A 288,358-nucleotide genomic window follows, 5' to 3' on the forward strand; every position below is an offset into this window, starting at 1 on the left:
AGTCTATGGGTGACGTCACATACGTCATCCATATCTTTCTTTCTTTATTTCTTTCTAGCCAGCTAATCTATCTTTCTTTCTAACTAATCTATCTATCTATCTATCTATCTATCTATCTATCTATCTATCTATCTATCTATCTATCTATCTATCTATCTATCTATCTATCCATCCATCCATCCATCCATCCATCCATCCATCCATCCATCCATCCATCCATCCATCCATCCATCCATCCATCCATCCATCCATCCATCCATCCATCCATCCATCCATCCATCCATCCATCCATCCATCCATCCATCCATCCATCCATCCATCCATCCATCCATCCATCCATCCATCCATCCATCCATCCATCCATCCATCCATCCATCCATCCATCCATCCATCCATCCATCCATCCATCCATCCATCCATCCATCCATCCATCCATCCATCCATCCATCCATCCATCCATCCATCCATCCATCCATCCATCCATCCATCCATCCATCCATCCATCCATCCATCCATCCATCCATCCATCCATCCATCCATCCATCCATCCATCCATCCATCCATCCATCCATCCATCCATCCATCCATCCATCCATCCATCCATCCATCCATCCATCCATCCATCCATCCATCCATCCATCCATCCATCCATCCATCTATCTTTCTATCTTTCTTTCTTTCTAACTATTCTTTTTCTTTCATTCTTTCTAACTAATCTTTCTTTTATTGAAAGTAATCTTTATATCTAACTAATCTTTCTCTTCTTTTTCTTCCATTCTAACCATTGAAGCTCAAGTCTCTTTGGGATGCAGGGCGGTGAGTGTCGAGCTCAACACGCAGCACATGTTGCTCAGCAAAGCTGCTTTCTCAGACAGACTCAGAGAATTCATATATTGTGCTGAGAATACATGGGATATGGATGGTGTTTGGTTGCAGCAGCACCCTCTGAATACTGATGAAGAACGTGTGTCGTGGGTCTGATGCTCAACACCCCGGTCTGTCAGCTCGCCTAAAGGGGACAGTGAGTGTGTGTGTGTGTGTGTGTGTACGGTTGGTATCATGCATCTTAATGCAAACCAGGCGTGTCGTCCTGACAGTACAGAGCAGCATTCTTCATAGGGAGCTGACGGGAAGGAGACAAATACTGGAGCCCACCCGCTCCTGTTGCCCCTCTTTCTCATCAGCATCATTTATTTTCATGAGTGTAGGAACGGCTGCCTCCACACACACACATATTCACAAACCTTAAAGCCAGCTGCTGCAGGCAGATGCTTTCTTAGGCAACATCCCAACAAAAAAGACCTTGATTTGACTGATTTGAAATGAGCTTAAGTACATTTTCTAAACTCTTCGTACGTGGGTCTTACAACAGATCATCAGAAATGTTTACAACATTTCAGTATATTGTCAATCATCTTTGTACTTCACACAAAATCACAAAGTATCCCTTTTACTACAGGTTTCATCTGTATCAGAATATATCATTTGCATCTCTTCTCAATCACTTTAATATATCTGTTTATCATTTAATCCAACTGACTTGGTTAGTCAATTAATCATTTGGTACATCTATAGATTTCCATGCATTTCCAGATTCTATACAGATTTATTAAAAAAAAAAGATCCTACAGTTATGTTTCCGGTTATTTAATGGGTCCTATGGTTATAGTTTGCCCAGTGTGTTACTTTTACTTTTTTTTTTTGGGGGGGGGGGGGGGGGGGGTGAACGATACTGTACATTAAAATGCATCTTCATAACTTGGTTATTCCTAATGCATCATCATGTCTAACCAGTCTTGAGGATGCTAAACTGTCCTGACATTGTTTCCAGCGCTCTAAATGTAATTGTTACGGCTGTAAGAAGAGTCGTGCTCTGGGGATGGAGCAAAACGAAACTGTAATTAAGCGTCTGAATAGCATTTACTCACCCACGCTGAGTGGATTTAGATTCTTCTGTTCCATCAAGCAGAACTAGAAGTGATTGAAAAATTGATATTGGCAAACAAAATTTCTGCAATGTGACTTCTCTGGGAGAAATAGCTCTGAGCACGTGCCACACCATACAAAATTCTGAATCCTATATAGCTCATTAACCTATTCCACCTTGTATTGTGTTATTGTGCAAATCTATTCAGTGGTAGCGAGCGCTCTAAATTCATCCAGATGGCGCCAATGCAATTGATGCACGTTGATTATTCCCATAACTTGCTGGCCATGATTTGCAATATGCATGAATTCACATTTATGTTAATGCTGTCGTGCCCATAAACTCTGCGGTTATGTGTGAGTGCAGGATTTCATACAAAAGTTCAGCATATTTTACTGAGCGTTATCCCAGCATTCACTCTGACATGCCACGGTCAAGGTAGTATTACACAGGACTCAGCAGCTCATGGGGTATTCAAATTATTCTTAAGATACAGTATCTTAAGTGTTTTGCAAAATAAAGCCATGGGTTGGTATTTAAAGTCGTTTTTTTGATGAACTTTTAAGAGTTTTCAAGGAATTTTGGAGTTTCACTGTAAAAAAATATTGATGGTTTGACTTAAAAAAGTAAGTAACCTGGTTGCCTTAAAATTTTAAGTTGATTGAACTGGAAAAAGTGAGTTAATACAATGAAGGAGATTAATTTAATCATCAGAAACTCAAAATTATATGTTATCTGAACTGAATCAATTATTTAAGTTGATTTGACAAAAGAAAAAATGTTGTGATTACTACACTGTAAAAAAATATTGTTGGTTTAACTTAAAAAAGTAAGTAACCTGGGTTGCCTTAAAATTTTAAGTTGATTGAACTGGAAAAAGTGAGTTAATACAATGAAGTAGATTAATTTAATTAATTAATTAATTTTAAAGTTATCTAAACTAAATAAATTATTATAAAGTTGATTTGACAAAAGAAAATATGTTGTGATAACAAATCTTGAAAATATTTTTTACAGTGCAACCTTTGAGTTTCACAAAGATGTGAAGTTTTATTCGTCCGAATGTTTTAATAATTACTGTAATTTAAATATTACAACAATTCACCCTTAGATTGTGTAGAAAACGCTGTTTTTTTCTCCTGCAAATTCTCAAATTCTCTCCTATTTATAGGCAATATATGGGGGAACCACAACACATTGTTGGAGCCGACAGCATACGCCATGCAGACGGGCCTAATGACACCAGTCAGAGGAAATGCCTTCAGCAAGATGTGAATCTCTGAATTTCCATCCATGATGCTGCATAGATAAGTGTGCCACCCACCCATCCAAGTCTTCTTTGTTTAGCATCATTGAGAACTAAAGCTGGGGAATAAAGGCTCAGGCTGTATAATTAAATATGAATTGGGGGCCACACTGGATCTAAATTGATTAGGTGATTTTAGTCAATCACGAATCAGTGTTGATTGTAGAAGTAATTAAATTGTAATATTAATGGGATTTGCAGCAACCAATTTTTAGTTAAAGAGCATTTCAGGCATGACTTCAGACCGTCCTCAAAATATGCCTTATTAATTTGTGGTAATCGGCCAAATATCAGGCTAAAGTCAACCTTGAAATGATATTGTGCTTTGCGGCATTTAACACAAACATGCCTCTGGTGGCATTTTTCATTTTTCGAGAGCTGATGTGCAAGAACACGTATTTCTGTGAAGCGAAACTGAGATGCCAGACAACAAAATGTCAAAAGCTGTTTTCTTCTCCCTTTTAATCGCTAAATCGTTTTTAACTACTGTGTTTGTACCTGGATCAGTGCATAATGTTAAAGAGCAACAAAGAAGCCCTAAGCCATCAACAGAAGGAAAAAAGACAAGCTCTCAGCAGATCTGTTTAAAACCAGGAATACACACTGCCAGGGACATTATCTAGCCTGAACGAGACAAACTTGATGAGTGCCTACCTAAACAAAATTAAATGTACTTATGATACCCAGAAATAGGCTAATTTGAACGGAGGCGTATTGCATTCACTTGAAGAAAAAAAAATCTACTCTGTTTTTCTGAATTAACGAGTTAATTTTTCATGAGAAAAAGTTTTTGCTCTGTTTTTCTGAATTAATGAGTTAATTTTTTATGAGAAAAAAAGTTTTTGCTCTGTTTTTCTGAATTAATGAGTTAATTTTTTATAGTAATTTTTTAGTAGTTTTTTTTTCTTCAAGTGAATGCAATACGCCTCCGTACACATTTAAGTAGGGTGACCATATTTAATTACCATAAAACCAGGACACTCGAACAGATACTCAAAGTTTATTCAAAGATGCCTTATTAATTTCAAAACATTTAAAGTAGGCTATGCCTCCTCTCTATGGATAGAAAATTGCTAAATTACAAGACACTAATAGGCTTCTCAGAGGTTACTCAACATGTTTTATTCTGATAATGAATGCAATAAATAATGTCTTTCTCTATTAGAAAAATAAACATTTAATATTTTGCTGTAGAGCTGATCTTTCCCAGCAGAGGAACCTAAAAAGAGCAAGTTAATAGGGTTTGGCTAGCTTTGACCGTTAGCCCCTACTGGTAGATGCTGAAACTACACCCTTCTGAGCGAGAGCATCTTTCTTCATTGATTGGCATTTTAAATTCAAGAGTTTTATTGTCATGTGCACAATAAAAATACACAATGGTTTTGACCTTACACAAAAAATAGACAATATAGTATAAAATACAGACTAAATATGCAAATATATACAAAACAAAGTGCAAATGTGCATTGTGCAACAATCAAGGTAACAGACAGCGAATAAAACGGGGAGTTGGTGTTTCATGTGTTGTTCAGGAGTCTGATGGCTTATGGTCCTTGATTTCTCACTCCTGTGTCATCATCTCCCAGACGGCAGCAGTGTGAGGAGATCGTGTTATGGATATTGTCCTTAATGATGTTGTGGCCCCTTCTGTGGAATATATACTAAAGTGATGAGTGGGCTACTCCACACATGAACTGTGCAGTTTTTCTCACATGCTAAAAGTGTGTATTCTGACTAAATAACTGTTCCCATTCAGGGAACTTCGAGCTGCGTGTAAACGCCGTGGGAACGCCTCTGCGTGACGAGTCATGAAGCACGTATGAAATCTGTCCAATGGCGAGACGGAACGTCATAGGCGGGGTGACGTATCGACCAGGAAACTATAAAGCATCCCCGAAACACAAGCGCAACAGCTTCTGAGTCTTCACAAGCGCTCTATGTATGAATATTGTCTGTCTGTCTGATATTGTATATATATATATATTGGAAATATGGCGAGCAAACAACAGCAGAATTTCAGAAAGTGTGTTCATCCCTGCCCTCGCTTCATCACGGGTGGGGATACACACGATCTGTGTGTTGTTTGTTTGGGAGTGCAGCATGCTCAGTCGGCTCTCGAGGGGGCCGGCTGTGAGCACTGCGAGTGTCTGTCCATGAAGACACTTCGCTCCCGCCGGGCACTCTTCGAGGAGAGTGGTTCGGTGCGCGCTCCCCGCGGCTCGGGTCCCGCTGCTGCCGAGGCACAGCGAAGGCTTGCGTCGTGGGGTTCGCAGATGGATCTATCAGCGGGGATTGAGACGGGCCCCGCCCTTTCTCTGCCCTTACCTGGTAGATCCAGTGCCTCAGTTCTCGCTGCGGGGGTCCGCGTTGCGGTTTCTCCTGCCCGGGCTGAGGCGCCATCACTTCAATTATCCAGTTCTGAGGAGCTGGATGTTGAAAGTGTGGATGCAGAGTCTATGGACTCAGTGGAGATCGGGGACTCGCCATCCCAGTCTCCCGCGAATGTAGAGCTGATGGAGGTTTTGACTCGGGCTGTGGAAAAATTAACCATTGAATGGCCAGTTGAAAAACAAGAGTCAAGAGTAAAAAGTAAAATGGATGAGAGATTTTTAAAATCACACTCACTACCTCCACGCCGGTGTTTGCCCTTTTTTCCCGATCTACACACCGAGGTGTGTAGATCGTGGAACAAACCAGTGTCAGCTAGAATTTTGACACAACAGACCTCTATGTACGCTAATATTGCTGGGTCTAGGGGACACGGTTATGGGGCGATGCCGAGGATGGAGGAAGTTTTGGCGAGCCATCTTTCTCCTGAGACGGCATCGTCTTTTAAAACACCGGCGTTGCCCACCAAGCCACTCAGAAATACTTCGGTTTTGGTGGGCAAAGCTTATTCAGCGGCGGGACAGGCAGCATCTTGCTTGCATACGATGGCCATCCTCCAGGCGTATCAAGCAGATCTGCTGAAGGATATGAGCGAGGGGGAGGTCGTCAGCACTGACGTGATTAATGAGCTGCGTCAGGCGGCAGATATTTCTCTCCGTGCCACCAAGGAGACGGCCAGATCAGTCGGCCGCTCTATGGCAGCCCTGGTGGCCACGGAGAGGCATTTATGGCTAAATCTGGCTAATATGAAGGAGAAAGATAAAGCTTTTCTCCTGGATGCGCCGCTGTCGACCGAAGGTCTTTTTGGTGGTTCTGTGAACGCAGTGATTGAGAGATTCCAAGAGGGAAAAAAGCAGGCAGCGGCGCTCCAGAAATGTCTCCCCGTCCGTACTCATCCTTCGGGGGCTGCTGGGCGAGAGCAGCCCCGCCCGTCGGGTTCCTCAAGGCATAGGGCGCAGCAGAAGAAGAGCGTCGCGTCTCGGGCTCCTCCCCAGCAAAACTGGGCTGAGACGCGGCGTTCTCAGGCGAGGTCTTCCCGGGATAGAACCGATCTGAGGACGGTTATTGTCGCCAGGAAGGCTTCGTCGAAGAAGTCCTGACGCCACTGGTGTCAGGCTACTGAGGGTGGTCCCCACCGTGAGACAGAGGTGTTCGCCGCTGAATCCGGCGCCCGCTCTCTCTCGGTGCCCTCAGGGGTTCGTTCTGCCAACCCTGCCTGTAATGGGGGGTGCAGACGGTCCCAGCGAGCGATTTCCCGAGGGACGCTCGTTTGCTCCGAGGAGCGATACAGAACGGTCGTTGAACCCTGCCTGTGCGCGGTCACAGGGCGCTGTTTCTGTTTTAAAAACTACTCCAGAGGCCAGTCTCGAGAGGCTGGTACCCTTAGTAGAATTTCTGGTAGAATGGGGAAGTCTTCCAAATATATCTCGTTGGGTCCTGCAGACTATCGAACGCGGGTACGCGATCCAGTTCAGGTCGCGTCCACCTCGTTTTCGGGGGGTTTTGCCCACAGTGGTGACCCCCGAGCAGGCTCTGGTTATGGAACAAGAAGTGAAAGCTCTGCTAATGAAGGGGGCGATAGAACGAGTTCTTCCTCCCGACAGAGAGCTGGGGTATTACAGCCGGTACTTCATTGTTCCGAAGAAGGATGGGGGGCTGCGTCCGATTTTAGACCTGCGCCTCTTAAATCGGTCAGTAGGGAAGCTCAAGTTCAAAATGCTGACTCTCAAGCAGATCGTGTCACAGATCAGGTCCGAGGACTGGTTTGTCACGATAGACCTAAAAGACGCGTACTTCCATATCTCCATCCTTCCGCAACATCGGAAGTTCCTGAGGTTCGCTTTTGGGGGCGAAGCGTACCAATATCGGGTCCTTCCATTCGGCCTAGCGTTATCTCCTCGAACCTTCACGAAATGCATGGACGCGGCCTTGGCTCCGCTGCGTCTCCAGGGCATTCGCATTTTAAATTACATCGACGATTGGTTGATTCTGGCTCAATCAGAGCATCAGGCGATTCGGCATCGAGATGCCGTCCTCGCCCACATCAGAAGGTTGGGGTTGAGACTCAACGCCAAGAAGAGTGTGCTTTCGCCAGTTCAGCGGACCACTTTTCTAGGCGTGGTATGGGATTCGACGACGATGCAGGCACGTCTGTCGCCGGCTCGTATAGCCTCGATTATCTCGACTGTCACGCAAGTGAAGCTAGGCCAGTCACTCACTGTAAAGGAATTCCAGAGAATTCTGGGTCTGATGGCAGCAGCATCCAACGTGTTACCGTGCGGCCTGCTGTACATGAGACCACTACAGTGGTGGCTCAGGACCAAGGGGTTCTCCCCGAGGGGAAACCCGCTCCGCAAGATCAAGGTCACGCGACGTGGTCTCCGTGCCCTGGCTATGTGGAAAGAACCTTGGTTCCTGTCCCTGGGACCTGCGCTGGGAGCCCCGTGTCGCCGGGTTACGGTGACGACGGATGCCTCTCTCACGGGCTGGGGAGCGATCATGAGTGGTCGCTCGGCCCGCGGGCTGTGGCAAGACCATCATCTCCGATGGCATATAAATTGTCTAGAGATGATGGCGGTGTTTCAGGCTTTGAAACACTTTCTCCCAGACCTCAGAGATCATCATGTTCTTGTCCGGTCAGACAACATGTCTGTGGTCTCTTACATAAACCACCAGGGGGGTCTGCGCTCACGTCCATTGTACAAGCTGGCGCGCCAGATCCTGTTGTGGTCCCAGGGGAAACTTCGGTCGCTGAGAGCGATTTATATCCCAGGATACTTAAATCGGGGAGCGGACATCCTGTCGAGGCAGGGGCCGAGGCCCGGGGAGTGGAGACTTCACCCCGAGGTGGTGGAGCTCCTTTGGAGACACTTCGGTCGGGCCGAAGTGGACCTCTTTGCGTCCAGGGAGAACTCACACTGCCCGCTGTGGTTTTCCCTGAGTCCTCCAGCTCCATTGGGGCTGGATGCGTTGGTACAGGAGTGGCCGAGGGCACCCCTGTACGCTTTTCCCCCGATTGCTCTGCTCCCAGGGGTTCTGGAAAGGATTCGCCAGGAGGGGGCCAGTGTACTTCTGGTGGCCCCCCGTTGGCCAACCAGGGTATGGTTTGCGGACCTGATTTCCCTTCTCGAGGGTCCTCCTCTGGAGATTCCGGTCAGGAGGGACCTTCTGTCTCAAGCGGACGGGGGGATACTCCACCCCCGTCCGGAACTGTGGAGGTTGTGGGCTTGGCCTCTGAGGGGGCCCAGCTCATAGATTCAGGTCTCTCGACTGAGGTCGTGGAGACCATCCTCCAGTCCAGAGCCCCATCCACGAGGAAGTTGTATGCCTCGAGGTGGAAACTGTTCACCTCTTGGTGTGGAGAGCGACAGTTGGATCCAGTTAACTGCCCGTTGCCGGCAGTGCTGGAATTCCTTCAGGAACGCTTCTCCACAGGGTTATCGTACTCCACACTAAAGGTGTACGTGGCGGCCCTATCCGCTTACCATGTCCCTTTGAGTGGAGCTTCTCTTGGGAGACATCCCCTGGTAACCCGTTTCCTTCGTGGTATCCTGAGGCTGAGGCCGGTAGTGCGTACGAGGGTACCGACCTGGGATCTAGCGGTTGTGTTGGAGGGGCTCTGTTTAGCCCCTTTCGAGCCCATTGATGAGGTGCCTGAGAAGTTTCTTACTCTCAAAACCATCTTTCTCCTAGCCATCTCTTCCCTAAAGAGGATTGGAGATATTCAGGCGCTGTCGGTTTCCCCCTCGTGCTTGGAATTTGCTCCCGGTATGGCGAAGGCTTTCATCCTCCCTAGACCGGGGTATGTTCCGAAGGTTCCAACTACGGTTGTCAAACCTATAGTGCTACAGGCCTTCTGTCCTCCTCCGTTTCGGACACCAGACCAGGAGAAACTAAATCTGCTCTGCCCGGTGAGGGCCTTAGACGCATATGTCCACAGAGCTGCCCTGTGGAGGGAATCAGAACAATTATTTGTCTGCTTTGGGCCTCCTAATAGAGGTTCTGCGGCGTCTAAGCAGAGAATGAGTAAGTGGGTGGTCGAGGCCATTTCACTTGCTTATGAGTCCTCTGGTCAGCCTTCTCCCTTGGCTGTCCGGGCTTATTCAACCCGGAGTATGGCTGCCTCTAAGGCATTTTTATCAGGAGTTCCCTTGTGTGACATCTGTGAGGCGGCAGGATGGTCTTCACCTCACACATTTGTGAAGTTTTACCATCTGGACTTCAGCTCCACCCCTGGGGCTCAGATGCTTTCGTCAGAATGTGCACTCTGATATTCATACAACGGACACCTGCTCGCATGGCGGCGTTGGTATTAGCGTTCCCACGGCGTTTACACGCAGCTCGAAGTTCCCTGAATGGGAACGTCTCTGGTTACGTATGTAACCTTAGTTCCCTGAAGGGAACGAGACGCTGCGTGTCTATGCCATACTCCCAGCATGCCCGTGAGCGCTTGCTTCAGTCCTATCAGAAGCTGTTGCGCTTGTGTTTCGGGGATGCTTTATAGTTTCCTGGTCGATACGTCACCCCGCCTATGACGTTCCGTCTCGCCATTGGACAGATTTCATACGTGCTTCATGACTCGTCACGCAGAGGCGTTCCCACGGCGTTTACACGCAGCGTCTCGTTCCCTTCAGGGAACTAAGGTTACATACGTAACCAGAGACGTTTTCAAGCAACATAATTTTGATATAATTCAATATATTTCACCAGTTAAAGGAGAACTCCGACGCAAAATGAACCTTTGGTCTAATAAAACATCGATACCTCGTCAACCGTTCTCTGAGATTTGTTTTCATGATAATCAAATGTAAAGAGTTTTATCTCTAAAAACGGTTTAGCGTATAACGCTAGTACTAGGGGCATTTACTAAGTAAAAAGAAATCGCTAGTTTATACCACTAACAAGGCTCAAAATAGCCCCACACTAACACAGTAACATAATGAGGGTCCGTACATGCAAAACATTGAGAACTTTGTAAGTGTACAGACCGTTTAATAAGAAGATGACAGTTCACTTGGAAAACAGTCTCGACTAGTCAAACCTCGAACGTCGTGCTGAGTGATCTGCGTTCAGGGATCGACTTATCAAGACTATTTTCTAAGATGGCTCCTGAAGTGAACTGTCTTTATAAAGTATCTTCTTATTAAACGGTCAACGTTCTCAATGCTTCTGTGTAAGTGTGGGGCTATTTTGAGCATTAATCAGACAGCTGTAATGGCTATTTTCTGGCTGGAGTGATTTGAAGCAGGTGTGTTGGACATAAACCATATGGATCTCTTGATCTCCAGGAGGACAAGCATCAACACTTCTGGTTATGTTTTTATTCCAATAAAGGTTCTAGGTACGATCAAATACGTTTTACAGCCTGACAAGCTCATTTTTACAAATAACTTTATTCTTGTAGCTTTTCAGAAATCCTTCTCCTGAACTGCGAGGGTGCTCAATCACTGCAGTCGACGACCCATGCGGTGAAAATGGCTCTGAGAGCACAAGAAGAGGGTTATTTACTGCATTGAGAGGAGATCGGTGAAGAATTGACTTTTTCAATCCCACTCCTGCAGATTTTAACTTTGTGTACAACCACTCTTAAATTGGTTTATAAATATTTTCCTCTTGCCTGGTTTTACTCGGATAAAACTCTCAGATAGAAATCTTCAATGCCGCATTATGTTGCCATTTTATTTTGTGATTTAGTGATATTTTCACTTTTTTATGCTGCAGTTTTTCTTATGCTCTCTTTCAAAGAAAAAAAGACAAAGTTTGTTTTACAACGAACTTCAAATGCTAATCATTTTGTCTCATTTCTTTAACCTTAATTGTTTTTATTTTTAGATTTCATTTTGTTTTATTGCAACAAGAATTAAGAATTCACACTCAGACTAGGAAATGAGAAGTGAAATGTGTGTTTTCAAGCTTCGACTGATGTTTTTTGTTGGATCACCACAGAGAGGCGCCGTAGCCCTTCCTCTGCTCTGCTGTCGGGGTTCATCTCCGGAGTTGGAACTGGGGGTTTAATAGTTTGTGGTGACGTCAGCGGGCAGATCTGGGGTTTGAGCTGCGCGTCTCCGGATGAAACTCAGTGGCGCAGCGGCTGGATATTTACCACACTCGCCGACCGGCTGGACTAAACCACGCTACCATGAACATCTCTGCTGTTCTGCTGTTTCTCATCGCCAGGGTCTGTGCGGAAAGTCTAGAGGGGCCAACAGGTAAGACACGCGGGCTTCATCAGACACTTTGATTTCCGAATCTGTCCTGGGAATTACTGAACATTCAAAGCAGACACTTCTATATCTCCAGCAGGAAAGTTCCTGGCGTAAGCTGGCGTTAAATACAACAAGAGAAAGGAAAGAAATTAGAATTTTGTGGAGAAGTTTTTATTGGTTTTCATTTTGTTTCTTCAATACTGGTTTATATGGAGCTTATGGACATTATTCCTCATGATTCAGTTCTGGGAATCAAGTGAAGTCTATGATTTTGGCATACGTTTTTTGCTGTCTGAATGTGGTTAAATGGTGACTGAGACTGTCACCAGCCTATCTCTTTTTTGTTTTCTGTGGAGAAGAAAGAAGGAAGGCTTGGAACAACACGAGGATGAGAAAATGACAGAATATATATATATTAGTGAATTTAATAAAAACAAAACAAAGAAAACGTCAGAAATGTGAAATATGTGGTTTACTAAATAGGCTATCGTGGCATCAAGTCAATTGATATCCATCCACTAATTACTATTTCACAAATGTATTTATGCATTCATGAATTCATGGCTGATCTAGATTTCTAGTATTTTGGCTCAGACTCTGCAAGTACGAGAACATGAAGAGGTATGCCCTGAGGATCTGTTTCTGTCAGACTCCGGTATATTGCCTGAATATTTAATTTATTTTTTGTCTGCTTGTTTAAAGTCTCTTGCTCCTACTTTTATGACATCAAATATGATTGCTGTAGCTGTTCTGGCTTTGCTTGTCAGGTCGTGTAGGGGTTTGTAGAGGGATTCTTGAGCTCCTGGATCAGTTTCAACTCTGAACATAAACTGTTTGACCTTACCAGGTTTTTTACAGTAATACTGGCAACACTGTTGCCAGTAATTTACTGTAAAAATGCACTAAAACTCAAGTTAACTAAAAAATACAACTTATTAGTTTTAGTGCATTTTTACAACACTGTTGCCAGTAATTTACTGTAAAAATGCACTAAAACTCAAGTTAACTAAAAAATACAACTTATTAGTTTTAGTGCATTTTTTACAACACTGTTGCCAGTAATTTACTGTAAAAATGCACTAAAACTCAAGTTAACTAAAAATACAACTTATTAGTTTTAGTGCATTTTTACAACACTGTTGCCAGTAATTTACTGTAAAAATGCACTAAAACTCAAGTTAACTAAAAAATACAACTTATTAGTTTTAGTGCATTTTTACAACACTGTTGCCAGTAATTTACTGTAAAAAGGCACTAAAACTCAAGTTAACTAAAAAATACAACTTATTAGTTTTAGTGCATTTTTACAACACTGTTGCCAGTAATTTACTGTAAAAATGCACTAAAACTCAAGTTAACTAAAAAAATACAACTTATTAGTTTTAGTGCATTTTTACAGTAAATTACTGGCAACAGTGTCGGCAGTATTTTACTGTAAAAAAAACCTGGTAAGGTCTAACAGTGTATCAAATAAATGTGTGAGTTAAACTGCAAAAATCCACCCATCCATCCATCAAACGGCCATCCGCTTGTCCTTAGGGAACGCTAGAGTCGTGGGCCATAGTTAATGAATAAACTTAATGAATAAACTATATTTCATTGGAGTAATTTATCTTAGCAAGCCTCACAAATGACTATAAATGTAACCTTCTATACTGATTCAGTCATTGTAATTAATGTATTGATTTAGGAAAACAATAATGTTGGCACATTTTAGCTTACATGACATTTTTTTGCCTAAGATGCAGGGGTTTTTTTTGTCATTTACTAACAACATTATTCTGTTCTGTCTATTTGGTGGCATTTGTATTTTGTCAGAGTACCCGCTGAGCTGTTTTCTGAGGGTTTTCGGGGAGCTTACTGCATGTATTGCGTTAAAGTCGATTTTTCTGTGTCTTTGAAGCATCCTTCATACTGTCAGATTACAGCATCACACAGTGGGGTGTGTGTGGGAGGTAATGAGACCTGAGTGCAAGTTCACTTCACTGACACTCTGACAGCATGTGTGTGTGTGTGTGTGTGTGTGTGTGGCTGCAATTGGGGGCGAGAAAGGTTACAGAGGGTCTCTCTCTGCAGTAATCCGAATGAAAGTGAGTGGGCATTTCAGAAAATGTGTTCAAGGACACAGAAGGGTTGCACACTAGGCCCTTGCCAGGGTTTAAAGGAAAAGTTAATGCCAACAATACAAATCTGTATGTTGTTTTTCCCACTGTATTTTATTCATACAGTAGTCATTATGAATTTTAAAGCCGTACAGTTTAATTCTAATTTAATTATTCAATTATAGTTTCCCACTCTGTTTTAGCTCTGAAAGCTCATCCTTTATACAGCGTATTCAAAGACACATGCATTGGCATAATAAATTGTATAACTTACTTGACTGATGAGCTGTCATGGTTGTTAGAGCTTTGCAGTTGGTTAAATAAACAGATACTATAAGAGATACAAACAGAGATTTCATGCCATTTGTTAAGAAGATATCTGGGGTTTAAGTGGAATCAATATTCAGATACGCTTCTTCACATTTAGCTGGGATTGGAGAATGCATTTTAACATTAAAAAATGAGACAAGTCAGCTTGAACCTGCTAAATCCTTTTTAGCCACAACCATCTGATATAAGTTTTGCATGACACTGAGATGCCCCAGGAGAGAGAGAGAGAGAGAGAGAGAGAGAGAGATGGGCAGACACACTACAGAAGAATGAATTTTACTAGAGCAGTGTCCCGAACCCCCAGAAACCCACCAGAGTCAGCAGAAAAGAGCAAGAGGTGGTTGATATTATGAAGGAGGGCAGCAGAGGGCAATCACTAGGCTATTCATTCTCTCAAACGCTTTGAGTCAGTACAGCTGCCTCGCGTCTTACAGGCATTGAAGGCATCTCTCTCGCTGCACACAGTCTCAGTTTGTTGTTCAAATCCAGTCTTTAAAACGGACCGTGCTGAAATTGAATCTTTGTTCATAGTGTTTTCAATTTTGCTGTATCTACATCATATATCCACTATACCGTTCTAAAGTTTTGGGTCGGTCAGAGATATATTTTTTAAAGAAGGAAAACATCTGCAAGGAAACACTAAATTGTCCAAGAAATCCCAGTTAAGACATTTTTTAATGCTACAAAATATTTCTATTTAAAATAAATGGGTCAAAAATCCCGAGGAGAAAATCATGGTTTCATGTGTTATATTAATAAAATATTTTGTTGCAATATTTCACCATATCGCAGTTTTACTGTATTTTTGATCTAATAAAGGCAGCCTTGGTGAACTTATTTGAAAATGTTCTTTTACCAGTCCCACGTTTTTTAACAGTAGTGTGTGTGTGTGTGTATAGTTAAGACATTTTTTTAAAACTACAAAATATTTATATTTTGAGAAAATCTACCATGGTTTCATATAAAAATTAATATGTATTATATTAATAAAATATTTTGTTGCAATATTTCACAATGTCGCAGTTTTACTGTATTTTTTATCTAATAAAAGGCAGCCTTGGTGAACTTATTCGAAGATGTTCTTTATTGTGTGTGTATATATACATATGAAGAGTTCAGATGCAAAAGCCTCTAAATGCCATTTGAAATTTTCTTCTTTAATGATGATTTTTATCAAACTTGTATATTTAAGTTCAGTAATTTCACTTAAATAACAATTAATAGGTAATTATCATTGCCATTTAAGTGAAATTACTGAACTTAAATATACAAGCTTGATAAAAATGATTTAAATGGCATTTAGAGGCTTTTGCATCTGAACTCTTCATATATAGTTGATCTCACCTAAAGCCTCCATCACGCTGTGATTGGATAAGATTAGTTTGTGAGATAAATCCCGCCTCTTGTTTTGGGCTGGTGAATCAGCATGATGTGTCGATGCTGCTGTGTTTTGCATGTCTTGTCAGAAGACGTTACTCACGTTCGTTTTTTGCCGCCGTGCCGAATGCGCGCTGGCTGTGTGTCATCTTCCTGTCCTGCATCTGAACAGACAGCCCTGAGAGATCTCACACCATCACATCCCTGTGCTGCACTCACCTGCAAGGCATCATGGGATAGCATGCAGGGCCTGTCAGCGCTCACATCCAGGTGCTGCTGTCACTACAGTGTTGCTTTTGCTGCTCCCAGAAGCCATTACAGAACAGATGGTGTTTTGCCCACCCTGTCAGATCCGTCACACAGTGTTTAGGTGCCCACCCGCGTATACAGTACCATCCTCACAGCTCCATCACAACACAAGGGCAACTGTGTTTTATATAAAGGGAGCCTTTAATATTTGATTTTCTCTTAGCATGCAGATATTAAGAGTAGAGGCATCAGCAGATAATCAGACTGACTATAGTTCTCAAAATGGGACAATTAACACTTAGATGAAAACAGTCATGTAATTAGACTTTACCTCGTGTAACCACAGCCACGTTCAAGTACTCTGAGGACTCGGAGTGCACTATAGTTTTGGACGCCACTATAAATGTCTGACCCAACTACTGATTGGAGTCTTTAGCGTCTGGACAAAACATCCTCACATGATGCAAAATTATGATTTTTGTCAATTATTTTTTATCATTCAAGCTCTGTGATTTTCTGTATGGATTCAGATGGGACTTACATGTCTGTGTTTATTACAGAGTTGGGAATGTGTCTATGTGGGCGTTACAAAAGGTCATGTGCTGTGCTCTTTTAATTTATTATTTTTCACAATAAATAATTATAGTTTTATTTATTTATTTATTTATTTATTTTTATTTAGAAAAGGTGAGTTTGAATGAAAGGCTAACCAAGCTTTGTAAGCAAGTTCATAAAATCTATTCCAAATATGCACATATTATTTCTTAAATATTGTGCCTAATATGCTGCAAATCGGCTCCGGTATTGTTGGTTTAACTTAAAAAATTAAGTAACCTGGTTGCCTTAAAATTTTAAGTTGATTGAACTGGATAAAGTGAGTTAATACAATGAAGGAGATTAATTTAATCATCAGAAACTCAAAATTATATGTTATCTGAACTACATAAATTATTTAAGTTGATTTGACAAAAGAAAAAATGTTGTGATTACTACACTGTAAAAAAATATTGTTGGTTTAACTTAAAAAAGTAAGTAACCTGGTTGCCTTACAATTTTAAGTTGATTGAACTGGAAAAAGTGAGTTTAATTTAATCATCAGAAACTCAAAATAATAAGTTATCTCAACTAAATAAATTATTATAAAGTTGATTTGACAAAAGAAAATATGTTCTGATAACAAATCTTGAAAATATTTTTTTACAGTGTGTATATTATTGTTGGTCATTTAACATTTCTTTCATAATACAGTTGTCGGATACAGAAAGTTAAGCTATATATATATATATATGCTATATAAATGTCACTTTTTGACCGTTAAGACTGAAGCGTCATGTGCTTTGCTGCTGTAAACCGACAGTAATGGGAATGCCTGCCTTTTTTTGATTGGCCATCTCAACTGATCAGCTCAGATGAGAAAGCACCATTGTACAGATTATTTCAATTATTTCAATTATTTCCCCATGTTTTCCTCATGGGGACCAAAACTATTCCTATAGGGAGTACCTGACACACACACACACATACGATCTTGCTGGCAGATAAACTCCAGCTGCTACCGTGGCAACATGGAAAGTATGAGAGTTAGTGGTAGGACTCCTGAACTGCAAAAGAAATTGGCATCATTAGTGCCTCTTTACACACACACACACACACACACACACACACACACACACACACAGACGTTTGAAAAAAAACCCCATCTCATGTCCTTCAGAGATGGTTCTTCGTAGTTTGGCAAGCACCGCTTTACTGCACAGCTGTCCAAACAATTGTCTAACAAAACTAAAGGAGCAGTTCACACTAGAATATCAATTCTGCCATCATTTACTCTGTCGTGCCACACATGTATTGGAAAGATTATGCCATGATTGCCATAAAACTTGGCACAATGTCAAGTCACATTTATTTATATAGCACTTTTTACAATACAGATTGCATCAAAGCAGCTTCACAGTGATAACATGAAAATAATACAACACAGATCAATAATATTGTTGAATATTAAATGAGCAAGCCAACAGTGGCGGGGAACCCAAAGTCCATCAGGTGATTGGATGGAGAAAAAAACCTCAATCGGGGCCAGTTCTCCTCAGTGATTACAAAGTGGATGGAAACATTAAGAGTATTTCTCCATTTGCATCTGTTTGGAAGTCGAAGTAATCAGGCCGGTTTGGAGACCAGATGTTGAGGATCAGTGCCCATGTCTGCAGCTTGGCATGAAGTCAGAGGGGAAGGTGACTTTGTCAAGTGTGTAACACCGGGGGTAACAGCTGTCTCTTTATCCCAGTGGCGGCGGGCACTGAAGTGGGCACCGTCACCCACTGAAGAGAGCTCTTCAAGGGCATGTGGAGTCCAGGCCCAGGTGGAGTCGGCACACTGATTTCAAAGCAAAATCTCGTAGATTTCAACATGAGTTCAATTGAGCTGAGAGTACTGCAAATCATCATTAAATTAAATCAAATACTTAATGAATGAACACCCAAGAGACTGAGAATGTGTGGAATTTTGTGGATGATGTGGGCTTTCTGCAGATAGATTCCTCCATCATGCCTTTGTGAAGAGCTCGTGTGCTATCATATGAACTGCTCAGAGTATAGTCTAAAACAAGCATGCCTCTGACACTCTATAAAGACTTTGTCACAGACTCTCTCCATGACCTGTGACCCCCATGACCCCTCCTCTTCATGTTGTGTTGAGGACACTGTCAGTGCGTCACAGATGGTGTTATGACTGGAGACACTATGAGTGAAACTAGGACAGTGACAATATCAGATATGACCTCATTCATCAAACCACTTATAGCCGCATAAGCATAAATGTATAATTATAGTATTAATAATAATGTATACATTATATTAAAATACAGCAACTGCAATGATAACATTTAACACACACAAATGCTGATTAGTGTATTCACTCATCCATAAAAGATCCATCAGCTTGACGACAAGACCCATAATTCCACATTAATGCGAAATATGCGTCATTAATATACGCCTTCGTTATTGTTGCGACCCCTGGTGGCGAAACAATCCTGCATATTGTAGCTTTATCTGCTCGGGACGAACAAGAACGATCATCGCCTCAAAAAAGTGGATCATCCGGGTTTCGACACACAGTATTAAGTCGCGATTAATCGCGATTAATCGCATCCAAAATAAAAGTTTGTGTTTACATAATATATGTTTGTGTAGTGTGTATAAATACCCACACATGCATGTATATATTTAAGAAATATCTGCATGTATATATTTTATATATATTTATTAGGGCTGTCAAACGATTAATCACAATTAATCGCATCCAAAATAAAAGTTTGTGTTTACATAATATATGTGGGTGCACTGTGTATAATTATTTCTTTATATATAAAAACACACACATGCTTGTATAAATTTAAGAAATATTTTCATGTATATACTGAAAATAGATTTATTTATAATTTATATTATATATAAATATAAATATTTTATATATAAATAATTTTTTTTTTCTTAAATATACATGCATGTGTGTGTATTTATATATATATAAAATAATTATACACAGTGCACCCACATATATTATGTAAACACAAACTTTTATTTTGGATGTGATTAATCGCGATTAATCATTTGACAGCCCTAATATTTATTCACAATTAATATTATATATAAATGTAAATATTTGACATATTAATAACACATTTTTCTTAAATATATACAAGCATGTGTGCGTATTTATATATAGAAATTAATTATATACAGCACACACACATATATTATGTAAACACAAACTTATTTTGGATGCGATTAATCGCGATTAATCATTGCCCATCCCTAAGGATATGTTAACTTTTACACGGGTAATTTTTATAAATTCATAAGATGAATCCAAAGGGATTGTCTTATTCAAAGAAAAGGCTCGATTGATTTCAGATAAAACTGACGTCGCATCTTAAATGCTGAAGAGGAGCACATGTTTGATGTTCTTACTGGAAGCGCTCTGTCGTGAAGAAGCTTGTTGTGATGATAAATCCTGGTTTCTGTGTTCAAAAGAGTACAGGAGTAGGAGGAAAAGGCATTGGGAAGGTTGCGGCACATATCCTCCCACTTCGGATTCTTTCTGGCACTATTTTTAAACTCTGGAGGGCGTTAACAAGCGAGAAAACAAAGGTTTTGCTCCATAATAGCAACTTCCGTGAGGCTCTGTCAGGCCTGGTTACTGCAGAGAAGACGTGACTGTAGTGGGCCGAACCTAGAACGGACTCAGCCTTTTTTGTTCCGGATCCGTCTTCAGCATTCCCATCTGAAATAAGCCGTCTTCGTATTCCCTCCCACATCACGCGCTCTCTTATTGTTTTCATTCCCCAGACAACCCGTTATTACACGCTGAGGAGGAAAGTGGGTTATGTTTTGCAACCGAAATCTGCATTCTCTGGATCTCTCACTCTCTCCATTGTCCATTACTCCCTCATTCATATGTAGCGAGGAAAAAAGACAAAGCCACTTCTTAATTAAGGCCGCCGATCATTTGGAACAGAGATTTGGTTGTGGAAACAGATCCACATGGCGTCCAAGTCACACTAGGCAAATCTCTATTGTCAGCGCTGGATCCTGGGACAATGGAAGTTGTGGTCTGTCACTGATTAATTGGGAGCACAGATTAGGAGCATTTTTTTTTGTTTTCATTTGCCTAGCCTTCTCATTCCCATTCAATAGAGAGAGAGAGAGAGAGAGAGAGAGAGAGAGAGAGAGAGAGAGAGAGACGTGCTTAGATTGAAGCTTCTTAACCCGCCCTGACACCAATCTGCTTGTCTTTTCGTCTGTTAACCAAAGGATGTCAAGTAAAGCTCTGGAGTCCTGCATGTTTAATTAATAATCTGTTGGCGAGGGATTATAGAGTGACAGCGAGAGAGATAGAGACAGGGGAAGTGAGAAGAGATGCTATTGTGTCTGGATTCATGCAGTTAAACTCGAGGATTAGCGACAAGTTACTTACAGTGAAGAAGATTGAAAGAAAGATGGCCTCAGATTGTTGGGCAAATGGCAGTCCCGGGATTTTTTTTATTTTTTTTATTTAATTGTTCAATAATTATTAAATTATTGAACTATGAAAATGGTATGTCAATCCAATCGATCTGAATGTGTTCCAGTCCAATTTCGCTTGATCCAGTCCACAAGTTCATTTCCAGTTGAACCCTGGGGGGTCAAATCACAAAGGTACTATTGCAATATTGTACATTTATTCATATGTGTGTGTATTTCATTTTTAATTTGGTAACACCTTTAGGAATTCTTCTAAGCACAAGTAAGCTTGTTTAACTCAACATATGAGAAGATGCATTAGTAAAATCTAGTTAGTCTAATTAGTAAAACCATTTATTTTAATACTTGCTTCCCCATCAGGCATTCTACTGACTATATACTGGAAAAATGAATATGCTATATCTAAGCAATAAAATTGTGGCAACAAACGCAATATTATTAATTAAATTTTACAAATTAAAATTGAGTAATAATTAATCCAATTAATTAAAAGTAATGAGTAAAAGTTAACCAGTCAAATGATTGTAAAAAAAAAATGATTATGTTAAACATAACCAACACCATCAGATAATCTTTTCTATTTGTTCATCTGACTGTTATAACTCGGGTATATAAAGTGAATGACTTAAGAGCCCAACTAAAACAAACACTGATCAACTTAAAATTATGGTTTTGTCCTTCAGTGATTCTGCTTGTTAACATCAGGTGTCTTCAATATTGGCAATATAAAATAAAGAGTTTTTCATTCATCGTTGATGTCCATCTGTTATTCAGATATTTTAATTTTTTGTGTGTGAAAATTTTACTCATTTTAAATGGTTAACTTTTAAGGAATTGATAAATTATTACTCAGTTCTAATTTGTTAAATATAATTAATAATAGGGATGCACCGATATGAGAATTTTGGCCGATACGATAACCAATAATTCTTTATATTTGACCAATATATCTGCCGATAAACTTGAATCCAAATTTTTATCTAATTTTGAGTGCCTGATTACAAAAACAAAAGTCTCACAATTAAATCCACGTCCCCAGCACACAATTATAATGATGTTCTTATTATAATGTTGTATAGCCGATATGACAGATTTGTGGTGCATATGTTGTACCGAACCGTATTTTCATTTTTTTGAAGAGATTTCAATCATATTTCAAGAAATTCAAAAACATAAACAGTTCTCAACAAGTGTCTCAGCTGAAGGGAATAATACATTATTTATCGGCTTTAATATATCGGCCACATTTTCTCACCAGGCCGATAACGATAACATTAAAAACGAACATATATCGGCATCCCTAATTAATAATATTGCTTGTAATCTGTTGTCACAATTTTATTGCTTAGATATAGCGTATTCATTTACATAACTTTGCAACTACAACTCAACTTATGTCAAATTATTACATAACACCTAACCTAATAGTTGACATGTAGTTGCAGTTAATAGTTAGTAGACCATCGAGAGAAAGTGTAACCAACATTTTATAATCCAATTGAAATATGCTTAATGGCCATAAATAGACATCCTTAATTGCAGGTCTAGCAGAATTTGCAACAAACCTCTTCTAACTTTGTTTTGGCAGTACATTTTGGCGAAAACACACCGGTTTATACCTGATACCTCCAATGGTTATAAATGAGACATGTGACTCATAGGCGTAGCGTTATTTTCAAATGCAACCTACGCCACTGAGTCACCGCAATTGGCAAGTTCGATTCTTCAAATCTTTGGAAGATTTAGTTGAGGAAGTTAGTATTTCTTTAAGTAAACTTTGTATTCATCTTTGCTTTGCTTGTGTGTGAATTCTGTACTTCTCAATGGAAGGAATGGAGGTGTAGACACATTTTATATATTCTGTGATATAGTTTTATACAACAACACAGCTGCACCCTTATTTGAACGTCCTACCACTCTAGTTGTATTGTTTAACCCTTATGCTGCATTAGGGACATTTTTGGTCTTTTGCAGTTTAATTTCTTTGACCATTTCGGCTGTTTTAATGCAAATGGTATGAAATTTGGCAAAATTGTGACTTTTTGGATACATGTAAAAAATGTGATCCCATTTTGCAAAATATGTATAACACACACTGTGTAGATCAAATAGTAACACTCAGCACCATAAAGACCAAAAATGGCCCATTGAAACCCATTAAAACGTTGTTTAAATCTGAGGCTGTCAGTAATACATGAAACATGATTTTTGCACAAACATCCTTTCATTTTGAAGCAAAAGCATTATATTTGCATTTTATAGTGTATTCCACCAGATGACGTCACTACATATTTATTCCCTATGGGTGGAAATGCACCTTATTTTAGGCAATAGGCAATGTTTAATAGGTGGCCATTTTTGGTCTCTAACGCGCTAAGTGGGATTTTTTGCAAAGTGGGACTGTGATAATCCAAATCTAAAGTTTTCTCTTTGCATTTAGTTTATTGAAAATAATTGAATTTTTGTGTTTTTTCCTCTTATACAAATCGATTGTTTCGCAAACGAAACTGGTAATTAAAGGGTTAAAATCCTGAAATTGAATACATTTTTGGTAGTTATGATGAGGACTGATGCTGATTAAAATATTTAACTTGGTAAAAGTGGAAAATAATAATAATATATAATATTTTAGGCAATGTTTAATATGTGGCCATTTTTGGTCCTTAATGCACTCAACGGTGTTAAAAATCTAATGCAGCACAAGGGTTAATCATCTCCAAAAGTCAAATACATAACCCAACTGTGGCGTATCGCTTTATATGTACTTGAATTTATTGACAGGATAGCCCCTTGAGATGCAACATCTCATTTTCAAGGGGGTCCTAAAAACATAAGTAATATACAACACAGACAACATAAGACACAACAACATTACAAAACAAGACTACAACAACAACAAAACAAAAAAAAAAACAGCTCAACCTGCTTCTCACACTCTTGTGGGCTTCTACACCCAACATAGTTTCAGTAGTTAGTAGTTTCATTACAGAATCTCATCATCATAAATCTGCCAGAAATACAAATATGCCAGTCTCCTCTTCTGTTTTGCCTGTATAAGCTGGAAATTCATGATTCATGTCAGAGTGATTGCATTTACAAGATGAGCACACATGACTGGAATTAGTGTCTTAATTTGTAGTTGGTAACTCGCATTTTCTTTCTGAGTCGAGGGCGTATCAGTTGAAAAATCCCAGGAGTTGATGATGGACTAGAGAACAATAGTTCTTAAACCTCTATATCCCGACTGCTCTCAGATCAGAGCAAAAACCCAACGCCAATACAGTAGCAAGAACACACTGAGATCTTAGAATAAACCAACATGTTTGAGTCCCTGAGGCTGATGAGCAAGTCTCACATCTGTCAGAACAGATGCCTTCATCTTAACACACATTTTTATTTGAAGTTGATATTTTACATTGTGGCTCTTGTGTGTGAGACGTGATGAATGTGTGTGTGTGTGAAGAGCTTTTGCATTGTTTGATGACGCCATGTTTGAAATGCTCTTAAACTGCTTTGGAGTGTCGCTTTTGTCTGACGGGCCGTTCATTGATTCTGTCAGCAGCTTTTTCACTGCATATGATCTTCAAGCTGGAGCTATTATTTACCACACAAGCACAACTGTGTACGAACCCCAGGGAAATGGACAGATCGTTGCAGGCATGCTGTGTGTAAAGATAGGTGATGCTATTCTGACTATTTCCTGGGGTATTCACTGAGAATTTGTTGACTAACCGTCAGAACATATTTAAGTATATTCTGCACACTGAAAAAAATAATATGCTTATCTAATCAATAAAATTGTGGCAACATATTACAAGCAATATTATTAATTAAATTGTACAAATTAGAATTAATTAGATACTTGTTCAATTATTGCTTGTAATCTGTTGCCACAATTTTATTGATTAGATAAAGCATATTCATTTTTATATGTAAACAAGACACTTTGGTCTCAAATTTGACAGTTCTAATTCTAACTGAATTACTATAAATGATCATAAACAACATCTCTTGTTTTATGATGGATGCACCGGAGCGAAAACTAGGCAATAATCAGCAATGAGCCAACAATAATCAATTCCTGCTGTATCACTCAAGTTTATTTCTTTTTCAAGAATCTGTTTCAGTGTAACACAGTCTCATCCCAAAAAGTCATATAACTGACGTTTTGGGACGTATTTTGACCATACGTCAATATCCGCCTTTTTAGGGCCCCCTTAAATGTCGGTAGATGGCGATCCCGGGCCGTCATACAACTGACGCTTTACCTTTAACGTCAGTTAGGTGACGGGTTAGGTTTAGGTCTGGGGTAGAGTTAGGATCCCATAACCTCATCTACCGACGTTTAAGGGGGCCCTAAAAAGGCGAATATTGACGTATGGTCAAAAGACGTCCCAAAACGTCAGTTATATGACGTCTTGGGATGAGACCGGGTTGTGTCACAATAGGGGAAAAAGGACTTCCTTTTCATGTCGACTTTAATTTCTTTAATTTCGGAGAAGTGAGTTCGTAAATTGCCAGAAAGAACTCGTGGAGTTAATCTATCTCTGTTTCTTCTTCACACTCACACACACCATTTCCATTTTTGATTCCAGACCAATTTATTCTGGCACAGTGACATCCCGGGCACCGGTGCAGAGCGGCACTACATGATCCGAATGTGGGAAAGCAAAATGCCAGTGATTATAAAAAAAGACACTCATTATCAGAAACCACGGGAGTGAGACGCACAAAAGTTTGTGTAGTGGGAGGTCATGTGAAGGACACTCTTCATTAGTCCTCAGAATGGTCATTGATGCTGATATGTAAGTTGTGATGGATGGAGTGTGTGTGACAGTGGAGCGCTTGTCTTCAGAGCTCACTGCAGCTGTTGGACAGCCTCAATGGCAGCTTCATTCCCAAGGGAGACTGTGTGTGTGTGTGTGTGTGTGCTGAATGCACACTGACTCATGGGAGAAATGGCAGAAAACGGACCAAAAAGTCAAACACAAAGTTCAAAGGTGGAATAAGGAGTCAAAGAGAGATAAGGGGAAAAGAAAACCTTGACAAGACTCTCCAGGGAAATATACCAGGGCAGACGAGAGAATTATAAATAATAAACAAACCTGCAAACCCACAGTCAAACTGAAGCTCATGATAGCAGTCCTGAGTGAATTCTGTATCAAAACCATATCTGTATGGAAACGGAGAAGGCAGTTGTGGAAAGGCTGGGTGTTTTGGATGGCAAAACCTTATTAAATCTCAACACAGACTAGCAGTCTTCTCTCACATCTACTGCTAATGGGCTACAACGTTTGGTACATTTTTGTCTTTTTGTTTAGGTCTTGGTTAGTCTACTTTTAATGTAGAAGGCTCTGGCTCTCTGTAATACTGTCTCTATAACATCTTTACTCTGGTAGTTTTATTCCAATTCCCACAGCGAAGATAAGCGACATGATTTCATGGTGTTAAACTGATTTTAATGCCGTAATTTCCACACAGTTGGACATACTTCAAATTCATCCTCGGACAGCTGGCAATATTTTACATTTCTGGCATGTTTCACTAAATCTGCAATAATTGTGAATGTTTCAGTCTTCTTAGAGGTTAGTATTAACTCTTTCATTGCTCACAAGACATACTCGAATATTTTCTGAAGATGAGACGGGCTTGTAAAGACACGAGGGTGAATAAATGATGACAGATTTCATTATTTCATCTTTGTCTTACATTTGGTTCAAATTAGACATTAAACATCATTCTGAAGAAGGAAAACATACTCACTTGTCTGCTTTAACAGTCTCAGTTTAAGTTATTCTAACTCAAACTTTCAGGATTTTGTTGTTTGAAGCCAAATGGTGGTGAGATTGAAGTCTTCCAGCCATGGGGTATTTTGTTTATAGCTATTTGCGACTACAAAGCTAAATATAAATATATTTTAAAAATCACTGAGAGACGCCAACGCATCCCTGAGCAAGACACTTAACCCCTAGCTGCTCCAGAGGCGTGCGACCTCTGACATATAAGCTTTGGATAAAAGCGTCAGCTAAATTAAGAAATGTAAACTGTAATTCTGTAGGTACACTGTAAAAAAAAGATTTTTTGGTTAAGTAAATACTAGTGAAAAAACCCAATGTAATTTACTTGAAAAAGTTAGTTCAGGCAAGAATTTAAAAAATGTAAGTAAATTCCATATCAGTACTTATTTCAAGCGAGTATAAATGAAAGTGTAAATATCAACTCAATAAAAAACTTTTCTGATACTGGGGTTCCCATCATGCACTGGACCTTGAATAATTAATGAGGTTCATTTTTCACTGGTTTCCAGCTGTATTTACACTGTTTTATCATTGCTTTTTGTTTTCAGGATTAGTAATTTGCCATTTTGTGACATTTCGAGTAAATTTTTTGCTTTAAACGACACATTCAAACACAAAAACGATCCATCAAATGTTACCACCATTGTGTGTTGTCTACCAAGTATTGAGGTGTTTGCATTCACATAAGGCTTAAAGTCTGACATGATGTATATATAAATTACTTAGATGATCTACTATAAATGACTAATAAAATTCAAGATAATTGTTTTAGTGAAGTGTAATACAAAGGCAAAGGAAATCGGTATTAATCAATCTTTTACAAGCCGAGTTAAAATTACTTATTTTTTGTAAAGTTTACTTAATTCCATATTCCAAGTAAATTTAACTTAAAGATTTCTAATTAAAGCTACTGATAAATATGTTTAGGTTTTTACTTGGCAAATCTTTGTAAATTTACTAGCATTTTCTGAGTGAGATCGTTTAGCAAGGTTTTTTCAAGTAAATCTCACTCCAAATTTTTTACAGTGTACTCACACCATATCCCAGTTCACTCATGTATGTGTTTTCTTTTTTTCAAGCCCCATTGAATCGCTGTCTCTGAGTGAGTTGTGTGTGAAAGTGAGCATGTGTATTCAGTATGTTTGCTTATTGAAACAGTGCCCGTGTGTGCATACATGAGCACTGTGTTTGTTGCTCAAAATCAGTTTTTCCTGAAACACCAGAGGTCTGAATCTCAGTCCAGTCTGGCTTTCTCTCTTTGTTCAGTCAGTCAGGATGGAGAGTCCGTTGTGAAGGACGCGTGTGGCTCTGGAGACATCAGCAGATCTGATCCTGAATCCAGCAGCCCTGACAGCCGCGACACGGTGAACAAATATTCACTTTCTCGGTTCTGACAGGAGAATGTGCAGCGCCGCAGAACATCAGATGCGCTGATGAATAGCACAGTGACATCAGGGAGAAACAAAGCGTTGTGCTGAGTCAGAAGCGCACGGCTGTCAGCTGGAGACGCTGAACCGTCGCGATGAGGCGTGTCTGAGAGACGGGTTGGAAATCTGTCGATCTCCTCTTTTTGAAATTAAATGAGGATCAAGCAGATGGAGACACTAAGAAGAACGTAATCGTTTTCCAAGTCTGTTCAGTCTTTAGATGAAACTCCAAAGCACTTGCATATCCACAGACCTTGTAAAAATCCCTTTCGCTTTGACCTTTTCTTCCTTTTACCCATAATCCCTTTCTAATGAGTTCCTGTTTTCTGATGTTTGAAGCATGTCTTAAGGGATTCAGAAGTGGGCCCGTCGGCATATCTTGTACCCTATGCTTGACTGCCGCTGGTTTGCCCGGCTAGACTGATGGATGTGTCTTGAGTTTATGCTGCGAGGATTGCCTGAGAGGAGATTGCAACGCTTCTTTGTGGCAATTACATCATATACTTTAGTTTTTCACAAATTCCAGAAAACAGTTGTGCTTTTTCAGTGAAAAAAACCCCCCTCATAAATATGTAATGATTTATTGTTTTAAATATTGATATTTAGTATTAATATGAATACTGAGTTTTTGGTCACGTCACGTAAAGGTGAGTGTGAGAGTTATGAATCAGGTATGATATTACGAGACACCAGCCAACACTGAAAAAAATGTGAAAAAAATTCCCGCGTCCGACGCTTTTCACTGTGTACGGCGTCCGATGGGCCGTATTGCGTATTACGGAAGTGATCTCGACTGGAGGGTTGAGGTGAACAATGGGCATCTGATTAGATTAGCGATCCTGTGATCAATGGGGCGTTGATGATGTCACCGGCAGTCCAGTGGGACAAAGGGACTCCATCATGTCTGCTGTTCACTACAATATGTTGATTTAAATGATTTAATGGCATTCATGTAAACATGCATAAAATATTCAAATTCTAATTTGTTTTTTTTGTTTTTTTTGGGTGGCAAATCTGAGTCAAAAACTGTTCCGATATAATAAAGGAAAACGCCTGTTTTTTAACAAAAATATATTTCAAAACTTTATTATGATGTGTACCTCCACATTCATGTATGGTGTAAGGGGAATATATATATATTTTTGATGATTGCTACACCACATGACATTTTAATAGTCATTTAATTCAAAACCTTCCTCTAAATGTGTACATGGTGTAATGTTTTTCAAATCCGAATAATACCTATTAAAAATAATTTAACCACATTTAATTCTGCTTAAATACGGCACCAAACACACCATTGATGCGTGTTAAGAGAGACCTGACTGTGTGTTGGAAAAGATTAGCTCTGGGCTAATAGTCATTAGCAGTCCACTTCAGCCTCTGTAATCAACTCTAACCAGGGACTCATCAATACCGTGTTTACCAGAGTCCAAATACTACGAGAGAGAGAGAGAGAGAGAGACAGAGAGAGAGAGAGAGAGAGAGAGAGAGACCCCTGCAGTCACTTGTTTTGTTTCTTTAATCAAACTGAATCTGTGGCCTGGGAATCAGTTGCTGTTATAGGATGTTGAGGAGAAGCTAGTTAATTTCCTAAACTCTTAAAAATGATTAGGTCTTCATTAGTAAATTATATGTAAATCATTCGATTAATTGTTTACAAATAACAATATAATTGTTCAAATTGTTTATTCTTATTTATTAAAACCTTTCTTTGGCTCTGAGACAATTGAGTTCATTGATCAATAATCACTATTAAAGGATAATCCATTTCATCCATTTAGCACCCCGTCTGTAGGCATGTGTTTCTGTGCAAAGTGACCTCGCTAACTGCCCTGACATGCATTTTAATAATTTTCGTGGATCTGTGTGAATGGGAATCATATTGGCAACGTATGTACGTGAAAAATAAGTAAAAACTTTTAAATGAGCATTTCACCCGTTTCAGCATTAATCTATGGAAAGTGGATCGTATATGTAGTCGAAATGTAAAATATATATTTTTTATTTTTATTTGGTGCCCTCTTGACAAAGAAAAGGCATTTGACAACAACTCCCACAATGCACCACATTGCACTGCTCCGCAAGCCACACCCACTAATACTTTTGAATATGCTAGATTAAACTAGAGCCAATGGGTTGATACTGATGGAATTATGATTCCCGTCTCAATGGAGCAGCTCAATGTTTCCAATGCAGGAGAGCCGTCTGAGGTTACGAGGATGAATTAGTGTTGAGTTATTAGCCATTAGACATGTTTAACGCCCCTGTTGAGCGCTTATAACAGCAAATATACAAGTAACTATTAATAAGAATGTTGTTCTGATTCCACATGCAGACACATACACATTTATTAGAGCCATCGTCAAGTCACGTCTTCTTCCATCGCACCGACTGGCGTGTGGTGACGTTAATGTGCTGTGAGTGACGCTTGCGTCTCTCGTCCGGTGATAATTACGCTGTCCGCTGCAGTCCTCGGCCCTGGGACATCATTACCGCACCGTCCTCATGCCGCTCTCTGGCACATTCGGTATCTCAGCCATTAGCAGCAACACCCCTCACTGTCTACACCACAATAAACAAGCCGTCGGCCTGTTTACGCCAGCCACCGGGGCTTATTAAGAGGTGCTTCACACACCAGGGCCCAGTCAACTTTGTGTGTGTGTTGTTCAATAAAAGCAGGAGAACTGGACAACATGCTCAGCTCAGGTGTTGGTAGATGGCTTTCTCATTTAGATGTGCCATTAATGTGATTGCAGACAATCACAGGTTTAGTTTCAGCCTCTGACGGCCAGTCGAAGCTCCTTCATTGATTCTCTGATGCGTATTTCGCATAAAAAGGGCAAATGAGTTTGTCAGAATACTATAGAAAGTTATAATTTGGTTGGATGGCTTCATGCAACTTCTTGGCACATTTTAGTTTGCAAATGTATAACAGTAGTGAACTTCGAGTACACAACTTCTTTACAAGTTTTTACTTTATATTTCAACTATACTGTGAACTATACAGTGAAGTTTTATATTTCCAGGCCATTTTTTTTGTTTATGACAGTACACTTTAAAGGATAGTCCATGTAAACAACCAGTGTAATAGTTTTCTATACTGCGACAGGCCTGTGGTAAAATTTGTAAAAATTACACATTTTTACAAATTTTAAAATTTTTTTTTGCAAATTTTACAAATTTTACAAATTTTTAAAATTTGTAAAAATTACAAATTGTACCTCTTCCCAACAGGAAAAAACACCAACAATCAAAAATGCATGATTTTATGGTGTCATGGCTTTGCAATCAAACAATGTGTTTATAATGGAAGTCAATGGGGCAAAAACAGCCACAAACAGTAAATGAGGGAGAAAAAGACAAAAACTAACAATGCATCAAATCTAATGTTGTTTTAATCTTTGATATGTCCAAGACTGTGATAAAAGGTTAAAAAAATCCAGTCCACAATCATATTTATATTGAAAAATAAGTCTTTTTGTGTGTTTCTGCCTTACACCCATCAGACAGTGTGGATTTATTTTCTGTAATTTACTGCCAAGGTAATATAAAACAAAGTAAGTGTGTTATATATATATATATATAAAAAATGAAAATATGAAAAACATTACTGGATTTATGATATTAATAGCCGTGTAAATGCATCATCACAGTGTGTGAAACATATAACGCATGCATTCCAATTCATATTTAGTTTACATAATATTTACTAAAATAGTTATACATAAATAACCAGATTTATTCTTTACATGGCAACTTCTTGATTTTGTAATCATATTATAGTATTGTTTACTAATCAAAATGTTGAAAAATCACGAAAAGTTGAAAAAGCACAAAGAAGTAAAGTTGAAGAGCAGAGCAGAAGTGAACACACAAACTTGATCCCTCAAAACTTTTTCCTCTAGATTTCACATCATAAGCAATTTGGTTCTTGCTAAATCGTGTCAAATTACCGTTCTAGCTATTAGACACGGCTGTGTCCATTCATTTTTTAATTATTTCTAATGAAATAATTAATTTAGTGAAGCCTCCTGCAGGGGTGTGTGCCGTCTCCTCAGACCTCCTCAGACTGGACAGAGAGAGGAGTTGGAGAGCACAGCAGGTCTCACATCTTCAATTAATCAATGTCAGCAGCACTCGGGCCAAAATAACCGATGCACGAACGCTTCGGGCTGCTTCTCTTTCTCTCGTTCTCTCAGTCTCCACGTGTCACTTCACTTTTCTGGCGACAGGCTGCATTTCTGTCCAATAATCTGTGAATATCTACATCACGCATGCCGACGGTGGCCCGTGGAGGTCCTGCTGAGCTCACAGGTGCTGTCGGACGGATGATCGTCTCTGATCTCCACACTCTAACGCGTCGCTGTTGCATCTCGGCCCCGACTCTCCATCCGCTCCACGCAAGCCCCATCAGATCATACGGAAACATGTTTGTGTGTCTTATTTATTCACTTTGCATACTGCAGATGGAAGCGGCTAATGGAAAATAAAATAAGCCCGTGGTCTGAGAGAGTGTGTTGGGAGGTCTGGGCTGCAGAACGCACTGAAGGGTACGGCCCGACAATGGAAGACAGGGATGATCTTTGTTTTGGCTCTGATGTGAAGTCGCTCACTGATGCAAAGCAATTTCCTTCCTCAAATTGCATTCTCTGCAGTGCAGGGGGATTTGCTGTGTTTGTGTGTGTATTGCATTATGAATTTTAGCTTCCTATGTCTGCTCTGGAGAAAGACATTTTATTCTGTCACCCTTTTTTAGTAGAAGGTTGGAAATTTGACTGCGAAGCATCACGCTATGCTCTAACTATTTCAATGGTGGTGGGAAAGTATGCACTTTTATTAAAGAAATATATATATATATATATATATATATATTAAAAAGTGCATACTTTCCCATTTATTTATTTATTAATAAATATATATATATATATATATATTTATTAAAAAGTGCATACTTTCCCATTTATTTATTTATTAATAAATAAATAAATATATATATATATATATATTTATATATTTATTTATTAAAAAGTGCATACTTTCCCATTTATTTATTAATAAATAAATAAATATGAATAAATAAATAAATATATATATATATATATATATATATATATATATATATATATATATATGTATGTATATATATATCATATTAAATTGCATCTTGAAAAGGTATACTCCCTGGTCGCATTCCTTAGAGAAAGAATAGCTCTTTGTTGTATTGAATGCATTTATATTGTACTTAAGTATATATATTTTCAAAAGGTACTTTGAAATAATGTAATAATAACTAAATAAAAAGCCACTCTAGTGTGCTTAAAAACATCCACAGGTGGGATGTTTGCCATTATATATTTAAAACAATAACACCTTAAAAACCTAAAATAATATTGCCAAATTATGTATCATTTAAAAGCTTATGATCTCTAGTTTTCATATTTGGTGACTGTTTTCTTTTGCCGATGTTTCTTAAGACGACTAAGTACACGTTTAGTATTTACTGAATTAGTATTTGCATAGAGAAGCATTTCGAATATTAGTATTTATATTCTTTTTGCATTACCAAATTCTTCAACTGAAATAGAAACTTATTTTTCATAGTGCAAGAGATTTTAGGCAATACTACTGTAGCTCATAAAACATGGATGGATGGATGCAAGCTTCAGACATGTAATGTGAGTTAGGATGCACTAATTTTTCATGCTCTTTAATAAGGAAAATATGTGAATTGGGACACAGCAACTTTCCCACCTCAGTAGCGTTTGGCTTCTCAGTCCTTTACAGCCCGTTCTCATCCCAAAGCGCCATCTAACTGATGCTTTTGACCATCCGACACCATCCGTCAGTATGAGACGCGCCTCCTAGTGGTCTAACCCTAACCCTAACTGATGTTAAAGGTTAGATGACGCCCTAGGATGAGAATGTGTTCTCCTAAAGGTAATCAAAGCATGCTGGGATCTGTTTGGACTTTGAAGGTTTCCTGCTCTGCTGATCAATCGAAACGCCTCAGGTTTTGCCAAGTCACACGGTCAGGATAAAAGATGACCAATACTCGCTCTCTTCATCTTGCTCTGTCCTTCATCACAGCTCTTTTGTTCCTCTCTTAATTAAGCTTCAATGTATTGCTGTCGATAAAATCTCTGTTCTTGTTTAAACAAAATGCATTAACAAATTATATTCTGCTAATGCTACATTATTTTAACAGTGCTTGATGCAAAGTTCTGCTTATTTTACTTTCATTTTCAGTGTAAACTATCTAGCAGAGGGGGTGGATAATAGCAAGAAAAGACGATTCAATGTTTAAACTGTTTACATGCTGTTCTTTTGAGCTTTCTATGAATCAAATAACATCGTTAATAATAAGATTTTTCTTGAGCACCAAATCAGATTATTTTTGAAGGATCATGTGACTCTGAAGACTGGAATAAGGACTACTGAAAATTCGACTTTTTCATTACAGGAATACATTACATTTTAAAATATAATTTAAAAAAAGTTTTTAGATAATAATAATTCACGTTATTACTGTTTTTACTGTATTTTTGATCAAACCAGTGCAGCCACGTAAGTTTCTTTAAAAAAACATATGGCAAACTTTTGATTAATATATATTTTCATAATGTATGATTTTCAGGGAAAATGTGATGAAATAAAGGTGAAATAATTGTGTGATACTCAACTGAGCCGTTTGAAACGACAGCGCTCGGAAATACATGATTGTGATTGGTCAATCACAGCACGTTATTGCATAAGGACACTAGATTTTCTTTTATAACCACATTCCTATTGGGTATGAATTGTGGAATGTGTTTGAATTTTTTATTTTGAGTTGTCACAGAATTTAATAACAGCATGCTGCAAGTGTCCAGAATGAAGCCGGGGTTGTAATATGGTGTTTGCGTGGACTATTCCAAGTTAGACCCGTAGACCCGATGGATATAGACACCACAGGAGCACAAAGACCTGAACGACTCTGCCTTACATTCAAAACACACTAATTGCATCACTCGCTGTGTCGTTATCTTCCTCTCTGTAATTTCGCATTGGTTTAATTTGTGGTTTTGGAGCTGTGCTCCAGGGGTTAGACATCGCCATTCACTGCCAGAGCTGAAGGGTCTCGTTTCCCTGGCGGAGGGACGTGTGTGTGTGTGTGTGTGTGTGTACATTACCATTGAGAGGGGGTGTGTATGTTGGGCAGGCTAGTTAAATATGCTAATTAGTGTCATTTGCAGATTTTCATGAGGGTTTGAGAGCTCAGCTGAGATCATCCATCTGTGCGTGTGCGTGCACTGCACGCGGCGCTGCCTTCACCAGGTGACATTCGTATGTTAGAAGAGGTCAAAGAAGTTCAAATTAGGCCCGGTTTACTCTTAAAAATTAAAATGCTGTCATCCTGAACTTGTTTCAAACCATGAATTTCTTTCTTCTGCGGAAGATTCTTTGAACACTATAAAAATGAATACGCTATAAAATTGTGACAACAGATTACAAGCAATATTCTTAATTAGATTTAATAAATTAGAACTGAGTTGTCTGGTGTTGGTTATGTTAAAAATAATCGTTTTTTAAACAAAAATATAAATAATGATATAATGATAATTTACTCACCCCCGTGCCATCCAAGATGTCCATGTCTTTCTTTCTTCAGTCGAAAAGAAATGAAGGTTTTTGATGAAAACATTCCAGGATTTTTCTCCATATAATGGACTTCAATGGGAACCAAACGGTTCAAGGTCCAAAAGACTCAGTGCAAAGTGAACTGAACAAAAGTTTCAGTGCAAACTGTTCAAAGGGCTTTAAACGATTCCAGACGATGAATAAGGCTCTTATCTAGTACCCTTCGAGTCATGACTCGGAAAAAGATTTGTTTATTTTGATGAACGAGTTCGAACAGGAGAGTCACGAACGCTCATCACAGAACAGAGCAAGGCGAGCATTTGTGCTTATAAAACTTAAACTTTTTTTTTATTTATTTATTAAATGAGCGATCGTTTCGCTTGATAAGACCCTTATTCATCGCCTGGAATCGTTTAAAGCCCTTTGAACAGTTTGCACTGAAACTCTCATTTGGACCTTGAACCGTTTGGTTCCCATTGAAGTCCATTATATGGAGAAAATCCTGGAATGTTTTCATCAAAAATCTTAATTTCTGTTCGACTGAAGAAAGAAAGACATGGACATCTTGGATGACATGGGGGTGAGTAAATTATCAGCAAAAGTTTTTTTTAAAAGTGAACTACTCTTTTAACTTTCACTCATTACTGGTTAACCTTTAAGGAATTAATTTGATTAATTATTACTCAATTTTAATTTGTAAGATTTAATAAATAATATTGATTGTAATCTGTTGCTTAGATGTAGCATATTCATTTTTACAGTGAACGATGTCGGAAACCAAAGAGTTGATGGACACTTCCGTTATGGAAGTCAAGAAGGTCCATCACTGTCTGCTTTCCGACATTATTATATTATAATTGTGTTTGCTTCTTTAAATCCCATCTTGGCGAGAGTTTGCACGACTACTAATCCAGAAAAGTAATCAACTTCTTGGCAGGTCAATATTTACCTGATGTAATGACGTGCAGCGGTATCAGCAGGTCTTGCTGTTCTGCATTTACAGCATCTCGTTCCTCTGAAGAACAAAAGAGTGTCCAGATATTTATCATTTTAAAGCAGTTTAAAGCAGTGTTGACAAGACGGGAATATGATGGCAGAATGTTTGTCAACATATAACATTTGTCTAATGACTGTACCTAACATTAGTCGTTAACACAGTTTGATGTGGGGATATTCTCTGCCCAGAGCCTGTTAAACTGAAGCCAACCAACCCCGTCTTCTTCTAGAATTGTTGATTAAAGTGGAAATCCATCTTATAAATCATGTAAACCTGATTCACTGCTTCATTTTCCCTGTAAAGCTGTGTCAGTGTGTCAGTGAAACACATCCACGGTGGCGTTTTGTTGCTGTACTGCTGGAGGAATGCTCGTTACTTCCAAAAGTATTATTATTTTTTAAATAGCTGTCTGTCGAGCTACTGAAACATTTCATTAAATCAGCCCAGAGTTTGTGTTTCTCCAATCACGGCTCAGAGTCCGACAGCTGTTTTCTGCTGTTATGGCAACAACGTTTATTTTCTAATGCGTCCCAGACGACAGATCGGATCGTTCATGAATATAGATTCAGCTTCCAAGCTTTCCACCGGCTTGACATGGAGCGAGTGTGTTTGTTTTTCCCACGGCTGCTGGTTTGGTGCGCTCATTACATCATCAAAGTTGCATCTGAATCTACTGTACTTTGAAATGTAGAATTCGTTTCATTAAACGGAGACCTTGGGGAGAAAACCCGACCTTAAAAAACACAGATTGTTGACTGGAATAAGCGATTGTTTGTTGCTGTTTTGATGTTGGTTGTTCATCACGTTTGCGGTGTTACCAGTGTCTGTGTGATGGGGAATATGTTCCACGTTCTTGCGTGCACGTTTGGGTTTCGGCTTGATTGGGACTCTGGGGATTGAATCAGTTCATTCTCTTCATGTCTTCCACATGCAGCAGCAGCGATGTGTGTTTGTATTCTCCTCGGAGATATATCAGATATACAGACTCATTTCCCCAATTTCCTCTTAGATCTAAAGCCTTTCAGCTGGAGAAGGAAAGCAAACATTCAGGAGGGACTTTAATTGTTCTCTATGGATGTACGTGTCAGCATCTGCTCATGCCGTTTAATTTGATGATAATTACTGTTGTTGGGGAAGTAAATTGCTACAATTGACTGCAATATATGCTCCACATTAGTCTGTCTGATGTAAGAGCTGCTGAATGATTCGGATTATCTAAGGAAATAAATGCCACCCATTAATGCCATGTTCTGTTATTTAAGGGATAGGGCTGTCAAACGATTAATCACGTCCAAAATAAAACATAGTGTTTACATAATATACTGTATGTGTAAAAATATATAAGTATATATATATATATATATATATATATATATATATATATATATATATGAAGAGTTCAGATGCAAAAGCCTCTAAATGCCATTTGAAATTTTCTTCTTTAATGAGGATTTTTATCAAACTTGTATATTTAAATTCAGTAATTTCACTTAAATAACAAAATCACTGAACTTAAATATACAAGCTTGATAAAAATCATCATTAAAGAAGAAAATTTCAAATGGCATTTAGAGGCTTTTGCATCTGAACTCTTCATATATATATATATATATATATATATATGCATGTGTGTGTATTTACTGTATATATACAAAATAATTATACACACTACACGCACATATATTATGTAAACACTTTTAATGGTTTGCCAGCCCTATTAAGGGAGTGTTGTGTTAAAGTCGTACGATGTGACCTGCGTTCGTTTCTGAGTTCTTTAATCCTATATTTACGTCAGTAGCTTGTGGTTAGCCATCTTCTCATGATGGTCTGTATTGGATGTGTGTGTGTAATCCAGTGTGTTGTCTTATAATTGCATTACATCACACTCTTACAGTGTTAATTGCCAAGAGTTTCCCGCAGCGCAGCACTTCTGCCCTAATCAGTGACATTTTAGTCATCTTATTGCTGTTATTATGCAAGTCCTTGCAACTTTTACTTTTAGTTAGTGACCATTACTGACCTTGTGCAGCTGACGCCAGTTGTCCATCTCTCTGAACAGGTGTGTGTGTGTGTGTGTGTGTGTCGGGGTTCGTAGAGGCAATGCAGCTCTTTTGATTGATGGGTGCAGCAGTGCGGGTCACGATGACCTCTTGTTAGGTCATTTTCTCATGCCACGTTGACCTGGTCTCTAGTCAGTGTGAGTGTCTAAGGCGAGACACGGTTGGCAAAAACAGTTTTTTTTTTAATTTATTTTTTTATTTTTGTCACTAGTCAATTTCGAGATTTTTGGATATTTGTCTTCAATAACATTTTCTTCTTTCAGACTTTTGGTGAAAAATAATAATTCATTTTACTACACTGTTTATGTTGGTTTACTCCATTGATAATATTAAACTTTTCTTGAGCATAAAATCAGCAAATTCGAATGATTTCATTTTTTTTTTATTTAGTCCATTTCTAGGTGTCCTTGCTTATCAATAAATGCAACTTTTGATTATTAGTGTTGACAGTTTTTCTTGTAATCATTCTACGTGTGTTAAAGTTTTGTTTTACAGCCCACACTGTAAAAAAAATATTGTTGGTTTAACTTAAAAAAGTAAGTAACCTGGGTTGCCTTAAAATTTTAAGTTCATTGAACTGGATAAAGTGAGTTAATACAATGACGGAGATTAATTTAATCATCAGAAACTCAAAATTATATGTTATCTGAACTAAATAAATTATTTAAGCTGATTTGACAAAAGAAAAAAAATGTGATTACTAGACAATAAAAAATATTGATGGTTTAACTTAAAAAAGTAAGTAACCTGGTTGCCTTAAAATGTTGATTGAACTGGAAAAAGTGAGTTAATACAATGAAGGAGATTAATTTAACCATCAGAAACTCAAAATAATAAGTTATCTCAACTAAATAAATTATTATAAAGTTGATTTGACAAAAGAAAATATGTTGTTATAACAAATCTTGAAAATATATTTTTTTACAGTGCATTTTGGGTTTGTTTTATTCAGTTTTGATTGACGGATAGGCTATAGCAGTGCGGGTCATGATGACCTCTTGTTGGGTCATTTCACATGGGACGTTGATTTGGAAAGCAGTCAGTGTGTGTGTCCGAGGTCTTTCAGGGCACATGACTTGAAAATGAAATCTTATCATCCTTCACTCAGCCTCACGCTGCTCTGGACCCTCTTTCCTACACACACACACACACACACACCCCGAGCTCTTCTGATCTGTACCCACACACACACATACTTAGAGAGATGAGAGTCATCACTGCCTCTCCATCAATACCTACAGCTAAGACATTCCACACACACACACACACACACACACACATCAAAAGATGGCATCTTTTTCATTTCCTGTTCTCATATTTTTCCTTAATGGCTTTGCATGATTCTACTTTGCTCCATTTCTCTTTTTATCACTCCATTTATTTTCACATTTACATCACTCGGCTCATTTGAAGTTTGTCCTCTTCTCCCTTCTTCTTTGTCCTCACACACACTTACAGAACAGGACATACCATTAGTCCGTGTGTTTGGTCACGCAGCTGGACATGTTGGAGGAGGAAGGCACATTATTGACTGCTCTGTTCTCTGATGCAGATAAATATGGTCAATTGAACATCAAATAAATAAAAAAAATAATATTCTGGTTGGTTCTGTTGTGTATCCGCGTTCAGTGACGTTGATGACGTGTGTCTGGTGCGCCCGAGGGTATGGAATGCCAAAGCTGACTTAATTAAACATAAATATATACAGAAATAAATAAATGAAGAAATGTAAAAAAAAAGCAAAAAATACATAAATAATAAATATACAAAGAAATGTAAAAAAGTACAAATAAATGAGTATTTTAACTTTTATTCCCATATTTATGTATAAATGTATTTTTCACATATTTATTTATTTAATTTATACATTTATTCATTTATTTGTTTCCACATTCGTTTATTCATATTATCTGTTTCATGCTGAAAAGTTAGATTGATTTTTATAAGATGTAAGATGAAATTGTCACATGTGGCTGTGGTGAATAAAGTGCACAATGATAGAAATAGGGTGAATTCACGGCTATTGAAATTATTCGCTAATCTAATCACTAATCACTCGCCGAAAAACCTGTCACTGGGGCTGAACCTTTTCAAAAGGTAAACGTTTGTCCATTTTAGGTGCTAATATGTACATTTTATGTGCTAATATATACATTTCATGTGCTAATAAGTACATTTTAGGTGTTAATATGTACATTTCATGAGCTAATATGTCCATTTAGGTGCTAATATGTACATTTTATGTGCTAATATATACATTTCATGTGCTAATAAGTACATTTTAGGTGTTAATATGTACATTTTAGGTGTTAATATGTACATTTCAGGTGTTAATATGTACATTTTAGGTGCTAATATGTACATTTCAGGTGTTAATATGTCCATTTCAGGTGCTAATATGTAGATTTTAGGTGTTAACATGTACATTTTAGGTGCTAATATGTAAATTTTAGGTGCTAATATGTCCATTTCAGGTGCTAATATGTAGATTTTAGGTGTTAATATGTACATTTTAGCTGCTAATATGTACATTTCAGGTGCTAATATATAGCACTGAGGCACCAATATGCAGCCTTTGGGTAACGGGGTAAAATGCCTGGGTGTTAATGCTCAATCGCTTAATGCATTTGATCAACACTATACATTATTTGACAGCTACTTTTTATCTTTTTGAAAGTCAAAGCATTTTCACCTTAACCAGTTATGCACGGTTTCATTTTCGAGCCTTTTTAAATTTCCTCGAGTCGGGAGTGTAGACGGTCCCCAATCAAATCCCCCAAATCATCAAGCATTTATGTTATTGTCAATTTGCAAACTACATCCATAAACTCAGCAATGAAAGGGGCTTCAAAAAATAAACACATTTAGCAAAATGAACCTATTAAAGTATGCAAATACTCTACTAAATGCGTTCTGTGTGGAATCTCTCGAGGACGTTTGCTTTATTTTAGAACGTCACTAATTCTGATTCCACACGAGAGCTGTTAAAACACTCTTTATTTTAATGTCATGCTCTTAGAAGACGGGGAAAATCCAAAAGCACCATCACCACTGCTAAATTGTTCATGTATTTCGAAGTTAGCAGCACAATTTGTTAAATTGCTTTTGGGATTGTGCGCGACAGTAATTGAAGAATGAATTAGCCAGTCTTGTTTTCCAAGTCTAGGAGGAATTATAGTCTATCAAAATAGATTGCACATTAAAAACACATTAATTTCTGTTTGTAAGACAACTTTGTGAATAGATGGATTCTGCTTGATGAGCCATTGTATAAAATGTTATTACGGGCCCCTTTAATGAGGGAATTTACGTCAAGTTTTCTCCGCACTCTCGACTGTGCGAATCACATGCTCCATTTACGGATGGTATGAACATCCATCTTGGATGATCTGGTCACGGTTGTAAATAATGTCAGTTGTAATCCGATCACTGAAATCACTCAGAAACCACATTTGTAGTGTAAATGCTAATGCATAGAGAGAGAGCAGCGAAAAACATGCAGTGACATGCTGACGTAAAGTCACATACACGTAGTTTTAAATCAGAGGATCCATGAAATCTGATCACAAGTGGTCACATCAATCACACGTTTACTTCCAACAGCGCGAGACGCCCATAAAAACTGAGCGTTTTTCAGCTACACTCTCAGAAAAAAAGGTACGAAAGCTGTCACTGGGGCTGTACCTTTTCAAAAGGTACACTTTTGGCCATTTTAGGTACTAATATGTACATTTTATGTGCTAATATGTACATTTTTAGTGTTCATATGTACATTCTAGGTGCTAATATGTACATTTTATGTTCTAATATGTACATTTCCGGTGCTAATATATACATTTCAGGTACTAATATGTACATTTTAAGTGTTGATATGTTCATTTTAGGTGCTAATATGTCAATTTTAAGTGTTGATATGTTCATTTCAGGTGCTAATATGTACATTTCCAGTGCTAATATGTACATTTCAGATACTAATATGTACATTTTAAGTGTTGATATGTTCATTTTAGGTGCTAATATGTACATTTTAAGTGTTGATATGTTCATTTTAGGTGCTAATATGTCAATTTTAAGTGTTGATATGTTCATTTCAGGTGCTAATATGTACATTTCCAGTGCTAATATGTACATTTCAGATACTAATATGTCAATTTTAAGTGTTGATATGTTCATTTCAGGTGCTAATATGTACATTTCCAGTGCTAATATGTACATTTCAGATACTAATATGTACATTTTAAGTGTTGATATGTTCATTTTAGGTGCTAATATGTACATTTTAAGTGTTGATATGTTCATTTTAGGTGCTAATATGTCAATTTTAAGTGTTGATATGTTCATTTCAGGTGCTAATATGTACATTTCCAGTGCTAATATGTACATTTCAGGTGCTAATATGTACATTTCCAGTGCTAATATGTACATTTCAGATACTAATATGTACATTTTAAGTGTTGATATGTTCATTTTAGGTGCTAATATGTACATTTCAGGTGCTAATATGTACATTTTAAGTGTTGATATGTACATTTTAGGTGCTAATGTACCATTAAGGTACCAATATGCACCCTTAAGGTACAAAAGTGTACCTTTTGAAAAGGTACAGCCCCAGTGACAGCTTTTGTACCTTTTTTTCTGAGAGTGTGGGCTCAAAACTAGGGTAGAAAATAGCCCATTACTTATTCATTTTGTTGTTTTTGAATGCAAACATCATAAGTTGACCCCAGACAACAATATGATAAAATTGAAAAAGCCAGTTCATGACCCCTTTAACACTAGATGTTCAGTTCAGTTCAGCACACACGACACAGATCTGCACTGTGAACGTGTCCTAATGACTGAGTTTAATGATATATCCAATCCCTCTACTGTCCAGCATCTGCCAAGCTGATTTTATCGGTGCACTTCTCAGGGCGCTCGACACGGGGCCGTAAAGAGAATCTGAACGCTCTCGCGTGAGGAAAGCAGAAGTGTATAAATGTGAAAGCAGTCACACAGAGACACATTCAGAAGTGTGTTGATGACGTCGGTGTATAGACCGAGCAGCTGACTCCTTTCCAACTCAACCTCTTTCACAAGAAAGAGAAATTCATTTTCCCCTAAAGGCAATATGAAAATGTAATATTTTGAGAAGTGTGCAGGTGCTAAATCATGGTGACGGAGCGATAATGAAGATGATTAGCGCTGTATCGCTCTATTCATGTGGCCTATATGTCGATGAAAGTGTATAGGTTTGTTTAGCTCCAGTCACTGCTGGAATGAAAAACAAAGAACAAATGAAAAATGGGAAGGTGGCCCTTATGATGACAGCCGCGTTTCCTTCCTTTTCTTTCTTTCTTGGCTAATGTTTTGCAGATCGGAGGGTAATGGATGTGCCGCCCCATCTTTCTCTCAGGAGTTCAGCTTGTCTGCTGACTGAGTTACCCGAACAAACGTTAAAGGGCCACTGAAGGAAGTCTGTTAAAACAGAATAACATTTTAAAGAGCCTCCTGTAACCAGTTGAGAGGAAACACAGTAATTGCTAAGGCAAGCATTATCACCGTTGCTCATGTTATGAACGAAACTTCTCTGACTGTCCTGGCTCAAAGCTGCTTGTTGTTTAAGGGCAGATACATGCTATCAAAATAATACATGCCAGAACAACTCGGGCAAGTAGTTAATTTTTTACAACACCAGAGAAACGAGTGCAGTGGGTGTTGAATTCACCCGCTCTGAGTCTACAGTCATCGTAAGTGTGTGACAGTAGAAGTTGGGAAAGTGTCACTATGTCAGTCAAGGGAGTCACAAAAAGCATGAAACTAGCAGATGGCCAGACAATGAGATGGAGCTCATTTCCAGAACACGTCTGGGAGCTCGGCCGTAAATTTTAATCTAGACTCTGTGAATAATTGATAAGGGTTGGAACATAAGGTGAGGTGGTGCTGAAACACACGCCATCCATGGGTTGTGGGGATATTTTTGTCCTAAAGATCTCATTCATTTTTGACCTCATAACATTCTTGCTTAATTAAGTCAAGTCAGTTTTATTTATAAGGTGCTTTACACGAAAGAAAATCGGTCAACATTTGATTTAACCCTCGGTCGAGTTTACTCGACAAGATGCGGGACTGAATAAAATGGCTGATTTTGTCAAATCGGGTGTCAAATATCGTCCGACATCCTCTTCACTGGATGGCAGACATGTCCTACTTCATCCCCGACCCAAAAAACGTCATGTTTCCATACAAAATGTTCGAGTTAGAGTGTATTAAATCAGTGCGATCAAATTTGTTGTTCAAATTGATTTACAGTTTGTTTACTATAAAGCTGAGCATTCAGTATTGTGCAATATAGCATACAGGAGGTGATGGATATTTTGTGGGGAAAGAAGTGCTGCATTTTATCATTTAAACGCGACTTTTCATTAAAATTCTATAATCCAAGATTGCCGCCGCCACCGTATGTCGCATGATATGCAAATTAGATGGGAAAATGTAATCCCTACATAAACTTTGGATCATCCTTAATATTTCTTAAATTTGCATAAAGTGTCTATCTTTTATCACTTTTAAGATTTAGCCTTTTAAAATAAAGATGTCAAAATCGAATGTTTTAGGATAAAAACCTCTGGCGCCTAAAGGGTTAAACGTTTGATTTAAAGCATCATAAAAAAAAGACATATTACATAAATAATAAACTTTAAAATAAATGCAACTACTTAAGTGAGAACTGAGGCCTGGTTTCACAGACAGGGTTTAGATTAAGCTTGAATTAGGCTTTAGTTTAATTTGGACAAAACATGCAAAAAACATTACAGGTGTGCATATATTGAGACAAAACAATGGCACTGACATAATTAAGATATATCAGTTAAAACAAGTCTGTGAACACTGTGAAACCAGGGCTTAATGTAACATCACAATAACACACCACAGTTAAGTATAATAAAGTTTGTGCTTTTTTGTTAGTCAAACATTAAAATAAGTGTGCATGTTTGAATCACAGCAAAATATATATGTTCTTCAAAGTCCACTTTTTAAAAGTTTCCAAGTACAATTAAAGTGATGTTATATGATTTTTTTTATTTATTTAAAGCATAATAAAAAAATAAATTATGATTTCCTTGTAAAAACAGAGTACATATTACATAAATAATAAACTTTAAAATAATGCAACTACTTAAGTGAGAACTGAGGCCTGGTTTCACAGACACGGTTTAGATTAAGCCTTTAATTAGGCTTTAGTTCAATTTGGACAAAACAATAAAGTTTGTGCTTTTTTGTTAGTCAAACATTAAAATAAGTGTGCATGTTTGAATCACAACCAAATATAAGAACACAATTTTACGTTGTTCAAAGTCCACTTTTTAACAGTTTCCAAGTACAATTAAGTGATGTTTTATTTCATTTATATGATTTTTTTAAAGTGCATTTAAAAAAAATATATATACTATAATGTATAATATAATGTGTACTATACTAAATATAAACTATCAATGTATGCTTCCAGTGTGCATTGAATACAATTGAGCACACTTTTGTTATTAATATGAATGTTTCATTATAGTGATCATGCTCATGTTTGGGACTAGGCAGCATATCAACTTGATTTGCATTGTGAATATTTGTTAAATCATTAACTGGTGAACTAGATCTTTTCTCTGTTCAGTGTAGTCTTCCACATTCTCTATTTACTATCCGTATTTGGGTCAGTTTTTCCAGCCGCTGTTTTGCAGTAAACACAAGAACACAATTTGTGTCCGCCGTCATAAATGTGTAATTCCCGTCTCAGTGGTGCCGTCAGACAGCAGACAGCAGGGGAAGAAGCACACCGTCTCTGATAAACACCTGGACCCCCCGCCGGACTCACCTCACACACACACACACACACACACACACACACACCGAGCAGGCCGAGCTTCAGAGCCGCTCAAATGATAGGTTACACTGGCATTGGAAGTTACTTTGGAGATGATTGAGTTGACCAGGACTTCTTTTAACGTTCCTTACTCAAAAGGACATCTGATTTTAAGATTTTAAGAATTTGACATGAAAAAGATAACTAACCATAACTGGATGGTTGTTATTATTAACATATTATTAAATATAGATTTCATCAATTGAAATAGTTGTATCGGTTGGAGTCGGCCAGTGCTACTCGTACATTATTGGCTGATGGACGTGTCACGCGTGGGAGCCGTAAAGAAAATGATTTCCCATAAAGCACTGAGACGAATGGTTCAGCAGGGAAAGGGGAGTCATTTGTAACTGTTTGACTGTAAGTAATTGGCATACGATGATAGCTCATATCTTATACTTACCCGTCAATCTCTGGCCTCTAGCAGAAACAATAGCAAACAACAAATATGGCCCACAAAACATACCAATGTTTCTCAGGGAAGATGGGAGAAGAGACGGCATGGCTTGCTTCCAGATCCTAGTGAACTGCAGAATTACAGTGACTCACTCAATAGACAACACTCCATGTATCATATCAACGGACTACTTGCACTGAGCCTCGCGACGCACTTCTGTTCATAAATGACTAGAAGAGGTGGGCACTGACAACCGTGCTTATTAGGGCTGAGACAAATTTCACAATTCGATTCGATTTCGATTCACAAGCTTGCAATTCAATTTCGATTCGATTCAATATCGATTATTTTGGATATCAGTTACAATAAATGGCAAATTTTCTCAAGGGAATCAAATCTCTTAAATGCTGTAAACTATGGGAGTCTAGTTGTAGCCTATAGGCTTCATTAGCCTAATATGAAGGTAATAATGAACTGTTTTGTAGCTATACAAACACTTAAATTACACTTATTTATTTTTATGAAATATAAACATTTAAATGGTGGCTGTCATAAAAACTTGCCATATTTATTCAAATATGCATTAAATATTGAAGAACATTAAGATTATAATGCATATGTAATATGGTGTATATATTTAGCAAAATGCTCCTCTCTAGAGTTATTTTTTCTAGCTGACTAACGAGTTTATGTGGGTTTTCTGAGGTAAATATGACGATACATTGATTACAAGCTGTTTAACTGACGTCTTTCCACGGTTGAAACGCTGATTGAGCGAATCAATGTGACATGATCCGGATTTGGATAAGTTGTACTCTATCTTTAACACACTTTCAGATGCTCATTCATGTTTATTTGGCGCTGTGACTGGTATTATTAAGCCGGAAGAGAGATCAGCGCTGCTGCTTCTCCAGAGCGATCTCACGCCACAGCGACAAAACGCTATTTATGTTTTTGAATTTCTAAAGAAAATGGACGTAATTTGAAAATTGAGACTTTGTTTCATATCAATAGTAACAAAGGACAAAGATTATTGCGATTTTTTGGATGCGCGCAGCCGCGATACAATGATCTATTCATTCAAATGAAACAGGATGACTAATCGATTCTTGAGATTTAAGAATCGATATTGGTTCGTAAAAATGAGAATCGATTAATATCGAGAAATCGATATTTATTACCCAGCCCTAGTGCTTATGCATACAGCCCATTGCATGTAAAAGCGCAGATTCGCTCTCTCAGAGAACGGTCATAGAGTGGTTTTGAATACTGCAATTTTGTTAAATTTCCAACATTGTTTAAAATAATTCACAGTCTTCCTTTTTATTAGGCTTAGTTGACGAAAATGTCAGTTTTTGTCATCCAGAACTGTTTGAAGAACTTGTTTTTGTCAGTGAAAAAATGGTGATGTAAATTATTCGCCAACAAAATGAACACCGCTTAGAATTGGTCAAAAACCCATTTTGGAAAGCAACACATGCTGTAGAACAACAACGCTCATGTCTCTCATTTAGTTGTGTTTTTTAAACACTTATTTTTATTCCTTTCTTCAATTTTGCTGCCAGTGATGATCGGATTTATGACAGTCCTACAAAAGGGAACCGCAGGACTGATATTAAACCTTCCAACAAACTATTGCCTTCAAAGTAAAGCCGTAAAGCCACACTGCGCTCTCCGACATCAGAGACAGCGCTGACGCTCGGATATACCTACTTCGCCACTTCAACGTTCGGGATGCGGTGTTCTGCTAATGTTTTCAGAGTATCGGCTGCCACATTCACTCTGTTGTTTATTTACGGCGCTTTGTTCGGTCTCGCCACAACCGTCAGGGCTGTCTGGAGACACAAGACCGCTTTAGGTGCTGTTTTAAAGGGGCTGATGAGAGGGCTGGTGTTCATTTAGGCCATTTCTAGCATACCGCAAGGATCAAAATGCTAAAGAGAAATGATTCAATCCTAATCTATTGTGACATTTCAGCCAGAATGGGAAAACGGTTCAGGTTTTTAGTGTAGCAGATCTTCTTCAAGTGTTTCCTCAGGGAAGTGGAACATTTGTGCCATCAACAACCCACACAGACACATGAAGCGGCAGGCAATCAAACCTTTCCACGAGTGTTTAACATGACTGACCCCACAGGAAAGAAAAATCACAAATGAGATCTCGGTCGTCTTTTCTAGACAGCAATGAGTTTTAAAAAATGTCGCCTGTGGTGATGTTTCTGCAAAATTATATTATGTTGCTGCTTTCACATTTTGTGACACTTTCAAAGTGAAATGTCAAGTGTGTGGCGCTAAAAGCAGCTTCCAAAACAGATAAATGTGAATCTGGCAACGTTTTATTTCTTTGGTTGTTGTATATACTGTAGTGCGACAGCTTGGAAATGAAATGAATAGTGCCAAAATGTGACTGTAACACTAAACCTGACAGCAAATGTGAGATACAAACGGGTTTTCTGAAGCAACCGTGCAGTTTATCACCACTGGGACTGAGCAAGAAAAGCCAGAAATATTAGCGGTGCAATGATCACAAAATTCACGATTCGGATCATGTTATGGTTTCTGAAATACTTTAAATGAATTGATGCAACAACAAAAACTACAAGCCTAAGTTTAAACATTATTAAAAACAAGTGAACAATCAGTAATAAAATAAGAACAAATAAACAAATTCAAAGCATGGATAAGTACAAAAGAACCAAGTTGACAAATAAAGTGAGGTCTAACAGTAGTAATTGTAATAATTAATTGTTAGACAACACCATAGTGTTCAGTGTATACAATAAAGGCAACATATTATGCACATCATTTTCACAAGATCTGATAGAAATCTATGGTTTCCCTGATGAAATGAATGGTTAGAGGATCCATTTATGTAGTTGTTGTGGAGTTACATTGATTCATCTCATCGAATTGCATGCACCGCATGTTTAACTTTTACCGAAACAAACTTTCCACGTTTTCTGAGTTGGTAGATGAACTGGGGACCCGATTACCGTCAAACAGCCCGGCCTTTTATTTTCCCATATGGTCGAAATGCACCAGCTTGTTTTTGAGACAGGCGTCTGTACGAGACAGACCTTTATAATTTAGCATTGAGATGTTGTTCATTGAGTCTCTCATCTCTAAAAATCTCCAAATGCTTCACGTTAAACGGCCGTCTTCCACACTTTTACTATCGTGTCAATTGATTTGATGGATATGCACGAGGGAGATCTGCTCCATCATTTGTGTTATACGCATGACTCGAATGCTCCGCTCTCCACCTTGATGTGAAGCTGCTGTCCGTTAATGAAGATTTGACAGATGGCTCGATCGGATTGGATTCAGTTTTATTGACGTACTTTGGTCACTGTCGCAGCTGTGGTACCTGTTAGAGAATACTAATGTGACTCCTGTTGCACATTCATACAGACAGTATTCAAGACACTACTGTAAAATGCTGTCAAGAATCACAACTAATAAGGGCAGCAAATTGGTCTGGACAGCGTAGTTAACCCTCTGATGGTCACGTCCTGAGCCTTCCCGGTCAGAAGTGATCGGACACCTAAAAATGAAACTTTCTCCATCCCAGTAAAAACCAATGCAGTTTATTTTTGTTCTATAATATTTGTTCTTTTTTAATTTAATATTTTGAGATGATTTGATTTAATTTATTAATATTTATGGTCTATATATATATATATATATATATTTTTTTTTATTATTATTTTTTAAATTATTAATGCAGTATTTTAGTTTAATAAGGAGTCTAGGCCTTCAGAATTTCTTTTCTTTTTTTTTTAAAGAAAATTAGCACCATCTGGTTACAGTATAGAGAAAAGGCTTAGAACCATGGTGTAATGGTTGATGGCATGTACATTTTTTTTGGGTGGATTTCAATATATATTTGAAACAATCTCAAAAATTATTTATTATTTTTTTAAAAATGTGATTTCCTATTCATTTCCTATGGGGGTTATTTTTGACCGAAGACCAAAATTGTGACTATTTTTTTTTTACAACCACTTAGCATGCTCGCATCATGAACTCAATTCTTTTTTATAATCACATCCCTAATGGCAGAAATATCCCCAAGTTTCGTAACATTCAGATGAAGCTGTGATTTTTAAAAAATTCAAAACAGATTTTTGGTAATCTGAATTTATCGGTGTGTGTATGTGTTGATTGTTGTGTAGCGTCACCCTTTAGTGCGGTGTACTTTCTTTTAGAATCATGTCCGATTTGTCGATTTACAGACAAAAATACAGAGAGTTTTTGTGTTTTTGTAAATTTCCCATTAATTTCCTATGGGTCGGTCATTTTTAACCGAAGACCACGAGTGTGACTATTTTTTTACGACCACTTAGCATCCTCGGATCATGACCTTAATTTTTTTTTTTGTATTCACATATCAAACGCAGAAAAGTCACCAAGCATCATAACCTTCCGATGAAGCTGTGATTTTAACAGAAAATGATTCGGTCAGAAGTGGCGAGGACCATCAGAGGGTTAAAAATGAGTCAACAACTGGACTGCAAATGAAGGCAGACACACCACCGGCAGCGGCAGTGTGAGATGAGCTGTGTGCTCATAATGCCCGAGTGCGGAGTAAGGCTCTGCATTATTAAAGTAACAGATGGAAAGGTAAACAAACAAAGGGAGCGTGAGCCCCGGAGCCGTCCTCACCGCGGTCTGGCACAGGCACACAGCCTCTTTAGCACCTTCAGAAATGAGCCTGATATGAGGCAATGTGCTTACTAAGGTCCAAAACATGCTCTGTGTGAAATATGCAAGCGAACGCTGCTTTCGGAAACACAGAACTGACCAACCAGCATTTCCTTTTCCAAATCAAATATGTGCCTTGAATCACTTTGAATCATAAGTTGTTAATGTGATTTTGCAATCTGAATTGAATGATTAGATCTAAAAACACACACACTTAGGAGTGACTGGTTTGTATCAGTCTGGTGAATAAATAAACTCACTAAAGTGCTCTGCTATTGAACCATTAACGCTTCTAATCTACGAGTGTGTGTGTGTGTGTGTGTGTGTTTGAAGTGAAACCACTGTGATACGTTCACTCCAGAAGAACAGAGAGAAAGCGAGCAATAATAATCTTTGACATCATCACGTCTCACCCAGTTCATGGTATTGGTGGTAAAAGCTCTTCTGTAATCATCATCATCATCATCATCAGACCGAAGACTCTGATGAAAGCAGGACTGACTCTAAAGCTGTGTTTGACATCAAGTTCCTTCCCCGATAACTGGAAATCCTGCTCTTAAATGACTGGAGATGACAGCTGAGGATTATAATGTGATATAAGCCCGTCTTTGCGATTTAATTTTGACAACTAAAAAGCAACTGGAATATTTTCTGGAGAGCTGCTCTTCAGAGGAACAGCGTTTAATCCTGGAGTGACTCGAGTATAATTACGGTTGATTTCAGACAGCTAAACTTATACAAACTGTCCTGTTCGTCTAAACACAGATGCAGTATATATAGAATAGACTCGTAGACTCGTAAACATAATTTAGACTCGTAAACATACTTTATCACTAGAAAAAAAAAAAAGAATAACCCATTGATAATGAAAAATATCACGGAAATCTGATTTTTTTACTTGTTTAAATGCTATATTCGGGTCCCCAGTTCATCTACCAACCCAGAAAACATGAAAAGTGTCAACCCAGTCCTTTTTTGGTAAGCATTTCTCTGCAAGCATGTTAAAAAAAGCCAATCAGATTTCAGTCCCGTTCTGACGTAGGAAGGGGATCTTATTTTAGTATTATCGGCCCTTAATCTGCATGCTTTCACCCACGCCGTCGCTGTTTGGATTTCAGAACCGACAACGGTGTAACCGGTTCTAACTCGATGACAAAAGTTCAATCAAAGCATGCAGACAGTTCAGTCGTTGGACGAACACTAGATGACCAATAAATGTCACAGCTGTCCTATAAAAACCTCAGGGAACTGTGTCAATCTGTGGAAAAGTTATCAGAATCAACTACATAAATGTCTCCTCTAACCATTCAGAAACGCCCAGGTGTGTGTAAAAGTCTCTCCGTAAGGCAGCTCTCCCGTTTATGAAATCTGACTGAAACTCACGTTTTGTTATTGACGGAGTATCTGAAGCTCATGTTAAAAAACGAAGCTCACTTTTGTTTAAAGAGACACAAAAACAGGCCGTTTTCGCTCACACCCAAAATGGGCAAATTTGACAAGATATAATAAATGATCTGGGGGGAATGTGGAGCTGAAATTTCACATAGCTATATGGTGTCCCCTAAATCTAGTGAAAAGCGGCGTAATACTGTATGTCACCTTTAAGGCATTTACCTTTCTGACATAAATGGTTCTTTAAAAATGATTTATTTAAAATAGTCAAGAACCCACATTGTTATTTATACTTCGAGGCTGTTGAATGAATGCGTGCATCCAGTGGTGGAGGAAGTACTGAATCTCAGTACAAATAACCAGATAAATATTTACTTTAGTAAAAGTAGAAGTAACACAATGACAACCATACTTAAGTAAAAACTAAAAAAAATGTACTTTAAGTATTAAAAGTAATAAAGTTGATTCTCTTAATGATTATTTTCTAATGATTAATAAAACATTTAATTCTAACTCATTCAACCTAATACTCCTATAATGATGGAAAAAAAAATGTCGTCACAATTTCTGAAACAAGCTTGCAATTAGGCAATATAAACCATGCTTATCCTTATGATATGTTTGGCAGTAAACGCTATTAATTTATGGTGTAATTCTGAACCTCTTGGCTTGCCATAATCCTAACCAAACGTATATTACACACGGTGCGTTTCCTATGCACGTAAAAACTAATTTTCGCGTATAAATTGCACGATAAACACACTGCGTGCGAGACGCATTTAGTTGATGTATCTATGGCAACCAAACGTCACTGGTGAGACAAACGTGCAACGGACGGACGGTCAGATTACGGTTTGGCAGGGAAAAACTGATCAGATAATGTAATGAAAATGTAACAGAAGTTGTAGAAATGTAGTGGATTGCTGCAAAATGTAACGAAGTAAAAGTAAAAAGTATGCACTATTTATTCTACTTAAGTAAAGTACAGATATGTGAAAAATGTACTTAAGTAAAGTAAAAAAGTATTTGTACTTCGTTACATTCCACCACTGTGTGCATCTGATTGTGTTTTTCTGAGAGTGTATTTGATAAATCAAGGGTGCTGAGAGTGCACGAGTCTGTTGAGATGTGTGTGGGCCCAATTTCATGGGTCTGGCTGTAATGTCCACCTGTAATGCAGCATGAGAGCTGTTGTTCTGTTTTTAGATGCTACTCTAGATGGAGTATTATTAGACTCAGTTGAGAGCCTGTTTTCCAACAGACGGCCACCTCTCTCTGGCGATGAGTCTATTACGTGTTTCGTCTCAGTGTCTCTATCGTGATGTTGATGTTTGGCGGGTGATGGCCCGTCTTTACCTCACCGTCCTCCAAGCTTGGAGCTAACCGAGCCGAAACACACACCTCCACTTACACACAGAGCCGTGGAAACCACAGTTATTACATGCAATTAAGGGAAACAAAAAGCACAGAAAAGCTTTTAGCGGAAGTCTGAGTTCAGGTGTGTTTCTCAATCATTCTTGCCGGAGATAATTCCACATCACTACATTCACAGGCGAGAGCGTCTTTTGGTTTGCACCATTAGTTTTAGTGCGAGCGATTAGCCTTTCTTCACACCACACACAATTCCAATTGGTTTTCCAAATCCAATTTTCAGGGCTGACTGTCTGCATTGTTATTTTACAAGTAATAAAACCCAAACGATCCATTTCTTTAGACGGTGTTGTCAATGTCCAATAATAGTACAAAACCTATTTTTCTCAAAACCGCTACCGTAACCCATTCACTGTTAAAGTTCCCCTTTAGTCCATCATTTTATCCCTTAAAACTCATCTTTGATCTAAAATGACATATTTAAGCATTGTTTTTATTCATGCCTTAAAATATCTTGCATGTAACTCTACACCCTTGCCTCATTTAGTAGATGGGTTCTATGAATATTCAAATTAGCCCCGCCTCCACCCGCTCAGATACACTCGTTGACATGATAGTTTGTGAGGTCAGAAACACCAGCGATTTCAAGACTCAGCAATAGAAGTTTGCACAAGGTCATATTACAAACACAACATTAAAAGCTTGATTTTCACCACTGGAGGACTTTAAATGCCTCATTAGAGCATTAATGAGTGCATTTTTGTATGTTTTTTTACTTTTATATGATATTACGGTCACATCAAAACTTGAATAACAAAAGAAAGCTATTGAAATCAGGTTTGACTGACTAAACAAAAATTACAACCCAGACCAATTAGAAAAATGTTTTAAAATCACATTCAGTTTTATCTGTAACAGGTGAATGCAAATTTGGCAATGAGATTCACAATTTTCATATTAAATGTCTGGTGAATGGTGGTTAATGCTCAATCGTCTTTGAAAATAAAGTAAAGTTTGGTGCTACAACTCTTTTGAGGGTTTTTTTGGTAGCAGAAATGTCAGAAAAAAAAATGTGTAGCTGGTTATGTGATGTGTTATGTGCAAATGTCAAAATGCATTACTTTACAAATCTTGCAGTATGGTTAGTGCATTGAAGTCATATTGTGCAAAGAACTGTGAGAAAATAAATAAAAGCCATTTCAGTGACCCTGCTCATCTGCCTTAAAGGGACACTTCACCTATTTGCATTAAGCTTTGTATCGTTTTATATATATATATATATATTATTATTATATACCTAAACCAATTAGAGTCAGATAGGCCAAAAAAAAAAACAGATTTTTTTCTGCATGTCTATACAAAGTCTTTCTTCTCAGTGAAAGAAACAAGACCCCTGAAAGATTACAGCTACAAAGCGAACCCTAGTTATGTGTGGAATATTTAATTACTCGAACGCAACAGCCCTGAGGTTCCACTACAAAGCTAGCAAACTCACAAAAAAAGTTATTTACAGAACTGCATCATCTGCCTCAAGCAACGATCATCCCACTGCTCTCATAAAAAACTTTTTCCGAGTGTGATCAAAAATGTGGAGCTTTTGGTTATTTGTTGTTTTAAAGAAGTCATAATTGACTCTTTTTAAAGTAAGTCTTCTTATGATGTTTCTGTAAAAACAGCAGACTCTTGCAACTGCAGTGCGTGTTTGCTACTGTACCTTCAAGAGCTCGTTATTGAAATCCTTTTTTTGCCTTTGAAATCATTAACTGTGTGTTGCCATACACATGTGAAACCTTGTTTATGACGTTCAGCTTCGAGTAGAGAATGACTTCTGTTGCACTTTCCCAAGTAGGAATTAATGTATGACTTTTCAGAATATTTCACACAAGATATCAGTTATACTGACTCACCAATGCAAAGCGCAGTGTAAATTGGTCTTCTTCTAAAAATGTGTTGTTTGTCTTTCCAGCCGGCTGCACGTTTGAGGAAGACTCCGACCCCGGCCTCTGCGAATACAGACAGGCGCAGGAAGATGATTTTGATTGGCAGCTTGTACGGACCTATAGCTGGCCACACGTGACCTCTGACCTTATACGAGGTGAGTTGTGTTGTGTGTGTGTGTTTTAATAAACGCTTAATAGTTTTCCATGTTTATTTGTATGTGAAATGGTCTAGAAAACCTAAGGAAGCAATGCATGTATCCTTGATGGATAAAGCAATCCCAGAATGCATTGTGACACGCTCAGCAAAAATAAAGAGAAATATAATTTATATATGACCAAAAATAGCTAGACTAATGTTCAACTAAAATGTTCAATAAAAGCAGAATGTTAGCCAAAGTTCTGAGCATGTTCCCGGTTTGCTGGATTTGCGAATGTAAAGTTTCTTGGAGGAACACGATAGTTTTGTAAGAAATGCAAATGTTTTGTGAGCGAATGTGAAGTCCCATGTAAGTACTGTTTTTAGCTTAGCAACATGTTAACTCTATACTATATTTAATAATAGCTAGAAGAATAAATTGAGGTATTTTAAAACAGTCACTTATGAGTTTCAGTGTTGTCTTCAAACCATCTAAGCGATTGTAGTCCTCGAGTATCTTTGGTTTTGGAATAAAGTTAAAGAGTCTTTGTTCTTCAAATTCTCATTGTAATTTGCAGGAAGAGAGTAATATGTTCCTTACAAAAATACAAAATACCTGTTTTTATTCTGACCACAAGCATGGAGTGTGAATGGCACTGTTAAAAGCACACGGTGTCCTTCCAATTACACATGTGCTTTTAATCGCTGTTCAGGTAAGAGTTGTGTGTATTAACCTGCTTAGAGTTGAGATGGTTTCAGCGATACTAAACAAGGAGCTACAGAAACACGCGGGGCTTTTTCCTGCTCTGATAAGGGTTATCAAGTCTAATTTAATGTTAGAATATGGATGCTCTTGTTACTGTATGCGTATTGAGTGCTTTCACAGACAGTGTGCTGCCTTTGTAATGTTTGTTTTCATCAATACACTCAACATGATGTGAGATTTAAAGTAGTTTAGCCAAAAATGATGCTAGACTTGATTAGTTATGAACAAAACAAATTAACATTTAATTTGTAAAATATTCAATTGGCTTAATTAATTAACTGTGGAAATCACCACATGATTATTATTGTAAACCATTTGATAAAAACAAAATAACTGTGATCTAATAGTACTGATTTTGTGATCTAAAATATCCACACGGCTGGTGCACGTGATGTTGTTAACTGGACATAAGAAGCTTGAAGACACTTTGGGTCGACATTTCTTTGAGTGGCCGTCCGATACTGCTCTTATCCGGAGGGTTAAATTCCATCAAAGCTGCTAAAGACACTCCAATTGAGACAACAGCTTAGTTTATTGGGTGCTATTTGCTCAATATTATTGATCCACACTGGGGTATGTTGAGCATGTCAATGAAGTGGAAGTGAGAAACAGAGAGCGAGTGTAATGCAGGTCTGACTGAACAGAGACGCTCTGTGGAATACTGATGTCTCTTATCTTTTGCATTTCAAGTTTTCACTCTCTTCAAATCAACTTTTCACATTTTACCTTAAAAGTTGCACCTATTAATTATGTCTTGTTGTAATCCAAGTTCCCTCGAAAGGGCTGTGTGGAACGATGCTCGTAAAGTAAAGGAGGAACATCAGAGTGATTGTCAGACATTGAAGTAAGAATGCAAGTTAAAGTAATACATTCTGTGTATTAAGAGCACCTGTTTGTTTACCCCCCCCAAAATGCTAGATCATTAAAACTAGACATGTTTTGGATCAAGAAGAGAAATGTGTCGGTGTCGGGTCTTGAGGTTTTTCCCCTTCAGACAGACGGCTGGTGCCCTGATCTTCCCACTACGAACGTCAGCCCACCTCGGAAACTTTGACATGTCGCCTTTGAAGATCGGGTGCACAAACCATCTTGGCTAGCACTGCAGAAATTGCTCTTTGCATTTAAATGGCACATTAACATGGGCCAATTTTGCTCTTGTTTCCTGACGAGATTGAGATGCTCATTTGTGTTGATGTGGGGAAGGAATGCTGTCTTTGATGTCAAGGTGTAATAAGACCAGCTTTCAGCCTATCGGCTTGTTGCGTCGCTCTTTTCTAGCACTCTCCGAGCTGCTTTGTAGTGTGTTGATTAGAGGAATGGATTGAATATATTATTGGAATAAGAGGACGAGTTAATACGCTTTAATGACAGAATGAGAAAACCTTTACCTTTGGGAGTCATGCTGTGATCTCAGATACTCCCGTATAAGATTTATTCTGACACTTTGAGTTTATTGATTTCGAGTCAACAAGACTTTCTCTAAGTGGTGGAAAGAAAACAATATTTAAAAGTAATGCTTTCATTAACTGTTGATTTTCAGTGAGTTAGCATGCTTAAATGCTAGAGATTAGACAATTGTGAATTTACGTTGTAATTAAAAGTTCTACAAGCACATGAAGTGTTACGGTAATTATGACTTGGGATAATGCATCTTTAAATGATAGGGAGGAAATATTATGTCATTTATTTTGCAAGCAAAGTCAAAGTTTCTGTGGAAATTTTTTGTGTTTCACCCTTTTAACATGACGCCATTTACTAAAAAGTATTGTTGGTTTAACTTAAAAAAGTAAGTAAACCTGGGTTGCCTTAAAAATTTAAGTTCATTGAACTGGAAAAAGTGAGTTAATTTAATCATCAGAAACTCAAAATTATATGTTATCTGAACTAAATAAATTATTTAAGTTGATTTGACAAAAGAAAAAATGTTGTGATTACTACACTGTAAAAAAAAATATTGTTTGTTTAACTTAAAAAAGTAAGTAACCTGGGTTGCCTTAAAATTTTAAGTTGATTGAACTGGAAAAAGTGAGTTAATACAATGAAACTGAAGAAACTCAAAATGATAAGTTATCTCAACTAAATAAATTATTATAAAGTTGATTTGACAAAAGAGAATAATAACAAATATATATTTGGAGCTGGTAAATGTCTGCCAGATTAACCTTTTCTGATAAATAAACTTAAATTTCACGGTCCAGGCGACACAGAGCATGAGTAAACATTTATTGATTTTCATCTATTTACTACGGACTTTGTAACAATATAAAGCGGTTTGAAAATCGGCAAAGTTACACTCTAAGATTAATAAATGTTTTACAAATATTTTGTTTTCATTGTTCATGTAGCTAACCTTATTGTGTTGCCTAATATTCTGCCATCATTACTCAACCCAGTGTCTCGCTTTCACCACTGGATCATTTTCTTCCTTCAGTAAAACCTAAAAAAAAGAGATTTGTGTTCGAGCTGTTTGTTTCTTTTCATACAGCAAAAGTAGATGGTGATTTATATTGCCAAGCTCCAAGAAGAGCATAACAGTAGTTCATCTTACGATAGCCTGAAATATAGTGCCTAAGACAGTTTTATATGAAGAATGGGTCATTCAGCGATTGTTTTCTCCTCTGATGGAGCTCAAAAACCCCATCTGAGCTTGTGTTCAGCTTTTAAAATGCATTGCATCAGATTTGCCATCTCTGACACAAAACGCTATTAGTTCTCATACGTCACTGATCATCAAGTGACGTGTTTAACGGCGTAGAGCTTCTGCACAGGCTTCATTTTGGTTCACTCGACTCCATTTTGAAGCATTTAAGTTCCTCTATTTGCTCTCCCTCATGGCCCTGGGCAACAGCAGTACAATAATGAGCAGATAATGATGGAATTGTGGCTTTATGTGGATTTGGTTCATTCAGAGGTCTATAAGATATACTCCCATCATCCCATCCCTATCGCAGAGTCTCTGAAGTCATTCAATTCTGAAGAAGTAAAACGTGATGTGGTTTCTTATAAAACGCACTGTGTGCCTATACAAAATCTACACTTCGCAGGCAAACAATCCGAGCTCTTTCTCCCTGTAAAGTGATTGTGCCGATGAGCTACTGTGGCTATTTCTGGCCGGGATTTGAGCGAGAGGAAGACAGCAGGACTGGACTGACATCAGAAGTCTTGTCAGGATAATTGATATCCAGGTGAATGTGGGGGAATGAAGAGATAATAATAGGCTGTTCACTGTCATTAGTGCAAGCCTTATTAAAATAGATGGTCATTTGAATAATGACCCAGAAGGCACCCTTTAAGTCACTGTCATACTGACACTATTGAGTTTCCCAGAAGATATGAGTGGATATTTGTGAAATGTTCTGAAATGTCTTCAGGTTAGACTTCTGCAATGAAGACAATCTCTGTGGGATAATCCAGAAGTTATACACTCTAAAAAATGCTGGGTTGTTTTAACCCAATTTTGGGTAAAATATGGACAAACCCAGCCATTGGGTTAAAAATGTAATTTAAAAATGTAACCCAATGGCTGGGTTTGTCCACATTTTACCCAAAATTGGGTTAAAACAACCCAGCATTTTTTAGAGTGTAGTCATGCTGGTTCCCAAACTGGACACAAACCCATTGATTTTTGCTCTATATACAGTAGCTCTGTGACCAACTTAAGTTTATGATTCTTACACGTGTCTTTACGGGTTCTCACAAATTTCTTAAAATCACTGTCAGTGTGAATCAAACGATCCCGGGACACATTATCCATATACCTCCCAGAGTCTGTGTGTGAAAAGGGCTTTATGTAGCCTATCTCTGTCACTTCTTAAAGGAGTAGTTCACTTTTGAAAAAACTTTTGCTGATGATTTACTCACCCCCGTGTCATCAAGATGTCTGTCTTTACTCAGTTGAAAAGAAATTGAGTTTTATGATGAAAACATTCCAGGATTTTTCTCCATATAATGGACTTCAATGGGAACCAAACGGTTCAAGGTCCAAATGAGAGTTTCAGATGAAGCTTCAAATGTCTTTAAACGACAGCAGACGATGAATAAGGGTCTTATCATGCGAAACGAGCGGTTGTTTCAAAACTGTAACTTTTCTAAGGATGCTAGCCTTGCTCTATTCTGTGAGGCGCGTTTGTGACGTCACGCAATACGTAATTACGTTCAAAAGGTCGCGGGCGACGTAGCCGGAAGTACAGAGTCAGTGTTTACAAGTTGAACGCATCGGTTGAACGTGAAAACTAACTCAAACGCCGTTTACAAAAAAAGGAATTAAAAGGTAAAACAACGATGTCGGACGATTTTGACTCTGTACTTCCGGCTACGTCGCTCGTGACCTTTTGAACGTAATTACGTATTACGTGACGTTACAAACGCGCCTCACAGAATAGAGCAAGGCTAGCATTTGTCCTTAGAAAAGTTACAGTTTTGAAATAAGCGATCGTTTCGCATGATAAGACCCTTATTCATCGTCTGGTGTCGTTTAAAGACATTTGAAGCTGCACTGAAACTGTCTTTTGGACCTTGAACCGTTTGGACCCCATTGAAGTCCATTATATGGAGAAAAATCCTGGAATGTTTTCATCAAAAACCTTCATTTCTTTTCGACTGAGGAAAGAAAGACATGGACATCTTGGATGACACGGGGGTGAGTAAATTATCAGCAAAAGTTTTTTCAAAAGTGAACTAATCCTTTAAGAATAAGTGGACAAGACTTTCTTCTGATAATCAAATATATGGCATTGCAAGAGTCAAGGGTTAACATACGGCTTTTATAGGAAAATGTAAGCTGAAAAAAATAATAAAGTTTTTCTCTGGCTAAAAATTACAAATGAATTTTGACAGGAAGGAGGCTGGCATTGAATGCTCTGTCGTCAGAGAAAGAGCCGGGAACAAATAACAGTAATGCATAATCAACCATTTGCGATTTACTGCTTGATCAGACCTTACGCTTATTTTTATTGCTTTGCAATTTTGGAAATTACAGTGAATATTGTCATTTCCTCAATGAAGTGTCAAGAGCATAAAAGCTATGGAGCTCAGTTGAGTCCAAATGACACGTCTTGTTTGGTCCCTTTGTGCGGCGTCACAGCTGGTGATTAAAGCTTCACAATGCATTGTCGTTTTCATCAGCAACTGCAACTGTGTGTGTGTGTGTGTGTTTGTCTTTTAGGTCTGATTATGTTTAATGAAGTATATTTTTTCAAATTGAAAGGTAAACGGTTATTTCCTCAGAAAATGTTCTGTTAGTAATTGTTTAGAGATAGTCGGAGAAGATTAGATGTTTTAGATTTTCATACATAATATGTAGTTAAATAAACCTGTGCCAAATCTTATGTCCCTTTCAGATTCTTCCATTGACTGATAGTGTCTGATCTGAAATCCTACCATATTGTTGATGTGAAAAGGGGTCTATAATACATGGAGACGGACAATGCTTTCCATTAGCCTTCTCAAATAAATATACTGCTTTTGAAGGTGCTTCATATATAAAGCAGTCTGGTGAGATATGATTCACACAAACATGAGCGCATTGATGTTGACCTCAATCAGATATGAAGAGTTCAGATGCAAAAGCCTCTAAATGCCATTTGAAATTTTCTTCTTTAATGATGATTTTTATCAAACTTGTATATTTAAGTTCAGTAATTTCACTTAAATAACAATTAATAGGTAATTATCATTGCCATTTAAGTGAAATCACTGAACTTAAATATACAAGCTTGATAAAAATCATCATTCTAGAAGAAAATTTCAAATGGCACTTAGAGGCTTTTGCATCTGAACTCTTCATATGTTGATACCATATTTCATCCATAAATCATATAAACATTTTATTGTGAAAGGGTATACATTTATTATTTAAGGCATCAAAGGCAAAGTTTAGCGGCGCAATTTATCTTTAAAAATATTTGGACACAGCAACTATAATAAGTGACATGCTAGTTATTTTATTATTGCACTGAGAGGTTTGGTTTTGTGAGAATTCTCATTTAAATATTTCAGATGTAAATCATAAAAGTACCTGACATTAGTGTTCCTCTACATTAGACCAACTTGATATTCCCCAGTGTTATCACTAATGTCTGTTGACTGCCATGATGGCGTGTGGCATTTTTCATAAAAGTCCCTTTTCCTGCAATCCCGTCTCTCGCAGCCAAGTTATTTCACTGAAGATCACTTCTATCTTTGGGGCCTTTCATGTGAGGAAAAAGCCCACCCTAATTCTTAGCAGCAGAGAAGGCAATTTAATCTGGCCGTTTGACTGACAGCTGGATGAATCCCTCGATGGCCTACTGATTGAGTCTGTCTTCCCAGACCCACACGGCAGCCCAATTAAAACACAAAAGACTCTTTGTTTCTGCAATTATCAGATACATTGAAATCTTTCTGCAGATAAGACTCATTGAAATGCCACTGATATGCGTTTTGATGGACTCGGCTGCAATTATCACCTCTTTTGTCCGGCTGTGATTGCTGTTTATCTGGTAACAACTTCAACGCGATTCCCTCGGATTTGTGCGTAGGTGGAAATGTTCGTGTCCCTGGTGCAAGTAAACACGCCGAGAAGAATAAACTTTGTGCAATATTCAGACAGCCGTTTAATGTAGAGCATGCTAATCAGTGGGATGAGTGTCTGTGTCAACTAAAAAGCTCAATACGCTGATCAATAAGATCCTCTTTGAGGACGGGCAGAGACGGTACAATTGGCCAACATGATTTCCATAGCTTATAGCACTGTCTATAGATGGTTTAACATCAATGACAGGTCAGGCCTAAACTCTGCAATTATTTTCAAGGTCATTTTATAGAGGATCATTTCTACAAAACTGTCATAATTGAATAGTTTTTTTATTCACCAAATTCTTCAGATATTTTCTGAAACAAACAATTCCTTTCTAAAGCCTTCGTAATAAAATTAACAATGAGAACAAAGCAATAAAAGGAGCAAAGAAACACGGCTTGGACGCATTTTTACAGAAACTGCAGAAAATGTTCCTCTTTTCTACATAAGTGGAAAATCCCAAGGTAATAAGTTCTGATTATATGATTTACTCATTGATAATTCTTAAAATAAAATAAATATAATATTTACTTAAATGTATCATTATTGCCATAAAAAGTCCATATTGGTTGACCATTGTATTAAAATCTATCATGCAAATTTGCCAAATTGACCAACAGAAAGCTTCTTGCTTTGAAAGTGACCTGTGTTTGAGCTGTGCTTTATGCATTGCTACAATGGTGTCATAAATGAATAAAGAAATGTAAATCATTCACAATTCTTCATTTATCTGACGCTTTTATCCAAAGTGACTTCCAATTGCTGTATATGTCAGAGGTCGCACGCCTCTGGAGCAGCTAGGAGTTAAATGTCTTGCTCAGGGACACATTGGCGTCTCACAGTGGATTCGAACCCGGGTCTCTCACACCAAAGGCATGTGTCTCATCCACTGCGCCATCACCACCCTCATAACAAACATTTTTACAGAAATCTGATCATACCTTTAAGGAGTAGTTCACTTTTGAAAAAACTTTTGCTGATAATTTACTCGCCCCCGTGTCATCCAAGATGTCCACGTCTTTCTTTCTTCAGTGGAAAAGAAATTAGGGTTTTTGATGAAAACATTCCAGGATTTTTCTCCATATAATGGACTTCAATGGGGTCCAAACGGTTCAAGGTCCAAATAACAGTTTCAGATGCAGCTTCAAATGTCTTTAAACAACACCAGATGATGAATAAGGGTCTTATCAAGCGAAACGATCGCTTATTTCAAAACTTATTCCAAAAATGTAACTTTTTTATTTTTATTTTTCCTTAGAAAAGTTACATTTTTGGAATAAGTTTTGAAATAATCGATCGTTTAATAATTGGAATGTTTTCATCAAAAACCATCATTTCTTTTCGACTGAGGAAAGAAAGACATGGACATCTTGGATGACATGGGGGCGAGCAAACGTTTTTTCAAAAGTGAACTAATCCTTTAATTTCGCCTTGTGCTTTTTGTGGACAATGCAATAGTGATTTAAGTAGAAGAAAATAAATACAATAACTTAATTTAATGCTAAAAGTGTTAATGTTTAATACTTAAATGTATTGTGGGTGGTTCATAAAACACAATATATTGCACTGAAATAAAACACGCAAAATGGCAAAGCTGAATCCAAAGCTGAATTCCAGGACATGGCATGTATTTTCATTGAGACGCGGTTTAATAAGGGAGCTAGTGTGGAAAGGTTTTCCTGAAATAAAGTTGGATGTAGGGAAATGTCTCCACCAGACAGCATTGAACCCCTGTATCTCTGACAGGACACTGGAAACGGCGTGAGTGCAGGACTATAAATATCACGAGGTGGGAAGAGACTCTTCCAGAGAAGGGGAAATGTCAGACTGGTCTTTTCCTGAAAGCAAACAGAAGATCTTCTTTGTCTGTGTGTACAGCACAAGCGGCAGGACGTAGTTGGCTCTGCAAATAGTAAACTTTGTAGGGAGGGTGAGATAATTAAAATCCAGAGCGAGTGTGTCCTATCTCTGATGGCCCAAGCACACTCACGCTACACACACTCCGCCTCAAAGTCATTACTCTTTTCATGGCTTTTCCAAAGTCAATGTTTGTTATTTTAATGAAAGCCCCTTGGACAAAATAACAGGGGAACTGACAAATCTCAGTCATTTTCCGAGCCTGAAAGAATAAAAAACGCATCTCTTTGAGTCCAGCAGGCACTCACTGGAGGGGGTTTCTTTGTTTTTGCGGTTTTATTTTTTCCATGCTTATTTGCTGGCTTAACTTTACAAATGTGCTGTCTGTATAACACTGAGCCCTGGAAGTTCATAGGCAGTGTTACTTCCAAACTGTAATACATTAGGTATTACTTGTTACTGTTATTTAAAAGTAATTCATTACCTTACAATATTACTGTCTCAGAATTGTAATGCGTTACATTACTCATGTATGAGTTACTTTCACCAAAATAACTAAGTAGAACTTAACTTTGGGGCTGTAACGATATGCAATATGAAACCGAAATCGCGATTCGCCACACGACTCAGATCCACGAACCTACAGAATCGCGACACACCTCTTCCAACTCCAGCGTTATTCTCCTTACCGTCCAGATCCAATGCTGCCTTATCTTTAAATTAGGCTATTAGTATTATTTGAAGTTAACATTATAAAATACGTAGACCTACACCACAAAACTAGTTGAGGATAAATTATTTAAAATTGGGGAAGTCCAGCATTATGGACATGATGACATTTGCAGTCAAAACTTGACATAAAAATTCTCAGAAAATACATGTATTGAAACGTATATAGGCTACTTCCTTAAAGGACTGCAGACATTAGACAAATATCAGTCTATGTTTTATTTTTAATATTAGGGAAAAGACACACATTCATGCGTGACAAAAAAATAGGAGGCAAAATATATTTTTTGTAATTCTGTTAATTACACTGCGCAAATCAGATGAGGAAGGGTTGGCTCTCCAGTCTCCATAGAACTTAAAATATTCATTTTATTTTAGTTTTCGTGTTCGCATTTATGAGGAAAAAACAATGTTACAGACGCGACCGCTCTGAACCGGCACTAAAAGACTGCTTTAAAACTTTCACATAAGACAATACACTGTAATACAAGCCTCACTGAACATGTAACGAGTAAAATATTACTGAAAATTGATTAGTAATGCCTTACACTACTGCGTTACAGCAAAAAGTAATATGTTACAGTAATGTATTACTTTTGTAATGCGTTACTCCCAACACTGGATCCTTAACATGCTGAAAAAGAATAAATAGGGAAGGGTATCTAGTGAAGAGCAGGCAAATGAACAAGACGGATGGGCAAAGACTAGAGACTGACAGGAGAACACATGATGGCACAGACAAACAAACAAAAAGCCATGTGCAAAATGCATGTGGGAAAACAAAAATGACAGAAACCATGTGCTCTCTCTCTCACAAACACACACACACACACACACACACAATGACAAGACTGACAGGAGAGCACATGGCAGACAAGCGTGCTCATCCACCATATGCCAAAACAACAAAACACAAGACAAACAGTGACAAAAGAGTGAGCATGAATCTCAGAACCTCCACACCGAACCAAGAAGTGCCAGGAGTTAAGGATAGACTATAAGACAAACTAATTATTGAATGGAATATTCAAAATATACACCGAAAATGAACCAAGAAGTGCCAGGATCCAGACACCATACCCCGAACATGCAAGACACAGAGACCAGAGCAAATTTAGCTTAATCTTGAAACATTAGAAAATAAAAGTTGTTTCTAGTTTTAGTTTCTTTATCGAATCACAAAATACAATAAAATCAACGCAATATACTTCATCACACATTGCACATCATTTTGAACCTTAAACAAAGAAAATATATTTGTCATTTTCCATTATATTGTCCTTGTCAGTTATGTTAGAAGTTAAGGATAGACTATAACGCAAACTAATTATTGAATGGAGTATTTAGTCTTCATGCCCGTGGAAGAATAGTCAGTTCAACTGTAAATTTCTAGTATTCTTGATATGGTCAGGGGTCAGGGGTCAGACCAAGGATTTTTCATAAGTTGAAACCAAACAGAAAAAGACGAGCATTCCTGTACAAATGATGGCGGTCCAGTTAAAGGCTTGTTCAGATCACTAACCCTCAGTACGGGATGATGCTGGCCTTAGCAAACAGCGCTAATAACATTACCTGAACCGTTTAGCCAGCAAATAGCCGCTATACACAAAAGCCCTGCCCTCAGGAAAAATGCCCTCGCTCAGGTTAATGGGTTTCTTCCCTTTTTAACATCACTTATAGTCTCCAGGGACTATGCTGACCTCAAGCTAAAGCTTTTTCTGTAATAACGTCTATATCACAAATGGAGTAGGCAGACTCAAAATAAACTTCAAACTCTTCATCAAAAAGAAATGCGAGTTCATTAAATGTGATTTTACGTAACTCTCCAAAGCATTTGAGATCGTGAGTGTGGAAACCCAACACGACGACACCCACGAACGGGACTGTTTCTGCTGTTCATTTGGACACAGCTCCATCTCTTCTATCAGTCCGCTCTGCTTCGGCTTCATCTCGGCGCGCGTGGGCTCTCCGTCAGGAACCCTGCGGTGCCCTCGCGCTCATTTCCCAAACAGCCGGATAATTAATTGGAAAAGTAGAGGCAATGTAATCCAGTTCTTCAGCTGCATAAACCACTTGCACACATCATCATCCTCACAAGAGGCTCAAAGGCTTGGACACTTCAAAGCTCCTCCGTGAACACTTGTTAGACAATCGGCGAGATGGCGGATCTCACTTTTGCTGTGAAAGGCGGTGTGTGTAACGTAAAGGCATGAAATAGATTCATTAAAAGCATCCAGGCTGCTTGCTGAGGATTAAACTCTTCTCTACCAGACTCAGTTGGCCTTTAAACGGTGCTAACTTTGGAGATATGTCCTCTCCCTCAGGAGCTGTCTCTAAGCTCTCTTGGAGAAACAGGGGAGCTAACGTAACAAATGACGGAAAGCTCAATGTTTCCACGCAGGAAGTGTCCTATGAAACGTTGTTTGATATGCAGGGAATAAACTGCTCATATTTCATATGAATGTATAAATCACATATCCTGCTTAAAGCTTTTTTTTTTTTTGGTTTAAAAATGATCCAAAATACATATTTGAGAAAATACATAACCGGCCAGTGTTCAAAACTATCTGCTTGCCGTAGCTCGATAGCTCAAAGCGGTAAGCTTAATGTTTTTAATTCCAGTGTTAAGGCCATTGCACACTGAGTACGAATCTTTCATATGCCTTTTTTCATGTTCGTCAGCCTAAAAACGATCAAAACGAGCTCCCCGCCCTGAATTGTCAAAAAACCTCTCAAAAGGCCGGTGTGGTGAAGAGATGAGTCCCACCTTAGGACCCAAGCGATCTGATTGGTTCACAGCTAGTTTTATGGGTAAACGCTTTAGTGCCTGGTTACAAATTAGAGAAAATCAGTTAATCATAAGAGACGTTTGAAGTACGTTATAAGGAGTCATTAATGTATTTTAACTTATAAGTTTCATATATAGTATTGTAAATTTAAACATTTCTCGTTCTTATTGTTTTTTAGTTAGCTTACATAGTAGCATAGCATTTATCCGCGGCAAACGTCAGAATGACTAGCCGAGTTAAGGCTGTTCCAGGCGGGCTAGTTAACTCTGCTGCTGATCCCTGGTTCTGACAACTCCCAAAACGTCAAAAAGGCACAATCTTTATAAATTAACCACAGATTTGAGCTTTAAACAGCTATAATCTCAACTTAAAAACTCTTAAAATTACGTTTCGTGACACAATAACAGTAATATTTTTAAATTTCGCGGACTTTCTCCTCTGCTGTCGACGCAACCTACTATGAAAAGCGCTAAACAAATAAACATATAACTTGATGGCAACAAACTGCTTTTATCAAGTTATCGTGAGAACATATTTATATACTATGGGGTCCTAAGGTGGGACCCATCTCTTCAGGGCGACTCATCTCTTCACCACACCGGCTGTGGATGCGAAAAACACTGAAAATCAAACCCAATACGATTTTTTTATGACGGACAAAAGTTTTTCGGAGGCTGTGTGCAAGCGTGATTGACATTACATGAGGTTGATTTTTTTTTTTTTTTTTTTTTTTGAACTTGCGAAAATTTCGGATGCGAATTTCAGACTTTCGGATGCGAATTTCGAACTCGGTGTGCAATGACCTTTACTGGTGGATTTCTTAAAATGATATTAAATGCGGTTAGATGAACTTTAGACCCACTTAAATAGGAAGTCTCTTAACAGAAACATCTTATTAGAATATCGCATTGTTAGCTTAGCAAAATGCTAATGCAAACTCTATTGGAATCAAAATGTGTTATTTGTGTTGCTGTTGACAGCTTACAGTGTTCCAAATCCGTCACTTCTTTGGTTCCCTTTCCCGTCAGGATGTCTCTGTGGACAGTTTACAGTGAGGCAGATCTCGAGGGTTTACAGCAGATTCTCCTCACGCATGAAGAGCCATTGACTGTAATAGAGAGTGAAGTGCTGAGCAGATTCTCTGCCGGTCTTCGTAATTCCTCAGGACCGGCCCGTGACTTTTGAAGACACTGATGCTTATGCTGCTGCCCATGTTATTTGTGTGTGTGTGTGAAAAAAAGAAAATAAATGCGTAAACCCATACTGGGAAAAAAACGTTATTTTTTTGTCCATTTATTTCTTTGTTTTGTTAAGAAGATGCACTACGGGACATGTCCAGTCATTACAGATAATGAATCCCAACAGGGTTTTGGCAGCCGTGCATCATCTTTTTTGGAGCTGTTTTGCATTAATTACCGACTTACTCTAAACTTTTATTTCGTTATCAAAGCCATTTACTACCTGAATTTGGCCCCTGACATGTGTTAAATTTGTACGCTGGTTCCAGGACTGAAATGTGTATCGGAGAGAGCTGAACTGGGACGACCATTAGCTCAGGCGCATCGCTTTGAGGTGGATGAGATGTGCGTTGCGTTGCTGTAGTGCGCCTCTAATCCATCACTGTCGTGAGGGGCGTGGAAAGAGGTTAAGCTCGGCGGAGGCAAGAGAGTTGCTCGGATGATGTTGATTGATCGCTTTTTTTCAATTTGTTGCTTTCCAGTGCTAAAACTCTGACGAATACTGCAGAGGTGTTTGCAGGAGTAAAGACCTCACCGAGTCCTCTCGCTCTTTTCTCCATCTGTACCTTAAAAGCTCTTTCGACTGCCTGACATTCAGAATTGTTCTTCTCTAGTAATTTGTGGGAGCTTACATAGGCTTTATATTGTCTTCTGTTTGACCGATGCTTTGTTTCTCTCTTCATTCCTGTCCTTCTGTCCTGCTTTAGATGTTTTTGTAAGTGCCATTATGCAGAAATACTTTATCTAAAGTGACTAAGCCATTAACAATGATCAGAACAGTTTCTCTGCAGGACTCTGAGATTAAAATCCAGAGGAATCTCTACTAACTGTTAATACTAAAGAGTTTCCGTCTTTCACGTTAGACAAATTCCATCTTTAAAGAGGCATTAGCAGTTTTCCAGCGAGCATTAGCACTGATGATGGTGAGATTTAGAGACTGGAATAATTAATTCCCTTAACTGTCTTGTAGAAACATGCAACTTGTCATCTTGTGTCCACCAGTTCTGGATTCAGACCTTTTCTGCTGGTTTTGAACTGGGGGAGAGTTTTGAGTTTTGAGTTTGAGTTTGAGAGTAATGTTTTATGAACTCTTATTTCAAAAGATCAAAGAAAAATCAATTTTTTCATGACAGCAGCCCTTTATATGCTATAAGAGCACAGAGAACAGTACGAGTTTTAAATCACTGTCAATCAAACGTTGACACGGGTGTGTTTTGAGGTCACAGACGGCTTCAGCTGCACTTACTGTAGGCAAACTCTTCTTTAGGGCTCCACTGCGCTTTGGCACCTTTCGTCAAATTACTTTTCACGGTTTGAGTTTTTTGACATTATTTTTTTCACAGTTGGCTGTTTCCCTGTTTCATGAAAACGGCACTGGTTTCTTTAAAAGCCATGTTATTCTTTGTTAGTTTCGGAGTTTAGAAATGTGTTTTGATGTAATGTTGATATTGTACCATGTCATAGAGTGTAACAATTGGGGTCTGGAAGTAAAAATCTATTTCATTTTCTTCATTGGGGAAATAATTCTCAATTGCAACTTATAAAACATTAAAGACAGGCCTACTGTGAGCATGGAGGTTGGTCATTGATGGAATATGCTTTTGTTGAAGCCATTAGGCCACATTTCAACAGATTCATTAAAATCATTTTAACAGTATATTCCTGATGAAAAACGTCAGTTTTGTGCTAATATAATTCTTAACCACCTTTTCCATTTCTGCAACTAACATAAAATGGTTAAATATAGTTGCATGCATATGTAGGACGTATTTGCAATGATCTTAAAATACAATGTTTAAGCGAGTTTGTAATTCAAGAATGCTTTGGAATATAGATGTAAAAATGGTCTCGTTTTAAAGAAGACATTTGGCAGATTTTTGTAGAAGTGAAATATATTAAGAATGTGAAACAGAAGAAAAATTATAGAAGTTTGAGTTTATGAAAATGTACAATATAAAAAATTTAATTATTCATATTTTATGTAAAATATATATTTTCAAAACCTGGCGACTCTAAAACTGCTAAAAAATCAAAGCCTAAAAATCTGAATAAGTTGTGTTTCAAATTTTAGGTTGATATCTCAAAAAATGAGCTTTCAGTGAGATTTTGTTTGGGCGCAGTACCAAAGTTTTTCACTAGGGCACAACCAGACTCCATTACTGCACATATAAGGGCGCCTCCATTTCCATATGAAATAATAATTATTATAATTATAAAATAATTGAATGGAGGGTTTCTTTTGAACTCTTGGCATGAAAACAAACAGGTTTCTACCCTTCTTTCATGATTTTTCATGTTCGTCACAATTTCAAAATAAAGGTCTAAACACGCCTTAGAGTATGAAAATATTCTTGTTGCAAATTGATAAATTACAGCTCTTCTGTAATATATTTTGAAAATCAATCACCATATATGAAAACTAGAGATTCTAAGCTTTCAAATGATATATAGTTTGTCAAGATTAGTTTAGGTTTAGTATAGGATAATACTGTTTTAAAAATGTAATGGATTCGTGACACTTAAGGGGTTAAATCAATAGTTTTTTACTTCTTTATTATTTTGTAATTTAAGTGTCATTTGCAATCAGGTTTTCAAACATTTTTTTTTTTTTGGTTAATTATAACTTTTGAAGACTTTTGCCTCTAGGATTATAACTTTATGTGATGACTAACAAATCATTTGGACTTTCTTTAAATGAGACATATTTAGGCATTACAATATCACAGAAAATATCCATAGCATATCAATGTCAAACAATGTGATATTCATAAAATGTAAAATCAGTTTGAACATGTTGTATTTTGAGTGTTGGCAGTGGGTTTAGCGCCGAGGTGTGTGTGTGTGTGTGTGTGTGTGTGTGTGTGTGTGTGTGTGTGGGGGTCTTCTATTAGACGGCTGTAATCCTCGGAGAGGACTGAAACACACGGAAGTGTGTGTGATTCATCTGGGAGCGACACAACGACAACCCTATTCTGCAGTCTGCACATACACACACACTTCTGTTAGCTTTAATCTTACGAGCACACACACTTTCATTGTGTGCTTGGGGGTGAAGTGTAAATGACAGACTGTGAAAACACGACACGAAAGACAGATTTGCTATGGCTAATCTGTGTTGAGTTTTTGAGGTTATTTTACTGAAAATTGCATCTTAAATCAAGTGTGTGAGATCCAGAGTCGATTTAATCACTTTAATGCCATTATCTCAGACTGGGAAGCGTAGCGCTCTGGACCGCGGTCCTGAAACTTAATAACCTACTAACAACCAGCCAACATCAGTTTCATAACCACGCTGCTCATCAAATTCATATCAAAGTTAAACACATTTACAAAACCCTGGAGTCGCATGCGGATCACTGAGACGATGCATAAATCACAGATCTGGATAGGCCAGAAATAGAGAAGAACAGAATCATCAGAAAATGAAGTTAGCCGCCGCAGACCGAGACTCACTCAACACGGAAACGCTGAGAAGTTTAAGTCAAGAACATTAGGGAGATATTTCCTGAAACTGTTGAACTTCTGCTAAAAATGCTGTCCATCAATCAACCTGGTTGAGGTTTTGTTTCCCCCACATACAGTGAAAAGTGATGTACAATATGTGTGAATATGCAAGACTGCGTTTATGCAGCAGCAACAAGCAGACAATGCAGTCTTTCCATTGTCTGGACAGCGTAATATTTTGGGATTCGATCGAGATTGCCCCCCTCTCGAATAGAGCTTGGCCAACGGGTTTAAAGGAGTAGTTCACTTTTGAAAAAACTTTTGCTGATAATTTACTCGCCCCCGTATCATCCAAGATGTCCACGTCTTTCTTTCTTCAGTGGAAAAGAAATTAAGGTTTTTGATGAAAACGTTCCAGGATTTTCTCCATATAATGGACTTCAATGGGGTCCAAACGGTCCAGTTAATAACAGATGCAGCTTCAAATGTCTTTAAACGACAGCAGACGATGAATAAGGGTCTTATCATGCGAAACGAGCGATTATTTCAAAACTGTAACTTTTCTAAGGACAAATGCTAGCCTTGCTCTATTCTGTGAGGCACGTTTGTAACGTCACGTAATACGTAATTACGTTCAAAAGGTCACGGGCGACGTAGCCGGAAGTACAGAGTCAGTGTTTACAAGTTGAACGCATAGGTTGAACGTGCAAACTAACTTTACAAAAAAATGAATTAAAAGGAAAAACAACGATGTCGGACGATTTTGATTCTGTACTTCCGGCTACGTCGCCCGTGACCTTTTGAACGTAATTACGTATTACGTGACGTCACAAACGCGCCTCATTTCGCATGATAAGACCCTTATTCATCGTCTGGTGTCGTTTAAAGACATTTGAAGCTGCAATGAAACTCTTTTTGGACCTTGAACCGTTTGGACCCCATTGAAGTCCATTATATGGAGAAAATCCTGGAATGTTTTCATCAAAAACCTTAATTTCTTTTCGACTGAGGAAAGAAAGACATGGACATCTTGGATGACATGAGGGTGAGTAAATTATCAGCAAAAGTTTTTTCAAAAGTGAACTAATCCTTTAAGGGCTCACTCCATCTCCTCTACTGCGTTGGTGCCTTTATTAGTGTCATTGAATCGTTCATTCAACAAATGTGTATATAAATACAGATTCATTGAAAATAAAGCTCATAATAACAATAATAATAAAATGGATAAATATGATATAATAAAAATATAAAATACTCTTGTATTTTAAATAAAATTCTATAAGTTGTTGTTAATAGAACTGTTAAAAAAATGATGTTAACTGAAATCATTTCTTAATAAATTGGCGTGTTTTTCTGTGTTTGATTGAGTCCTCTAAACCATAATTAAAAGAATGGGATCAATTATAATGTCCAAAGCACATGTTACTCTGATTACAAAAGATATGTGAAATTATATCTTGGCAAAATAATAGGATTCATTTTCTTATGTAACATAATTTCTTTTGTTTGCAACCCGAACAGATGATTCAATGTCATCTAAATCCTTGTTGTGTTTATGTGGTTACTGCTGTTTTCTTTATATCTATTTTATAAGTGCCATTAGTGTTATATAGTCCTGGATATCAGAGAGAGAAAGAGCGTTACGCCCCATTGAGCTGAACTGGAGCGAGACAGAGGGAGATATGAACGAGTGTGTGGAAATAAATCTCACAGCGACAAGAGAAAGCAGAATCGATGGCGTAATAGACGATTGTTGTTTTCCGTGTAGAGTCAAATGATCTGCACTGCAAAAGTGTGACTCGTGCCGTTTTTAACTCCATGTGCATGATTCCCTCTTTCTCTTTAGGCAATAAAGGGACAAGAGGCATGTTGGATTATGTTATATATTACACCTAAAGGTCATTGAGATTGTTCACCCACAAAACTAAATACTTCGCCCTCATGTTGTTCCAAACCCGTTCGACATCCCCTGTGGAACAGAAGAACATTGGGGTCAAAACAACACTATAGACCCCGAAAAAAACAGAAGAAAGCACTGAAACTGCTAAATATCTTCATCTGTGTTCTCCAGACAAAGAGAAAGTCATTTTGAAAACGTGTTTTTCAAACCAGTTCTGGTCTTTCCACACACACACACACACACACACACACACACACACACACACACACACACACACACACACCCTCCCCCAGAACACACACAGCACAGGCTGTCAGAGGCATGTTGAGAAGGCTATTGTAGTCGCTGAGAAGCGACCGTTAGGCCAGCAGTCGCTTACACACACACACACACACACACACACACACACACACACACACACACACACAGATCTGCAGCACTTTGATTTCAAGAGGCTTTGTGTTCGCATGCTCGATGCGGGGATATATAAATAAAGCTAATGCATGTTGTGTTTCGATACACTGCAAACAAACAGTGGTCCTATAATGTATTTACACATTTATGTCAGTTTTAAAAATGTCTGGAGGTGACAGAAACAAATTAAATATCAGCAAATGTCATCAGAACTAATTTGACTTTCCTGAGCAATTTTTTAGCAATGATTTTTTAATCGTGTGGTCAGGCGATAAAGCTGTAACCTGTAATTGCTTCACTGAGGAGCTATTTCACCGGATTTGACTTTTACTCTTTTTTTTTTTTTTCAGGTTGATTTAGTGATATTAAACACACTTTTTGACCAATGAATTTTCTACCATATACATCAAAATTCTTAGTTGCACATGAATTTCACATTAACTATGAATATGATCCAATAGTATTTGACAACCACAATGCGATTCTATTAATGTATTGAATTATCATTTAATATATATATATATATATATATATGAAGAGTTCAGATGCAAAAGCCTCTAAATGCCATTTGAAATTTTCTTCTTTAATGATGATTTTTATCAAGCTTGTGTATTTAAGTTCAGTAATTTCACTTAAATGGCAATTAATAGGTAATCCTCATTGCAATTTCAGTGAAATCACTGAACTTAAATATACAAGCTTGATAAAAATGATCATTCTAGAAGAAAATTTCAAATGGCATTTAGAGGCTTTTGCATCTGAACTCTTCATATATTTTCATGAAATCTTTTACCTTGGTTGCAATTGCTTCCTTCATCGATGCATTTTCCGTTCATGTTAGTATAACTGACAGATTTGTATTATACTCTATACAATAGATTTTAGATTTTTAATAGATTTTTCTTTGCCTGACAAGAGGAGGTCAAGAGCAGGTTATATCTCTGCCTGTTGTGTTTGCTTTGCTTAACGCACTGATTTATATTCATGCTGCTTTATATTGATTTTGAAGACTTTGCCTCCAGCAACACCATTAAACATGGGACAATATTAAATTATTAATGTTCATTTTATTGCAGACAAGTTTCAAATAAATACGGTTCAAAACTAGGCAAAAAAGCTTTTACTTTGTTTCAAATGTTTTTTGATTTCTGATTGGTCGCTGTGTTGCTCGGGTGGCAAATAGGAATGGAGAAGAGTCCATTTTAAAAGGACACAGGTGGTTGGTCCCGTTGGGCTGCTGCCAGTCCTCTGGGCTTTAAAGGATCTGCCGGTTAATCCGGCGCCCTCTTTTATTCACCAACGCTTTTACATTTTAAATTACCGTTCATTCATTCATTCGGCCAACCGTCAGGCCAGCTGACACACTATGGCATCACAGATGTTTAAATCAGTCAGGGCAAGAGCTACTCTGCCCCCTACTGCCGAAATATGAACATTCATATATCTTAAAAAAAATTAAATAAATAGATAAATAAAATAATATATATATATATATATATATATTTTTTTTTTTTCAAAAAATATATTAATGTTCAGATTAATGTCTGAACATTAATATATATATATATATATATATTTTTTTTAAATATATGTGTGTGTATATATATATATATATATATATATATATATATATATATATATATATAATATTACACATTATTTACTACACTGTAAAAAATATTGTTGGTTTAACTTAAAAAAATGAAGTAACCTGGTTGCCTTAAAATTTTAAGTTGATTGAACTGGGAAAAGTGAGTTAAAACAAAGAAGGAGATTGATTTAATCATCAAAAACTTAAAATAATAAGTTATCTGAACTAAATAAATTATTTAAGTTGACTTGACAAAAGAAAAAATGTGTAGAATTTTTTATTTATTTATAATACTTGTGTTTATAATAATTAATTAGTTAATCACATGATTAATCAAACAAATCAACAGTTGACTTTTCTAGCAGTTGTTAATTGCAGCACTTGAATAATTACAGCTTTTTGGAGAAGTGTTAATAGTCAGCAGTGAAATCGTGTGGGCTCAAGTGTTAGAAACTCTATCCGCATGCTGCATGTGTGTGTGAATGTTGTCAGATGAAGCGTGTGGATGTCTCTGGATTGTCTGGTGCTTTAGTGTTGTGGATGTTGTGGACGTTTTTCTGTCCAAGCATCTCTCTTGTGTGTTGTTTCTTTCTTGTGACGGATATTGTCTTATCAGCGGGCCGGTTTGAACCTCAAGTGGCCGGCGCTTTAGTCCAGTCTAGCCTGGAGGAGGTCATCAAGCGTTTCATTCACTTCAGCTCAAATCCCTCGTCTGATAGCATCTCCATCCCAGCAGCCATTAATCCAAACGCTTCTTCCTTTACTGCGTACAGTCCATCCAAAACTGCATTCAGCAGAGGTCAAATGCAGAGGTCAAATCAGGACAAATGATGGCAACTGCTCTATTAACTCTGGGTGGACTTAATTCAAGTTCAGTTTGATTTGTGTTCTGGAAGAGATGCAGTGTTTGTGTATATTATTTTTACATGTGCTGTTCTTGAATATTCAAGCATTGTTGTTGTTGTTTTTTTTTGGTGATTTATAGTATTTCTCATATTTAAAAAGAACATTTGGATTTTTACTATGCCATCTAGTATTGCATATTGTTATTCTAATAAATCAATTTAATTAAACATATGACAGAGCAGCTGAATGGTGCGACGATCGTTACACTCTCAGTCTATTGTACCGACTTGAATGTGTTTTTTCTCCAACCCGACAGATATTATTTTCGCTGTTGGTGTGACTATTTTTCTTTGATTGCCTTTCACTCTTTTATTTCATGTTTGCTGTGAAAGGGACTTTAAGTGTTTCCACTTACTGAATGACAAACTTACTTAAAAACAAACAAAAAAACCTCCACACATATACGTTTATTCCTCAAAACATAAAAACTGCATCACATTCAGAGACATAAGCTGGAGCTTGATGACGGCCATTTGTGACACACGAGTTCACAATCTCAGCTGTTAACGTTAAAATGCACGCATGGATGGCAGTTCAATCTTATATTCAAATTGGTTTCAGTATGTGTATAATGCGTAGTTTAACCTTTGCTTAGACAAAATATCGTACAAATAAATACATTAATTAATTGATTAAATAGCAACTAAATAAGTGATATAGAAAATAAATATCAGAATTTGACATTTTATGGATGCACATTTTCAGTGGAGGGACAGACAGCTCTCGGACTAAATCTAAAATATCTTAAACTGTGTTGCGGAGATGAACGGAGGTCTGAGGGTGAGTCATTAATGACATCATTTTTGGGTGAACTAACCCTTTAATTCATATTTTATTTGTAGTTAACATGTCTTTTCTTCTTTTTTGACCCTTCTGAACCATGAGCAATTTTCTGTCCATTGGTCATTTGGTTTTGCATCTTTCCCATGAGCATTTCATAATGTTTGACTTTTCAGTGCGAGTTAAATTTATTTATTTATTTTTTGGCCATTTTTAACCGTAAAAAACCCCCCCAATTATTCACACCTGAATATAAGGCATTACACTTCCAGCCTTCCTTAACAATTAATTATCACTTTATAATTAAATAATATAATAATTGGAATTGGTCACATGTGCTTGGAAAAAAAAATGCTTAATAGTTCTCCAAGCACTGTGTATATAAAGCTTTCATTTCAGTCCAAAAAAGAACAAAGAGTGCACGTGATCAACATGTAGCTGGCATTTAGGCTGTACGATAGCAATCGCTTTGTGTGTAAGGTTCTTTAATTTTGACTCATTAATTCGATTTCTTAATAATTGATGTTTGAGGGCTTTGTTGTGGAGATGTCTCAGTGGGTTTGTGGATTATAGAGGTCGTGCGAGGCTGAACGGATCGTGCTCTTCAGCTGTTAGTTTATTCAGAGATGTGAGAGAGAAACAGCGGTCAAAGACAATCTCTCCCGCTCGCTCTCTTCTACACTTTCACCTTTTTCTCCCTCCAGCGAGCAATTACTATTGTAGTTTTCTCTTTAGTGCGGGTCTTATACAGAAAAGCACATTACGGGGCATGGTTGAGGTGTTTTTATGAAAGAAAAATTAGTCCAATAACTGAACCTAGAATTAAAAAAACATATGCAATATAACATTATCATTACTTTCATTGTTGACTCGTTAACAAACATTTTAATAGTATATATATATATATAGTGTGAATAGAACATAAACTAGTGTTCAAACGTTTTAGGGTCAGTGTGAGTGTTTTTGAAAGAAATGTCTCGTATTCACAAATTCTGCATTTTTTTTATCAAAGATATAGTATGAACAGTAATATTGTACAATATTCTTAGTTTTTTTTTTCATATATATTTTAAAAAGTAATTTATTTCTGTAATGGCAAATGGCATTTTTCAGCAGCCATTACTCCAGTTTTCAGTATGAAATGATCATAAGAAACCATTGTAATGTGTTAATTTGATGCTTAAGAAACAGTTCTTGTTATTATCGATGTTGAAAGCAGTTGAGGTGTTTCATATTTTTGGGGAAAAGTTTTACTTGTGTCATTATTGTGTTGTGATTAATGTGTTCGTGCTGAACTGCATGATCATTGATATCTCATTAGCTGCCATTGTTGTGAAGCTGATTAATTAGGAGTGGAGTGTTCCTTCATTTTTAATTGTTATCTGATAGTTTGTTAAATTAGTTTGTGATGGAATATTCAATATCTCTGCTCTGTTCAAACTAATATCACGTGATTTGCGTCTCTTCAATGATTGGTTGATATGCTGAGGGAGAATAGCCTCCTCTGCCATGTTCTCTCCTCATCGCTGAAAGTGAAATACTCGATGCTGATTGACTTGGGTTTTTTTAACCAATTGAGGCACAAGTCTCCGGCTATGGATTTTCCTCCCAATCCCCTTCTTTATCCCCTCAGGCTCAACTTAACACAGTTTTCCAAACTTTTGTAATTACATTGGCATGGGGAAGAGCACAGATACATTGGTGTCACAAATTACAATCAAGAAATACACATTCTGGGAATTGCATTAACCTTAAACCATCTTTCTCCCACTTTCACCTCCAGATTTTGGGTCGACTGTACGTGCCGTCACCGGCTCTGATCTCTACACAGTGCTGGGTTGTTTTAAACCATGTGTTGGGACTTTAAAACACAATCAAGAAATTTAAACCAACAGTTGGGTTGGTCCATATTTGACAGCGCTTTTTAGATTGTAGTCTCGTTTTACACACTCGAGACTTAAACAGTCCGTCATGATCTATCTGAGAGGGATATTGTATATAGTCTGACTGTGACATAAATGATATGAGGCTTTTACCTAAGGCAGGTACTGAGGTCATATCACACTGCCCAACCTGACTAAATAATCCATCCCACAGTGCTCCAGGCTTCGGTTTGCGTATTCACAAGGGTAGCTTGACTACAGTCTGCGAGATTGTCTTGACTACAGCTTCCTCACGACTGAGATTTGATCATATTAATGTGGCACGCATCACAGGATGATTTCAGTGTCCTCGTCTTGTTCCAACCCGTAATACCTGTCGTTTTCCCTCACCTCTTCTCTTGCACCCTTCCTCATCACCCCTTTGAAGAGTAATGTGCGGCCGTCTAGAGAACGCCAGCGTGTCAGAGAGTGAGACTCAGCAGTCACACACACACACACACACACACACACACACACACACACACACAGTCTGCTAATACTCTATTGATTCGCTCTATGGAAAGAGGCCATCCAGCATTTTAAAGCTTCAGACTGATGTCTCTCATATCAACACACACACACACACACACACACACACACACACACACACACACGCATTGATGTCCTTGCTCTTATTCATGCAGTGAGGTTGTATTTGGGTCCATTTATGTTTCAGGACTTTCAGAACTTTTCAGAAAGTTTAAAAAGACTATATATATATGTAAAAAAAAAAAAGTCATTTTAATAAATGTTTATTTACAAAAATTGCAAAAATAACATGTATTTACTTGTATTCTCTTTCAAAAGAACATGTTAATAAAGTATGCATGAAACCACAGGCTAATCATGTTCAAATATTTATTCCAGTTAAAGTTTACACAATTCTCTAATGAATTTAGGGATCATATAAATGAGTGTTGCTTCGTTAATAATTCACATGAAGATCAAAGTACAGCCCTTTGAATTTAGGGATACAAATGTTTTTGCCATAGTCTGCGGTCTATCGGCTGTCGGAGATCTTCATCAAAAATGTCTTCATTTGTGTTTAGAAGATTATTTTCTAAATTTCTCAAATTAAATGTGCATTGCATATATACATAGACAATGTCAAATTTCAAAATGATTTGCATAGGATGAATTTTGAGTGTTTAAGCTTTCAATTTTATATATCTAATTAATGATCATTAATAAAATATTTGATATAGAAAAACATACAGTAAATTAAGCACTGGCAAAAATTCTGCTCCAATTTCTGTGTGTGGATTCAGTGTATGAATCTGCTCACCAGACTAATTAAAAGTTCATGGTCCATTGATTTTAATGATGCTGGAGTATGCGTGTAGCCTAAGTCTACTCCACCCATCCGGTAATTATCAATTAATCAGTCATTATATTATTAATAACCATCCAGCTGGTTTAGGCAACAGATTTCAGAGTCCAAGATAGACTGTTTTTTTTTTCTGCCTTTTTTTGTACATGGTCACATTTTTGTTTTGTTATCATATATATATATATATATATATATATATATATATATATATATAAATATATATAAATACACACACATACTTGTATATATTAAAGAAATATTTTCATGTATATACAGGTATATAGATTTCTATAAAATTTATATTTTATGTAAATATAAATATTTTATATATATATATATATATATATTTAATTTTTTTACATGCATGTGTGTGTGTGTGTATGTATATATATATATATATACACATGTAAATATATACATATACACATATGCATTTGACAGATGCTTTTTTTCCAATGCATTCAAGGTGTACCTACTTTTCATTCCCATGACTTTGCAAATGCAATTCATAAGTTTGAGCTACTGTACAGGAATGGGATATACTGACACGTAAATATGCTACATAACCATTGTAGCCAAAAATCTTTATGAAAATGAAAATATGTTTAGTGTCCATGTACACTATTCCTACGTATTTAGTGCAATGTATAGGTGATATATGAATGGCCATACTAAAACATTGCATTTGTTTGCTTATCCAACATTATTTGAAAGGAACAAAATGAATTTCACATCCCACCGAGTAGAAGATTCGAGGACTGATCCTGGATCAATATTTTCCTCCGAGACGTTTCCGTGCCCAGATGTGACAGTTTTGTCCATTGTGCGCTGAGCTTTGAAGGAAATCCTGTTGAAAAACAACACAGTTTGGTGAACAGTGCTTTAGAAAGAGATCTGTGATTGTTTGCTGGGTCTAGAGGGGCATCTCTGACCAGTTGGCATTGCCACCTTCACCCATTATCATGCATGCAGCTCCCTATTGAAGGGCTGCCTGAACAGCCTGCAGCTCTGTAAATGCCAAAATCTGCATCGACTCCGAGCTCCAGTGATCCGGCAGGGTTAAACCCCTGAGAGGGAAACAGGATGAAAGGGAAATTAGACTGGGATGAGACAGACTGAACTGAATATTTACTTTTTGTTTTGCAAAAAAAAAAAAAAAAAAAGACAACCTGCTGATGTCCTTCAAATAACATCCAAGGTGACTGTAGTTCAGAATAAAGTCACATTAATACAAAAAGCAGAATTAATGCAACAAAGCAAATGTTGAGTTTTAAAGAGTGAAATGAAAGAAGGGCGGGCGAGAGAATAAACTAATGAGTGTATTTAGATCAAGGCTGATTTGACACACGACTGTCACAGCTCTTCTCAAAGATACAGCCCTGCCGCGTCCAAAAGAAGCAGAGCCATTGATGTACAACAGTGATTAAAATGCACATTTGCTACTTTTATCAATTCACTGCTTGTCTCTGGATGAAGGTTCGGCATGTCCATAAAGCAGTGGGATCTCATTAATGCACTTTTGGATAAATATTTGGATAAACTCTGCAATAGATATTATACAGATTTATACATTATGCATACAAATGTTTAACAGCCTTTTGATTTGGTGTTATTTGCAATATATGAGATTAATTCCATGTTTAATTCCAAATTGATTAAATGCGATAATCACATTGACAATATTTTCTTTAGCATACAATCATAAATGCCCAATATTGGAAAACATTTGGAATGGCTCATGTTAACTAATCAACTAATGTTAACTAACAAAACCTTATTGGAAAGTGTCAACATTATTCCCATTGATTTATTGAAGAGCATTTCAGCCCATGTAAATAATGTGGAAAAATAAAGGTCTAATGAATAAGTCTAAGAGCACAAATAGTTATAATACAGATAATAAGAGCACAGATCAAACGGATTGATTATGATTTTTAATGTGTATAGACCAGTGCTGGGTGTAACTAATTACTTTTCCCTTGAAAATGTAAAGTAAGGGATTACTCTTCATTTATGTGTAATTTAATTACAGTTACTTCTGATGTAATTGAGGTAAATACTGTGTATAGATCAATTCGATTTCACAGGGATTCGTATGCATTTATGAGGTGTCTAAATCATACGACCGCACTCGTACAAATTCATATGAATTATTGTAAAATATGTATGAAAAAAGTGTGAAATGTCATGAGATCAGACATAAAACAATAGTGGGTTTAACATCAAAGTGTATCGTCTAATGCTAAAAAGTATGTTTTTATAATGTAACCTTCTCCACCTTGGTCAGATTAAGGATAATTCATGCAATTGTATAGGATTTATTTGAAAGAATTAAAACAGATTCATGTCTATCCTTGTATTATTCAGCTGGTTGAGATTGATATGGGATTTTGAAAGTAAATAATTAAAAGTAATTAAATACTTTCTAGAGAGAGTAATTAGTACAGTAATCTAATTATACTGTTGAAGAGCTAATTAGTAATTAGTAATTAATGACTTTTTTAGAGTAACTTACCCAACACTGATATAGACTAATAAATCTGTCCTGTAGCTCAAGCGTTGGCTCTTGCGATGCAGAGGTCGAGGGTTCGAATGTGTACTTTGTAATACAATGTAAATCTCTTTGGATAAACGTCTGCCGAATGCATACATGCAAATATATATAAACATGTTGATACAAGTACATATATGTATTTATATGATGAGTGATATAATTAATAAAACGAATGGCATCTCTGATGAAACTGAAGACAGCAGGGATATATTACTGATAGCAGAGGTTAAGAAGGGTTTTTAAAGAAGCGGAGGAGGAAGAATGTTGAAACCAGCGCTGCCTGTGTGTGTGTGTGTGTGTGTGTGTGTGTGTGTGTGTGATAAAATCGTGTGCTGGGCCCGTGAGTCTGGCTCTCAGCGAGGTGATGGAAATGCGCTGCTCCTAATCTCCTAATGTATGTTCCTTCGTCCTTGGCCGGGTCACATGGGAGAAAGATGGGGCCTTATCAGCGTTTATGAATTTATGGAAAATATTTTTTGCACTGAAAATGTTCAGCCCTCTCTCTCAATTTCCCTCCTTCGTTCTCTCACCCACTCGCTCGCTCGCTCCGGCAGTTTCCTCTAGCGGACTGACTTCATGCGAGTTTCAGCGGAGGGCGGATCTGGCACACTGGTTGGCAGGAGTTTCTCTGTTTGCTTCTTTTTAGGCCGTATATGTTGACAAGCTATAGTGACGACATTGATACGGTATGAGGTCTATTTATGAACACTCCTGAGAGCCCACACACCTTTACAATACATGATTTCATTGTTAATATGAGCCGAGTAAAAGATGACAAGAAAACATGCATGTTAATGAGCTTACTGATTACTGAACTTCAAATAATTACATTGAAGTGTTTTATTATATATATATATATATATATATATATATTAGCATCAAGCATAGAGTTAATTCTGGCAGGTCACGTTCAAGCTTGCATGAGCTGACTCTCAGTTGATCCACATCTACCTATAGGAATATCACTGTACACACACACACACACACACACACATATATATATATATATATATATATATATATATATATATATATATATATATAAAAGCTCCTCCAGTATTAGCTATAGCATTTCTCTGGAGCTAATTACCCTCCTCTATCTAAAGCTCCTCCTCTCGTCAGTCAGGATTTGGAATTCAGATTACCCCTGAATAAGACTAAAATTCTCTAATTATGTTCATTAAAATTAATGAATGGTATCTGCAATACATTCATGTCGGTTGTGTCGTGCTCCTAACCGTACGAGACTGAATGGATGTGCAGGGAGATCTCGCCCAGAACAGAAACACACCACCCGTCCAAACTGTTCGCTAATTGTCAATCGTATTTGACGATTATAGTGATTAATTAAAAGAACCAACAGGCAGAAACTGCTGCCCATCAAAATGTCTCGAACATACTAGGATGCCTATTACGCTGTGCTAATAATCTTCATGTTTGTGCTTAAAGTTCTTAACAAAAATGTCCATGTTTACAAGATGGGACTGAAACTGTTAAAGTAAAAAGTTTTAAAGCTGAAATGTGCAGCTTGTATTTTTGTTAAAGCACCAGCTGTACAAAATGTGTGTTTTTACGTTGTTCTTTCTGTTGAAGGTGGACGACCTTGTGTGTTAGTTAATATCTGTAGACACAGGGATCCTGTCCACTGCTTCTTTCTATGAACCTGAACTATATCCATACTGAAAGTGTTTTAACATTCTCAGAAATGATGAGGCGTCTGCACCATACACACGACGGTCATGCTAGAAACCATCCATCCATCTGGTGATGATTGCCAGCAAGCCAGTCTAAAATAATGTTTATGATTCTACCAATAGATAATATGTATATGGTACACTGTTTCGGTTCTATCAGTGTAGTTTCTGGCGTCAGATATCCAGCAGATGCATCCGTCTGAGCTGCTGTCTCTCCTCCGCCTCCTGTCAGGGCCTGAAAATGGGCTCCAGAAAAATGAGTGTGTGAAAAATGTGATTTGGGTCATGGTCTCTGGTGCTCACACCCTTCAGCGGAGGGGAGGCAGGCTTCGACATGTGCCGGGAGAGGATCGAGGGGGAGATGGAAATTAATAACTTCTGAGAAACGGACCCAGAGCCTCCAGGAAGCTCACAGTCGTGATTACAGCGGCATCGGCGGCTGCGAGTGGAAACGGGATTGTATGTTGGAAATGTTTGTAAGACATTATTACTACTTCATGCTTTGAGGTATCGCAAACCATAGCGGCCACCAAAGAGCTTCTTAACATCTTAATTTAAGATGTCTGAAACAGAAAGTTCAGGATGTTATGATTTTCCTTAGACCGTGCCGGCTTGTGAAATGCAAAATGCTGATGCATTCAAAGTAAACAGCAATTACAACCCATTTTAATTCAATTCAATTCAAATTTATTTGTACAGCGCTTTTCACAATACATATTGTTTCAAAGCAGCTTTACAGAAAGTGCATTTCAGAAATGTACACACTCTCAGAAAAAAAGGTACAAAAGCTGTCACTGGGGCTTTTCAAAAGGTACACTTTTGTACCCAAAAGCTGCATATTGGTACCTTAGTGGTACATATTAGCACCTAAAATGGACATATTAGCACCCAAAATGTACATATTAGCTCCTGAAATGAACATATTATCACCTAAAATGTACTTGGCACCTAAAATGTACAAATTAGTACCTAAATGTACATATTAGCTCCTGAAATGGACATATTATCACCTAAAATGTACTTGGCATCTAAAATGTACATATTAGTACCTAAATCTACATATTAGCACCCAAAATGTACATATTAGCACTTAAAATGTACATATTAGCACCTAAAATGGACATATTAGCTCCTGAAATGGACATATTAACACCTAAAATGTACTTGGCATCTAATATGTACATATTAGTACCTAAATTTACATATTATCACCTAAAATGTACTTGGCACCTAAAATGTACATATTAGTACCAAAATACATATTAGCACCTAAAATGGACAAAAGTTTACCTTCTGAAAAGGTACAGCCCCAGTGACAGCTTTTGTACCTTTTTTTCTGAGAGTGCATAGAAAAAACAGTTAGTTAATCATGTATTAATTTAGGGCATAACATATCGCCGGCGTTGAGTAGTCTCTTAATAATTAGCATAGCTGCTGTTCATAATATTAATGAATTAGATCTGATTCAACAGTAGTATAAAAGGTCAGCATTATGTGAATGCTTGGCTAAAGAGATGCGTCTTTAGTTTAGTTTTAAACTGTGTCAGCGAGTCTGAACAACATCAGGAAGGCTGTTCCAGAGTTTAGGAGTTAAATGCGAGAACGCCCTCCCTCCTTTAGTGGACTTAGATATCCTAGGAATGACCAGAAGCCTCGAATTTACTGATCTTAAATAGCGAGATGGATTGTAGGGCGATTTAAATACACAGGAGCTAAACCATTTAGGGCTTTATAGTTCAGTAGTACTTTGTAATTGATACGTAACTTAATAGGTAACCAGTGTAGAGATGATAAAATCGGTGTTATATGATCATATTTTCTTGACCTAGTAAGAACTCTAGCAGCTGCATTTTGCACTAAGTGTAGGTTGTTTATTGAGGATGCAGGACAACCGGCTAATAAAGCATTACAGTAATCTAGTCTCAAGGTCATGATGATGTCATCTCTAAGTGCTACACCGAACTAAGTTTTGCATCTCATTTCCTTTTAGACTCAAAAGTACTGATCTTGAAAGTTTCTGTGTGATGCGTTGAGTTCTCCCCGGATACTGCACTCTTTTTCATTTGTGACTGTCATAGTAATTCTCCGCAGGCACTGATGCGCATTCAGGCCCTGATCTGCATGAAGACTGTCAGATGGACTTTTGATTTAAGAAGCTTCTTTTATCCTCTGTTCTCTTTAAGCCGTGGGTCTGAGTCGGTTTCGTGAGAGCACTCATGCATACGAACGTGACAGTCTGAGAACAATCGCTCATGTTCTCTTCCGGACGATGGAGCTGCAAACCCGTTCTTCAGCAGGTTGTTGTTTGAAACAGTCGAGCGGAACGAACAACACACTTTAAATTTCCAATGCAGATGGAGGGCAGCTGCTGACCTTCCACTTAACTTATGCACAGTGGATGCAGTAAAAAAGGACAATTATTCTGCCATATGTGCCATGTTTTTTATAAGTAGCTAAACCTGAAAAGGGGCCAGAATCTAACCTAGTCTTATGGCAAACATGTTTTCTTCCATTATATATCATTTATACACACATCATTGGATTAAATCCACTTTATTTCATTTATTCATTTGAAATGGTAATAAACTGTAATTATAAAATCAGTTTTTATTAAATTCGTATCTAAATTAAAAATGATTAATCATCAGATGACAAACGCCCCGTTTAAATATATCCAACTTTATTATTAAATTTGATAGGCCTATATAAAATGACTGTATTTGCCTTGACATTAACATTTAATAGGTTAAGCTCTTGTATTTTTTTATTCGCTTCATTCGTTGTGCCTTTTTGGGTAGTCTAAACTATTTAGATAATCATTATTGAGAAATAGGTTCAGTTATTTATTTTTTTAATTATTATTTTTAATATGAGAGAAACCCCCACCTACACCTGCTACTGAAATTTATATATTTTTTTCATCTTCACAACAAAATGACTAGAAGAGGTGGGCACTGACGACCGTGATTATGCGTATAGCCCATTGCACGTAAAAGCGCGGATTCGCTCTCTCACTTAAAGTCAGAGAACGCTCATAGAGTTGTTTTAAATACTGCAATTTTGTTAAATTCCCAACATTATTTAACCCTCAGGTGCTCTTCATTTCGGAGTCACACTTGTTATCTTCCCGGTCAAAAGTGACCAGACACCTAAAAATGAAACTTTCTCCATCCCAGTAAAACCAATACAATTTATTTTTGTTCTATAATATTTTTTCAGTTTAATTTATTATTTTGAGACAATTCAATTGAATTTATTTATATTTATGCAATATTTATGGTTTATTTTTGCCATGGAAAAATATATATATTTTCTATATATATATTATTTTTTTCAAAAAAATATTAATGCAGTATTTTAGTTTAATATAGAGTCTAGGCCTTCAGAAAAAAACATTTTTTTTGAAGAAAATTAGCACCATCTGGTAACAGTTTAGAGAAAAAGTGTAGAATCATGGTGTAACCATTAGATGGCATGCACAGCTCTCTATGGAGAGGCACGTGAATTCCCCAGCTGTTCATGAACACATTTTTTGTTGTTGTTGTTTGTGGATTTGTAAATATAGTTGAAATGATCTCAAAAACTATTTTTTATTTTAAAAAAAATACAAAAAAACAAATATTCACAATTTTTTTTTTTTTTACAATTTCCCATTAATTTCCTATGGGTCGGTCATTTTTGACCAAAGACCACAAGTGTGACTTTTTTTTTTTTAAGACCACTTCGCATGCTCAGATCATGACCTCAATTTTGTTGTGTGTTCACATACCCAATGCCATAAAAGTCACCAAGTTTCGTAACATTCTGATGAAGCTGTGATTTTTAAAAATTCAAAACAGAAAATTTTTCTGTCAGAAATGACCGAAGAGCACCTGAGGGTTAAAATAATTCGGGTCTTTTTGGGTCCATTTGGAAAAGGCATATTTATTTTAAGTTACCCGAGACTCAAAGCCACTAATATCGAACTCAACCCGTTAAGAGTTTTGAACCCGGACCCGCTCGGGTCGGACTTCAGGTTTTCGGATCCGAGTGGACCCGTGAAGACCTCTACTGTGAGGTACACAGTTCCACTCACCACCATCCGGGTCACAACACCAGTGTCATACGAAGCAGCACCAACCAGTTTGGGAGATGGGCGCGCTAAAAAAGGACACTGACCACAGCAGCCTTATATTCCTCGGAAATGACTGGCATCCTCATTTTCATTTTCAGACATGTCTATTCTTCTGCTGTGGCTCATTGAATCTCTGTGGGTTCTGTGCCGTTCTAAATGAATGAATGTTCTTCAGTTGATAAACAAGGCCAGCTGAGCTGGAGCCTGACAGATGTTAGAACAGCTTCGGGTTTATTTTTTTATGAATCGTGAAAACAATACAGAAAGCAAGAGACTCAGATTTATCCTTCATGGCTGCCACCTGATTTGACGTTTGAAAACTATAATTTAGCCCAGAAAACAGCACATTAAGCTTCAGAAAAGCGTCACATCTAAGGAAAACCATAAAACATGTTTTTATATTCTTAGAGTATTATTCTTCAATATCTCATCATGCACCATTTAATCTACAGACATAAATGAAACCTTAAACAATGCGACCTGTGGAGAAGTAAGATGGAGAATGATAAATCTAGTGAAATAAATCCCATAGATTTACATTGAAGAGTCGTATCTAGACACTAGAATAGTTTTGCATCAACTCTACTCACATTTTCTTCCATAAAATGTCAAAATCTGGGGCAAAAACTAACGAGAATAAAAGAAAGACAACAGATAATGTCTTCTGAATGACTTCACATGAGACTGAGACTCAACACTTAATATGTTGTTTTTTAATGTCTTTGTAATGTTGTTGGGGTTTCTTGTATATCTGTTCGCTGGATGTGATGATGTGTTTTGTGTTGTACCCTGATGGCAGACATTAGAGGTTTAATGATTAATAATGGTGGAGTAGCGGAGCAGAGCTGCCATCATGATCACCGATTACATCTCCTTTAAACTACATTACCCACACTGCCCCAATAATCATTTAGACTTAGCAAAAGCTCTATCCAAGTTGCCCGAACACAAACGCTGAAATGTAATTTGTGTGTGTGCATTAGTGGTGGGGATTTTTTGGCAAATGCATGTCAGCAGATGATAAAAAGTGAATGAATGAGTAAGTCATTGTTTCATTCGCTCAACCGTTTCATTCAGAAACACTGAATAATTCAGGAACGGCTCTCTCCTTCTGTCTTCTGCTTGCTGGTTGATTCATGTTTAGGCTTTGAACTGCAATTCATATCGTTTAACAAAATCCAAACACAACACACAAACAGTGCCAAGTAGAGCAGGATAATAATATATCTCTCTCTCTCTCTCTCCAGGCTCCTACATGATGGTGAACTCTTCTCAGTACGGCGCCGGACAGCGGGCCCAGCTCATGCTACGTCCGCTGAGTGAGAACGACACTCACTGTGTGCAGTTCAGCTATTTTCTGTACAGCCGTGACGGACACAGTCCCGGGGCCCTGAGTGTGTATGTGCGAGTGAACGGCGGCTCGCGGGGAAACGCCGTATGGAACGTGTCCGGCTCTCGGGAGCGGCAGTGGCATCAGGTGGAGCTGGCTGTCAGCACGTTCTGGCCCAGCGAGTACCAGGCGAGTCCAAGACACCTGCACTCAAACACACCATCACACTGACTTTCATTCAACTTACATGTCACAGTACTGTAACCTTAATATTTGATTATTATATATTTTTTAATATTTTTAATATATATATATACATATTTTATTTTTTATATTCTTTTTTTAATTTTTATATAAATTTTTTAATATATTTTATATATATTTTTTAATATATTTTATATATATATATATATATATATATATTATTTTTTTATATTCTTTTTTTGATTACTATATTTTTTATTACAGTGTCAACTGCTTTATATAGACAGAAAAAACATTAACTTATTGTAATTAATACATTAATACATTTTTTTTTTACTGAGCCCCAAATTTTGATCTGTAGTATATAAGCACTTTTCTACTATTGGGCTGAAAAGTTTTGAGCATGTTTGGTCACAGTGTAATCATGAATTTGCAGCACTACAAATTGAAAATAATAAAAATAATTAATTAATTAAATAAATAAATAAATAATTAAATAAATAAATAACAGTGTCATTGGATCAGTAAAGAATCGTTTGATTTGGCATGTAATCGTTTGCCACAGTGGTGTAAAAATGTAACACAAACACTGTATAAAAAACAATGTTAGCTTAGTTACTTTCACAAACTTTCAAGCACAGTATACAGTAACAGTACATATACTACTATAGACACTATATATACTCTATACTCCTTTTCCCTACAGCTGTAGATAGTGTATTATCCTCAGCGCTGGGCTCACGGCTCGGTCTGCAGTGTGTGTTATTGACTCCTCGGATGCTTAGTGCACAGAACACCTTGTGTCACCTTGTTAAAGGCTATGATTAATAACTTGCCCCTCATTTGCTCCCCAAAAAGGCCATAATGACCAGTAAGTTGAGTATGTTAGTGTGTGTGTGTGTGTAAGTGCACAGTCAATTAACCCCCGCTTCTGTGTGGGACCCGTTTGAAAGTGGAGGTCCGGTGTGGTTTCCACAACCCTGACCCGTATCGCTCCTCTCTCCATAAATCAGAGCAGCCTTAATGGGATTACAGCTCTGCCACGATCAATACACACACACACACACACACACAGTGCGCCACAGGGTTCCCACACAGAAAATGTGAAGAAATTATCTTTGCCCTCTCATTCCGTCGTGGTTTTTCTTCTGTGTTGTCGTTCAGACGTGTTGTGGTTGAATAAACAGAGAATATGGTAAAGCTGAGGAGTTTTGGAGATGTGGAAAGGCATGTGTAAAAATTGCCTGCAGTAATGTATGGCACTGTAATTCGTTATTGGTAAGTGTGTAATGAATGTTGTGTGTAATTGTGTAAAGAGACACACAGCTGTATTTGTGTTGTCAAGAGAAGGTTATGAAGCAGTGGAGCAGACAGACAGAGAGAGGCCTTTACAGCTGCATCAGTGGTGTTTCGCTCAGATATTTGTGGATTGGCAGGTTGGGCGACCAATAGGCGCTCCAGTTACCTCGTCTAGCTCTGCTCTGTGCAACAATGTGTTTTACATATAAGAAAAATTAAAGGATGATTTTTTGGCTTTTTCTTCTGAGATTACTGGTGGTGTACATTCAGGTTTCACCCTCCCTTTAATCCATCCTTTCATTCTGTAATCTGTATCCGTCCGACTTGTTTGTTCCTCATTCCTCTTCCACTCTCCGTTACGGCTCATGGGTCACTGGACCCTTTCGGGCATCTTCACCCGGCTCACATATAGATTAAATCAACTCACGTATACTCCCTTTGGGTGACAGCAGAGGGAAAGAAACCAATGAAAGGAGAAGAGCAGACGAGTGTCGAGTCAGGCCCGTGGGGCGGCAGCTCGTATTGAGGATATCATCTCCCCTTCTTCTAATCCGCTAAAACACAAAGGATCTGATTCATTCAGCACTCGCTGTCCCCTGTAAGACTGCCGTGGCCGTCTCCCTCGCAGGCTGATGTGACACTTTTGTGAAACCAATTTGAGCAGTTACCTGCAAACTAAGGGCTCTGTGGACGTCAAGCTTACAGCTTAAAGCGCTCATGCTGGAGGTTCTCAAACTTTAAAAAGAACGATATAGCTTCTGATAGATGCGTGAGGAGGGTGACGACTGAGAATATACAGTAGTTCACCAAAAGCTTACATCAAATTCAACTTTGCGCCTTTATGTTCAGCCCGCCCACTGACTCTATACACGACGTGATTGGCCTGACTAGAGATAGCTCGCAACAAGACAACGGATAGTTGCTAGACATAATTGGGAGGAAAATACAATTTTCCTCCACTAGGGCGTCTACATTTCTATGCTAGGAATTTACTGATTAATATATATATATATATATATATAAACAAATAAAAAAAAAAAACTATATATATATATATGAAGAGTTCAGATGCAAAAGCCTCTAAGTGCCATTTGAAATTTTCTTCTAGAATGATGATTTTTATCAAGCTTGCATATTTAAGTTCAGTGATTTCACTTAAACGGCAATGATAATTACCTATTAATTGTTATTTAAGTGAAATTACTGAACTTAAATATACAAGTTTGATAAAAATGATGAAAATTTCAAATGGCATTTAGAGGCTTTTGCATCTGAACTCTTCATATATAGACCATTTTGCAAGATGTAAACATTAGTCCAGAAGCACTTCCTGTTTCAGTTTTTTAACACTACATGAAAGCTGGGATAAAGTACAAACAACAGAACATATAAAACTGAATCAAAAAGTTAAACAAACATCTTTAAGATGTTTTATTTACATGTGAAATAAAGAAAACAGTTACAAACTGAAACAGGAAGTGCTTCTTGACCAGTGTTGTTTACAGTACATCTTGCAAAATGATCTATATATATATATTGTTTTTTTGTTTGTTTTTTAATTTGCTGTTGTTGTTGAGGCATGTATGTTGTTTTTGACCATAGTTTTACTTTTAGAAACTAAAAGCTGATCAAAATGACATAGATTACTCTAATTATTTTTATTTTTGCATAGTTTTTTTCATCTTCTTCTTTTGAATATTGAGTGAACTGTCCTGGGCTCCTTGTTTCATCCCGTCCACAGTGGATTTCCAATATCCACAGCATTGATGTTGAGAGTTATTGATGGTGAACTGAGACACTAGTCAGTCATTATACAGCGAGGAGCAGAAGACTGGACAGACAACACAACTGAACGGTTCAGGAAAGGTCAGACCAGTTTTTTTTTCTTGTGGGACTTTCATTGTGTTTCAAAAGGTTAGAATAAAATTGGATGTTGATTTATCAAAACACAGCCAGCTCCAGTGGAATAGGGTTTTATTGGGTGAGATGAGAAAAATCTGATTCCACCCGTGTCCGAGACCATGACCGTGAACATTGATCAAGAGCCATCTGGAATTTTGTTTGTTTTTTTGTTTTCACGTTATTTTTTCAAGATTACATTAACAGTTTGTTACCTTGGAAGTTGAATCTTACTTTATAACACACACACATTGGAATTGTATGTTTTATGTGGACTTCCCATAGACATAATGATTTTTGTACAAACTGTATATTCTAATTCACTGACCCTAAACCTACTACCCATCAGCAACAATTACATTTCCCCATATATTGCCATATTTGTGAGGACATGTTGTCCCCATATCATATAGGGTATACCTGAACCACACACACACACACACAAACACATACTGTACAAACATATATCAGGGATGTGTTGATGTATAGAAAACAGTTCTGTTAAATTTGAATAATATTTCAAAATATTACTGTTTACTCTATCTTTGATTAAATAAATATTAAACATTTTTAATTTTTCCATGCATTTTTGCATGATATTGTAATATGCAGAATTCGGTTGACTTAGTTAACTAAGCAAACAGCAGCACAGGGTGTTTTTGGCTTGGACAAATATAAATGAATAAGAACTTTTAGAAAGAAAGACAAAAAGATGACAACATAGAACATAATTAAATAAATAAAGTTAATTTAATAAATGAAATACATTACAGACAATTAAATAACTAAAAGACAGTTATGTTATAACAGTGGATATTGAGTGGTTTTGCAAGCTGAATGACTTTGACTCTTGCCCAGCGGATGATCATTTATCTTCTGTCCTATTAACTCCTTTACATGACTGTCCCAGTCCCATTCCCACTGGTCTTCTCTTGGCTCAAACTCGTGTCCGTGGTTCTCTATTCCTTCATTTTAAGTGCCAAATGCAACCATGTTTTGCTAGCTGATTAGCAGAGTTTAATTGTTATTTGATACCTCATTTGTGTTTTGTATGTTCCTGCGTCTTCAGAGCACAAATCAAATGTTCAATCAAATCATGGTTGCTCATAAACAGCTAATATAAGCGAATGTGTCTTTGTACCTGCACACACACACACTGCATACAGTATGTTCGTTGGTGTGTCCCTTTCCGTTCATGATCCAGCTTAATGAGCCAAGAAGCATGAAACACATTTTTTAACATGCTTTGCTAATGGATGCTGCAAATGAAGACAGATTGAACCCCCACTCTTCATATTAGAGTCATCAACACACCAGCTGTATGTTTTAGTTTGTTTGGCAACATTTACGCCAATGACGTCCCCCCCAAACTTCCAATGTCCAAAAAATCGAATCGTTCTGAAGTAAATCTTTATTGAGAGCTTTTCTTGGTTTGGGTTTTTCCAGTCCAATTCGTGTTGAGATGCACGAGTGCTTTTGGAGATTCCCCAGGGGTTTGTGCGAGACGTGAGTCGCATTGTCAACATTTCCTGGATATGAAAAGGTCCTTTTCTTTTATTTGTGTTTGCGCTCCTGAGCTTGCCCTGATAAAATGGATCTGTACGTGGCGTCCCTCTGGTGTAAGAGAGATGCTTCGGCTTTTATGCCAACAAGCAATTGTTTCCAGCCTGCGGTATTTTGATCTCTATCTTGTTGAAAGTCATTTGGTGGGTTGAATACGGTGAGATTAATAGTTGACATTTACTATGAGCTGCAGATCTTCATTGTGCTGATGCCTGTGCTGTAGGTGTTGGAGATTACCAGCAGACTTTATCAAATATTTACAATGCTGGTATTTTTTTCCCCAAATCATTTTCATGAACCATATTTTCAGATATATTGTTTTGTAATGTTTGACAAATGTTAATATTAAAAGTTTACACTTTGTATCTAAATCTTTGTTGTTTTTCATCATGTGATTTTTGTTTTTCATCATGTGAATTGTGTTGAATCCAATTGAGTTGATTTGACCGGCTCCATACAGGGGAAATCGAACAGTGCACAAGGGTTAAAAAATAGCTCAATAGTTCAGTTGTATTTGTACCTATTCAGATGCAGCTTCAAATTTTGTTGCTATTGATTTCATTTGATTGCATGTTTATTATTCTAATTTTATTTATTGATTAGATAAGACCGTTCTCAGGAAGTAAATGTGGATCTTTCAGATTAATTTGTGTGATCTTGCTCTTAACTCGTCTCAACCGCTCAAAGTCTTGGTCTTGTCTTATTAGTCTCAACACACTCTGGTCTTTTATTTATTTATTTTTTATTTTTTTAAATTTGAGCATTAGTTTATGCTTGTTTTTGGTTGGGGGGACTTTTGTTGGAATCTTAGGACTCTTATTATGTTGAGCCTTGGGTAAAAGGGGGCCATTTTGAAAGATGGTTGTTTGATCGGCAATTGAAAGTATAGCAAGTGGTAATTCTATAGCTAGACAGGACTTAATTTATGAAATATTACAAAGTTTGTTTAGAATTAAACAATTGAGAATCGTTATTAATTTTCTTTGGATACCAGCTCATATGGGGGTGGCAGGAAATGAAGAGGTAGATAGTTTAGCAAAGCAGGCCTTAAAATTACAAGAAGTTGATATTAAAATTGCATTAAGTAAGACTGAGATAAAAAGTATAATAGCAAAGGAAATTAGGAAGAAATGGCAGAAGGAATGGGATAGTGGAAAAAAGGGTCGGCATCTATACAACATTCAAGGAACAGTTGGTTCAGTAAGGAAAAATTTTGGTAATAGAAGGAGGGATGTTATAATTTCAAGAATGCGTATTGGCCATTGTTTATTAAATCAAAGTATGGCCAGGATTGGGAAACACCAGACTGGATATTGTGACAAATGCAGTTCAGGAAATATGGAAAGTGTACAACATGTATTGTTGAAGTGTGAGGCGTATACGAGAGAAAGATTTAAATTATTACAAGAATTAAGAGAAATAGAAATTGAAGATTTGTCTATCAAAGCATTATTAGGGAATGGCCCAAAGCAATTTAAGATATATGAATTATTATTTCATTTTATAAAGGATACTAATTTAATTAACAGGATTTAGGTCAGTACTACCATAACGTTATCCACACTCCAATCCAGTAGGTGGCGGGAATGCACCATTAAAGTTTGGTTTGCCAACTGCCATTAAACCTGAAAGAAGAAGAAGAAGAAGATGGTTGTTTGGTGAGGTGGCATGGTTTTCTGGCTAACCTCAGAGAAAATTGTCCGAAATGACCTCTGGGAATAGAGACATGGTCTATTAGACGTTGGAGCCGTCTCATATGGGCATGTTCTGGGACATACGTGGTGGACGATACTTTTGGGGACTGGAGGATAACCTTCAGTGGATTTATTCTTTTTCTCTTTATTGGGACATCCAGATTTTGGATTGCCAACCTACCCCGAAGCAGAAAAGGACTGAGTCACGACTGTTGAGTATCTCTGTTATTTAGATTTTGTTTTTGTTTTTTTGGAGTTTTAAACAAAGAGTCATAAACAGATTTGTTGTTTGCAGGTGCCTGACAAATGTATAAGTTGCCCTTATAATTTCTTCGGTGACTGTGCTATTTTTGTGTAGTACTTTTGAGTAAAAGTAAATAATATACCACTCCCCTTGTTATGATCATTTTTATGAAAGGTTGAAGTTGTTACAGCAGGAGTTCGATTAATTGGATAGTTTTCGCACAAACATGTTGAACTAAGTCTATCATGTTTATTTACCTTTAGAAATGGTTGAATGCAGCGTGTCCTATACACTTCTAATGTAAGTTTGGTCTTTATTTTAACGTTGGCCATTATTTTTCTCTCCCTTAGCCTGAAATGAGTCTCCTCCGCTCTATAGTCCAGATTTATTCTCTCCGCTCTGTTCTCCTCAGAATAATAATAATAATAAATGTATTTTTCTCTAAAGAAGTGTGACTGCCAGAGTTTGAGTGTTTCCAGGCTGCGACTGTGAGCGATCCTGAAGTTTAATACTTAAAGGGGTTAGGGTTCAAAACTCTGCATGTGAGCAGTAGTGATATTTCTGCTTGCTTTAGCAAACATGTTTCCGGAGATAAGGCCGGTGTGCGCCGAGACCCCAGTGCACTGTCAGGACCCGCAGCTCCGCTGTGATTGGCTGGCTGTTAGCAGCGCTAGCTCATTTGTAGTTTGATTCAGAGCGGTAGGACATCTATCAGCTATCTGTGCCGGTCCAACAAGGCAGTCTTCGCTTTCCTAGCAGAATGGCTAAAGGTTGTGTAAATGGGTGAGGGATGTGGGGTACTTGCGGTGTAATTGGCCACTAGAGATCATCAAGCTCTGTATCCTCAGACTCCAGTCAAATCATCCGTAGGTCAAAACAGGGAGATTGTTGCGCTGAATCATGTTGCCTTTAGCTCCGAGAACGTTTTAGATGAGCAAATGCTGCCTGTGGGTAGGCTGAACTGCATCATCAAATATCTGAGTTAGACGAAGTTGTATTGTTGATTGAGAGAGCATTGAATAATGAATCCGTTTGAAACATAAAAGCCAGAGTTCAATCACTCACACAAGGACGTGTGCAGGCCTGTTTACATCAAGAATAACATGAAAAAGCAGAACAAATTGAAAGGAAAAAGCACTTTGCTCATTCACATGCTTCAATGCGAGAGACATGATTGTGTGATATGGGAACATCTGCTGGAATAACAATCACAGAGATCTACTATTCTAGTCATTATAGTGCAGCTGTCGTTATCATACCATTCTAAGTCATGCAACCAACTTAGCAATTATTTCACCTCAAAACATTCTTCAGATGATGCATATCAAGACGTTTGTCTTGTTCACATTATACTTGTTTTAGATGTAAATTCTATAAAGTTGATTTAAAACGTCACTAGCCATGTTTCCATCCACTTGTCAATCGAATTAGTTCGGTTAAACTCATGCGGATAAAGCTGGTGAAAGTGTGTTTCCATCCAACGGCTTTAAAGCGAATAAAAACCCGTACGTAATGACGTCACATGCTGTTTTGCGATCAAATTGGTATATCGAATTGATTTGAGACATTTTCAGACATTTTCGCACTGAATCAAACAACATTCAAGCAAACTTTTGCGAACAAAGTTTTGTTAGAAAAAACGGATCGCGCCATCTACCAACAAATGATCAATATTTCACAAGTTGAAGGCTAATAATGCTTATGTGCCAGCTGATATAGTGACATATGAATGGGATAATGTATGCGAGGCGGTTGTTGAAGGGGTTGTATTCGCTATAAAGGGGTTGTATTCGCTATCCTGCTTATTACATAAAATCAACCAAATAAATAAATAAATAATTTGACTCAAAATATTGACTTAAAAACGAGTTTATTGATTTAAAAACGAGTTTTGCTTCTGCTAAAGAAAATAGTCAGTTCGTCTCTGAACATTTGAGTCGATTTTCATGAAATTTCATCGAATTTTACTGTTTCCATGAGGCATTTTTCATTCGATATCACTTAATTCGGATAAAAACGTGTCGATGCAAACATGGCTACAGTAACTGTAAAAATAATTTTGTGCTGCTTTGCAACTGACTTTTTCATGCCTTTCCTTGCAGATCGTTTTTGAAGCCACGGTCTCGTCCGAGCCGACGGGATACATCGCCCTGGATGATATAGTGCTGTTAAACTACCCCTGCTGTAAGTTCTGTCCCTCCGCAGCACATTGTCTCTGACCTTTTCCAGCATGACTAGCTTGGCCCTCCCAGATTGAGGAACAAAGGCGGCCGTTTTCTCTCATCAGGGTCTCGGGGTTCTTACTTTTGATCTGAATAGCCATCATGAAAGACAATTATCCACTGACACTTTGCCTTCCTTGCTCACATCCACCTCCTGCGGCTGACCTTTTTGTCCATATATCACTCCATCTCTCTGTCCCAGCGGTCACCATCTCAGATTTATTTATTGTGTGGGGGAGAAGAAAGAAAAGGGCTCGTCTCTTTGGCTTTTGAGGCTTGTGTCTCTGCTGTGTAATCTGTTGCTTCACTCAGGTGTGAGTAAGAGTGGATCTCCTGTGTCCATCTTCTTCTCCCATGTCCTCGCTCGCCCGCTGACCTCCACTCCATTAGCTCTGCGGGGACTCGGTGTGTTAGTGGGCACCTTATAATTCTGCTCCAGTAGTTTGGACTGGGGCGCTGGAAGCCACAACCCACTGTGGGTCTCACTACCTGCTGACTTCTGGGAAATGCAGTGCAGTCATGCTGACAGGAATGCTGGAGAAAAGAGATTGTGTGTATGCGGATGGGGATTGTGCTGTTTGCTCGGTTTGTGGGCTGCTTTAATTTGATGGAGCTGACTGTAGGCCTCCTGCGTTTCAATCTTACACCCCACAGCAAGAACGTTATTGCAAATGCTCCAGAAACAGACACACAGAAGTCTTTTTACCCAAGTTTGTAAGCCCAGTGTTGAACTTTTTTATATATTTAGTGAGCTAATTTGTTCTGCATGAGTGCAGAGACACTCCACACATTGTGGCGATAATTTAACAAAACTTTGCTCATTAGTGGAAAAACCCTGCTACTACTATTACTTATATTTAGGGTTAATGATTTGAACAAGCACACATGGGCGCATAACCATCCCACAAATCTTTTGAAATGAAAGTTAATTAATTTTCTGGTTTCGTCAGTACATTAAGTGAGTATCGTGAGTAAGTTGACCGTGGAGAACGTTGGTAGCAATGGTTTTAACCATCAATTTGGGCTCACGGTGCTTTTGGGAAATGCAGCCCTGGACAGTTTAAAAGCTCTCTGTTCAGAATGCTGTTTTAGGCTGATAAAAGCTGATTACTGCATTTGGCAAAAAAAGAAAGAAAACACACACAGAGACTCTGAAATGCTCAAGAATCTTACAATTGACTTTTTTACTGTACATTTTTTTCCCTACACATTAGAAGTACTTTCCTGGAGACTGTGATAGCACTAAAATCATTGCCTTCTGCCCAGATCTAAATAGAGTAGACGAGGCTCTGAGTGATCAGCTCCACTAGCACTGCCACAGGAGTCTGGCGTTCTGGGAAACTCTTATTCAGGAACAATGCATGACAGTAAAGACTTTACTTTTATATACATTATTCTATATCAAATAAATTTTGTTATTTTGATCAAATATCCGGAAAATAAAACAATCAACAAACATTAAAATGATAGCTAAAGCATACCAGGATGAAATCAGACCATTTAGATAGTAATATGGAAAATATAAATGCACTGATAGTAACAGATGGCCACGCTTTCAGCATTTTATTTTACATGAGAAGTTACATTAATATATTTAAAAACACTGATATATATTTACTATCGCAATTTTCTGGATTGCGCACTGTTGGTGTGTGTAGTACAGTAACAGTGAACTTTAGAGAAGGCAGGTGATGCTCAGTTTGCTAAATTTACACATTGCTGATGGAGACCAACTGAAAACACGGCAAGAACTGCTGACCCTCTCTGGGAACCTGACATAAATTGCTAACTGATCACTTTATTCCCTGACATGACATTAAGTGGCTTGCTTGCTTGCAAGTATTCATGTTTACAACTAATCAACTAGTTTATGCACTTTATTATTCTGCAGTTATTAATAAAAAAAAACAATTTTATAACACTTTATTTTACAGTGTCCTTGTCACCTATGGTATATGTATTTTCTGTGGTAATAACTGTAAATTATGCATAAATACAACAAAGTAAACCTCAACCAAATCCTATTCCTAACCCACCTTATAGGGGTACTTATATGTAAATATATAATTACATTGTAGCAAGGACACCTACAAATAAAGTGTAATCAAACAATAATTTAAAATACAACTAGCAATAAAAACAAATTTTTGAGAAAAGCTAATGAGCCGTAGTGTCTGTTCTAGACTCGCCTCAGAACCTCTGTTTCTCTCCGAGTCCCTCACTGCAACAACACACAAAACAGAGAGAGAGAGAGAGAGAGAGAGAGAGAGAGAGAGAGAGAGAGAGAGAGAAGAAGAAGAAGAAAAGCCTCAAGCAACAAACATTTGTCGACTTGAATGACAATGGAGTGAAGAACTGTCCCAGGGTCAGGGTAAAGAGACTGTCACCATGGAGACAGGTTTCCCAAAAACACCAGATCGATGTAGTACTCGGCTGAAGGTCCTCCTCCCAACAGATATCTCTTCACACACACACATCCAGAAAGGCTGTGTTGGCAGTCTCATACACCATCAGACAGCCCAACCACCTTAGGGGTTCACACTCGGATAACAGTCTAGCGTTTGCTTCTGGTTGTGTTTACTCCACGTGTGTTTTCACCAAACAAAATCTGTCAAATCCTTGAATTTGCTTGACTAAACCTGGAACACACATCTTGCACCCGGCGCAATGACTTTAATCACTGACGCATTCATCATTCCTATTTTGCACGCGCGCAAAGCGGATATTTTCCTCCACAGACGCACGCCGGTAAACTAGGAAATGAACTTGCGCTCGCTGAGCGGATCGGCGCAAAAAGGAGTCGTGTGTCGGCGCAAACAATCCCTAGGGCTATTTTACACTTCCAGAAAACAATTGCGCCAATGACCAGAAAAAAACCCGGTGTAAAGTCAGTGGCGCGTTGCGCGTACATTCAGATGCTATTTTAAGCGCGCATGCTTCTCCATAATAGAGAGAGTGAACAACGCACATAGGTAGTTGATTCTCTCATCTACACAGATGCATTTTACTTTTTGCAAATGATACATTCTTATAAGAAAAAAATATATAAACATGAGAGAAATAATTGTTGTGTCCATTATCATGGAAAATATCGGCATAAAACTTACACATTTACCCAAATTATTATATGCATGTTTAACCGAAGCTAATTTGGGTGTGTATGTCCCGTCCCCAATGTCCTTCTCTTTCTTTTACGGCCGTGACGACGAGAACATCGATCTCTTCTCAGCTGTGAACCGATGCTGAAGTGCGTCCGGTAAATGCGCCGTTATAATAGTATTGCGCCACGGAACAAGCGCACCTCGTTCATCACGCTCTTAAAGGGAATGAGATATGACGCTCTGATTGGTTTATTTCCGTTACGCCCAAACCACACCTATGAATAATGAAGCTATATTAGACCGGATTCACATATAGCAAGCAAATAAAAACGCATAGAAAACGTTGGGCGCGCCGCATTCTCCATTTTCCAAAGCGCCAGGGCGGTTGCGCTTCAGTTGGTTCTTGTCACATGACCTATTGTGTGCGTATGGTGCGCTTGCGGCAGTCTGAAGCAAACCGCGCGCCTACATTTGAAATAACGAACTTGAGCGCGCAAAAGATGCGATATGTGAACCGGCCCTTAGATTTGCGCCAGGCGCAAGAGGCATTTATCCCGCTGGGAAAATAGCAACAGCGCTGAGATCCGCCCCAAGTTACTTGCGCTTTGCGCTTGCGTTTCAGATCGTTAAAATAGGACAATATTCAGATCTGAACCACACAGAACTAAAGCACGTAACCTCCAGTCGGTGAAGCTTGTTCGCCCTCATTGCTGTGTAGCTATCCCGTCGAAGGCAGGCGATCGTGAGTCGGAGAGGCTCCAAATCCTCCAGGACAATAAAATAATCGCAACGAAACCACACAATTGATGATTTTTTGGGACAAAAGTCAGTTGCAACCAAGGTTATAACCTTTAACGAAAACTAACGAAAAAGCTAAAACTAAAAATAAAAAACATTGTCGTTAAAGTCCCCGTGAACCGGAAGTTGCAAACGATTTTTCTCCAGTGCTGTGACATATTTCCAAGTGAAACGGAATATTGAACAGAGGGCAGGGTTTTACTCTAGCGCTCCTCCTCTCCATCTCTCGCTCATAGCAAACTAACGGTTTGAGGGGAGTGGTTAAGCGTTTCCCCACCCAAACTGTGAAACCTACATCATCAGAAAAAGAAACCGTTCCAGACCGGAAGTAACTTTTCAGATTTTGATTAAAGATTACTAAGGTAAAACATTTTTTTAATATATATTCACTTGCACGGATTAATTGTTCACCACAAGACTAGTAATATGGGCTAACAAAGTAAATAGGTTCAATTTTGATTTCACGGGGACTTTAAAGCCCCACTGAGTGAGTTATAGACATTGTGACAAAAACAGGCCATTGTGTTTACCCAGAATCCTGTGCTCTTGCCCAAGGCAGCACTGTGAGGTTTCTGCTCAGTTCCTCTAGATGATGCCGCTGGAATCCTCTGTCTGCAATACATTTCCCTTGTTTGCTTTACGGATATTTTCTAAATTGGCTAGACAGTGTGTGTGAGTCTGAATGTCTGAACAACTATTCAGCCTTAAATAAAAGTTCAGGTTCATGTAAACAAATTGGAGATAAGTTTTACCTTGAAACGACAGTAAGAATGTCAATACTGACATTAAAAGAATATGTTGATAGTGTGTGTTTGTTAAAGAGAGGGAGTGTTTCATACAGTACAATGTCGGACTGGTACTGCAGTGTTCTTCAGAAAAATCATTTTATCATAAAAAAGCAAAAATGTATTCTGTTTCATTTTGATTAACTTAAAAAAAAGACATTTATATTTTTGGCCTTTTTTATACCTTTATTAGAGAGATAGTGTAGAGACCTAACAGAGATGAAATTATATAAAAGATTTTGCAATGTCTATTTTTTTAAGCACATGGGTTTCGCTTTTTAAAAATAATGAATACAAAATTAATTTTTTTAAATCTACTAGTTAAATGTATTTATAAAATTAAAAATGAAACTTATTTTTATTAAACTTAATTAAACTTAAAATTATTTTTATACTTACGCCATGAAAAAAAGAAGTTTTAACACAACACCATGTGATTACAATAATATGATGTTATTTTCTTCAGTGTTGGACATTTTGAACACATTGTAAGTGTCTCAATTTTTCCAAAATATTATCTACAATAACAAAACACATGGGGTACATTGCTATGGTTTGCAATATTTTTGTGATTTCAATTCAAATTGGACCGTTGTTACGGCACATAGTTTACAGAATGGCATGTTTTGTTATATTGGAGCTGAAGTTCTGTATCGGCGGTGTGGAAACACTCGAACAAAGATGTACTCTGGGCTGAAAATTGCTGCCATCATGTTTGTTTGGCACTAGACTTAATAGTCATGGTTAACATGAATGTTATTTTACTCTTATATCCAATAACAGGGAATGATCAGTGCAACCAATACATGGCAGTTAAGCCACCAACATCTTGCTTCACATTATAAGTTATTAAAGAGTCAGTAAAATAGCCTCGCTCACAAACTGAGATTTCACTGAATCCATTCACATCTGGCTTTTATAAGTCATTGCCATGCGACCGCCATCATTAAACCGTATGAACTTCTGATATTAGTGGCATGTTAGCAGACGGATGCAATTATAGATTAGCTGGAAGGCCACTGAAGAGATGCATTGTGTGAATGTGAACAGAACAAGAACCCGTCTTTAAGTAAAAGCTAAAGAATTGTTTTTTTTTAGATGGTGGTTTAAGTGTTCAACGCTTGGAGACTTTTCATTGTTATACTCTGAAAAATATGGAAGGCTTATAGGGATTGAACGTCTACCTCGTGTCTGGCCGTCTCTTTTGTTTTGCATGGGCTCAGACTCACTGTGACGAATAATAAAGCTGGCAGAAGTGCAGTGATGTTGATATCCAGGAATGATTTGATGCTGAGCAGACGAGCACAGGCACATAAGAACAAATGAGGCGATCCGTGGGCAAGAAGACACAACATGACTCTTAGAGATAAGTGATATGAATGGACTGGATAACACACGGGGAAACAGAAGAAATCATTTTTATTTTGCACCTTGTTGAAAGATTGTGCGGGCCAAAAAGATTTAAGAAGTAACACACAGGGAACGTGCACTGTCGGTTAAGATCAGAATATTGAAATACACACACATTAAATTATTATGTGCATTAAAAATACAAATACAAATATATTAATTGGATAATATAGTAATGTTTGAAACGTTGCTTGTGTTTTTCCACAGATAAAGTGCCTCATTTCTCCAGACTCGGGGACGTGGAGGTGAACGCGGGGCAGAACGCCACGTTTCAGTGTGTGGCGACGGGACGATCGGCTAAGACTGATCCCTTCCTCATGGAGGTTAGTGTGTGTGTGTGTGTGTGTGAGGGAGTTTGAATTCTGCCTCAATAATCTCCTAATTGCTTGTTAGTTGTTAATGTAAGGGCAGGAACTGGGTTGTTCATGCAGAATAAGCCGTTTGTGCTTTATAAACTAACAAACAGCCAATATCCTAGTAACATGCATGCTAATGAGCAACTAGTTAAAAGTAAGAATTGGACTGTAAACTAAAGTGTTGCTGAATTGTCATACCGAGGTGCTGTTTCTTAATGAAGCAGCAAACTTAGAAAAACTATATTTGGGACTTTAAAACTGCTGGAAGTCGGACACATGTGACCTTCAGAAAAGAAAAAGAAAAACTCATTAAAATTCAGAGCACTTCCTTTTTAATTAATTGCACTTCCTGGCCCCTATTTAATTTGTAGAGGAGAGTTGGACTTATTTTATTATTAAATGTAATTTATCTCTTTATTATGTGCAGTGTTACAAATATACAATATACAAAAGTCATATTTGAATAACAGTGAGTCAAGTAAAATATTTCCCCAAAAATATTAGCCTTTTTGTTTTTGTAAAATATCTAAACATCTTTAAAACAAAATTAGTATGCTTGGGAAGAACATTGGGTAACACTTTACTGTAAGACCTTCATAATCATGACATATGAATATGAAGGAGGTTTATGCATGTTTATGACAACTGCCATTAAGCGTCTTTCGCTCAATAATGACATTTTTAATGCAAATATGAGATTGTTTGAGATGTCTTTGTCAACATCATAACCTGCCAGTGTCTTTATCATGACATCTTGACATTAAATGAAGTTGATCTCTCCTGTGGTCGGCTTTGTCATTGGCTGTCATGAGGCATTATAACTGTGTCATGAATATTTTTACAGTGCTACTAATTGAATTTGCCATTAAAAAGTTATAATGCTTCATGACAGCCAATGTCAAATCCTGCCACTTGACAGTTTAATGTAATGTTAACCAATAAAGCTTCTTAAGTTTGATCATTAATCTGCTATGGCATGTTTATGACAGGTTGTGTTGTGTTAGTAATGTCCAGTTGTCATGATAAAGACACTGACAGGTTATGATGTTGACAAAGACATCTCAAACAATCTCATATTTGCATTAAAAATGTCATAACTGAGCGAAAGACACTTAATGACAGATCTCACAAACATGCATAAACCTCCTTAATATTCATAACATGTGTCATGTTAGTCTCATCCCCTTCAAGTCAAGTGTTACCAAAAATTGCATTAGATTCAAATCCACTTTGGCACCTTTTCTGTTGTTTTAAGATAAAGATTTCTAAATATATAATTGTATATTTTAATTTTTAAGAAATATTTTGCAGTGTTGGTCATTGACAAAGCTCAACCCAAAATTGCTACACATTTGTGATAAGATGATAATTTTCACCAAAAATAGCTGTATTATATGATGTGGTTTGCAGTCACAAAGTAACACAAATGTCTAGGGGAAATATATCAGGGAAAAATATTCATTTTCCTTTCAAGATGTAATGGAACATGTGGAAGCACGGAATAAAACTAATTAAAATATAATTGCAAATATTTATCTCGCAATTCTGACTTTTTTCTACAAATTTAGCAAATTTAAAAAAAAAAAAAAAAAAAAAAAAAGAATTGTGTAGTCGCAATTATTTTTAATTGTTTAATTCAGTGGCGGAAGCAGCCTTCCATAGGAGCATTCGGGATAAAATGCAATTGTACTTAACATGTGTATATCTCTGCATCTCGGAAAACAGAATTCGTTGCAAACACACAGATAATGCGACGCAGCCGCCCGCCACACGTTTCTGTCTCTCAGAGATCAGACAAGAGGAATATCAACTAATATACTGAATCATGCAAATATTCACTTTACATGTCTATCTAAATGTTTAAAAAGTTGTAGTTATGATTCTTCATATATCCCGGGTCTCCCGGGTCAGGCAAGTATTTTCTGTTCTTGATCATCTCTTCAGATTTGCATTCGCATGGTAAAAGTATTTTTTAATGATTTTCAACCTCTGAGAATTTTCTTTTTAACTTCCACATTCTCTAAGAAGCTGTTATATATTGGATGATTGTCCTGACATAACACAAAACTCATATGCAAAGGAAAATAATAATTATAAATAAAGATTTATTGTTATTATTGTTTAACATTTTGAATTATTGTTTAATGTTTATATATTAAAAAAAGATGTTTTTTTAAAAGCTGAAATGTGGATTTTCAGCAAAGTTTCATGTTGATAATTTAGAAGTCCCAAATGCAACTTCAAATTTGACTGGGCAAAAAATCTAGTGCCACATTTTCCAGAAGAGAAAGACTTAAAGTTGCTTAAAATCTGCTTAAAGTTGGATTTCATACATATAGATCTCAAAGTGTCACACATGTTTTGTCTTTGTTATAACAATAAAATGTGTATGACAAGTGGCAAATTCAAGAAAAGCTCCTTAATGAATTATCAGCCATTTGGTTTACGAAGCGTCTAACCGAAAACATTGACCTCTCATATTGTTTTAATGACAGTTTTCTCTTTACTGAACCTCTACAAACTTTACATTTTCTTTTTCCGAGCATATAATCTGTGTCTCTCCAGGCAGTGGATCTGGGCTTGATCTAACACAGCTCTCGCTCCGGCATTGGCTGGATGAGTTGATCTCAAACCCTTTCTGGGGGATTAAAGTTGCTGAGGGTCCTTTTCCATTTTGAGTTTTTAGCACCGGATGTGAGTCCCCGGGCTTTGGTTAGGAAGACTTTTGTTTTCTTCAATTCCTTTTTTCCCCGTTTCTTTTCAATGCACGGGTTGTTTTGTATGTAAATCCAATTGGAAAACCTCTTTCAAACTCGAGGCCAACAAGCTCTGCTCCTCGTGCGCTGAACCTAGTGAACCTCTTTTCCACTGCGTATGTGTTTTTAATTTGATTACGTTTTAAATCTATCCCTTAAAATATAAGCACATTTTAATCAACACATCTCTTAACTCTATCAAGCTGAATCTAAACTGTTTATTTGGCCCAACCTTTGTGTTGAGAACTCACTTTTTATGATGTGAAATCAAGTCTTGTGGAAAATCTCTTTCTAACACGCAAGACGGCACATGCAAATGACAAAAAATGATGTGAACATTTTAATTTCCTCGCTTTAATTGTTCCTCTACTTTTGCAAAAATTGAGATTAGCACCTTTACACGTTTACACACACACACACACAGACGTATCCCATCAGACTCGCACTCCTCCCAGCTTCCAGCCTTTAATTAATGACAAATCTTCACTGCAGGTAACACTTATTTCCTTATATCAGTTATCGCTAACAGTGCCGCATGTTTCCAAATCCAATCACGTGGCAGCAGCAGCAAACAGGAAGTGACAGACTTTCCTGTTCAGTAATTGAACCTCTCTTGTCATGTTGTTCAGATGCTTTACTTGCAGCTTGTGTTTTGATTCTGTTTGTCTTTGAGCAAATCCTCATTGGACTGAGATTCGCTCTTCTGTGTGTCTGTGTGCATCAGTAGAGTCTCTTTCTCAGGAATAGCTCAGAACATCATGTGCTGACATTACAAAGTTTGGCTCCCAGTTTAATTTATGTGTTTTATTTATTCCGGTGCTTTTCAGCAATTCAGGAGAGATTAAGGCTGTTGAAAGTGCACTTTCAGGCAGCAAACTGTGTGTTGTCAGATGTCCTAAACTATATTTGAGCTTTTAGAAAAGTTATCCCAGAAATTTAAATCCTGCAATCATTTACTCACATGACTTTCTTTCTTTCTTTGAATTAAAGGAGACCTTTTGTAAAATATCTCATTTTTTCCAACTTAATTTTTTTAAATAAAATTAATATAATATAAATAACATAATTTACAAATATACATTTTTAAAATATAATGCAAATAAAAAAAAATGCATTATAATTAAAGAAGATGGTGACCACGGGCTGCCTTGCTCCAAACAAGACAAAGAAACACCATAAATATATTTTAATCTTTACTAAAGAAATTCTATATTACTTATTCACAGGTGAAAAAGACGTCCAATTCAGTGTATTAAAAATGCATTACATTATATTTGTATTGTACTAAAAACATATTTAAGTATATTTTTAATAGACTTAATTGGACGTGTCTTTTTCACCTAGTCTTCCAAGCTAGTGTTGATCTTGTTAAATCAAACTATATATATATATATATATATATATATATATATATATATATATATATATATATATATTTAAATTAAATTATATATAAATTATTAAACAAACTGAAATTACTAAAACTAAAAAAAAAAAACTACATAGAATACACACACAAAATTAAAAAACCACTCATTTACTATACTTCATATTAAACCTGAAAGTATAAAATTAAAGCTAATTCAAAATATGAATACTATAATATATCAATATTTGTAAAATATCTTCAAAGCAGATATGTTGGCTTTGTGCTTGGAACAGATCAAATTTTACAATAAATACTATTTCCTATACTATGTCTTTTACCTCAAATTGTAACATTTAATTCAATGTATTACTAATTATTTTTTTTATTATTATTATTATTTCTGAATTGAAATTGTTCCAAAGGAAATCCTATAACATTTTCAGTGTAGATATATGGACTAATTAGAATTTATGATATTTAAAAAATAAAAATAAATCTGTGGTGCCATTGTAATTACAAAATGGAACTTAATGATGCCAGATTGTAGGGTTAACTAGCTTTTTTGTTTAAATCTATCTTTCTGTCATTCAGTGATTTTGGGATCTACTCCTAAAGGACTGAAGGGACTGTGTGTTCCTTGACTTTCTGAGAAGCCTGCATCATCTCCCTTTCTGAATACAGCACTAGTTTAGGCACTTGACATCTTCTTCTCTTATTCTCCCATATTACAGGCTATTCAGAGATGATAGTTGGGTTTAAACAATGGAGGAAATCAATTATTTTCATCATTACAGCTAAGCACATAATCAATCCCAGTTCTTTACCAGAGTATTGAGTTGTGTTTTTTTGCTCTTTATGCACCAGGAAAAAAAAAACAAACAAAAAAACTACTGAACATACTTTAAGAAATACTAATAATGATGATTGCCATACAAAATTCTGTATATCCTTTAAAATCATTAAAATATATACACTTTAAAAAAATAAAAAAATGAATTCATCGTGTAAAAAGAGACTTTCGGTAATAATTTACAATAAGCTCTTGGGTCCAGAAAAGAGAATTGTAGACAGCTGCTATAAATGTGGTAATCACTAATCATTATGTTTTGCATATCCATTTTTATCTGATATTATTTTTCATGTGTAAATATATTGATGATAGATTCTGCATCACATATCTGTCTGTTTTTCAGAGGCGTAACGGTGTTTTGATGTCGCCACACTCCGTGACGTCATCAGTCGGAGAGCGTCGATTGGTTGCATGGTTTCAGGTGGGCGGAGCCCAGCGCGGGGAGCAGGACCTGTACCGATGCCTCACTCAGTCCACATACGGAGCTGCAGTGTCTAACTTCGCAGAACTCATCGTCAGAGGTACGGAGAGAAGTGTGTCTATAAATAACTCAAGTGTGTTGCGTATGTCTACTCCGTGGAGCTGTTGAAGGCTTCATTCTGATGGATGGGAGTTCAAAGGTTTGCCATTATAACTATGGATCTGACTATGTGAGACCATATGGCTTGATTTCATCTCTTTTCTTCGTATGACACATTGACATTTAATGGCTCTTTCTTCATTAAGCATTCATTTCATGTGTCCATTGAACAGAAGAAAGGCTCTCATACCAATCCATCTACAGGCTTCCAACCTAAAGAGTCAGACAATATCTAGGGTTTCATTACAAGCTGGCAATGCAAATGATGACAGATATAATATGATATAAATGATGACAGAATTGACATTTTTAGGTCTACTAACCCTTTAAATGAAATATTTCATCAATGTCAGATGCCTCAGTTGAAGGTTCTCTACTAGAATAACGAACAATAAATTCCAGACTTTCACAAAAGAAAAGCTTTTGGCCAATGGCAATAAAACAAGATTTCAGAGATCACGGCAGCAGTCGGCCGCTATCCTCTGCTGTCGTCGCCGGGTTATCTTCTGAAAGCACAGAACGTCCTGGACTCTTCTGATCCGTCTGAACTCCTGAGTGTGTGTGTCGGTAACATCACGTCCCCAGCGAGAGATCTCTTCAGCAAAAGCCTGAGTAAGTTGTAACCTCTTTGACTAGAGCCCTCGAGAGCACCGGCGGGCTGATTACAGTCATAACCACCAATCAGAGACACATCTCACCCCAAAATAACACAATTTCTGGTGCAATCAGCCATGCAAATTACCCCATGCTGCCTCGTTATGGCCCCAGTAATGATTCTGCTCCCTACAAGTGCCTCTCAGGATGGTGGCGTGATTGAAAGAGTGAATGAGTCATGTTTCCACTGGAACTGAGGTAATGGCACTGCAAATCCACCAGACAAACGGAGAAATCGCTGTCGGTGTGTTCTGTTTGGGGTGGATTTATTATTTAACTTTCGTTATTAGCTTCTGAAGTGTGCTGTATTTACGTCACAGTTTAATATTTTATCACACACACACGGCTAAAAGAGCAACAGGTCAAATTACAGATGTGCTGCACTACTCAAAAGACATACTGGCATGATGCTTTACTTACAATAAACTCAAATTATGATGAGTTTATAGGATCAGCTTTACTGAACACAAAATTTGGCATCATTTCTATTTTCCAGATTTGCCGAGCCAAGATGTTCCTCCGGTTGTATTGCGCAATATATACATTAACAGATTGATCAAGATCTGATCGTCTCGTCCACCTCGACTGGGTGTATTAAGGGTCTATTAACCACACTTCCCAGTAGGGTTAAATATTCCCAGTGCGATTGTGTGTCTATAATTGGCTGGCAAGAATGAGGTGCAGATTCATTGGAAACGCATCAGAAGCTCGTCTGGTAATATCTCTCTGTGTTCAGGCGTGTTTATCTGCGTTTATCTCCCATTAACATCTTCATTCATTCCTTTATATGGAAGTCAAGGTTTCACAGTCATACCGTTACTGATAGTGTCTCATACAGAGATGATGATGATTCATTTCAATTGAGAGATGAGAGAAACTAAGCAATCAGGAAAGACGTTTAATTCATTCGAATGTGACAGTGACACACTCAGATAAGAGGGAAAAAAAATTAAAAAAAGAAGTTGTCTCCGACTGAATTAATGCATAAAAAGCTGCTTCTGTCTGATCTTACAATGTGTTTTTTTTCTATTTGCTTCTCATTTCCTTTCACCTGAGATCACTTCATTAACACTTTCTGGGAAGATATATATATATATATATATATGTATATGAAGAGTTCAGATGCAAAAGCCTCTAAGTGCCATTTGAAATTTTCTTCTAGAATGATCATTTTTATCAAACTTGTATATTTAAGTTCAGTGATTTCACTTAAATGGCAATGATAATTACCTATTAATTGTTATTTAAGTGAAATTACTGAACTTAAATATACAAGTTTGATAAAAATCATCATTAAAGAAGAAAATTTCAAATGGCATTTAGAGGCTTTTGCATCTGAACTCTTCATATATATATATATATATATATATATATATATATATATTAACCACATCAAGACATAGACATCATTATAATCACAGTTTTTATTATACTCTATTATTATTGCATGACTTTGTATATATTGTATATCTTGAAATACAGTAAATTTGTATTACTAATATTTTGGTGAAATTGAGTTAAAAAAACATTTAAAATTTTGTTAGTAAACTATACTTTTTTATGTTCGCCTTTACACTTGATTTATTATTATTATTACAAACTCATAAATATAATAGGATTCTGACTGCCAATAATCCACTCTAAGATTAAGATTTAGAAAATGTCACATTTATTTTATATCTGGTGAGAAAGGAGTTAAACATGCAATGAATATATCAGTTTCAAAACTTGCTCCACAGTCAAAATATAGCTTTTATTAAAACTAAACTGCTACAAGTATGTTCAGAAACTTGTCTCATCTATTCACAGTAGTGTAATATAAGTTGGATAGATACTATCAATCCTAAGAGTTAAATGTGCTGAAGTCAAACCCTGTGTTGGTCCTTTTTGTAGAAGATTGGAAACACCTGCAGATCCATTATCATTTCAGTCTGCTTTCATTGTGGGTTCAAAATAAAGGGTGATTCCTGATTGAAACTTCTTCTCTCCTTTCTTCTTCTCCTGTCGTGTTCTGTAGTCCCGCCCACCCCGATAGCTCCGCCCCAGCTGCTGCGCTCCGGCCCCACGTATCTGATCATCCAGCTCAACACTAACTCTATCGTGGGCGACGGGCCGGTGATCCGCAGAGAGATCGTGTACAGGGCCAGTCATTCGCCGTGGTCTGAAACACACGGAGTCAACTCACTGACGTATAAAGTCTGGCATCTGGAACCCGACACAGAGTATCGCATCAGCGTTCTCCTCACCCGGCCCGGAGAGGGTGGAACCGGCCCGCCAGGACCCCCGCTGGTCAGCAGAACCAAGTGTGCAGGTAAACGCAGCCACTCCGAGTACGCTTGCCCATGCTTCATATCTCAGACAGCTGATGGATGCATGTTTACTGAATCTATGACTGATGAAATTTACTTTTTGCACAATTTTAAAAGAGTTTATTCTGAAATCAATTTATCTTATCCCCATATTATTTCAATTTTGGTGAAATGTACTTATTTTGAGAGAACCCCCGGCTGGATGTACATTATCCCTTACTGAATGCATCTGTAGTTACTTAGATGTTGTGCCCAGTTGGTCCTTTACGCAAAAATAATCATTATTATATAAAATGGCATCTTTTTTATTAACTACTATTTTCTTCTTGCTTTATTTCATTTTTGAAAGTGAAATGAAAAGTAATATTAAAATGTATTTGAGATAACTCAAGGGCTGATTTTAAGCTGTTATAACTTTACCCAACGTTATCTCATGACCAATTGTACGAATTCGTACAACCTGAACAACAAACAGTTGTACAACAAACTGAGGAAGTCTTTTGTCCCTCAGCTCAGGCGATACGGCTTTTTAACTCATCCCTGTAATTTAATTTTTATATATTTTTATATTTTTGTCCTTTTTTTTTTTTTTTTTAATTAATTGTTGCTACTGGAAACTTGAATTTCCTTAACGGATGAATAAAGTATCTATCTATCTATCTATCTATCTATCTATCTATCTATCTATCTATCTATCTATCTATCTATCTATCTATCTATCTATCTATCTATCTATCTATCTATCTATCTATCTATCTATCTATCTATCTATCTAACCTCACTCATGCGAATTTATACGATTTATGCAAACCCAGTGATGGGTTGGTTTAGTGGTGGGGACAGGGGTAGGTCATTCGTACAAATTCATACAAATTGGGCAACTTGTAAAATATGAAGGTTTTAACAAAAATCTTACAAATTCGTACAATTGGCCACCTCATAAAATATGTACAAACTGCCATGACATCGGGTTTAATGATGAATGTCATAGCAACACTCGCTATTTTTGTGCTCAACGCTAACACAAATTTAGTAACGCCACAAAAATGGAAAACTTTCATTTGATTTATTTCAAGTTGGCCCAAACAGAGCAAGTGTAGTCTTGTACTGTATAATAAGATTTAGTTTTCTTCTGTCATCCTGTGAGGGTTTAGGCAAACTGGACCCAACTGTAGTATAAATGTACTTCAGTTACAGCCTCGCTTTTGGACCTTTTAATGCATCACTGTCGAAGGTGCTCTGAGACCCCATTTATCTTGTTTGTCCGTAGCGGACCCAGAACAACAGCGTCCCTAAACTTCACACGGCATACAAGCTGCTAATCTGGCAGATATCCACACTATATGTATGAGACCCACTGTTCATGATTGTTTTTCTACTTAAACTAATTTGATATTTATAACTTTGAATATTTACATTGCATTATAATATATTTTCCCTCCCCTCAAAAAGTATGTATTTATAACATATATTTCATTGAAAAAAAGAAACCTTTTTGAATTATCCTTTGTCTTCATCTTCTTTAACTGGTGACAGACATATTAAAAGTCAACTAGTAGGCTACCTTATTAATATTACATAATATACACTAAAGCCAGCACACACTATTGTTTTTTTCATCGTCTTCATCATTGATTCTGTCTCTTTTGGCAGGGGGATTTTCTCTCTCTGAAACAGATTCAGTTTATTTCAAGGTCAAATTTGAGTTCTCAGAGGATGTGACTTTGTTTGGTGTGTGTGTGTGTGTGTGTGTGTGTCATATCCAGCTGTTAGGCCATTCCTCATCAGGCCTGTGGGAGTTTTAGTAGATGTGTCTCATTAATTAGTGTAATCAGGCTGATTTGTCTTGAGGACTCTGAAGGAGGGCATACAGTAGGTGGGGGTGTGTTGGTGGTCTGTGGGCATTCACAGCAGGGTTGACTGGGCATCGACTGTCTCAGCTCTGAGTGGAAACACAAAATGTCTCACAGAAACATCAGGGTCTAATTTCACCACCCAAAAAACAAAAAAAGCACGTTTCCCCAGTGTTATTCAAATCCACTGATGGGTCCCGCTATAAAGAAAACTACGAAACTGCTTTGGCGGGAGGCTAGGCTAGGCTAGGCGCTGGAAAGGGCGTGTTGTTAGGGATTCCAATTCGCTGGAAACTCCTCCTCCGAGACGTGGGAGTTCCCTAACGAAAGAGAACGTCTCGGTTACGTATTGTAACCCGCGTTCCCTGAGTAGGGAACGGAGACGTCTCGTTCCGTCGCCATGCTTGCTGTACCTTCGCGGAGGACTGGACACTGTCCGGCTCCTCAGCGTAAAGCACATGTGTGCCAATATTCATTGGCTCGTTTTAATTCACTCGAAGGCAGTTGATCTCCCTAGCGTGATCCCAATTCTTTGGAATCTCCTCCGAAGAGACGTCTCCATTCCCTACTCAGGGAACGAGGGTTACCATACGGAACCAAGACGCTTTCTTTAAGGAATTTTTTTTTTTTTTTTTTTTACATTTTTTTCTTTGGAGTGAAATATGACCTAGATATGTTCTTGAAAGGGCTTTCTTTTCATATCTAGGTGGTAATTTTAGTTTTAAAATATAATTGTAGTGTGTTAATTATTCATTGTGCATTTGTTGCAGAGCTACTTACCCTGCAATGCCACATGCTGTGTCGTATTTACCGACTCTCACACACACACACACACACACACACACACACACACACAGGACTCACTGGGCTCGTCTCCTGTCTGTCACTCTCTGGGGTAGAAATGCATGTCAGACTTGGTGAGAGGGAATTAAAGTGACAGGAAATAGAGACAAGGACCCCTGCCTTCACATATGACATACGTAATTAGCTCATAGCAGCTCTAATTGGCTCAGCACTAAGAGAGAGAGAGAGCAGAGCTACTTGAAATAATAATTGATGTGTAATGATAAATGTTTGAAACAGAAACCTTTCTGTTTGGTGTAGTAGTTAATAAATATAATATGTTATGTTTGTTTTCTAGCTTTAGAGTAAGCGTGTCACTCAAATCCGAGTGAAAGTGTGACGTGTTCGTAACTGTGTGCATAATCCAGTTCGTCTTTTGTCTCATCCAGAGCCCATGCGTCCCCTGAAAGGTTTGACGGCCTCGGAGATTCAGTCCCGTCAGCTGCTCCTGCAGTGGGAGCCGGTGGGATACAACCTGACGCGCTGCCATACGTACTCCCTGTCGCTGTGCTACCGCTACTCCACCGCTACTGGGGGCGGAGCTGGCGGAAATAACGCCACGGTGAGGGAGTGTCTGTCGGTGGAGGGGAACACCTCCCGCTTTACACTTCGGGATTTACCACCTTTCCACGCCGTGCATGTGAGGCTGGCGCTGGCCAATCCAGAGGGCAAGAAAGAGAGCCGAGAAGTGACCTTTCAGACGGAGGAAGACAGTGAGTACTGATCCTTTTTTTGCCTGTATCCATGTAATCCAAATTTGGTAATACTTAATAATAGGTATCCAGTGATAAAAAATCATTTGCAAATATTACTTTATAGTTAATTGATAGTTAATATCGTAGTCTACATTAATTGCTGAACGCTGAAGGAGTTTCCCAAAGTGTTGATTCTCGACGCAGCGTCTTGTTCCCTTCTCATTACACTCGTAATCCGAGTTACAGTCATAATTTGTGTAATTTAAGTAACATGCATTGCATTTTAAATATGAAAAGCACCCTTTAGCATGCGGGGGAGCATTAACACGACTAAATCAAGCACTAAATGACCTTGCACAGCTATATTCATAGATCTTTTAGTTTAGTTGTCTTCATTGACAGTGCATCATTTTCACTTCAAGGACTTTTGTTTTGTAAACTACATTCAGTAAAGTACTTTCAGCTTCCAATGAAGAATCACATCATTATACTTCTTATCTCCATGTTGTTCATAAACTTTCTGAGTTTGATTAAACTTTCATTTATCCAGAGGGCTTTTTTTTTTGCACACGTCAGTAGCCATAACTCATCCATCTTTGCAAAGGTGTGTATTTATCAGAGCGATTATGATGTGGTGACGGCACCAGGGCCCAGTTGGTCCCCAGTGCTCAAAGCCCAATTATAGCAACAACACAAATATTGACTCGCAAAATACCACGCTTCAGCATAATTAAATGGAAGATCATACTTTTAAATGGATGTATATGAAAAATGAATAAGAAAAGGCCACCAGCCAAATGAAATAAAGATTTTTGCTTATATTTGCGTTTTTATTTACATTGTGTGTCAGGCCGGAGGTGCATTCTCATGCAAATGGTTTAAGATGAAACTCTCAGAGGTCGAGTGAAAACCTCGCCGTCGGAAAATGAACACGGCTCATAATGAATGCCCTCCATTTATCATTTTCTGTCGGTTTATTTATATATTTTGTACACTGATAGAGCTTGTTTGTGTTTGATGTGTTTGGTTAATTGGAAACAACATCAAGAACTGAAGTTAATGAATGAATTAATTCCGCACGTAATGTTAAATTACTGGTAGTCAGCATGCTTGCAGACAGAGACAGAGTTAATGAGAAATGAGGATATGAAAACTCTCAGCCTGTTCGAGCATCTCTATAGAGATGGGAAATGCATGGAATGTCAGGATTTTTGGTTAGATATATATTTTTGGTTAGATATATATTTTTGGTTAGATATATATTTTTTGTTTATATATATATTTACGAAATATTTTGGACGATTACTCGTTTACAACTAGTGTTTCCCCAATCTCACCAACAGTCTAAGATGTTCTATGAAGTCTGGGACATCTTGAATTGCTCCTCCCCCTTTTTTAAATAGCCAATAGCGTTTAGTTTACCTCACAGACTGCACTTTGTACTTGACAGCACCATGGAGCCTATCTGATACGTTTCAATATTCAATATTATAGGTTTGAATAAATTCTTGCCATTTCATTCTTAACCAAATACAGTTCGAAAACGCGATAAAACTCGAGTGTTTAAGCAACCAAACACACATCCAACCCATATTGCTCCATGACATATCAAATGTCGGTTTGGGCAGGTGGTATTTATAGCATGGGGGCGGGACCAGGCCGGAACGCATAAATTAATAAATAAATAGATTCCTTAATCTCATCGAATCTTGCTTCTCCCAATATGGACCAACTTCCCTTCCTTCTGAACATGAGCGATTACAGATGCTTGAAATACACTCATGCTAAAGTTAGTTTTAGGTTCGAAATATTTCACCTGACATTTGTTTTCCCTATAGCCACTGCTCTATAGGGTCTTACATAGAGATCAATAGCAGGTTTAGTTTTAACATAACCATTGTATATCAACATTAAATATTCTTTTAAAATCATTTACCTGCATTAATGCTGCATATTTATACCTGAGAGTGCTCTGACGCGTTTCCACGTCTGCCAATTCCACCAACTGCGTTAAACGTAGCCTATAATTTGTATTATTTAAAATTACTTTCAAATTCCAAAGCTTGTAGAGGTGGCAATACTGACCTGGTAGCTAATCAAGATAATGATTCATAAAACATATAATTATCAGTTAAGCCTATTTACTTCACTGACACAGGCGAAAATGAAAGACTATCAGTCAAAGTTCAGGGGTTTAGGAGTTTAGGAGGGGGAGAAATAGGGCCGGATAAGGAGACTGAGAAAAACAAAGTGTAGATGAGGAGAGAGCAGCTATTGACAAAATAATCTAATGCCCACTGACATGGTTTTAAAGCTATTTATTATCCATTTTTTTGCTTTCAAAAGTCTTAAATTGCACATAATTTGGTCAGAGAAATCAAAATTTTCTCGGGGGAGCCCTGAACCTCAGATTTTAATGCCCATGTCCGTGTCTGTGTGTGTGACTGTGGTTGGTGATGTGGGCTGGCATGACTTCAGTGCCAGGGCTCAGTTTTTGTTGCAGTGTTAAGCAATTTTAATATAGTATTGTCATTATATCAGTGTAGATGGGCCAAAATAAAACCATTACAATCGTGACCCAAAAAGTATTGCTATACCACAATACTCAATATGTTGTCCCACGGTGAGTCATTTTTCATACACAAGATTTGAGTGTTCCCGCACCTGCCGAATCCTGCTGTAACCCCTGGGCGGGACGCATCAGATTATAGTGTCCTTCATTACAGATTAAAGCTGTCCCAGTGTGTTTATTCCTCTTCAGTTCATGGTCGGTTCTCACCAATGTGTTAATCCTGTTTTGGAGTATTTGTTATTAATCCCCGTTTCCTTGAACGGTTCCTCGTCGTGAGAGTTTCTATTTACGACGTTACGTGACAGATTTCTAACTCGTCTTACGGCTGCTCTCCTGTGGTCTCAGCGTCGCCTGTCGTGTTCATGTGTAAATTTAGAGCTTATTTCCTCCATTAGGTAGAACGATCTGAAACACTATACATTTCTAGAACATGCACAAACTGATCAAGTCATGCAATCTGTGACTAGCTGGCAAAACCGTACTCTTACAATTCTACTTAATGATTCTTATGGTTCCATTAGCAGGGTATAATTATGTTAAAAAACCAATAGACAATCTGTCTTGCAATCATATCTGTGTATGCCACTTCATGAATGCCATGTCATTGGGGGGGATTTGTTTTCCAAATTGCCGGTATTTATGTTTTTGTGCAGAAATTGCAATGGCTATGTACCACAGAACAAACAACTATAGGTTTAATTATAGGTTGGGCCCATAATTGCTGTCTCCATGCATCTATTTATTCATTTTTAAAGAGAAGTAATTCTGCTCTAGCTGTTTGCATTGGGAAATCATTTTTTTCTTAACTTTCCTCAACACTGACTTAACAAAACTAAATAGCCTATTGGAAGCCAGACTTCCTATAGCTGATAACACTCAGTATGACACAAGTTAGAGCCCTAATGAAATGATTTCAGCCTGTGGTCAGGATGGTGAATGACTTTAGCCTGGATGAAAGTTATATCCCACAGCATAGCATCAAGCGTTCTCTCGTTTTCTCTCTCTCTCTCTCTCCCTCTCTTTTGCCCTATATTCTTCCACACCGCATGTTGGTGAAAAGGTCAACAAAACTGCTGTGTGTGTCTCGAACATCAAACTGTTTAGGAAGATGGAGCTGACCGTACCCCCGTATTGTTTTCTTTCTTTCCTGCAGTCCCAGGAGGAATTGCACCCGAGTCTTTAACATTCACCCCATTGGACGACATGATCTTTCTGAAGTGGGAGGAGCCTTTGGAGCCCAATGGTCTGATCACACAGTATGAGGTGATGTGTTCTTTAAAAACTTGGATTCTAAACCATGTCAAACTAATATTTAGCCTTTATCTGAGGTGACATTTGTTCAATAAAAAATGCATAAATGTTTGAATGCAATGTAGAGGCAGCTTAGATATATTTATTTATATCATCAACTTTAAGCATATATATACAAAAAAAAAAATACATCATAAAGCTTGGAAAAGCCAGGATTTGTTTTTTTAAATGAAATAACTCTGATTGTGTTTGGCTTAAAGAAGAAAGTCATATACACCTAGGATGGATTGAGGGTGAGTAAATTATGGGGTAATTTAGATTTTTGGGTGAACTAACCCTTTAAAGTTTATTACAAGTAGTAAAATATTTTATAATCTACATTAAGTACTTGTAATGTACTTCAAATCGAAAAAGTGCAGTTATAACGTTTTTTTTTCTTCATATTTTACAAGCACTCATTGAATACAGTTTTTAGGTATTTTCTAATGTGTGTCCTTTAAAGGGTTTGTTCACTCACGAATCAAGAATTTTGAACTTTTTCCTAAAGTTTCAGTTTTGTTCGGAGGATTGTCGAGCTGTTTCAGCATTCTCGTCTCACTGTTTATACAGAAGTATACGCCCCTATGTAACATTTACAGGGACAAAAACAAACTTTTCGTCCTTTTTGAAACATGCAGTGTGGACATCGGCAACATCTAAATTGTAAACATTTACATATTTACGGCTATAGAGACGCAAGTTATTTATAAATCAATACATGTTATGTGCAAATGCATACAACGTTTCGTGCGATTGTGTTGGTTAGTTAATTACAAGTGCAATCCATTTTCTCTTGTGTTTCTTGCGGGGTTTGTTTTTATCCCCCACTCTCCTTCCCAGTCAGAGACCATTAGTGTGTGTGTGTGTGTGTGTGTGTGTGTGTGTGTGTGTGTGTGTGTGTGTAAACTATCTCAGCCTTCACAGAGTCGAGGTGTTCTTATGCTAATCATGTAGCAGTTCATTCTCCAGGCTTCAATTAGTCGAGGAACAAACATACAGTAATTGCTTCTTTGCCTTGCAGAGGCTGTCGGACGGGGCAATAGTGTTTAAGTGCTTTAGTCTGCTAATATTTCAGCGCTTCAGCCACTTCAGTTTCCTCTGCTGTCTGTCAGCATATACACATGTACACTTACGCTTACTCTCGTTTGGTAGTGGCGCGTGAGGTCTATGTTCACTGTGGTAATAGTTGTTGCCAACCATTTTTCAGTGGTTGATATGTTGCATTAGCATTTTAATAAAAAGTAGTTTCAAAATGGAGCATGTAATTTATATAAAGCTGATATTGAGAGGGATTATTCAGTTAAGGTAGTTGTTTCTAGACAGGGCAAACATTTTCAGGCTCTCGAGTGCTAGTAGCCTACTTTTGCAATATTTATGTTACTAATTAAGCAAGATAAATTATTCACTCTTTTTAGTGGCTCCTCTAACATTAAGATTAATATTATACGAGTATTATATAGTGGAGCAGTTTCAACAGATTCTTCAAACAGCTTGTAATGAACGCTGTAATTTCAAATCTGAGGAGTGACTTAGTCTACTAGTGCTGAAATATGGGGGTTTTATTACACCGTAAAGTTTGTATAGATATCTATATATCTATATAGATTCTGTTCAGGGGCCGTATTCACAAATAATTTAATCTTCCCACTAGGAGTACTCCTAAATCACACTAAAATGTATTAGCGACGAGTTTTCTTTTAAAGGAGCCGTATGTAAGATTGTGGCCAAAACTGGTACTGCAATCACTTTCAGATTACTGTAGAGCGGTGTATCTGTATATGGATGATGGACTATTCAAGAATGTAGCTCTGCAGGACTAGAACTGAATTGTTGTTGTTTTTGTTTGTTTTTAATGAGAGGATCGATCTAGTTGTTTATATTTTACTTTTAATGACAGATCTAGATGTGGATCTACTGAAGTTAAAATATCCTCTCATTATTACAGTATGTCACCATACAATAGAGACAGGTTTAGAAACAGATTATTCGTCGAATCATTGTCATTAGGACCAGGAATTTACTGAAATAACTTCTTGACTCAATTGAATGAAAACATATATGTCTGCTGAGTTGCATTTTATCTGAAATATATTAAATGTTTTATACATTGTGAGTCCTCTTGCATGAACGAAAATGGAGTATCAAGATCTCACTGGGGAGTAAATGAGTCTAGAAATATCATGTTTGAATGCACATCGATGTTTTAGGCTTGACATTAATTGTTTTATACCTCCATACCCTTAACATTTCATCAATGCTACTCATTTTGTTACATTGACAAAAAGTTTCTTGCATGAAACAATCTTTGTAGCTTAAAATGTGCTTTTAAAAAGCATTTGGTTTTGCTGTGGATCAAGTGACGTATCCAGTAGTTGCTGTATGTAAGACTGCATCATCACAGGGTTCATCATCATCATCAACGCTGCTCCTCCATCATTTCCACTGAACTCACGGTCTGCTATCGGTCTTTAGATCAGCTACCAGAGCATCGAATCGTCCGATCCCAGCATCAACGTCCCCGGCCCACGGCGCACTGTCTCCAAACTGAAGAACGAGACGTATCACATGTTCTCCGGGCTTCACCCTGGCACCACGTACCTGGTGTCTGTCCGTGCCCGCACCGCGAAGGGCTTTGGCCAGACCGCCCTGACCGAAATCACCACCAACATCTCAGGTGAGGAAATATGCACTGCCACAAGGGATTAATGGGAATATGATTATGCTTAATTATAATTTCCCCACTAGAAGCCAGACGGGCTTTAGTTTTATCTCTGGAATTTTATCGCCTTTTAATTGGTTTAGACTTTATTTATATATAATCTAAGCTAGGCAAAAGCTATTCTTTTGGCAAGATGGACTCTCTGAACAGCAGAAATATGTATAAGAAGGTTTACCCGTGCATGCGTATGTTCAGCAGATCAACAGCCCGAGCAAACCATCCGTTTAGTTAAAAAGGCAGAATATCTTCCCTGATTTGTGTCAAACAGGTTAAATGGTTAATCATTTTTACATGTTCCCTTAAATATCCTCGATCTCTCACACACACACACACACGATAACCCAGCTGTAGGCATGAGCAAAACTTTTCTTATTTGTCTGTTTCTTTTGAGGTTAGTTCAATTAAACATGTGGATCTGAAACGGATCTAACACTAGCGCTGTGATGGTGGCTCTCAGTCTCTGTACTCTAGATCTTCTGCTTGTTTTAGTGTGCTGAAGGCTGAGACTTTGACCCGTTTCCCTGTACTAGCACACTAATTGACTTCAAATACTGTAATAAGCGGGAATGGGAGCGGGAGGTCTGTTCTGCGCTCACCCCTCCAGAGACGTATAAAGGACTGCGGATCGCTCTCATCCGCCTCCATCATGTTTCACAGCCCTCGTGTCTGTGCTCTGTGGAGCAACTCAGTGAAAACTAAGACTAATTTGAAAGATTTTTCTGTGTGTTCGAGTTGCTAGGAGTGTTTTTTTTATTTCAAATAGATGAAATATGAAACTTCTGTTTTATTTACTCATCTTTGTGTAATTATAAATGTGTATTTTAAGTCTTTGTTTACTGATAATCTTCCCCTCCAGTGAGCCGAAACACTGCAACCGAATCATAGTCAAATCGTTGAAGGAGTTTCGCGGACCAGCACAGAATAATGATTTGTTCACTGCTCCAGATCTCAAGCCACTCAGGCGGCATTTACGTTGGCACACATAAAAAGATTTCTTACTCACATTTGAGGCAGATCAGATACCGTTTGCTCTTTCTTTCCCCCTCAGCGCCTGCATTCGATTATGAAGACGTCCTGTCTCCACTGAGTGAATCTGAGAGCACCATCACAGTCCTGCTGCGTCCAGCCTTGGGGAGAGGAGCACCTGTTAGGTAATAAATAACAATTTGATTTTCTCTTCACAATATTTGCTAAAAATATATATATCTGCAGTTGACAAGGCTCTTAGATGGCAATAATACAGATGTCCAAACATTAAATGCATATTAGTCCCAATAAAGCAAGGTTGTTTTGTTTTGTTGTTGAATTATGAGCTAATTGCACAGAAACTACATAGCGTTTTAAATATTTTTGCTTGGTTTTGAATCTTTAAAATCATGTGGGAAATATACTATGAGCCTTTTTGTATGAGCCTTTTTATACTGTGGTGTATAGTAGGGCTGGGTATTGACACAAATTTCGCAATTCGATTCGATTTCGATTCACAAGCTTGCGATTCGATTCCGATTCGATTCAATATTGATTATTTTGGAAATCAAATCAGTTACAATAAATGGCCATTTTTCCCAAGGGAATCAAATCTCTTAAATGCTGTAAACTATGGGAGTCTAGTTGTAGCCTATAGGCTTCATTAGCCTAATATTAAGGTAATAATGAACTGTTTTGTAGCTATACAAACACTTAAATTACACCGTTATTTATTTTTATAATAAGAAAATATAAACAATATTGGTAAATGGTGGCTGTCAACTTGCCAGATTTATTCAAATATGCATTAAACATTTTTCTAGCTGACTAACGAGTTGATGTGGGTTTTCTGAGGTAAATATGACGATACATTGATTACAAGCTGTGTAACTGACGTCTTTCCACGGTTGAAACGCTGATTGAGCGACTCAATGTGTCATGATCCGGATTTGGATAAGTTGTACTCTATCTTTAACACACTTTCAGATGCTCATTCATGTTTATTTGGCGCTGTGACTGGTATTATTAAGCCGGAAGAGAGATCAGCGCTGCTGCTTCTCCAGAGCGATTTGTGTTTTTGAATTTCTAAAGAAAATGGACGTAATTTGAAATTTGAGACTTTGTTTCATATCAATAGTAACAAAGGACAAAGATATTGCGATTTTTTTTTTTTGGATGCGCGCAGCCGCGATACAATGATCCATTCCTTCAAATGAAACAGGATGACTAATCGATTCTTGAGATTTAAGAATCAATATCGGATCGTAAAAATGAGAATCGATTAATATCGAGAAATCGATATTTATTACCCAGCCCTAGTGTATAGGCTATTTTTGATTTATTGTTTCATTAAGGACATGAGGCCATGATTCTACAGTGTCAAGGACTGCAAATACAGTTTAGCACACTCCAGAACAGCTGAGAGTCTAACGGCCGTCATATCCTCCTGTACAGCACCTATCATGTGGTTGTGGTGGAGGAGGACAGCTCCAGACAGGTGAGGCGGAGGGAGTTGGGTCACATGGAGTGTTTCCCTGCTCCTTCCTCCCACGGGGAGACTCCAGGGGGAGGGGCAAGCGGTGCATCTCATTACTACACCGCTGAGCTCCCACCCAGCAGTTTGCCCGAGGCCACGCCCTTCACCGTGGGGGACAACCACACCTACAATGGCTACTGGAACACACCTCTTGACCCCAGCAAGAATTATATAATCTACTTCCAGGCCTCCAGTAACTTCAGAGGGGTGAGTGATCCCATCTGCCCAATAAATGCTCATGTTTTAAAACACAAACTGTTTTATTCCAAATATCCTGTCATGTAGAGAGAAGACAGTGACTTTTAAAGGAGCATTTCACCCATTTCATTTTATTCATCTTCATTGAAAGTGGGTCATATATGTAGTCAAAATGTAAAATTCAAGGCAATTTATTTATAGAGCACTGCAAAAACACAACGTTTGTTGATCCAAAGTGCTTTACAGATGGTCAAATAAGTTAATAGAGAAATACTACTGATAATAGGCTATTAAGAAAACATTTCTACATACACATACAAATAGAGATGGCATCACTCAAATGCTAGAGTATAAAAATGAGTCTTTAAACTAGATTTATCAGAATATTACTGAATATATTGAGTGGTAATTGACAGGGCAGCATCTCACAGCATCCCTTAGTGTTGCAGCATCTCTATTATATATATATATACTGTATATATATATATATATATATATATATTTGAAAACAATTATGTAGATTAGCGGGAAGTATTGATTGCCCAGGTGCCTATAAAGGCACACAATAACAAAACTGTTGAACCAAGCCTCTCCCAAAAGCTTTCACAGGACATCACGGAGATGCACAAATCTGGCAACGGCTATTAAAGCATCGCTAAAGACTTGGATAAGATACCCTGATACCCTGAATACAAATGTAGAAAAGTCTGGACTGCTGGTACTCTACCCTGGAGAGGGCATATCTGAAAATCACTCTACACTCTTAGAAGAAATGGTTCTATTTAGAACCAGAAATGGTTCCATCCCCCGCTTCATATATGGAACTCCAAAATGGTTCTTTATAGAACCCTTTTTTAAGAGTGTATATAGAACCTTTTAGGGGTTCCAAATACATAGCGCTGATAGAACCTTTTAAGGTTCTATATAGAACCTTTTCTTCTAAGAGAGAAAGAACCCAAGGAGAACAGTAGAAGACCTCCAAAAATATCAATAATATAAACAAAATGAAAACCATGAAAAACACTGTGTTGCACTCAGTGTTGGGTGTAACTAATTCTTAAGTAATTAGTTACTGTGATTTAATTACTTTTCCCTTGAAAATGTAAAGTAAGGGATTACTCTTCATTTATGTGTAATTTAATTGCAGTTACTTCGGATGTAATTGAGGTAAATACTGTGTATAGATCAATTCGATTTCACAGTGATTCGTATGCATTTTATGAGGTGTCTAAATCGTACGACCGCACTCGCACAAATTCATATGAATTATTGTAAAAAATGTATGAAAAAAGTGTGAAATGTCATGAGATCAGACAACAATAGTGGGTTTAACATCAAAATGTATTGTCTGATGCTAAAAAGTATGTTTTTATAATGTAACCTTCTCCACCTTGGTCAGTTTAAGGATAATTCATGCAATTTTATAGTATTTATTTGAAAGAATTAAAACAGATTCATGTCTATCCTTGTATTATTCAGCTGGATGAGATTGATATGGGGTTTTGAAAGTAATTAGTAATTAAAAGTAATTAAACACTTTTTAGAGAGAGTAATTAGTACAGTAATCTAATTACACTGTTGAAGAGGTAATTAGTAACTAGTAATCAATTACTTTTTTAGAGTAACTTACCCAACACTGGTTGCACTTCAACAAAAGAAGCACAGTATTTAGTGGAGCTCCTGAGACTAAAATAATGCCTTGATATATCAGCTGCAAAAATGCTACAATAATGACAGAGGAAAAGTTTCTTTCTCGTCATGACTGGGTTGAAATGTAGGAATCGTATATACGGGAGAGTCTCCCAAACTGTGGACCACCTGGATCATTCTGAGACTTCTTGCACATGTACACTGTACATAATTAACTTAATACGATGGCTACCTCGGATCTGTCCTCGACCCCAGAAGCGTCTTCTCCGGTCCTTCTCATGGATGTAGAAGCTCCAGCCGCCAAGAAATGACTTTTTCTGACATTCCCCAGTGGCTTCGCTCGCATTGATGCAACAAGATACCAATTTCCTATCAATTCATTTCTATCAATGGTAACAATTTATCAGCTTCTTCAGTACTGCAGGCAATGTACCTTTCTGTTCTATTACATGCAATTGCAGGCGAGAGTCTTTGACAATTATGTTGTTGACACTTTGACAAGGTTCATTTGATCTGAATCATATATGTGTCACAGCTATTTGACAATGGCCAGTTCGTTCTGTGAGTGATAAAGAGGTAGAGGTCTGTCAAAAGAGCTTTTACAGTGGAGTGTGTCATCTTCTCTTTCATCTTCACTGCTTTCAGACCAGATCTTATTTAAGTCTATTCAGCTCCTCAACTCTTTGCAAGGCAACACATTCCCCCATCTTCAGCAAATCAGCTATTTGAGACTAAACTGATGGATCTTTCATTCAGTTCTCATCAGATCATTTCTCATTGGAGACATTAGCACATGAACCTGTCTCAGGCATCTCAGCTCTCTTGGACGGTCTGGGATTTTGACTCTCGGTGAGATCAGTGATCCAATCACTCGTGGTCAACTGAGACACATGGCTGTTTCCACTTGAGAATAAGCAGCTCTCCCCTTTTTAATTGATCTCACTCTCGAAGCACAGAGTGTGTCACGCAGGTTTTAGACACAGACTCGTGCTGTGACACTGAATGGATTAGCTGGTTTAGCTGTGTTTAGTTTGGGCTAGAGCTAATCTCTGCTGGAAGATGGTCCTCCAGATGTAGGACTGTTCAACACTTCTTCAAGCCTGCGTAATACACCGTAACCTGTTCTTTATTTGCATTTAACTGTGATATTGGGTGGAGATTTGGGAAATAGACAGCAGACAAGAAAATCATATGCAGAAATAAAAGACATGAATCATTTGAGCACAGCATCACTGCCATTAGTCTGATGTATTGAGGTGATCCAGATTGCGGTACATGAAAGTTTTCACAAGCATTTGATCATCAAATTGTCATTTTAATGAGGCCTTTCTGTATTTTGCATCCTTGTCACAGACTCTGTAGTGTCTCTGTTGTAAAATGGAGGGTTATAGATTTAGAGAACAACACAAACACACTCATGTTGGCCAGCTGTCTCATCATTACCAACAAAACAAAGGAGCCGTTGTATCCAATAATAGGATTGTGCTGAAAATCCCTCCTCTAATGGGAAGTAATGAATACACGATTGACCATAAACAGTAGCGTCAACCACTCTCGCGGCCTGACACACACCATTGAAAGTCAGTTTATTCAAGCACAAGTCGAGTCAAATTCATTTAGGTTTTTGTTTATCTGACCCACACACATTTCCATCTCAAAGAGCCTGAATAAATCTTTTTAACATGAGTGACACCAAATGCGCGGTTATTATTTTGTCAATTATTCCTGATAATTAGGTGTTTACAGTAATTACTCTGACTAAAGTGGCGTACTCCAGCTCTATGGGTTGGGTTTGAAAAAAGACAAATACATTTTAGAATATAACAGAAATTATTACTGAGTTTTAAACCTCATTACATCCCGCACCATTTGTGCTGTAGACTCGAGTGAGACCTTATCCACAAGTTTCCTACGCCCCATGAGGCCTTGCGTCAAAAGTGGGCGCGACTTCCGGTTGGAAGTAAACAAAGCGCGACTTGACATGCTTAACACTCGTTCATTCAACAGTTGACAGTCATTCAAGTTATAGCGATCCAAACCAGCTAACGATGTGGGAACACAACCTCAACGAAATTAAAAAGGGTGAAATAACACTACCTTTACCCTCCGCAGTCGTTGATTGGGAGTATTATAATAACATTATTAATTATCAATACTCATCAAGGCATGGTGACAGACAGATGTGCGAGCTGACAAACAATTAAAATAAAAAATACACACTTAGTCATTGTGCTTTGGAGTTTATTCAAAATTATAAATGAATGTGCTGCTTGAATACATTAACTGGCACATTTGGTATTCTGTCAACACAGGCTTTGATCCTGAGTTTAGGTGTAACATCAGTAGCGAACAGCCAATCACATGCTGATAGAGTTTATAAAATATAAAGAATTAAAAAAAAATGTACACAGGAAGATTCGTCGTCTTTTGGGAGGTGATGGAAACTAACGTTACAGTCGTTGGCAGGATCAGAGACGGGCTCTGGCATGATCACTCGTTTTCAGCTTATAATGTTCAAAACAATCACGTTTAAGCCACTGAATTAGTTTAGTCCGGTTATACATACTACCGCGAACAGCACATGTTGTCCCTGAGCTCCGTAACGACATCTCTCATAAAGATTTGCGTCTTTAAATAGTAAAATAATTCTCCGAAAAACAGCTAGCCTCTTCGCTAACTAACACACAAAATACCATTGGAATGCTACTTCCGCCGCCTCACCGGAAGTTTCACCCACTTTATTTTTTACTGGAGCGCCCCTCGGAAACTTGTGGATAGACCGTATTCGCTGGAAAAACAAGCACGCAGACATCTTTGCAATTGTTGTGTTGTAACTTCTGTTTTTGCGGGAGCTCTGTATATTTCTGTGGGATCATTGTTGAAGAGTAATTAGATTTACTTATTGTTGAGATCATGAGGATTGTTATGTTGGAAGTCAAAAGTCATCAGTAAACCAGGAATAATTAAAAACAGGCAGTTCATTCATAAATCTGTAAGAACTCTCCCGCTGTGGAAAAACAAACCGCAACACAGAAAACAGCAAGGCTACTTAAGGTTAAAACATATTAGCCAGTTGGACAAGCATCTCAAAAACTGTCCGAAACCCAAGAACAAAATACTAGCCAAATACTGAAAAAATAACCCCCCAAAAATGATCCAAACCATGGATTTGGGCAGAAAAAATAACCCAAGGTTTTTTAAAGTGGAATTGAAAAGATGAAAACCACCCAAAACCTGACATAGCTCACTCAAACCCAGCATTGAAAACACTTAGGGAGATGCCCAGCAACTTCTGCACTGGAAATCTCCTCTGACATTTTCTTCAGTGAATTATTAATTTAGTGGCTGTTAAATCACCCCAGAGACACACACGAGTTAGTCACATTTGTGGCTGTGACAGACAGACAGACACTTTCTCATTCTGACTATTGGCCATATTGTAAATGCCACTGGTAAAGGAGAAATCTGAAAGTGATTAATTTTAATAGTGCCCTTCAGTGCTCAACCGAGGGCTGTGAAACACATGTTTTAATGACGTTAAAATGTGGTGGTAAATATGTCACATCTGCACCGCTGAAAAAGAGGAGAACGCAACTCGAAGCTGATTTTCAATTTAAAGGCAATTTACCTGCAGTTCAGGTCAGAAAGGTCTTGACTCTAGATCAATTTGCATAATTGGCACATAAAGCTGCAATTTCTACCTGTAAATCCTAATTTGATAATATGTCTCTATAGCTCATCCTTTGTGTGTGTGTGAGTGAGTGAGTGAGAGAGAGAGAGAGAGAGAGAGTTTTTGATTTTTACAAACATGTTATTAAACAATTATTTCCCCCCTAAAAATACAACACATTCTCATCCAGAGACGTCATCTAACTCACCATCCACCAACGTCCGGCGCTTTAGTGTCAGTTTAGATGCATGAGTCAGCATGAGTTAGATGACGATCCTAGGGTGTCCTCTATGACGCTTTACCTTTATCATCAGAGTTAGATGGTTTATTAGGTCTGGGGTAGGTTTATTACAGTAGGTCTGGGGTAGGTTTAGGGTTAGACCACTAGGAGAGCGTCATCTAAACGTTGGATGTTGACGATCGGTCAAAAGCTTGGGATGAGAACGGGCTGAAAACACAACAATACACTGCATAATTTAAACTACCTTATTTCATAAAAAACAACTCATTAAGTACAGAACACTGAATTCACATCACTGTTCAATATTTTAAAGACTGTTGCATTCATCAGTTTGTAATCATTTAAATCTTGATTTGAACACATTCTTCAAAACTGATCAAAAGTGCTGTCCATTATTTCTCTGTTCTGAGTTATTTCTTCTGGAAATATAAATCGACAATTTGGATTGACTAAGTTCATTACTTGACATCCATATTTCTATACAATTTCCTCTGCCACTTCTAATTTGTTTCTACTCACTTCGTCAGTTCTGTCTTTTAACGCGTGTTTATTAATTATGAAGAAAGTGGATTTTTCCAGATCAGATATAATTCTGATATCAGGGGAAAAGTAATTATCAAATCACCCATTCTGCATCTCTCAAGTAGAGTTTTTCTCTTTGGAGTTTAAAACCCATCCAGTTTGTCAGAAACTTTAGCAAATCTCACTGATTAGCAGACTTGCAACAGTTTCTGCATTTTTTTTTATACCAGGTCCTGTTTTGTCAACAATTTCTTTCAATTGGTGTAATTTCTTTGACAAGTATTTTTAGCCTTGGAGACATCAAGGGGACACATTGACTTTGAGTATACTCTCAATGCTATCATATTTATAAAACTCTGACTAAAAACAAAAGATTAGCTGAATAAATTAGTCTATATATATTTTGAAATTAAATAAAATGACTGACTAGCTTCATGTGAGTGTAATTAGGGTTGTAGCTAAACTGGACAGTGGCTGGTCCAGGATCAGCGTTCCCACCCCTGAGGACTAAATATCTCTGTCACTTATGAGGTTTTATTTAATTTAAGGTGTCTGACTTTGTGCTCTGTGTCTAGCATAATGTTCTTATTTATTTGCTAGGAGATGTCATCAATTTAGGCATTTTAATTTATCCCTGACTGCCTGTGGGATTTCTAATCAGATATTTACACACACACACACACACACACACCCTTATAACACACACTCTCTGTTTTCCCCTCAGGAGACCAGGATCAACTGCATTCGGATCGCTCGTAAAGGTACTTCATTCTTTATCTGCACTGTTTACACGCTTGAGGGCATGTCTCAATGACAGCGCATATACATCAATGATAACTATATGTCCCTGTTGCGGACTCACTCACACTTTGACAAGCGATGAAAACACATTTGTTACCCTAATATGGCAGTCTCTCAAAACGCAAGTGGTGACAGTGGCGCACAATCCAGCCAGAACTGTGATTCAGATATTACATCATCGTTTCTCATTCAAGCTTGGCATAGTAAGCCAACATAATATGAACAGGCAACTAAGATAAAGCTAAAAGCTCAGGGAAGACCGTTCCAAAACATGGTGATCTACCCAGACATTTTTAAGCATCATAGACGCATTTACAAATTGTAAATGCATTGACATACTAAAATATTTTATTTTGGCAACGCCAGTTTCACACAGACTCAGTTTGCAGTGCACATACACTATAACAGTACACATCCCGACGGTGAGATCAGGCTCATCGGGATTTCACATTTAATGTGTTTGCAATTTTAAAATTGTTTTTATCTAAATATACTTATATTGCATTCAAAATATGTATTGTTATAAGTGAATGGTGCTCTGCTGCTTGTGTCTGCAGTGATTGGGGAAGGTCACATTAACAGTATAAGAAATACTGTTTTTCTAGAAATACTTTTTATGACTGATTGCACCACGGGGCTGCTGAATACATTGGTTGATGGACGTTCAAATGTGTGTAATTTTTTTTTTTTTTTTTGGACACATGGAGTAGTTCCAAAGCCCCTTTAAACTTAATTTCCCAGGTCAGCAAAAACTAGCATTGAGCAGCTTTATACTGGCAGGGAAACAAGATTGGCAAGTCTTTTTTATGGATGTCAATGCAGGAAAGGCTTCAGTATGCTTTTGTGAAACAACTTATTTCATTAACAGCCTATTTTTGCTGATATTTAATCTATTTGACGTTTAAAAAAAATATGAAGTGAGCACTATTTGGAAGTCTTTGCGGCAACAACGACACTGTTGTTTTAGAGACGTTTTTGCGACTAGAGTTCAAGATTCAGGAGTTGTGAGGCTGTTTCTGGTCTAATGATCAACATCACCACAGAGAGACAGAGCTTTGTTGAAAGTGAATAATCAATTACCACAAAACTAACTGAAAAAAAAAAAAAACAGTCGCAACTTTCAGACACCTTTTCTATTTTACTGAATCACACACACACACAGAATAGTGTGATACACTGCTATTAGTAAAGACGCTGCTGCCAAACAGAGCCTTGGCTAATTCACACACCTAGCCGCAAATCATTAGCTCAAGCCCATTACCGTTACTCTCAGCTCTAAAATCACATTTCAGCAATGGATGCTTGGAATGAGATATTAAAGAAATCAGTTTTACACAAATTCTAAGGACAAAAACCAGACAGACATCTTGATGATTATTATGGTTTTAGCAGAATCGTTGATGATGGCCTATTGAATTAGTGTAAAATAATGCACACCAAGGCAATAATGCACATAAGTGTTTTAAACAATATAAGAATAGGGATAAATAATGCTATGCTGCCTTCAGTCTGGATATTGAGAAAGCTTAAGACATCCAAAGCGTGCATACGATGATTTTTCTAGGCTTTGCGACAGAGACGTCTCTGACCTTTCACTGCTCGTCTCTGCGAGGAAACGACAAAAATAGCAGTAATGTACAAAAGTCTACAGTGGAATGTCAAAATACAGTGAATTATAAATAAGACTTGTGCTTTTATTCAGGGCTATTGCTGTTAGCGGTTGAGCGAGTGTCTATTTTTACTTCATTATATTGTTAATTAGTTTGTGAGTTCATCTTTATGAAGATACATGGAAAAAAAGATTGTGTTTCCATTACTGGATATTCTATACTCTTATACTACAGCCCATCAGCAGAAATCTTTGTTTTATTTGCCATATTCTGTTATTTAAGTATTTATTTAGTGGATGATATTGTAATTAATGTCCATACCGCGGATGGTATTATGATGCACTTCCATCCCTGTGATTTTTCAAATGGCAATTTCTGCATTTTGAGGCGCCGCAGGGGCTTAAATTAATCGAGAGAGAGATTTCATGCTGTTCTCTGGAGCTGTTTGGAAATTGACTGCATTTATAAGAAGAGAAAATGGAGACACAGAGACCCATAAAATCTGAGGAACACGTTCAACACGTCCACCAGTTTTCTCGAGCCGGTGACTAGTAGCGCATCTGCGTCCCTGGACAGATGTTGAAAGATGATTTATTTTTTTTTTTTTTTGATAGGAAAAGATTTATTGTGTCATCATCAGTTATTTCATTGTTTCTTTCTTGTTTTTGGCTGTCCAAAAGTTATGTCACACAATTTGCGTTATTATCACAAATAAACACATTAATAATAAGGTTCATTAGTTTACATCAGTTAACATGAACTAATAATCAACAATACTTCTATAGCAGTTTTTTTTTCTCAATATATAAGTATAAATATTTTTATTATTTTTTTTTTTTATTATTAAACAGTCAGACATGCATACAAACCAACATAGTGCAGTAGTGAGCAATCTTGTAATTCCATAATTCTTGAAAAGATGATTGAAAGATGATTTCTGATGTATGGGCAGTTTTGTTCCTGGTTGAATAAATTTTTTTTTAAAAATGTTGTTTTTGCCCAAACCGTTTGGAATAAGAGGTCCGACTTCAAGACTGGGCAAACTTTCAAAAATGTGGTGCTTTTAAGACTCTAGACAGCGGCACTGCATGTTCTAGACTGCAACCGTATCATTTTAGAGCTGAAATGATGTCAGTTTTGGCTAAATCTGTGCTATTTTCAAGGAACAGGAAGCCCATATGGCATAATATTCATGAAAGGAGACAATCAGTCATGAAATTGGCTGTAAAAAGTGTATTTTAAAAGTTCAAATAGGACCACCATTCTTAGCTTTAGGAGCGGGACCTCTCCATAAACAGCACAACCTGACCCGCATCTCTGACCTGACCTGACCCGACCCCGGTCTGCTCTCGCTCGCGGGCTGAGCTTCTCCCCTGTGGCGTGTTCATGTGCTGCTTGATGCAGATAAAGCGTCTCTTCATCTCCTCCAGCCCATGCAGTACCTTTAGCAGATTAACATGCAGGAGTGTGCCAGCATTACCGGGCCACAGTTCTTCTAATGCCCATCTGCTGCTTCAGATAATGTGGTGCACTGTAGTATTGTTAGCTATTCGACTGGGAAAATTATATACTAATATTTTTTGACTTTTGAAGATATTAAAATGTATATTTGGATATTTATGTATTTGCTCTGAAATATAGTGATATTTATTTTTTGAAGAATAAATATTTCAGCCACTGTTGTCAGGCGGATATAGTTCGGTAACAGAAATGCACGGAAGTTGTTGGTCAGTATAATTTTTTTTATGCTTTTGAAAGAAGTATCATATGCTCACAAAAGCTTTATTTATAAAAAATACAGTAAAAAAAAACTGTAACATTGTGAAATTGTATTACAATGTTAATATATTAAAATTAGGGCTGTGCAAAAGTTAATTGCGATTAATCGCATCCAAAATAAAAGTCTGTGTTTACATAATATATTTGTGTGTGCTGTATATAATTATTTTGTATATATAAATACCTATGCATGCATGTATATATTTAAGAATTATTTGCGCTTAAATTGTGTGTGTATGTATATATATATATATATATATATATATATATATATATAAATACATAATCTATATTATATAAATATAAAAATGTTATATATGAATAACACATTTTCTTGAATATATACATGCATGTGTGTGTATTTATATATACAGCACACACAAATATATTATGTAAACACAGACTTTTATTTTGGATGCGATTAATCGCAATTAATTTTTGCACAGCCCTAATTAAAATGTAATGTATTCCTAATGCATGTCAAATCTGAATTTCCAGCAGCCATTACTTCAGTATTTAGTGTCACATGATCCCTCCGAAATCGTTCTAATTTGCTGATTTAAAGTTAAGGAAAAAAGAAAATCCTTATTAATGCTGAAAATAGCTGCTGAATATATTTGTGGAAAATATAAGAACAAAATGTAAATGCACAGTATAATTGCAATAGTATTAATATATACCCACTTATATTTTTACTAAAACAATTTATGAAGAAAAAATGCCATGGGGAGTCGGGTGACACAAAAGATCTGATCTACTAAAATGGTTTAACTTCCCAAATATGCCACTGATGCCCCAATTAGCAGTGTTGCTATCTTAAAATAGTGTTTGTTGAGCACATAGTACGTCATTGATCTGATGTGATTTGCTTTTATCTCACAAGCATTCATTATTTTTTGTGTGGACTGTCAGGTGCCTGCAGGGACCATAAGCACGCTCTGGAGGTGTCCCAGCATGCCGAGGACATGGGGCTGATTCTGGGAGCCTGTGCTGGGGGACTGGTGGTTCTCATCCTCCTGCTGGGAGCCATCGTGGTCATTGTCAAGAAAGGGTGAGCATGTGTCCACTCGGATCATTGAAGATCAAATCCAATACTATATTTGCTTCACGGTGTCAAATTACACCAACCACTGCATCGCCCAGACAGTCAAAAACAGTGAAAAACACTTTAACACATCTATCTTCCTCAGAGTTTAACTGAGTGAATTAGAGCTAAACATATTCATCTGCTGTATAACTGCATTATCCACTTTTATTGCATTTCTCCCTGGAATACTTCAATGTGATTGGTCAGCTGTGTAATAAGTGTTATAATTAACAGTCAAACGGTCATTATTGCAAAAACAGACTTAAGTAAGTAGCCAGTATGCAGTATCACAAGTAAAATCACAGTGCTGGGGTTTATTTAGCTATAATGACTGACTGGAAGAGTGAAAATAGGTTATTAACGGGCTATAATGTATTGAGTGTAGGAGCTGTTTATTGTTTAAAAGGTCTGTGACATTGACCTAGCCACTAACCCAACAGCTGGGTAACATAGAAACGACCCAACAAGCTTAAATCTGCGTTTGGGTAAGAAAAAAAAAACTCCAAAAATACATTTTAGAGTGCAGACGTTGTGATGCACAATATAAAGAGAGAGAGTTTGAGCAAATAACAAAGTTCCAAAAAAAGGAGCCAACACAATTACTCAATAATATCGTTAACAAATACGACACTCAGAAATAACATACAATTGCACATTCAGATTAAAATAACATATGATATTATATTATATCAAATATGCGCCTCGACCACCCTACTAACCCTACTGCAGTATATTACCAGCATATAGTTTATATATATATACACCAGTATATTAGAGAGTTATTGTAAAGCCAAGTAATGAAGCCAGTTGTGTTTTTATATTTGTAATAAACTGGCACAAACTACAGACAGTTCTTTATCTCAATATATTTGAGTAATAAGCATATTAAAGCATGTAAAATGAGTAACTATATTTATGGCAGAACACCACAGCAAGTGATTGGGAGCACTTTGACTCGGTGTAGTAATAATATCATCACTCCGGAGAGGAGAGACTTTTCACGAGTGATGATATTACTGCGCCGAGTCGAAGCGCTCCCAATCATTTGCTTTAGTATTCTGCTATAAATTATAGTTATCCACTTTACTCGCTTAGAAAAGCACAACGTTTTATTTTGTGTCACCATTCCTGGTGGAGTCACACTGTCTTTAAATATGGAAAGCGTGGAGGTGTGTGTGGGAAGTTCATAAAACTAAACCAGGCTAACACACTGCATATGTCTCTCTCTCTCTCTCTCTCTCTCTCTCTCTCTCATGCTTTGAAGAAGGGACATCTATTCATACCCCTACTACCCGTAAGTCATTCTCTCTTCAGGTTCCAGTATTTTCCCAGCAGTCTCTGTTGTTTAGCTCTGATATGTCGGAGATTAACTCTCTAAATTCTAAATTCTCCAAACTGTATTTTAGCATTCTCTCTCTCTCTTGTTCTCTCACTTTATCTCTCCTGTAATATTTTAATTCATGTGTGATTGCTCAAATAATGCAGCTTACGGAGAGGCATGCTATTTATTTATCCCTTCAATTAAATGAAAATAATAATAATACTAATAATAATAATAATCCCCTAGGCTTACATTAGAGGAATGAGCCGATCACATCTAGAGACCAGAATATCATGGAGACGTTGGCCTGTTTTCCCTAGTAACTGGGAATTGTTGCTAGGCACTGCATTCTTCAGTATGTGTTTCTCTTTTTGTCATTCGCAGTCTTCTTTGTGTAGTTTGACTCTTGTATGTTTGCAGCAGGAAGAAGGTGAACATAAACAAAGCTGTCATGACATATCGTCAAGAGAAGACGCGTAAGCTGGGCTCACTGGACTGCAGCACGACCGAGCACAGCACACTGCAACAGGACGACCGCACCGCACACACCTTCATGGATTCACACAACTGCACTGCCAAGAGTGAGCACACACACACACACACACACACATGTTATAATATTGAAAATAATCCAGTGGCACTTCAACATAGTAGGTGGCACTATTGCACCTTAATGCCTGTTGCCATCTGTCATAAACAGAAAAGATGATGATGATGATGATGATGATGATGATTCAGGGCTTAGTTTGTGTTGTTGCACAAAATCATAAGGTATGAAAGCGAGACACTCGTTAATAATGGCATCTCCGTCTGCATGTGCTGACCAACAGCTTTTGTACAGCCGTGGTTAAAGGGTTAGTTTCAAAAATGTTCAATTTACTCCCCCTCAAGGCTTTCTGGGTGTATATATGACTTCTTTCAGCCAAACACGATCAGAGAATATCCTGGCTCCTCCAAGCTTTATAATGTTAGTGAATAGTAACTTAGAAATAATAGCACATCCATCCATAAGAGTAATCCATACAGCTCCAGGGAGTTCATAAAGATCCATATTTATGCATTTATAAAACTATAATCACTGGATTCAGGTTATGGCCATACGAAGAGGGAACTAGACTTGTGTACGGACGTTATTTTTTTTTAATAAGGTTATGTTTTGTAATTATAGTTGGAAAAAAATTCATCATTTCGCTTCCGATGGCCTTTTCAAACCTCCTTGAGCCATGTGGTAAATAATGGCACAAATCTGGCTCTATATATTATGTCCCCTAACTTTAACCCCATCCCTAAACAGAAAACTTTAAGCATTTTCACATTTTCCAATAATAATAATAACTTAGTATGATTTATAAGCTGTGTACCTCATGGGGACCGAAAAGTGTCAAGACAAAGATTTTGGATAATGCCTTTTTTGTGGGGATGCATGCATTGGATAAGCGGTTGAGATGCTTCCAGTCAGAGTAGACACTTAACACACTGTAATCTCCATATATTAAAGATCCTCCCATCCATCAAGTCTCCAGTCTCTGTGTTTATCTGTCCTCTGGAACTGATGAGTTGTGTTGTGTGCCAGTAAAGTAAATGTGCTGGCTTGCTCTCTGTCTCCAGACGTCTGCGCTTATGGTGAACTTTGCTTTGCATTGTTGCTATTCTATTCTATTCTATTCTATTCTATTCTATTCTATTCTGTTCTGTTCTGTTCTGTTCTATTCTACTCTATTCTATTCTATTCTATTCTATTCTATTCTGTTCTATTCTATTCTACTCTATTCTGTTCTGTTCTATTCTATTCTATTCTACTCTGTTCTGTTCTGTTCTATTCTATTCTACTCTGTACTATTTAATTCTTTTCTATTCCATTCTATTCATTTCTATTCTATTCTACTCTGTTCTATTCTATTTTATTCTATTCTATTCTACTCTGTTCTATTCTATTCTGTTCTATTCTATTCTATTCTACTCTGTTCTGTTCTATTCTATTCTACTCTGTTCTATTCCATTCTTTTCTATTCTATTCTATTCTATTCTATTCTACTCTGTTCTATTCTATTTTATTCTATTCTGTTCTGTTCTATTCTATTCTACTCTGTTCTGGTCTAATGTATTGTATTGTATTCTATTCCATTCTATTCTATTCTACTCTGTTCTATTCTATTCTACTCTACACTGTTCTGGTCTATTCTATTCTATTCTATTCTAATCTGTTCTGTTCTGTTCTATTCTATTCTATTCTACTCTGTTCTATTCTATTTTATTCTATTCTATTCTACTCTGTTCTATTCTATTTTATTCTATTCTGTTCTGTTCTATTCTATTCTACTCTGTTCTGGTCTATTGTATTCTATTCTATTCCATTCTATTCTATTCTATTCTGTTCTGTTCTGTTCTATTCTATTCTACTCTGTTCTGGTCTATTCTATTCTATTCTGTTCTGTTCTATTCTATTCTATTCAACTCTGTTCTATTCTATTCTATTCTACTCTGTTCTATTCTATTCTATTCTATTCTACTCTGTTCTGTTCTATTCTATTCTTCTCTGTTCTGTTCTGTTCTATTCTATTCTGTTCTATTCTATTCTATTCTATTCTATTCTATTCTATTCTATTCTATTCTATTCTTCTCTGTTCTGTTCTGTTCTGTTCTGTTCTGTTCTATTGTATTCTATTCTATTCTGTTCTATTCTATTCTATTCTATTCTATTCTATTCTATTCTTCTCTGTTCTGTTCTGTTCTGTTCTGTTCTGTTCTATTGTATTCTATTCTATTCTGTTCTATTCTGTTCTGTTCTACTTTTTCAAGATCATTCCATTGGAAAGGAACTGTTAATAAAAGGGAAGGGTTCGGAGCCTGTGGCCGTTCTGTATGCAAGCGTCAGTGTCTTGAACTAGTGGCCAGTGCCAGAGAGATAAGCAGAGGTGTGATGTAGGCTTTTTCATTATTATAGGGTCAGTATACAATAATCTCCATTAACAGACCAGAATTTATCAATAAAAATGTCCCGTGGCCGTATTTCCCACTCACCGCGAGTCACAGTGTCAGGAAGACGAGTCCCTCGGCCTTTACGCTCCACTCCATCAGGGAAACAGCTCCCACTGCAGCTCCTTATGTGCTCCACTGCAGTCTACTCGTGTTCATCTTTCTCTCTATCCACGTCTCAGATGAGCAGCGCAGCTCTGTAAACGAGTCCAGCAGCCTGCTAGGTGGTTCTCCCAGAAGGCATTGCAGGAGAAAGAGTTCTCCATACCACACGGGGCAGCTCCACCCGGCAGTGAGAGTGGCAGACCTGCTCCAGCACATCAACCAGATGAAGACCGCAGAGGGCTACGGGTTCAAGCAGGAGTACGAGGTGAGGCTCCCTTATGTGGGATTAGACAAATATATCTCTACTGGGTTCGCTTTAAAAGGTAATGGCAAACGGACTAATGAGTTTTATAACTCGACTCGAAGCAGAACTGGTATTAGCAAACTGCACAGCTATATTACAGTATGTTAGAAGTTATTTGAAGTTATAGCTATTGCCTCCAAAGTGAAATTAAATACATCTATAATGTCAACATAGATTTGTATATGTTTCCACAACAATATATAGAAACAGAACAACCATTTTCAACATTGATATGAGCACCTAATCAGCATCTGGAGTATTAATACAATTCAGCTTTTCCATCAGAGGATAACACAACATTTAACAGTTTTTTTTAATTGTAATAATATTTGACTATGACCATTTTTACTGTATTTTGGGGTGAATAAATGCAGCCTGGGTGAAGAAAAAATAGAAAAACAACTTCTGAATTGTAGTCTCGCTCTTACACTCATGCTCGAAGTGTGTTTACAGTAATATGGACAGATGCCGACCGTGACTCACACACTCATGTCAGAATGTGACTCCAGAGTGTTCATATCAGATTCATAATATTCCACTTATGTATATTAATAATACCTCCAGTTCTTCTTTGCTCTCATCATGCTTTCTTAATGGAATATAGATATTCTTTTTGAGTCATTAATCTGAACTCGCAAGGCACATTCATTTCTCCTCCATAACGATGTTTTCGTCAGTGATGACGATGACGAATTGATTTTGTTGACGCACCGTTTTTTTATGTCAGTAACATGACAATGACCAGCTAAAAATAGGCCCAGCACCAGATTCACACAACAACATCAACACGGGTTTATCGTAGCTTTTCTACCAAGTCAAGTCAATGGAGTCGGACAAAAACTAGGATAAAACCAGTTGGAAAGCATCTTTTGCAGCGACGTTTGTGTGAGCATATCAGTGAACACCCCAGACCACTCACGTCTTTGTAAACTAAAGTTTAATGCGTTTTATGAATGATTGTGCTAACACACAAAAACAGGGCTTTAAAGGGTTAGTTCACCCAAAAATGAAAATTCTGTCAGTATTTACTCACCCTCATGTTGTTCCAACCCCGTAAGACCTTCGTTCATCTTCGGAACACAAATTAAGATATTTAGGATATTAAAATCGCTCCTGCATACAGTCCATAGGCTTCTTGAGGGACTGGCTCTTGCTGTCCTCGAAAAGTAATTGAAGACATCGTTAAAATAGTCCAAGTGACTACAGGGGCTCAATCTTAAGTTTATCAAACGACGAGAACACTTTTGTGCGCAAAAAAACAACAAAAATAACGACTTTATTTCAACTATTCACTTCCTTCTCCATAAGCCTATAGTCCGTTAACGTAGTGTGATTGCGTAAAGCTACGTCACACGTAGGCTCACTATTGGTCGACGCTGGTCATGTGTGTGTGATGCGTGTGACGTACAATAACAGAAGCTTACGCTATTAAACTAGTTAGCTGACTCGCGCAGAGGGAGAAATAAACGAATAGTTGAAATAAAGTCGTTATTTTTGTTGTTTTTTTGCGCACAAAAGTGTTCTCGTCGTTTGATAAACTTAAGATTGAGCCCCTGTAGTCACTTGGACTATTTTAACGATGTCTTTTATGACTTTTCGGGGACGGCAAGAGTCAGTCCCTCAAGAAGCCTATGGACTGTATGCAGGAGCGATTTTAATATCTTAAATATCTTAATTCGTTTTCCGAAGATGAACGAAGGTCTTACGGGGTTGGAACAACATGAGGGTGAGTAAATACTGACAGAATTTTCATTTTTGGGTGAACTAACCCTTTAAGTGTAAAATAGCGAAATAACCAACACCAAATACAGTGATTACAGTATTCAGGGATTGACTTATTCATTTTTATGTTCAACGCACTCCAAAGTGTCATGTTTGTTTCATACTTTATATTCAAGTATGCATTCCTAACAATCTATATTCAATGCACTTCAGTATTAGATATTTATTTTATTATTTTGTTTGCAACAAGTTAAAGATAGACAGGGTGGTATAAGGTTTGTGTTTACAAATATGCATCTCAGATTCTAGATTGTTAATATTGTGTTACTCATTGGTTCTTTTGTAGTTATTCATTACGGTATACTGTCCTTGTCCAGAAAGGGAATAAAGGCATCATCAAAGTAGTCCATGTGACATCTGTAGGTCAGTTCGAATGTTTTGAAGCATCAAAAATACATTTTGGTCCAAAAATTAACAAAAACTACGACTTTATTCAGCATTGTATTTTCTTCTGGTTCTGTTGTCAACATTCATAAAATTGTATGTAATGGCACAGTAAGCCAACAGAGTTAACATGTTGATCCGTCATAATTGGAGGACGTAATGAGCTTAATCCCAGAAACAGTTCTGACCCATTTAGGACAGATTTTCTTGCTCGCATCTTGTATAAAAGGTTTGGAAGCCACACAAATGTTGCCGTGTGAAAGTGTATTGATCCAAGAAGAAACAGCAACATTGTTTCAGAGCGATGTAAATGATCGATGTGTCTGACAATGTCCTTAGACCTTTTAAACATCATTGATTTCAGGAAACACAGAGATTCTCCAGTCGATGTAGAACTAATTCTGCAAATTATTCTTCTGTTCTCCCTCTGATGTGATAAAGAACATTACTTCTGTCAGATGCGTGTCTTCCTCAGATACGATCGTGTCTCACACAGTTCCTCAGAGACGCCACGGAAACTGTAATCGCTTCTTCTGTCATTGTTTGACTCTGCTAAAAGTGGTTCAAAAACATACAGCGTATTATTTGGTGTCCCGATAAAGCAAACACTGCAATATTCCCTCTCTGGCTGAGCTCTACATGGCCAGAACACTGAACCAAGGAACTAGACCAGCAGACCAGTAGCTTCTTTCACAGCGCTGTTTCCCCACAGATGCACCTCCGTCACAGCAGTCTCCCTGAACTCTATGCATATAGATTCTATAATGTAGACTTTTTAGTGAGGTGTAAACCTGTATTATGCAGTTCTGGCGCCTCAAGCTTGGTTTGTACTCGCACCAGCACGAAGGTGAGCACGCGCCCATTTCACTTGCAAAGCCATATCACAGGGTAAGGAACTCAAGCTAAATATTACAATCAATAATAACTTGTTATGGTTAATTATGAATATTTGGATCAGTTAATTGGATTAAATTGACACGCTGACTTTTCAATCACCTTTTAGAATGACTGTAATTTTAACTGTACGAATGCTATGGTAAAACCGATCAACAGGGGGATGTAGTGGGTCTAATGCTGCATTAACACACGAGAATGAACCTCATGGAAAGTCAAGGGAACATGCTTTGGCTTTACCATTATTGATTGTTGTTTTGAGCGAATTACAATATATTTTTAATTACTTTCTCCCCCACTTCTGCCTCCTTTTTTATTTTGTTTTAGAACAAAGCAAATCTCAAATCTCATTTTCAAACACTCCTGAAAAAAGAAGTGCTGCGGAAACGAACATCTGCGTCCTGATTATGCATCTGCTCGTAAACTGCATCTGACTTGATAAATGCGAGAGCGAAGGGGACTTAATGGACGAGTGGGAGAACGTGCCTTGCACTCATTTTGGGGGGTCTTTTTTAAATCACAGTCATTTAGACGTAATTGCCAGGTGCTGCACTTCACCTGTTTCGGGGTGGATTGTGTGCTAAACAGCTGTCACGCATTAGCTCAAACTATGCAGAATTAGAAAGTACTTGGACAGCTGGAATACGCCGGCAGGCCTCACAGCTTTCTGTGTACATGCACAAACAGAAGGCACTGAAAACTATCTGCTACTTGCTTGAATTTGACACTATCAATGATTTTCCTACACAAAAGAGAGATAAATCTGTTGTCAAATTCCTGCAAAAACACAATACCTGCAAAACTGACAGGAATGCAAAGCTAAATCTGGTGGCCATCTCACAACGGGTGTCATCAAATCAAGACCCCAGTGATGAAGAAGAATGATTTGCACACTGATAGCTTAATTTATTTGCATGTGTTCCAGCTTTACTAAAGGAATTATGTAAAGAGGTAAAACTACAAACATGGCCCCAAATTTAGTGCTGATGGCGATTTGCATGAAGTGTGTGTCCAGCGTGGAGACTGATTCTAGAGGATGCTCTTATATAATGCTCTTCTTTATCGCTTGATCATCATATGATGAAATGCATGCTGACATGAATGCAAATAAATGTACATAAACATCCATTTTAAATAAAATTAAATAATAATAATGAGAAAGAATTCTGTGATTAAAAACCTGTTAAATAGTTATAGGGAAATTTCCTTACTATACCGTGAAAAACTCCAATACATCAAGACATGTCGTGTAATTTTACAGTTTTTGGAAGTGAAAAAGAACGTGTCATCTTATATTTTACAGTGAAAAAAGCAAGAAAAAAAGAAATTGTCATTCCCAGGATCTTCTTTAGCGCCTCACATTTGATGATGTTGCGATGACATGACTTTTTCTGATCAGTTATGTACGTTCATGTTTAATATTTTTGTGTGGAAACCATTTTTTAGGATTCTTTGTGAAATACAATGTTCAGAAGAGCGATATTTATATGAAATATATATATTTTTTTGTAACATTATTGTCACTTTTGATCAATTTATGGCCACAAACTTTTTATTGATAGTAGATATATATTGTTGATGTGATGTCCAACACACATTTGATTATTTCTGCTTGTGTTTGTAGAGTTTTTTCGATGGCTGGGACATCAATGAAAAGAAGGACAAGACCAAGGGCCGACATGACACCCTTCTGGGCCGTAAGTGTTATTCATACTAATGAGGATTATACTATAGTTTGATGTTGTAGTTAAATATTGTTTCCTGTCAGAACACATTGCTAAGATGATAGCTCGGTGCTTTAATATGAATAATATACTTAACATACACAAATATTGAGTACAATGTTTATTAAAAATAGAGGAGATCGTGTCAAAGATGAGCAGGATTTGAATCTGATCATTATTATTATTATTATTATTATTACTGACTAGCATTGTTCTTCATTTTTCTTCTCCTAAACAGAAGACCGCCACCGTGTCAAAATGCATTCTCTCCTGGCTGATCCTAACTCGGACTATGTCAATGCAAACTACATTGATGTAAGTGTTTTCTGCGCTCCTTTCTTCTCTGTGTTTCTCTCACTCCTGCTTTCGTTAATCAAAGGTTACACACACACACACCGCACGTTTCGTTTTCTCGCTGAGAGCGCTGCGCATTGATGAATTTGCAGTGTAGTTTTGACACTAGTTGTTTTATGTGAGTATTTCAGCTATTGGTTACGATCCCAGATGACTGCATTGTCGAACTTTAACTTAACTTTCCTGTCAGGCAGAATCTGAACACGTTGCTCTTAATTTTAACCGTTTGATAGATAAAGACTTTCAAACATGTCTCTGTGCCACATAAAGACTATCTGTGCTTATAACTATCTGTGTTTGAGTCTCAGGAAATCTATTTTGAGTCGTCGACTCGTCTTTTAGTGGGAAGGTTATCCATTGGAACTGAACTATCTAAACCTCTGTAGTTTGAAAGAGTCTAAAGGCATCAGGACTAACGTTAAGGTGTTTTTTTTTTAAGGCTCTGAGTTTTTATTATGGTTTTGAATTGCATGTATTTCTATTCAAGGCCGAAGCTTTCTCTTTTGTTATGACCAGCACTTGCAAAATGAACAGACCTGAATTGCTCTTTCTGGTTTGGATTGTACTCGAGTCGGGTTTTGGCCGATGTTTGTGTACTTCGATGCAAATCTTTGTCACTACACTTTTATAAGAACCAGATATCTTGATTTTCTTCAACTCCTCAATAGCCATTTTCACTCAAGAATCAATCCACATATGATTACCAAAGATTTTTATTCAGTTTTTGATTCTTGAATGCGAATCAATATTTGATGCAAGTTAAATTCACACACCAAATAAGTCTACAAGTAAGACAGTATATACATGAATATAATAATAAGGCAGTGTATATAATTAGACAGTATATACACGAAAGTCACCTTAGTTCACCCAAAAATGATATGACATAATATGAAGAGTGCCATTTGAAATTTTCTTCTAGAATGATCATTTTTATCAAACTTGTATATTTAAGTTCAGTGATTTCACTTAAATGGCAATGATGATTATCTATTAATTGTTATTTAAGTGAAATTACTGAACTTAAATATACAAGTTTGATAAAAATCATCATTAAAATGATAAAAGAAAATTTCAAATGGCATTTAGAGGCTTTTGCATCTGAACTCTTCATATATTTATATACACACACACTGTATCTCATGAAAGTCACCTTAAAAGGATAATTCACCCAAAAATTAAAATTCTGTCATCAATTATCAACCATCAATTTCTTTCTTCTGCTAAACACAAAATACAATGTCAGTTGATGGACCCCACTGATTTCCATATTGTTTTCTTACCCAAATTCTTCAAAATATCTTATTTTGTGTTCAGCAGAAGAAAGAAACACATACATGCTTGGAACAACTTGAATGTTCATTTTTGGCTGTACTGTCCCTTTAACTCATCCAATAGTTGCACCCTTGGGCTTCTGAAACTATAGAAGCATTGAGAATGAAATGTAATATTTCTGAATTGAAATGTAGTATTTTAAATCGTTAGCCCCCTAAACTTGCCCACCCTTAAGGGGTGTCTAAGACGCCGGGACGCTTCTCGTTTGGTGTGCGACCCACCTTTAGGCTGCATCAAATTGAAATATGATGCAGTGAATAACTTTTTACACCTGTTTATTAATTGTGTGCCTAAAAAATGAAAGAGCTGAACAAGAGATTTTTCTCTGGGACGATGGATGGCAACTCATCTGAACTGTAATTCCCAGTTAGTCTGAAGTGAAGTTAGTATGGAGTCTTTATTATTTCCTATTTTCTAATCATCTTAATTAGCCTGTTTCTCTTTCTCTCCTCTTTCACCCATTTCTCTTTCTCTGTGTCTGGGATATCTTAGATTCGGATAAACAGGGAAGTAAGTACTTGTCTTTTTCCTGTCTTCCTATCATCTGTCCTTGACTCATTTATTCTTCCATCATGACTCTGTGCTCAGACCTTTCCTGTCGCTAGCCCTTTTTCTGTCTATGTTGCTTGAGTTTCTTGTGGCTTCGATGATCTCATTGCATCATCCCCTGTAACTCGCAACTCGCAGCAAGGACGTATTAAAGTAATCAAAAGTGACAGTAAAGACATTTATAATGTTATAAACGCTTTTTTCTTGGGCAGTAAATCAGCATATTATTCCCTCAGGATGATTGCATGTTTTCTTGCGTGGCTCGATGTTAAAGTCATGAACAATAATCACGTCGTTTGAATTCACCAAAACTGATTTGCTGAAATGAAAACCCGGCCGGACTGGGAAAGGGAACCGGGATCGACCAGAGGAATAATTAAATAGATTAGCACAAGAATAATTAATCCTCAATGTAGAGATTGTTAATGGTGTGGTCTGTGATTGATGTCCTGATCGTTCTGTTCGTTCAGGTGTTGTGTCAGTCAGTGTTAGATCAGATTTAATCAGGGCCGATTTAATATATTAGGCCCAAAATACGGGACATCCCGGCTAATTCAGGACAGTTGGTAACCCATTGACAGCCAAATTTGGCTTGGTTTCAGCCTATAAGTCTGGACTGTGTTTGGACGGCTATTAGACATCTTTTAAATACTAAAGTGCTTGTTTTTTTGTTATTCACACACTTTTCTGTGTGATTTTATTTCTGCACAAATAAAAGGAAAGGGAAATCAAGGAAATGAATGTTGAAATTGCGTCTTTCTCCTGTAGGTGAATACAGTAGGAGGCCTGACGTTTCTCTAAATCTCTAAATCTCTAAAATAACATTAAAGCTGCTTTAATCTGTGTGTCGGTTTTGCAGTGTTCCTCAATTCTGAAACTGATATGATTTATAAAGCAGAAGACAAGTGTCATTATTCAGCTCAGTGTAATTCAAGTTTTGATCATCAGTATTGGAAATAATAATTAATTATGATAATAAAAGTGTGTGTGAATAAGAGGCTGTAGAGAAATGCACGTCAGGTTCCCATAGCCTTCACTGAGTTTGTCTACAAAAGTTGTTTTCACAAAAGGCTGATATATATCTCATTAAATGCTAAAACCTTTTAGTTGTGTTGGGATGACGGGTTCATATATTTTGTACAAATTTGGACGGATTCCCCCGGCCATCCGAAGAGAAATGCCCATAATCCTGCAATCTGGGCTGGTTAACGTAGTTTTAATCACAGGTGACCCGCGAGATGGGCTTCTTCTATCTAGCGCTGTGATACGGGACATTTCATGCTTTTCATTTGGTGTTTGGCATTTAGAATGAAGTGTGTTTGAACAGAGATAACATTTGCTAGGATTTCTTCACATGAGTAAATTCAATTCTTAAAGCGTAATATTCGATGATACACACATGGACACACCACAGATACATGTGAATGTTTGCTTGTTTAATCAAATGTCAAGTATAAACGCTTCCATTTTTCAGATACTGAGATGCATGTTCTGCGGTCACGTTCTTCACCGCCACACTTAAAACGTTTTTTTTTTGTTTTTTTTTGCTTTCCTTTCGATTACATTTTGGCCTTGAGGTTGGAAAATAATATCATCCATCTTTTCGCTGTGTTTTTTTTTTCTTTTGTTTTATTAAAGAAATATTGAACATATTCAGTAACAGTAGAGTCGCTTGCTCATAATAGCGTTTCACAGGATAGCTTAATCATTTCTTTCTCCTATCTCAGCTTAATGTGCAGAGTCAACTGCAACAGTGGCGTGAGTTTGGAGACAACACTGGCGTGAGTCTGGGATAATACTTTATCTGTTTGTCTGAACAGTGGAGGACAGGGGTGGTCTTAGGGAAACCAGTCATTGTTTTTATGTGCTTTTTTTTGGTGATGCGAGTGGCACAGAAATGACTCACTTCATCTTTAAATGGCATAAGTCCGAAAATAATACATTAATTTTGTTCAAATGCTTTTAACATAACACATTTTACAGTACACAATTTATTGATAATAATCTCTCTCTCTCTCTCTCTCTCTCTCTCTCTCTCTCTCTCTCTCTCTCTCTCTCTCTCTCTCTCTCTCTCTCTCTCAGGGGTATCAGCGCTCCAATCATTTCATCGCAACACAAGGTAAGTCTATATACTCCTGCTACTTTAAAGTCACTTTTGTTTTTGTATTGTGTATTTGTTGATTAAGAAATTGCCATTACGTGTGTGTGTGTGTGTGTGTGTGTGTGTACCCACCCCAATACTTCTACAATGGATTGAATGATTCATATGCAGATATTGTTTTTGCCATTTTATCTTATTTTCTCTCATGACACCAGGCTTGTGCACAATTCAGAATTGAATTGAGAATGACTCCTGAATTCCAATTCAATTCTTGAATTTGAGTTGAATTTGAATTGATATCAAAAACAGGATCTAGAATTACAATTCAAATTTGAACTAAAGGAAGTAGAATTGCAATTCATATACATATATTTTAAGTGACGTGTTTAACAATTAAGCTTTACAGTATTTCCCAGATATTGAATTACATATTCTACAGATTATATTAGTTTGAACTACTATTAGTTGAAATGTTTCCCCCAGCAATGAGTGTTAAAAGCTCTAGTCACAGAACAAATAATTAAGTTTGATTTTTTTTTGTAATTGTAATTTTGTGGAATATGATGGAACATGGTATGTGTAATTAAATTATGTTATTAAATTACAAAATGAATGTAATTGTAATTAGTTGTATTACTGAGGTAAAATGTGTAATTCAATTAGTTACTAATCAAATTAAAAGGAAATTGCTTTACATTGATAAAGTAATCCAAATAAAATAATCCAAGCCACATTTATAAAGGGTGACTTTTAACTGTGAGCAATTACATTTCCAAAGTAACATAAAAAAATGATCGTCAGGTTGGATGGACAAACAGAAACAAACAGAAAAACATTTATTTCATAATGTGATTTTACCCGCACTTTCAATTATTTTACTTCAATGAAAGGTTAGATTTTTAAACATTTTTGAATAAAAGACAAACAAAAGGACAAATAATGCAGATTTCTTTTTACAGCCATGTTTGATCATAATTCTGACCACAACTGAATATGAAAATAGAAACTGTTATTATTCATTTCTGAAAATATTTCACTATATTGCTGTTTTTACTATTATTATTTAATGCAGCCTCAGGAGCATAAGATGCTTCTTTAAAAAAAACATTTAAAAAATCTTACCCCAAAAATGTGAACGGTGGTGTAACTGATCATAAAGTTATACGGGTTTAAAGTGACGGGTCTCTCTTCTTCGATGGATGCCTGTAGTTTGGGGTCTCAGTTGCTGCAGAAAACTGAAGAGACACATTTACACACACATCTCATTTAATCTGCTCTCTCTCTCATGTATGCATACCGGGACCACAGACTCTCTCCAAACACAAACACACTGCCGGCACTGCTGTGCTTTGTTTGAGCAGGTGTACACACACACGCGTGTGTGGGGTTAGCTAGGCTTGTTCTCTATCCGGGCTTTAGCTCCTGAGATCTGGCTATAGCATCATAACAGCACAGATGTGCTCAAGCCTCCGTGAGCTTATAAACACATCTAAATGATCAGCTACAGCCCCAAACCTCTAGAATCTATATAATACCAACTAGAATATTACTAGATTTAGGGAAAACATTGGGACTGACCCATCCAAAACTCAGCATGTTCCAATGATCTAGTGATTTGGGTGTTGCTTTTCATTTTGTTTGGTTGTTCTCTGTGGTTTTGGAGCGTTTAGTCACATTTAGGGTGGTTGCCAGATATCTGACCTGTGCATTTAATTTTTATGTAATGTTTTTGCTAAAGTGATTTACTATGTGATTGATAAAAGTTTCTGGGTAGACTGTTCTGGGTGGTTGCTAGGGTGGCTTTAGTGTGGTTGTTCTGGGCAGTCCTATGGCAAACTGCTATACAGATGTTCTGAACGTTTTTAACATATCAGTTTTTACCATATTCTTAACTGCTGATTCATATGAATTTGTTTGATTTCTAGTGATGTTCCTGAAGTCAAATACTAGGTGCTTTCCAATGGGTTACTGTACTCTAGAAGGCCATTTCTATTTGGTGTCCAGCAGCTCTGATGTGTGTTTGCATATGTTATTTAAAAAAAAAAAGGCTCAGAAGACCAAAGGAAATATGAAAGTTGTTTGTTGTCTGCTCATAACCGCAGTTTCCTCGTGGCAGAGGTGCTTTGATTAACCCGGGCTGGATGTGTTCAGATACTGTCAGCTGGGAAATGACATTTCAGTTTGCCCACAAACACACACTGGAGCTGTAGAACAAAATCTCCTCGCCATCTCTACACCTGGAAAACGCTCCTGTTTCAACATCATTATGCCTCATGAATAACCTCAGCTTCATCCAGGCTGTAAAGCAGAACGTTCAGATGTGATTTTTCGAAGATGTAGCTGCGGGCGATATCGGAAGTGTGGCTCCTCTTGTTGTGTGTAATTGTTTAACAGGTGGAGGAGAGAACAGACGGCTAGCCCGAGGCCAGAGCGCTCACAGCATTCACAGAGTCACAGGGAATATATGAAGAGTTCAGATGCAAAAGCCTCTAAGTGCCATTTGAAATTTTCTTCTAGAATGATCATTTTTATCAAACTTCTATATTTAAATTCAGTGATTTCACTTAAATGGCAATGATAATTACCTATTAATTGTTATTTAAGTGAAATTACTGAACTTAAATATGCAAGTTTGATAAAAATCATCATTAAAGAAGAAAATTTCAAATGGCATTTAGAGGCTTTTGCATCTGAACTCTTCATATAGAAACCTTCAACAGCTCTGCTGCTTTAGTGTTGCCGTGTGTGTGTGTGTGTGTGTGCGTCTCTGCATGTGTTGAGACAAATGCACGAGGAAGAAAAGAAAGAGCCGAGTGAGTTCAGCTCATCTTATTAATAGTAAAGATGTCATTAGAGGTGTTTGCTAAGGCAAGCGTCACTATTGCTCTTCCCTCAACGATAGGTGTAGTTTAAACAAACAACAACAAAGAAAGAATGAATCAGTAACGCACCATCATGTGAGTAAAATGTATTTTTAATGAAAGGTTTTTTTACCCCTCCATTGAAAGTCCACACAGCCCCACATCAAGGGCTGTCGAGTAGTTTTTAAAGTTAGCGCTGAACAGGTGTGTGTTGCACTCAGGGTTATTCTTGCAGCTGACCTTGTTGCATAGGCATTCGTAGTTTCCCTTTCAGAGACACAATGCATGGGAGAGAATATAAATGAATCATGGAAGGTGATCTGCAGAGGTTTGTGCGAGTCAATTCCCTGGTATTTGCACATTTATTTAGCTACCGCCCCCAAAAAAGCATGTCTCATCATACCAGATGCTAATTTGCGCTGCGTTTGTCATTAAGTAAAAGATCATGCTGTGTGTCGTCAGTAGATCACGTGCACATGCGCTCCCACACTCATTTGCCCTGTTTAGTAAATCTGGCGCCAATACTTTTTTTTTTTTTGATGCTTCAAAATGTTCAACAAATTATACAAGTAATCCATATGAATCTAGCAGCATCTGGGTTCATGCTCGTTAATCAAGCATGTTTAGCATTGGTTTTTGTATGTGCATTGGCCAACATTACGTTTGTTCATCATATAATGCGATTGTATCTGTTCCATAGACTTGGATGAAACCATTCAATTAATATGGATTACTTTTACAATGTCTTTATGAGCTTTTTGAAGCGTCAAAATTGAGATTGTGTGGACTTTAATTGGATGAACAGAAATCATTTTGGAATGAGAATATACCATAGATTTACTTTGTCTCAAAATTAGATTTATACTATAGATAATACCATATTAATATCATGGTCAAAAAACTATTTGGAAAACCCTAGCAGACACCAAAGGGCCACTTCAGCACCTCAGCATCTACAACAGATAGAGTACATTAGCAATAGCAACTGCATAAAAAAATCTAAAACCCTTAGGAAAAATCCAAACAACACAACAACCGCATGAAACACACTAAAGTCATTGGGTCTTTGAAAGTGCTATATAAATGCAGTCCGTTTACCTGAATGCTCTAGCTTCAATGTTCCCAGTACATATCCCGCTAATGATGGCCTTACACCATATAGCATTCAAATTAGCGTCTCGCACACTTTCATCAGCACACATAGCAGTAAAACCCTTTCCTCAGTAACTACATTGCAGCACCCTGGCATTCGTTCGAAAAGGTAGAAATGTAGTTCCTTGCTGAAATTACTCTGCCAAGCGTTTCTCTATTCACTATGAACTGATACAGTAGCTCTTCCTTCCGTTTTTCTTTCCTTATGTAATCCTCATCAAAGTGGTGATCCGCGGTTTACTATCCTCCATTCAAATCATTCACCTCCCACAATCCTCAGTGAAGCGATTGTTCTGTGTCTCCGCAGGGCCCAAGCAGGACATGATCTATGACTTCTGGCGCATGGTTTGGCAGGAGAACTGCTACAGCATCGTGATGATCACCAAACTGGTGGAGGTGGGGAGAGTGAGTAGAATAACTCTGCCTCCGGCTACTCGGCCGCCCACTAATGGACACCATCTATTACTAAACACTGACCACTGCAGTCCACAGCTGACCATTACTGAAGATAAACTTTACCAAGACACCCCATTAGCCAGAGAACGTTCCACCTGATTAATGATTATCTGGCCCCAGCCATCCTCCATTTAACTGCACTTTCCTTTGTCCCATTTCTCTCTCTAAAACACCATGATTACTGCAGTTCTTTGTACTGTAACATCATAGTAAATTAGTATAGGATCTCTTTTTAAGAAGCTGATTTATTCATGTATTGGCTTCAACCAAGTTATCACAGTTTTATTGCAGTATTACAGTTATTACTGATATATTTTGTCTGAAACCAATTTTAAATATTTTTATTTTTTTATTATCAAAATGTGGCAAATTAGCATGCCTCAATACATCCGATATAGATTCTAATAATCAGCTCCCCCTTCAAACATTTTGATAGTATATTGAAATAAGTGAAGCTACCATGTCATTTATTTATATTTAAAGTGCATGTTTATATTGGTCTAATTGAAAATCACAGGTTTTGGTTTAAACCTTTTATATATATATAAATGTGTGGTTTGTTGATGTGCATAACACACTGGCTAGTTTTACTGCAGAATGAACTAAATGGTTTTATTTTTCTCTTAAGTATTAGCTTTTGTTTAAGATGAGTTTAAGTTATAAAAAGGCAAATGTTGACCTACAATATTCATTTACCTGTAATCCGTAACATTTTGGCTTGTGTCTAAGAACATTGATTAAAGGCACAGTATGTAAGTTGCTTATTCAAAGCAATAACAAAGGCGTAGCTTGATGATCCAAGTGTGTCTAACTGCAACATTTTAATCCATAATTTGTACATATTGTGCCTTTAAGTATGCTATTGTCTTTATAATTATGAATCTTTTTACTTTGTATGCACGTATTTCTCTTTGGAAAAAATCGTATTTGTGACCAATTCAAGGATTTAACCAAATTCTAAATGTGATTTGTTTTGTTCAGATGAAGTGCTGTAAATACTGGCCAGATGAAAGTGAGCTCTATGGAGACATTAAAATTACTCTTCTGAAAACCGAATCGCTGGCAGAATACACCGTACGCACCTTTGCCATGGAGCGGGTAAGAGTGTTGAGATTTTTGTCAATGGTTTGCTCTGTTTTTGTCATGAAATGTGAATTTGTTAATGGAGCTATTTCCCATTTGGTATTCTAATAAGATGTTAAAATATATATAGGAAGAATATATATATATATATAATTTATTTTTATTTTATTTTTTATTATTATTTTTTATTATTTTTTTATTTTTTTTTATTTATTTTTTTTAATTTTTAATTTTTTTTTTATTATTATTTTTTTTTATTATTATTTTTATTATTATTTATTTATTTATTTTATTTTATTTTTTTTTTATCAGCGGGGTTACCCAGCCAAGCATGAAGTCTGCCAATTCCACTTTACGTCTTGGCCAGAGCACGGCGTCCCGTTTCATGCCACAGGACTGCTGGCCTTCCTCCGGCGGGTCAAAGCCTCCACACCACCGGATGCTGGGCCAGTGGTTGTCCACTGCAGGTAATCAAGCATCACTTCCTGTACTTGCATGTTTTTCAGCACACTTTTGTTTCATCATCAGCTGTTTTTAAACAATTGGCCAATTGTCGGTAGGGAAAATAACAGCTTTTAACTGCTGATTATTGACCTATACATCGGTGCATCTCCATGTGATTGTTTTATACTGCATACTGTTTAAAAATAAAAAATAAGTGGCATAATAGTACATACTATCCAATAAGTAGAAAACAGAAGAATTCAGTTACAGAGTTTATTTTTTAATGAATAATTCTAACATCTCCAACTGTCTCGTATGGGTTTTAGTGCCTCCACTTCACCTTTAAAAAAATGAATTTCTTGTCTCAGGTAATGTCACTTCTTTCAGATCTCAAATATAAAAGCATGTTCTTCCTTTTGATGAAATACAGTTGTTTGATGTTTTCCATGAAACCTCTATCCATTATAAAGAGAAAATTGTTTGTACCTGCAGTTCACCAGTGCAAGGACGTGTCTGTGTCCGCCAGTCTCGTCTATTTATTGAAAAGACATTCATGTATCTGATCAAACTAAATTGGAAAACCAATTCGATGAATCATCCCTGAACATTGTTAAAATGTCCATATAAGCATCACATGTGAAATTAATACTCAAGTGATAGCCTTGTCGTTAGCATGGCAAGCTATGACAACATGTCTGCACTTCATCGAGTTTAACTCTATATGAAGAGTTCAGATGCAAAAGCCTCTAAGTGCCATTTGAAATTTTCTTCTAAAATGACCATTTTTATCAAGCTTGTATATTTAAGTTTAGTAATTTCACTTAAATGACAATTAATAGGTAATCTTCATTGCCATTTAAGTGAAATTACTGAACTTAAATATACAAGCTTGATAAAAATGATCATTTTAGAAGAAAATTTCAAATGGCATTTAGAGGCTTTTGCATCTGAACTCTTCACATGTTCTACTGTTATCCTGCCTATGTTACGAATTACACAACCAATCAATAAAAAGCTTGTAATTTAGACTGTGACATTGACTTACCACCACAGTTATAGGAGAGTCCGCTCCAGTTTAAGCCTCCAGATTATTCAGGTTGGACTCTGATTTATGGTTGTTTTAGTCACCCGTTGAATGTCCTGCTTGAATGAGCTGTGGTAGTTTTATCCCCCCCTGTCAGTGATCAGGAATTGACTGGAAGCAGTTTGTGAAGTGCTTGCCGTGATGTGTGTGTGCAGTATGGGCGCGGGCCGCACCGGCTGTTATATAGTGCTGGACGTGATGCTGGATATGGCGGAGTGTGAGGGTGTGGTGGACATCTATAACTGTGTGAAGACGCTCTGCTCACGACGTATTAATATGATCCAGACTGAGGTAAGATCAGCAACAGAAGACTGGCTCACATTAATCAAGGTGTCATTCTGGCTATTTTACTCTAGTACTCTCTGTGCTCACCTGAGTTTATTTGATGTCAGAGATGGGCTCATTGGGATGTTGGGAACGCTGTTTCTCAAACTCGGCTAATAAGGATAATCAGGGGTACTGTGGATGTGAACATTACTCTTCGCTGCTGAATTGAACACATAGCCCTGAGTCACAGAAGTTAACTGTATGATTTGCGTATGTACACCGGATGGATGTCCGCATTGTTTGGAACCTTTGCAATGCACTGTTAGAAAAAATAGTTTTCAAATCTTTAAACAAAACAACGATTATAGGAATACGTTTCACAGTAAAATACCATTTCAGTCTTTCTACTTCAACATTGAAATCATCTAATTTAAAGTATTACTTGACATTTCTTTGTAGTTTCATTTCTAAATCACATTTCTGTGTAAATTATTAGCAATGTCTGAATGAAAATCTTCTGTGGAAGTCTAAGGACTAAAACAAAAGTCATCCTTTTTGGACATCATACCATACCATACACCCTACTCGTGCACACAAAACACATCATCATTGCTCCATGAGGCTAAGCAGAGTTTCTACTTGGAGCTGTTCACATCCTCGGACTCGGGCACCACTATCTGATAATTGTAATTATGAGCTCTATGAGGATATAAAAAGCACTTTGAATTCTAACAATAACCATAAATAAGTTCTTGACGTTCATTATTGTTGTAATGTTGCGCTTCGAGATATGAGGCAATGATGCTTTGCAGACTTCTTAACACTGAAGGGAGGGAGGGCTATTTCCCCCTGTTATGCTTTCAAAGCTAACCTAAGTTTTATTCAATATTATATTTCATGGCAAATTCCATTTTTTTATTTTGACTTGTTTTTAACTTCTCTATATTCTTTACAGACAAAATGGGCTTGAAAGTTTGTTTGGTAAAATAGATTTAGACATTAAAATCGTGTTACTTTTGAATAATTTATATTCTCAGTTCATTATTTCCCCTTTAAATTCATTCAGTTCTGAAAGGCAGAGAATGAGTTGCATGTTAATAAGCTGACGGACAAGAGTAGCTGTGAATATTTTTCCTCAAGTGAATCCTCAAGAGGCTGGACAACAAAGAGGAAACCATAATTTAATATATAATCATTGTTTGCTTAATATCACAAGAACACTTAAAGACAAAACCAAGGCCATGAAACCCATCTTGCTTTCTAATGCAAAAGAGATCTCTGCCCTCACTTTTACACAGTGCTGCTTATGATATATTAATTAACTACAGCAAGCTGAAGGCCAATCGAGTGTACTCCGTCAAAAGAGATCAAACAAAAAACCCATGCGTGATATTTAACCCGCTGGGGTCTTACGTGTCGCATCGTTTTTAATTAAAGCCAGATAAAAGCAAATAATTGGACAGTGCATGTGCATGTTTTGGCATGGACTTATTTTTTAATCCGTTTTCTGTCGTAGTCTGACCTGAACTGACTCTTTCTGTGGGGTTTTAGGAGCAGTATATATTCATTCATGATGCCATACTGGAGGCCTGTCTGTGCGGAGAGACCGCCATCCCCATCAGTGAGTTTATGCTCACCTATAAGGACATGCTGAGTGTGGATTCTCAGACCAACACCTCTCAACTTCGAGAAGAGTTTCAGGTGAGTCGTATAATATTTAGGGCTGACTGAACTGAGGAGAATGGCTCAAAAAAGCACTTTTTATATTTGGTTTGACACTAACCAGTATGCATTGCAATATCAGCATTTAAAGTCCCCGTGAAATCAAAATTGAACCTATTTACTTTGTTAGCGCATTTTACTAGTCTTGTGGTGAACAATTACTCCGTGCAAGTAAAAATATATTTAAAAAATGTTTTACCTTGGTAATCTTTAATCAAAATCTGAAAAGTTACTTCCGGTCTGGAACGGTTTCTTTTTCTGATGACGTAGGTTTCACAACTTGGGTGGGGAAACGCTTAACCACTCCCCTCAAACCGTTAGTTTGCTATGAGCGAGAGATGGAGAGGAGGAGCGCTAGAGTAAAACCCTGCCCTCTGTTCAATATTCCGTTTCACTTGGAAATACGTCACAGCACTGGAGAAAAATCGTTTGCAACTTCCGGTTCATGGGGACTTTAAAAAGAAAATTGCATACGACTGATTTTAGTGGGCAGTTGGTTGCAATTGGCTTGAACCTTGGCATGTTTTAAATTGGTCACATTTTTAGGGTGGTTATCTTGTACACATCACATCTTGAAAAAGTCATGGCGCAGTGGATGAGACACATGCCTTTGGTGTGAGAGACCCGGGTTCGAATCCACTGTGAGACGCCAATGTGTCCCTGAGCAAGACACTTGACCCCTAGTTGCTCCAGAGGCGTGCGACCTCTGACATAGACAGCAATTGGAAGTCACTTTGGATAAAAGCGTCAGCTAAATGAAGAAATGTGAATGTAAGATCGTGTTGAAAATTCATTATCACAATTGGTTCTTCGCGGTCGATCTTAAAGGCAAAAATCTTCTCACATAGAAAGAATGCCACAACACAGGTTTGTTTTGAGGGGCAAAGCTTCCCAAGACCAGCTCCTTCCATTCACCCCAGCCATGTTACATAGACGATTCATAATGGGCATAATCATAATGGCCGCAGTGGGTTTTATGCAAATCATGTTGTTTTGTTCCATCCAGGTTAAGTGCTGCAAACTAGCTCAAACTACGATGAAGTCAACCAGCTGTATCATCTATTTGGGTTCATTCAGAGAGGGTTAATGAGGTGTTCCCTCAGTTCCGCATGTGTGTTTTTACATTGAGCCACTAATGGTGTCATGGCTTACGCTCTCGGTGTGTATATCCTCCTGATAGCACAGCTCTCAAAGCCAATGCAATTCTAATAATCATAATTGTAATGTCCCATTTGTGCCGTCAGAAAAAAAAATCAGGATTGAAGTACTTTACCCATCAAGTGTAACAATCTGCATAATTCTCAGTTTGATTCATTCACCTCAAGGCTCATAGCATAAGTGTTCATTTGTGACCAGTCTGCATTTATTTTCAGCCGTTAAGCCTTTTCCCCGAGACAGAATCATTTCTACTTCAAATTCTTTTCTCTACATCTATTTACAATTGAGGTCATGTGTTCAACTTGCAGAATCTTCTATCTATCTATCTATCTATCTATCTATCTATCTATCTATCTATCTATCTATCTATCTATCTATCTATCTATCTATCTATCTATCTATCTATCTATCTATCTATCTATCTATCTATCTATCTATCTATCTATCTATCTATCTATCTATCTATCTATCTATCTATCTATCTATCTATCTCTCTATCTATCTATCTATCTATCTATCTATCTATCTATCTATCTATCTATCTATCTATCTATCTATCTATCTATCTATCTATCTATCTATCTATCTATCTATCTATCTATCTATCTATCTATCTATCTATCTATCTATCTATCTATCTCTCTATCTATCTATCTATCTATCTATCTATCTATCTATCTATCTATCTATCTATCTATCTATCTATCTATCTATCTATCTATCTATCTATCTATCTATCTATCTATCTATCTATCTATCTATCTATCTCTCTATCTATCTCTCTATCTATCTATCTATCTATCTATCTATCTATCTATCTATCTATCTATCTATCTATCTATCTATCTATCTATCTATCTATCTATCTATCTATCTATCTATCTATCTATCTATCTATCTATCTATCTATCTATCTATCTATCTATCTATCTATCTGTCTGTCTGTCGTTTTAGTGACTGAAGGATTCTAGATGTCATGAAAATGTAATTCTCTGTTTTCAAAATGTGTTTCGTTCACAGCGTTTGTACACTTCTTCCTCTTTTGCTTTGGTCAGTTTTGCTTCTAGCTATCGCCTGCATAACTTTACTTCCTGTCTCACTTAGTTATATCATTCCTTTGTGTGCATTCAGACAGCCTTTGACCCCTTGTCTTGTGTCTTGATCAGACTCTAAACTCGGTCACCCCTCACCTGGATGTGGAGGAGTGCAGTGTGTCTCTGCTGCCCCGGAACCGCGAGAAGAACCGGAGCATGGATGTGTTGCCGCCGGACCGCGCCCTCGCGTTTCTCGTGTCCACCGAGGCGGACGGCAACAATTACATCAACGCGGCCCTGATGGACAGCTTCCTGCAGCCGGCTGCGTTTGTGGTCACCCCTCACCCCCTGCCCACCACCACCGCTGACTTCTGGAGACTCGTGTTTGACTACGGCTGTACCTCCATCGTCATGCTCAACCAACTCAACCAGTCCAACTCTGCCTGGGTAAGACACATACATTAACAGATCCACAACCCACAATGCACGTTGATGATCCTGTGCATATTACACAATAGGATTTCTGGAATCATTCTGGTCAGCTTGTATACAGAACTTTCATGTCCATTCCATGTTTTCACAATAGCTAGGATTCATTTCACAAGAGTTAGGTCACTTCTTCACACAGTAAGCACAAACACAATCTGTCTGAGTAGGTACTACATTTGATAAAAAAGTGAGTTCTGTTTATTATGAAAATGGGTAGTATGAATGAAATTCGGGCATACTACACCCGAATATAGAATTGAATATATTCAAAACATATATTAAATGCATGCATCCATTACAAAATGTATTTCCACATATGAAAGTGGTTCAGATTGCAATTGGAAATGTCAGATTTAGTGCAATATTTGTAATGTTTTTGCTTTCTTCCAACACATTTGTGCCACATGAAAGTCATGTTTAGGCCACAGACAGCTGTGGTGGTGTGAATATAACCTTTACATATTTTAAGCCCCCCTGCAGGCTTCTGTTTTGAAGTCTTTGAGAGAGTGAACGCTGTGTTTTGGTCGTCTTACTCTGGGTGAACAGCAATCGCACAATGTGCCTTTCATTTGAGACTCCCCACATTGATAATGTGTTTGTCTTGTCTAAATTGGCAATGGAGAGGACAAACTCACCAAGACACCAACCTACTCGTGATTTTCAGTCTTCTCCCCCTGCAGGGATCCACCGTTACCCGTTCTCCACGATAAAGCCTTTCTGGTGCACGTTATTCCACTGAATACACAATTAGAGTGTGTCATCCTGATAATACATCTGTGTTTGTGCTTTTGTATATGTAAGGTAATCTGCATAAAACTATTTTATACTTATTTCTGTTTCTTGTCTCCCATTTGATTTGTGCAACAAAAAAAAAAAAGTCTTTTTATTATCTCTATTTTTTCCCGATTATCTCACTTATTCCTCCGACTTTCTAGAAACATCTCTGTTCTGTTTCTTGTGCGGTCACCTCTTTCTGTTCTGTCTGAGTGTGTTTGTATGAATATGTATCTTCGTCTGCACGATGTCACTGCTAATACGCATCATTGTGACAAGAATTTATCAATTTCGATCTGATCTATATCAACGCCTCTCTATCTCACATCGGAAATCCCTGGATGAAGCCGTTTCACGCCGACTCGTTTCAAATAAAAGCATGTTGGATTAGATCTGTCTGCAACAGGCGTGAGTGAAAATTAATGGACACATTGAGCAAACGGTAATCTGGTGGGAGATTGGACTAGATATGGAGATTGGTGGGCCGCGATTGGATTTTCAGTGCTGATTAGCCTATCTCTGGTGTTTCCTTGACTCCATTATCCTTTCACTGTCTGTCTTCACCCTTTTCCTTAATCACAAGAAATGAAACCCATAAACAAGAAATAATATCACAGAGAGATAGGGCGTTCTGCGTGGTTGCTATGGTGTTGCTAGGCAGTTGCTATGCAAATATCTGATCATTTTACCTTTTTTGAATTTTGTCAGATGGCTGTCAAATGGCATGATTGAAAACATTTCATAATATTTTAATATTTTTTAAAATGCATTATGCATTTTTAAATGTTTATTATCAATGTTATTATACTGTAGTTATTATACCAGTCAACAATCTCATCATTGATGTTGTTCACCCATTTATGTTTCAGTTGTATCATTCTGGTGCATTGCAAGTGTTCTCTTCCTCTTTCTTTTTTTAGTTGCATATATTTAGCTGCTTTTTTTAATAATATCAGGCAAATGGACTGCCAATGAAAATCTGGATGTTGATTAACGTGCACTGTCCCTTTCGAAATAATTAAATACATGCATACCTAAATGTAACATTGCCTCTGCACTAAATGACACAATGTCCAGTAATTTACGTGTGTGATTATTCCCTCTGTTTCTCAGCCTTGTCTGCAGTACTGGCCTGAAACAGGGATGCAGCAGTACGGACCAATGACGGTAGAGCTGCTCTCCAGATCCACCGATGACAACGTTGTTACTCGTCTATTCAGGGTGAACAACATCACACGGGTGAGCTTATAATGCCATCTTCAAATATTTATTACAGTACCTCATTAAAATCAGACCTCATTAGACAAATCACCAGTCTTCCCATGTCTGTCTTTTTTTGAAAAGAGATGATCTGAGTTCAGGGCCGCTCCAGAAAGGTTAATTAACTGAGAGGCTAATGGCTTAAATGATCTTTTCAGAGACTTGTAGAAAATGAAATTAAATCATAAAAGTGTGGTCAGTCTGTATTTCACCAAATGGTACTGACGGACACTACATTGCTATAATTAGACGTGGTCGTTTCTCGCTGGATGTGTGTGTGTGTGTGTGTGTGTGTGTGTGTGTGCTTCTGATATTGACTCGTCTGGATAAAAAGACACTTCCTCACACCTCTAGCTGACCTTAGTCCTCCCGGATGGCGTCATTGTCAACATCCCGTCTCTTTGAAATCTCGTCTCGAGTGTTGCTCGCCCCCTTTAGCGCTCCTGACAGCCAGCCTGTCAACCTTTAGCCGTATTCCCGTCCGTGCCTCTGTCAGTTTGGCTAGCCCCTGTCAGTCCCCATTTCCCCTCTGTCTCTTTGAGACTCTGCAAGCTGGGCAAACACTCCATGTCACTGTCAGAAACTGTCCCATACTGCCTCTTCACAGGACCCCAGAGAGATCCACCCGTGTTGGAAAGATGATTCTCACTTCTCCAAAAAGGTACAAGACTGAGGAGTAGATCATGTTGCTAACCGGCGGACAAAGAAAAGCCCCGTGACAGAACAATGCTTTAATAATATCTTACAGACTAATTTAGATACTAATTAATGCTCAAAGGATCCAGTCAATGACTTGCAGATGAGCTGAATATTGTGTGTGCAAGCAAGTGTTTGACTTACAGTAGATCTTCCATGAATACGACACAAAACAGACGAGTAACATTCTTCAGGAATCAGTGAAAGAAGATGCTTAGCCTTCAGATAATACGGTTTGTTTATGTCAGGAGGTCAAACTGATTATTATAATATAATATAATATAATATAATATAATATAATATAATATAATATAATATAATATAATATAATATAATATAATATAATATAATATAATATAATATAATAATATATAGAGCCAGACCGATATATCGGCAGGCCGATATTAGTAATTTTCCAAAATATCGGTATTGTCAGTTATAATGACTGATAAATGAATATTTCAAAAATAAAATAAAAACGGATGAAACACGCTTCAATCATCATCTCTTCTTGGCCTGTTATATTGAAAATGTATGTTTTACAATTTGCAGTATGATGTTATCTATTGCTAAATTATGACTCATCATAGACTAGCTAACCACAAAGCTAGCTAATGCCACTATCATCAGTGGAAGACCGCTTAATGAGCTTGGAAACCACAATGAACTTTTCCTGCCTAAATAAAGTAATGATTACTTTATTTATAACTTACATATCTCTAGTTACAGTCCCCGCATTGTAAAATTGAGTGAACATTTAGACAGAGAAAAAGTATCAAACGTATCTGATGATTGAAAATGGTTTGATGAAGCTTGATGGAAAAAATGTAAAAAGTGCAGGTAAAAAGATAAGCAAGCGGACATTGTAATTATAAGGTAGCTTATAAGGCAATGCAGGGACTAATTATTATTTTATTTATCAGAACTTTAATATATTTTGGTGTTCCTCTGTTCTGTTGTGACAATAAAAGAAACAAGTTTATTTTTAAAATGCTTTATTATACTATTTTAGTTAAAACTCATAAATAACTACAAATGACTCTGTTAGGGAAATCTGTTAATGTTTTGTTGTGCGTTTCTGAAAAAAATAAAAATAAATAAAATATCGGCCGATATATCGAATTTTAAAATCCAAAAATATTTGTATCGGTATCGGTCTTCAAAATCCTTTATTGGTCGGGCTCTAATAATATAATATAAATGGCTGGTGAGCCAAAGACAATTTTCCACCTTGGTGGACAATAAAGATTATTATTAAAGATTATATATATATATATATATAAATTCTGAATGCCATTTCTGGAACCCACTAATAAAATGTGGGACATATCCACAATTTGTTTTATTATCACATTTTATTATAATTGTTGTTATTAAAAATATAATTTCCAAGCAATAAACATTAGGGAACACTTTATTTTACAGTGTCGTTGTTACATACAGTATGTTACAGGTACTTACCACAGTAATAAGAGTAAATTAAGCATAATTACATCCAACTAACCCTCAACCAAATCCTAATCCTACCCTAACCCTATATGAAGTACATGTAGTTGAAGTGTATAAATATCATAAAATTAAAACAGTATAATAGAATGAGTATCAGGATTGCACATTTCTAGTGTTAGTCAGTAGAGACTAGGTTTGGGATAATTCAGTTTAACAGATTGTTGTGGTTTTGTGGATCTCTCAAGTGGCACATATGGAGCCCCTAAGGGGACATGGTGAAGGAAAACTTTTATGAAATGGGAGGAAAAATTCGATTTCTATGCTTTAAAAGAGTTGTGTTTCCCCTTAAAGCGTCTCTGGGAAATCAAAGGTTTTGTGAGTAAGTGCAAAATGCTAATTTTCAAAGGGGAATGAACAAGTTTTGAGAGAGAACGCAAAGGCAAGTTTATGTGCCACTTCAGAGATCTAAACCCCCTTGATTGAACGAACCGTTTCAATTTCATTTTCATGCCATGTTTACAATATTTTAGCTCATTCTTCTGCTCTTGGTCTGTCTGTCTTTATCATTCAGTTGCAGGAAGGTCATCTGGTGGTACGACATTTCCAGTTCCTGCGCTGGTCGGCTTATCGTGAAATCCCAGACTCCAAGAAGGCCTTTCTCACGCTGCTGGCACAAGTGCAGAAGTGGCAGCGGGAGTGTGGCGATGGGCGCACTATAGTGCACTGCTTGTAAGTTTCATACGGCTCTGCTTCTGCAAATGCCAATTACACTTCATTGTGTTGAGGTGTCTCCTGCGATTTCTGTGGCCACCCAACAGTGAAAATCTGCATCTGTGTAGAATCTAATAGAGGCAACATCTGTGTAGTTTAATACATCTATCCTCTATTAATGATAGCATGGCACCATTGCGGTCTTCGAAGCATCTGTGCTGGCCCCTCTTTATAGGGAAATGATCTGAGATCAGGAGGATGGGACAGTTTTATTGCAGAACTTTTCCCCAGAGCGCACCGGTACTCTCCATTCCTTCATGTTCAAAAGTATTACAGATATCTGGCACAAATATGGCCTTTCACTGAGATCCCCTCCAGACATCTCTAATACAATAATCCACACAAGCTTTGAAAGTGCTGTGCATACAGTAGATCCCTCTCCTACATCAGTTACAAGAAGATGCTAATGAAACAACATATTAATGTGTTCAAGGAATGGCGGGGGCCGTAGCGGCACTTTCTGCGCGTGCACCATGATCATGGAGATGGTGCATCATCACAACATGGTCGACGTGTTCTACGCCGTCAAGACGCTCCGCAACTCCAAGCCCAACATGGTGGAGTCAATGGTTAGTGTGCTGACCGTATTAGTGCTGTTCACTATTGCTAATCCCCAAAATGTGTAGCATAGTTTGACATGCAAATCATTTGTTCTGTGAGCATCTTTACTTTACAGACTGAAATTGAAGGAGGGATACAACTGTATAAATAGCCATTGTAAACATCTCTCACATTTTCTTTAAATGTATAAATGATAGGGCTGGGTATTGAGACAAATTTCACAATTCGATTCGATTTCGATTCACAAGCTTGCAATTCGATTCGATTACGATTTGATTCAATATTGATTATTTTGGATATCAGTTACAATAAATTGCAAATTTTCTCAAGGGAATCAAATCTCTGAACTAATGCTGTAAACTATGGGAGTCTAGTTGTAGCCAAAAGGCTTCATTAGCCTAATATGAAGGTAATAATGAACTGTTTTGCAGCTATACAAACACTTAAATTACAGTATTATTTATTTTTATAATAAGAAGATTATATGAAATATAAACATTTAAATGGTGGCTGTCATATTTATTAAAAAATGCATTAAATATTGAAGAACATTAAGATTATAATGTATATGTTAAATGGTGTATATATTTAGCAAAATGCTCCTCTCTAGAGTTATTTTTTCTAGCTGACTAACGAGTTTATGTGGGTTTTCTGAGGTAAATATGACGATACATTGATTACAAGCTGTTTAACTGACGTCTTTCCTCGGTTGAAACGCTGATTGAGCGAATCAATGTGACATGATCCGGATTTGGATAAGTTGTACTGTATCTTTAACACACTTTCAGATGCTCATTCATGTTTATTTGGCGCTGTGACTGGTATTATTAAGCCGGAAGAGAGATCAGCGCTGCTGCTTCTCCAGAGCGATCTCACGCCACAGCGACAAAACGCTATTTATGTTTTTGAATTTCTAAAGAAAATGGACATAATTTGAAAATTAAGACTTTGTTTCATATCAATAGTAACAAAGAACAAAGATTATTGTGAGTTTTTTGGATGAGCGCAGCCGCGATACAATGATCCATTCATTCAAATGAAACAGGATGACTAATCGATTCTTGAGATTTAAGAATCAATATCGGTTCGTAAAAATGAGAATCGATTAATATCGAGAAATCGATATTTATTACCCAGCCCTAATAAATGGAGTTGCATAATGGGATTGATGTAGTTTGTGAATGTCGCCAGAGAAATGGATGTGACCTTGGTGTTGTTGGCAGGAGCAGTACAGGTTCTGCTACGAGCTGGCTCTGGACTACCTGGACTGCCTGGAGGTCAGATAACACAAGAGCTCAAGACCTCATCAACGCTGGCTTCAACCTCTTCACCTTGCCTCCTCTTCTTCCTTTGACTTGGGCCAATCCAGCCCGTATGAATGAGCCGTTCTGTCCTCCAGCGAATGCATATCGACGTCAAGAGTGGACCTGAAAGACGTGGCACATTTCTCTAACCTTCAACCTCTATTGTTCTCCGTGTACTTTTTGTTTTGGTGTTTTCGCTGACCTCCTGTGCCAGTTATTCCTGCCGAATCCTTGAGAGAATTGATGACATTTCTACAGCTTTATGGCGTACCTCTTTGATCACGTGACTGGCTCTGAGCCTTACACACCATGCAGAGGAAAACACACAGCGACAACGTGGGAGATGACCTTGTGTTTGTGCATTACGTGTGTTGTTAATTGGAAAGCATAGCTTGAATGGGAGGGTGTGATAATTGATGAATTATTTAAAGCTGATCTGTATAATTTGTTGATGTTAATCTCCCATCCCAGCTTGTTGTGAGCCGTTAATAGGTTGATTATCACTGTGGCGCCATCGAAACGTTGCTCTATTCGTTTGAGCATCCCAACACACAAACTTTGACTCAACCAGTAGCTTGAGCTGGGGCAGGACTGTGTGTTTGGCTGACCAGTAACTGAGCTGTTTAAAACAGTGAGTTCATCTATTTGGTGCAAAAAGGACACTCTTCACCTTTAAATCGGAAAGTGGCACTCGAAAGGTCAGACAGGTCACAAGAATACCTACAAATATGGTTTCTAGGTTGATTTTTTTTTATTTTTTGGGGGGGGGGGGGGGTGTAAATATAATATATTTTGCAAAAAAAAAAAAAAGTTTATAGATGTTGTCTTTAATGTGCCAACTCGCGTGTGTGTGCGTGTTCGCACAAAGAGGATCAATGATGGATCTGCATGCCTGTTTCATGTTTCATTGCAATCCATTGTGACCAGTCCGCTTTGGGTGCCGCTGCTTGCTGTCCTTGAGCACAGTAAAACTAAAAGAAATACGCAACTATATAAAATAAACTAACATGCTACGGTTGGAATATGGTGAGGCATTCGCCAAAAAAAATTTGCTTTTTATCTTTGTATTTATTGGTTGTGTTCTATTTTCTAAAAAAAAAAAAAAGTAACATTAACGAATAAAACATTCCAATGTTGCTTTTATCTCTTTGTCATTATTGTTGATTTTCTAAAGAAAGCTTGTTTTTCCTCATTTAAATACAAATAATAGGTCCCCACAGACGACAGAGATTAAATAGAGAGATTTGTATTCATCTCAGGGATGGTTTTTGTCTTCATATTTCCATATTCTCCGACCGGAGATGTATGACCTGAATTCTGAAACGGCTTTAAACAATTACCAAAGAAACTGTGTTTTCAGATACACTCCATGCATGAATGGCTCCGGACGGCACTGAAAGGACTACCAACCTGAAGCTCATCTGTGTTCATTTACAAGTGAATTGCTCCTGATCATCTGGGGTTGGTGTCTCGGTTCGCAGTGAATGCCATGAACTCGTCTCGGCCAATGCTGTGAGTTATAACGTAAGGCAACATTCACCAGCTGTCTTCTCAAATTTGTAATGAGAATCGTTTGTAAATCTGTTGTCAACGAGACAGAAGATTTCAGGTTCATTTGCGCTTCCCACAAAAATAAAAGCTCCAAGGTTTATCTTTAAAAGCTAATAATATCTTTTATTAGCTTTGTAATGTTTTTTTCCCCTTATTTTAAGTCTCTAGATTCTCCGATTTTTTTCAGTTTTGCCAATTTTACCAAATTTAAGACTATTATACTTCAATGAAACGTGACTCAGATCTAAGACGTCTGAGCCGTGAAAGAGCTGAGTAATACCTCCTTTGCATAGTGAGTAACCGTGAACAACTAAAGAGTTAACTAGAGCAATACCATTTGGTCTGTTTGCCAGCATATTTATTATACTGGTGAACTTCTCAGATGGTGATATGGACAGAACCTGCTTCAGTGAGCTGATTGTTTTCGTCATAAGAGTGCAGTGTTGTCTCTTTACTATAGTTTCTCTGCTCCATCATCACTCATATCTCACAACAAGCCACAATGTGATGGGTCACGAGTCATCATCATCATATAATTCAGTTATCCTCTCGCAGATCAATTTCAATACTAAAGCCAAATCAATTTGCCTGGTGACTATCGCATGCTTCTGTGCCTATACTTGTGTGTGTTTGTGATTATTAGATGACCAACACACCACCCATGAGGTGGTTACTGCAAATCTTTCCAACCTGTGATTTCATTTGTGCTTATCATTTAATTAGACATGCTTTAATGGACTTTTTATCAAGTGGCTTCAACAGGCCAGAGGCTTTCAGCGGTGGCGATGGATGACTCTTGCTGTGCATTGATCTCGTTCTTATTTCCCACAATGCTGTTTATTTAGAGTTGTCTGATAAGGTTAGATGAATGACTGCATTCTCCGTCTCATCTCGCCAGACAACATTCGTCTTTGTTGAAACCCCTACCCACGTGCAGCTGATTATATAGTTCAGACGAGGTGATCTGTGTTATGATTTGTAATTAGCATGTAAGTTAGAATTGCCTCAGGTCGATGACATGAAATCTGAATCAAGATGTCTAGGTCATTTTAAACCTTGAAAGAAATAAGAAATAACATTTTTTTTAATTATATTTTTAGTTCAGAACCCCACAATGATGGGGGAGAAATATATATATATTTTAGTGCTTTTGCAAGCAAATGCAAAGTTTCTCAGAGTTACTTTTGCAAGAGAACAAAATGTTTGTAAAGAGCAAAATGCAGATGTGATGTTTCTTGGAGGAACACAATAGTTTTGCGAGAGAATGCTAAAGTTTCTTGGGGGAACAAAATAGGTTTATGAACATATTTCATGATGCAAATCAGCCTGTTCTCATGTAAATGCATCTCTATAGCACACATTTCATGCAATTTATATGCAAAAAAATTATGCACGCGTTTTTTCGCATGCATTTGATACGCAGTCCATATGCATGTAATACACACGCACCCCACAACACTAAACGTATAATACACACGCACCCCACCACTACTAAACCTACCCTAACCAACCCATGCGTATCCTATGCAAATCCTCATCTTCGCCTATAAATTGCCCAATAAACACACTGCATGCTATAGAGACACATTTAGTGTGATCGGGTTGCTATAATATATATTTAAATGGTAAAACTTTACAATAAGGTTCATTTAATAAACATTAGTTAATGTATTAACTATGAACTAACCATGAGCAATTCATTTGTATTTGTTAATCGTTGTTGACGTTAGTCAATACAAATCCAGTTCATTGTTTGTTCATGTTAGTTCACAGCATATTAACTAATGTTAACAAGATTTTAATAAAGTAGCCTATTAGTAAATGTTGAAGTTGCATTAACAATGATTACCAAATGCTGAAGAGGTATTGATCATTTTTAGTTAATGTTAACCAATGTAGTTAACTGATGAATCTTATTGTAAAGTGTTACTGGAAAAAGTCACTTTGCCCACAAATATGTATATATATAATTATTTTGGGGTGAATTATACAAAAGTTTTAAGAAGCTAACAAATTAATGGTTTCTAGTGCACAGTTTTAGTTTGTGTATGTCTTGGAGGGATGCGGTATGAAGTGCACAGCATCTGTTTGAAAGCGATTACAGAGCCTGGATGATTTCTATTGCATCTCACACAATAGCCACACACACAAGGTCAGGCTCCCATCCTCTCCTGCACACACTCATGCAGTGTCTCACATGTTCTTGGTAACATCTTTTCATAGTTTCCACAAGGTTTGCACTCACTGACTTTAGCCCAAATCATTTCTTATTCTTTTTTTGCATAGGAGGTTTAACAAAAACATTAGCTTCTTGCTTGGTCCGTGTAAGCCACGATGCATTCGGTAAAATTGTCTGTAGATTAATTTTCAGACACACTGGTTGTCATTTGGAAAAACAAATGCTTAAACATCTGCATGTGAAACACTCATGTATAGATATTTATGATACTAGTTCAGTCCATGCATTTTGGTGTAGGATCAGTAGCTCTATTAGGTTTTGGATTCCTTACATTACTATTGTTGAGATTTGATTTGATTTTATTTATTTTTTATTTTTTATTTTTGTAGATTAACTCATTTTGCTAAAAAAGTGTATCCATAATGTTGATGAATGATGAAGTGCTTGAATACAACATTCTAGAATTGTTCTAGAAAGTAAAAATCTAGAGATGATAATGAAACATTAAGTGAAAGAAGAAGTTTTATTATATAATATTATTTTATTATGTTATATTAAAGGCTTTTACAGCATTAAATTAGTGCATTAATAGTTGAGTTGGTATCATGGATTAGTTTTAAAAATATGTAAAGCTGAACATAAATCTGCAATTTGCAGCTGACGTCATATTTGCTGTGGCAAACCATTTCAATAAATTACATCAAACAACCAGCCAATTACAATATTGATGTCTTGAGGGTGTGAACGAACCGGGAAGAGGTGAAGACATTAAACGTAGTCATTTATTCAGTTATACATTTAGTCATTTAGTCATTTATTCAGTTATACATTTAGTCATTTAGTCATTTATTCAGTAATTGTTTCACCCTCATGTCGCACCAAACCTGTATGAATGTATTTCCTCAAGAAAAACCAAAGATGATGTTATCGGTGTTGTTAGCAGACACGAGGGTAAGTAGATGATGACAGAATGTTAATTATGGGATTATTAAAAGAGTTGCTCTTTGAATGTTTAACTTTTAATCCTGTGTATGTTTGTTTACAGGAACATCTGAAGTATATATGTAGATTTTGGTCCCACCAAAGCCACGCTTCATGAACATGTACAGCCTAAATATAAAGTTATGTAACTTAATTTTCCCCTAAACCAAAATCGATTTGCTCTGGGACAAGTAATAGATTAATTAGGCCAAAGATTGCCGCTTGACATATACCCCAGATAAATTATATCTCATGTTTAAGCACTATCTACATTAGGGTTAGTTTCCCGAAGGACTGGCCGAGATGACGCTGTTCTGTGCGGCGACACGAGCGAGCCCTGATCATGTTTTCATGTTTTGTCTCATATTTTTCTTTCCTAAATTGTCTTTGCTAGGTGATCAGTAGCAGTCTTCTGTCATGCAAGAATAGCCTAATCGAAGGTATAGCTAATCTCATCAGCAGAACAATATTTCCAATCCAATTCCAATCACAATTCGTTCTCGATGAACTTGCAGTTAGTGAAGGTGGGATATTAGAGACCATGGAGCAGGTCAGAGGTAAAGATGTCAAAGAAGCATAAAAAGAGTTTATCAAGTTGTGAAAAAATAACTCAATATATCACTCTGAACGCCTTCTCAGAAAACATGCAATCCCCAATTCAATCATGTGGAGTCTCTCGCGTCGGTTATGGCTCAAGTGAACGTAATCAGTCCCATCTTCCACCATGAGAAATCTGGAGGTCACCCTACATTATGTAGATAATCGTTTCCTCTTAATTCAATGAACCACATTTTTCTCTCTCTCGCTCTCAGTCATGCAGCAAAATATTTCATTATCTCTTGTCTATTGGCCATATGTGCTGTTGTCTGCAAAAGAGATGGCAGTGAGAAAAATAAATGTCCCTAAATCCCCTGCAGTTCTGATAGGACATTGGTTATTTTCCTCTTTGACGTGGCGCTGTAACTCCATACACCTCAGTCAGGGAGGATTTGTAGAGTCTGACATGCTGGGAAATTGCTTGTAGAGCATAAGGATGCGATCTGAGAGGATGTGGGAAGGATCGGGTCTGTTTACTAAAATGATGAACATGCAACTTATATGCATTGCACACGTCTTTTATTTCTTTCACCAGTTCACACTTACATAAAAACATTAAAGGGAGAAAGTTTAATGCACATTTGGCGTGCTGTCCGGGGGAATTCGGCCCGAACCCGTTTTTAAAGTCCCCGTGAACCGGAAGTTGCAAACGATTTTTCTCCAGTGCTGTGACGTATTTCCAAGTGAAAGGGAATATTGAACAGAGGGTTCACAGGGTTTGACTCTAGCGCTCCTCCTCTCCATCTCTCGCTCATAGCAAACTAACGGTTTGAGGGGAGTGGTTAAGCGTTTCCCCACCCAAGTTGTGAAACCTACGTCATCAGAAAAAGAAACATGTACACGCGCACACCTGTGTTCCAGGTCATCCAACTACAAAACAAGTTGTATGAAATATCAGGCAAGTACGGGCACAATACATGTTTAAAACCATATACTATAGAAAGCTCACAAAATAATAAAGTTCGGGAGGAGCATGTTCAGAATTAAACACAGTTGGAGCACATTCAGGTAATCAAGCCTAATTAGACACGAGTGGAGCACACTCCCAATCAATGAAGTAAGAGGTATATACACGCACTCTGGGTTCGGGCTCGGAGCCCTCCCCCCGGACAGCACGCCAAATACGCATAATCTTTACTCTGTTTAATTGATGTAAATGTGAACTCGTGAATGTATTTAAATGTTGTAAAGTACTGTAACCACCTTTACCCCAAACTTACATTAGTGTAGACTGAGACAAAAGGCTGTAGAAACTGCAGGTTTTTTCAAATCCACTTCTGTCTGGATTGGAAGTTCAGTCTTTGTCGCCGCTGCCACTCAGTTTTGAACGGAGAACTTTCCCATATTGTGTTCAGAGGGAACTTTTGTTTGGACCTCACCGGCTGACTGTAGGTAAGAAATCAGTAATAGGTAAGAAACTCACTCGCACACACACACACACACACACACATATTGAGCACTACTGAGAGATATACGTTTCATTTTACTTTGATTTCATAATTCATAATTAATACATGTCTCATGTATGAGAGCACCTTCATGTACCTTGACAACAGCCTCTGGAAGTCCAGGGTCTTGGAGATCAATGACTCCAGTGTGTGCGTAGGAGGCTGTCATGGAAACAGGCGTCTTCGCCCTGAAGAATGTCGAGGGCTGCTGTTCGTGGCTTCATCTCTGAGGAACAGCTACTCCCGATCTGTGATGATGGCCTTAAACCCAAAATTGTAGGAAATGGTGTTCAGCTCGACGATTGGGAATTCACAGACACGAGCAACGGCATCATGAAAGCAGTTCCACCCGGTCGGCATGGGACAAGCAGATTCCTATCAAGGACTTCATCCACGATCTCTGCAACGGCTGGTCTTGTTCCACAAAGCTGTGCATTTGGACGTGGCGCTTCGGTACTCAGCTTTTATGCTTGGCCTTGAAATAGCCATTTGTCCACATCAGAGCACTGAAATAAGGTTTGATGTGTGCGATGCACATCTGTAGTGTGGAGGCAAAGTTACAACATAGATACTCTTCCACATCAGTCACATCATCATCCTCCCCAGAGTCATCACCCTCAACAGGCTGGTAAACTTTAAAGGGGGCATATCATGCAAAATCCACTTTTTAGCCCTTAAATGCATTTTGTTGTATATTTGGAGTGTTTATAAGTACAGAAAAGATGAAATTATTCTCTTCAGGTGCTTCGTTTATATCTTTATATTCTGTTTTGGTCATATTTTTCAACCTGTTCAGATTTTTCTGTTTTCTATGACGTTTTTTGAACAATCACCGTATTTGCAGCAGAACTGACGAATAAGGACATCGACTACCGGTCCAACACTTCCAGCAATCCGCCATTATTATTTCTCGCTCCGATTTTGTAGTCCGAGCTCAATGATGCAGAAGTTACGAGAGGGCAAGTCAAAATGTTCGGTTGTTGGATGTACGTCAAGCACTTCAAGGATTCCCACTTCAACAACCTCCGCCAGTAACGTTATACAGAAGGGTTTGCCGATCGACTTCGTCTGAATGAGAGGTAACGTTAAATTCCTTCTATCTTTGGAGACGACGAACAGAGCGTTTTGATAAGCTGTAAATATCGTTAATAAAAATAAAGTACTTTACTTTCTTAAAACACATGGTGGTCATGGTTTAGCAGTACCTTTGTCTTTCTTTGTTTTGGTTTTGAAGTAACGTTACACGTCTGCAGTATTATTGTTCTTGAGTTTCATCAATGGTCATTCTGATGCTTTTCTAAACGTATCATATTATCAAACGTATCATATTGTTTGTGGTAAGATCAGACCGTAGTCATTTATCTTGTGAGTCTGCTTGTTTTAACAAAAGAAATAGTCGACTTTCACTAATAACACAAAACCGTTAACTCACATACCAATACATCCATATGATGCAGAGGCTGTTCTGCAGGTTCATCGTCATCTTTATCGACTCGCTCGCTCTGGCTCGAATATGTTCGGCTTGATGGACAAGTCTTCTGTTGTTGACATTTTATTAACGTGTGAATAAAAATGTTCTTTGAAGGTATCGTATATAATTGTACATCTCTAATCAAACTACAATAATGGCCGAATGCGGGGAGTTGAACCGACCGTGAACTCATGGACCTGGAGAGCGGACGGGGTGTGACGCATCTCCTTTTTATTTAAAGGGGCCGCTTTGAAACGGGTCGCTCACAGACGCACATCAGAAAAGGGGCTTGTGGAGTTATAATAATGAGGAATTCAGACCCAAGCATTGCAGTATATAGACCACAACGGTATGATTTATATGTAAAAATTAATGATTTAAAAGCATATGTACCCTTTAAAGGCTTTCACAAAATTCGAACCATTGTCTGTGACAGTAGCTGTGATTTTGTTAGAAATACTAAAGCATGAGTGGATATAGTCCAGTCCAGTAGCAATGCTGTCGTACCTTGAAACTGCTTGTGTTGCTGTAGGCTGTGGATCGAACCAGTGGGCAGTCCCGCCGAGGTAACTGAGGTTGTGTGCAGTCCAAATATCTGCATTTTGGCGTACTCAGCATGTAGGTATGTAGCAAACGTCTTTGCGTGACACGTTCCTGTTCTTGACTTGATACTCGAAGTTGATATGGCTCCCTAAAGTAATCCCTAACGTCGTCACATCGAAACGTGAGCGACTGAACTCTCAATTTAGTTTATTTCTTGCAATGCTAACTCGCAACTGTGGAAAAAATAGTTGCATTATCTTTTAAAGAGTTTTATTTTGTGGTGGAAACAAGCTTTCATACTGTGACCAAGAGGTTGCCAACAAAAATGAAATCCCCTTTGCTTTAATAAGCCAAGTCTGAAGGACCATGAAAGGCAAAGTTAGAGCTCACTGGCTGTTTACTGAGCTATTTTGTGGGACAGTACATCTGTGGCTTCAATCTCACCTTGGCACATCACTACAATGGGCAGAAACGGCACCGCAAATATGTGTCACTGAAGTTGGAGAAAGAGCGCTTAAAGTGCTGTCTACATTATTGCAAATGTTTTCAGCAGAAAATGAGTTTTGCGGTCCTCCTCAAAAGAGAGGTGACAAAGGTGCACTGAGAGCAGAAATATTGATTGCACTTACAAAAGGGTGGTATGTCTTTCAGACAGCTTAGACAAGAAATGAGTGTGAGGGTTTTTTTTACATTCTTTAAATAAATTCACTGGTGCTACAGCAACTGTTGTGTTTGTGTGTGTGTGAGAGCACAATCGATCACTTGGGTGAAAAATGGGCAGAGTTTTGATATAAAGGTATAACTTCATGGATACAAAAGAAAATGTGCAAGTTCAGATCACAGCAAAACTATTAGTGGGTGTGTATTTGAAAGGCTGTTTGAAGAAGAAAAAGACAAATACTTTAAATACACTGCCTCCACTCAACCTCTTGTGAGCTGTTAATTTAATGATGACATTTGTATGCCCTCTAAAGGCTTTAACCCTCTGGGGTCTAGGGTGTTTTTGGGGTCCTTGAGATGTTTTGACAGAAAACGCAGCTAACCGTTTACTGTGCAGTCTCACCCTCCGCAAAATGGCGGACGCGTTGACGTATCGCAGCAACGTTCCAAAGCGGCCAATAGGGCATCTATGTATTTGTTATGTCTATGCCCGCTGACAGCACAGAGGCTTCCAATTCAACTGCAGTAGCCCCCGTTTAACCTGAAGAGGGCAGCACTCAGACCTTTTTTAAAAAACCCAAATGTCAAAAAAATTACTTGAATCAATGACCAGCATTAATAAAGCCCCAGTATTACAGATCATTAACTAAAAAAAAAAAGCATTAACTAATTCTTTTAGGTTTTAGTTACCCTTTAAGGAGATTTCAACACCATAAAAGTGGACAGTGAATTTTATTAATACTATTTTGAAACTGTCCAGCTAATAACAGAAAATAATAGTTATATTAGAAAGGAAACATCTCTGCATTTTTTAAATCATTGATCCTGAATGGCACTGGTTAAAATCACCATTCATTTTCTGTGTTCTTTGTACTCAGACCTCTGAATGTGTTTTGTGTTTTATAGAAGAATGGGTGAGTAAACTTGAGAGTAAGTAAATTATCATTTAAATAGTCACATATGCGTGATGAACTCATGTTACTCTTTATATTGAGGACACTGTAGCTATTTGCCACTCCTGTTTACATGTATGGTCGTAAGTTAGTTTGAATGCATTTAACTTTTAGTCTTCCTTATGATGGAATGTGCAGTAACTCCTAACTCCTGAAACACTCAATAGCATGTATGCAATAAATTCACTTTTTTTGTTGAATGTTAAATCCTATTATTGACTCGATTAAACTTGCTGCATAGCTGCAGTTAAGCAAAAGTCCATGGCAACGGTATCTAAGGGAGTCTAGAGAAGACAGAATATCCTTTTGTGCTGATGCCTCAAACAGACTGTTTTGCGGCAGGTCTTTATTATTTTGCTCTGTTGTAAATGCATGGGAGGAAAATCAAATAGTGCGACTAATAAGCTGAATTGAAAACAGGTGCAGAGGGAATGTGGCCCTGCAGTCACTCAGAGGCTTAGTTAAACACAGATACATGTGTTTATGCCTGTCTTCAGTTTGCACACGGTAAACATGCCTCTAAAGGGTTCATTTTGCATTAGCGTGTAAAAGCTGAGTTTGTCATTGGAACATGTTCATCAGTAAATGTGGTATTGCTCTGTGGATTGTAGACTGAATATCTGATCACAAAATATATTATTGAGCCTTACATAAATAATTCTTCTACTCTTTGTATATTGAAGTTAAGCCATGGACTTTTGCTTAACTGCAAGTTTAATCCCGTCATTAAAAGGATTTAACATTCAACAAAAAAATAGAATTTATTGCATACATGCGATTGAGTGTTTCATGCCATTAATCTAACCGGGTTTCCAAAAGATGAACTCACTTGATCATCTTTCTTGTCCTTGATTGAGACTCTGTAGTCTACAACTAGTTAATCCAAACTTAAGCAACATCTCAGAAAGTCAGTTGTTAGTGTGGATTAATTTAAGTAGAATTAGCCTAGACCTGGTTTATTTTAACCGGCCCATAATCTTCAAATTTTAAATATACATGGTCAGACATGTGGCTTTAGCTGCTGTGCATTTCTAGAGTGATTCAATCTTCAATTTTATTTTTTATGAAGATGTTTCATAAAAAATACATTTCTAATAACTTTACAAAACTTTGAAACCAGTAATAATTATGTTTTTTTCATTATGACTAATTAATTTATTTACATTTACAATAAACTGCCAGGTGTCAGCTTTCAAATGAGATCATACTTGTGTTCATGATCTGTTTCAGGTTTGGGTATGCCATTTCTTTGGATTTTTCAGAAGTGGGGTTGCAGCTTAACAGGTTAAAGAATTACTGATCCGTTTAGTGTCATAAAACATGAAAATACACTGAATTTGTGTTACCTTATTTCAGACATATTTTTTTTTAAACCTGAACCAAAAGTGTTACAGAGTCAGATTTTGAATCAGGATATTGTTTTTGCTAAATTGAAACAATTAGCCTTTTTATTGCATGTTCAGTCAAGCCCATATGACATGATAATTGAATCATTTTTATCATAATAATAATGGTGGAAATGTTAGCATTTTTTGTACTAAAATAAATTTATTTAACGTGAAATAAACAAACATTCATCAGAATATCTCCTACTACACTTCTGTATTTTATTTGTGAATAAAACAAAGTGCTCATAAAGATTTTAGGCTCAAACGTGTGAGAAAAGGACCGTCCAATCTGCAAACGTGCTGCTGTTGTTGTTTTTGAAGGACATTAAAAAGGATTGGGTTTTTTTTTTTTCAATGAAAATTTCAGAAGCTCATGGAAAAATAGTTTAACACAAGCTGTTTGTAATTCTCCTCCGGTGCTGTTATTGAGGTTGTTGTTTGTTAAAGACACAAAGCACAGTTTTATCTCTTTCTAACAAGCTTTGGACAAATTAGAATGTGATTCTCATTCATCAAGTATTGAAACTCATTCTGATGGTATAAACAAGAAGAATTGCGAATCACAGGAAAATAAATTGCTTTTTGAGGGTCCCATTCAGGTAGCTAAATCTTTCAAACATGTCTCATCAACTACAAAGTGATCCCGAGATGAGACGAGCACCTTTTAAATCAGTTTGGGGAAAAAAATGCTGGCTGCTCTTTAGCTCCAAACAAAAGATTTCGGGATGGCTTTTGAGGAAAGGAAAAGACTAGAATGTTGTCTTTAAAGATTGGAAGGAAATGCTTCAAAGCATGATTTTAAAAACAGACAATCTGCAAACTGAAATCTCTGTTTTTCAACCCTTTCAAATCTATAGTTCAGTCAGCACAAACTCATTTTGCCTTTCCCAACTCAAGGCATGCTTCGACCCATACAACATGTCAAGACTTAATGGGTGATGTCAAGGTCATGGACACTAACACTGCAAGGACATGAAGTTTTAATGTTTTTCTTTTTTTTTTTTTGTGCACATATTGACTTCTTAATCACAAAGATGCTTCACTAACAACAGTTAGAGAGGCATCTGAAATGTGTTTACATGATATGTAAGGCTGTCAAGATATTTACGGGCTGATGAACTGAGAAATCAAATTTTCTTTGAGCTTATATTCTGTAAGTTTCAGAACTGAAAGCGTCCTTGTTAGTCCAATTAAAGCTTTTGACACCAGCCTCAGTAAACGACTTTTTTAATGACGTTCCAGCTGATGAGGGTAAAACATTGTCCGTCTGTTCGCTTCATTTCACTGAGGATTGTTTTGTAGAGACTGGATTTGCACAGCGATTAAGAGTAAAGAACGGTGCTGTGCCGTCTATATTGGATCTGACAGGAATGCTGCAACACGGACTCTGGGTCCAACATGTACGGGCCAATCAATCCGGTCGCCAATTTACAACATTGGACGTTTTCAAAACAATTTCCCCCACGTGCACCGACGGGTGAGTCGAAACTCATTATAATATGCAAAACTGTTCTCCACTCACAGCAGTGGGCGTTTACTTCCAAGTCTTCAGTGCGAGACGCCCATTAAAACCAGCGTTATTCAGCTAAGCTCAAAACTAGGGTAGAAAATAGACTATTACTGATTCATTTTGATGTTTTTGAATGCAAACGTCATACGTTGACCAGTTGTCCAGTTTTTTTTTTTTTTTTTTTCAGGGACTACCCACAATTTGGCACAGAAAGGCAAGGGAACGTTTTTATATGGTGGGATTTTAACTGTATTAGACAGTCATGTTGATAGGTTACTAGCAGAAAGAGGACCACAGTCAAAAAGCCCTTTTAGGAATAATGAGAGAATTAGGTCAACAGATATTTGGAGACACTTGCATCCTAAAGAGAAGGATTTTACCTTCATGTCACATGTGCATGCAGGCCTAGTTATTCTAGAACAGACTTCTTTTGTACATCTGGGGCAGATTTACATAATGTCAAATAATGTCATATAGATCCCATAACTATATCTGATCATGCTCCAGTTAGGCTAATACTTCAGTTAGGACAAGAAAAACTATTTAAACAAAATTCGAAACAATCCAACACCTGTCTCCATGGTGACCCCTAGTGGTCAGAACAGTGTAAATGCAAAAAAAAAAAAAAAAAACCCAGGGCCAAACATGCATAAAAAAAACCTTTTACAGATATATTGCAAATGTTTTATTGAAAGTAAAATCTTTCAAATGTAATTATCTAATCATCTAACAAGATTATCAAGTGCATTTGTTCATTTCATTTTTTTGTATTAGTTTTTAGGTTTGTTTGTTGTGTTAATTCTATGAATGGCTCAGCTAAACAGGCCAATAAGCCAATTAATTACCATTATTCATTTTAATTATTTTAATTTAACTCATCAGAGATCAGGTAAGACCCACAGACACTTATTCAATGGTTCTCAGTGAATCCTCATGATTGATAGATCATTGCCCCCAGCGGTGAACCATTGAAATTCCAAAGTTTTCCAAAACGTTTAGAAACAGTTATGACGTAATGAATCCTCATTTACTGAAATCACATGACTTTAGCGTCTAATACACACTCTTACCATTGAATTGAAACAAACGATTTGTAAAGGCTTCGGTGTTTTGAAATTGCCATCACTAGTTTGACGTCAATTTAATTTGTATATTTATCTTTTCACATTGTTTTGGGAGGTAGGCAAGAAATTGTATTTTATTTTTGGAATTGTTTTAGTTTTTTTTTAATTTGGCCTTGTTTACCCCTGATGCTAAACCCTTTTGGAAATAAACACAGTTGTTGTTGGTATATCTCTCTGGTGAGTGAAACTCATTCCTTCTTCTGTTACGGCTAATCCTCCCTAGCGGTTTAATATACTTATATTATCTTTTACAGCACATCAATGAGCATTAGAGAAACAAATCACTATAAAATTATGACATGAGTGTAAGATGCAAATGTCAGCAGCCAAATGAACACAGTCTTAAGAACTGTCAGAATGTCAGTGCTTGTGCAAAGATTCCCCCAGTGGATCAAGCTGTTATTCAAATACCATTACAGGTGCAGTGTGGGATTTTTAGCGCCATCTAGCGGTTCGGTAGCGAGTTATCACCAGGTTTGAACTACGGGCTCCACCCACTGCTCACCCCTCCCTTTCGAAGAAGCTACGGTGGCTAAAACGGGACAAACATCTCGTCGGCTGAGACAGCAGAGAATAGCCAGAGTAAGCCAAGAGTGAGTATAATGGACCGTGGTTCAGAAACAATCATGGATAAAGTTTACAAAGCCATAGTCAGGTGAGAATCAAGGGTTTTAATATATAATTTAATATAATAATAGTAATCAGCGCTCATTCCCCATTGACTACAATAGTAGGAAAAAATACATACAATGGTAGTCAATGGGGAATGGGATCTGTTTGATTAAAACATTCTTCCAAATATCTTCCTTTGTGTTCAGCAGAACAAATAAACACATGGAGGTTTGGAACAACATGAGGGCGAGTAAATACTGACAGAATTTTCATTTTTGGGTGAACGAACCCTTTAAACTAGGGGGCAGAGGAGCACTGAGATGCATTAAACATGTTGGGGGATTTGAATAACACTTTCTACACTAGAGGGAGACACACTCCACGATATACCGGATCCTCCGGCACCAAACGGTCTTCAAAAAGGTGCTCTCAATTAAGCTTTAAAATGGATCAAACTTTCCTATACTAAATTCAAGCACAGATTTTTAGTTGTGTATTAAGTACTCCATGTCCATATGAATACAGATTTGTCCATTTTTCCTATTGTAAAAATACCTGAAAGACAACGTACCATTTTTCCTAAAGTTTCAATGATAGCCAAAGCAAACTAGTTTCAGTATTTCTTTTATTAAGTACAAACCAAGACAAGATAACGGTCAAAGATGTCAACACGTATTGCTATTTTTGCATTTCACATGTAAAGCCCTCCAATACACATCCTCTGACTTGTACAAAGAACAGTCATTTGCTTACAGCAAGAAAACCAAGCTCCCGAACCTTGTGAAAAAGCTCCAGAAAAGCAGACAGTAACAGGCATGTTAAGGATTTAAGTCCCGATCAGGTTCTGAAGACCACTAATATCAGGCAATGAAAAAGCTGCAGTCCAAACAGTTCAGATTTGTAAAAGGAGAGCTGAAGGTGTACAACCACTGCTATATACAAAACAAAAGCTGCAGTCATGTTTTCTGAATATGGACGATGATGAAACCTAACTTTTTCTTTCATGTGATGAGAAAAAGCACACCTTAAGATTCCCTATATTTGCCGATTTTATTTTCCATCATCACAGCTGACCTCTTTGGTTTCTTTGTTCTTCCGAACCTCTTCCAGCTTCTTGTCCTTGAATTGAAGGAAAAAACTATTAGTTATTTTTATTACACAAGTCAGCTATAAAGCCACATCACATTTACAATACCTTCTCTTTGAACTTCTCGTTCATGGCTGCCAAGATTGCCGTTCGGTTTTCTTTATTGGCCTCCATTTTCTGGTTCAGTTTCTCCTCAGCCATCTTGCTGAAATTGTTGTTTTCTTCTAGAGCTTTCTGAAGCACCTCCTTTTCATGCTCGCGCTTCTCTGCTAAGTGCCTCAGAACCTCTGCTTCATGAGACTAGGAAAGAGAAGAGAAACGCTCTTTATCTTACAAACTAGAAATAGGACATTGTCAGAAGAAAAACATCAAATGTTGCAGCAGTAGATTAAACAGAGAGAGCCAGCCTCTCTATGAGCCTTAACAATAAGTGCACTTTCTGCATCTTAACACACCCATTTATTGTGGTGTAACATTAGGGTCATGTAAATGTAATATTGTATGCAGGGTAAAACGTCTGACAACGTGTGGATACGCACCTTGCGTCTCTCTTCAGCGGCTTCTAGTTTTCTCTGGATCTCCTCCAAAGATAGGTCCTTTTTCTTTGGAGAGGCGAGTGGGAACTCACCCTTGGCATCTGAAGCTGGACTCCCAAGGATGACCTCAAAAGCTTGACCTGATGCGCGCTTGTCCAGCTCCTTAATCTGAATATCTGAAGCCAAGCTGACTTGTTAACTGCAGAATTCAAGGATCATCTCTGCCTCATATTTATCCAGATCATATCACCTGCCGGTTTTCATTTATTTTACATGTGCATAAATACAAGAATCTTACCACTTATAGAGGCCATTGTTGCAGAAGATACAGGTCAAAGTATGCCTGAAAACAAAATCAGAAACATTAACTCTACATTACTGCACATTCATCCTAGTCATTTTGTAAACATTTACTTTGATGCATCTACACGGGGAAATATCATAGACTTCTATGGATTCTGTATGAAGCAGAAAATGAATTCAATTTATAAAACAATAAAATAAAAACCACTAGTGCTTATATAGCTTTTTGTATTTTCAGATAATTAGTTATTAATAAACGGTCCTCGTTATTTGAGGACGCCCCCTGATGTCCCAAACTGCAGTTTGTCAGATTTTGCCACTCTCGAAATCTGGCAGCGTCTCCAAAACACAGACAACAAATTAAGACATTTTGTTGTCGACAGGTTGTGAATTTGGCGCGCAAATATATTCAGCTTAACAACGACGCGGGAAAAACTGGCGCGTATTCTTCAAAAACACTCAAACTGCACCGCCCCCTCCCCTTAACACTAACTTTACCTGCACGTGTGGGGGGAAAAAACGCATAAAATAGCATACTTCGTATAACGTTACACGTTTTATCCGTTATGTGTTCCTACGTTAGAACAAGACAATAAGTGCACTTTGTGAATAAACAAACGCGCTTTTATTAGTAACGCAGAGAGAACAGGTCCAAACAAAGGCAGTCAAGCGGATGCGCGTGCACAGCTCCGCCCTGCTCTTTCTCCAGCTCCATGATCACACAATAACACATACAAAACACCATGATCACACAATAACACATGCAAACCTTCCATTTGCGCGGAACTCTGACCTGCAACGATTCTTTAATGTAACGTTAGATGAATTACGTTAACTTACATGAACATTAACACGACATTCATGCAGAGCGATGCACATTTTTTGAAACCATGGTGTTTCAATCATATACCAACTTACCAAGCTTTAAACGGGCATTCTGACACATTTCAAACGCATGCGTTGATACTACACGTTAACGTTTTCAATATTGTTTTCAAACTACCAAGACAAACAAGGTTTTATATGCTATGCTTACTTACACAACCTAAATCGAGACATGACACCTTTCAATGCAGATAACGTTAACTTAAACCTTGAAATGCGAGTGTCGCACCTACCTTCAGACAAAAACACCAGGGTTTGCTCACAAAGCGTTCCTCTCTCGCCGTCTTCTCTCCTCGACACATGTCAAGTTCGCGCATAAAAGGGTCGAATTTATGTCGTCACATCATGTTCTCGATCCCAATTGGCTGCGCTCACTGACTCCCGGATAATGTAGTTCTGTTTCAAATAGGGGCGATTCTATGATTTTCCTTTTAGGGGGGCTAAGCCCCCAATGAAGGTATGATAAAAATAAATAAATAAATTATTTAAAAAAAAGGGTAAACGTTTCATTTAAGGTCTAATGCTCACTTTCATTACCATGCAATTTCAGGGTTTTATAATCACTGTAGTCCTGAATTTGAGTTGTGTTAGTTAGGAGGGTTCGGGTTTTCCCAGAGAAAATTTTGAATTCTCTGAATGTTTTGAAGGCAACATTTTTTGGGGGATAAAACCATGTCAGTGGGCAGCTGATTATTTTTCTCTCCTCATCAGCATCACACTCTTTTTCTCTTTGTTTTTCTTTGCCCTGCCTCTTCCCCTCCTAATGTTGAGCTTTGACTGATAATAGGCTTTTCATTTTTGTCTGACAGTGAAGAAAGTAAACATAGGATTTTGCCTATGAGTCATTTTCCCAGACGTGTTAATTTACTGAAAAATTACTAGGAGAGGAAACTAAGTTTCCAAAATTAATTCACATTCCTTCGGGGCGCAGACTACATATACCGCTTGCCAAGAGGAATATTTGAGATCATTTGTTCCATTAGGGTGACTGTTTTGAATTCAATTCTCAATTGAGGTGATTTTTATAGGTGTGTGAATTTGCACATACTGTATTAATTTAACTTATTTATGTATTAATTATTTATTTCTTATGTGTTTGTTATGTGGTTTGTAACGTGGTTGTTGTGCCAGTGTCAAAGAAGAATTTCTGTCCCAAGAAGATTGGAGAAACTTATTTTTTCGCACCAAAAAAAAACGACAGGGATACCACTGTCGTTTTTTTTTTTTTTTTTTGGGGTCGAAATTTTGAGTTGCTCTGATTTTGATTCTGATTTCGTCCGTCCGTCCGTCCATCTCAAGAAGATTGGAGAAACTTGTTTGTTTCGCACCCAAAAAAAAAAAACGACAGGGGTACCACTGTCGTTTTTTTCGGGTCGAAATTTTGAGTTGCGCTGATTTTGATTCTGATTTCATCCGTCTGTCCGTCCGTCTGAAGAAGATTGGAGAAACTTATTTTTTCGCACAAAAAAAAAAACTACAGGGATACCACTGAGCCTCCATTTTTGCACTCAGGTCTAAGTCTCATGGCTCTCTTTCAGAATCCAGAGTTTTGGGAAGATTGGAGAAACTTAATTTTTCACCCGAAAAAAAAAAACATAAGTGGTACCACTGTCGTTTTTTTTTTCGGGCCGAATTTTAAAGTTTCGATATCTCAGCTCTGGAAGGGGCTAGAGCCTCCATTTTTGCACTCATGTCTAAGTCTCATGGCCCTCTATCAGAATCCAGAGTTTTGGGAAGATTGGAGAAACTTAATTTTTCGCCCGAAAAAAAAAAAAAAAACGTAAGGGGTACCACTGTCGTTGTTTTTTTTTCGGGAAGAATTTTTGAGTTTCGATACCTCAGCTGTGGAAGGGGCTAGAGCCTCCATTTTTGCACTCAGGTCTAAGTCTCATGGCCCTCTATCAGAATCCAGAGTTTTGGGAAGATTGGAGAAACTTAATTTTTCGCCCGAAAAAAAAAAACGTAAGGGGTACCACTGTCGTTTTTTTTTCGGGCCAAATTTTTGAGTTTCGATATCTCAGCTCTGGAAGGGGCTAGAGCCTCCATTTTTGCACTCAGGTCTAAGTCTCATGGCCCTCTATCAGAATCCAGAGTTTTGGGAAGATTGGAAAAACTTAATTTTTCACCCGAAAAAAAAAAAACGTAAGGGGTACCACTGTCGTTTTTTTTTTCGGTCCGAATTTTTGAGTTTCGATATCTCAGCTCTGGAAGGGGCTAGAGCCTCCATTGTTGCACTCAGGTCAAAGTCTCACAGCCCTCTATCATAATCCAGAGTTTTGAGAAGATTGGAGAAACTTAATTTTTCGCCCAAAAATGAAAAAAAACGAAAGGGGTAACACTGTCGTTTTTTTTTTCGGGTCGAAATTTTGAAGTTTGATATCTCAGCTCTGGAAGGGTCTAGATCATCCATTTTTGCACTCAGGTCAAAGTCTCACAGCCCTCTATCATAATCCAGAGTTTTGAGAAGATTGGAGAAACTTAATTTTTCGCCCAAAAATGAAAAAAAACATAAGGGGTAACACTGTCATTTTTTTTTTCGGGCCGAATTTTAAAGTTTCGATATCTCAGCTCTGGAAGGGGCTAGAGCCTCCATTTTTGCACTCATGTCTAAGTCTCATGGCCCTCTATCAGAATCCAGAGTTTTGGGAAGATTGGAGAAACTTAATTTTTCGCCCGAAAAAAAAAAAAAAACGTAAGGGGTACCACTGTCGTTGTTTTTTTTTCGGGAAGAATTTTTGAGTTTCGATACCTCAGCTGTGGAAGGGGCTAGAGCCTCCATTTTTGCACTCAGGTCTAAGTCTCATGGCCCTCTATCAGAATCCAGAGTTTTGGGAAGATTGGAGAAACTTAATTTTTCGCCCGAAAAAAAAAAACGTAAGGGGTACCACTGTCGTTTTTTTTTCGGGCCAAATTTTTGAGTTTCGATATCTCAGCTCTGGAAGGGTCTAGATCATCCATTTTTGCACTCAGGTCAAAGTCTCACAGCCCTCTATCATAATCCAGAGTTTTGAGAAGATTGGAGAAACTTAATTTTTCGCCCAAAAATGAAAAAAAACGAAAGGGGTAACACTGTCGTTTTTTTTTTCGGGTCGAAATTTTGAAGTTTGATATCTCAGCTCTGGAAGGGTCTAGATCATCCATTTTTGCACTCAGGTCAAAGTCTCACAGCCCTCTATCATAATCCAGAGTTTTGAGAAGATTGGAGAAACTTAATTTTTCGCCCAAAAATGAAAAAAAACATAAGGGGTAACACTGTCGTTTTTTTTTTCGGGCCGAATTTTAAAGTTTCGATATCTCAGCTCTGGAAGGGGCTAGAGCCTCCATTTTTGCACTCATGTCTAAGTCTCATGGCCCTCTATCAGAATCCAGAGTTTTGGGAAGATTGGAGAAACTTAATTTTTCGCCCGAAAAAAAAAAAAAAACGTAAGGGGTACCACTGTCGTTGTTTTTTTTTCGGGAAGAATTTTTGAGTTTCGATACCTCAGCTGTGGAAGGGGCTAGAGCCTCCATTTTTGCACTCAGGTCTAAGTCTCATGGCCCTCTATCAGAATCCAGAGTTTTGGGAAGATTGGAGAAACTTAATTTTTCGCCCGAAAAAAAAAAACGTAAGGGGTACCACTGTCGTTTTTTTTTCGGGCCAAATTTTTGAGTTTCGATATCTCAGCTCTGGAAGGGGCTAGAGCCTCCATTTTTGCACTCAGGTCTAAGTCTCATGGCCCTCTATCAGAATCCAGAGTTTTGGGAAGATTGGAAAAACTTAATTTTTCACCCGAAAAAAAAAAAACGTAAGGGGTACCACTGTCGTTTTTTTTTTCGGTCCGAATTTTTGAGTTTCGATATCTCAGCTCTGGAAGGGGCTAGAGCCTCCATTGTTGCACTCAGGTCAAAGTCTCACAGCCCTCTATCATAATCCAGAGTTTTGAGAAGATTGGAGAAACTTAATTTTTCGCCCAAAAATGAAAAAAAACGAAAGGGGTAACACTGTCGTTTTTTTTTTCGGGTCGAAATTTTGAAGTTTGATATCTCAGCTCTGGAAGGGTCTAGATCATCCATTTTTGCACTCAGGTCAAAGTCTCACAGCCCTCTATCATAATCCAGAGTTTTGAGAAGATTGGAGAAACTTCATTTTTCGCCCCGAAAAAAAAAACGTAGGCCTAAGGGGTACCACTGTCGTTTTTTTTCCGGGCCGAATTTTTGAGTTTCGATATCTCAGTTCTGGAAGGGGCTAGAGCCTCCATTTTTGCACTCAGGTCTAAGTCTCATGGCCCTCTATCAGAATCCAGAGTTTTGGGAAGATTGGAGAAACTTCATTTTTCGCCCGAAAAAAAAAAACGTAAGGGGTACCACTGTCGTTTTTTTTTCGGGCTGAATTTTTGAGTTTCGATATCTCAGCTCTGGAAGGGGCTAGAGCCTCCATTTTTGCACTCAGGTCTAAGTCTCATGGCCCTCTATCAGAATCCAGAGTTTTGGGAAGATTGGAAAAACTTAATTTTTCACCCGAAAAAAAAAAAACGTAAGGGGTACCACTGTCGTTTTTTTTTTCGGTCCGAATTTTTGAGTTTCGATATCTCAGCTCTGGAAGGGGCTAGAGCCTCCATTGTTGCACTCAGGTCAAAGTCTCACAGCCCTCTATCATAATCCAGAGTTTTGAGAAGATTGGAGAAACTTAATTTTTCGCCCAAAAATGAAAAAAAACGAAAGGGGTAACACTGTCGTTTTTTTTTTCGGGTCGAAATTTTGAAGTTTGATATCTCAGCTCTGGAAGGGTCTAGATCATCCATTTTTGCACTCAGGTCAAAGTCTCACAGCCCTCTATCATAATCCAGAGTTTTGAGAAGATTGGAGAAACTTAATTTTTCGCCCAAAAATGAAAAAAAAACGAAAGGGGTAACACTGTCGTTTTTTTTTCGGGTCGAAATTTTGAAGTTTGATATCTCAGCTCTGGAAGGGTCTAGATCATCCATTTTTGCACTCAGGTCAAAGTCTTACAGCCCTCTATCATAATCCAGAGTTTTGAGAAGATTGGAGAAACTTAATTTTTCGCCCAAAAATGAAAAAAAATGAAAGGGGTAAAACTGTCGTTTTTTTTTCGGGTCGAAATTTTGAGTTTCGATATCTCAGCTCTGGAAGGGTCTAGAGCCTCCATTTTTGCACTCAGGTCAAAGTCTCACAGCCCTCTATCATAATCCAGAGTTTTGAGAAGATTGGAGAAACTTAATTTTTCGCCCAAAAATGAAAAAAAAACAAAAGGGGTAACACTGTCGTTTTTTTTTCGGGTCGAAATTTTGAAGTTTGATATCTCAGCTCTGGAAGGGTCTAGATCATCCATTTTTGCACTCAGGTCAAAGTCTCACAGCCCTCTATCAGAATCCAGAGTTTTGAGAAGATTGGAGAAACTTAATTTTTCGCGCAAAAATGAAAAAAAAACAAAAGGGGTAACACTGTCGTTTTTTTTTCGGGTCGAAATTTTGAAGTTTGATATCTCAGCTCTGGAAGGGTCTAGATCATCCATTTTTGCACTCAGGTCAAAGTCTCACAGCCCTCTATCAGAATCCAGAGTTTTGAGAAGATTGGAGAAACTTAATTTTTCGCCCAAAAATGAAAAAAAACAAAAGGGGTAACACTGTCGTTTTTTTTTCGGGTCGAAATTTTGAAGTTTGATATCTCAGCTCTGGAAGGGTCTAGATCATCCATTATTGCACTCAGGTCAAAGTCTTACAGCCCTCTATCATAATCCAGAGTTTTGAGAAGATTAGAGAAACTTAATTTTTCGCCCAAAAATGAAAAAAAAACGAAAAGGGTAACACTGTCGTTTTTTTTTCGTGTCGAAATTTTGAAGTTTGATATCTCAGCTCTGGAAGGGTCTAGATCATCAATTTTTGCACTCAGGTCAAAGTCTCACAGCCCTCTATCATAATCCAGAGTTTTGAGAAGATTGGAGAAACTTAATTTTTCGCCCAAAAACAAAAAAAAAACAAAAGGGGTAACACTGTCGTTTTTTTTTCGGGTCGAAATTTTGAAGTTTGATATCTCAGCTCTGGAAGGGTCTAGATCATCCATTTTTGCACTCAGGTCAAAGTCTCACAGCCCTCTATCATAATCCAGAGTTTTGAGAAGATTGGAGAAACTTAATTTTTCACCCAAAAATGAAAAAAAACAAAAGGGGTAACACTGTCGTTTTTTTTTCGGGTCGAAATTTTGAAGTTTGATATCTCAGCTCTGGAAGGGTCTAGATCATCCATTTTTGCACTCAGGTCAAAGTCTCACAGCCCTCTATCATAATCCAGAGTTTTGAGAAGATTGGAGAAACTTAATTTTTCGCCCAAAAATGAAAAAAAAACAAAAGGGGTAACACTGTTTTTTTTTTTCGGGTCGAAATTTTGAAGTTTGATATCTCAGCTCTGGAAGGGTCTAGATCATCCATTTTTGCACTCAGGTCAAAGTCTCACAGCCCTCTATCATAATCCAGAGTTTTGAGAAGATTGGAGAAACTTAATTTTTCGCCCAAAAATGAAAAAAAAACAAAAGGGGTAACACTGTCGTTTTTTTTTCGGGTCGAAATTTTGAAGTTTGATATCTCAGCTCTGGAAGGGTCTAGATCATCCATTTTTGCACTCAGGTCAAAGTCTTACAGCCCTCTATCATAATCCAGAGTTTTGAGAAGATTGGAGAAACTTAATTTTTCGCCCAAAAATGAAAAAAAAACAAAAGGGGTAACACTGTCGTTTTTTTTTTCGGGTCGAAATTTTGAAGTTTGATATCTCAGCTCTGGAAGGGTCTAGATCATCCATTTTTGCACTCAGGTCAAAGTCTCACAGCCCTCTATCAGAATCCAGAGTTTTGAGAAGATTGGAGAAACTTAATTTTTCACCCAAAAACAAAAAAAAAACAAAAGGGGTAACACTGTCGTTTTTTTTTCGGGTCGAAATTTTGAAGTTTGATATCTCAGCTCTGGAAGGGTCTAGATCATCAATTTTTGCACTCAGGTCAAAGTCTCACAGCCCTCTATCATAATCCAGAGTTTTGAGAAGATTGGAGAAACTTAATTTTTCGCCCGAAAATGAAAAAAAACAAAAGGGGTAACACTGTCGGTTTTTTTTCGGGTCGAAATTTTGAAGTTTGATATCTCAGCTCTGGAAGGGTCTAGATCATCCATTTTTGCACTCAGGTCAAAGTCTCACAGCCCTCTATCATAATCCAGAGTTTTGAGAAGATTGGAGAAACTTAATTTTTCGCCCAAAAATGAAAAAAAAACAAAAGGGGTAACACTGTCGTTTTTTTTTCGGGTCGAAATTTTGAAGTTTGATATCTCAGCTCTGGAAGGGTCTAGATCATCCATTTTTGCACTCAGGTCAAAGTCTCACAGCCCTCTATCATAATCCAGAGTTTTGAGAAGATTGGAGAAACTTAATTTTTCACCCAAAAATGAAAAAAAACAAAAGGGGTAACACTGTCGTTTTTTTTTCGGGTCGAAATTTTGAAGTTTGATATCTCAGCTCTGGAAGGGTCTAGATCATCCATTTTTGCACTCAGGTCAAAGTCTCACAGCCCTCTATCAGAATCCAGAGTTTTGAGAAGATTGGAGAAACTTAATTTTTCACCCAAAAATGAAAAAAAACAAAAGGGGTAACACTGTCGTTTTTTTTTTCGGGTCGAAATTTTGAAGTTTGATATCTCAGCTCTGGAAGGGTCTAGATCATCCATTTTTGCACTCAGGTCAAAGTCTCACAGCCCTCTATCATAATCCAGAGTTTTGAGAAGATTGGAGAAACTTAATTTTTCGCCCAAAAATGAAAAAAAACAAAAGGGGTAACACTGTCGTTTTTTTTTTCGGGTCGAAATTTTGAAGTTTGATATCTCAGCTCTGGAAGGGTCTAGATCATCCATTTTTGCACTCAGGTCAAAGTCTTACAGCCCTCTATCATAATCCAGAGTTTTGAGAAGATTGGAGAAACTTAATTTTTCGCCCAAAAATGAAAAAAAAACGAAAGGGGTAACACTGTCGTTTTTTTTTCGGGTCGAAATTTTGAGTTTCGATATCTCAGCTCTGGAAGGGTCTAGAGCCTCCATTTTTGCACTCAGGTCAAAGTCTCACAGCCCTCTATCATAATCCAGAGTTTTGAGAAGATTGGAGAAACTTAATTTTTCACCCAAAAATGAAAAAAAACAAAAGGGGTAACACTGTCGTTTTTTTTTCGGGTCGAAATTTTGAAGTTTGATATCTCAGCTCTGGAAGGGTCTAGATCATCCATTTTTGCACTCAGGTCAAAGTCTCACAGCCCTCTATCATAATCCAGAGTTTTGAGAAGATTGGAGAAACTTAATTTTTCGCCCAAAAATGAAAAAAAAACGAAAGGGGTAACACTGTCGTTTTTTTTTCGGGTCGAAATTTTGAGTTTCGATATCTCAGCTCTGGAAGGGTCTAGAGCCTCCATTTTTGCACTCAGGTCAAAGTCTCGTGGCCCTCTATCATAATCCAGAGTTTTGAGAAGATTGGAGAAACTTAATTTTTCGCCCAAAAATGAAAAAAAAACGAAAGGGGTAACACTGTCGTTTTTTTTCGGGTCGAAATTTTGAGTTTCGATATCTCAGCTCTGGAAGGGTCTAGAGCCTCCATTTTTGCACTCAGGTCAAAGTCTCGTGGCCCTCTATCATAATCCAGAGTTTTGAGAAGATTGGAGAAACTTAATTTTTCGCCCAAAAATGAAAAAAAACGAAAGGGGTAACACTGTTGTTTTTTTTTCGGGTCGAAATTTTGAGTTTCGATATCTCAGCTCTGGAAGGGTCTAGATCATCCATTTTTGCACTCAGGTCAAAGTCTTACAGCCCTCTATCATAATCCAGAGTTTTGAGAAGATTGGAGAAACTTAATTTTTCGCCCAAAAATGAAAAAAAAACGAAAGGGGTAACACTGTCGTTTTTTTTTCGGGTCGAAATTTTGAGTTTCGATATCTCAGCTCTGGAAGGGTCTAGAGCCTCCATTTTTGCACTCAGGTCAAAGTCTCACAGCCCTCTATCATAATCCAGAGTTTTGAGAAGATTGGAGAAACTTAATTTTTCGCCCAAAAATGAAAAAAAACGAAAGGGGTAACACTGTCGTTTGTTTTTCGGGTCGAAATTTTGAAGTTTGATATCTCAGCTCTGGAAGGGTCTAGATCATCCATTTTTGCACTCAGGTCAAAGTCTTGCAGCCCTCTATCATAATCCAGAGTTTTGAGAAGATTGGAGAAACTTAATTTTTCGCCCAAAAATGAAAAAAAACAAAAGGGGTAACACTGTCGGGTTTTTTTCGGGTCGAAATTTTGAAGTTTGATGTCTCAGCTCTGGAAGGGTCTAGATCATCCATTTTTGCACTCAGGTCAAAGTCTTACAGCCCTCTATCATAATCCAGAGTTTTGAGAAGATTGGAGAAACTTAATTTTTCGCCCAAAAATGAAAAAAAATGAAAGGGGTAAAACTGTCGTTTTTTTTTCGGGTCGAAATTTTGAGTTTCGATATCTCAGCTCTGGAAGGGTCTAGAGCCTCCATTTTTGCACTCAGGTCAAAGTCTCACAGCCCTCTATCATAATCCAGAGTTTTGAGAAGATTGGAGAAACTTAATTTTTCGCCCAAAAATGAAAAAAAAACAAAAGGGGTAACACTGTCGTTTTTTTTTCGGGTCGAAATTTTGAAGTTTGATATCTCAGCTCTGGAAGGGTCTAGATCATCCATTTTTGCACTCAGGTCAAAGTCTCACAGCCCTCTATCAGAATCCAGAGTTTTGAGAAGATTGGAGAAACTTAATTTTTCGCCCAAAAATGAAAAAAAACAAAAGGGGTAACACTGTCGTTTTTTTTTCGGGTCGAAATTTTGAAGTTTGATATCTCAGCTCTGGAAGGGTCTAGATCATCCATTTTTGCACTCAGGTCAAAGTCTCACAGCCCTCTATCAGAATCCAGAGTTTTGAGAAGATTGGAGAAACTTAATTTTTCGCCCAAAAATGAAAAAAAACAAAAGGGGTAACACTGTCGTTTTTTTTTTCGGGTCGAAATTTTGAAGTTTGATATCTCAGCTCTGGAAGGGTCTAGATCATCCATTTTTGCACTCAGGTCAAAGTCTCACAGCCCTCTATCAGAATCCAGAGTTTTGAGAAGATTGGAGAAACTTAATTTTTCGCCCAAAAATGAAAAAAAACAAAAGGGGTAACACTGTCGTTTTTTTTTTCGGGTCGAAATTTTGAAGTTTGATATCTCAGCTCTGGAAGGGTCTAGATCATCCATTTTTGCACTCAGGTCAAAGTCTTACAGCCCTCTATCATAATCCAGAGTTTTGAGAAGATTGGAGAAACTTAATTTTTCGCCCAAAAATGAAAAAAAAACAAAAGGGGTAACACTGTCGTTTTTTTTTCGGGTCGAAATTTTGAAGTTTGATATCTCAGCTCTGGAAGGGTCTAGATCATCCATTTTTGCACTCAGGTCAAAGTCTCACAGCCCTCTATCAGAATCCAGAGTTTTGAGAAGATTGGAGAAACTTAATTTTTCACCCAAAAATGAAAAAAAACAAAAGGGGTAACACTGTCGTTTTTTTTTCGGGTCGAAATTTTGAAGTTTGATATCTCAGCTCTGGAAGGGTCTAGATCATCCATTTTTGCACTCAGGTCAAAGTCTCACAGCCCTCTATCAGAATCCAGAGTTTTGAGAAGATTGGAGAAACTTAATTTTTCACCCAAAAATGAAAAAAAACAAAAGGGGTAACACTGTCGTTTTTTTTTCGGGTCGAAATTTTGAAGTTTGATATCTCAGCTCTGGAAGGGTCTAGATCATCCATTTTTGCACTCAGGTCAAAGTCTCACAGCCCTCTATCATAATCCAGAGTTTTGAGAAGATTGGAGAAACTTAATTTTTCGCCCAAAAATGAAAAAAAACAAAAGGGGTAACACTGTCGTTTTTTTTTTCGGGTCGAAATTTTGAAGTTTGATATCTCAGCTCTGGAAGGGTCTAGATCATCCATTTTTGCACTCAGGTCAAAGTCTTACAGCCCTCTATCATAATCCAGAGTTTTGAGAAGATTGGAGAAACTTAATTTTTCGCCCAAAAATGAAAAAAAACGAAAGGGGTAACACTGTCGTTTTTTTTTCGGGTCGAAATTTTGAGTTTCGATATCTCAGCTCTGGAAGGGTCTAGATCATCCATTTTTGCACTCAGGTCAAAGTCTCACAGCCCTCTATCATAATCCAGAGTTTTGAGAAGATTGGAGAAACTTAATTTTTCACCCAAAAATGAAAAAAAACAAAAGGGGTAACACTGTCGTTTTTTTTTCGGGTCGAAATTTTGAAGTTTGATATCTCAGCTCTGGAAGGGTCTAGATCATCCATTTTTGCACTCAGGTCAAAGTCTCACAGCCCTCTATCATAATCCAGAGTTTTGAGAAGATTGGAGAAACTTAATTTTTCGCCCAAAAATGAAAAAAAAACGAAAGGGGTAACACTGTCGTTTTTTTTTCGGGTCGAAATTTTGAGTTTCGATATCTCAGCTCTGGAAGGGTCTAGAGCCTCCATTTTTGCACTCAGGTCAAAGTCTCACAGCCCTCTATCATAATCCAGAGTTTTGAGAAGATTGGAGAAACTTAATTTTTCGCCCAAAAATGAAAAAAAAAACGAAAGGGGTAACACTGTCGTTTTTTTTTCGGGTCGAAATTTTGAGTTTCGATATCTCATCTCTGGAAGGGTCTAGAGCCTCCATTTTTGCACTCAGGTCAAAGTCTCGTGGCCCTCTATCATAATCCAGAGTTTTGAGAAGATTGGAGAAACTTAATTTTTCGCCCAAAAATGAAAAAAAAACGAAAGGGGTAACACTGTCGTTTTTTTTCGGGTCGAAATTTTGAGTTTCGATATCTCAGCTCTGGAAGGGTCTAGAGCCTCCATTTTTGCACTCAGGTCAAAGTCTCGTGGCCCTCTATCATAATCCAGAGTTTTGAGAAGATTGGAGAAACTTAATTTTTCGCCCAAAAATGAAAAAAAACGAAAGGGGTAACACTGTCGTTTTTTTTTTCGGGTCGAAATTTTGAGTTTCGATATCTCAGCTCTGGAAGGGTCTAGAGCCTCCATTTTTGCACTCAGGTCAAAGTCTCACAGCCCTCTATCATAATCCAGAGTTTTGAGAAGATTGGAGAAACTTAATTTTTCGCCCAAAAATGAAAAAAAACGAAAGGGGTAACACTGTCGTTTTTTTTTTCGGGTCGAAATTTTGAGTTTCGATATCTCAGCTCTGGAAGGGTCTAGATCATCCATTTTTGCACTCATGTCAAAGTCTTACAGCCCTCTATCATAATCCAGAGTTTTGAGAAGATTGGAGAAACTTAATTTTTCGCCCAAAAATGAAAAAAAACGAAAGGGGTAACACTGTCGTTTTTTTTTCGGGTCGAAATTTTGAGTTTCGATATCTCAGCTCTGGAAGGGTCTAGAGCCTCCATTTTTGCACTCAGGTCAAAGTCTCACAGCCCTCTATCATAATCCAGAGTTTTGAGAAGATTGGAGAAACTTAATTTTTCGCCCAAAAATGAAAAAAAACGAAAGGGGTAACACTGTCGTTTTTTTTTTCGGGTCGAAATTTTGAAGTTTGATATCTCAGCTCTGGAAGGGTCTAGATCATCCATTTTTGCACTCAGGTCAAAGTCTCACAGCCCTCTATCATAATCCAGAGTTTTGAGAAGATTGGAGAAACTTAATTTTTCGCCCAAAAATGAAAAAAAAACGAAAGGGGTAACACTGTCGTTTGTTTTTCGGGTCGAAATTTTGAAGTTTGATATCTCAGCTCTGGAAGGGTCTAGATCATCCATTTTTGCACTCAGGTCAAAGTCTTACAGCCCTCTATCATAATCCAGAGTTTTGAGAAGATTGGAGAAACTTAATTTTTCGCCCAAAAATGAAAAAAAACAAAAGGGGTAACACTGTCGGGTTTTTTTCGGGTCGAAATTTTGAAGTTTGATGTCTCAGCTCTGGAAGGGTCTAGATCATCCATTTTTGCACTCAGGTCAAAGTCTTACAGCCCTCTATCATAATCCAGAGTTTTGAGAAGATTGGAGAAACTTAATTTTTCGCCCAAAAATGAAAAAAAATGAAAGGGGTAAAACTGTCGTTTTTTTTTCGGGTCGAAATTTTGAGTTTCGATATCTCAGCTCTGGAAGGGTCTAGAGCCTCCATTTTTGCACTCAGGTCAAAGTCTCACAGCCCTCTATCATAATCCAGAGTTTTGAGAAGATTGGAGAAACTTAATTTTTCGCCCAAAAATGAAAAAAAAACAAAAGGGGTAACACTGTCGTTTTTTTTTCGGGTCGAAATTTTGAAGTTTGATATCTCAGCTCTGGAAGGGTCTAGATCATCCATTTTTGCACTCAGGTCAAAGTCTCACAGCCCTCTATCAGAATCCAGAGTTTTGAGAAGATTGGAGAAACTTAATTTTTCGCCCAAAAATGAAAAAAAACAAAAGGGGTAACACTGTCGTTTTTTTTTTCGGGTCGAAATTTTGAAGTTTGATATCTCAGCTCTGGAAGGGTCTAGATCATCCATTTTTGCACTCAGGTCAAAGTCTTACAGCCCTCTATCATAATCCAGAGTTTTGAGAAGATTAGAGAAACTTAATTTTTCGCCCAAAAATGAAAAAAAACGAAAGGGGTAACACTGTCGTTTTTTTTTCGGGTCGAAATTTTGAAGTTTGATATCTCAGCTCTGGAAGGGTCTAGATCATCCATTTTTGCACTCAGGTCAAAGTCTTACAGCCCTCTATCATAATCCAGAGTTTTGAGAAGATTGGAGAAACTTAATTTTTCGCCCAAAAATGAAAAAAAACGAAAGGGGTAACACTGTCTTTTTTTTTTCGGGTCGAAATTTTGAAGTTTGATATCTCAGCTCTGGAAGGGTCTAGATCATCCATTTTTGCACTCAGGTCAAAGTCTTACAGCCCTCTATCATAATCCAGAGTTTTGAGAAGATTGGAGAAACTTAATTTTTCGCCCAAAAATGAAAAAAAACGAAAGGGGTAACACTGTCGTTTTTTTTTCGGGTCGAAATTTTGAAGTTTGATATCTCAGCTCTGGAAGGGTCTAGATCATCCATTTTTGCACTCAGGTCAAAGTCTCACAGCCCTCTATCATAATCCAGAGTTTTGAGAAGATTGGAGAAACTTAATTTTTCGCCCAAAAATGAAAAAAAAACAAAAGGGGTAACACTGTCGTTTTTTTTTTCGGGTCGAAATTTTGAAGTTTGATATCTCAGCTCTGGAAGGGTCTAGATCATCCATTTTTGCACTCAGGTCAAAGTCTTACAGCCCTCTATCATAATCCAGAGTTTTGAGAAGATTGGAGAAACTTAATTTTTCGCCCAAAAATGAAAAAAAAACAAAAGGGGTAACACTGTCTTTTTTTTTTCGGGTCGAAATTTTGAGTTTCGATATCTCAGCTCTGGAAGGGTCTAGAGCCTCCATTTTTGCACTCAGGTCAAAGTCTCACAGCCCTCTATCATAATCCAGAGTTTTGAGAAGATTGGAGAAACTTAACTTTTCGCCCAAAAATGAAAAAAAACAAAAGGGGTAACACTGTCGTTTTTTTTTCGGGTCGAAATTTTGAAGTTTGATATCTCAGCTCTGGAAGGGTCTAGATCATCCATTTTTGCACTCAGGTCAAAGTCTCACAGCCCTCTATCAGAATCCAGAGTTTTGAGAAGATTGGAGAAACTTAATTTTTCGCCCAAAAATGAAAAAAAAACAAAAGGGGTAACACTGTCTTTTTTTTTTCGGGTCGAAATTTTGAAGTTTGATATCTCAGCTCTGGAAGGGTCTAGATCATCCATTTTTGCACTCAGGTCAAAGTCTTACAGCCCTCTATCATAATCCAGAGTTTTGAGAAGATTGGAGAAACTTAATTTTTCGCCCAAAAATGAAAAAAAACGAAAGGGGTAACACTGTCTTTTTTTTTTCGGGTCGAAATTTTGAAGTTTGATATCTCAGCTCTGGAAGGGTCTAGATCATCCATTTTTGCACTCAGGTCAAAGTCTCACAGCCCTCTATCATAATCCAGAGTTTTGAGAAGATTGGAGAAACTTAATTTTTCGCCCAAAAATGAAAAAAAAACAAAAGGGGTAACACTGTCGTTTTTTTTTTCGGGTCGAAATTTTGAAGTTTGATATCTCAGCTCTGGAAGGGTCTAGATCATCCATTTTTGCACTCAGGTCAAAGTCTTACAGCCCTCTATCATAATCCAGAGTTTTGAGAAGATTGGAGAAACTTAATTTTTCGCCCAAAAATGAAAAAAAACGAAAGGGGTAACACTGTCTTTTTTTTTTCGGGTCGAAATTTTGAGTTTCGATATCTCAGCTCTGGAAGGGTCTAGAGCCTCCATTTTTGCACTCAGGTCAAAGTCTCACAGCCCTCTATCATAATCCAGAGTTTTGAGAAGATTGGAGAAACTTAATTTTTTGCCCAAAAATGAAAAAAAACAAAAGGGGTAACACTGTCGTTTTTTTTTCGGGTCGAAATTTTGAAGTTTGATATCTCAGCTCTGGAAGGGTCTAGATCATCCATTTTTGCACTCAGGTCAAAGTCTCACAGCCCTCTATCAGAATCCAGAGTTTTGAGAAGATTGGAGAAACTTAATTTTTCGCCCAAAAATGAAAAAAAACAAAAGGGGTAACACTGTCGTTTTTTTTTCGGGTCGAAATTTTGAAGTTTGATATCTCAGCTCTGGAAGGGTCTAGATCATCCATTTTTGCACTCAGGTCAAAGTCTCACAGCCCTCTATCAGAATCCAGAGTTTTGAGAAGATTGGAGAAACTTAATTTTTCACCCAAAAATGAAAAAAAACAAAAGGGGTAACACTGTCGTTTTTTTTTCGGGTCGAAATTTTGAAGTTTGATATCTCAGCTCTGGAAGGGTCTAGATCATCCATTTTTGCACTCAGGTCAAAGTCTCACAGCCCTCTATCAGAATCCAGAGTTTTGAGAAGATTGGAGAAACTTAATTTTTCACCCAAAAATGAAAAAAAACAAAAGGGGTAACACTGTCGTTTTTTTTTCGGGTCGAAATTTTGAAGTTTGATATCTCAGCTCTGGAAGGGTCTAGATCATCCATTTTTGCACTCAGGTCAAAGTCTCACAGCCCTCTATCATAATCCAGAGTTTTGAGAAGATTGGAGAAACTTAATTTTTCGCCCAAAAATGAAAAAAAACAAAAGGGGTAACACTGTCGTTTTTTTTTCGGGTCGAAATTTTGAAGTTTGATATCTCAGCTCTGGAAGGGTCTAGATCATCCATTTTTGCACTCAGGTCAAAGTCTTACAGCCCTCTATCATAATCCAGAGTTTTGAGAAGATTGGAGAACCTTAATTTTTCGCCCAAAAATGAAAAAAAAACGAAAGGGGTAACACTGTCGTTTTTTTTTCGGGTCGAAATTTTGAGTTTCGATATCTCAGCTCTGGAAGGGTCTAGAGCCTCCATTTTTGCACTCAGGTCAAAGTCTCACAGCCCTCTATCATAATCCAGAGTTTTGAGAAGATTGGAGAAACTTAATTTTTCGCCCAAAAATGAAAAAAAAACAAAAGGGGTAACACTGTCGTTTTTTTTTCGGGTCGAAATTTTGAAGTTTGATATCTCAGCTCTGGAAGGGTCTAGATCATCCATTTTTGCACTCAGGTCAAAGTCTCACAGCCCTCTATCATAATCCAGAGTTTTGAGAAGATTGGAGAAACTTAATTTTTCGCCCAAAAATGAAAAAAAACAAAAGGGGTAACACTGTCGTTTTTTTTTCGGGTCGAAATTTTGAAGTTTGATATCTCAGCTCTGGAAGGGTCTAGATCATCCATTTTTGCACTCAGGTCAAAGTCTTACAGCCCTCTATCATAATCCAGAGTTTTGAGAAGATTGGAGAACCTTAATTTTTCGCCCAAAAATGAAAAAAAACGAAAGGGGTAACACTGTCGTTTTTTTTTTCGGGTCGAAATTTTGAGTTTCGATATCTCAGCTCTGGAAGGGTCTAGAGCCTCCATTTTTGCACTCAGGTCAAAGTCTCACAGCCCTCTATCATAATCCAGAGTTTTGAGAAGATTGGAGAAACTTAATTTTTCGCCCAAAAATGAAAAAAAAACGAAAGGGGTAACACTGTCGTTTTTTTTTTCGGGTCGAAATTTTGAAGTTTGATATCTCAGCTCTGGAAGGGTCTAGATCATCCATTTTTGCACTCAGGTCAAAGTCTCACAGCCCTCTATCATAATCCAGAGTTTTGAGAAGATTGGAGAAACTTAATTTTTCGCCCAAAAATGAAAAAAAAACGAAAGGGGTAACACTGTCATTTTTTTTTCGGGTCGAAATTTTGAAGTTTGATATCTCAGCTCTGGAAGGGTCTAGATCATCCATTTTTGCACTCAGGTCAAAGTCTTACAGCCCTCTATCATAATCCAGAGTTTTGAGAAGATTGGAGAAACTTAATTTTTCGCCCAAAAATGAAAAAAAATGAAAGGGGTAAAACTGTCGTTTTTTTTTTCGGGTCGAAATTTTGAGTTTCGATATCTCAGCTCTGGAAGGGTCTAGAGCCTCCATTTTTGCACTCAGGTCAAAGTCTCACAGCCCTCTATCATAATCCAGAGTTTTGAGAAGATTGGAGAAACTTAATTTTTCGCCCAAAAATGAAAAAAAACGAAAAGGGGTAACACTGTCGTTTTTTTTTCGGGTCGAAATTTTGAAGTTTGATATCTCAGCTCTGGAAGGGTCTAGATCATCCATTTTTGCACTCAGGTCAAAGTCTCACAGCCCTCTATCATAATCCAGAGTTTTGAGAAGATTGGAGAAACTTAATTTTTCGCCCAAAAATGAAAAAAAACGAAAGGGGTAACACTGTCGTTTTTTTTTCGGGTCGAAATTTTGAGTTTCGATATCTCAGCTCTGGAAGGGTCTAGAGCCTCCATTTTTGCACTCAGGTCAAAGTCTCACAGCCCTCTATCATAATCCAGAGTTTTGAGAAGATTGGAGAAACTTAATTTTTCGCCCAAAAATGAAAAAAAACGAAAGGGGTAACACTGTCGTTTTTTTTTCGGGTCGAAATTTTGAGTTTCGATATCTCAGCTCTGGAAGGGTCTAGAGCCTCCATTTTTGCACTCAGGTCAAAGTCTCACAGCCCTCTATCATAATCCAGAGTTTTGAGAAGATTGGAGAAACTTAATTTTTCGCCCAAAAATGAAAAAAAAACGAAAGGGGTAACACTGTCGTTTTTTTTTCGGGTCGAAATTTTGAAGTTTGATATCTCAGCTCTGGAAGGGTCTAGATCATCCATTTTTGCACTCAGGTCAAAGTCTCACAGCCCTCTATCAGAATCCAGAGTTTTGAGAAGATTGGAGAAACTTAATTTTTCGCCCAAAAATGAAAAAAAACAAAAGGGGTAACACTGTCGTTTTTTTTTTTTGGGTCGAAATTTTGAAGTTTGATATCTCAGCTCTGGTAGGGTCTAGATCATCCATTTTTGCACTCAGGTCAAAGTCTCACAGCCCTCTATCAGAATCCAGAGTTTTGAGAAGATTGGAGAAACTTAATTTTTCGCCCAAAAATGAAAAAAAAACGAAAGGGGTAACACTGTCGTTTGTTTTTCGGGTCGAAATTTTGAAGTTTGATATCTCAGCTCTGGAAGGGTCTAGATCATCCATTTTTGCACTCAGGTCAAAGTCTTACAGCCCTCTATCATAATCCAGAGTTTTGAGAAGATTGGAGAAACTTAATTTTTCGCCCAAAAATGAAAAAAAACAAAAGGGGTAACACTGTCGGGTTTTTTTCGGGTCGAAATTTTGAAGTTTGATGTCTCAGCTCTGGAAGGGTCTAGATCATCCATTTTTGCACTCAGGTCAAAGTCTTACAGCCCTCTATCATAATCCAGAGTTTTGAGAAGATTGGAGAAACTTAATTTTTCGCCCAAAAATGAAAAAAAATGAAAGGGGTAAAACTGTCGTTTTTTTTTCGGGTCGAAATTTTGAGTTTCGATATCTCAGCTCTGGAAGGGTCTAGAGCCTCCATTTTTGCACTCAGGTCAAAGTCTCACAGCCCTCTATCATAATCCAGAGTTTTGAGAAGATTGGAGAAACTTAATTTTTCGCCCAAAAATGAAAAAAAAACAAAAGGGGTAACACTGTCGTTTTTTTTTCGGGTCGAAATTTTGAAGTTTGATATCTCAGCTCTGGAAGGGTCTAGATCATCCATTTTTGCACTCAGGTCAAAGTCTCACAGCCCTCTATCAGAATCCAGAGTTTTGAGAAGATTGGAGAAACTTAATTTTTCGCCCAAAAATGAAAAAAAAACAAAAGGGGTAACACTGTCGTTTTTTTTTTTGGGTCGAAATTTTGAAGTTTGATATCTCAGCTCTGGAAGGGTCTAGATCATCCATTTTTGCACTCAGGTCAAAGTCTCACAGCCCTCTATCAGAATCCAGAGTTTTGAGAAGATTGGAGAAACTTAATTTTTCGCCCAAAAATGAAAAAAAACAAAAGGGGTAACACTGTCGTTTTTTTTTCGGGTCGAAATTTTGAAGTTTGATATCTCAGCTCTGGAAGGGTCTAGATCATCCATTTTTGCACTCAGGTCAAAGTCTCACAGCCCTCTATCATAATCCAGAGTTTTGAGAAGATTGGAGAAACTTAATTTTTCGCCCAAAAATGAAAAAAAAACAAAAGGGGTAACACTGTCGTTTTTTTTTCGGGTCGAAATTTTGAAGTTTGATATCTCAGCTCTGGAAGGGTCTAGATCATCCATTTTTGCACTCAGGTCAAAGTCTCACAGCCCTCTATCATAATCCAGAGTTTTGAGAAGATTGGAGAAACTTAATTTTTCACCCAAAAATGAAAAAAAACAAAAGGGGTAACACTGTCGTTTTTTTTTCGGGTCGAAATTTTGAAGTTTGATATCTCAGCTCTGGAAGGGTCTAGATCATCCATTTTTGCACTCAGGTCAAAGTCTCACAGCCCTCTATCATAATCCAGAGTTTTGAGAAGATTGGAGAAACTTAATTTTTCACCCAAAAATGAAAAAAAACAAAAGGGGTAACACTGTCGTTTTTTTTTTCGGGTCGAAATTTTGAAGTTTGATATCTCAGCTCTGGAAGGGTCTAGATCATCCATTTTTGCACTCAGGTCAAAGTCTTACAGCCCTCTATCATAATCCAGAGTTTTGAGAAGATTGGAGAAACTTAATTTTTCGCCCAAAAATGAAAAAAAACGAAAGGGGTAACACTGTCGTTTTTTTTTTGGGTCGAAATTTTGAGTTTCGATATCTCAGCTCTGGAAGGGTCTAGAGCCTCCATTTTTGCACTCAGGTCAAAGTCTCACAGCCCTCTATCATAATCCAGAGTTTTGAGAAGATTGGAGAAACTTAATTTTTCGCCCAAAAATGAAAAAAAAACAAAAGGGGTAACACTGTCGTTTTTTTTTCGGGTCGAAATTTTGAAGTTTGATATCTCAGCTCTGGAAGGGTCTAGATCATCCATTTTTGCACTCAGGTCAAAGTCTCACAGCCCTCTATCAGAATCCAGAGTTTTGAGAAGATTGGAGAAACTTAATTTTTCACCCAAAAATGAAAAAAAACAAAAGGGGTAACACTGTCGTTTTTTTTTCGGGTCGAAATTTTGAAGTTTGATATCTCAGCTCTGGAAGGGTCTAGATCATCCATTTTTGCACTCAGGTCAAAGTCTCACAGCCCTCTATCATAATCCAGAGTTTTGAGAAGATTGGAGAAACTTAATTTTTCGCCCAAAAATGAAAAAAAAAACAAAAGGGGTAACACTGTCGTTTTTTTTTCGGGTCGAAATTTTGAAGTTTGATATCTCAGCTCTGGAAGGGTCTAGATCATCCATTTTTGCACTCAGGTCAAAGTCTCACAGCCCTCTATCAGAATCCAGAGTTTTGAGAAGATTGGAGAAACTTAATTTTTCACCCAAAAATGAAAAAAAACAAAAGGGGTAACACTGTCGTTTTTTTTTTCGGGTCGAAATTTTGAAGTTTTATATCTCAGCTCTGGAAGGGTCTAGATCATCCATTTTTGCACTCAGGTCAAAGTTTCACAGCCCTCTATCATAATCCAGAGTTTTGAGAAGATTGGAGAAACTTAATTTTTCGCCCAAAAATGAAAAAAAACAAAAGGGGTAACACTGTCGTTTTTTTTTTCGGGTCGAAATTTTGAAGTTTGATATCTCAGCTCTGGAAGGGTCTAGATCATCCATTTTTGCACTCAGGTCAAAGTCTTACAGCCCTCTATCATAATCCAGAGTTTTGAGAAGATTGGAGAAACTTAATTTTTCGCCCAAAAATGAAAAAAAACGAAAGGGGTAACACTGTCGTTTTTTTTTTGGGTCGAAATTTTGAGTTTCGATATCTCAGCTCTGGAAGGGTCTAGAGCCTCCATTTTTGCACTCAGGTCAAAGTCTCACAGCCCTCTATCATAATCCAGAGTTTTGAGAAGATTGGAGAAACTTATTTTTTCGCCCAAAAATGAAAAAAAAAACAAAAGGGGTAACACTGTCGTTTTTTTTTCGGGTCGAAATTTTGAAGTTTGATATCTCAGCTCTGGAAGGGTCTAGATCATCCATTTTTGCACTCAGGTCAAAGTCTCACAGCCCTCTATCATAATCCAGAGTTTTGAGAAGATTGGAGAAACTTAATTTTTCGCCCAAAAATGAAAAAAAAACAAAAGGGGTAACACTGTCGTTTTTTTTTCGGGTCGAAATTTTGAAGTTTGATATCTCAGCTCTGGAAGGGTCTAGATCATCCATTTTTACACTCAGGTCAAAGTCTTACAGCCCTCTATCATAATCCAGAGTTTTGAGAAGATTGGAGAAACTTAATTTTTCGCCCAAAAATGAAAAAAAACGAAAGGGGTAACACTGTCGTTTTTTTTTCGGGTCGAAATTTTGAATTTTCATATCTCAGCTCTGGAAGGGTCTAGAGCCTCCATTTTTGCACTCAGGTCAAAGTCTCACAGCCCTCTATCATAATCCAGAGTTTTGAGAAGATTGGAGAAACGTAATTTTTCGCCCAAAAATGAAAAAAAACGAAAGGGGTAACACTGTCGTTTTTTTTTCGGGTCGAAATTTTGAGTTTCGATATCTCAGCTCTGGAAGGGTCTAGAGCCTCCATTTTTGCACTCAGGTCAAAGTCTCACAGCCCTCTATCATAATCCAGAGTTTTGAGAAGATTGGAGAAACGTAATTTTTCGCCCAAAAATGAAAAAAAACGAAAGGGGTAACACTGTCGGTTTTTTTTCGGGTCGAAATTTTGAGTTTCGATATCTCAGCTCTGGAAGGGTCTAGAGCCTCCATTTTTGCACTCAGGTCAAAGTCTCACAGCCCTCTATCATAATCCAGAGTTTTGAGAAGATTGGAGAAACTTAATTTTTCGCCCAAAAATGAAAAAAAAACAAAAGGGGTAACACTGTCGTTTTTTTTTCGGGTCGAAATTTTGAAGTTTGATATCTCAGCTCTGGAAGGGTCTAGATCATCCATTTTCGCACTCAGGTCAAAGTCTCACAGCCCTCTATCAGAATCCAGAGTTTTGAGAAGATTGGAGAAACTTAATTTTTCACCCAAAAATGAAAAAAAACAAAAGGGGTAACACTGTCGTTTTTTTTTCGGGTCGAAATTTTGAAGTTTGATATCTCAGCTCTGGAAGGGTCTAGATCATCCATTTTTGCACTCAGGTCAAAGTCTCACAGCCCTCTATCATAATCCAGAGTTTTGAGAATATTGGAGAAACTTAATTTTTCGCCCAAAAATGAAAAAAAACAAAAGGGGTAACACTGTCGTTTTTTTTTCGGGTCGAAATTTTGAAGTTTGATATCTCAGCTCTGGAAGGGTCTAGATCATCCATTTTTGCACTCAGGTCAAAGTCTCACAGCCCTCTATCATAATCCAGAGTTTTGAGAAGATTGGAGAAACTTAATTTTTCGCCCAAAAATGAAAAAAAAACAAAAGGGGTAACACTGTCGTTTTTTTTTCGGGTCGAAATTTTGAGTTTCGATATCTCAGCTCTGGAAGGGTCTAGATCATCCATTTTTGCACTCAGGTCAAAGTCTTACAGCCCTCTATCATAATCCAGAGTTTTGAGAAGATTGGAGAAACTTAATTTTTCGCCCAAAAATGAAAAAAAAACAAAAGGGGTAACACTGTCGTTTTTTTTTTCGGGTTGAAATTTTGAAGTTTGATATCTCAGCTCTGGAAGGGTCTAGATCATCCATTTTTGCACTCAGGTCAAAGTCTTACAGCCCTCTATCATAATCCAGAGTTTTGAGAAGATTGGAGAAACTTAATTTTTCGCCCAAAAATGAAAAAAAACGAAAGGGGTAACACTGTCGTTTTTTTTTGGGTCGAAATTTTGAAGTTTGATATCTCAGCTCTGGAAGGGTCTAGATTATCGATTTTTGCACTCAGGTCAAAGTCTCACAGCCCTCTATCAGAATCCAGAGTTTTGAGAAGATTGGAGAAACTTAATTTTTCGCCCAAAAATGAAAAAAAACAAAAGGAGTAACACTGTCGTTTTTTTTTTCGGGTCGAAATTCTAACCCTAACCCTAACCCTAACCCTAACCCTAACGACAGTGTTACCCCTTTTGTTTTGTTTTTCATTTTTGGGCGAAAAATTAAGTTTCTCCAATCTTCTCAAAACTCTGGATTATGATAGAGGGCTGTGAGACTTTGACCTGAGTGCAAAAATGGATGATCTAGACCCTTCCAGAGCTGAGATATCAAACTTCAAAATTTCGACCCGAAAAAAAAACGACAGTGTTACCCCTTTTGTTTTTTTTCATTTTTGGGTGAAAAATTAAGTTTCTCCAATCTTCTCAAAACTCTGGATTCTGATAGAGGGCTGTGAGACTTTGACCTGAGTGCAAAAATGGATGATCTAGACCCTTCCAGAGCTGAGATATCAAACTTCAAAATTTCGACCCGAAAAAAAAACGACAGTGTTACCCCTTTTGTTTTTTTTTCATTTTTGGGCGAAAAATTAAGTTTCTCCAATCTTCTCAAAACTCTGGATTATGATAGAGGGCTGTGAGACTTTGACCTGAGTGCAAAAATGGATGATCTAGACCCTTCCAGAGCTGAGATATCAAACTTCAAAATTTCGACCCGAAAAAAAAACGACAGTGTTACCCCTTTTGTTTTTTTTTTTCATTTTTGGGCGAAAAATTAAGTTTCTCCAATCTTCTCAAAACTCTGGATTCTGATAGAGGGCTGTGAGACTTTGACCTGAGTGCAAAAATGGATGATCTAGACCCTTCCAGAGCTGAGATATCAAACTTCAAAATTTCGACCCGAAAAAAAAACGACAGTGTTACCCCTTTTGTTTTTTTTCATTTTTGGGCGAAAAATTAAGTTTCTCCAATCTTCTCAAAACTCTGGATTATGATAGAGGGCTGTGAGACTTAGACCTGAGTGCAAAAATGGAGGCTCTAGACCCTTCCAGAGCTGAGATATCGAAACTCAAAATTTCGACCCGAAAAAAAAAACGACAGTTTTACCCCTTTCATTTTTTTTTCATTTTTGGGCAAAAAATTAAGTTTCTCCAATCTTCTCAAAACTCTGGATTATGATAGAGGGCTGTAAGACTTTGACCTGAGTGCAAAAATGGATGATCTAGACCCTTCCAGAGCTGAGATATCAAACTTCAAAATTTCGACCCGAAAAAAAAAACGACAGTGTTACCCCTTTTGTTTTTTTTTTGTTTTTGGGCGAAAAATTAAGTTTCTCCAATCTTCTCAAAACTCTGGATAATGATAGAGGGCTGTAAGACTTTGACCTGAGTGCAAAAATGGATGATCTAGACCCTTCCAGAGCTGAGATATCAAACTTCAAAATTTCGACTCGAAAAAAAAACGACAGTGTTACCCCTTTTGTTTTTTTTCATTTTTGGGCGAAAAATTAAGTTTCTCCAATCTTCTCAAAACTCTGGATTCTGATAGAGGGCTGTGAGACTTTGACCTGAGTGCAAAAATGGATGATCTAGACCCTTCCAGAGCTGAGATATCAAACTTCAAAATTTCGACCCGAAAAAAAAACGACAGTGTTACCCCTTTTGTTTTTTTTCATTTTTGGGCGAAAAATTAAGTTTCTCCAATCTTCTCAAAACTCTGGATTATGATAGAGGGCTGTGAGACTTTGACCTGAGTGCAAAAATGGAGGCTCTAGACCCTTCCAGAGCTGAGATATCGAAACTCAAAATTTCGACCCGAAAAAAAAACGACAGTGTTACCCCTTTCGTTTTTTTTCATTTTTGGGCGAAAAATTAAGTTTCTCCAATCTTCTCAAAACTCTGGATTATGATAGAGGGCTGTAAGACTTTGACCTGAGTGCAAAAATGGATGATCTAGACCCTTCCAGAGCTGAGATATCAAACTTCAAAATTTCGACCCGAAAAAAAAACGACAGTGTTACCCCTTTTGTTTTTTTTTCATTTTTGGGCGAAAAATTAAGTTTCTCCAATCTTCTCAAAACTCTGGATTATGATAGAGGGCTGTGAGACTTTGACCTGAGTGCAAAAATGGATGATCTAGACCCTTCCAGAGCTGAGATATCAAACTTCAAAATTTCGACCCGAAAAAAAAACGACAGTGTTACCCCTTTTGTTTTTTTTCATTTTTGGGTGAAAAATTAAGTTTCTCCAATCTTCTCAAAACTCTGGATTATGATAGAGGGCTGTGAGACTTTGACCTGAGTGCAAAAATGGATGATCTAGACCCTTCCAGAGCTGAGATATCAAACTTCAAAATTTCGACCCGAAAAAAAAACGACAGTGTTACCCCTTTTGTTTATTTTCATTACTGGGCGAAAAATTAAGTTTCTCAAATCTTCTTAAAACTCTGGATTATGATAGAGGGCTGTGAGACTTTGACCTGAGTGCAAAAATGGATGATCTAGACCCTTCCAGAGCTGAGATATCAAACTTCAAAATTTCGACCCGAAAAAAAAAACGACAGTGTTACCCCTTTCGTTTTTTTTCATTTTTGGGCGAAAAATTAAGTTTCTCTAATCTTCTCAAAACTCTGGATTATGATAGAGGGCTGTAAGACTTTGACCTGAGTGCAAAAATGGATGATCTAGACCCTTCCAGAGCTGAGATATCAAACTTCAAAATTTCGACCCGAAAAAAAAACGACAGTGTTACCCCTTTTGTTTTTTTCATTTTTGGGCGAAAAATTAAGTTTCTCCAATCTTCTCAAAACTCTGGATTCTGATAGAGGGCTGTGAGACTTTGACCTGAGTGCAAAAATGGATGATCTAGACCCTTCCAGAGCTGAGATATCAAACTTCAAAATTTCGACCCGAAAAAAAAACGACAGTGTTACCCCTTTCGTTTTTTTTTCATTTTTGGGCGAAAAATTAAGTTTCTCCAATCTTCTCAAAACTCTGGATTATGATAGAGGGCTGTGAGACTTTGACCTGAGTGCAAAAATGGAGGCTCTAGACCTTTCCAGAGCTGAGATATCGAAACTCAAAATTTCGACCCGAAAAAAAAACGACAGTGTTACCCCTTTCGTTTTTTTTTTCATTTTTTTGGCGAAAAATTAAGTTTCTCCAATCTTCTCAAAACTCTGGATTATGATAGAGGGCTGTGAGACTTTGACCTGAGTGCAAAAATGGAGGCTCTAGACCCTTCCAGAGCTGAGATATCGAAACTCAAAATTTCGACCCGAAAAAAACCCCACAGTTTTACCCCTTTCATTTTTTTTCATTTTTGGGCGAAAAATTAAGTTTCTCCAATCTTCTCAAAACTCTGGATTATGATAGAGGGCTGTGAGACTTTGACCTGAGTGCAAAAATGGAGGCTCTAGACCCTTCCAGAGCTGAGATATCGAAACTCAAAATTTCGACCCGAAAAAAAAACGACAGTTTTACCCCTTTCATTTTTTTTCATTTTTGGGCGAAAAATTAAGTTTCTCCAATCTTCTCAAAACTCTGGATTATGATAGAGGGCTGTGAGACTTTGACCTGAGTGCAAAAATGGAGGCTCTAGACCCTTCCAGAGCTGAGATATCGAAACTCAAAATTTCGACCCGAAAAAAAAAACGAGTGTTACCCCTTTCGTTTTTTTTCATTTTTGGGTGAAAAATTAAGTTTCTCCAATCTTCTCAAAACTCTGGATTCTGATAGAGGGCTGTGAGACTTTGACCTGAGTGCAAAAATGGATGATCTAGACCCTTCCAGAGCTGAGATATCAAACTTCAAAATTTCGACCCGAAAAAAAAACGACAGTGTTACCCCTTTTGTTTTTTTTCATTTTTGGGTGAAAAATTAAGTTTCTCCAATCTTCTCAAAACTCTGGATTCTGATAGAGGACTGTGAGACTTTGACCTGAGTGCAAAAATGGGTGATCTAGACCCTTCCAGAGCTGAGATATCAAACTTCAAAATTTCGACCCGAAAAAAAAACGACAGTGTTACCCCTTTTGTTTTTTTTCATTTTTGGGCGAAAAATTAAGTTTCTCCAATCTTCTCAAAACTCTGGATTATGATAGAGGGCTGTGAGACTTTGACCTGAGTGCAAAAATGGATGATCTAGACCCTTCCAGAGCTGAGATATCAAACTTCAAAATTTCGACCCGAAAAAAAAAACGACAGTGTTACCCCTTTCGTTTTTTTTCATTTTTGGGCGAAAAATTAAGTTTCTCTAATCTTCTCAAAACTCTGGATTATGATAGAGGGCTGTAAGACTTTGACCTGAGTGCAAAAATGGATGATCTAGACCCTTCCAGAGCTGAGATATCAAACTTCAAAATTTCGACCCGAAAAAAAAACGACAGTGTTACCCCTTTTGTTTTTTTTCATTTTTGGGCGAAAAATTAAGTTTCTCCAATCTTCTCAAAACTCTGGATTCTGATAGAGGGCTGTGAGACTTTGACCTGAGTGCAAAAATGGATGATCTAGACCCTTCCAGAGCTGAGATATCAAACTTCAAAATTTCGACCCGAAAAAAAAACGACAGTGTTACCCCTTTTGTTTTTTTTCATTTTTGGGCGAAAAATTAAGTTTCTCCAATCTTCTCAAAACTCTGGATTCTGATAGAGGGCTGTGAGACTTTGACCTGAGTGCAAAAATGGATGATCTAGACCCTTCCAGAGCTGAGATATCAAACTTCAAAATTTCGACCCGAAAAAAAAAACGACAGTGTTACCCCTTTTGTTTATTTTCATTTTTGGGCGAAAAATTAAGTTTCTCCAATCTTCTCAAAACTCTGGATTCTGATAGAGGGCTGTGAGACTTTGACCTGAGTGCAAAAATGGATGATCTAGACCCTTCCAGAGCTGAGATATCAAACTTCAAAATTTCGACCCGAAAAAAAAACGACAGTGTTACCCCTTTTGTTTTTTTTCATTTTTGGGCGAAAAATTAAGTTTCTCCAATCTTCTCAAAACTCTGGATTATGATAGAGGGCTGTGAGACTTTGACCTGAGTGCAAAAATGGATGATCTAGACCCTTCCAGAGCTGAGATATCAAACTTCAAAATTTCGACCCGAAAAAAAAACGACAGTGTTACCCCTTTCGTTTTTTTTCATTTTTGGGCGAAAAATTAAGTTTCTCCAATCTTCTCAAAACTCTGGATTATGATAGAGGGCTGTAAGACTTTGACCTGAGTGCAAAAATGGATGATCTAGACCCTTCCAGAGCTGAGATATCAAACTTCAAAATTTCGACCCGAAAAAAAAAACGACAGTGTTACCCCTTTTGTATTTTTTCATTTTTGGGCGAAAAATTCAATTTCTCCAATCTTCTCAAAACTCTGGATTCTGATAGAGGGCTTTGAGACTTTGACCTGAGTGCAAAAATGGATGATCTAGACCCTTCCAGAGCTGAGATATCAAACTTCAAAATTTCGACCCGAAAAAAAAAACGACAGTGTTACCCCTTTCGTTTTTTTTCATTTTTGGGCGAAAAATTAAGTTTCTCCAATCTTCTCAAAACTCTGGATTATGATAGAGGGCCACGAGACTTTGACCTGAGTGCAAAAATGGAGGCTCTAGACCCTTCCAGAGCTGAGATATCGAAACTCAAAATTTCGACCCGAAAAAAAAACGACAGTGTTACCCCTTTTGTTTTTTTTTTCATTTTTGGGCAAAAAATTAAGTTTCTCCAATCTTCTCAAAACTCTGGATTCTGATAGAGGGCTTTGAGACTTTGACCTGAGTGCAAAAATGGATGATCTAGACCCTTCCAGAGCTGAGATATCAAACTTCAAAATTTCGACCCGAAAAAAAAAAACGACAGTGTTACCCCTTTCGTTTTTTTTCATTTTTGGGCGAAAAATTAAGTTTCTCCAATCTTCTCAAAACTCTGGATTATGATAGAGGGCCACGAGACTTTGACCTGAGTGCAAAAATGGAGGCTCTAGACCCTTCCAGAGCTGAGATATCGAAACTCAAAATTTCGACCCGAAAAAAAAACGACAGTGTTACCCCTTTCGTTTTTTTTCATTTTTGGGCGAAAAATTAAGTTTCTCCAATCTTCTCAAAACTCTGGATTATGATAGAGGGCTGTGAGACTTTGACCTGAGTGCAAAAATGGAGGCTCTAGACCCTTCCAGAGCTGAGATATCGAAACTCAAAATTTCGACCCGAAAAAAAAACGACAGTGTTACCCCTTTCGTTTTTTTTCATTTTTGGGCGAAAAATTAAGTTTCTCCAATCTTCTCAAAACTCTTGATTATGATAGAGGGCTGTGAGACTTTGACCTGAGTGCAAAAATGGATGATCTAGACCCTTCCAGAGCTGAGATATCAAACTTCAAAATTTCGACCCGAAAAAAAAACGACAGTGTTACCCCTTTTGTTTTTTTTTCATTTTTGGGCAAAAAATTAAGTTTCTCCAATCTTCTCAAAACTCTGGATTATGATAGAGGGCTGTGAGACTTTGACCTGAGTGCAAAAATGGATGATCTAGACCCTTCCAGAGCTGAGATATCAAACTTCAAAATTTCGACCCGAAAAAAAAACGACAGTGTTACCCCTTTTGTTTTTTTTCATTTTTGGGCGAAAAATTAAGTTTCTCCAATCTTCTCAAAACTCTGGATTATGATAGAGGGCTGTGAGACTTTGACCTGAGTGCAAAAATGGATGATCTAGACCCTTCCAGAGCTGAGATATCAAACTTCAAAATTTCAACCCGAAAAAAAAAACGACAGTGTTACCCCTTTTGTTTTTTTTCATTTTTGGGTGAAAAATTAAGTTTCTCCAATCTTCTCAAAACTCTGGATTCTGATAGAGGACTGTGAGACTTTGACCTGAGTGCAAAAATGGGTGATCTAGACCCTTCCAGAGCTGAGATATCAAACTTCAAAATTTCGACCCGAAAAAAAAACGACAGTGTTACCCCTTTTGTTTTTTTTCATTTTTGGGCGAAAAATTAAGTTTCTCCAATCTTCTCAAAACTCTGGATTATGATAGAGGGCTGTGAGACTTTGACCTGAGTGCAAAAATGGATGATCTAGACCCTTCCAGAGCTGAGATATCAAACTTCAAAATTTCGACCCGAAAAAAAAACGACAGTGTTACCCCTTTCGTTTTTTTTCATTTTTGGGCGAAAAATTAAGTTTCTCTAATCTTCTCAAAACTCTGGATTATGATAGAGGGCTGTAAGACTTTGACCTGAGTGCAAAAATGGATGATCTAGACCCTTCCAGAGCTGAGATATCAAACTTCAAAATTTCGACCCGAAAAAAAAACGACAGTGTTACCCCTTTTGTTTTTTTTCATTTTTGGGCGAAAAATTAAGTTTCTCCAATCTTCTCAAAACTCTGGATTCTGATAGAGGGCTGTGAGACTTTGACCTGAGTGCAAAAATGGATGATCTAGACCCTTCCAGAGCTGAGATATCAAACTTCAAAATTTCGACCCGAAAAAAAAACGACAGTGTTACCCCTTTTGTTTTTTTTCATTTTTGGGCGAAAAATTAAGTTTCTCCAATCTTCTCAAAACTCTGGATTCTGATAGAGGGCTGTGAGACTTTGACCTGAGTGCAAAAATGGATGATCTAGACCCTTCCAGAGCTGAGATATCAAACTTCAAAATTTCGACCCGAAAAAAAAAACGACAGTGTTACCCCTTTTGTTTATTTTCATTTTTGGGCGAAAAATTAAGTTTCTCCAATCTTCTCAAAACTCTGGATTCTGATAGAGGGCTGTGAGACTTTGACCTGAGTGCAAAAATGGATGATCTAGACCCTTCCAGAGCTGAGATATCAAACTTCAAAATTTCGACCCGAAAAAAAAACGACAGTGTTACCCCTTTTGTTTTTTTTCATTTTTGGGCGAAAAATTAAGTTTCTCCAATCTTCTCAAAACTCTGGATTATGATAGAGGGCTGTGAGACTTTGACCTGAGTGCAAAAATGGATGATCTAGACCCTTCCAGAGCTGAGATATCAAACTTCAAAATTTCGACCCGAAAAAAAAACGACAGTGTTACCCCTTTCGTTTTTTTTCATTTTTGGGCGAAAAATTAAGTTTCTCCAATCTTCTCAAAACTCTGGATTATGATAGAGGGCTGTGAGACTTTGACCTGAGTGCAAAAATGGATGATCTAGACCCTTCCAGAGCTGAGATATCAAACTTCAAAATTTCGACCCGAAAAAAAAACGACAGTGTTACCCCTTTTGTTTTTTTTCATTTTTGGGCGAAAAATTAAGTTTCTCCAATCTTCTCAAAACTCTGGATTATGATAGAGGGCTGTGAGACTTTGACCTGAGTGCAAAAATGGATGATCTAGACCCTTCCAGAGCTGAGATATCAAACTTCAAAATTTCGACCCGAAAAAAAAACGACAGTGTTACCCCTTTCGTTTTTTTTCATTTTTGGGCGAAAAATTAAGTTTCTCCAATCTTCTCAAAACTCTGGATTATGATAGAGGGCTGTAAGACTTTGACCTGAGTGCAAAAATGGATGATCTAGACCCTTCCAGAGCTGAGATATCAAACTTCAAAATTTCGACCCGAAAAAAAAAACGACAGTGTTACCCCTTTTGTATTTTTTCATTTTTGGGCGAAAAATTAAATTTCTCCAATCTTCTCAAAACTCTGGATTCTGATAGAGGGCTGTGAGACTTTGACCTGAGTGCAAAAATGGATGATCTAGACCCTTCCAGAGCTGAGATATCAAACTTCAAAATTTCGACCCGAAAAAAAAACGACAGTGTTACCCCTTTTGCTTTTTTTTTCATTTTTGGGCAAAAAATTAAGTTTCTCCAATCTTCTCAAAACTCTGGATTCTGATAGAGGGCTTTGAGACTTTGACCTGAGTGCAAAAATGGATGATCTAGACCCTTCCAGAGCTGAGATATCAAACTTCAAAATTTCGACCCGAAAAAAAAAACGACAGTGTTACCCCTTTCGTTTTTTTTCATTTTTGGGCGAAAAATTAAGTTTCTCCAATCTTCTCAAAACTCTGGATTATGATAGAGGGCCACGAGACTTTGACCTGAGTGCAAAAATGGAGGCTCTAGACCCTTCCAGAGCTGAGATATCGAAACTCAAAATTTCGACCCGAAAAAAAAACGACAGTGTTACCCCTTTTGTTTTTTTTTCATTTTTGGGCAAAAAATTAAGTTTCTCCAATCTTCTCAAAACTCTGGATTCTGATAGAGGGCTTTGAGACTTTGACCTGAGTGCAAAAATGGATGATCTAGACCCTTCCAGAGCTGAGATATCAAACTTCAAAATTTCGACCCGAAAAAAAAAACGACAGTGTTACCCCTTTCGTTTTTTTTCATTTTTGGGCGAAAAATTAAGTTTCTCCAATCTTCTCAAAACTCTGGATTATGATAGAGGGCCACGAGACTTTGACCTGAGTGCAAAAATGGAGGCTCTAGACCCTTCCAGAGCTGAGATATCGAAACTCAAAATTTCGACCCGAAAAAAAAACGACAGTGTTACCCCTTTCGTTTTTTTTCATTTTTGGGCGAAAAATTAAGTTTCTCCAATCTTCTCAAAACTCTGGATTATGATAGAGGGCTGTGAGACTTTGACCTGAGTGCAAAAATGGAGGCTCTAGACCCTTCCAGAGCTGAGATATCGAAACTCAAAATTTCGACCCGAAAAAAAAACGACAGTGTTACCCCTTTCGTTTTTTTTCATTTTTGGGCGAAAAATTAAGTTTCTCCAATCTTCTCAAAACTCTTGATTATGATAGAGGGCTGTGAGACTTTGACCTGAGTGCAAAAATGGATGATCTAGACCCTTCCAGAGCTGAGATATCAAACTTCAAAATTTCGACCCGAAAAAAAAACGACAGTGTTACCCCTTTTGTTTTTTTTCATTTTTGGGCGAAAAATTAAGTTTCTCCAATCTTCTCAAAACTCTGGATTATGATAGAGGGCTGTGAGACTTAGACCTGAGTGCAAAAATGGAGGCTCTAGACCCTTCCAGAGCTGAGATATCGAAACTCAAAATTTCGACCCGAAAAAAAAAACGACAGTTTTACCCCTTTCATTTTTTTTTCATTTTTGGGCAAAAAATTAAGTTTCTCCAATCTTCTCAAAACTCTGGATTATGATAGAGGGCTGTAAGACTTTGACCTGAGTGCAAAAATGGATGATCTAGACCCTTCCAGAGCTGAGATATCAAACTTCAAAATTTCGACCCGAAAAAAAAAACGACAGTGTTACCCCTTTTGTTTTTTTTTTGTTTTTGGGCGAAAAATTAAGTTTCTCCAATCTTCTCAAAACTCTGGATAATGATAGAGGGCTGTAAGACTTTGACCTGAGTGCAAAAATGGATGATCTAGACCCTTCCAGAGCTGAGATATCAAACTTCAAAATTTCGACTCGAAAAAAAAACGACAGTGTTACCCCTTTTGTTTTTTTTCATTTTTGGGCGAAAAATTAAGTTTCTCCAATCTTCTCAAAACTCTGGATTCTGATAGAGGGCTGTGAGACTTTGACCTGAGTGCAAAAATGGATGATCTAGACCCTTCCAGAGCTGAGATATCAAACTTCAAAATTTCGACCCGAAAAAAAAACGACAGTGTTACCCCTTTTGTTTTTTTTCATTTTTGGGCGAAAAATTAAGTTTCTCCAATCTTCTCAAAACTCTGGATTATGATAGAGGGCTGTGAGACTTTGACCTGAGTGCAAAAATGGAGGCTCTAGACCCTTCCAGAGCTGAGATATCGAAACTCAAAATTTCGACCCGAAAAAAAAACGACAGTGTTACCCCTTTCGTTTTTTTTCATTTTTGGGCGAAAAATTAAGTTTCTCCAATCTTCTCAAAACTCTGGATTATGATAGAGGGCTGTAAGACTTTGACCTGAGTGCAAAAATGGATGATCTAGACCCTTCCAGAGCTGAGATATCAAACTTCAAAATTTCGACCCGAAAAAAAAACGACAGTGTTACCCCTTTTGTTTTTTTTTCATTTTTGGGCGAAAAATTAAGTTTCTCCAATCTTCTCAAAACTCTGGATTATGATAGAGGGCTGTGAGACTTTGACCTGAGTGCAAAAATGGATGATCTAGACCCTTCCAGAGCTGAGATATCAAACTTCAAAATTTCGACCCGAAAAAAAAACGACAGTGTTACCCCTTTCGTTTTTTTTCATTTTTGGGCGAAAAATTAAGTTTCTCCAATCTTCTCAAAACTCTGGATTATGATAGAGGGCTGTAAGACTTTGACCTGAGTGCAAAAATGGATGATCTAGACCCTTCCAGAGCTGAGATATCAAACTTCAAAATTTCGACCCGAAAAAAAAACGACAGTGTTACCCCTTTTGTATTTTTTCATTTTTGGGCGAAAAATTAAATTTCTCCAATCTTCTCAAAACTCTGGATTCTGATAGAGGGCTGTGAGACTTTGACCTGAGTGCAAAAATGGATGATCTAGACCCTTCCAGAGCTGAGATATCAAACTTCAAAATTTCGACCCGAAAAAAAAAACGACAGTGTTACCCCTTTTGTATTTTTTCATTTTTGGGCGAAAAATTAAATTTCTCCAATCTTCTCAAAACTCTGGATTCTGATAGAGGGCTGTGAGACTTTGACCTGAGTGCAAAAATGGATGATCTAGACCCTTCCAGAGCTGAGATATCAAACTTCAAAATTTCGACCCGAAAAAAAAACGACAGTGTTACCCCTTTTGTTTTTTTTTTCATTTTTGGGCAAAAAATTAAGTTTCTCCAATCTTCTCAAAACTCTGGATTCTGATAGAGGGCTTTGAGACTTTGACCTGAGTGCAAAAATGGATGATCTAGACCCTTCCAGAGCTGAGATATCAAACTTCAAAATTTCGACCCGAAAAAAAAAACGACAGTGTTACCCCTTTCGTTTTTTTTCATTTTTGGGCGAAAAATTAAGTTTCTCCAATCTTCTCAAAACTCTGGATTATGATAGAGGGCCACGAGACTTTGACCTGAGTGCAAAAATGGAGGCTCTAGACCCTTCCAGAGCTGAGATATCGAAACTCAAAATTTCGACCCGAAAAAAAAACGACAGTGTTACCCCTTTTGTTTTTTTTTCATTTTTGGGCAAAAAATTAAGTTTCTCCAATCTTCTCAAAACTCTGGATTCTGATAGAGGGCTTTGAGACTTTGACCTGAGTGCAAAAATGGATGATCTAGACCCTTCCAGAGCTGAGATATCAAACTTCAAAATTTCGACCCGAAAAAAAAAAACGACAGTGTTACCCCTTTCGTTTTTTTTCATTTTTGGGCGAAAAATTAAGTTTCTCCAATCTTCTCAAAACTCTGGATTATGATAGAGGGCCACGAGACTTTGACCTGAGTGCAAAAATGGAGGCTCTAGACCCTTCCAGAGCTGAGATATCGAAACTCAAAATTTCGACCCGAAAAAAAAACGACAGTGTTACCCCTTTCGTTTTTTTTCATTTTTGGGCGAAAAATTAAGTTTCTCCAATCTTCTCAAAACTCTGGATTATGATAGAGGGCTGTGAGACTTTGACCTGAGTGCAAAAATGGAGGCTCTAGACCCTTCCAGAGCTGAGATATCGAAACTCAAAATTTCGACCCGAAAAAAAAACGACAGTGTTACCCCTTTCGTTTTTTTTCATTTTTGGGCGAAAAATTAAGTTTCTCCAATCTTCTCAAAACTCTTGATTATGATAGAGGGCTGTGAGACTTTGACCTGAGTGCAAAAATGGATGATCTAGACCCTTCCAGAGCTGAGATATCAAACTTCAAAATTTCGACCCGAAAAAAAAACGACAGTGTTACCCCTTTTGTTTTTTTTTCATTTTTGGGCAAAAAATTAAGTTTCTCCAATCTTCTCAAAACTCTGGATTATGATAGAGGGCTGTGAGACTTTGACCTGAGTGCAAAAATGGATGATCTAGACCCTTCCAGAGCTGAGATATCAAACTTCAAAATTTCGACCCGAAAAAAAAACGACAGTGTTACCCCTTTTGTTTTTTTTCATTTTTGGGCGAAAAATTAAGTTTCTCCAATCTTCTCAAAACTCTGGATTATGATAGAGGGCTGTGAGACTTTGACCTGAGTGCAAAAATGGATGATCTAGACCCTTCCAGAGCTGAGATATCAAACTTCAAAATTTCAACCCGAAAAAAAAAACGACAGTGTTACCCCTTTTGTTTTGTTTTTTCATTTTTGGGCGAAAAATTAAGTTTCTCTAATCTTCTCAAAACTCTGGATTATGATAGAGGGCTGTAAGACTTTGACCTGAGTGCAAAAATGGATGATCTAGACCCTTCCAGAGCTGAGATATCAAACTTCAAAATTTCGACCCGAAAAAAAAACGACAGTGTTACCCCTTTTGTTTTTTTTCATTTTTGGGCGAAAAATTAAGTTTCTCCAATCTTCTCAAAACTCTGGATTCTGATAGAGGGCTGTGAGACTTTGACCTGAGTGCAAAAATGGATGATCTAGACCCTTCCAGAGCTGAGATATCAAACTTCAAAATTTCGACCCGAAAAAAAAACGACAGTGTTACCCCTTTTGTTTTTTTTCATTTTTGGGCGAAAAATTAAGTTTCTCCAATCTTCTCAAAACTCTGGATTCTGATAGAGGGCTGTGAGACTTTGACCTGAGTGCAAAAATGGATGATCTAGACCCTTCCAGAGCTGAGATATCAAACTTCAAAATTTCGACCCGAAAAAAAAAACGACAGTGTTACCCCTTTTGTTTATTTTCATTTTTGGGCGAAAAATTAAGTTTCTCCAATCTTCTCAAAACTCTGGATTCTGATAGAGGGCTGTGAGACTTTGACCTGAGTGCAAAAATGGATGATCTAGACCCTTCCAGAGCTGAGATATCAAACTTCAAAATTTCGACCCGAAAAAAAAACGACAGTGTTACCCCTTTTGTTTTTTTTCATTTTTGGGCGAAAAATTAAGTTTCTCCAATCTTCTCAAAACTCTGGATTATGATAGAGGGCTGTGAGACTTTGACCTGAGTGCAAAAATGGATGATCTAGACCCTTCCAGAGCTGAGATATCAAACTTCAAAATTTCGACCCGAAAAAAAAACGACAGTGTTACCCCTTTCGTTTTTTTTCATTTTTGGGCGAAAAATTAAGTTTCTCCAATCTTCTCAAAACTCTGGATTATGATAGAGGGCTGTAAGACTTTGACCTGAGTGCAAAAATGGATGATCTAGACCCTTCCAGAGCTGAGATATCAAACTTCAAAATTTCGACCCGAAAAAAAAAACGACAGTGTTACCCCTTTTGTATTTTTTCATTTTTGGGCGAAAAATTAAATTTCTCCAATCTTCTCAAAACTCTGGATTCTGATAGAGGGCTGTGAGACTTTGACCTGAGTGCAAAAATGGATGATCTAGACCCTTCCAGAGCTGAGATATCAAACTTCAAAATTTCGACCCGAAAAAAAAAACGACAGTGTTACCCCTTTTGTTTTTTTTTTCATTTTTGGGCAAAAAATTAAGTTTCTCCAATCTTCTCAAAACTCTGGATTCTGATAGAGGGCTTTGAGACTTTGACCTGAGTGCAAAAATGGATGATCTAGACCCTTCCAGAGCTGAGATATCAAACTTCAAAATTTCGACCCGAAAAAAAAAACGACAGTGTTACCCCTTTCGTTTTTTTTCATTTTTGGGCGAAAAATTAAGTTTCTCCAATCTTCTCAAAACTCTGGATTATGATAGAGGGCCACGAGACTTTGACCTGAGTGCAAAAATGGAGGCTCTAGACCCTTCCAGAGCTGAGATATCGAAACTCAAAATTTCGACCCGAAAAAAAAACGACAGTGTTACCCCTTTTGTTTTTTTTTCATTTTTGGGCAAAAAATTAAGTTTCTCCAATCTTCTCAAAACTCTGGATTCTGATAGAGGGCTTTGAGACTTTGACCTGAGTGCAAAAATGGATGATCTAGACCCTTCCAGAGCTGAGATATCAAACTTCAAAATTTCGACCCGAAAAAAAAAACGACAGTGTTACCCCTTTCGTTTTTTTTCATTTTTGGGCGAAAAATTAAGTTTCTCCAATCTTCTCAAAACTCTGGATTATGATAGAGGGCCACGAGACTTTGACCTGAGTGCAAAAATGGAGGCTCTAGACCCTTCCAGAGCTGAGATATCGAAACTCAAAATTTCGACCCGAAAAAAAAACGACAGTGTTACCCCTTTCGTTTTTTTTCATTTTTGGGCGAAAAATTAAGTTTCTCCAATCTTCTCAAAACTCTGGATTATGATAGAGGGCTGTGAGACTTTGACCTGAGTGCAAAAATGGAGGCTCTAGACCCTTCCAGAGCTGAGATATCGAAACTCAAAATTTCGACCCGAAAAAAAAACGACAGTGTTACCCCTTTCGTTTTTTTTTCATTTTTGGGCGAAAAATTAAGTTTCTCCAATCTTCTCAAAACTCTTGATTATGATAGAGGGCTGTGAGACTTTGACCTGAGTGCAAAAATGGATGATCTAGACCCTTCCAGAGCTGAGATATCAAACTTCAAAATTTCGACCCGAAAAAAAAACGACAGTGTTACCCCTTTTGTTTTTTTTCATTTTTGGGCGAAAAATTAAGTTTCTCCAATCTTCTCAAAACTCTGGATTATGATAGAGGGCTGTGAGACTTAGACCTGAGTGCAAAAATGGAGGCTCTAGACCCTTCCAGAGCTGAGATATCGAAACTCAAAATTTCGACCCGAAAAAAAAAACGACAGTTTTACCCCTTTCATTTTTTTTTCATTTTTGGGCAAAAAATTAAGTTTCTCCAATCTTCTCAAAACTCTGGATTATGATAGAGGGCTGTAAGACTTTGACCTGAGTGCAAAAATGGATGATCTAGACCCTTCCAGAGCTGAGATATCAAACTTCAAAATTTCGACCCGAAAAAAAAAACGACAGTGTTACCCCTTTTGTTTTTTTTTTGTTTTTGGGCGAAAAATTAAGTTTCTCCAATCTTCTCAAAACTCTGGATAATGATAGAGGGCTGTAAGACTTTGACCTGAGTGCAAAAATGGATGATCTAGACCCTTCCAGAGCTGAGATATCAAACTTCAAAATTTCGACTCGAAAAAAAAACGACAGTGTTACCCCTTTTGTTTTTTTTCATTTTTGGGCGAAAAATTAAGTTTCTCCAATCTTCTCAAAACTCTGGATTCTGATAGAGGGCTGTGAGACTTTGACCTGAGTGCAAAAATGGATGATCTAGACCCTTCCAGAGCTGAGATATCAAACTTCAAAATTTCGACCCGAAAAAAAAACGACAGTGTTACCCCTTTTGTTTTTTTTCATTTTTGGGCGAAAAATTAAGTTTCTCCAATCTTCTCAAAACTCTGGATTATGATAGAGGGCTGTGAGACTTTGACCTGAGTGCAAAAATGGAGGCGCTAGACCCTTCCAGAGCTGAGATATCGAAACTCAAAATTTCGACCCGAAAAAAAAACGACAGTGTTACCCCTTTCGTTTTTTTTCATTTTTGGGCGAAAAATTAAGTTTCTCCAATCTTCTCAAAACTCTGGATTATGATAGAGGGCTGTAAGACTTTGACCTGAGTGCAAAAATGGATGATCTAGACCCTTCCAGAGCTGAGATATCAAACTTCAAAATTTCGACCCGAAAAAAAAACGACAGTGTTACCCCTTTTGTTTTTTTTTCATTTTTGGGCGAAAAATTAAGTTTCTCCAATCTTCTCAAAACTCTGGATTATGATAGAGGGCTGTGAGACTTTGACCTGAGTGCAAAAATGGATGATCTAGACCCTTCCAGAGCTGAGATATCAAACTTCAAAATTTCGACCCGAAAAAAAAACGACAGTGTTACCCCTTTTGTTTTTTTTCATTTTTGGGTGAAAAATTAAGTTTCTCCAATCTTCTCAAAACTCTGGATTATGATAGAGGGCTGTGAGACTTTGACCTGAGTGCAAAAATGGATGATCTAGACCCTTCCAGAGCTGAGATATCAAACTTCAAAATTTCGACCCGAAAAAAAAACGACAGTGTTACCCCTTTTGTTTTTTTTCATTACTGGGCGAAAAATTAAGTTTCTCAAATCTTCTTAAAACTCTGGATTATGATAGAGGGCTGTGAGACTTTGACCTGAGTGCAAAAATGGATGATCTAGACCCTTCCAGAGCTGAGATATCAAACTTCAAAATTTCGACCCGAAAAAAAAACGACAGTGTTACCCCTTTCGTTTTTTTTCATTTTTGGGCGAAAAATTAAGTTTCTCTAATCTTCTCAAAACTCTGGATTATGATAGAGGGCTGTAAGACTTTGACCTGAGTGCAAAAATGGATGATCTAGACCCTTCCAGAGCTGAGATATCAAACTTCAAAATTTCGACCCGAAAAAAAAACGACAGTGTTACCCCTTTTGTTTTTTTCATTTTTGGGCGAAAAATTAAGTTTCTCCAATCTTCTCAAAACTCTGGATTCTGATAGAGGGCTGTGAGACTTTGACCTGAGTGCAAAAATGGATGATCTAGACCCTTCCAGAGCTGAGATATCAAACTTCAAAATTTCGACCCGAAAAAAAAACGACAGTGTTACCCCTTTCGTTTTTTTTTCATTTTTGGGCGAAAAATTAAGTTTCTCCAATCTTCTCAAAACTCTGGATTATGATAGAGGGCTGTGAGACTTTGACCTGAGTGCAAAAATGGAGGCTCTAGACCCTTCCAGAGCTGAGATATCGAAACTCAAAATTTCGACCCGAAAAAAAAACGACAGTGTTACCCCTTTCGTTTTTTTTTTCATTTTTTTGGCGAAAAATTAAGTTTCTCCAATCTTCTCAAAACTCTGGATTATGATAGAGGGCTGTGAGACTTTGACCTGAGTGCAAAAATGGAGGCTCTAGACCCTTCCAGAGCTGAGATATCGAAACTCAAAATTTCGACCCGAAAAAAACCCCACAGTTTTACCCCTTTCATTTTTTTTCATTTTTGGGCGAAAAATTAAGTTTCTCCAATCTTCTCAAAACTCTGGATTATGATAGAGGGCTGTGAGACTTTGACCTGAGTGCAAAAATGGAGGCTCTAGACCCTTCCAGAGCTGAGATATCGAAACTCAAAATTTCGACCCGAAAAAAAAACGACAGTTTTACCCCTTTCATTTTTTTTCATTTTTGGGCGAAAAATTAAGTTTCTCCAATCTTCTCAAAACTCTGGATTATGATAGAGGGCTGTGAGACTTTGACCTGAGTGCAAAAATGGAGGCTCTAGACCCTTCCAGAGCTGAGATATCGAAACTCAAAATTTCGACCCGAAAAAAAAAACGAGTGTTACCCCTTTCGTTTTTTTTCATTTTTGGGTGAAAAATTAAGTTTCTCCAATCTTCTCAAAACTCTGGATTCTGATAGAGGGCTGTGAGACTTTGACCTGAGTGCAAAAATGGATGATCTAGACCCTTCCAGAGCTGAGATATCAAACTTCAAAATTTCGACCCGAAAAAAAAAACGACAGTGTTACCCCTTTTGTTTTTTTTCATTTTTGGGTGAAAAATTAAGTTTCTCCAATCTTCTCAAAACTCTGGATTCTGATAGAGGACTGTGAGACTTTGACCTGAGTGCAAAAATGGGTGATCTAGACCCTTCCAGAGCTGAGATATCAAACTTCAAAATTTCGACCCGAAAAAAAAACGACAGTGTTACCCCTTTTGTTTTTTTTCATTTTTGGGCGAAAAATTAAGTTTCTCCAATCTTCTCAAAACTCTGGATTATGATAGAGGGCTGTGAGACTTTGACCTGAGTGCAAAAATGGATGATCTAGACCCTTCCAGAGCTGAGATATCAAACTTCAAAATTTCGACCCGAAAAAAAAACGACAGTGTTACCCCTTTCGTTTTTTTTCATTTTTGGGCGAAAAATTAAGTTTCTCTAATCTTCTCAAAACTCTGGATTATGATAGAGGGCTGTAAGACTTTGACCTGAGTGCAAAAATGGATGATCTAGACCCTTCCAGAGCTGAGATATCAAACTTCAAAATTTCGACCCGAAAAAAAAACGACAGTGTTACCCCTTTTGTTTTTTTTCATTTTTGGGCGAAAAATTAAGTTTCTCCAATCTTCTCAAAACTCTGGATTCTGATAGAGGGCTGTGAGACTTTGACCTGAGTGCAAAAATGGATGATCTAGACCCTTCCAGAGCTGAGATATCAAACTTCAAAATTTCGACCCGAAAAAAAAACGACAGTGTTACCCCTTTTGTTTTTTTTCATTTTTGGGCGAAAAATTAAGTTTCTCCAATCTTCTCAAAACTCTAGATTCTGATAGAGGGCTGTGAGACTTTGACCTGAGTGCAAAAATGGATGATCTAGACCCTTCCAGAGCTGAGATATCAAACTTCAAAATTTCGACCCGAAAAAAAAAACGACAGTGTTACCCCTTTTGTTTATTTTCATTTTTGGGCGAAAAATTAAGTTTCTCCAATCTTCTCAAAACTCTGGATTCTGATAGAGGGCTGTGAGACTTTGACCTGAGTGCAAAAATGGATGATCTAGACCCTTCCAGAGCTGAGATATCAAACTTCAAAATTTCGACCCGAAAAAAAAACGACAGTGTTACCCCTTTTGTTTTTTTTCATTTTTGGGCGAAAAATTAAGTTTCTCCAATCTTCTCAAAACTCTGGATTATGATAGAGGGCTGTGAGACTTTGACCTGAGTGCAAAAATGGATGATCTAGACCCTTCCAGAGCTGAGATATCAAACTTCAAAATTTCGACCCGAAAAAAAAACGACAGTGTTACCCCTTTCGTTTTTTTTCATTTTTGGGCGAAAAATTAAGTTTCTCCAATCTTCTCAAAACTCTGGATTATGATAGAGGGCTGTAAGACTTTGACCTGAGTGCAAAAATGGATGATCTAGACCCTTCCAGAGCTGAGATATCAAACTTCAAAATTTCGACCCGAAAAAAAAAACGACAGTGTTACCCCTTTTGTATTTTTTCATTTTTGGGCGAAAAATTAAATTTCTCCAATCTTCTCAAAACTCTGGATTCTGATAGAGGGCTGTGAGACTTTGACCTGAGTGCAAAAATGGATGATCTAGACCCTTCCAGAGCTGAGATATCAAACTTCAAAATTTCGACCCGAAAAAAAAAACGACAGTGTTACCCCTTTTGTTTTTTTTTCATTTTTGGGCAAAAAATTAAGTTTCTCCAATCTTCTCAAAACTCTGGATTCTGATAGAGGGCTTTGAGACTTTGACCTGAGTGCAAAAATGGATGATCTAGACCCTTCCAGAGCTGAGATATCAAACTTCAAAATTTCGACCCGAAAAAAAAAACGACAGTGTTACCCCTTTCGTTTTTTTTCATTTTTGGGCGAAAAATTAAGTTTCTCCAATCTTCTCAAAACTCTGGATTATGATAGAGGGCCACGAGACTTTGACCTGAGTGCAAAAATGGAGGCTCTAGACCCTTCCAGAGCTGAGATATCGAAACTCAAAATTTCGACCCGAAAAAAAAACGACAGTGTTACCCCTTTTGTTTTTTTTTCATTTTTGGGCAAAAAATTAAGTTTCTCCAATCTTCTCAAAACTCTGGATTCTGATAGAGGGCTTTGAGACTTTGACCTGAGTGCAAAAATGGATGATCTAGACCCTTCCAGAGCTGAGATATCAAACTTCAAAATTTCGACCCGAAAAAAAAAAACGACAGTGTTACCCCTTTCGTTTTTTTTCATTTTTGGGCGAAAAATTAAGTTTCTCCAATCTTCTCAAAACTCTGGATTATGATAGAGGGCCACGAGACTTTGACCTGAGTGCAAAAATGGAGGCTCTAGACCCTTCCAGAGCTGAGATATCGAAACTCAAAATTTCGACCCGAAAAAAAAACGACAGTGTTACCCCTTTCGTTTTTTTTCATTTTTGGGCGAAAAATTAAGTTTCTCCAATCTTCTCAAAACTCTGGATTATGATAGAGGGCTGTGAGACTTTGACCTGAGTGCAAAAATGGAGGCTCTAGACCCTTCCAGAGCTGAGATATCGAAACTCAAAATTTCGACCCGAAAAAAAAACGACAGTGTTACCCCTTTCGTTTTTTTTCATTTTTGGGCGAAAAATTAAGTTTCTCCAATCTTCTCAAAACTCTTGATTATGATAGAGGGCTGTGAGACTTTGACCTGAGTGCAAAAATGGATGATCTAGACCCTTCCAGAGCTGAGATATCAAACTTCAAAATTTCGACCCGAAAAAAAAACGACAGTGTTACCCCTTTTGTTTTTTTTTCATTTTTGGGCAAAAAATTAAGTTTCTCCAATCTTCTCAAAACTCTGGATTATGATAGAGGGCTGTGAGACTTTGACCTGAGTGCAAAAATGGATGATCTAGACCCTTCCAGAGCTGAGATATCAAACTTCAAAATTTCGACCCGAAAAAAAAACGACAGTGTTACCCCTTTTGTTTTTTTTCATTTTTGGGCGAAAAATTAAGTTTCTCCAATCTTCTCAAAACTCTGGATTATGATAGAGGGCTGTGAGACTTTGACCTGAGTGCAAAAATGGATGATCTAGACCCTTCCAGAGCTGAGATATCAAACTTCAAAATTTCAACCCGAAAAAAAAAACGACAGTGTTACCCCTTTTGTTTTTTTTCATTTTTGGGTGAAAAATTAAGTTTCTCCAATCTTCTCAAAACTCTGGATTCTGATAGAGGGCTGTGAGACTTTGACCTGAGTGCAAAAATGGATGATCTAGACCCTTCCAGAGCTGAGATATCAAACTTCAAAATTTCGACCCGAAAAAAAAAACGACAGTGTTACCCCTTTTGTTTTGTTTTTTCATTTTTGGGCGAAAAATTAAGTTTCTCTAATCTTCTCAAAACTCTGGATTATGATAGAGGGCTGTAAGACTTTGACCTGAGTGCAAAAATGGATGATCTAGACCCTTCCAGAGCTGAGATATCAAACTTCAAAATTTCGACCCGAAAAAAAAACGACAGTGTTACCCCTTTTGTTTTTTTTCATTTTTGGGCGAAAAATTAAGTTTCTCCAATCTTCTCAAAACTCTGGATTCTGATAGAGGGCTGTGAGACTTTGACCTGAGTGCAAAAATGGATGATCTAGACCCTTCCAGAGCTGAGATATCAAACTTCAAAATTTCGACCCGAAAAAAAAACGACAGTGTTACCCCTTTTGTTTTTTTTCATTTTTGGGCGAAAAATTAAGTTTCTCCAATCTTCTCAAAACTCTGGATTCTGATAGAGGGCTGTGAGACTTTGACCTGAGTGCAAAAATGGATGATCTAGACCCTTCCAGAGCTGAGATATCAAACTTCAAAATTTCGACCCGAAAAAAAAACGACAGTGTTACCCCTTTTGTTTTTTTTCATTTTTGGGCGAAAAATTAAGTTTCTCCAATCTTCTCAAAACTCTGGATTATGATAGAGGGCTGTGAGACTTTGACCTGAGTGCAAAAATGGATGATCTAGACCCTTCCAGAGCTGAGATATCAAACTTCAAAATTTCGACCCGAAAAAAAAACGACAGTGTTACCCCTTTCGTTTTTTTTCATTTTTGGGCGAAAAATTAAGTTTCTCCAATCTTCTCAAAACTCTGGATTATGATAGAGGGCTGTAAGACTTTGACCTGAGTGCAAAAATGGATGATCTAGACCCTTCCAGAGCTGAGATATCAAACTTCAAAATTTCGACCCGAAAAAAAAACGACAGTGTTACCCCTTTTGTTTTTTTTTTCATTTTTGGGCAAAAAATTAAGTTTCTCCAATCTTCTCAAAACTCTGGATTCTGATAGAGGGCTTTGAGACTTTGACCTGAGTGCAAAAATGGATGATCTAGACCCTTCCAGAGCTGAGATATCAAACTTCAAAATTTCGACCCGAAAAAAAAACGACAGTGTTACCCCTTTTGTTTTTTTTCATTTTTGGGCGAAAAATTAAGTTTCTCCAATCTTCTCAAAACTCTGGATTCTGATAGAGGGCTGTGAGACTTTGACCTGAGTGCAAAAATGGATGATCTAGACCCTTCCAGAGCTGAGATATCAAACTTCAAAATTTCGACCCGAAAAAAAAACGACAGTGTTACCCCTTTTGTTTTTTTTTCATTTTTGGGCGAAAAATTAAGTTTCTCCAATCTTCTCAAAACTCTGGATTCTGATAGAGGGCTGTGAGACTTTGACCTGAGTGCAAAAATGGATGATCTAGACCCTTCCAGAGCTGAGATATCAAACTTCAAAATTTCGACCCGAAAAAAAAAACGACAGTGTTACCCCTTTTGTTTATTTTCATTTTTGGGCGAAAAATTAAGTTTCTCCAATCTTCTCAAAACTCTGGATTCTGATAGAGGGCTGTGAGACTTTGACCTGAGTGCAAAAATGGATGATCTAGACCCTTCCAGAGCTGAGATATCAAACTTCAAAATTTCGACCCGAAAAAAAAACGACAGTGTTACCCCTTTTGTTTTTTTTCATTTTTGGGCGAAAAATTAAGTTTCTCCAATCTTCTCAAAACTCTGGATTCTGATAGAGGGCTGTGAGACTTTGACCTGAGTGCAAAAATGGATGATCTAGACCCTTCCAGAGCTGAGATATCAAACTTCAAAATTTCGACCCGAAAAAAAAACGACAGTGTTACCCCTTTTGTTTTTTTTCATTTTTGGGCGAAAAATTAAGTTTCTCCAATCTTCTCAAAACTCTGGATTCTGATAGAGGGCTGTGAGACTTTGACCTGAGTGCAAAAATGGATGATCTAGACCCTTCCAGAGCTGAGATATCAAACTTCAAAATTTCGACCCGAAAAAAAAAACGACAGTGTTACCCCTTTTGTTTATTTTCATTTTTGGGCGAAAAATTAAGTTTCTCCAATCTTCTCAAAACTCTGGATTCTGATAGAGGGCTGTGAGACTTTGACCTGAGTGCAAAAATGGATGATCTAGACCCTTCCAGAGCTGAGATATCAAACTTCAAAATTTCGACCCGAAAAAAAAACGACAGTGTTACCCCTTTTGTTTTTTTTCATTTTTGGGCGAAAAATTAAGTTTCTCCAATCTTCTCAAAACTCTGGATTATGATAGAGGGCTGTGAGACTTTGACCTGAGTGCAAAAATGGATGATCTAGACCCTTCCAGAGCTGAGATATCAAACTTCAAAATTTCGACCCGAAAAAAAAACGACAGTGTTACCCCTTTCGTTTTTTTTCATTTTTGGGCGAAAAATTAAGTTTCTCCAATCTTCTCAAAACTCTGGATTATGATAGAGGGCTGTAAGACTTTGACCTGAGTGCAAAAATGGATGATCTAGACCCTTCCAGAGCTGAGATATCAAACTTCAAAATTTCGACCCGAAAAAAAAACGACAGTGTTACCCCTTTTGTTTTTTTTTTCATTTTTGGGCAAAAAATTAAGTTTCTCCAATCTTCTCAAAACTCTGGATTCTGATAGAGGGCTTTGAGACTTTGACCTGAGTGCAAAAATGGATGATCTAGACCCTTCCAGAGCTGAGATATCAAACTTCAAAATTTCGACCCGAAAAAAAAAACGACAGTGTTACCCCTTTCGTTTTTTTTCATTTTTGGGCGAAAAATTAAGTTTCTCCAATCTTCTCAAAACTCTGGATTATGATAGAGGGCCACGAGACTTTGACCTGAGTGCAAAAATGGAGGCTCTAGACCCTTCCAGAGCTGAGATATCGAAACTCAAAATTTCGACCCGAAAAAAAAACGACAGTGTTACCCCTTTTGTTTTTTTTTCATTTTTGGGCAAAAAATTAAGTTTCTCCAATCTTCTCAAAACTCTGGATTCTGATAGAGGGCTTTGAGACTTTGACCTGAGTGCAAAAATGGATGATCTAGACCCTTCCAGAGCTGAGATATCAAACTTCAAAATTTCGACCCGAAAAAAAAAAACGACAGTGTTACCCCTTTCGTTTTTTTTCATTTTTGGGCGAAAAATTAAGTTTCTCCAATCTTCTCAAAACTCTGGATTATGATAGAGGGCCACGAGACTTTGACCTGAGTGCAAAAATGGAGGCTCTAGACCCTTCCAGAGCTGAGATATCGAAACTCAAAATTTCGACCCGAAAAAAAAACGACAGTGTTACCCCTTTCGTTTTTTTTCATTTTTGGGCGAAAAATTAAGTTTCTCCAATCTTCTCAAAACTCTTGATTATGATAGAGGGCTGTGAGACTTTGACCTGAGTGCAAAAATGGATGATCTAGACCCTTCCAGAGCTGAGATATCAAACTTCAAAATTTCGACCCGAAAAAAAAACGACAGTGTTACCCCTTTTGTTTTTTTTCATTTTTGGGTGAAAAATTAAGTTTCTCCAATCTTCTCAAAACTCTGGATTATGATAGAGGGCTGTGAGACTTTGACCTGAGTGCAAAAATGGATGATCTAGACCCTTCCAGAGCTGAGATATCAAACTTCAAAATTTCAACCCGAAAAAAAAAAACGACAGTGTTACCCCTTTTGTTTTTTTTTCATTTTTGGGTGAAAAATTAAGTTTCTCCAATCTTCTCAAAACTCTGGATTCTGATAGAGGGCTGTGAGACTTTGACCTGAGTGCAAAAATGGATGATCTAGACCCTTCCAGAGCTGAGATATCAAACTTCAAAATTTCGACCCGAAAAAAAAAACGACAGTGTTACCCCTTTTGTTTTTTTTTTCATTTTTGGGCGAAAAATTAAGTTTCTCCAATCTTCTCAAAACTCTGGATTCTGATAGAGGGCTGTGAGACTTTGACCTGAGTGCAAAAATGGATGATCTAGACCCTTCCAGAGCTGAGATATCAAACTTCAAAATTTCGACCCGAAAAAAAAACGACAGTGTTACCCCTTTTGTTTTTTTTCATTTTTGGGCGAAAAATTAAGTTTCTCCAATCTTCTCAAAACTCTGGATTATGATAGAGGGCTGTGAGACTTTGACCTGAGTGCAAAAATGGATGATCTAGACCCTTCCAGAGCTGAGATATCAAACTTCAAAATTTCAACCCGAAAAAAAAAACGACAGTGTTACCCCTTTTGTTTTTTTTCATTTTTGGGTGAAAAATTAAGTTTCTCCAATCTTCTCAAAACTCTGGATTCTGATAGAGGGCTGTGAGACTTTGACCTGAGTGCAAAAATGGATGATCTAGACCCTTCCAGAGCTGAGATATCAAACTTCAAAATTTCGACCCGAAAAAAAAAACGACAGTGTTACCCCTTTTGTTTTTTGTTTTTTCATTTTTGGGCGAAAAATTAAGTTTCTCCAATCTTCTCAAAACTCTGGATTCTGATAGAGGGCTGTGAGACTTTGACCTGAGTGCAAAAATGGATGATCTAGACCCTTCCAGAGCTGAGATATCAAACTTCAAAATTTCGACCCAAAAAAAAAACGACAGTGTTACCCCTTTTGTTTTTTTTTTCATTTTTGGGCGAAAAATTAAGTTTCTCCAATCTTCTCAAAACTCTGGATTATGATGGAGGGCTGTGAGACTTTGACCTGAGTGCAAAAATGGATGATCTAGACCCTTCCAGAGCTGAGATATCAAACTTCAAAATTTCGACCCGAAAAAAAAACAACAGTGTTACCCCTTTCGTTTTTTTTTTTCATTTTTGGGCAAAAAATTAAGTTTCTCCAATCTTCTCAAAACTCTGGATTATGATAGAGGGCTGTGAGACTTTGACCTGAGTGCAAAAATGGATGATCTAGACCCTTCCAGAGCTGAGATATCAAACTTCAAAATTTCGACCCGAAAAAAAAACGACAGTGTTACCCCTTTTGTTTTTTTTTTCATTTTTGGGTGAAAAATTAAGTTTCTCCAATCTTCTCAAAACTCTGGATTCTGATAGAGGGCTGTGAGACTTTGACCTGAGTGCAAAAATGGATGATCTAGACCCTTCCAGAGCTGAGATATCAAACTTCAAAATTTCGACCCGAAAAAAAAACGACAGTGTTACCCCTTTCGTTTTTTTTTTCATTTTTGGGCAAAAAATCAAGTTTCTCCAATCTTCTCAAAACTCTGGATTATGATAAAGGGCTGTGAGACTTTGACCTGAGTGCAAAAATGGATGATCTAGACCCTTCCAGAGCTGAGATATCAAACTTCACAATTTCGACCCGAAAAAAAAACGACAGTGTTACCCCTTTCGTTTTTTTTTTCATTTTTGGGCAAAAAATCAAGTTTCTCCAATCTTCTCAAAACTCTGGATTCTGATAAAGGGCTGTGAGACTTTGACCTGAGTGCAAAAATGGATGATCTAGACCCTTCCAGAGCTGAGATATCAAACTTCAAAATTTCGACCCGAAAAAAAAACAACAGTGTTACCCCTTTCGTTTTTTTTCATTTTTGGGCGAAAAATTAAGTTTCTCCAATCTTCTCAAAACTCTGGATTATGATAGAGGGCTGTGAGACTTTGACCTGAGTGCAAAAATGGATGATCTAGACCCTTCCAGAGCTGAGATATCAAACTTCAAAATTTCGACCCGAAAAAAAAACGACAGTGTTACCCCTTTTGTTTTTTTTCATTTTTGGGTGAAAAATTAAGTTTCTCCAATCTTCTCAAAACTCTGGATTATGATAGAGGGCTGTGAGACTTTGACCTGAGTGCAAAAATGGATGATCTAGACCCTTCCAGAGCTGAGATATCAAACTTCACAATTTCGACCCGAAAAAAAAACGACAGTGTTACCCCTTTCGTTTTTTTTTTCATTTTTGGGCAAAAAATCAAGTTTCTCCAATCTTCTCAAAACTCTGGATTATGATAGAGGGCTGTGAGACTTTGACCTGAGTGCAAAAATGGATGATCTAGACCCTTCCAGAGCTGAGATATCAAACTTCAAAATTTCGACCCGAAAAAAAAACAACAGTGTTACCCCTTTCGTTTTTTTTCATTTTTGGGCGAAAAATTAAGTTTCTCCAATCTTCTCAAAACTCTGGATTATGATAGAGGGCTGTGAGACTTTGACCTGAGTGCAAAAATGGAGGCTCTAGACCGTTCCAGAGCTGAGATATCGAAACTCAAAATTTCGACACGAAAAAAAACGACAGTGTTACCTCTTTTTTTTTTTCATTTTTGGGCGAAAAATTAAGTTTCTCCAATCTTCTCAAAACTCTGGATTATGATAGAGGGCTGTGAGACTTTGACCTGAGTGCAAAAATGGATGATCTAGACCCTTCCAGAGCTGAGATATCAAACTTCAAAATTTCGACCCGAAAAAAAAAAAACGACAGTGTTACCCCTTTCGTTTTTTTTTCATTTTTGGGCGAAAAATTAAGTTTCTCCAATCTTCTCAAAACTCTGGATTATGATAGAGGGCTGTGAGACTTTGACCTGAGTGCAAAAATGGATGATCTAGACCCTTCCAGAGCTGAGATATCAAACTTCAAAATTTCGACCCGAAAAAAAAACGACAGTGTTACCCCTTTCGTTTTTTTTTTTCATTTTTGGGCGAAAAATTAAGTTTCTCCAATCTTCTCAAAACTCTGGATTATGATAGAGGGCTGTGAGACTTTGACCTGAGTGCAAAAATGGATGATCTAGACCCTTCCAGAGCTGAGATATCAAACTTCAAAATTTCGACCCGAAAAAAAAACGACAGTGTTACCCCTTTTTTTTTTTTTTTCATTTTTGGGCGAAAAATTAAGTTTCTCCAATCTTCTCAAAACTCTGGATTATGATAGAGGGCTGTAAGACTTTGACCTGAGTGCAAAAATGGATGATGTAGACCCTTCCAGAGCTGAGATATCAAACTTCAAAATTTCGACCCGAAAAAAAAAACGACAGTGTTACCCCTTTTGTTTTTTTTTCATTTTTGGGCGAAAAATTAAGTTTCTCCAATCTTCTCAAAACTCTGGATTATGATAGAGGGCTGTGAGACTTTGACCTGAGTGCAAAAATGGATGATCTAGACCCTTCCAGAGCTGAGATATCAAACTTCAAAATTTCGACCCGAAAAAAAAACGACAGTGTTACCCCTTTTGTTTTTTTTCATTTTTGGGAGAAAAATTAAGTTTCTCCAATCTTCTCAAAACTCTGGATTCTGATAGAGGGCTGTGAGACTTTGACCTGAGTGCAAAAATGGATGATCTAGACCCTTCCAGAGCTGAGATATCAAACTTCAAAATTTCGACCCGAAAAAAAAACGACAGTGTTACCCCTTTTGTTTTTTTTTCATTTTTGGGCGAAAAATTAAGTTTCTCCAATCTTCTCAAAACTCTGGATTATGATAGAGGGCTGTGAGACTTTGACCTGAGTGCAAAAATGGATGATCTAGACCCTTCCAGAGCTGAGATATCAAACTTCAAAATTTCGACCCGAAAAAAAACGACAGTGTTACCCCTTTCGTTTTTTTTCATTTTTGGGCGAAAAATTAAGTTTCTCCAATCTTCTCAAAACTCTGGATTATGATAGAGGGCTGTGAGACTTTGACCTGAGTGCAAAAATGGATGATCTAGACCCTTCCAGAGCTGAGATATCAAACTTCAAAATTTCGACCCGAAAAAAAACGACAGTGTTACCCCTTTTGTTTTTTTTTCATTTTTGGGCGAAAAATTAAGTTTCTCCAATCTTCTCAAAACTCTGGATTCTGATAGAGGGCTGTGAGACTTTGACCTGAGTGCAAAAATGGATGATCTAGACCCTTCCAGAGCTGAGATATCTAACTTCAAAATTTCGACCCGAAAAAAAACGACAGTGTTACCCCTTTCGTTTTTTTTCATTTTTGGGCGAAAAATTAAGTTTCTCCAATCTTCTCAAAACTCTGGATTATGATAGAGGGCTGTGAGACTTTGACCTGAGTGCAAAAATGGATGATCTAGACCCTTCCAGAGCTGAGATATCTAACTTCAAAATTTCGACCCGAAAAAAAACGACAGTGTTACCCCTTTCGTTTTTTTTCATTTTTGGGCGAAAAATTAAGTTTCTCCAATCTTCTCAAAACTCTGGATTATGATAGAGGGCTGTGAGACTTTGACCTGAGTGCAAAAATGGATGATCTAGACCCTTCCAGAGCTGAGATATCAAACTTCAAAATTTCGACCCGAAAAAAAAACGACAGTGTTACCCCTTTTGTTTTTTTTCATTTTTGGGCGAAAAAATAAGTTTCTCCAATCTTCTCAAAACTCTGGATTCTGATAGAGGGCTGTGAGACTTTGACCTGAGTGCAAAAATGGATGATCTAGACCCTTCCAGAGCTGAGATATCAAACTTCAAAATTTCGACCCGAAAAAAAACGACAGTGTTACCCCTTTTGTTTTTTTTTTCATTTTTGGGCGAAAAATTAAGTTTCTCCAATCTTCTCAAAACTCTGGATTCTGATAGAGGGCTGTGAGACTTTGACCTGAGTGCAAAAATGGATGATCTAGACCCTTCCAGAGCTGAGATATCTAACTTCAAAATTTCGACCCGAAAAAAAACGACAGTGTTACCCCTTTCGTTTTTTTTCATTTTTGGGCGAAAAATTAAGTTTCTCCAATCTTCTCAAAACTCTGGATTATGATAGAGGGCTGTGAGACTTTGACCTGAGTGCAAAAATGGATGATCTAGACCCTTCCAGAGCTGAGATATCTAACTTCAAAATTTCGACCCGAAAAAAAACGACAGTGTTACCCCTTTCGTTTTTTTTCATTTTTGGGCGAAAAATTAAGTTTCTCCAATCTTCTCAAAACTCTGGATTATGATAGAGGGCTGTGAGACTTTGACCTGAGTGCAAAAATGGATGATCTAGACCCTTCCAGAGCTGAGATATCAAACTTCAAAATTTCGACCCGAAAAAAAAACGACAGTGTTACCCCTTTTGTTTTTTTTCATTTTTGGGCGAAAAATTAAGTTTCTCCAATCTTCTCAAAACTCTGGATTCTGATAGAGGGCTGTGAGACTTTGACCTGAGTGCAAAAATGGATGATCTAGACCCTTCCAGAGCTGAGATATCTAACTTCAAAATTTCGACCCGAAAAAAAAACGACAGTGTTACCCCTTTCGTTTTTTTTCATTTTTGGGCGAAAAATTAAGTTTCTCCAATCTTCTCAAAACTCTGGATTATGATAGAGGGCTGTGAGACTTTGACCTGAGTGCAAAAATGGATGATCTAGACCCTTCCAGAGCTGAGATATCAAACTTCAAAATTTCGACCCGAAAAAAAAACGACAGTGTTACCCCTTTTGTTTTTTTTCATTTTTGGGCGAAAAATTAAGTTTCTCCAATCTTCTCAAAACTCTGGATTCTGATAGAGGGCTGTGAGACTTTGACCTGAGTGCAAAAATGGATGATCTAGACCCTTCCAGAGCTGAGATATCAAACTTCAAAATTTCGACCCGAAAAAAAAACGACAGTGTTACCCCTTTCGTTTTTTTTTCATTTTTGGGCGAAAAATTAAGTTTCTCCAATCTTCTCAAAACTCTGGATTATGATAGAGGGCTGTGAGACTTTGACCTGAGTGCAAAAATGGAGGCTCTAGACCCTTCCAGAGCTGAGATATCGAAACTCAAAATTTCGACACGAAAAAAAACGACAGTGTTACCCCTTTCGTTTTTTTTTCATTTTTGGGCGAAAAATTAAGTTTCTCCAATCTTCTCAAAACTCTGGATGATGATAGAGGGCTGTGAGACTTTGACCTGAGTGCAAAAATGGATGATCTAGACCCTATCAGAGCTGAGATATCAAACTTCAAAATTTCGACCCGAAAAAAAAAACGACAGTGTTACCCCTTTCGTTTTTTTTCATTTTTGGGCGAAAAATTAAGTTTCTCCAATCTTCTCAAAACTCTGGATTATGATAGAGGGCTGTGAGACTTTGACCTGAGTGCAAAAATGGATGATCTAGACCCTTCCAGAGCTGAGATATCAAACTTCAAAATTTCGACCCGAAAAAAAACGACAGTGTTACCCCTTTTGTTTTTTTTTTCATTTTTGGGCGAAAAATTAAGTTTCTCCAATCTTCTCAAAACTCTGGATTCTGATAGAGGGCTGTGAGACTTTGACCTGAGTGCAAAAATGGATGATCTAGACCCTTCCAGAGCTGAGATATCTAACTTCAAAATTTCGACCCGAAAAAAAACGACAGTGTTACCCCTTTCGTTTTTTTTCATTTTTGGGCGAAAAATTAAGTTTCTCCAATCTTCTCAAAACTCTGGATTATGATAGAGGGCTGTGAGACTTTGACCTGAGTGCAAAAATGGATGATCTAGACCCTTCCAGAGCTGAGATATCAAACTTCAAAATTTCGACCCGAAAAAAAAACGACAGTGTTACCCCTTTTGTTTTGTTTTTTCATTTTTGGGCGAAAAATTAAGTTTCTCCAATCTTCTCAAAACTCTGGATTATGATAGAGGGCTGTGAGACTTTGACCTGAGTGCAAAAATGGATGATCTAGACCCTTCCAGAGCTGAGATATCAAACTTCAAAATTTCGACCCGAAAAAAAAAACGACAGTGTTACCCCTTTTGTTTTTTTTTTCATTTTTGGGCGAAAAATTAAGTTTCTCCAATCTTCTCAAAACTCTGGATTCTGATAGAGGGCTGTGAGACTTTGACCTGAGTGCAAAAATGGATGATCTAGACCCTTCCAGAGCTGAGATATCAAACTTCAAAATTTCGACCCGAAAAAAAAACGACAGTGTTACCCCTTTTGTTTTTTTTTTCATTTTTGGGCGAAAAATTAAGTTTCTCCAATCTTCTCAAAACTCTGGATTCTGATAGAGGGCTGTGAGACTTTGACCTGAGTGCAAAAATGGATGATCTAGACCCTTCCAGAGCTGAGATATCGAAACTCAAAAATTCGGCCCGAAAAACAAACGACAGTGGTACCCCTTACGTTTTTTTTTTTTCGGGCGAAAAATTAAGTTTCTCCAATTTTCCCAAAACTCTGGATTCTGATAGAGAGCCATGAGACTTAGACCTGAGTGCAAAAATGGAGGCTCTAGCCCCTTCCAGAGCTGAGATATCGAAACTCAAAAATTCAGCCCAAAAAAAAAAAAACGACAGTGGTACCCCTTACGTTTTTTTTTTTCGGGCGAAAAATTAAGTTCCTCCAATCTTCCCAAAACTCTGGATTCTGATAGAGGGCCATGAGACTTAGACCTGAGTGCAAAAATGGAGGCTCTAGCCCCTTCCAGAGCTGAGATATCGAAACTCAAAAATTCGGCGCGAAAAAAAAAACGACAGTGGTACCCCTTACGTTTTGTTTTTTTTTCGGGCGAAAAATTAAGTTTCTCCAATCTTCCCAAAACTCTGGATTCTGATTGAGGGCCATGAGACTTAGACCTGAGTGCAAAAATGGAGGCTCTAGCCCCTTCCAGAGCTGAGATATCGAAACTCAAAAATTCAGCCCAAAAAAAAAAAACGACAGTGGTACCCCTTACGTTTTTTTTTTTCGGGCGAAAAATTAAGTTCCTCCAATCTTCCCAAAACTCTGGATTCTGATAGAGGGCCATGAGACTTAGACCTGAGTGCAAAAATGGAGGCTCTAGCCCCTTCCAGAGCTGAGATATCGAAACTCAAAAATTCGGCGCGAAAAAAAAAACGACAGTGGTACCCCTTACGTTTTGTTTTTTTTTCGGGCGAAAAATTAAGTTTCTCCAATCTTCCCAAAACTCTGGATTCTGATAGAGGGCCATGAGACTTAGACCTGAGTGCAAAAATGGAGGCTCTAGCCCCTTCCAGAGCTGAGAAATCGAAACTCAAAAATTCGGCCCGAAAAAAAAAATGATAGTGGTACCCCTTACGTTTTTTTTTTTTTTTCGGGCGAAAAATTAAGTTTCTCCAATCTTCCCAAAACTCTGGATTCTGATTGAGGGCCATGAGACTTAGACCTGAGTGCAAAAATGGAGGCTCTAGCCCCTTCCAGAGCTGAGATATCGAAACTCAAAAATTCGGCCCGAAAAAAAAACGACAGTGGTACCCCTTACGGTTTTTTTTTTCGGGCGAAAATTAAGTTTCTCCAATCTTCCCAAAACTCTGGATTCTGATAGAGGGCCATGCGACTTAGACCTGAGTGCAAAAATGGAGGCTCTAGCCCCTTCCAGAGCTGAGATATCGAAACTCAAAAATTCGGCCCGAAAAAAAAAACGACAGTGGTACCCCTTACGTTTTTTTTTTTCGGGTGAAAAATTAAGTTTCTCCAATCTTCCTAAAACGCTGGATTCTGATAGAGAGCCATGAGACTTAGACCTGAGTGCAAAAATGGAGGATCTAGCCCCTTCCAGAACTGAGATATCGAAACTCAAAAATTCGGCCCGAAAAAAAAAAACGACAGTGGCACCCCTTACGTTTTTTTTTTTTTCGGGTCGAAATTTTGAGTTGCTCTGATCTTCTTGAAACTCTGGATTCTGATAGAGGGCCATGAGACTTAGACCTGAGTGCAAAAATGGAGGCTCTAGACCCTTCCAGAGCTGAGATATCGAAACTCAAAAATTCGGCCCGAAAAAAAAAACGACAGTGGTACCCCTTACGTTTTTTTTTTTCGGGTGAAAAATTAAGTTTCTCCAATCTTCCTAAAACGCTGGATTCTGATAGAGAGCCATGAGACTTAGACCTGAGTGCAAAAATGGAGGCTCTAGCCCCTTCCAGAACTGAGATATCGAAACTCAAAAATTCGGCCCGAAAAAAAAAAACGACAGTGGCACCCCTTACGTTTTTTTTTTTTTCGGGTCGAAATTTTGAGTTGCTCTGATCTTCTTGAAACTCTGGATTCTGATAGAGGGCCATGAGACTTAGACCTGAGTGCAAAAATGGAGGCTCTAGACCCTTCCAGAGCTGAGATAACAAAACTCAAAAATTCGGCCCGAAAAAAACCGACAGTGGTACCCCTTACGTTTTTTTTTTCCGGGCGAAAAATTAAGTTTCTCCAATCTTCTCAAAACTCTGGATTATGATAGAGGGCTGTGAGACTTTGACCTGAGTGCAAAAATGGATGATCTAGACCCTTCCAGAGCTGAGATATCAAACTTCAAAATTTCGACCCGAAAAAAAACCGACAGTGTTACCCCTTTTGTTTTTTTTTTCATTTTTGGGCGAAAAATTAAGTTTCTCCAATCTTCTCAAAACTCTGGATTATGATAGAGGGCTGTGATACTTTGACCTGAGTGCAAAAATGGATGATCTAGACCCTTCCAGAGCTGAGATATCGAAACTCAAAATTTCGACACGAAAAAAAACGACAGTGGTACCCCTTATGTTTGTTTTTTTTTCGGGCGAAAAATTGAGTTTCTCCAATCTTCCCAAAACTCTGGATTCTGATAGAGGGCCATGAGACTTAGACCTGAGTGCAAAAATGGAGGCTCTAGCCCCTTCCAGAGCTGAGATATCGAAACTCAAAAATTCGGCCCGAAAAAAAAACGACAGTGGTACCCCTTACGTTTTTTTTTTTCGGTCGAAAAATTAAGTTTCTCCAATCTTCCCAAAACTCTGGATTCTGATAGAGGGCAATGAGACTTAGACCTGAGTGCAAAAATGGAGGCTCTAGCCCCTTCCAGAGCTGAGATATCGAAACTCAAAAATTCAGCCCGAAAAAAAAAAACGACAGTGGTACCCCTTACGTTTTTTTTTTTCGGGCGAAAAATTAAGTTTCTCCAATCTTCCCAAAACTCTGGATTCTGATAGAGGGCCATGAGACTTAGACCTGAGTGCAAAAATGGAGGCTCTAGCCCCTTCCAGAGCTGAGATATCGAAACTCAAAAATTCGGCCCGAAAAAAAAAACGACAGTGGTACCCCTTACGTTTTTTTTTTTTTCGGGTCGAAATTTTGAGTTGCTCTGATCTTCTTGAAACTCTGGATTCTGATAGAGGGCCATGAGACTTAGACCTGAGTGCAAAAATGGAGGCTCTAGCCCCTTCCAGAGCTAAGATATCGAAACTCAAAAATTCAGCCCGAAAAAAAAAACGACAGTGGTACCCCTTACGTTTTTTTTTTCGGGCGAAAAATTAAGTTTCTCCAATCTTCCCAAAACTCTGGATTCTGATAGAGGGCCATGAGACTTAGACCTGAGTGCAAAAATGGAGGCTCTAGCCCCTTCCAGAGCTGAGATATCGAAACTCAAAAATTCGGCCCGAAAAAAAAAACGACAGTGGTACCCCTTACGTTTTTTTTTTTTTCGGGTCGAAATTTTGAGTTGCTCTGATCTTCTTGAAACTCTGGATTCTGATAGAGGGCCATGAGACTTAGACCTGAGTGCAAAAATGGAGGCTCTAGCCCCTTCCAGAGCTAAGATATCGAAACTCAAAAATTCGGCCCGAAAAAAAACCGACAGTGGTACCCCTTACGGTTTTTTTTTTCGGGCGAAAAATTAAGTTTCTCCAATCTTCCCAAAACTCTGGATTCTGATAGAGGGCCATGAGACTTTGACCTGAGTGCAAAAATGGAGGCTCTAGCCCCTTCCAGAGCTGAGATATCGAAACTCAAAAATTCGGCCCGAAAAAAAACCCAAAAACGTAAGGGGTACCACTGTCGTTTTTTTTTTTCGGGCCGAATTTTTGAGTTTCGATATCTCAGCTCTGGAAGGGGCTAGAGCCTCCATGCAAAAATTGAGGCTCTAGCCCCTTCCAGAGCTGAGATATTGAGATATTTATAATGGCATAAATGCTATGTGGGATCTCATTGTATAAGTATTGAAGATGAGCACATCACAACGTGAAAAATACATAAGAGTGTAACGTTATGTGTGCTATTATGTAGGATAATTCACTGTTGTCAACACTGTTTACATTGGACAAATAAACAAATCAATAAAGTAACTAACCATGATTTAATTTGTCCCTTATTAGTGTTGATATATTGAGGAACATTTAAGTTGGTAAAAAGTGAGTTAACACATCAACCTCAGCATGTAAATGCAGTGTTGAGCTCGTAATGTGAATCTGTCTGTACGTTACAGGGACAGGAGTACACGTGTGTGTTTATCCGGTGGAGAGAAGCTCATGATGCTGAATGCTGTCATCAAAGGCTCTGAGTGAGTATTCTACAGAAATGGATAACAAAATCTATTCAATATTAAGTTGTAGTTTATTTGAATGATTGTAATTTCAAACTGAGAAATTCCAACACTTTTCTGAGTCTTGACTTCTGTGCGTTTGCTGCAGAGCCTTTGTGGAGGAGCAGGACCTGCAAGGAAAAATGATGGCAGCATTTGTTGGGGGAAAAAAAGGTTTTAGGGATTTTACTAAAATATAAAGTAAGGTTATTTTAAATACATTAATCAAATGACATTGTGCTGTTAAAATGACAACTTTTGTGTAATATTTTTGTAGGATCTGAAATGTCTGCAGACTGGTGTGAGCACTGAGGATGAGGAGCCCAGAGCTGAATCCTGGAAGTGGTGCCATGGATGAGTCCCTCCATCGCTCCACCTGCCCTTATTGCCTCAGATTGTGAAGCGCAGCACAGCAACAAGTTCCGGCACGAAGGCACAGTCCCCTCTGGTGAATTCATCAGAATAAAGCTGCAGAATGGGAACCGCTGTGTTGAGTCGGCAGTAGGATGTGGTGTTCAGCGGCTGTAAATACATGCTTGTAGTTTGAATAAAGCTTTGTTTTATGTGTTGTTGACTTGTATATGCATTTGTTTATTGTGATGGTCACTTTTATTTGTTCTTTTACTCATTTATTCATGTTTCTTATTGTTGTCAGTATATAAAATATAATTATTTAATTAATGTATGCATTTAGCAATATAAATGTATTCATGCATAACTGTCATATGACAAAACAAATTACATTTTGCTTGTTTTATTAAATTATATTTTTATTATTATTTTGTTTTTAAGTTTTGGGGTGGGCTAACAATGCAATTCATTCTGAAGTAATATTCATTTTTAAGCAGTGATACTTACATTTTTCGAGTATAAAATCAACAGTTTTCTCCAAAGGAGATCTTGTGCCGCCCGTCTCCTTTGTGCAGACATTGCAAACAAAGGGGAAAACTGTTCTAGGTTGTGCTGTTGAGTTACTGATGTTATGAAGTGTTAGTGCACCTGTCGCTCATATCATTTAAACTTGGAAACTTATTAAATTCTAGATCATGGAAAGATACCATAATTGTATAACAATCATAATGACAAAACTGAAAACAAAGTTCATTGGTTTGTGTACATCATAATATGATATTTATACACTGTAAAAAAGAACAAAATAAATATCTGAAAAGTTCATCACAATAGGCTACATTATTTTTGTATGTACAAGTCTGAGGGATGAAACGAGGTAAATTAATCAAGAAAAAGAGGAAAACTTATGGGAGAAACTTTTTGGGTATAAAATAAAGAAATTAACATATTCAAGAGATGACGATTTTGCGGTTTCTTAATAAAAATATATCGTCAAGGATAAAACTGTGGGTCACATTAGTAGGGTTTAAAATATAACAACTTAAATCAACGTTTTCACAAAGTAAATGGGCAGCTGTTTCTTCACAAATACTACAACAAAATGAGCACTTTTCATCATTAATATCAAGATATTTATAGATAGATGAAATAAACGTGTCGTTCATATATTTTAAGGTGTTGCGCTTGTGATAAAGCATGGTAGGTCACATGATAACGTAAACATGGCAGATATCCGGTTCTCATTCATACTCGACGAGATTTGGTAAGTAAAAAAAAAAAAACGACAGTGGTACCCCTTTCGATTTTTTTTTTTTTTTTTTTTTTTTGGTGCGAAAAATGAAGTTTCTCCAATCTTCTTGAAACTCTGGATTCTGAGGGCAATGGGACTTAGACCTGAGTGCAAAAATGGAGAATCTAGACCCTTCCAGAGTTGAGATATTGAGATATTTATAATGGCATAAATGCTACGTGGGATCTCAATATCTCAGCTCTGGAAGGGTCAGAAATATATTGCTGCGTCCCAATTCGCCTACTTATACTACGCCCTAAAATTATGTACTCTTTTTGTGAGGAAAAAGTACATACTTTTGAGTGTGTAGCAAAAGAGTAGGCAAGCTTTGGGACATACTATCACGTCAGCTCTGTCGCGTGCTGCGTGCATCCTGTCACCGTAAACTGCCCTGTCAATCATCTTGTCACAGTTAAAATCCTCCATTCAATCTAATTTTATTTCCTACCGTTTCGGAGCACGTTCATCTGCCAGTTGTGGGTCTTTCATGCTCTCCTCATGTGTTTGCAATTTGATGCATTTAAAACGTAATGGCTGAACGTGTCTTTACAAAAGTTCAGCTGCTGCAAATGCAATATATTGTGGACAACATTGAATAAATCCATTTCCGTTAGGTTAGATACTGATAATTAATCACGCAAAGCTCTTTATCTAAACCTCTCTACACAACCGCGGGGACTCGCGCGTCCTCCGTATCGACTACGTGTCTGTAGTTTTTTAACACTTTTTACTCGTGTTTGTAGTTCTAATCGAATCCTCGTCCAACGCGCAATGGTTTGTGGGCAATATCAGCCGTTAGAGTGTGCATCGATCTACACTTCGGATTCTGACGGAAAAAGTAGACCATCCGGGTATCTTTGAAACACTAATTTCAACATACTACGATTTGGGACGTACTAATTCTATTTTCGAATACTAATTAGGACGGATAGTATGCGAATTGGGACGCAGAGATAGATTCATGGACTCTGCAATTGCTGCAATGGCCTTGTGTAACTTCCATGATGACACCTACCGAGGAGATATCTATAGAGTGAGGGAGAGATTGGGGTTGAGCCGAGGTCAATCAGGCTGTAACGTAGCCTATACTAGACTATTTCATGTAAAAACAAGTGCCTCTGTCCGAAATGCACCACATAACAAATCATGGTTTGTAGCATTACATGGCCCAATTTGAACTATTTTGCTAGTTATCATTTCTATCATTCTAAATGATAAAACTTGCATACCATATTTCTAAACACAGGCTTACATTATAACACGAATGATTCCAACTAATCTGACTGGATAAGCAGCAGTCAGTGTATATCATGATAGCAGTGTTTGAAATGTTTCAAATACTGTTTGAAAATAATATCACTTGCAAAAGTTTTCTTTAAAATTTTGAATTAAAAGGTTAAATTATCATATTTATTAGAGAAGGCAATAATTAAACATAAAGTGGTCACAACAGTATTGATTTACATACTACGTTTAAAAAATAGTATTCTGTTTTCAGTACAAAGTTGCTGCTCAGTATGCAGTAAGCATCATGCCATTGTAAACACAGCCTGTTTTGTTTGAGCATGCGTGCACGGTGACAACCCCACGAGACTCCACCTTCCAGTAACGAGAGATGGTTTATGATCTGCACACACAGTGGCGACAGACAGACTCGCAGAAATCATCCGATGTTTTCACAAAGCCAGTGCATCTGGCGTGAAAGTGTTTGAAACCGGACAGGACAGGATTAGAACAAAAGATTCACTCGCGGGAGAACACGAGAGAGAGGACAGCGTTCAGTTCGCGAATGGGAAGCAGCAAAACGGTGCATGTGATGGTCAATACGCGGAAGCTTTTGCGTCGAATTCGAACGGGCGCGTTCGTTGTGCGTTGTTGATTTAGTAATATAGCGAGTGCTGTTAGATTATAAATATACCGTAATCAATAATGTGGGCTGGCTTGTCAACTTAATTGACTCGTTGCTTGTTTAGACATTAATCTGAGCTAGTTTTTTCCTAATCTTTATAATTTGCTAATGAAATAAAGATAATGGCTTATTGGCGAGCCGAGGGCTAAGCGACTGGTCGGAGTGCCAAATGCAAGTCCGATAGAGCAAACTGGAATTGGAGATGGAACACAAGAATTTGATGATCTACTTTTGGAGGCCTCGACCATATTAACCTCTTGTCTAGCACCACGGACAGCGACCATGAACAGGTTACGCAGGAAAGCGTGCGTGGCTCTTTTAGTGTTCACTTTGTTCATTTTTGGCACTATGATGGGCCTACGAACCCTCAAACCCACTGATGGCTTTTCGGATCTTGCTCCAGGAATGGAGTTGATGCCTTTGGTTGGAGAGCGACTGGACCAGAGACCCAATAATGTAGTTGAATCAGCAGGTCAAAATGGAGGTGGGGGGAGTGACACTAAGATAGTGTTTTCCAACTCGGGTCCTGACCACAGCATATTCTATGACATTCACATCTTCTATTATTTATGGTATGGCTCGCCACCGATGGATGCTGGTTATATACATTGGGACCATGTGCTGGTACCACACTGGGACCCCAAAATAGCTGCCAGTCACCCGAAAGGACGACACAATCCTCCAGACGACATTGCGTCCAGTTATTACCCTGAACAGGGACCCTACAGCTCCAGAGATCCAGATGTCATTGAATCCCACATGGCGCAAATCGAAGCTGCAGCCACAGGTTTTACAGCCAAGAGACAATTTCAGCTCATTTATATTATTTAACATTTATGATATTTGTTTTTATTTGACAATTTTTGTGCAGTGTGGATGGTTTATCATATAAAGACTAAAATAGACGTATTGTTGCTTGAACGATGCCAGGTGTGGTGGTCCTGTCCTGGTACCCGCCTGACGTGGCAGATGAACATGGCAAACCCTCAGAGGATCTGGTGCCAGCTGTAATGGACGCTGCCCATAGACACAGTATCAAGGTAACTGGTGAGAGATCCATAAAACTTATCAAACTTACACTTTGTTTATGAATTTTTTTTAACACTGTACAGCATGTATCCTTGAAATTAAGGACAACTTTGTACCTTATCTCCCCCTAAAACATGCATATTAGTACCTGAGAGCATGTGTTCCTAAACATTGGTGTTCGCTGCCTTGAAGCCCTTAGTACTTGAAGTACCCCCCTCAGATTTCAAGTATTATTTCTGTAATTTAACAACACAGATATGCATTTTCAAAGTTCTCTGATCATGTCAGTTAATAATCGCATAACATGCAAGTAACTGACAAAAGTACTCTTTTTATTTTTAAAGTTTTTAGTTTAGACTATAGATATCCATATGAAAATGTGTCGTATTGATACTGCTGAGAAATCCAGACAAAGAATAGGCCTACTGTTAATAGTTATTTTAAAGGGCATTCAAACTTGGGTTTCGCTCTTGTTCTTTCTCCAGAGTGAATAGATAAATAACTCCTACTGACGTCATATGCCCGTGACTCTACATTTACTGAACAGCATTCAACTCTCAAGGTGCTTCATGCTAAAGGGTCCGTGCTACAACATGAGTTAGATAGCTTTCACATTGTCACACCCTTCCTTTTTTTCGTATTTGTATCTCTATATAAGTTCAAGCGTGTATGAATGTTTGTTTTTTTGCTGCTGTGTTGGTTGTACTCTCACTTGATGACCTGGTTTCAGATTGTTCATGTCTTTTGTGTGTCTGTTGTAGTAAGTTTCCTGTCATCTTTGTGATCATTTAATCCCAGGCGTTGTCTTGCATCTACCACTTTTGGTGTCAACAGACTGGTGTGTATTTAGAGGAGTTCACTTTGAAATTAATTTTTGGGATGTTTTATCTTACATCAAGGGCATCCAAGATGTAGGTGTCTTTGTTTCCACAGTATTTTCAACTTTGATATTTTTAGCTCAAACCGTTGTTGTCTGTCAAGTCATATAATGGAGGTCTATGGTCACCACCTCAAAGAGCATGCACAGAGAAGTCCAAATTAAACATGATTTAATGACTCGTAAATGTAAGTACACATTGATGGCCTAAGACACGAAACGAGCAGTTTGTGTGAGAAAACGAACAGTATTTATATCGTTTTTACCTCTTATAACCACAGCCACGTCCAACTGATCTGAGGGCGCGGGCGCTTCGGTCTGCACAAGCGCTGGAAGTGATCTCTCCTGCGGTTGCGAAAACAATTCAACATCGTCTGTTGATAAATCGAAAAGGTCTTCCATTACGATTTCCTGTATATCTAAAAATGTTTAGATCTTCACAGTGAAAGGGAACGCTTCTGAAATCTTTTACCATGTCAGATCGCAAGCTTTTAATTCGGTGGAACATTAGTCAAATGTTGTAAACTTTGGTCCACAAAATTGTTGGAAATTATGCAAATGTGAATGTAAAGAAAGTTAACTATATAATCTGATTATCCGATCAATTATAACTGAGTATAAACTGGTATAACTGAGCTTCTAATTATTTGGTTATGTCAATTCAGCAGCCATAACCTAATATCTCAAGTCTGTACATGTTATTCCAAAGAAAATCCTCTCGTCCTCTCGTTATCCTCTAGCTATGTAGGCATCCTTTAAAGGAATAGGGCGTAATTGTAATCCACTGACGGTCACTGCTGTATTACAGGCTTTCTAAAATCTTGCCAACAGTAATATTATAAGTTAAGGCAGTAATAGCAAATAACAATAGATTTGAAAAATGATTCAGCGAAAATAAGTGTTATCATTGCAATATGAAGGGTGACTCGGAAGGGTGAACATGACTTTGCCCTATATTAGAAGAATTGTTCATGCTTTTTTTGGATGAGTCACTTATTATAATTGATTGAGCTTGCTAGTGGTTGCATAAGGCTCTATCTTGACTGCCTAGAGCTGTGTTTACCATCTATTCCTGATGAGCCGTTGCTGAGCCTTTTTGTCAGTCGTGTTTTGTAATCCCCGGGTGTGAAGAGAAGCGAGTCCGTAACACCGTGCCTCTGATTATAGTCATGTTGGTGTCCTTCTGTCTTGGTGATTTGGAAGGTAATTCTGTCCCAGTGTGGTCAGTGAATGAGTTGTGTTCTCCCCTGTGGCATGGGATTGTTGAATTTTAGCTGTAATATTGGGGATTTGAGTTTTAAAAACAGCTTCTTCAGTATGTCCTTTATCTGTACAGTAATGTGCAAGACAAAGACCTTGAATTTTGCACCTGCTCAACTGTTCAGTTTTGAGGAAATAAAGCGTTGCATTCTGTGGTGCATATGCCATTTTAATTCTTGTAATACACAAGGGGCTGTATCACAAGCCAATGGCAAAATCTTTTAACAAAATCTTTGAATTCAAATCTTTGAAATCATTTGTACTCATTCATAATAGCTCCCGATGGCTATAGAGGCTGCTTGAGCAGTGGGGCGAATTGAAGCGTATCTCTTCATTGGATGTGCTTTGTTTCCCATCAGAATTGACAATGCTGGAGTATGGGCTTTGTGTCTGATCACAATCCTCACCACCCCACTGATGTCTGTAGCTGCAGTCCTTACAGCCACAAAAGAGCTAAAGCTCGGCCAGTCATGCACTGAAACAGTTCGAGAGACTGTTAGGCCTCCTGACAGCAGCGTCCAATGTGATCCCCTTTGGCCTGCTGTACAGGAGACCTTTGCAGTGGTGGCTCAGGACCAGAGGGTTCTCCCACTTTGTATGATCAAGATAATGTGGCCGGTGTCTCCTCGGTTATATGGAGGAAACACTGGTTCTTGACCCAGGGTCCGGTGTTGGGAGTTGCGATCTCGACAGATGATTCCCTCACCGGCTGGAGAGCTCAGGGTCTGTGGAGGACTCATCATCTCTCTTGGCACATAAATTGCCTGGAGATGAAGACCATCTTCAATGCGTTGAGATCAACATTTGTACTTCATTATCTCATGAACATTTCATGTTTAAAACAGTCCGTAAAGAGACCTTTCCTTGGCTGTAAGATGATATTGCGTAAGATTATAGGATGACACCTGATTTGCATAATGTGTTCCATTTTTGCAAATTCATAATTCAGCTGAATTGTGAATGTTTTCCTGCCATATATTTGTTGTTTTAACTTGAATATAATTATAATGTGGCCTTCATTATGTAATGAATGAATAGTTAATAGCCCCTTTCACACAGCGCATTGATCCCGGGAAATTGCCAGAACGCCTTCTGTGTGAACGCAAACACGACCCGGGATTGATGGCTGGACCGATGCCGGGTTGGGGACATAGTAACATTGCCGGGATCAGTCCAGGAATGAGCGCTGTGAACAAAAGCCAGGACCAATGCCGTAGGGGGCGTGTCATAGTGATGTCGCTCGTGCCATCGCGCGACTCTGTTGCTCTCAGAAGAAAGTGTGTGTTCGTCATCAACAAAGAAACGAACTGATGTCTGCAAACCGGAGCGAAGCAGAGACCAGGAGCTCCTCTCTATCCGCGCTGAAGCGGAGATCGTTCACCAGCTGTGGATCGGTGTGAGCGTGTACATGTTTTCCACGCGTCCGTTACACGTCTCGTCCTGACGTCATGCGTGTTTCCGGGATCTTTATGGGTTGTGTGTGAACGCACTCACAGATCCCGGCAAATCACTGACAGTGTGAATGAACCCAAATCAAACAATGCCGGCTCACATTATCCGCGTATTTTCCAGAATCTCTGCTAATGAGTGAACAATTGATGAGAAATACAGTAATGCCACAGTCCTTTTTTATGCATCTTGTGCATCATGGTGAGTTGTCATGAAGAATATTGACAGAAGCTTTTTTCTGATTACAAGTCATTACCACAACAGTCGGTCACAGAAGAACGTGCAACACTTCAGGTGTAGAGCACCCGTGATTTAAATAGTCAGAAACCTCGTTCTCCAGACGGTTTGAGTGGAACGGTTGTACTGCACATGTTCTCATCCGAAGTGTGTGATGTCAAACCGTCACTGGCGGTCTGAGCTGTGTCGCCAAATGCAGGTTGTCATGGAAACAGCTCACGGAGACCTTCCAGGTTGGCCGTGTGGGAAAGTGGTGGGTGTTTGTGCTTTCCAGGCCCTGAGGGTTCAGCAGTTCGATCATCCATGTGCATGTTGCTGTCACTGAAGTGGAGAGGGTCCGTCTCAGTGGAGTGCTCAACACGACACCTCTGTGTCTTAAGTTATGTTTCTGGGACTTTAAAACATCATCTGACAGCCCCCTTATAAAGGTGTTGCAGTACAATAGAGCAATATGTTCAGTAACTGTTCCAAAGCGACTCATATTGCATTAATATTTAGCATTGCTAACACCATGCTCTTGAGCTACAGGAAGGCTGTATCACGCTCAAAATGATTTGTTACATTTATCCGGGTACTAAAGGGTACTGCCAATCTCATCGCGCCGGCAGCCATATTGCACCAGGACGTCCGCCATTCACCAGCTTATTGATGGGAAGGAGACAGAGTGGGTTGAACCCCATACTCGTTTTCGGAGGACATCCTGGGATTTTTAATGACCACAGCGAGTTAGGACCTCGGTTTAACGTCTCATCCAAAGGACAGTGCTTTTTTCCAGTGTAGTGTCCCCATCACTGGGGCGTTAGGGCACACAGGGTGAGCTGAGCACCCCCTATTGGCCTCACCCTTTTCCAGCAGCAAACTGGTTTTCCCAGGAGGTCTCCCATCCGGGTACTGACCATGCTTAACCCTGCTTGGCTTCAGTGGGCTTTTAACTGGTTTGGCACAGTTCAGGGGGACGCCCTGGATACTCCATCTAAGGCCCTGATTGGGGGTGACAGTGGTGATTTGGGGGTGCAGTTAAATCCTGCAGAGTGAGTTCAATAAAAGTGTGTGATGAGCGGCTCACAGTCAGCTGTATTATTTAAAGAGTCTGCTTGCATGTAGCATTAAGCCGCCTTCATGGACACAATCGCGGTTCTCTCTGCTGCACGTTTCTGTCTGTGTATGTTTGTGGTGCCCTAAAAACGAACACAAATGCACCAGTGTTTGATAGAGTAAAGTGAGAGTATGAACAACAGACTAACACTGCAGGGTGTGCCGCCGGGATCATTCTAGCAAATCATTGAGACGCACACCAGCATAAAATGTGCCCTGCCGCACTTGTTTTGATATTTTGCATCTAATGCACGTCATTCATTCTCACATTTTTAGTGTACCTTACTGTCCACATACGTTTTTTTGTTGCATTTCACTGTATCATTATCAAGATATGTATTAGTTTATTACAGGCAGATGTTGGCTGTATGTTTGAATTACACATTTAGATACTGCTAGGGATTTATTTTCTTCCTTATTTTATTAAATCCAATTCTTTACAGGTTGCGTTTCACCTGCAGCCCTACAAAGGCCGGACAGACCTCAGTGTGCATGACAACATCAAATACATCATTGACAAGTAAGTTCAGAGAGTTCCTGTCTGCTAACCTGAAGGTGTAGCCCTTCTCCATCCTGATGAGGCTTGTTGACCTCTGGAGATGGAGATGGAATCCAATCCAGCCTGGCCAAAGGAAAAAGAGAGCAGTGTTTTAAAAATAGAGGACTTTTCTTACATGAATCATTCATGAAACAGAACGTATAACATTACCTGATGCAATAGCGGCTAACCCACTTGTGTTCAAGAGCCTGTAACAATGGCTGCAGTCTGTAAAACAATCCACTGACTGGATCATGGATCATATTTCTTTATTTCTTTTTTTAGCGGACATGGTATAAAGATATTTAACCATGATGTGTTCTCCTCTGGCAACAGGAATACTTTAGAAAGAAAGGCATTATGTAAAACTGATTTAGGTGTAGGTTTACATGGTCTAAGTATACGGTAATACAGACAGCTTATAACCATGTGTTCTGAGATACTCACCTTTAGAACAAGCACACACAACATCCCTTTTTACAATGTTGGAGTCAGGTTATTTAGTTTTTTTAGAAAATCATACCTGCAAACTTGTCGCTTTTCGGTGCCAAATCGCCAGCGATAGAGCGGTCATCGCAAACACTCTCGCTGAGCAAACTCCCTCCTTTACTCTGAGGAGTTTGCAGGTACAAATGTAAAATAAATAACAAAATAAACGTAAAATAAAATGTACAAACAAAACCAACACTGTATTTTTGATTACCAAAAATGATCATTATCATTCATGAACCCATGAATGCAAAAAAAAAAAAAAAAAAAACATCATCTTTTAGAAAACGTACATTTTACTAATACATATTTCTAAAAGAAAATGTTTTGGAAAGGATTGTGAAAATACTTATAAAATAGCATTAGAACTAACTAACAATTACAATGAGCAAGACATTTGTTACAATATTTATTCATCTTTGTTATAATTATTTAATAAAAATACAACTACTTAATGTTAGTTCATGTTAGCTTCATTAAATGAATATTAAAATCAATTTAACAAATGAACACAAGTAAATGTTCAAATTAACGTTTAACTAAGGATAACGGTATAGATGTCACGATTTACTCCCCCTCACGCCTTTCTAAATATGTACGGCTTTACTTTATTCTGTGGAAACTAATGGAAGATGTTTTGAGAGGAACCTCAGTGTGTTGTTCATACAGTGGCAGTCAATGGTGACCAAAACTGTTCCAAGAATATCTTCTTTTGCGTTCCACAGAGGAAAGAAACGGGTAAATCTTTACAATAAGGCTCCATCAATTAACATTGGTTAATACATTTGGTAATATTAATTAATATAAAACTGAGTTAATTTGTGCATTTGCACAATTAGTTATATTAACTAATTTCAGTATATGCAACCTAATATGCTTAAAAAAACTGTCGATTAAACATGTTTTGTTTGTTATTAGTTGATGAGACCTAATGCATAATGGTAATTAATTGAGCTTTTTTAGTGTTGCCAATAAATGCAATATTTTTATGTAAAACAAATATTATTTAAATAGCAAATACAGTGTGTATGTGTACTTAGGTCCACACTGAGCTGATGATAAATAAACTAACTGAAATGTCTCTACAGATATGGGCATCACGGGGCTTTCTACAGGTTTAAGTCCAGCACTGGGAAGGTCCTTCCACTGTTTTACGTGTACGATTCGTACCTGATGCCGCCCGAGACCTGGGCTGAGCTGCTGACCGTCAGAGGATCGCACAGTCTCCGAGGAACTCCTTACGACGGCGTCTTCATCGGCCTCATTGTGGAGGAGCGCCACAAGCAGGAGATCCAGGCTGGGGGCTTCGACGGCATGTACACCTACTTCGCTTCCAATGGCTTTTCCTTTGGGTCTTCTCACCAGAACTGGAAAGCAATCAAAGCTTTCTGCGACAAGAACAACTTACTGTTTGTACCTAGCGCTGGGCCGGGCTACATGGACACCGCAGTTCGGCCGTGGAACAACCACAACACCCGCAACAGAGTGAACGGACGATATTACGAGACCTCTTTGCAGGCGGCGATATCGGTAAGGCCTGACATCATCACCATCACCTCGTTTAACGAGTGGCACGAAGGAACTCAGATCGAGAGGGCCGTGCCCAAGAAGACTGTGGCCCGTCTGTATTTGGACTACAAACCCCATCAGCCAGAGCATTACCTGGAGCTCACCAGGAAGTGGGCGGAACATTTCAGTAAGGAGAAAGAGCAGTGGCTCATGTGACCTCGTGACTTCTTACCAACGTTGACTTCTGTGTTTAGATTGTTTAACACTAACGTTGTCGATTGTGATCCTTCAATTTATGCATACATTTGAATGGCAGCTAACTAGAAAGGACAAGCCACCTTCTTGCTCGCATTTGATTCATTGATAAACGATTGATTTACTGTAAGCGGTCCTGCTTCGGATGGTGTAAGTTAGCCATCACCGGCCATCACCAGCCATCATGGGGTTTGCCCCCGAGTCACGAAAGGCTTGTTTACGCCGGGTCACTCAGAGCTGCAATTGAACAAAATAATAATGTGTTCTGAACACAAAGCGCGTGCACAATTTATATGGTATGATTTGAGGGTTTTGTCATTTTTGGAGCTCCGCAGCATCCATCTTCATCCCCCATCATTGGATGGAGAGGGAGACGATGATGATGATGATGATGATGATATTCCTCTTCCTGTATTCCACAGAAGAAAAGAAGAAATCTTATTGTTTGGAATTAAACGATGCCGAGTGAAATTGCAGTTGTAGCTATTCCTGTAACATTAGGCCTTGAACTGACTGACTTCTGCAGCAAAAGTGTGGCCTGAGTATTTGAAGACTGGACCTTTAATTGTGTGTTTGGACGACAGATAACACTGATTGGTGATTGTGGTTATGGTTTGTTTGGATAATGGCTGGGTTTATTACGTTCTGTAAATCCTATTAATTATGCATATTGTAATCCATGTTTAATATTAAACTGAAAGAAATGATTATTTTGCCATAATGCCAAGTAATACAGAGTATAAAGAAATTGAACAGAATGCATGTGTAAATCAATTCTTATGCAAATTTCACATTTAAGCCAATGTCTCAATTTAAATAAGAGCAATTGCTAATTTTTGTATATTATTATTTATGGAAAATTTACTAGAATTACCTTTAAATTAGCACTGATGTGCCGTGTAGATGAGAGACTAACTGAGTTTATCCCTGTCGGACAGAGCACAACACTGGCTTTCCTGGATCCAGCTTGGACGGTGTTGTCATGTACAGTATGATGAATAACATTTAGTGTCTGGGTAGATGTTGCTTTGTGTTGAGCTAATGTTAGCCAGTGCTGTTACAGCGATTTATGACCGTCAGCCCGGCACAAAGCAACACTAAACACACACACACACACACACACACACACACACACACACACACACACTTCAGCTGCGTTGCGTAACCAGAGGACGAACTGCACCACGCCAAACACAATCAGCAGCACTATGCTGAAATAGCCACAGAAGAAAAAAACAGAGACTTTTATGCAATAACCTGAATAAGCACAAATAGTTCCACTCTGTGGGTGTATTCTGCTATCGAGGTGGTCGCCAGATAGTTAGGATGTTAATATCCTTTCTTGTGTTCTTGCGGGGGGAAGTTAGATGCAATTAAACCATATACTTATAAAACAACATTTAAAAAAAAAAATTGAGTAAACTCTGAAAATAAATCAATTAATCATGGTTTAAGGGCAACCATGTCGAAGATTAGCTGATGGGCAAATTTTCCAACAAGAGCAGTTTATTCGGCGTAGTGAAGCCTCTTTTTCATTGCATCAACGATTAAAATAAACGACCTCTGATTTCCTTCCCTGCGTCCCATTAGTGCTAGCTGGCTTTTTTTAATTTAATTTTATCTTTTCAGGTTTGCCTTCAAGTGGCTTTGTGTGTCGGCATCAATCAGTAACTAAGGAAACAGGACCAAGAGATGCATGAATACTAACATAACACGGTGGAATTAATGTCAAAATAAAAGTCCTTGAAACCAAACTCGTGACACTTTTGGATAAGCTATATCTGTTTAAGAAACCCAAGATAACATTTTATTTCAATATTAGGCTACATTTAAATTATGCAAACCTAACATTAACCCCTATAGATACATATAGATAATTGTTATTAATATTATTGTGTAATTACACTGTAAAAATGTCACCTTAAAACAAAAGGTTACACTTTATGTTGTTTAATGTACATGTAACATATGTAACAAGGACACTGTAAAATAAAGTGTAACCCTCAATGATAAAAATTCCTGATATAAAACAGCCAAAGTGCACTGTGAGAGCAACATCTATTGTGATGCTGATGCCCAGAGGCACTCGTTCCCAGTCCGTTTCTGGCCCATTTGGGTGGAATGACACGATTAGTTGACTGTCTCCCACATCATCTCTTCCCTGCTGATATAACCAGCTCACAACATGCACAAAATAGTGTCCAACCTAATCATAATTGTGGGCAATCTTTTTCCTCGGGTGACAAGCCTGTGCTCGTAGCCTTCCATCAACAATACTCAGCGAGACTGAAAAACGGCACAGGGAACAGAGCATGACATGCCACACAAACAGAGACACTTAAAGTGGTTTGAAATACAGCGAGCGCTTATTAAATTGAGGAGAACAAGAGGAGGATGGGACGACCTGTCATCACAGGACCACAGCGTTCAGAATGATCATCATAATCATAATCGAGACGGCAGAATAACTGCGAACACTTTACAGTTCGGCCAGTTACAGTTGTTAATGCAACTAACAAAGAACAATAAGCAATATGCATTTGTTGCAGTATTTATTAATCTTGGTTAACATTATTCAATAAAAAATACAACTGTTCAATGTTAATTCACGTTAACTCAGGTCAATTAAATAATATTAACATAGAGAACCATAGATTTTATGAATGTATAAGTAAACATTAACATTTACTGAGAATAATAAAATAGTTAATGTTAACTATAATGTAGTTAACTAATGTTAACAAATGTAGCCTTTAGTTCAATAGTACAACAGTAAAGGGATCCCAAATATATTTAATTACTTTTTTTCTATATTTAAAAGTCCCAATTGAGGCCCAAAATCACAAAGTGTGACAGATATATCAAACAATACTGGCAAAAAGAAAGTTTCCTTAGATGCAGAAGGGGTTTGTGCATTTATTGAATATTTTGGACGAGATACCGTACGGATGCCATCATTACACATACAGGACCTCTGATTGGGTGAAATGATTTTTGGAACATTATATAATCTGCTTTTTAGGAAGTATTTTGTTGATCTAAAAGATGATCCAGAGAAATGAGATGCACCTTAAATACTTGTCAATGGGATATCTGTTTTTTGCTTTATTATTATTATTATTATGTGGTATGGGGGATTGATGCAACAATGTAGAAAGAAATGTAGAACAAAAATGAAGTGGTATGAATTGTTTAATTTAATGACCGATAACTGCTGAATAAAAATAGAGTAAAACCACCAACTATTTGAGTCTTAATAAAGTCATGATTTTTTACAGAACATACTAAAATTTATTGATTAATGAAAAGTATGTCTCATGTTTAAGACACCAAATGAGACAATAGTGAATAATCAAAAAGTAATACAAATGTACAAATTATTTTAAAAAAGACAAATCACATTTCTAACAAACTGGAAAAGACTAAACTCGCCATACTTAGAGAAACATTTGTGTGTTCAATATTTACACAGTTATATGGTGTGCTGCAATAGGGCCTACAGCAGCCCCTGTCGTTTCAGATCCTCGTAGGTCTTCTTGTTGACCACGTTTCCACTGGAGTCTTCATATTCCTCCTGCAAGGCAATAAACACACAAATCATTCAATTAAACTAAACTGCAGTAATTTCAAAAACTTGACTAATCTTTCAACCTCCAAAAAAAATGTTACTTTTTTTTATAATAATAATAATAAATCCCACAGCAAAAGCAGAGCGTAACATTAAACCTGATGCTCGAGGCAGAGCAGAACGTGTCTCTGTTGATCATAAAGTCTTCAGAAACTCACCTCAGTGTCGGGCTGCCATCGCTCCAGTGCTTTCTGTGACTTCAGCTTTGACCAGACTATTGCAGGAAAATACAAGGACCGATAACATTAGGGTCACTTTCCAAAACAATCCCATTTGTTTTTTATTAACATGGACAAATAATCATTTAACCAAATACTAACACCAATGATATTAAAGGCATTTTTCTCAGCTCAAGTAGTTTGTCTTAAAATGCCCCTATAAAGGATTTTTGTAAATGACCTTTCATGTAAGGGTAGAAAAATTAATAATTTTTTAAACAAGTCACAAGTTGTTTCGTTGTGACATCAGAACGGTCCCCACATGCAAACCGAGGCATTGAGAACTTTGTAAGTGTGCGGACAGTTTAATAAGAAGATACTTTATAAAGACAGTCCACTTCGCATATACAGGCAGGAGCCATCTTGGAAAACAGTCACGACCAGTCGATGTACGACAGCCGTGCTCATCGAGTTGAACTGTGATCTCTAATGGGCCTTTGTTTCCGGAAGAAAGCACTGAGCGCATAAGAGAAGCACTGAACGCAACAGAGAAAATAAGAAAATTGGTGTACCTGCGGACATTGTAAAGCTATGGACACCGAACAAGAGAGTGAGACCTACAGTAATAATTTCTGTATCTACGGGCCAATTTGAACTTTTAAATCCACTTCAAAACGGTTCAACTAAAGCTCAAAACCTAACAATATACAAAAGCATTCAGCAATTACCTATATTTCTACATTAATACAAAAGGGGAAGCTTAGGAATAATTCTCTACTGTAATAATAATAATACATTTTATTTAGAAAAGCGCCTTTCGAGGTACCCAAGAAAACTGTACAAAATTGGTGTAGTAAAGACCATACAAACAGTACACTACATAAACAGTACACTGTGAAGTACACACTACATAATATGCCAAGATGGAGAGACAATATAAACACCCTCAAATGGCATACATGAGTGCACTGAACAAGAGGTCAAGACAGTGCAAGCAAAACCAGCGGGCTGACCTTTACAGTCGATGGGGCCGACAAGTAAGATAAACTAAAAAAATGTGTTTTTAAAAATGGTTACACTTGTACTTTGGAGAATCCCAAGTGGAATAATGTACGTAAGCACCGTAATGTAACCTTTGACCAAGAAACATACGGCAGTGAGTTATAAAGAGCAGACTGCTTTCACTCTTATTCTGTAAAGAAATTCGACAAAAGAAAACGCTGTATAACGCTGCCTGCTTTAAGAGTTTTATGAGTGTGTTTACTGGGGGGACCTTTGCCAGTGTTATGGAGAATGAGTGTATTTGAGACACGTATGCAGTGTTTTGGTGATTTTAGTGAATTTTGAATGTGAAATTAAAGCTGCGGTAGGTAACTTTTGTAAACAAATATTTTACACATAATTGTCATTGTGTCCTGCCAGTAGAATATGAGACCGATAATCTGCGAAACAATCAAGCTCCTCCCAGTGGAAACACACCGCTCCCTGTCAGGAACAACCAATCAGAGCCAGGGGGAGTGTCTTAGCAGTGTCAATCACACTCATGTACGCTCTGATCACACCCCTCTCTTGCACAGCGGGCGCCGTACCGTTCATCAAACCAAACTCAAGATAGCCGTTGTGCTGCAGCTTACTAACGGCGGAGAAACAACCTAAACTGGCAACTTACATAATGATTTGTGGACCAAGTCTGTAGTCAAAGTATAGGCTGGCCTAAGTCAATGTAAAGCATATTGTTGATGTTTCATTCCTACTGGTGAATAGGTCATATAACTGGTTATCCGCCATCATCGGTGGCTGTGTTTAATAGCCTGAGCGTTCACGGCAGGCTCCGCTCGTTTATATGTTCAGACTAAGTCAACGGTTTCGATCCCTACTGGAGCTTTAACTGCTGTGCCAAGTTGAAAGTTGGTAGGAGAATTGTGTGAAGAGTTTTGAAAAAGTGATTTGAGAAATGTGTCTGACTGATTCTTAAAAAAATAAAATAAAAAATAATAAATAAAAAAATCCAGTTGTCAACTAGCTGGATATTTCATTATGAACACTACAACATATCCATTAAGAATTAGTGTACTCACGGGATACTGCATCCTCAATCTGGGTGACGTTGGCAAAGTGGGCTGTATTAGGAATACCCAAACAGCGCATGCCATGTGCATGACGCCACTCCTGAAACGGAGAAAGCAGATCTCACTTCGCTGTCATTCAAACACTATACGACAGCCACTGCAATTAGTACACAAGACCGTCTGCATTCACTTATATCTATTTATAATAGCACATTCTATCCCTCATATTGGAAAAGCACAGTTACGTTATTTGTTCATTTACAACTTCATATTTATACAGTTTTCTATGTAATTATAGAAATTAGTAAGTAAAATGAGATCCTGCTCTATAAATACATTGACTGGTATAGAGCAATTTGTCTTGGACACTTACTGCAAAGTGTCTTTGGAAAGCTTTGGGTCCTCTGTACGTGTAGTTCCCGCAGATCTCACAGTTGTAATTGATGTTCAGACCGTGCAGCTTGTACAGCCAGTATGGAATTGGCTAAAGAGACAAAAGGCAGGGTTAATGATCACAACAGTCCCATTTAGCTTCTGGACAGACTGGAATCAATTAATCATCTCAACATCTACTTTTAACGAACTTTCCTTTAGCCAAACCTTCCCACTACAACCAAACCAAGCCTACCTTTCCATCCCAGCCGAGCGGCAGGTTTTTGGGGTTGTAAATGATCTCATTATCTTCATCTTCACTCTCACTTTCACTGGGCTGCTCTTCATCCTCCTCGTCTCGCTCCTCTCCTGTGCGCGCCTGCTTCCTCTGAACGTTCTCATGGGTCAGCTGCCTTTGTTCCTACAACAAAATACATGAGTTTCGAGTTATCACAGCAACGTCCATAATAGACGGCACCTTACCAAAACTAAGTGGTAACCAGAGCAGAACACTAGCATACGCGTGGGGACATGGTGGCCATAAAGGGATGGACATGGTCAGACACAATGCTCAAGTAGGCCGTGGCATTTAAACGATGCCCAATTGGCACTAAGGGGCCTAAAGTGTGCCAAGAGAACATCCATTACACCACCACCAGCCCAACAGTGGGAACAAGGCATGATGGATCCATGTTCTCATTCTGTTTACGCCAAATGTCCCATCTGAATGTCTCAACAGAAATCAAAACATTTTAAGTCTTCAACTGTCCAGTTTTGGTGAGCTCTTGCAAATTGTTGCCTCTTTTTCCTATTTGTAGTGGAGAATGAGATGAGTGGTGCCCGCTGGGGTCTCCTGCTGTTGTGTTTTTACTTGGTAACTGAGTAGATTGTGAAATACTCAGACCGGCTCGTCTGGCACCAACAGCCACGCTCAAAACTGCTTAAAATAACCCATGAATTAAGGTTATGGAGTTCAAATATATTTTTGTTAATAAAGTTGTTTTTCCACTTTACACAATAGAGCCCATTGCATAAAGCCACAAATATCTTAACTATTTATAGACATACTGTAATTGAGTCATTCATTAAAAACAGAAAGACGTATTGTTTCGACCGTACTCAGAGGCTGTAGAAACAAGGCAGTGAAGTTTGTTACACACTTCCACACCCAACCGTTTGTTTTTTTGTTTTTTTGGTTTACTTATTCAGGAAATTGATTGTTGAAACATTGATTGAAATTAAGATTCGATTTATACAAAATAAAATTCACTTTAAAGAAAAGCTTTCTACAAAACAAAACTTAATGAAGCGGTCAAAATGACCGACTGAATAACTTTGCAACTTTAATAAGGATTAATCTACATTTTGTGCCTGGTAAAAATAGGCCTGTAAATATATAAGCATGTTTTTTTAGTTAGATATAATATACTGTATATTTTCATTTGCATTATAAGCACACCATCGTTCAATTTTTAAGTAATTCGTTTGTTCTTTTGCAAATTAAATATTGCTAAATTGTAGTACATGTGAAATTAGAGACTAAACACAAAACTATTAAAATGAAAGCAGGCAGACTTATTTACCCCCAAGATCTCCACATATTCATAAATCTGAGCTTCAAGAAAACCAATCTCCTTGTTGCGCTCCGAGTCTCTGCAGAAACAAAAGAAGAAAAAAAAAATCAAGTAAAATTGAACAGGCAAAGCATGGCTGGATCCAAGTAAAAACACAAATGTGAGTCCCTGCTGGTTTCCTGAACAGGGATGGCTTACTTCTTTGGTCCCTTGGCTTTGGGATTTTTGGCAAACAGTGAGGGGTCCAATGACTCCAGAGATTTGCCCTTAGTGCTGAACAGACGCTGTGCCCTCTCCTCGAGTGTACTACAAACAAAACATAAATCACACACTCTCTACCAGACATTACATTCAGACTCCAGAATCAGGGACTGTCAGTCATATGAATCTTTTATTTAAATTCAGTTAAAAGTGAAACTAGAATTACAGAGATTTCCACGAGAGCAGGACTTTACTCACCCTCCACATTTGAGGCCTAAAGCCATGAGAGCAGACTTCAACCTGTCCAGACCCAGAGACGCCAGCTCCTACAGGAACGAAACAACAATTCTGAGTTTTCAATAGAATTATTATGTGTGTGAGAGAACAAATTAAAACATTCTTAGATAGAAAACAGGAGGGAATCAAAGTAAACAATAATGTGATGTTTGTAACAGACAAGACTAGAGAAACGGACCTCCCAGGAAGAGAACGCAGAAAGATCCAGATGGGCTCCAGCGTGGGTCAGAGCACTACTCGTCTCTTTCTGCAACACAAAAACATTCAACTTAGTTCCTCATGCACTCATTTAATATAGGACAGAAGAACTACTCCTTAAATTCATAAAGAGAGCTAATGAACCCCAGGATAGGGTGGGGTACGGTATGCAGATATGGAAGATGCCACATGACGGTAGTAATACAGTGGTATAACCATAGAAACCCTAACCCTTATACACCTCCACAACGACAAAGCAGAAAAATACAGTCCATTTAGAAAGTCATAAGACTGAAATTAAATTGAAAAAATATTGAAAACATAAAACATTGCAATATAAAAATATCAGGCTTTGGAAGAGCATAAGACAGTTGAACAGCGTTTAGACGGTAGTTGATAAATGATAGTTAGTTAAATGCCCCTTTGCGCCACCTGGCGGTCATTTCGCGAACAACTTTGAATGCAACTGGTTTATTTTAGCACAAGTGGCAGCGGTGATGGGCTTCTGGTTGAGTACCTACACCTCACTATCCTGCAATACTTCTTTGGTAACCTCCAATGGAACATCAAAGGTTATTTCAGCAGTGATGATGAATATTAAATAATCAATAAATGGTCACGTGTGTTTGGAGAACATGCAGCCACTGCTGAAACACATGTAATATGATCTGTAGAGCTCATTATTGTCGTCGCAAACCCACCGGCCAGCCTGGGAACATCCCGTTCTCCCACTTCTTCTCAAACTCGACCAGGATCTTTCCATAGAGGTCATTCTGATCCAGGAGAGGCTTGACCCGATCCGTGTATTCCTGCAGGTACTCCAACAACATCTCCAGATACCTGCAAGAGCAGACACAGCTCACTGCTTTGGTCCATGGTGACAGCCTACGCTGTAAAATTATATGATTTAAACTAATAATACATGTTTGACAAAAACAAGTTTGATAAAATGATAAACCTCACATTACAGCCTTATAAAGGATCATTTATATCTATCGATATTATTTTTTTCAGTCGAAAAGTGAAGTGTGAAGGGGATATGTTTTTAATGACCCTAAAACTATACTAAAATATAAAAATAAGGGGAAAATGTTTTTACTTTAACTATGAGGGAGAAATAAAAAAAATAAAAAAACTATACTTGGTTAAGATATTTATATTTATCTGGACATCACCTTTGGCCACTACTGTAAATAATAATAATATATATTTGGTCAACAAAAATAGCAAATCGACTGAAAATACAAATTCACTCACTCTTATGGAAAACCAAAAACCTATGAATATGACTAAAAATATATATTTTTATTATTAGTATTAAATAAAAACGCATGTAATTTTTATTTCGATCGGTTGTGTATGGTATTAAAAATGAGCAGCTTTCACATACTTCTTATACTCAGCATTCTTCCTATCTTTAGAGATGTCAAAGAGCTGATCGAATGTTGACAGATAAGTGACATACTCCAGTTTCTAGAAGAGATCAATAGACAAAAGCATTAGAATCTTTTACTCAATTATTTTAAGGCAGACAATTCAAATAAACCAGTAAATCAAACAGTACCTCAACTCCTTTCAGATTAGTGTACTTTAGGTAGCAGTCGTGGAGATCCAGGTAACGCCCGTAACCTTCTTCATCAGTGAACTCCACCAGATCTGTGATCAGCAAGAAGACCCGTTTACACCAAGAACAGGAACTAGAACTACACTACGGTCCACACCAAAGGATATCATTTTCTGTTTGTTTTAAGCGCGCGCTGCAGTTATAACGTCTTCCGCTTTAAATGCTCAAGCTCAATGTTTTTATCATTTATCAACAACAACAAAAGTTGTGAAAGTGTTTCCATCTTTCTCATTATTTTGTGTACTTATTGCTGTAACTGTGGTGTGAGACTTCTCTTTTAATGATTAGACCCTACAAACTAAATCAAGACTTATAAAAAAAATTAAAAGGCATTTCTTTAATATTTAGGGTTAATTCCTAATCACTGTAGGTATTATAATGTTCTATTATATGCCGTCTCATTAGTGATGATTGCCTTATCAAACACCCCTTCCAGTCCTCAATACTTACTTTGTGCCTCCTCACTAGGGTTGTCTTTGGCTTTCATGAGCTCTTCAAACTCCACTGACATGGGCACACAGATCTGGAATAGACAAGTGTATATTTAGAGTAGAGTGTATATTTAGCAAAATCATGCAATTCAGAACAGGGTGAGAGTGAAAGACAGCAACGTCAGGTCTACCTCATTAGGGTGTTTTCTGTGGAACTCCTTGATCTGTTTGAGTCGGTTGTAGAATTCAGCAAACTCGTTTGGACCAGAGATTGCGTTTAGCTCATCCTTCCTCATTCTGAAGAACAGACACACAACACAGCCATGTTATCACAGACAATGAGGGAGATATATTTCGAAACGGATTCAATTGTCCTCGAGAATGTTTTACCCATCTTTGTCTTCATACAAGTCTCTGAGGTTTGCGCTCACTTCCATGTACCTCTGCATGTAGTAAATAACACAAACATATCAGGTCTTTGACTTTAAAATGTGTCCATAACTGTGACATTAAATGAATGAATGAACAACAGATGAATCTTACATCCAGCATAGCTCTCACTCGATGATCAGAGTTGATCTGGTCTCTCAGCTGTTGAACAGAAAAAGGAACATTTATCAAATAAATAATACAGCATGTGACTTCAACCAATCAGATATTAGAAATTATATAATAATTATATAATGCTTGTGAAAATGGCATAAATTATTAAAACATACAACGGTGTGATTGTTTACACATGAAAATAACTAGTTTGAAGGAATCATATCAGGAAAACATAATGTTCATTTTGTTCTAGCTTACATTGAGGTGACAGGGACATAACCGTGCATTGATGGTACGTAATGTTTACAATGGTATTACTATTACGTTATTTAATAGTAAAGTTCAAATTATGTTTGTAACTTTTGAAACATTTGAAGGTACTTCAAAATACCATGGTCGTAAAAAACGGTAGCTACAGAAGCAAAAGCAGGCTACGTCAATTCATGTATTAGCATAATTTAAATTCATTCGCAGATCTGTAAGATTACCGTGTTTTTTTTCGTCAGCATCTCCTTCGTTTTGGCGTCCATAAGTCTCTCTTTCTCCTCGTGGTATCGACGCTGTTGCTCTAAAATCGTTTCCATTGTGATTTACTAAATTCAAAGTACCTAGTTTATTCAATTGTTATTTAGTTTAGCCTGCGTACGCGCGTGCAACTTACAACAGGAAATCGATCCCGAGTTCATTTCAGTCGGCAGGAAACATGAATAAGAGAATAAAGGTTCCGACATTCCGACAGGCAACTGAATGACACCATTTAGTCTTGTTATATATACAAGACTAACACACATTGATATGTAAATCTGAGAATTTGATAGGCATTTTACCATTCTAGATAATTAAAAACAAATAACATTTAGAATAGGTCTACAAGAATTCACCAAATCCCACCTGAATGAGAGAATTAGATTCTCTAATTAGATTAGATTATTTTCTAATCCCGTTTGAATTTTGCAATGAATGTGAACATATGTTGTTTGTGAATTTTTTATAAAATTTTTCGTGTAAAGAATGCTACAATTCAGCAGGTAGAATTTTCATACGGTTGGTGTGAGAGCACTTTGTGGACTACAACTCTTCGCTGCTTTCGACGCGTTTGATTACGTCACCACCACTAGCACACGGACCCCGCTAAACATGCCTGTCTTTGGTGCACTTCACCGCGTTTTCTTTCAGGGAGAGGACGAAATTTCGACTTTTGACTCTCGATTCGTGCCAATGTAGTTTACAGTGATAAACAAATAATAATAAAACATGTTTTCGTTTGATACTTACAGCTGTTTGGGGACTATTTTATGCTGTCTTTACATTTTGTAGGCTGTTGAAATGCTTAATAGAGTAGCCTAATGTCTCCTAATTTATTACTGTTCTTTGACCAAATTACAGAAAATAATCCAGTCTTGATTTAGATCTGGAGCAAACCTTTAGTAGGTGTTGTTAAATCATTAGCATGATCGGGAAACCTTTGATCCAGCAAATCTGGATTATCCTTATCCCAGAAGGGAGGATTCAGGTATCATAGTGTATGTATTACACACATTTATATTTGCAATTAATACATTTTAAGTCGACAATCTACTAAGCCTTTCAGTAAAGTTTAGAGATTTTGTACCCATAAAATTATTCCTTTCACAACAGTCATTCATCACTGAAAATGATGACAATCACTGCACACAAACCAGTAAGTAGTTTAACAAATGCATCCCCATAACACGAAAAATGTGTGGGTCAAATAAATGATCTTTTAAAAAAAAGACAAAACTCAAATAGAAAATTTCATTTGTTCCATTTTCAGTATCTTCAAATAAAAAACGTGACAGCAACATGGAAAGGTCCCGTTCTTCACCTAGCCAGCACTGTGATGCACAATCCCATTTAAACAGCTGGAAATCTGCTTTTGGAAAATGTTTATCATGATCAAACAGCGCAAATGATAAATACCGGATCATAGATAGAAAAATGTGGGATTTACAAATCTGGATCAAGACTACTTGTCTAATCCTTGGAATTTACATCAGTGGAAAACACCTGCAATGCAAACTCTGAATCGTGCAAATAACCACTCTATTACCTTGATAACTTGCATTTTACAGAACCCGTTGGTCTAAAACCAAAGTAAAGACGAATCACGTGACCATAGAAAGGTACTTTATTAGTATAAATGTACAGTTGTAGCACACGCGGTTTAGCGGTAGCGGTGCAGCTGCAGGGTGTTGCGTCTCTTCCAGGCCGCGCGACGAGAGCCGCCGATGGTGAGGTGGAACTTGTGGCCCTTGCCCAGACCGCGGCTCTTCTTGCCAGCGGACGTGAGCCCGCGCATCTCCCGGTGCTTGTGCACAGCCTTGGTGATCCATTGCGTGTCGGGGTTGCGCCGGATGGCTTTGTGGAAGGTGTCAATGAGGATCACTTCAAAGAACTTGTATGTGGAATCTTCACCGACCCAGTAAGAGTTCAGCACCCGCAGACCCCCGCAGTGACGGCCAGCGCGCTCCTGAAAACACACACACACACACAGCAGAGGGGTCACGACACCACACCTGGACACAGGCCACAAACTACACAGGTGTTCAACTGTGTACATTAAAGCCACTTGTATAAAAATAAAACATATATAAAGCAAGACTTTTCAAACCACAACAAATATGTGTATTGCAGAAAGCAGAGGAAAAGGTAAAGTACAAAACCAAATTAATCCAAAACATGAGACATGCTTTATATATTAAGGTCTCAAAATAACTTGCGAGATGCAGTTAATGCTATGCATCAGATGCTCTGCTTGTTGGCATCAGATACAGATGCTTATGTTGATGATGATAGAATGTAATTTAGCACATAATACAACTTCAGTATGAACACTGTAGGACATAATTGGACAGGGTGTATTGAAGTGTATAAATGTAGAATATATTTTAGATGGAGCAAGCATGAAGGAGGCCCTCTAAACAGTAGCCAATTACCTCCGTCTCGTGGCACAGACTGGCGAGTTACTGGCGCCCGTCCCACACTACAGGAGATTTAAAACCCCATCTGACGGCAGCTCACGCTTAATCAGTGCAGATTTACTCGAATCTTAAACATGCTCACACTACAAGATTGGGAAACCGCAGCGCATCACACACTACAGTGTTATTAAAGGGTTAGTTCACCCAAAAATGAAAATTAAGTCATTAATTACTCACCCCCATGCTGTACCAACCCCGTAAGACCTTCGTTCGTCTTCGGGACACAAATGAAGATATTTTTGATTAAATTTGAGAGCTGTATAACTACCACATTGGCTCCTAAGGGACTGCCTCTTGACGGCCCAGAAAGTCAATGAAGAAAATGTTTAAATATCCCAAGTGACTACCGTGGCTCAACTATATGTTTATCAAGCGACGCGAATACTTTTTGTGCGAAAAAACAAACAAAAATAACGAGTTTATTCGACTATTTCTTTTCTTCCTTGTAGGCCAGAGCGAGACTTCCTTAGATTTCCACGACGCATGCGCGAGAATTGCGATCTGAAGTAGTGTAAGCTGATGTGAGCAGATCGCAGTTCTCACGCATGCGTCGTGGAAATCTAAGGAAGTCTCGCTCTGGCCTACAAGGAAGAAAAGAAATAGTCGAATAAACTCGTTATTTTTGTTTGTTTTTTCGCACAAAAAGTATTCATGTCGCTTGATAAACATATAGTTGAGCCACGGTAGTCACTTGGGATATTTAAACATTTTCTTCATTGACTTTTTGGGCCGTCAAGAGGCAGTCCCTCAGGAGCCAATGTGGTAGTTATACAGCTCTCAAATTTAATCAAAAATATCTTCATTTGTGTTCCGAAGACGAACGAAGGTCTTACGGGGTTGGTACAGCATGGGGGTGAGTAATTAATGACTTAATTTTCATTTTTGGGTGAACTAACCCTTTAAGATCATCGTGCCAGAGGAAGCGGCTCACGTGATCTCACACAGCAGATCGGAAGCAGAAACGCGGATGTAAACAGAATAAAGTGATACGGTCGCCGTGACGAAGGAAAGAGAATTATTTTTAACCCATAAGAACCCGGACCATTTTCCCCTTATAGGAAGACTACGGGGCATTTAAAGAGTAAATGGAGAACTAAAACATGTTTCTGCTGTTCTTTAAATATAACAACTTCCTGTCAAAGACCTGTAATCTTACAAATGTGTCTCATTGGGCATTTAGGATACATTTATGTTACATATGTCACATTGGGCTTTTATTTTAACACATTTTGGAAAATAGATACATTGTCATTTTTTGTTTATTTTCTTTTCCACAATATTCAAAAGCATGTTGCGTAGATATTATGTACAATATTTATATTTATACCACAAGATAAATACAATTAAAAAAAAAAAACTTTTCAGAAGTGATAGTTTTTGCATTTTATTAGCTTAGCCACATGGCTGTGATGCTCACGTACCTCAGCGACGGACTGCAGGCTGCGCGCGAACTTGATCTGGTTGACGCCGTGGTGCACGGGTTTGCCGTACGTGGCACCTTTAGGCACGGGGCGCTTGCGACCTCCACGGCGCACACGTATACGGTAGATGACGTAGCCTGTTTGGGCAAGAGCACAGAGAGCTCAGATACACACAAAAACAGTTAAAGGACATTCAATTCAGTGGTTAAAATAACTGACCGACAAATATCAGCGATAACCAGATGAATATGACTATAAGACATCACTGTTTCAGCACCACACGCTACAAACATCTCATTATATTGCTATGCAGTGCATTTAATCACAAAATCAAATTCATAGGCACAATACATTTCCCAGAAATATTTAACTAAGTAACAGAAAATAAAGTAATGATCCAAAAAACCTGGGTAATGCTAAACTGTGTGGTTAATTCATTAGCACCTCAACCGCTCTCTCAAAAAATGTCTGAAATTAGTGACGGGTTTCGACGTCACAGTTCGTTACAGGGGTTGGGGAGAGAAACACTAACAATTACAAGATGATACACTCCGGTAAGTTGTACTTGTGTCAACCTCTCTTCGCCTCAGCAATGGGATTGTTTGATTGGTTTGAAAATCGTTTCACTCGTACTGAAGTGCTGTGTGTGATATATCGCCCAGTAAAGCCCGAGACACCACTCACTCACCCTGTTTGGCCTTGTATCCCAGTCTGCGGGCTTTATCGGGTCGGGTGGGTCTCGGAGCCCTGTGGAGGGAGGACAGCTGCCGGTACTGCCAGCACCGCACACGCAGCAGAAACCGCATCACGTCCGACTGCTTCTTCCTCCATAGCTCCTGCATGTACTTGTACGCTCCCATGATGCCTCACCTGTGACACCAAGAATTAAAGTCATGAAACCGCAGGATTAATGAACATACACGTGCAGACAACTTGGATGTTGATTTTATTCAGAAGTTGACTATGCTCCTAAAACTTTTACAAACACCATTTTACTCACCTGTGTTCACATTACATGAGCTCATTAATACTACACGAGCACTTACACTCTTAATACAACATCACAAGCAGCCTTACACACACACACACACACACTAACTCGACTCGTGTCCGCAGTGTACGGCATTATCACCCAAAATATGATGGGTCAGACATCTAATGAGCAGATCACAGCTCTAATCTGCAGGAGTCACAGTTTTAAGATCTTATATTACATATCCAAAGCAGTTGCTTAAAGGGAGAATAGCCATTAGCAGTGTGTGTTGTGGCGACTGAGTGTGACACACGTAACGTTATCCAGTCACGCGAAAACAACTCAAATCTGAAGTCACAATGATTTCGGAAACCCTTTAACATGCTATGCAAGAAAATGACATTTGGCATAATATAACATGTTTAATTCAGATCTGACTGAAAGTGGAAGAAACGTGCAAACTCGGCATGACATTAGCTACCTAATCTTCAAAGTTTAGCTTTAAAATGACTGTACATCACCCCTTATGGGAGAGAAATAATGGTTAGAAAGGACAGCTAAGATATTCCGCATTAAATACATTAATTGTGTGATCTGGATGTCATTAAACACATTGAGATATTTGATGGATTCTAAAAGCAGAAAATGAGAAAGTCTCGCTTACTTGATGGCGTACTAACCGGAAAGAGAGATGAGATTTACCCATAATGCTTTATTAGAGTTTTTCTTGCGAATTTCCGGTTCCGTTCCGTTAAACAGTTCTGGGAAATGTAGTCTGTATTTAAGAATTAGATTTTATAAGTCACAATCGTATTTAACCGAACAGATACACTGCGCTGAAACATTTTCATAACACATATATTCTTAAATCTCAAGTAATATATCTTTTTTTGTTTGTTTGTTGTTGTTTTTTGCCACCGTTCTCTTATCAGACCCCGGAAAACAACTCCCGGAAGGAACGTTTGATAACACCAGTCAGTCTAGCACACAGTGATGGTATTAAAAGTCTTATATTAACATTAATCTAATTTAACATTGATCGATTTCTTCGATCATATGTTTATTGTCAAGCAATCCGCGAAAGGTGAGTTATTGAGTTATTGTTTAGTAATGAATGCATGTCTGGTCTCAAGTTAAGACAACTGGTCAATGCCTTTAACCATCATTATATAATATAACAAACACTATACTGTGAATTATGTTTATTTTATTTAAGCTATGCAATATTTAATGTAAATGTAAATATATTTATCACTGCCATGCATGATGGTATCCAAAAGTCTGTAACCACATTAAAAATCAGTTTTGCATTGAAATCTAAAAATATATAAATAAATAGAAAGACAGAAAAAAAATCATTGTAACATTTAAAATAAAGAAACGATTGCATCGAGGTCAATAATAATCAGTGTTCCTGGGAACCTAATGCGAATTTCTTGCTTCGATTGCTAAAACATGTTAGGGAACATGAGCATCATATAAAGCATAAGCAAATAATTAAATTATGTTTCCCCCCAGTTTAAATGGTTACATTGTTATTTATACAAATAAATTAAAAATTTAATTTAATAAATGATGGAAAAACTAGAAAACTAAGCATTTTTGCCTAATTTGACGTTCACCTGTCATGTTTTTACACTGCTGCTCTGCTGGTGGTTCTGGTTGTGTTGTGTGTGTGTGTGTGTGTGTGTGTGTGTGTGTTTGTTTCAGACTAGGGAACTATGGGTAAGGGTTGTAAGGTTGTGGTTTGTGGTATGGCATCGGTGGGGAAAACAGCCATCCTGGAGCAGTTACTGTACGGCTCTCACACTGCAGGTACGTGATCCGTCCATAAAACACAGTGTTATGAAGGTATAAGTAGACATTAAATGAAACGGGTCCTGTTTCAGGTGCAGAAACAAACGACACTCAGGAGGACATATATGTGGCGTCGGTGGAGACGGACCGCGGCGTGAGGGAGCAGTTGCGTCTGTACGACACTAGGGGGCTCCGCGACGGGCTGGATCTGCCCAAACACTTCTTCTCCGTGGCCGACGGCTTCGTGCTGGTCTACAGTGTGGACAGTCTGGAGTCCTTCAGAAAAGTCGAGCTCTTGAAGAAGGAGATAGACAAGTCCAGAGACAAAAAAGAGGCAAGAAGATTTAAAATACTAATATATATTTCTTTTAGTGATTTCCATGAGAATTATGGCCCAATTTACAATTCTTTGGATTCTGGAGTAAAGTAGGACGTGGACAATCTGACTTCACCCCAGCGGACACCCGTGTTGATGTGCTGTGTGTGCTTGTGCAGGTGATGGTGATCGTGCTGGGGAACAAGTGTGACCTGCGCAGCGAGTGTCGACAGGTGGATCAGGACGCTGCCCAGCTCTGGGCTCGTGGGGAGAAGGTCAAACTTTGGGAGGTGACCGTGACCGAGAGAAGCACACTAATCGAACCCTTCACCAGCCTCACCAGCCGCCTCACACAGCCTCAGAGCAAGTCTGCCTTCCCTCTGCCCGGACGCAAGAGCAAGGGAACCCCATCCAACGACATCTGAAGTCACAGCACAGTTCCAGCTCTATAATCTGCAATCAACATGTTTAAGGGCTTCTGATGGGGAAGATCCATTTACACACAAATAAATGCACTACTGTTTTAGGTCATGTTTGTCCTCAGTGATGTGGAGAAGGTAGGACACAGATGCACTCCATAGTGAACTGCTGGTTTAGTGTGCTTGGTTTACCATCACGAGAAGTGTTTTTGGTTACACTTTACAATAAGGTTTGTTCAAACCAGAAAACTACATCAGTTATTACTATAAATAGTACTAGTAAATGTTAATCTCAACATTTATGATTAAAATCAAGTTGCATCTGCTAACATTAATGAACACGAGCTCACATGAACTAACAATAAACAGATTTGTAATAATTAATGGTAAGAAAGATTAATAAGTACGGTAACAAATGTATTGCTTACTGTTAGTTTATATTAGTGAAGTAAATTAGTGAAGTAACTAATGGAACCTTATTGTGAAGTGTTAATGATTTAAAAAGTACTAAAACCGTAAAACAGGTCATTCTCGTTGACATTGAGGTTTTGTAGTTATTCTCAATAAAACACTACTGCTTTTTTGTTGAATCTGGCAGTACAACTAATCCTAATATGATGATTATTTATCAATTCAATTTCAATTTTTTTTTCAAACTTCAATCTAACCTGGACATGAGAATCCCTAGTTGCATTTATGCAAAATGGTCTAATGGTATGGTATATATATATATATAGAGGTGAACTTGAACTTCATTCAGCCAGCAAGTGCTTTAAAATTAGTTAATAAATATATGTAACATTAGGTTGTATATTAAAGTTATGCAGTTTGATGTCTTCCAGTATTATTTCCAAATACAACTATAATCGTAGTTTTAAAATCCCAAAGCGACGTATCTCATGTAGCTAGTGGGAAGAAGTCGTGTGTAGTCCAAAAAGATAACATGCGTAATGAGTGTCCCTGCTATAGCAGCTCGTGGAAATCTCCAATGTTTAAAACTCACAAATTGTAAGATCCTTCTTGTCTTCGCACATGTTCTAATGTATATAACAGATTTAAACAAATACTTCACTTATGCACTTTGTAATGTTTTGATTCAACAAAATAAATATTTATTGACTGTCTTTTTTTCTGCTTGCCGCTGCATTTCAGTTCATTAAAAAATGTGCACATCAAAGTTGCTTTAACAGCATTCTGGAAGCTCCTGTAATGCAGGATATCTTAATCATTTCTTTGATTTTGGAGTGAAATATGCTCTATAGATGTTCTTGGCAGGCTTTGTGACATGTAGTAGAAATATACAAGTGTTTTTCCACCTGAATTATTGCATTGTTGTTGACATGAGAGAGACTGCACGATAGTGTACACCAACTTCCACTTTAATATTGGTGGGGAAAATACATACATGGAACAATCTCGCTAAAGGCTCGTGCCGTGATTTAATTTGACAAGAATGACAAAGCTTCAAAAAAAGATTTACAACAAGGCGGCAAAGAAAACACATTAAGATCCATTTTTGTCAAATCATGATGCTACTTGAGCCAAGGGAAACAAACACAACAACAAAAATCAAAGCTGGGAAAGACGAAATAATTGAAATTTAAATTGAATTTAAATTCCATCATAAAACCCCCCTGTATCTGCCCGGACCCCCCCGCCCCCCCGCACACACACACACACACATACACACACTCGGAGGGATCATGTGGCGTAGCGTTTGGTCCACTGTTTGGCTATCCTGTCGTGCTCGGGTCTGTTGGTGGTGTACTGCGTGGCGATGCTTCCTACCAGCGGGTCAGCTGTAGAACAGGCACATGATTCTTCAGGTTAGAGACGAGAGTGAGCTACATCTACAATCTATACAGGCAGACTCCTACAGTAGCGTCTCCATCAAAAGCGACTGAACTGAAGTCCCTTGACAACTCGCAGGGAGTGGACAAAAGTGATGTCAGCTGGGGATTTGTTTATAATGACCCTACATTTTACACAAAAATAAATATAAATATGAGGGAAAACATTAAACTTATATTTATCAGACAATTAATTGGCAAAAAAAGAAAAACAAAAAGCTTACAAGACAAAACATGCATTGAATACCACAATCTTTTTTTAAAATTTAGTTTTTGCACGTGTTCATGTCTTAGTATGACAGCCTGGCCAAAGATTATATAAATAATTGACTCCACACACAACTACGCAACATGCTTTTGAAAATCTTAAAACACATTTTGAACAATATTTGAAAAAAGGGTAAAAATAAAAACTTTCCTAAGCTGGACATCACTTTTGGCAACTACTGTATTTAGCCCAAAGGATACTTCAGTTTCTTCAATGTACATAGTGCAAACACAGACAGATTTTTCTAATAGCAACACAATACTATAAAATCAATCACAACAATACTACATATATTGGGTGAATGTCCATTTGAAATGGATTGAATTTTTAAGCAACACTTTGCTTTTATAATTAACTAAACGTAGCATCCATTCATCTGAAACGTGCTGCGTTTTATAATCCAAAGCGACTTTTATGATCAAATTAATGCCAAACACGCAAGCATTGATTTGGATTGAACTTATGTGTTGCGTTTTTTCTCTAAAAAATGTTGACCTGTGAATATGGTAAATACATGTATTCAAGCCTTCAGATAAAATAAACTGTCGTGACCCGTTTAGTTTTAGACCCATTTCTGGTTTCAGCCCAATTTTCATTTTGATGCTTCCCTAATTGCTTAAATAAAATGGAAAAACCCGTTATGCCAATTCCGTCCGGTTCGGATTCATGGCCGGTGGACTGTTGCATCTCTGAACCGTTTACTCATGAGGTAAAGGTGAAACGCACAGAGCGCTCAGACATGAGGTGAACTGAAAATGTGTGTACGCAGTTGTATACATGAGCATTAAGCGACTGCATAAATGCCCACACCTGAAACTGCCTTCTCTATAGTCTAGGTCAAATAGGTGGAGCTCCAACACACTGACAAACACTGGAGCTTCAGCCCATGACCAGCACATCCGCTCTTCCACATGGGTGAGCATCTTACCGGGGTTACAGTCCGTGAGGAGAGAGCAGATGGACAGCAGCACTTTGGAGATGGTGAGTGCCGGGCTCCAGTTGTCCTTCAGGATGTCCAGACAGATCACGCCCTGACTGTTGATGTTGCAGTGGTAGATCCTCGTGCGAAACGTCACCTGACAGATCAGGACAACAAATCCGCATCAAGTGACTCATCAGAGAACTTAAACTGGGTTAGTTCCCCCAAAACTGAAAATGAAGACCTGCAAACTCCTCCGAGTAAAAGAGGGGCCAGTGGGTGGTACGTGCCCCTGCTCAGATAGAGTCTAATGGTAACTATTCAATTCTTAAAAGACATAAGCGGGGGTGAGGGGCCTGATGATCAAACTCTACAGACGCTCATAAAAAAGTCATTTATTTGATTAAAAATACAGAAAACCCTATTGTGAAATAATTTAAAATAACAGTTTTCTTCTTGAATAATTTTAAAATGCAGTGTATTCCCTTCCCTGTGATGCAAACGCTGGATTTCCAGCACATTTCATATCATCACTGTTGAAAACAGATGTGCTGTTTAATTATTTGTGAAAACCGAGTGTTTTTTCAGGATTTTTTGAAGAATCAAAAGTTCAAAAGAACACATTTAATTGAAATTGATTTTTTGAAGAGTGTAAAAGTCTGTAACTTGATAAATAAAATACATTGTTGCTAAATAAATGTATTAATTGATTTTTTTTAAAAGTTACTGATCCCAAACTGTGTGAACAAAATCATTATGCTGTCAGATGTACGTGTGCATTATTAATATTGATGGGGGGGGGCAAGGCTCTGTATACCTTGGGTGGTTTGAAGGGGTAGTCCGGCGTGAAAGCGATGTCCAGGAAGAACACTCCTCCCTCATACACGGACCCCGGGGGACCCAGGATAGTGGACCTCCACTCATAGATGTTGTCTCCTTTAGGGCCGGCACTGACAACACAAAGGGTCAATCGCACAAAAGTCTGTTATATCTGTAGAATTTTAAGCAGCTTTGTCTAGAAATACATCAAAATGGAAAAACTGTGTTCTACAAACCAGCGTGTTATAATTAAGACAATACATTTAACTACTATGGTAAGAAACACCATAGTATATATATATAGTTTGCAATATTAAGCGGAACAACAAGCTTTTTAGTACAGTTAAATATATATAAGACTGTTTTTAAAAGGTTAAATTACGGATCTGAAACTTCACAGAAGGAACTTCATTTACAGCTTTTATAAAAGTCAGCTAAACGCATCTGTCCCTCGGCGTTTTCAGGGCAGTGCAAATAAACTGTCCAAAATATATATCCTAAAAATAATCTGCACGGCAAATTTAGGCTCAAGTTTACCCAGCAACAAAACTTGACTCAAAAAATAATGAATGAATACATTTAGCAAGAATGTATTAAATCATCAAACTTTTATGTAAAACCATTTGTTACACCAGATTCCAATCTGAAATAAAGCAGTTCTTTTAAACTTTATATTCATTGAAGAATCCACACGAAAAACACAAGCTTCAAAACAGATCTCTCTCTCTCTCTGTCTCTCTCTCTCTCTCATTAAATTCCCTCATCATCACATATTACTAGCAAACAACCAAAAATCCTCAGAATTTGACTTTGCTTCATTTGCAAATGTCTGTTTTAAAAGGCATGTGTTAGTTTTAGACTGTCCATGTTAGCAGGATACAGACAGTTTTGCACTGAACACATTTTTGCTACAAGATTGCACTATACAAACATTTATCGGTATGGTTAATAAAACAAAAGGTGCGGATATTAAAGACATCTACTGCTTATGTGAGATGGGAAAGACCAAACGCAGTCGTATGTCCCACAGCTGTATCAAACACACACGCAGTCACAGCAGCACTGACTACATTATGGAGACAGGCTATTTCATTATATTTTTGCATTTACAATTATTTCACATTCAACTGCAAACCTACGCAAAGCAAGTGTTCAGCTCTTCACCAAACGTCCCATGACAACCAAACCAAGAAGAGCAGCTTAACTTCGTCATAGAGGATCACTGAAGTCTGTCAGATATTAGGCCGACAGAACACAACCTTCTAACTTCAAGGCTTTATATCCGTGCACAGATAACAGATAACACTGATCGATTAGACGGCATCAATGTCTCCAGATGCAAAGCGACGGCTCTGTTTAATGTAGTCGAAAGTTTGAGTGGCAAAACAAGCGAAAGCGCCGAAGAACAGCAGCTCTGAAACACGTTCTGTTTGTCCTACAACAACCTCTGAGCTAACATCATCTATAAACACACACACACACGGACACACACACACACACTTGTCTGACAACATCAAAGGTCACAGGATCCTCTGGGGAATTTACAATGCCTACTTTTGCTTTGAGACACAACACACACACACACACACACACACACACACACACAGCCAGAGGTCTTAAAAAAAAAGAACAATACAATAAACACCATGAGAGGAATATAGCGCTGCTCAGGCTAGACTATTGCTCATTCAGGGTTAGTGATCTGATGAACTACAGACAACAAACAAACCTCAAATCACATGGTTCGTTCTCCTCGGTAAAGTTGGCATCCCATTAAACAAAATAGGCCTAATCCCCAAATCGATGCTATTAGTTTCTGCTGATTTGTGGCGCTGGGCTGGCGTAGTGTTCGAGATATTAAACACTACTGTTTTGGGTATTTCCCATCACTCTCCACCCCATGTTGTTCAGATCACTCCAATAGTTATTAGTGGTTTTGTGCCATTAAAACAAACACTGACCGTTTCCTTCCACAGATCACAGAACAATTCAGGA

The 288,358-nt window shown here is 37.8% G+C and overlaps 7 protein-coding genes across 20 annotated transcripts in view; 3 read left to right on the plus strand and 4 right to left on the minus strand.

Moving 5' to 3' along the window:
- Positions 1-11,470: 11,470 nt before the first annotated feature.
- Positions 11,471-174,227, plus strand: ptprua (protein tyrosine phosphatase receptor type Ua). 13 transcript variants are annotated; one of them, XM_039652466.2, is made up of 33 exons: positions 11,471-11,830; positions 56,541-56,669; positions 92,482-92,753; positions 101,570-101,651; positions 107,991-108,106; positions 113,458-113,635; positions 116,366-116,659; positions 119,743-120,066; positions 123,774-123,883; positions 126,383-126,584; positions 127,678-127,780; positions 129,051-129,339; positions 136,138-136,174; positions 140,516-140,654; positions 141,955-141,984; positions 142,432-142,592; positions 145,170-145,357; positions 150,081-150,153; positions 150,419-150,495; positions 152,362-152,379; positions 154,146-154,199; positions 154,501-154,537; positions 158,840-158,928; positions 159,970-160,086; positions 160,384-160,538; positions 161,755-161,890; positions 163,418-163,567; positions 165,913-166,227; positions 168,157-168,282; positions 168,911-168,964; positions 171,020-171,177; positions 171,653-171,788; positions 173,004-174,227. In XM_039652466.2, the coding sequence occupies exons 1-33, from the start codon at positions 11,761-11,763 to the stop codon at positions 173,064-173,066; spliced, it is 4,482 nt and encodes a 1,493-aa protein (XP_039508400.2). In that variant the 5' UTR covers positions 11,471-11,760; the 3' UTR covers positions 173,067-174,227. The 13 variants fall into 13 exon arrangements, with proteins under 13 accessions (XP_039508400.2, XP_039508399.2, XP_088978755.1 ...); XM_039652465.2 differs by having other exon boundaries at positions 142,435-142,592; positions 158,840-158,937; XM_039652464.2 differs by having other exon boundaries at positions 11,473-11,830; positions 158,840-158,937.
- Positions 174,228-188,709: 14,482 nt separating this feature from the next.
- On the minus strand, positions 188,710-191,265 carry stmn1a (stathmin 1a). Its single transcript, XM_039653149.2, has 5 exons — positions 191,146-191,265; positions 190,023-190,067; positions 189,728-189,900; positions 189,297-189,488; positions 188,710-189,220 (listed from the first exon to the last, which is right to left on the minus strand). The coding sequence occupies exons 2-5, from the start codon at positions 190,036-190,038 to the stop codon at positions 189,152-189,154; spliced, it is 450 nt and encodes a 149-aa protein (XP_039509083.1). The 5' UTR covers positions 190,039-190,067; positions 191,146-191,265; the 3' UTR covers positions 188,710-189,151.
- A 63,140-nt stretch (positions 191,266-254,405) lies between these two features.
- On the plus strand, positions 254,406-264,188 carry maneal (mannosidase endo-alpha like). The gene is made up of 4 exons (XM_039651448.2): positions 254,406-255,530; positions 255,674-255,783; positions 261,134-261,210; positions 262,806-264,188. Exons 1-4 carry the CDS (start codon positions 255,026-255,028, stop codon positions 263,440-263,442), a joined length of 1,329 nt encoding a protein of 442 aa, XP_039507382.2. The 5' UTR covers positions 254,406-255,025; the 3' UTR covers positions 263,443-264,188.
- A 2,467-nt stretch (positions 264,189-266,655) lies between these two features.
- Positions 266,656-275,306, minus strand: sf3a3 (splicing factor 3a, subunit 3). The gene is made up of 17 exons (XM_039651447.2): positions 275,068-275,306; positions 274,577-274,624; positions 274,424-274,476; positions 274,225-274,330; positions 274,053-274,125; positions 273,543-273,634; positions 273,369-273,451; positions 272,680-272,818; positions 271,959-272,027; positions 271,742-271,809; positions 271,481-271,588; positions 271,292-271,361; positions 269,965-270,129; positions 269,710-269,820; positions 269,346-269,436; positions 267,268-267,323; positions 266,656-267,055 (listed from the first exon to the last, which is right to left on the minus strand). The coding sequence occupies exons 1-17, from the start codon at positions 275,161-275,163 to the stop codon at positions 266,978-266,980; spliced, it is 1,506 nt and encodes a 501-aa protein (XP_039507381.1). The 5' UTR covers positions 275,164-275,306; the 3' UTR covers positions 266,656-266,977.
- Positions 275,307-276,710: 1,404 nt separating this feature from the next.
- Positions 276,711-280,713, minus strand: rpl15 (ribosomal protein L15). The gene is made up of 4 exons (XM_039651454.2): positions 280,640-280,713; positions 279,691-279,872; positions 279,003-279,139; positions 276,711-277,070 (listed from the first exon to the last, which is right to left on the minus strand). The coding sequence occupies exons 2-4, from the start codon at positions 279,860-279,862 to the stop codon at positions 276,765-276,767; spliced, it is 615 nt and encodes a 204-aa protein (XP_039507388.1). The 5' UTR covers positions 279,863-279,872; positions 280,640-280,713; the 3' UTR covers positions 276,711-276,764.
- Positions 280,714-280,926: 213 nt separating this feature from the next.
- nkiras1 (NFKB inhibitor interacting Ras-like 1) lies at positions 280,927-282,769 on the plus strand. The gene is made up of 4 exons (XM_039651455.2): positions 280,927-281,059; positions 281,686-281,790; positions 281,865-282,106; positions 282,268-282,769. The coding sequence occupies exons 2-4, from the start codon at positions 281,697-281,699 to the stop codon at positions 282,511-282,513; spliced, it is 582 nt and encodes a 193-aa protein (XP_039507389.2). The 5' UTR covers positions 280,927-281,059; positions 281,686-281,696; the 3' UTR covers positions 282,514-282,769.
- Positions 282,770-283,870: 1,101 nt separating this feature from the next.
- Positions 283,871-288,358, minus strand: part of ube2e1 (ubiquitin-conjugating enzyme E2E 1) — an 8,041-nt gene continuing 3,553 nt past the window's right edge. For both annotated transcript variants that reach the window (XM_039651453.2, XM_039651452.2), the window contains exons 4-6: positions 286,362-286,494; positions 285,554-285,701; positions 283,871-284,306 (exon numbers count right to left, since the gene is read on the minus strand). In XM_039651453.2, the coding sequence (XP_039507387.1) occupies positions 284,209-284,306; positions 285,554-285,701; positions 286,362-286,494 (379 nt within the window). In that variant the 3' untranslated portion in view covers positions 283,871-284,208. The remainder of the gene's footprint in view (positions 284,307-285,553; positions 285,702-286,361; positions 286,495-288,358) is intronic.

Source organism: Pimephales promelas, chromosome 18, assembly GCF_988280905.1.
Source record: "Pimephales promelas chromosome 18, fPimPro1.hap1.1, whole genome shotgun sequence".
Lineage (NCBI taxonomy): Eukaryota > Metazoa > Chordata > Actinopteri > Cypriniformes > Leuciscidae > Pimephales > Pimephales promelas.

What these genes read in the sequence shown, in the direction of transcription:
- maneal (XM_039651448.2), top strand. Translation starts at nt 255,026, where the DNA reads ATGAACAGGTTACGCAGGAAAGCGTGCGTGGCTCTTTTAGTGTTCACT. An exon ending in AATCGAAGCTGCAGCCACAG is followed by an intron (nt 255,531 to 255,673) that starts GTTTTACAGCCA and finishes GAACGATGCCAG; the next exon opens with GTGTGGTGGTCCTGTCCTGG. An exon ending in CCCATAGACACAGTATCAAG is followed by an intron (nt 255,784 to 261,133) that starts GTAACTGGTGAG and finishes AATTCTTTACAG; the next exon opens with GTTGCGTTTCACCTGCAGCC.
- sf3a3 (XM_039651447.2), bottom strand. Translation starts at nt 275,163, where the DNA reads ATGGAAACGATTTTAGAGCAACAGCGTCGATACCACGAGGAGAAAGAG. An exon ending in CTAATCTGAAAGGAGTTGAG is followed by an intron (nt 273,452 to 273,542) that starts GTACTGTTTGAT and finishes GATCTCTTCTAG; the next exon opens with AAACTGGAGTATGTCACTTA. An exon ending in AAAGCCAAGGGACCAAAGAA is followed by an intron (nt 271,362 to 271,480) that starts GTAAGCCATCCC and finishes TTGTTTCTGCAG; the next exon opens with AGACTCGGAGCGCAACAAGG.
- nkiras1 (XM_039651455.2), top strand. Translation starts at nt 281,697, where the DNA reads ATGGGTAAGGGTTGTAAGGTTGTGGTTTGTGGTATGGCATCGGTGGGG. An exon ending in GTACGGCTCTCACACTGCAG is followed by an intron (nt 281,791 to 281,864) that starts GTACGTGATCCG and finishes GTCCTGTTTCAG; the next exon opens with GTGCAGAAACAAACGACACT. An exon ending in AGTCCAGAGACAAAAAAGAG is followed by an intron (nt 282,107 to 282,267) that starts GCAAGAAGATTT and finishes GTGCTTGTGCAG; the next exon opens with GTGATGGTGATCGTGCTGGG.
- ptprua (XM_039652464.2), top strand. Translation starts at nt 11,761, where the DNA reads ATGAACATCTCTGCTGTTCTGCTGTTTCTCATCGCCAGGGTCTGTGCG. An exon ending in GCTGTTAAACTACCCCTGCT is followed by an intron (nt 101,652 to 107,990) that starts GTAAGTTCTGTC and finishes GTTTTTCCACAG; the next exon opens with ATAAAGTGCCTCATTTCTCC. An exon ending in TTAATATGATCCAGACTGAG is followed by an intron (nt 161,891 to 163,417) that starts GTAAGATCAGCA and finishes GTGGGGTTTTAG; the next exon opens with GAGCAGTATATATTCATTCA.
- rpl15 (XM_039651454.2), bottom strand. Translation starts at nt 279,862, where the DNA reads ATGGGAGCGTACAAGTACATGCAGGAGCTATGGAGGAAGAAGCAGTCG. An exon ending in GGGATACAAGGCCAAACAGG is followed by an intron (nt 279,140 to 279,690) that starts GTGAGTGAGTGG and finishes TTGCCCAAACAG; the next exon opens with GCTACGTCATCTACCGTATA. An exon ending in GCCTGCAGTCCGTCGCTGAG is followed by an intron (nt 277,071 to 279,002) that starts GTACGTGAGCAT and finishes GTGTGTTTTCAG; the next exon opens with GAGCGCGCTGGCCGTCACTG.
- stmn1a (XM_039653149.2), bottom strand. An exon ending in CCGCTGAAGAGAGACGCAAG is followed by an intron (nt 189,489 to 189,727) that starts GTGCGTATCCAC and finishes TCTCTTTCCTAG; the next exon opens with TCTCATGAAGCAGAGGTTCT. An exon ending in ACGAGAAGTTCAAAGAGAAG is followed by an intron (nt 189,221 to 189,296) that starts GTATTGTAAATG and finishes CTTCAATTCAAG; the next exon opens with GACAAGAAGCTGGAAGAGGT.